The sequence below is a fragment of the Mustela erminea genome, chromosome 10 (genome assembly GCF_009829155.1).
Source record: "Mustela erminea isolate mMusErm1 chromosome 10, mMusErm1.Pri, whole genome shotgun sequence".
In the NCBI taxonomy this organism is placed as follows: domain Eukaryota; kingdom Metazoa; phylum Chordata; class Mammalia; order Carnivora; family Mustelidae; genus Mustela; species Mustela erminea.
In genome coordinates this window covers 54,810,788-55,065,360 of record NC_045623.1, presented here as the reverse complement: position 1 = coordinate 55,065,360, position 254,573 = coordinate 54,810,788, and the positions used below count along the sequence as shown (strand labels likewise).

The window sequence follows — 254,573 nt, the reverse complement described above, 5'->3', positions numbered from 1 at the left end:
TCATAAGGAGAGTAAGTAAATGAGCTGCATATTTTCATTACACATTTGTGAACATCTCCTGTCTTGGAGCAGTAGAAGGGGCAATCAATCCTACTGCAATTTCACATGAGTAAATCAAAATGAAGAAAATTCCTTAGCAGTTAGAATGTCCACTACAAAAACGGCTTTATTTTTTTAGAGTCCTAACATCTCATCCGTGAGATAATTTCTTACCATCTGTCCCAGGCTGTGTTAGAATCAAAACCTTAAAACATGAAAGTACTTAAAAAGCAAAAAAGAGTCAGTTAAACAGCCTATTGCCATGGACTGTAATTCAGTCAATGATGAAATCTAGAAATTATATAGCAGCATAAGAATATACAATAAAAACCCACTAATTGCGACTCACTTGGAAGAGTGCTGGTTATCACAAAAAGCCTGATGACAGGAAGCTTTGATGGATGCATTAGCTAACACCGTGGAGGTAATCATATTGTAAAATACAAATGTATCATGTCAACACGTTGTATACCTTAAACTTACACCATGTCAATTGTATCTCGGTTTTAAAAATAAAGCTTTTTTTTTTTTTTAAAGAAATGACACTAAATTTGAGGGAATTGTTTTACTTTGAGACACCCTGAACTTTCCTAGTATTTTGCCTTCCCAATTGGGGTTCATCCTAAAGTGACGTCCTCCTTCCCAGACCTGCCGTGCCCACCCTTACCGCAGAACCCTCACTCATGCTTTTTCCTACTCAGAACACCCCCTTTCACTTAGAGCAACTTTCTTCACTTTTCAGCATCAAACTCTAGTCTTGTCTTTTCTCTAAATCCTTCTCCATCCATTCTTTCCCTCCTCTTCTCTCTCTGCTTTCATCTCTCATAGTTGGGCTCCTGATTGTTCTCTAGGTAATCTGTGAATAATAGACTGTGAATTACTAGACTGAAAACATCTTGAGTTCATGGACCACATATCCTGACAGGACCAAACAATAAAACTGAACACATTTTAACTTTCAGGTAAGATCACAGGCACTGATTGCCCTCTGCTACCTAGTTACCAACAACAAAGATAATAGTAACACAGAGTTTAACTGTAGAGGAACTGGGATGCTATAGGGATAAGTACACAAATGACCACAGTACAGGCTAGAATATGTTTTCATAAGAAAAGTCCAGAATATCTTTATCTGTTCAAGGGAATGGGGCACAGCTTCTGAAGGAAGTAGCACTTCCTTGGACTATGAAGTTGCTAAGTGGAATTTCAACAGACAGAGGTGTTCAGAGTACAGGAAGATATCTAGACTGGATAAAACACAGTGTTCATGAAGATAAGTGGTTAGAACTCAGACTGGAAGGGTCCTTGGATGGTAACCTGAATGTCTGGGCAGGAAAGCTACACTTGAGTAGTCACTGAAGGCTTTTCATTCAGCTCCTCAGGTATGAGCAGTGACCCTTTAAGAAGACGAATCTGTCAGTAAAAAGCAGGAAGACCCAGAGTTAAAGTAATATGCTAACAAAGTCAGAATAATAAAGCAAAACTTCGTACATAATAGAAATACTATAACCATTATGTATTTTTTGATCAAAGGATTTGAGTGAGTAGAACAGCAAATAAAATAAAGCATTTGTTCTTCAAAAAAAAAAAAAAAAAAAAAAAGGCAGGAAGACCACCCAGGAGACGGGAGAGGTGATGAGAAGCTAAACTGAGTGAAATGGAAAGGAGAGGACAGTTGAATGGGACCGTTTAGGGACAGTTTTCATGACGCGGCAAATCGGAAGGAGGAGTCCCAGGTGACCAAGAGGCTCTGGATGTTTTCAGTCTCAGGTCTGAGTCCCGCTGTCCTAGTCACTAGTTAAGTAAGTGACCTTAAGTAAATGACATAACTCACTTAAGCCAAAGCTTCTTCATCTTAAAGCAAAACAGTAATAAAGCTGGTATCCACCTCACAGAGTTTTTTAGACTGAGGCAGAAGGTGGTGAAGAGGGCAGCTATCAGAGCCAGCCCCATGAAGCCCAACAGTGGCTCTAAGCAAGGGGCTTGGAGGGGTCGCCTTGCTTGCTAAAAACAAGCAATAGTACATGTTTACTAAGCGCTTATCAGATGGGAAGCCCTCAATCAATAGTAGCTCCCATGACTGTAGTTGAAAGTTTTGCGTCTGGGCAACTACATTAATGGTCCTGGTAGCAAAAATAAAGGAGCCAGCAAGGAAGAATTTGAGGACTAAAACACCAAACTTGATTTTTCACTTGTTGAATTTAAGTTAATAACGGGCCGTTCAGATGGAAATAGCCTGAGGCAGCTGAAAAAGTGGGACTAGAGCTGAGCTACATCAAGATGAGAGATTTGGACTTGGCAGTCATCCAAATTGAAACCTAACATCTTCCTCCTGCTTTATAAAATATTCATTAGCGGCGGCAGCAGCATCTATAGTGAGTACTAATAGCAAATTACTGAAAATATAGTTAACTCTGGGAATATCAGCACGAAAACCTCCCCCAGAATCAATACGAAAATTTCCCCCAAAACCAAAATTAAATGAAGCTTCTATTTCTTTATATCTTAGTTATAAAAAATCTCTATATGATCCATTTCTGTTGCCAGATATCATAAGAAATAAATACATCAGCATCTCAAAAACACTTTGGTATCTTGAATGGAAATATCAGTGCTGTTGTCTATTGTCATTGTAAACAGAATGACTTTAAAGAAAATGTAATAGGGGGGCCCTACAACAGAGATCAATAGATTATGTGCTGGGAAATTAAGTGCTATTTCAGCTCACTGATTTAAAAAAAAAAAAATGTTGGGAATTATCCAGTATAGAGGATGATTTAAAAAACAACAGTCAAGAAATTAGAGCTTTTAAATGTAGCATTTTAGAGAACGAGCCCTTACTTTGTTGAGACCATTACTCGACCTGTCTTTCTAGATATTATTCAACCATTGCATTAAGAAAAACTCAATATTAAATACTTATAGGTAATTTACTATGCTTTTTTATTCTCAAAATTCTTAAGGAAGTGACCACTCCCAACACCTCTGCTGCTTCCACTTTTCCCTGCTGCTATCTGTTCACAGACCATGATGCTCTTGCAAACAGTGGGAAGTAGTGCTCCAGGCCAAATCTGCCAAATCTGCCAAGGGTTTCTTTGGCCCCATTCTACCTCAGCTCTCTTTTGAATTCATTTCTTTTGAGCAGCAATGTGATATAGTTGTTTTTTGTTTGAAGTCATTTTTTTGTTGTCATTGTTTTGTTTTATTTTGTTTTGTTTTTTTAAGCACAGATTTGAAGACATATACTCATTTTAGCTTCCAACATTTCCTAGCCATGCAACTTTGGGCAAAGTGGCTAATGTCCTGAGCCTCAGTTTTCTGAAAGGTAAAAATGATTATAATAATGATCACTGCTTGTTATTAATCAGTGATCAATGACCACTGCTCATGTTCTTGCCCTGGAGACAGAGAAAGAGTATACATGCAAAATGTCTGACCCATCGTTGACCTTTACTCTGAACATCCAGTTTCTTCCTGCAGATCTTGTTTTCGTAAAGAATTTCTGCTCATGGGGTGCCTGGGTAGCTCAGGGGGTTAAAGCCTCTGCCTTCGGCTCGGGTCATGATCCCAGGGTCTGGGGATCGAGCCCTGCATCGGGCTCTCTGCTTGGCAGGGAGCCTGCTTCCTCCTCTTTCTCTGCCTGCCTCTCTGCCTACTTGTGATCTCTGTCTGTCAAATAAATAAATAAAATCTTTAAAAAAAAAAAAAAAGAATTTCTGCTCACCACCATAAAGTGATACCCTAGATTACTTGGTTCCTTTCAGTTCAAACTTTTAATTATCTGCTACTGCCATCTTTGAATGTCCAAATCTCTTCCTCAAGTCCACACTTATTATAAAATCTTATTCATCCCCAAATTTAGCTTCTTTTTGCTAATCTCTCCCTGTTTTCATACTTTCAATCAGATGTCTTGCCTTCACTTCAGTACTTTCCTAGTTTCCTAGTTTCTCTTAATGTTTTTACTTATTGCTACTTATTTTTTCCTGTCTTGTGTCCATTTGAACTTACAGGTTTTCTTCCCTCCTTCACTTGCATGAACATAGAACACTACCATAAGGTTTTGCTGAGGCTTAAATATGTTAAGTATCTGATTAAAGTTTCCTGTAATTTCTCCTCAGTTTCTTTCATCACGAGTTTAACTACAGTACACAAAACACCCCTCCGCCCTTGTGCAGGACAGAACTTGAAACTTGTGGTTCTCCACCCACCCACGAGGCTATTTCCCTACTTAGCAAGGCAGGAAACCAGTATAACCAGTATGGGAAGCATGAAGTTTCACTTTCCATTTGTAATCAAAAAAGGAAAACTGTTGCTTCTCACAGACAGCAATAAGGATGGATCATCTAACTGTCGAAAGGACAAAATACCCAGCCTCATTTGTGCAGGGGGTCCTGGGAAATCACTTTCAAAATTCATATGAGAAATACGAAAACTTTGAGAGCCACTATTTCATTTTGAAACTAAGGAAAAATAAACCATATGTTGTTAGTTAATCATAAAAATGCATTATCTTTATTTTTTTTCTTTAAGAAAATTTATTCTAGGGGCGCCTGGGTGGCTCAGTGGGTTAAGCCGCTGCCTTCAGCTCAGGTCATGATCTCAGGGTCCTGGGATCGAGTCCCGCATCTGGCTCTCTGCTCAGCAGGGAGCCTGCTTCCCTCTCTCTCTCTCTCTCTGCCTGCCTCTCTGCCTACTTGAGATCTCTGTCTGTCAAATACATAAATAAAATCTTTAAAAAAAAAAGAAAAAGAAAATTTATTCTATCAAGAACTTTACTTTGGTAGGAGAGCTAAAAAATTAACACCACAGCTAAGTTGCTTATTTGCATCCCACTTCATAAACACAAGTAAAAGCCTTCTAAGGACCCACTCTTAGAGAGCCGGGTCGACATGAAGAAAATTAGACAATTAGGAACTATCCTTAAGTATAGGCCAGCAATCAGTAAGGGGCAAGATAGTCAATATTTTCAGCTTTGAAGACCATATGGTCTCCAACATAACTATTTAACTCTGCCATTGAGATAAAAGCAGCTACGGACAGTAAGTTACCAAGTGTTACTGTGTTTCAGTAAAAGTTTCTTTATGTAACTGAAAGTTTAATTTTACATTTTCCTCAAGTATTATGAAGTTATTTTTCTTTTGACTTGTTTCCAACTATTTAAAAAGTAAAAACACTTCTTGCAGGTGAGCCATGCAAAATCAGACGGTTGGGCATATTTGGCCCATGGGCCATAGTTTGACCACCTGGCTTCTAAAGGGTTCACCTCAGTGGAGAAGAGAACTGGAATCATAATAAAGAAGTTGAGATTTTAATATATCTAGCAAAAAGTGGAAAATAAGCAGCAACAACATAGAAAATGACAATAGCATTTCTAAATTAGTAAGTGAGAAAGAAGGATTAGCCATGCAAACAAAAAAATCAAAATGAATACTAGATTATATAGAATATAATCAAGTATATCATGTCACTCATTAAACATGAATTTGTTTCATTTTCCTATCAAGTTGAATTAACAAAAGCCACAAATAAATAAAAAACACATTCAGTTCCTCTGATAAACAAAATACCAAATTAAAGAATAAATAGAAAATAGATTTATTCCGAGAACGCAGAAAAATTTCAACATAAGGAAAGCTATCAGTCATTCTTCATAACAAAAGAGAAAAATATCATATGATCAAGTTAAATAGGTATTTGATAAAATTGGGAAGCTATTTATAAGAAAATAAGTTCTTAAGCAATTTGTAATAGAATAACACTCTTGAGATGACTAATATTATATATACATATCTAATGTAAAGACTTCTTTATTATTTTATTATTTATTTTTTAAAATATTTTAACCAGCAAACACCATACTGAGCACTGAAATGTTAAAGTTGTTTCCATTAAAATTAGGAGCATGAAAGAAAGGCCTACATTATAACCATTATTAAGAATTCTTCATGTAGTTACTTTCCCAGTGAGGCCTTCTTTAGCTACCCTGTCTAAAATCCACTCCCCCACTAAGCTTTCCTCTCCCCTTTCCATACTTCCTTTTCTCCTCAGTCATTATTTAATATTTCTCACGTTTACGTTTGCCTTCCATTAGAATATACACTGGATTCATCTGCTTCATTCACATTGGTATCCTTAGCATCCACAACAATGTCTCATATTAATCTCAATACTGAATGTTGTATTATGAGTCGTGTAATAAGAATGTGAAGCAATCAGCTTAAATACTTGAAGAGATAAAATTACCTTTTAATTCATAGATAACAATATTGTATACCTAGAAAGCTCAAGAGAGACTAGTAAAGCAGACACTAAATTTAATTCAATAACTGAACAAGGTTGCTGGAGATAAGATGAGTATACAAAATACAAGATCTTTCTTTGTACCAAAACAACCTTTTAGAAATGAATATGGAAGAAATTTCTCATTCACAGTGGCAAATAAAAGTGGTAAATAGAAAGGTAACATAATAAGGTACAAGACCTCCTATCTAAATACCACCAGCATTTTCACAGAGCTAGAATAAACAATTCTAAAATTTGTATGGAAGCAGAAAAGACCCTGAATAACCAAAGTAATGTTGAAAAACAAAACCAAAGCTAGGAGGCATCACAATTCCAGACTTAAGCTGTATTACAAAGCTGTAATCATTAACACAGTATGGTACTGGCACCAAAACAGACACATAGATAGAGAGACACACACAGAATAAGAGCCCAGTAAAAGATTGTCTCTTCAACAAATGGTGTTGGGAAAACTAGACAACCACATGCTGTCCAGAAGAATGAAACTGGACCACTATCTTACACTATACACAAAAATAATTTCAAAATGGATGAAAGCTTAACTATGTCACAGGAATCTATCAAAATCCTAGAGAATAACACAGGCAGCAACCTTTTAGACCTCGGCCACAGCAACTTCTTGCTAGACACATCTCCAAAGGCAAAAGAAACAAAATAAAAAATGAACTACTAGGACTTCATCAAGATAAAACCTTTTGCATGGCAAAAGAAATAATCAACAAAATTAAAAGGCAAACTACGTATGGGAAACAATATTCACAAATGACATATCAGATAAAGGACTAGTATCCAAAATCTATAAAGAACTGTGATCAAACTTCACACCCAAAAAAACAAAAATCCAGTCAAAAAATGGGCAGAAGACATGAACAGACATTTCTCCAAACAAGATATACCAATGGGTTATAAACACATGAAAAAAATGTTCCACATCACTCGGTATCAGAGAAATACAAATCAAAACCACAATGAAACACCACCTCACACCTGTCAGAATGGCTGAAATTAACAACTCACGAAACAACAGATGTTGGCGAGGATGCGGAGAAAGGAGAACCCTCCTACACTGTTGGTGGGAATGCAAGCTGGGGCAGCCACTCTGGAAAACAGCATGGAGGTTCCTCAAAAAGTTCAAAATAGAACTACCCTATAACCCAGGAGCTGCACTACTAGGTATTTATCTAAATAATACAAAAATAGTAATTCAAAGGGGGCACATGCACACCAATGTTTATGCGGCAATGTTGAAATAGTCAAAATATGTAAAGAATCCATGTGTCCATTGATGGATGAATGGATAAAGAATATGTGGTATGTGTGTACACACACACACATACACACACACACACAATGGAATATTACTCAGCCATCAAAAAGAATAAAATCTTGCCATTCACAATAACATGGATGAAACTAGAGGGTATAATACATTCTAAGCAAAATAAATCAGTCAGAAAAAGACAAATAACCATATGATTTCCCTCATATGGGGAATTTAAGAAACAAAACAAGTGAACGTGGGGGAAGGGAAGGAAAAAGAAATTGAAAACAGAGAGGGAGACAAACTATGGGGGACAAACTGAGGGTTGCTGGAGGGAAGATGAGTGAGGGACCCTTGATTTTATGAGCCCTGGTTGTTATATGCAACTGACGAATCACTAATTTCTACTCCTAATACTAATAATACACTATATGTTAACTAAGTTGAGTTTAAATAAAAAAATATTTTAAGTACAAGACCTACATAATTAATATTACAAAAAGATATTAAAAGGAATAAAATTCCCAAGTTATTATAGTAATATATTTTGGATAGGAATTCTTAATATCTTAGAATATGTTTCCTGAATTAGTGCAAATATAATGCAATTCAAATTGTAATTCCAATGAAATTTAGGGGGGAAAATAACACAATTATAAAATCCACACAGGGGACACCTGGGTGGCTTCAGTGGGTTAAGCCTCTGCCTTCCGCTCGGGTTATGATCTCAGGGTCCTGGGATCGAGTCCCACACCAGGCTCTCTGCTCAGCAGAGATCCTGCTTCCCCCTCTTTCCCTGCCTGCCTCTCTGCCTACTTGTGATTTCTCTCTGTGTGTGTCAAATAAATAAACAAAATCTTTAAAAAAAAAAAATCCACATGGAAGAATCTGTCTCATGATAGCCACAAAAATTCCCCCCAAAACCTAATCTATAATGATGGACAATTTTTTAAAAAGATATTAAAACTGGGCACCTGGGTGGCTCGGTGGTTTGAGCCTCTGCCTTTGGCTCAGGTCATGATCCCAGGGTCCTAGGATCCAGCCCCGCATTGGGTTCCCTGCTCAGCAGGGAGCCTGCTTCCCACCACCCCTCTCTGCCTGCCTCTCTGCCTACTTGTGATCTCTGTCTTTCAAGTAAATGAATAAAATCTTTAAAAAAAAAGATATTAAAACTTACCATATGATTACTGCAATTGAAATAACATGTGGCTAATTTAGGATAAATAGAGCAGTGAACAGAATAAAGGCCCTATAATAGTTCCAAATATAATGAAAACAACATATGACTAAAGTGACATGAAATTTCCATGAGCAAAAGATGGTTCATTTAATAAATAATGCAGGAAAAAATTTTCTGTCAATTTGGAAGTAGATGAAAATCAAACACCTCACATTATACAAAAATAAATGTAATATGGATTAAATTTAAATGCAAAGGATAGAAAACAAAACTATCAGAATAAAACTTAGTAGATTTCTTGTACAATCTTTCACTAGGGGAGATCTTCCTAAGCACAGCAGAAAATACAGAAACTATAAAGGAAAAGACAGACACTGGCAAAAGACATCCTAATGGAAATCCAGACATACCAAAGACTAGGGAAAAATATTTTACTCAAATGACAGTCACATTATCCTTAATACAAAAAAAGCTTTGAAAATTGATAAGAAAGGTATTATAACTATGTAAAAAACTGGGCAAACTACATAAACAGAGTGATATACAGAAGAGAAAATACAAATGTCCAATAAATATGAAAGATGATCATAGCCATGATAAGTTCAATAAAACCAAAAATGATATTCAACATTTCACCTTTAAGAATTGTAAATTTTTGCAAACATAATAATAGTATGGACAGGAGAGGATATAGAGAAATGGGTACTTGCACAAATTTCTAGTGAGAATATGAATTAATACAAAGTTTTTAGATGGTAATCTCTCAATATGTATTTTTTTCAATTTAAAATACATATATCAGGATGTTACCAAAATATCTCCAAGCCATACTACGTACAACCATAACAAGATGTAAGGTAGTATGTGTAATTCCTCTTTATGTAAAACAGTATGATGCACAGTAGGTATTGTATTAGGTATTACATCAGTAGGTGTTGTATTCGGCCAACTACTACAAAAAATAAAAGCAAACATAAAACAACTCAAAGGTTATTGCTTGCTAAGTTGTGGGAGAGTATGAGCGATTTTAACAGCTAGGCTTGGAATTGGCACTATCACTACTACTCACATTTAATTGGCCAGAATTAGTCACATGACTCATGTACAGACAATGGAGACAGAAATGTCATCTAGCTGTGTGCCCAAGAGGAAGAAGAGAAATTTTGGTGGACAGATAAAAGTCTCTGCTATTGATAATAAATAGGAAAATAGGTAGGTAGGTAGACAGATACACAGATAGGAAGGAAGCTAGCTAACTCTATTTGTAACTATACTACACAAATTCAGTATAAACATGATTTGTATTTCTGGCAGAAATTATAAGAAATCTTCAATAGGGGTTATACTATAATTTAGAACCAGATGGAAAAGAATGAAACTTTTGTTTTATTTTATATTTCTCTAGACTGTTTGAATTTCCTAACTTGATACATATATTGCCTTCCCCCCCCCCAAAAAAAACTGTCCATACAATTTATTCAAGTGAAGAGAATAGGTCCCATTTTTCCTCTTTGTTTCTCTATGTACTTAAAACATATAGGTACATTTTAAATAAATAATAAGTATATATCAAATAAATAGTAACTAATACAAATACACTGAAAAAAATAAACATACTTTTCCCCCTAGAAGCTTGATAAGCTATCCCACTGATGTAAGGATACATAAACAAGGCTATTTAGTGCGTTTTTATTTGTAATGCCAAATACTGCAAACAACTTGAATGCCTATTGATGAAATCTCAAAGCACATGTTATAGAATAGTAACACTAAAGCTTTTTGATCTCAGTACTCTTTACACTCTTGAAAGTTATTAGGAACTTCCAATTTTTGTTTATATGAGTTGAATTTACCCATACTTATCATCATGGAATTTTTTTTTAAAGATTTTATTTATTTATTTGACAGACAGAGATCACAAGTAGGCAGAGAGGCAGGCAGAGAGAGGGGGGGAAGCAGGCTCCCCGCTGAGCAGAGAGCCCGATGTGGGGCTCGATCCCAGGACCCTGGGGATCATGACCTGAGCCAAAGGCAGAGGCTTTAACCCACTGAGCCAGCCAGGCACCCCATCATCATGGAATTTAAAACAGATATTTAAATGTATTTATTATCTCATTTAAAAAATAATAAACCTACCACCTATTAACACAATAACATATTTTATGAAAAATATCTATTTTCACAAAACACATAGTGAAAAGAATGGGATTGTTTTATATGTTTGCAAGTCTCTAAAGACTGGCTTTATAAAATACAGCTCAATTCTCATATCAGCATCTGCATTCAATCTGTTACTGTACGTCGTGTTAATTGATCTATATGAGGAAAGTCCAGCCTCACAGAAAATCCAGCCTCATAGAAAATCCAGATATTTGGTTCGAAAAGGGAAGATTCTTTTAGTAGATAACTTTAATTTCATTAATTTAAGATTATCTCAATTTTATTTAATGAAATTATCTTTTCATATAATTTTGATATTTTTAATAGTATACCACAACTCAACAAGTGGCTGTTTATTAAAGGTTAGTTGCAATGTAGAATTTGAAACTGCCATCAATGAATTGTTTACTGTTAGATTAAAATCTTTATTTTGTACTTTGAATGGATCTTTTACCTACTCGTGATTTTGTAATTTCATGCATTGATCATTTGGAAAATATTGGTTCACCAAGTTGTGCTGATCCCCCAAACGTTGAAACATTTCATTACACAATGAATATCAAAAAATAAAAGTCATTAATATCACCACTGATGCTCATGGTGATGGATAAGTTTTTCAAAATTGCTTGTAAGGTTGAATTTTATCATCAGCAACAAATACTGTCAATCGTTTTCCTTGAAGTGACAAGCTCACATCGTTCATTTTCATATCTTTTCTCATTTAATTTCAAATACCTGAGTCTGAATAACTACAGTTTTTCAGTCTGTCTTAAAAAAAAAAAAAAAGAGAGAGAGAGAGAGAGAGAAGAAAAGTGCTTCCTGGCAAAAGCAGCTAGTTTTAAGCTCACAACTCAGTCATGTAAGTGCTTTACTGTGAGACAACCATCACACTCCAGTATGTTCCAAAAGCACTTCCTACAGTCTTTCCATTTCACCACCCACCCTATTGAAAAGGCATGTATTCAAGGACTGAGACTTAATAATTAATTCTTATCGCCTCATCAGTGGACATTCTTTCAGTGACACCAAATAAAATAAACAACAACAACAAAAAAAAAACCAACAACAACAAACAAAAGAATCCAGGGTAGTTCCCATTGTTATCAGAGTGTTGCTCCTGGTGGTGAAGAAACATTGACTACCAGTGCAGCTTGAGGTGACCGGCCTTGATTCATGCTAAGCAGCCTAAATTTGAATCCAGTAATACCACCTCCTTAGCTGTGTGTGGCTTAGGACATGTTTACCTAATTCCACTGAGTCTTAGTTTCTTTATCTGCAAAACAGTGGTCAAGTACTATCTTTTCTCATAAGCTTCCCGCAACAAATACATGAAGTAAAATGTTTAAATGCCATGCACAATGCCTTGATACATTTTCAGTGCCCAATATGTAGCAGATGGATTGCAAATACAGATTGCAGTATTAACAGAAGACCTCAGATGGACAGACATTCTATTGTTACAACCCACTGGAGAGCTGACTGTCAGGGTTAGAAATGGAAACAGTTTTGTGATTTCCTTGTGTTGTCTTTCAATCTGTGAAGACATCCAGTTGTGTCACAAGATTCGGCTATCTGGGTCTCAGTTTAAATTCTAGAATAAGAATACAATGTCCTTTTATCTCTGGGAAAGCAAAACCCAAAGCAGCCCAGACTATAGGAAAGAGCTTATTATTCAAAAGTTTGATGGGTTTTGGCTCTTTGGGGACCTAACTGACACACATATGCCTCCAGCTATCCTCAAGTAGGACTGCATATTAGGAACCATTGGTCATGCCCTTCAAGATACTTTGAGAAGGGCGCCTGGGTGGCTCAGTGGGTTAAGCCGCTGCCTTTGGCTCAGGTCACGATCTCAGGGTCCTGGGATCGAGTCCCATATTGGGCTCTCTGCTCAGCCAGGGAGCCTGCTTCCTCCTCTCCTCTCTCTGCCTGCCTCTCTCTCCATCTACTTGTGATCTCTCTCTGTCAAATAAATAAATAAAATCTTTAAAAAAAAAAAAAAGATACTTTGAGAAAAGCACTTTGTTTAGATTCTTATACTTGACCATGAATCAGTGTTTAAGTTCTCAGTAATAACATACAGCAGCCCAATGGTTAAGAGTGGATAGTTATTTCTAGATGATGAGGTAACGTTGATTTTTGTTTTCTTTTTATGCTTTTTTTTTTTTTAACATTCTCTTACCAGCATAATCTGTTGACTGTTTTAAAGTTATTTTAACATTTTTTTTTAAAGGAGAAAAATCACAGTGAGCTTGGTTTATGGCATTTTTACTGCAACATTGCACAGCATTTAAAATTTCAAGGGCTTCGTTAAAATTTTAAAAAAACAGTGCACTCACCCTGGCAAAGGGAGAAAATAGACTTCATTGTGGTTTTCACCACTCACCCACAACCTTTAGGAAAGAAAGATTACCTCGCCAAAAGCCATTATTTTAATAACACAATATAAACGTTGTCCTGAGCCGTAAAAAACATGTTAACACACGCTTAAACCTCCACCATTGTTGGGTATCAGCGCTGGTCTTAACAAAGAGCCAGCAAATCGGGCATGGAACAGCAGGCCAGGCAGCCCACACTTCCCAAGTCTTGTCTCGACATCACCCAATGCTGCTTTGAGCCCTAAGGTCCTTCAGTGGGCAGCTGTCCATCCAGAAAATTTCCTCCCCTGAGGAATCCACCTTTGCTGGGGGTGTGTGGGGGGGGATTGTGCTGTGCTTCCCTCTGAAACAGGCTCATTAGGGGGCTGGAGGTTATTTCCTCACTCAGCTGTATGGGAGAGAAAAAAATCAGACTTCCTCAGAGGGCCCTGACAAAGAAGGAAGGTAGCCGCCAAGTTCTACGCCTGGGGAAACGCACTGGATTTTTTAAAGGAAATTGAATTCTACACATCCTTTTCTTGAGCTCTTGGTCTGTTTTCCGAAAGATTAGACATTCTGGGGAGAACTCGGTCTTCTCCACCCTCCTCATTTTGTGGAGGAGGAAACATGAGAGCAGAGAGGAGGGATGACACAACCAGTGGCTGGGGGCCAGGGAGTAACCGAGTCAGGGCTCGCCTTGCCCCGTACTGGCTTCCTCTGCTTGTTGACCAGCAGCCTCCAAGGTATTAGTTATGTGCTATAAATAAAAAACACACACACAAACAACAAATAGCCCTGGGTATGCCCTGCAAAGCTGAGCAGTAAGGAAGGAAGTGGAGTTTAAACCTCTGTGTCTGCAAGCAGAAGTAGTTCCCATTGTTATCGGAATGTTTTTCCCAAAGTCCTCCCTCAGTGTAGCCTGGTTCCAACTTACTTATCAGTACCTTGGCATACTGGCAAGCACCAAGAAAACCTACATGACAGAATGCTGATTAGTAAACCACTAACGGGTCGAAGAAATAATACGTGAGAAAATACTCTGAAAAATGCTCTGTGAAAGATTAACTACACAGTATTATGACATCAGTGGTGGTAAAAAGAAAGTCTTGCACAGACATCCATTCCACCTCCCCATGTGTTTCATAGATATTCCAAATGTATTCTTTCTAGTGCATTTTGGTTTGGTGATGCAGAGATGGATAAATAATGGTAAGCCTGGTAAATCTGCTTACTCTCTTGAGATTAAAAACCTTTATTGTATCTGTTAACATCTAGTAACTATGAACCTCTCATTATGGGAGTGTTAAGTTTGTAATTTTTCAAGAAATTAGACCACCAAAATATGAAAACTGTGGGTCATTTTCTAAAATATTTTTGTTTAACAAAGTCATCTGAAACTGCATTGAAACCTTTACAATTATATATGTCGTAGCAACATTTATTATGTAATCACATTTTCCTTTTTTAACTTTTTATTGTAAAACTACAACACTTATGATTAAAATAGTCTTAAATAAACTCTACCTCACACTTTAATATAGGATTAGCAGAAAATTCTAGTCAAACTTCTTGAATTGAAAATGAAGAAATAAGTAGTGAAGTCAGTCCCCTCAGTATTTTTGAAACATATTAGGCTCATTCCTACCTTCAACATCCTGATTAAATAATTGCTACTGAAATTCCCACCAGAATTCCGTGTCATCCCACTCCTCATAACTCCCCAAACCCTACCAGTCCTTTAGGGCCTCTATCAAACACCACTGCCTCTATGGTGCTATCATTTATGACAGTGGTTCACCATCTACTTTTTCCCCACTGAGGCACAGTAGAGAACAAAGACCTCAGCTGTGGAAGCCAGATGGACCTGGTTTGCTCCCTCGCCACACTACCTACTAACTGGGTAAAAAATTTCGTCCCCAGTAAAATGGCAAGTGGGGGTAATATTACTTACTTCACAGGATGCTTATCAGCAGACTGAACGAAATGTTGCACATGAAATTACTTGGCCCTTAATAAGTGCTTAATTACATTTTCTTCCATCCATCTTTATTTAATACTGGCCTGAATTCCAACTTCTTATAGTCTATGTTATCTGTGCGTGAAATCACATGCTTCTCTCTAGACCCCATCGCACCGGCCACAGCTGGTGAGCTCATCCCAAGTACTTACGCAATCAAATGACTTCAAGCTGGAGACTAAAGCAAACGAAGTCCTTCTTTTCTGAATGGTAGCGAGCTCACATTTTTCCCAGGCCAAATTCAATTTATTTTGATAACTAACCCCTTAAACTGATACAGAAGTGGCTTAGAAGTCTAGAGAAACAGGTGCTAAAAAGAGCCTGAAAAAAAAAATAAGTGAAAGAGTCACATGAGTTAATGTTACTTTGCTGACATCCCTTCCAGGTGCCTTCTCCACCTGGAACTAGCACAGATGTAGACATTGGCTTTTATGAACTCTAGCCCTCAGAGCTTCATAGATACCTCACTCTTCACTTCTGAGATGGCAAATAGGACAGGGAATATAATTAAAGTCAAAGGGAGCCCTTCATCCCTCAGCCCACAGACCTGAGGATTGAATAAGAATCTGATGTGGAGAATATTGCCAAACAAAGTTTTGAAGTTACTGTCATGCTCTTGTCAAATTTATACCAATTTTCCTGACGTTTTATTAGTCAGAACCTCATTTTAACAATATTTGCGAAGCACAAAGGTTACATCATGAAGTTTTGATGATGTGCTTTTATGATTATTGATAGTTATTCAGTGACTTTTGAACACTGTCACCATTAACTGCATCTGTGAGAAGACAATAAACAGAATGCTCTCTTGACAACTAGAAGAACACAAGCTTTGGAGGTAGCCAAGAGGGACTGTCAGTGTTAGCCTTGTCAATTACTGAGTAAGATGGGGCAAATTTTAAACCCTTTAAACTTTGATAACCCTATCTCTAGAATGGGAAAAGATATCTCATAAGAGTTTTCTCAAAGCCATGAGAAAACTAACTTAAGAACTCACATTTTCATGTTTGGGTTTCAATCTTCACTTAGAAAATCTCGAATCTTGGGGCACCTGGGTGGCTCGGTGGGTTAAGTCGCTGCTTTCGGCTCAGGTCATGATCTCAGGGTCCTCGGATCGAGTCCTGCATCGGGCTCTCTGCTCAGCGGGGAGCCTGCTTCCCTCTCTCTGCCTGCCTCTCTGTCTACTTGTGATCTCTCTCTGTCAAATAAATAAAATCTTTAAAAAAAAAAAAAAGAAAATCTAGAATCTTAGTCAAGATATTGAACCTCCCCAAGAATCCTTCTTTGTAAAATTGTGATAGTAACTGCTTCTTAAAGCTAATGAGATAAACATTTATCTTCTTCTCTCCCCATTGGGGTGGAATAGAAAAGATAACTTTCCTTTAGAACATAGGAGAATTCCTCTGACCAGAATCCTTCTTCTTATCCTTCACCCTATGACTTAGACATGCAGTTATCAATACATACTTTTGTAATAGAAAACTGAATACATCACCCTCAAGGAGCGAAATAGTGAAATTTCTCTTCTGGTAAACTTCCTAAAAGTACTCATTTTTACAAAGCTCTTACCTAAACTGGGTTGATGCATTTTGAGATCTTAAAGAGTTGTTGACCCACTTTGTAGCAAATTGAAAAATAATTTTTTAAAAAAATTGATTTCTCTTCTGTGATCTCTGGTTGAAAAAAAAATCCTTTCAGCCTGTTATGATCAAAATCACATCACCCATACTTCTTGTGACATTGCCATTTTTCTGTATGGAAGCCAGAAAATGGAACAAAACAACCTATGCTCTGAATGAAAGCATTTCTGACTCTGAAAAATAAATATTATTTCAAAGAATTGTTGCTTTCTCAATCTCTCCGGCTGTAGTATAGGGAACTGATTAAGAGGAAGATTTGAGGCAGGAGAAACAAAAAAGGCTTTTGCAATAATTTAGATGAGATATGATGTACTCTAAACTAAGGTTATGGCAGAAAGGATGAGGCAGGTCACAGTACTCAAAACATAGAAGACTTGGTATTGATTAGGTATCAGGAATAAGGAGACCCAAAAATGGTACTTAGGTCTCTGTCTTGCACAACTGGGAGGTTGGAGGAGAATCATTTGCTAAGCAAGGGGCCTAAGGGCCAGGAATGGTTTTGACTACAGACAGAGAGCCTCATCTTTCCCTAGATCAAAGTTGTGGGTGAATCTGTCGTGTATCAACTCCAGAGGGACCTTTGCATGACCAAGTCCTGCACACCCTCAACATCGGCAATTATTTACCCATTTATCACCAACTTCTTCCCTTCTTTGGAGACTCATACTGTGCATCTTGATAACGCCGGGATTAACATAGTACTCCAATCAAGCGCAGTGGCTTTGGGCTGGGCTTCTGCACAGGCCAGGAGAGAAGTATTCAGCCAAGGGATAATCCCTGCCCTGGATTTCAGATCCACTCTGATACCGCTGAATGCTGCTACCAACCTGACTTGATCCCCCTCGGCTCAAAATAGTCTTCTCTTCTGCCAGCTTTGCAGGTCTCATCAGGGCTTGCCTTAACTGGGGACATTAATGCAAGGCCAATGGGACCTGAGCTCAGCCGGTGTCCAAATGGAGGCAAGCTAATCAGCTAGGTCAGTTACCCAGTAAAAAGCTAATGCCAATAATGAATGCCCTAGCTGTGAAGCTTCAACTTCCAAAGCTTTATGATTTGCCATTTGTGAATTGAAAGGTTGAATTGAATTACCTAAGGGCTCCCTTTGAGCTTGAAATGCTAAGTCTTGTTATACTTGTCTGATTCCTTTATTCCTGATCCAAAACCTTTCCATGGCTCAGCACTACCTAGAGAGTAAAATCCAAACAGCCTGGCATTCAACGATCTTCACTCAGGCCCCCAAATATCACTGCTTCCAGATAAATCAAAGTCCAACTAGAGAAGATAATCAAAATGAAAATGAATCTTTCCATCTTCCGACCAACAAAAGTTTGTTGCTTGTATCTCTAATTAGAGCACTTAATCCTCTTTATTTGGAGGTTGATGTGACTTTTCCCATCTCATCTAAACTGCAACACAGTTTACTATCTGTGTGACTTTGAACAGGTAATTGTCTTCCCTGAGTTTAGTTTCCTCATCTGTGAGGAGACAAAAATCTGCTTTTTATGTTGTGAAGATGGAATGAGGTAACATGAGTGAAACACGCAGCATCTTATTAGATGTTGAATAAACAACATTAGGGAGGGTATGTGCTCTGGTGAGTGCTGTGGAATTGTGTAAGACTGATGATTCACAGACTTGTAGCCCTGAAACAAGTAATACATTATATGTTAATAAAACAGTTGATGCACATACCTCCAACACTTTCCTGTATTTAGAAATAGATTTAATCCACATTTAAAAAACAACTCAATAGGGGGAGGAGTCAAGATGGCGGAGAAGCAGCAGGCTGAGACTACTTCAGCTAGCCGGAGATCAGCTAGATAGCTTATCTAAAGATTGCAAACACCTGAAAATCCATCGGCAGATCGAAGAGAAGAAGAACAGCAATTCTGGAAACAGAAAAACAACCACTTTCTGAAAGGTGTTTTCCTTTTTTTTTTTTTAATTCTTTTCTGTTCTTTTTTCTTTTTTTTTTTCTTTTTTCTTTTTTTTTTGTTTTTCTTCCTTTTTGAACCTCTTTTTATCCCCTTTCTCCCCCCTCACGATTTTGGATCTCTTCTAATTTGGTTAAAGCATTTTTTCCTGGGGTTGTTGCCACCCTTTTAGTATTTTACTTGCCCTTCATATACTCTTATCTGGACAAAATGACAAGACGGAAAAATTCAACACAAAAAAAAGAACAAGAGGCAGTACCGAAGGCTAGGGACCTAATCAATACAGACATTGGTAATATGTCAGATCTAGAGTTCAGAATGACAATTCTCAAGGTTCTAGCCGGGCTCGAAAAAGGCATGGAAGATATTAGAGAAACCCTCTCAAGAGATGTAAAAGCCCTTTCTGGAGAAATAAAAGAACTAAAATCTAACCAAGTTGAAATAAAAAAAGCTATTAATGAAGTGCAATCAAAAATGGAGGCTCTCACTGCTAGGATAAATGAGGCAGAAGAAAGAATTAGTGATATAGAAGACCAAATGACAGAGAATAAAGAAGCTGAGCAAAAGAGGGACAAACAGCTACTGGACCACGAGGGGAGAATTCGAGAGATAAGTGACACCATAAGACGAAACAACATTAGAATAATTGGGATTCCAGAAGAAGAAGAAAGAGAGAGGGGAGCAGAAGGTATACTGGAGAGAATTATTGGGGAGAATTTCCCCAATATGGCAAAGGGAACGAGCATCAAAATTCAGGAGGTTCAGAGAACGCCCCTCAAAATCAATAGGAATAGGCCCACACCCCGTCACCTAATAGTAAAATTTACAAGTCTCAGTGACAAAGAGAAAATCCTGAAAGCAGCCCGGGAAAAGAAGTCTGTAACATACAATGGTAAAAATATTAGATTGGCAGCTGACTTATCCACAGAGACCTGGCAGGCCAGAAAGAGCTGGCATGATATTTTCAGAGCACTAAACGAGAAAAACATGCAGCCAAGAATACTATATCCAGCTAGGCTATCATTGAAAATAGAAGGAGAGATTAAAAGCTTCCAGGACAAACAAAAACTGAAAGAATTTGCAAATACCAAACCAGCTCTACAGGAAATATTGAAAGGGGTCCTCTAAGCAAAGAGAGAGCCTACAAGTGGTAGATCAGAAAGGAACAGAGACCATATACAGTAACAGTCAACTTACAGGCAATACAATGGCACTAAATTCATATCTCTCAATAGTTACCCTGAATGTTAATGGGCTAAATGCCCCTGTCAAAAGACACAGGGTATCAGAATGGATAAAAAAACAAAACCCATCTATATGTTGCCTCCAAGAAACTCATTTTAAGCCCGAAGACACCTCCAGATTTAAAGTGAGGGGGTGGAAAAGAATTTACCATGCTAATGGACATCAGAAGAAAGCAGGAGTGGCAATCCTTATATCAGATCAATTAGATTTTAAGCCAAAGACTATAATAAGAGATGAGGAAGGACACTATATCATACTCAAAGGGTCTGTCCAACAAGAAGATTTAACAATTTTAAATATCTATGCCCCCAACGTGGGAGCAGCCAACTATATAAACCAATTAATAACAAAATCAAAGAAACACATCAACAATAATACAATAATAGTAGGGGACTTTAACACTCCCCTCACTGAAATGGACAGATCATCCAAGCAAAAGATCAGCAAGGAAATAAAGGCCTTAAACGACACACTGGACCAGATGGACATCACAGATATATTCAGAATATTTCATCCCAAAGCAACAGAATACACATTCTTCTCTAGTGCACATGGAACATTCTCCAGAATAGATCACATCCTCGGTCCTAAATCAGGACTCAACCGGTATCAAAAGATTGGGATCATTCCCTGCATATTTTCAGACCACAATGCTCTAAAGCTAGAACTCAACCACAAAAGGAAGTTTGGAAAGAACCCAAATACATGGAGACTAAACAGCATCCTTCTAAAGAATGAATGGGTCAACCAGGAAATTAAAGAAGAATTGAAAAAAATCATGGAAACAAATGATAATGAAAATACAACGGTTCAAAATCTGTGGGACACAACAAAGGCAGTCCTGAGAGGAAAATATATAGCGGTACAAGCCTTTCTCAAGAAACAAGAAAGGTCTCAGGTACACAACCTAACCCTACACCTAAAGGAGCTGGAGAAAGAACAAGAAAGAAACCCTAAGCCCAGCAGGAGAAGAGAAATCATAAAGATCAGAGCAGAAATCAATGAAATAGAAACCAAAAAAACAATAGAACAAATCAACGAAACTAGGAGCTGGTTCTTTGAAAGAATTAATAAAATTGATAAACCCCTGGTCCGACTTATCAAAAAGAAAAGAGAAAGGACCCAAATAAATAAAATCATGAATGAAAGAGGAGAGATCACAACTAACACCAAAGAAATACAAACTATTATAAGAACATACTATGAGCAACTCTACGCCAATAAATTTGACAATCTGGAAGAAATGGATGCATTCCTAGAAACATATAAACTACCACAACTGAACCAGGAAGAAATAGAAAGCCTGAACAGACCCATAACCAGTAAGGAGATTGAAACAGTCATTAAAAATCTCCAAACAAACAAAAGCCCAGGGCCAGACGGCTTCCCGGGGGAATTCTACCAAACATTTAAAGAAGAACTAATTCCTATTCTCCTGAAACTGTTCCAAAAAATTGAAATGGAAGGAAAACTTCCAAACTCATTTTATGAGGCCAGCATCACCTTGATCCTAAAACCAGACAAGGATCCCACCAAAAAAGAGAGCTATAGACCGATATCCTTGATGAACACAGATGCGAAAATACTCAACAAAATACTAGCCAATAGGATTCAACAGTACATTAAAAAGATTATTCACCATGACCAAGTGGGATTTATTCCAGGGCTGCAAGGTTGGTTCAACATCCGCAAATCAGTCAATGTGATACAACACATCAATAAAAGAAAGAACAAGAACCATATGATACTCTCAATAGATGCTGAAAAAGCATTTGACAAAGTACAGCATCCCTTCCTGATCAAAACTCTTCAAAGTGTAGGGATAGAGGGCACATACCTCAATATCATCAAAGCCATCTATGAAAAACCCACCGCAAATATCATTCTCAATGGAGAAAAACTGAAAGCTTTTCCGCTAAGGTCAGGAACACGGCAGGGATGTCCATTATCACCACTGCTATTCAACATAGTACTAGAGGTCCTAGCCTCAGCAATCAGACAACAAAAGGAAATTAAAGGCATCCAAATCGGCAAAGAAGAAGTCAAATTATCACTCTTCGCAGATGATATGATACTATATGTGGAAAACCCAAAAGACTCCACTCCAAAACTGCTAGAACTTATACAGGAATTCAGTAAAGTGTCAGGATATAAAATCAATGCACAGAAATCAGTTGCATTTCTCTACACCAACAGCAAGACAGAAGAAAGAGAAATTAAGGAGTCAATCCCATTTACAATTGCACCCAAAACCATAAGATACCTAGGAATAAACCTAACCAAAGAGACACAGAATCTATACTCAGAAAACTATAAAGTACTCATGAAAGAAATTGAGGAAGACACAAAGAAATGGAAAAATGTTCCATGCTCCTGGATTGGAAGAATAAATATTGTGAAAATGTCTATGCTACCTAAAGCAATCTACACATTTAATGTAATTCCTATCAAAGTACCATCCATCTTTTTCAAAGAAATGGAACAAATAATGCTAAAATTTATATGGAACCAGAAAAGACCTCGAATAGCCAAAGGGATATTGAAAAAGAAAGCCAACGTTGGTGGCATCACAATTCCGGACTTCAAGCTCTATTACAAAGCTGTCGTCATCAAGACAGCATGGTACTGGCACAAAAACAGACACATAGATCAATGGAACAGAATAGAGAGCCCAGAAATAGACCCTCAACTCTATGGTCAACTAATCTTCGACAAAGCAGGAAAGAATGTCCAATGGCAAAAAGACAGCCTCTTCAATAAATGGTGCTGGGAAAATTGGACAGCCACATGCAGAAAAATGAAATTGGACCATTTCCTTACACCACACACAAAAATAGACTCAAAATGGATGAAGGACCTCAATGTGCGAAAGGAATCCATCAAAATCCTTGAGGAGAACACAGGCAGCAACCTCTTTGACCTCAACCGCAGCAACATCTTCCTAGGAACAACGCAAAAGGCAAGGGAAGCAAGGGCAAAAATGAACTATTGGGATTTCATCAAGATCAAAAGCTTTTGCACAGCAAAGGAAACAGTTAACAAAATCAAAAGACAACTGACAGAATGGGAGAAGATATTTGCAAATGACATATCAGATAAAGGACTAGTGTCCAGAATCTATAAAGAACTTAGCAAACTCAACATCCAAAGAACAAATAATCCAATCAAGAAATGGGCAGAGGACATGAACAGACATTTCTGCAAAGAAGACATCCAGATGGCCAACAGACACATGAAAAAGTGCTCCATATCACTCGGCATCAGGGAAATACAAATCAAAACCACAATGAGATATCACCTCACACCAGTCAGAATGGCTAAAATCAACAAGTCAGGAAATGACAGATGCTGGCGAGGATGCGGAGAAAGGGGAACCCTCCTACACTGTTGGTGGGAATGCAAGCTGGTGCAGCCACTCTGGAAAACAGCATGGAGGTTCCTCAAAATGTTGAAAATAGAACTGCCCTATGACCCAGCAATTGCACTATTGGGTATTTACCCTAAGGATACAAACGTAGTGATCCAAAGGGGCACATGCACCCGAATGTTTATAGCAGCAATGTCCACAATAGCCAAACTATGGAAAGAACCTAGATGTCCATCAACAGATGAATGGATCAAGAAGATGTGGTATATATACACAATGGAATACTATGCAGCCATCAAAAGAAATGAAATCTTGCCATTTGCGACAACATGGATGGAACTAGAGCGTATCATGCTTAGCGAAATAAGTCAAGCAGAGAAAGACAACTATCATATGATCTCCCTGATATGAGGAAGTGGTGATGCAACATGGGGGCTTAAGTGGGTAGGAGAAGAATAAATGAAACAAGATGGGATTGGGAGGGAGACAAACCATAAGTGACTTTTAATCTCACAAAACAAACTGAGGGTTGCTGGGGGGAGGGGGTTTGGGAGAAGGGGGTGGGATTATGGACATTGGGGAGGGTATGTGCTTTGGTGAGTGCTGTGAAGTGTGTAAACCTGGTGATTCACAGACCTGTACCCCTGGGGATAGAGTATTATGCCTCCATCAGAAAGGATGAATACCCAACTTTTGTAGCAACATGGACGGGACTGGAAGAGATTATGCTGAGTGAAATAAGTCAAGCAGAGAGAGTCAATTATCATATGGTTTCACTTATTTGTGGAGCATAACAAATAGCATGGAGGACATGGGGACTTAGAGTGGAGAAGGGAGTTGGGGGAAATTGGAAGGGGAGGTGAACCATGAGAGACTATGGACTCTGAAAAACAATCTGAGGGTTTTGAAGGGACGGGGGGTGGGAGGTTGGGGTACCAGGTGGTGGGTATTATAGAGGGCACGGATTGCATGGAGCACGGGGTGTGGTGCAAAAATAATGAATACTGTTATGCTGGAAATTAAAAAAAATAAATAAAAAAAAAAACAACTCAATAAATTAACTATGTGATACACAAGAAATTAGAAATGCAATTTTTGGTTACAACTGGCTGCTATGGAAGGCTGTGCATCTCAAAACTATCCATAAATTTGCACTGCCCTGGTCTTTTTCTTTCTTTATTCTTTCCTTTCTTTCTTTGTTCCTTTCCTCTTTCCACAAATAAGTTCTAAAAGGCAACACCTTAGAGTACTATTTCTGAAAGTGTTTTCTTTAGGACATGAGTCTTTGAAGATAGACTTTGGAAAAAAAAATATCTTATGGCTCCCTTTTTTGGAGATTAATAAGGCATATCATAAATAAGTCTTAGAGAAGACTTATAGTTAAGAAACTTCTTCAATATGTTTAATTTAAAGTTTTCCAAATTTATTGACCCTAGAAAATCTTTCACCATGAAATTGACTAGCATCTGAGTTAGTCGTGAATTACTAAAGATATATTTCTAGTTCTCTTCTTTTCAAGCACATGGTAGGATACTGTTTTCCTGTTCTTTATAGTTGGATGTGGCCATGGGATATATTTTGCCAAATAAAAGGTGAGTGAAAGTAACATGTGTCACTTGTGTCTGGCACTTCAGGATTGGTGCATGATCCCTAGTTCTCCTTCTCTCCCATCTTGATGACCAACAGCATTTTGAGAGAATCTGGTCTCTGAGTCAGAGCACTACAGGGCAGGGCCACCTACTCACCTGTAACGAACATATAATGTAAATGAGGAACAAATTCTTTTCATTTACAACCACTGAGATTTCGGATACCTGGATGGCTAATTTTGTTAGGAGTCTGCCTTCAGCCTGGGTCATGATGCCAGAGTCCCAGGATCAAGCCCAACATTGGGCTTCTTGCTCAGCAGAGAGCCTTCTCCCTCTTCCTCTGCTGCTCCCCCTACTTGTGCTTGTTCTCTCCCTCTCTCTCTCTTTGTCAAATATATTTTTAAAAATTTAAAAATAAAACCACTGAGGGGTGCCTGGGTGGCTCAGTGGGTTAAGCCTCTCTCTGCCTTCTGCTCAGGTCATGATCTCTGGGTCCTGAGATCAAGCCTCACATCGGGCTCTCTGCTCAGCATGGAGCCTGCTTTCCTCTCTCTCTTTGCCTGCCTATCTGCCTACTTGTGAACTCTCTCTCTCTGTCAAATAAATAAATAAAATCTTTAAAAACAAATAAATAAATAAAACCACTAAGATTTGGTGATTATTGGTTATGGTAACATACTCCAACTTAACCTGACTAGTATAATTAAAGTCATTTGTATCCTACAGATGTAGAGAATGTCCATATGATTCAAGTCTTTAGAACAATGCAAAGTAAGACCAGTTATTTGGCCTCAACTGGAATTAGTTGCCATGAGTTCAGTCTGTTTGATGATATGAAGATCCACAATTAGCAGCAACCAAAATTCTAAGTTAACAACCAAAAAAATGGATTGAGTAAACATGTATTTCATCTATAAATTGCTTAGGAAGGCACTGTAGCTACAAAAACACCTACTACATGGTGTTAGAACAGGTTGGCGTGAGTTGTAAGTACTGTCTGTGACATTCAGATATGGAAAATCAGATCTCCATTCTGCCATTTGACATCTAATGTCCTTAGGAAAGTGTCCTTAATGTCTCTGAATCTCAGATTTTTCAATTGTAAAATCAAGATAATAATACTCACTTCATTAGGATGGTTGTCAGGATTAAATTATGCAGAGTACTGTCAGAGTCTCTAGCACAAAGGGAGCTTTCAATAGATTGATCATTCATGGTAATAATAAGGATTATAGTTCTACTAAATGTTACACTGATCATAGTGGCCTTGGTGTTAGAATGCGAGAGTTTTAATACTGGTCTTGCGGTTTCCAGCTGAGAGAGTTTGAGAAAGCAGTTTAAACTGTAATTTGATTTTCTAATTTGTAACATAGAAAAGTATCACAGGATCAAATGAAGCAATGTTAGTTATAGCACAGATAAATTATAAAGTATACCACATATACTTATTTTATGATAATGATGATTATAAGATCACTTTAGAAATGTGTTACCAAACACTAATTTATTTTTATTCAGGCTTACTGCTTTTAGAGGGTGTTTTCCTCAGAGAGTACCACTCTTCATCCAACTATTTCTGGAGTCATTCACAACTCCTCATTCTCCCTCTCTCTTGCCCAGTTAAAAACTTCTTCCTGCACACACATCCATTAAATCACCAAGACTCATAGATTTCTACCTTTTTCTCTATGACCCACCTATTCCTCTCTATCCTCTCTGCCATGATCTCAGCTCTCACTCAGAGACTGCCACAGCCTTTCAACTGGTCTGTATCTTTCATTAAGCCATTGCCCTGCACTGCTGTCAGAATGATCTTTTTAAACATGTGCTTGTATTATTACCCACTTTGAAAACTCTTCAGTCGCTTTCCATTTTCCTCATGCAAAAGTCCACACTTCCTTACTATGGCCTACAAGACATTTGGGGATGGGCCTGTTTCTACTCATATAGGCTGTCAAGCTCTCAGTGGTCTAGCTGTACTGAAAACCATTTGTGGGAAGTCCATGCTTTCTTTCCCTCTCTCTCTCTAGGCCTTTGCACCTGCCGTTTTCTTCACCTGAAACCCCCTTTTGCCCCTCTTTAAAAACTCATTAACTTCTAATCCACAAATATCTGCAGAATAGGTATTGAAATATCACTTATTTAGAAAACTTGTTGCATAACTTTATGGCTAAAATTTTTTTACTACTCACCTTAGTAATAGAGCCCTTAAGTGCTCTATCAGTAAGAATTTAAATGAGCAGATAAAAATGTCCTTAATAATCGTTAGAAAACAGAAATTGATATTTAAAGCTTCATTCTGTATGGACAAAGAAGCTATTTTCTTTTTATGTTTTTGTTGTTATTTAGGGTTTCTAGAAACTTAAAAGCTTAATAAATAAATTGTAAATGCTCAGTAAGTAACTGAAATATATAATAATTCAAAAAATTCAGTAAAATTATATCAGTGAGTTGTGATGTAAGATCCCTAAAATATCCTGGGATTCTTTTTCCTTCCTGATGGGATAGCACCATATCTTTTTTATTATTATTATTTTTTTAAAGATTTCATTTATTTGACACAGAGATAGAGAATACAAGTAAGCAAAGCAGTAGGCAGAGGGAGGGGGGAAAGCAGGCTCTCCGCTGAGCAGGGAGCCCAATGTGGGGCTTGATCCCAGGACCCTGGGATCATGACCTGACCTGAAGGCAGAGGCTTAACTGACCGAGCCACCCAGACACCCTGAACCATATCTTTTAATAGCTGACTTGTTCAAAGAAATACAGACATGGTGATAGTACATTTTTCATGAGTTGTTCTGGATGCTACACAAATGTGTCATCAATTTAGAAAAAGCAGTGCTTATTTTGATAAGATTCATAACAATGTTTTATATGTTCCAACTTAATGGCTATGTTCTGCTTTCTATTTAACCCAGGAATTAGTTTCATATAAACTGTTAGCCTTTTAGTTTTATCACCCACTGAGTATGCCAACCCAAGCAAATGAAGGCTAATAGCCTAGTAAATGTTCTATGGATTTGAGGGTAGACTTGAACATTGCAGTAAATCCTGAACAAACCAGACACAAAGCCCAAACAGAACAAATGAGATCATTAGCACAATCTGTGTCTTCTGAAGGATGAGCGGGGCCTTGTAAGGACTTAGCCAGCTTCAAGGGCAAAGAGGTTCTCAGATGAAGTGGTTTGAATGTGGTCTGGGATAATCAGAATGAGTAACTAACTACATTGTGCCAGGAATTGTGTTAAGTGCTTTATAGTGGAAGTAATCTGCAACAGTCAGTGGGAGTGCAAACTCAAAAGTAGCAGCAATATTCACCTAAAGAAAGTCATCATAAATTTGTTTTCGGTTTTTGTCTTGAGGTGGAAAATTGATTTTATGTTGTTATAGAGCAAAGAAAATTATGACTTGTGTTTAGCTGATTTTCAAGGTTGATTTTATGTTCTGTTTGATTTTATGATCTGTGTTTTTCACAGTTAAAATGTTTTACCCTCTGTGATGTTAAGATATCTTGTTAGGATATTAAGGAAATCATACTTCAAATATTAGATCATATTTTAACATGGGGTATGCATGAAGCCAATATTTCTCCCATCAATTAATTCAATCATTCATTCATTCAACAAATATTTGTTGCAATAACCCCTCTGTGGAGGTAGTGTTTTAGGTGTTGGAGATACAGTGATGAACAAAACACGTAGTCCCTTCCCTTAAAAAGCTTATAGTCTAGGGGAGGAGGCAGACACTATGCAAATAATCAGACCAATATTTAGCATAGCAGGTACGAATCTCAATTCAGAAACTCAGGTGTTCAAGAAAGTATATTCTATAATTCAGTTTCTAGTCCTAAATCTTCATTCTACCTGGGTGGCAGAAACAAACTACATGGACACAAAGTTACTAACAGTCTCTCTCAGATTTGGCTTCCTTCCCTTTCCCAGGACATAAATCTAGCATCTTACTCTCTGCCAAGGCCCTTCTATCAACAAATTGTTGCTTCTTGGTAGGTCATTAATCATCCTCAGCTTCCTGGCTTTTTTGGTTCCAGTGGTCTTTGTTGCTTCTATGTAACACTCACTGGATTTCTCTAAGGCTCATTCCCTCCTAGGCCTTTCTGCTTCCTGAACAACGTTACTCAGAAACAGGACATACGTCCCCTCTGCTCTACGGATTCATTAAAACTCTCTTTTCTCCTCATTCCCCACCTCTTCCAGCCCCACAGAAACTTCACATTTCCCATCATGTTTAAGAAACTTGGAGTAAATTTAAACTAGCTGGGTGGCAGTAGAAGGTCCCTGTAGAAGGGAGCTCAGGAAAAGCTCTCTTGAGAAGATGAGAAATGAACTGAGATCTGAAGGGGGAGTGAAGAGTTAACACGTCGAAGGGGAGCGAGGGATGGGAGGAGGGGCTCCTAACCGAAGGGATACATGTGGCAAGGGGTGAGGCAGGAAAATACTGAAAAACTAAGTTATAAGCATCGTTATTTAGGGACAAAACCATAATTATAGAAGAATATGCACTCTTGTGCTTTGGTTACGAGAGCTCAATGAACTATATAGATTTTAAGCATTTACGGCACACTAGTGGAAAATGTTTAAGAACTGCCCAAAGCCTTGGGCTTGAGTTTAAGCCTGACCAGTTACCAGATGTATGGTCTTTGGTAAATTATATCACCTATTCAAGCCTTAATTATATTACCTGGAAAATTTTTTATAATAACATTACAACTACTTGCCCTGTCTGTCTCGTAGGATTGCTATAAGGGTATAATGAGATAATAGATGTGAACGTGTTCTACAAACTGTACAGAACTTTAACATGTACATTATTACTAGTGTGTTGTTGATAACTAAATCTGTTCACAGTACAATCCAAGATTTTCTTTTAAGGACACTTTTATTGAGACAAAATGGCAAATACACTTCTCATTTGTAATTTTATGTAACTACACAGAAGTGAACCAAGTGAACACATTTTGATACACAATTATATTATGAATATAATCTTCCTTCCCTACAACAGTTGCAAGAGCAGCTAACAGCTTACTCACAGGCAATAATGTAAGTTCAATATGAGAGATGCCTGGTAGAGAATGACCGCATAAAGTAATGAATACCCCACACAAAATAAGACTCTAAAGTGAGGCCAGGCACCACTCTCTCTGGAGACCCCTAATTAGTTCATTAGGGGTGTGTGTGTGTGTGTGTGTGTGTGTGTGCATGGGTGCATGTGTGTTTGAAGGATGAAATAAGATGGCTAACTGCTAAGCAGAACTCTCCTTCAATTCTTAAAATTCTTTCACTGAGGAAATGCATATTAAACATATTAAAACAATGAGATATGACTACACATCTATTAGAATAGCCAAAATTTGGAATATTGACAATACCAAAGCAGGGAAGGATATGGAAAAATAGAAGCTCTCACACATTGAGAGAGGGAATGAAAAATGGTATTCAGCCACTTTGGAAGATAATTTTGAGTGGGTTTTGTTTTGTTTCTTTTCTTTTCTTTTTTCTTTTTTTTTTTTTTTTTTTTTCAAAACAACATACTCTACAATCCAATAATCATGCTTCTCAGTATTAACCACAGGAGTTGGAAACTTATGTCCACAAAATATCCTGCACACAGATGTTTATGGCAACTTTATTCATAATTGCCAAAATTGGGAAGCAACCAAGATGTCCTTCAGTAGATGAATGACAAACTGTGATATATCCAGACAACGGAGTATCAATCAACAAATAAAAAGGAATGAGCTATAAAACTTTGAACAGACATGGAAGAACCTTAAATTCATATTACTAAGTGAAAGGAGTAATCTGAAAAGGCTATAGATACTATGATTCCAATTATATGACATTCTGGAAAAGGTAAGACCATTGAGACAGTAAAAGATCTGTGATTGCTGGATTGGGGAGTGAAGGAAAAATAGAGCACAGAGGACTTTTAGGGCAATGAAAATGCTCTATATAATACTATAATTTGGGTATATATTATTATACATTTGTCCAAACCCATAGAATATACAAAGTTAAGGGTGAACCATTATGTAAACTATGGACTTTGGGTGGAGGCAAGGAGTATAAGGGAAATCTCTTGTACCATCCTTTTGATTTTGTTATAAACCTACAACAGCCAAAAAATCCTAGATTTTTAGAAAACTTTTATGGGATAGAGTTTACTAGTGAGAATCCAAAGCCAGCAAAATAATTCCTTCTGTAACTCCAAGGTGAAAGATCTTAAAATAAAAATTAGTGCTAATCTAAAAGCATAGGAGAGTCTATAAGATCAGGGGTGAGAAGGGTAAAATGGAATAGGGTCAGTGCTCAGGGCCAGTTGCCCAGGGTCTAAGAATAATAAAATAGTTTTATTTTTCATTTAGGCTTGATGACCAGTGATGGTAGAATATGTGAAAATTTTTGGAAGGTCAAAAATAAATAACAAAAAGAAACATTTTTTCAAAGAAATAAAGTTTTTATTTTGTTACACAGAGTGTTATGGAAAGTCCAACCTTTCAGAAAGAGATGAACCGCAATGAATTCTATCAGCAGAAAATTTGTAATTTTTATTACCTGACCTAAGCTCTCAGTCCACTTGAGAATCACCTTGCTTTTGTTTAAAGGATGGCTCCAAAGAAATAGACTGTGAAGTAATAGACACTTACAAAAGGCAGTTTCTATTGTTGTACAGATTCCATTCTTACTTTTATACATGCTTTTTTTTTTCCTGAGAGTTTAGTGAGTTTCACGTGCCTTATCATTTCCTTTCCACTTGTAATGCTTTACAAAACAAGCCATACTGTCCTATGGCCTCAGCTAACAAAATGCAGGACTTGTTCTAACAAACAGCGTGGAATAGGCTGTTAGCAAACTGTCTGAGGGCGTTGCTGCCTCCCACTCCTCCTATATCCACAAGCTAGCCTAGAATCTTTCATAAGATAACAGTCTGATGCCAACTATAGATTGAGGACTTTCTATTTTCTCTCTGGGCCCACTTAAGTTTGGGTTTAAAACCCATAGCAGATTTGGAGCATGCAGAGGAGGGTGCCCTGATGTGTCCCAGATTAATTTTTCTCCCTGAATTGGGAGTGTGATGCCTGGTGGCTAAACAAAGCAAATTTGACATTTGCCATGTCAAATGTCTTTTGCTTGTCAAATGGTCTAACAAAGTTTCATAGCTTCATTTCTTTCAAATCTAGGATAAAATTCTGATTTAAAGTTTGGTGTGAGAATCCAATATTCTCATAACACTAATACATGTGTAATACATAAACTCCAGAAAATAGATCTTGGAAAGCAAAAGATTTAAAAGTCTATGGAATTTCATCTTGTAAAGATTTCTGCTATAAGTAATTCTAATAATTTCCGAGCTTTGTTTCTAATGGAATAATAATTTTCTGACTGATTTGGATATTTTATAAGTACACATATGTAGTTATATGTACTTTGAATATACCTAAAAAATTAAGAAAATCTCAGCAAAACTCATACAATTAGTCTAGATCTCAAACTAATTACATATCTCTGAAATAAAAGTTTATTAAATTTATGTTAAGTTGTAATAGAGGATATACATAAAATATCGTTTTCTAACATCAAAATCCCAGTTTTGCATACAAATTGGATAATTGGACATGAAACGCTGTTTCTTTTTCTTTAAATGGCAACAAGAGAAAATATTAGTAATGATGAATTATCCTTATCGGTTTGGCTTGGGTCCAAGCAAAGTATTTATTATATCTCCCTGAAAAGAAAAAAATCAAATAATTAGAATGCAATAAAATATAAATTAAGAGGTAAAGGAGTCTTTAAAATGCCATTTAAAATTTATAAATTAGTAATACATATGAAGGGCACCCAAAAAGATTGTAAAAAATAAACAAACCAAAGCAAAATTAAAGAGTAACAGTTACTTTCTAGTATAGACCTGCTTTTTCCTATGAAAGACTCTGTTAAGGGAGTTTGATAAACAACTTTATAAGGATTCAGTTGAGGGATCATTTTGATGGCTCCTGTTTAGCCTTCATATCTAAATCTTAGTTTTCTCATCTGTAAAATAGTTTGTGATATTAATGGTATCTTAAACTCTTTCCTGACCTAGAGTGCTTGATTTAGAAAGAGTTGAATATCTGAATTTCAATATGGATTTTATGTTTAATTTAATATTAATAATCTTTTTACCAAAGAAGTAAAATAATAATCTGCAAGAGGATGAAACCAAAGATGGTAGGTGAGTTTTTAAGAAAGATATCGCGAAAAGTTGGAAAATGGAAACAAAATGGGTTTCCACCAATGGATCTTGCTCTGCACACCTGGTTCATGTGTTACCCTGTACTTTGCCTTTGTAAAGCCAATATTCCTGTTGAAGTTCCCTTTGTACCCATCCCTAATCTTGTTCTTCCCTCATCCTCCTCTTCCCAGAGGCAGGCTTTATTATAAATTTGGTGTACATCTTTCCTATAGAATGAAAACATAAGTCTTCCAAAATTTTGATTTACCTTTGGTTAAAATGAATGGAGAAATTATAGGACATAATGTTACTTGATAAGATATCTTGATAGGAAATAATGATTTGACATTAATTACTTTGAGATTTTAAATTACTATTTGATTATAGTTCTCCTCTGAAAAGTTCAGGAAAATTTGTATCAGGTAAGCTTGTGTTTGGTGGTAAGTAATACAAAATCTGATTAGTAGGTTTTTGTTGAAGCTCCCAGAAAAATAACCCGAAACCTTTAAAATATAATGACCAAAAGCATGAAAAACATATTTGTATTAGAAAACTCTATTTATTATTAATGCATGGAATATATTTGTTACAAGGAAATTTTGCTCACTAGTTGAAATCATTAACACACACACACACACACACACACATTTGTCAAAAATGTTCAGACTCAGCTTAGCCTTCTACTTCTAGAGCATAGTGCTCAAAATAAAAGATATCTCAAACCATAAGAGACTCTTAATCTCAGGAAACAAACTGAGGGTTGCTGGGGGGGTGTGTAGGGGGAGGGATAGGGTGAGTGGCTTATGGACATTGGGGAGGGTATGTGCTATGGTGAGTGCTATGACTTGTGTAAGACTGATATTTCACAGACCTGCACCCCTGAAGCAAATCATACATTATATGTTAATTTTAAAAAATGAAAGATGGCTCTAATGTGTATATATATAACACATCTTCTTTATCCATTCATCTTGATTGACATTTGGGCCGTTTCCATAATTTTACTATTGTAGATAATGCTGCTATAAACATCAGGATTCATGTATTCCTTCGAATTAGTGTTTTTGTATTCTTTGGGTAAACATCTAGTAGTGCAATCGCTGTACCATAGAGTAGTTCTATTTTAACTTTTTGAGGAACCTCCATATTATTTTCCAGAGTTGCACCAGTTTGCATAAAAAAGAATGAAATCTTGCCGTTTGTAATGATACAGATGGAGCTAGAGAGTATTATGCGAAGTGAAATAAGTCAGAGAAAGACAAACACCATATGAGTTCACTCATATATGAATTTTTTTTAAAAGATTTTGTTTATTTATTTGAGAAAGAGAGAGAATGAGAGAGAGAGCATGAGAGGAGAGAGGTCAGCGGGAGAAGCAGACTCCCTGCCAAGCAGGGAACCTGATGTAAGACTCGATCCCAGAACTCCAGGATCATGACCTGAGCCGAAGGCTGTTGCTTAACCAACTGAGCCACCCAGGTGCCCTACTCATATATGAAATTTAAGGAAAAAAGCAAACAAGCATAGGGGGAAAAAAGAGAGAGAGAGGCAATCCAAGAAACAGACTCTTAACTAGAGAGAACAATGTTTACTAGAGGGGAGGCGGAGAGAGTGATGGGTTAAATAGGTGATAGGGATTAAAGCGTGTACTTGTGATGAGTACTGGGTGATATATGGAAGTGTTGAATTACTAAATTCTGTACCTGAAACTAATAATCAACTGCATGTTAACTAACTGGAATTTAAATTAAAACTTTAGTTAGGAAAATCTCCTTAAATGTCCACAGTAAGTATGCATGTCAGCCAGTAGAGAAAATAATCTCCAAAACTACTTGGAATGCTTCATTTGTTTCTTTATTGGGAAAACCTATTTTTACCCTGAGAAGAATAATAATTATATATAGAAATAATGCAGCAAATCAAACAGATAATTTTAATAATTTTTATTAAGGAACTTATATATATTTGGCATTTTAAATATTCATTATTTTTAAGAGAATTTGCCATTGTCAGATTGTCTCACAAATAAATTTGTCTGTTTTTTATGTTACGTTAGTCACCATACAGTGGTGTTCAATTAGAATTAATTTAAATGTGCAATTGGGTAATTGATTTAGACTTGCGATTATAGATTGAAATATTACTATTTTGTAAAAGGTATTGGAACATTTAAGAAAATTTAAGATTCATCATATTCAACATTTAAAATTCATTAAATTAATAAGAATTCCTTAAGTATCAGATTTGTTTGCCCATAAAGCAATTGAAGTACTTAAAAATCTATATTAAATTTATAAGTTAAACTTAAAGGATTTAATGGAACTTAATTATTGTAAAAGCTTATTAAAAATAGGTATTAAAATTTGCTGGACTTATAAACAGAATAATAAAATATATTATCTAAATGTAAGAGCTTAAGATGAACTAAGATTTTTAAAAATTTTATAAAATACTTGAATGTGAACATTTTAAGCAAAAGGAGACTGAGTAATCATCTCCATGTACCAAGGAAATATTAAAAGATGAAGGAAAAAAGAAAGAAAGGAAAAACACCTCACATTTCTACCTTATACATGTCCTAATAACACATGTACAAGACATTCTCTATGTTATCATTGACTTGTATGGTATTTGAATTTTCACTTTTACTGAATTGCTCTCCAAAGAGGCTATGCTAATCCATGACCCTTGCATAAAAGTTCCTAATTCCCTACAACTTTGTTAATATTTTATATTGGCTACTATTTTACTTTTTGTAAATCCAATCAGTTTGAACTGATATCTTACACAATTTCAATTGTATATTTCTTCATTACTAGTGAGAATGAATGTTGCTTAAGTTTAATTTTCCAGTATCTTTCCTATGAATTAGGATTTTATACATTTGTCCATTTGAAATATTGACTTCTTCTTATCCTTTAATAGGAGTTCTTTATACATACTGGACATTATGTCTTTTATAATCTCAGAAATTTCTACTTCTAATCTGTTTCTTTTAATGTGGCATAAACAGAATCCTAAACAGAAAGTGTAGAGGTACATTTTTAAATAAGGTAGCCAAGGAAGATATCACCAAGAAAATGACTGGTATTTGAGCAAAGACTTGAAATAAGTGGAACCGGATTGTAGGCAGGAGAAATGACAAGCAAGCAACTATCTATTTATCTATCATCTATCTGACATTTACAGTCCATGTGGTTGGGGTAAAACTCCACCTTCTACGTGTGACCCAAATCTAATTAATACACCTGACTTCCCTGGCCACGTTTCTCTCTGGTTGGATCTTTTTCTTTTCTGATCCAGTTATAAATTATGCTATAATTAATTTCTTTGATTACCATTATTGATATTTCTATAGAATAGAGCTCCAGGAATATGACAGCCTTGGTTTAGATTGCCAAATTGCTTCCAAAGAAGTAATACCACAATATTCCAACATTTCTCTGTGTAAGAGAAAACCTATCTTATCAAATGTTTGCCAATACTGAGAAGTCCCAATAAATTCAAAAAAAAAAAAAACTTGGAGTGCCTGGGTGGCTCAGTTGATTGAGCATCCAACTCTTGGTTTCTCCTCAGCCATGATCTCATGGGTCACTGGGATCAAGCCCCTCCTTGGGCTTCATGCTCAGCAGGTAGTCTGCTTGAAGATTCTCTCTCTGTGTCCTTCCCCCTTCATGCTCTCTCTCCAAAATAATTAAGTCTTCAAAAAAAATTTTTAAATAAAAAAAGAAGGAATCTTTTCCTTCTTTAAAAAATGCATTGTTAATTTCATATATGAGAAAGCTACTACATTTTAATTTAATGTAATAAATTTTTATTTCTTAAATTATCAATGAGGTTTAATTTTAAAAATATGTTTACTAATTATTTGGGGGGAATGAACTATTCCTGACCATTACCCACTCTTCTATTATAGTCTAGTGTATTTTTCTTATGGATTTTTGCATATTTAAAATATTTTAACATGTTTATCATACTCATGGTAATATTTTCCAGATTATTCCATAAAATAATAATTTAAACATTAAAAAAAAAATTGAAGGGCGACCTGGGTGATGCAGTTGGTTGAGTGATCAACTCCTGGTTTCAGCTCTTGTCCTTTTCTCAGGGTTGTGAGATTAAGCTCTGAGTCTGGCTCTAAGCTAAGCACAGAATCTGCTCGAGGTTCTCTCTCCTTCTCCCTCGCCCCTCCCCGACCTGCACAGCGTGAGTGCGCACCCTTCCACTCTCTCTCTCTCAAATAAATAAAAAAAATCTTTAAAAGACAAAAGACAAAATTTTAGAAAAACAAAAACTTGAAAAGCTACCTTAAAAATAATGGGCAGCTGGTAATACCGATTGCTTGTCAAACTTTTACAAGGAAGTTTTCATATTTGAAGATCAGAGTAAGGGAATAGGCTAACACGAAAGAAACAAAAAAAACCAAATACCTATTTTGGGAACATTGGATAATATCAAAAATATCATTTCTTGTAAGTCTTTGAATATCTGCAGTAATCTTCTTCAGCTATATTTAACAGCTATTACAACCCAACAGTATGTTAGGCACAACTTAAAGTTATTCCACACATTTATAATTATTATGCTACAGCAATATTGTTCTCATTTTACAGAAAAAAAAAATGAGGCTCCAAGAAAATAAGCCTAGTAGATACCATGCTGAGTAGGTAGCAACTCTCGAGACTTACATTCTTCCTACAGCATTACACTTAAGATAGTTAAGAAATGTAAATTCCTTGTATGATACAAAATTACACAAAATAACATAAACTTTTGACTTTTGGGTCTTACCCGGCCAGAATCCAAAGTAGTGGGCATATTTCTTAGTTCATACACAGCAACCTGTCCATCACTGTCGCCCACTAGAAGGCAATCTGTTTGTTTGGCAAAGAGAACAGTTGTGAACTTGATTCCAGGGTTAGCAACATTCACAATGAGAGGATCCAAGCTGTAATAAAATACTTTACTTGTAAATTCAGTTGTTGTTAATACATTCTTTTTGTATACAGATTAAGAAAAGTCAGATATTTTCTGGGATTTCATGTGACAAAAACAAAACAAAATAAGCATCTTAAGTAAGTTTCCAAAATCAGAATAACGACTTCTCAACTCCTTATTCGATCAAAACTTTCTTTTCTTCAGTGAACTAATTTCAAATAAGTAAATTCAGGAAGTTCATAATTAAGATGTACACTCATAGGTTTAATCTCCTGTGCTGGGTAACTATGTATTAACTTGGCTAGGCTACGATATTCAGTTGTTTGGTCAACATTCATCTACACTTTGCTGTGCAGGTGTTTTGTTTAGATGGGATTAATATTTAGTGATCAAGAGAATTTGGAACAAAGCAGCTTACCCTCCATAGTGCAGGCAGACCTTATTCAGTCTGATGAAGACCTTAAGAGAAAAGACTGAGTTCCCTGAAGGGGAATAAAATTCTGCCTCCAGGGGCACCTGGGTGGCTCAGTGGGTTAAGCCGCTGCCTTCGGCTCAGGTCATGATCTCAGGGTCCTGAGATCGAGTCCCACATCAGGCTCTCTGCTCGGCGGGGAGCCTGCTTCCTCCTCTCTCTTTCTCTGCCTGCCTCTCTGCCTACTTGTGATCTCTCTCTCTGTCAAATAAATAAATAAATAAAATCTTTAAAAAAAAAATTCTGCCACCAGTCTTCCTTCAGACTCCTGACTGCAATATGGATTTCTGATGGAAACTCTAGCCTGCCAACTGGGCACTTGCCAGGCCTCATAGCCATGAGAGCCAATTCCTTAAAATAATTCTCTTTCTCTCTTTTTATTGCATCTCTATCTCTGAAGAACCCTCACTAATATGACTTCTTAAGTAGTAAATGTCTTTTAATAGAAGGACATTTTGATCCAAATGAACCTCTGGAATGTAAGAGAATACTTTGAATAAGAACTTTTTCTGTTCTCTATCGTCTAAAGCAATCTAGTGACACCCTACAAACAACAGAAGCAGTAACTTGTATATGTCTGAAGAAATGTCCTGAGAACCACCGTTTTACCAAAAAAACCTAAAATCAGAGGTGGGATGAGTTAAGTAATCATTTTATACATTAGTCATCTCATACTCTAATATAAATTGCTTTGTGATATAATCTTTGGTTTGGGGTTCAAATCATTTCATAGTAGAAGCCATGACAACATTTTAGAGTTATTTAATTTTTAACTTCTAGGGGAAAAAAATTGCCATTAAGAATAAGCCCACTGAATTTTTTGTCACTTATTTTAAGAAAGAATGTATTTCCCTGATTCTTCTGCTAATAACTAGCTTAAAAATCTATAGTATTTTCCACTGAAGAAGTAAAAATCACAAACACTTTATTCCTATATGGTATAAATTTTCATTTTAAAATGAAAGATGGGTCTAGAGGACAATCTAAACTGTGTAACACCTTAAATTAAATTTTAATTAAATGCATTAAATTAAAATTTTTAATTAAATGCATGGCCCTGGGTGCCTGGGTGGCTGAATCAGTTAAGTGTCTGTCTGCCTTTGATTCAGGGCCTTCCATTCAGGTCATGATCCTGGAGTCCCAGGATCAATCAGGCCGCACTGGGCTCCCTGCTCAGTGGGGAGTCTGCTTGTCCCTCTCCTCTTCACACTGCTTGTGCTCTCTCATTCTCTCGCACTCAAATAAATAAATAAATAATCTTTTAAGAAAATTCTTAAAAAATATAAATAAATGCATAGCCCTTTGAGTATGTTTTAAAACAAGGTAAGAGAATACATAAATATTATAAAAAATAATTTTGTTCCCTTTCTCTTACTGCAGAAAATCTTCAGTTAAAAACAATTAGCTGCCTCTCTGCATTCTTCCATAGAGCAGGCAATGATAATTCAAGGTAGCTATGATATCTTACATCAGCTTGTAAAAGTTTGAGATGAATAAGGTAATGTATCTTCATTTAAATATGTTTAAAATCATATATGGGGGGCGCCTGTGTGGCTCAGTGGGTTAAGCCTCTGCCTTCCACTCAGTTCATGATCCCAGGATCTGGGATTGAGTTCCTCATCGGGCTTCCTGCTCAGTGGGAAGCCTGCTCCTCCCTCTCCAACTCTCCCTGGTTGTGTTACCTCTCTCACCGTGTGTGTCTCTCTCTGTCAAATAAATAAATAAAATCTTAAAAAAAATAAAACCACATATGGTCTAAGTAATTAAAATGAATATAGCATCCTTGCATATAGCTTTTATTTGTAAAGGACTCTCATAGTGTAGACCATTATTGTTTTAAAGTAACTACAATTCCCTCTAACCAATACCAAAACTGCTTCTGTGAGAACTATTACCAAGAAAAGCATTAACACTTACGTGCTGACGTGAAGGTCCCAAATCTCCACTCTACTCTCATTTGCAGCTGCAAATATATAGGAGGATTTTGGAGACCAGGCAACATCGTAAACAACATAAGTGGTTGGATAAAAGCTCAAAAAGGGTGTGGTGCTCTCCTGTTGCCATATAATAACACCCCAATCTGCAGAACAGCTTAAGAACACATCATGACAAAATGGGTTCCATGCTATTTTATACACTGGGCCCTAGAATTAGAAGAACAAATTAAAATACGAAAGTAAATAATATTGAACATCTTATACTTTAAACATCACCAGCAAATTAAAAATGCTAAGCTTTCTAGAAGATTTATGCACGATGCATTATCATGTATCATTTTAGCTGAGAGTAAAGTCATAGAATCTTCCCTAAATTATGCCATATGGAGACATAAAAATATACTTGTCACAATACTAACTAAATATTAATACATATTTTGCCTATTTGCTTTAAAAATATGGTTTTTTTTTTACTTTTTAATAAACATATAATGTATTTTTATCCCCAGGGGTACAGGTCTGTGAATCGCCAGGTTTGCACACTTCACAGCACTCACCATAGCACATACCCTCCCCAATGTCCATAACCCCACCACCCTCTCCCTAACCCCCTCCCCCCAGCAACCCTCAGTTTGTTTTGTGAGATTAAGAGTCACTTATGGTTTGTCTCCCTCCCAATCCCATCTTCTTTCATTCATTCTTCTCTTACCCTCTTAACCCCCTATGTTGCATCACCACTTCCTCATATCAGGGAGATCATATGATAGTTGTCTTTCTCCAATTTAAGATTTTTTTTTTAATGAGGGAGAAAATGCTGAAACCCATAGATGGAACAATCACAAAAGATACAGAAAATAAGTATATATGCCAGACACATTTTTACTTTGGGATCAGCATGTTATCATAAGCAAAGTTTTTCAGAAATCATTTTAAATTCCATAACTTGAAGAAGAAATCAAGAATATCTTGAAGCAACGGGTGCCTGGGTGGCTCAGTCAGTTAAGTGTTCAACTCTTGATTTCGGCTCAGGTCATGATCTCAGAGTCATGAGATCGAGGCCTGTATCGGGGTCCATGTCGAGCATGGAGCCTTCTTAATATTCTCTCACTTCCTCTCCGTCTGCCTCTCCCTGCACCATCCCTACTGGCTTGCATTTTCTCTCTCTCTCAAAGAGAAAAAAAATATATCTAGAAGCCAAATAAGATGCCCTACATGTAATCAATGGTTTGCATACAAGATAGCACTTAATTCAAGTTGGTAATGCTAACTCTGAAGATGTAAATTTACTGCATGTTAAAAGTACTGTATATAATGTTATTTTTTCAGAAGTAATAAAAGATAAAATTTCCATACCTACTCTAATTAAACTGACCTTATGTCCTCTGTAGGTATCTAGGTATTGCTCATTATATGAACAGGAACATTTGTGAATATGACCTTCTTCAGTGCCAGCCAAATAGATATTTGTATCCTAAAACACAAAAAATTAAAATGTATTGGCTTGTGATACATTAGTAAATGTGCTAAATAGAAAATCAGATCCCAGGTGCCTGGGTGGCTCAGTGGGTTAAAGCCTCTGCTTTTGGCTCAGGTCATGATCCCAGGGTCTTGGGATTGAGCCCCACATCCAGCTCTCTGTTCAGCAGGAAGCCTCCTTCCTCCTTTCTCTCTGCCTGCCTCTCTGCCTACTTGTGATCTCTGTCTGTCAAATAAATAAATAAAATCTTAAAAACAAAACCAGATACCTAAATATCTATTAAAATCAACTCTAGAACTAAAGTTAGAAATACTGTCTTGATCATGGTTTCTGTTGTCTTTTTCTTTCTACAATAATTTTATAATAATTAAACTACTTGAAGGACTACAGTGCAAAGAAAATATAGATTGGTTCTTTGCTGGAATAGAGGGAAGAATTTAGATCCTCTTTTAGAAATTAAATGGACAACCAATGGCTTAAAATAAGGGAGAAAATTTCTTCTTCTTCTTCTTTTTTTTTTTTAAGATTTTATTTGTTTAACAGACAGAGATCACAAGCAGGCAGAGAAGCAGGCAAAGAGGCAGGCAGAGAGAGGAGGAAGCAGGCTCCCCGCTGAGCAGAGGGCCCGACAAGGATCCTGGGATCATGACCTGAGCCAAAGGCAGAGGCTTTAAACCACTGAGCCACCCAAGCACCTCAGGAAGAAAATTTTCTAATTTATTGTTCCCTAACTATGGAACTAGCAATCTAGGAAAATAGTAAGTGTTCTTTCATTAGAACTAGTCAAAGAGAAGAACAGATGACTTAACAATAACTATGTACATAATGTTGAAGAAATGGTTCTTGCTTGGAATGAAAGATTGAACTGAATGGAATCTCAAGCATTTTTAACTTGTACTATGTATGTACTAAATAGAGATTTTTAAGTGTTATTTCCTACTGTGTAGTCATAGTTTAAAGGTCTGAAAGCCAGACTCTATGTCCAGGCTGTGTAGAATCAGTATCACCTGGGAGCATTTCAGAGATGCAAAATCTCGGGCCCTACCCCAGACCCACGGAATCAGAATCTGCATTTTAACAAGATTCCCAAGTAATTTGCATGCACATTAAAATTTGAGATACACTGCTCTAGCATGTACCAGTACTTAAGAATGCAACTACTAGATCATGGAATATAAGTAGTTTTAAATAACACAATAAAATACAATTTTTTCCCCAAACTGGTATTACCAATTTGTATTCAGCAGTATATAGAAATTCCCTTTGATGCACATTCTCATCAACAGTTGGGTTATGTTAGAAATCTTAAATTTTGCCATTATATGAGATAAAAAAAATTATACCTAATGTTTTCAGGCCCCATTTTTTTTTTAAAAGTAACAAGGTTGAGAACATTTTTATGTTACTGGCCATTTGTATTTCTTCTTCTGTTTATGTCTCTTAAATATGTTACTCATTATATTTTTTATATTTATTTACATAAAAGTTCTTTATATATTCCATTGCATATGCTTTATCTATTATATATGTTGCAAATATCTTCTCCAAGTGTATGGCTTACCTTTTTACTTTCTCTAGTGTCTTTCGATAAACAGAAGTCCTCCTTTTAATGTAACTGGGTTTAGAACTTTTTAAAATATTCGCATTTTTTGTGCTTTGTTTAAGAAATTTTTCCTATTTTGAGGTAATAGAAATGTTTTCCTACATCTTCTTCGAGAAGTTTTTTTGTATGATGAGGTAGGTATCTAATTCCATTTTTATATGGATAATGATTATCCCAACACCATTTATAAATGTTATCTTTCTCTATAGAACAAGGTCACTGTCTAGAGCTGTTTTAGTCAGTCTATAAAACCTGAGATTTCCATTCAAGAGATGTATTGGGGAACAATCTCTTTGAAAGGAACAGAAATGGGCAAAGATTCAAGTTGAACTATGATGCAGTTGCAAAAGAGGGTTCAGCCCAACCTCTAAGAAGTTCTGGAGTTGAGATAGCACTTAAGGGTCCTGCCTCCAGGACATGTTATACCACCATCTTCCACCACCACCAATAAACCAGTGAAGCAAAATGACAGACTCAAACCAAACCATATCAAAATCAAACAAAACTTAAATAGTCTAAACAACACAATTAAAAGGCAGGCCTTGTAAGTTTAGATTAAAAAAAAAAAAAGCAAGACCCAACTATATGCGACCAACAAGAAATGTACTTTTTTTTTTTTTTTTTAAGATTTATGTGTTTATTTGACAGAGAGCGATCACAAGTAGGCAGAGAGGCAGGCAGAGGAGAGGGGGAATCAGGCTCCCTGCTGAGCAGAGAACCCAATACAGTGCTCGTTCCCAGGACCCTGAGACCATGACCTGAGCCGAAGCCAGAGGCTTAAGACACTGAGCCCCTCAGGTACCCCAAGAAATGCACTTTAAATATAGAGATATATATAGGTTAAACGTAAAAGATCGAAAATGATTTAAGAAACAAAACAAACAAACATGGTGGGATGAGGGGGAGTTGGCAGGGAATAAGAGGAAAACCAAGAAACAGACTCTTCACTACAGAGAATAAACTGATGGTTACCAGAGAGGAGATGGGTAGGGGGAGGGATTAAATAGATGATGGGTACTAAGGAGGGCACTAGTTGTGAAGAGCACCAGGTGTTGTATGTAAGTGTTGATTCACTAAATTCTATACCTGAAACTAATATTACACTATACGTTAGCTGGAATTTAAATAAAAAATTTTTAAAAAGATATACTATGCTAACACTAGTTAAAAGAAAGCTGGGTGGCTACATTAACATCAGACTAAGCTGATTTCAGAGTAAATAATATTACCAGTTATAAACAAGCCACTTTATAATGACAAGAGATTTGATTAATCAAGAGAACATAAGAATCTTACACATATATCTAGAACAAAGCTTCAAGCTACACTAAGCAAAAACTGATAGACTTACAAGGAAAAACTAGATAAATCCACAATTATGGCCAGAGACTTCAATACCTTTCCCTTAATAATTGATGGAAGAAATGGGCAGAAAATGATAGTCAACTTGAACAATGCTTTCAACCAATTTAACCTGATTGTCATTCAGAGAACACTCCACCCAACAGCAGCAGAATATATATTTTTCTTAAGTGTACAGCGAAATTTACATGTAAGTTTCACATTCTGGGCTTTAAAACAAATCTCAGTAAGTTCAAAAGGATTCAGTATAAAGAGTTCACCTCCAATCATGATGGAATTGAATTAGAAATCAATAACAGAAAGATCCTTGGAAAAGCACTAAATATTTAAACACTAAATAGTATGCGTTTCAATAATCCACCCATCAAAAAAGAAATCAAAGGAGAAATTAGAAAGTATTCTGAATAGAATGAAAATGAACATACAATATATTAAAGTTTGTGGGATGCTGCCAAAGCAGTACTTAGAGAAAAATTATAACACAAATCCCTCTATTTATAAAAGAAGAAAAGTCACAAATCAATGATCCCAGCTTCTAGTTTAAAAAGCTAGGAAAAGAAGAGCAAATAAAACCAAAGCAGAAGAAAGAAAAGATCAAATTGGAAATCAATTATATAGAAAACAGAAAAACAGTAGTGAAATACAGAGAAATCAAAAGCTGGTTCTTTGAGATCAATAACATTGATAAATTTCTAGCCAGACTAAAGAAAAAAGAAGAGAGAAGATATAAATTACTAATAGAAGGAATTAAAGAGGTGATGTCACTACAGATTCTAAAACTATTAAGGGATACTAAGGAAATATTACTATGCCACTAAATTTAATAACTTAGATGAAATAAATTCCTTGACAGACACAAATTACCAAAGTTCACTCAAGAAGGAACTGATAATAATATAATGATAACCCAATATCTATTAAAAATTTGAATTTCTTTGTGGGGTTATGGACATTGGGGAGGGTATGTGCTTTGGTGAGTGCTGTGAAGTGTGTAAACCTGGCGATTCACAGACCTGTACCCCTGGGGATAAAAATATATGTTTATAAAAAATAAAAAATTAAAAAAAATTTTTGAATTTCTAGTTAAAAGTTAAAAATCTTCCCCCCCAAAAAAACTCCAGTCCTAGATGGTTTATTAATTTCATCAAACATGTAATGAAGAAATAATGCTAATTGTATGTAAACTCTTTCAAAAAAGTAAAAAGGGAATACTTTTCAATTCATTCTGTAGGATTATCCTAATACCAAAACCAAACAAAGAAAATAAAATTATGGATAGATATCCCTTACAAACAAAGAAGAAAAATCTTTTTTTTTTTTTTTTAAAGATTTTATTTATTTATTTGACAGAGAGAGATCACAAGTAGGCAGAGAGGCAGGCAGAGAGAGAGGAGGAAGCAGGCTCCCTGCTGAGCAGAGAGCCCGATGTGGGACTCGATCCCAGGACTCTGAGATCATGACCTGAGCCGAAGGCAGCGGCTTAACCCACTGAGCCACCCAGGCGCCCAAAGAAGAAAAATCTTAAACAAAATTTTAGTATACCAAATCCAACAGTAGATTAAAAGAATAAATCATGATCAAATGGGATTTAGTTCAGCAACAAAAATTTAAAAAGTAATGTAATTCATCATATTAACAAACTTAGAAAGAAAAACTATAGAATCATCTCCATAGATGTAGAAAAAGTGTTTGACAGAAACCTAACATCTATCCCTGATAAGTCTCAACAAATGGTAATGTAATGGGTTCTCCTCAATGTGACTGATTGCATCTACAGAATGCTTGCATCATACTACATCATACTTAATAGTAAAAGGACTGAATGCTTTCTCCCTAAGATCAGAAACAAGAGAGGGGTATTTGTTTTCACCACCTCTATTCATCATTGTGCTGGAAGTTCAAGCCCGCATCATCAGGAAAGAAAAAGAAATAAAAGGTAATCAGATGAGAAAGGAAGAAGCAAAGCTCTTTACTTACAAACTACATGATTATCTCAAGGTCTTTATGCCAAAGACACTTCAAGGACATTTCTCAATCCAGCACCATTGATATTTTGGGTCAGCTAATAATAATAATAATAAATATAGTAAAATTATTATCATTATCCTTCTCCTCTTTCTTCTTCCCCTCTCCTTCCTTTCTTCTTCCCCTTCCTCTTCACCTTCCTCTTCTCCTTCCCCTTCTCTTTCCTTTTTCTTTCTCCTTCTTCTGTGCAGAGGAAGACAGAGTTTCCTTGCACATTGTAGGATATTTAGCAGGATCCCTGGCCTCTGCCCACTAGATGCCAATAGCCTTCCTTCCCATGTCCTACCTCTTAGGGCTCAAACAACCAAAAATATCTCAAGACGTTGTGAAATGTACCCTGGTGGTGAAACATGCCCCTCCCTGCCAACATTGAGAACCACTGTTCCAGAGTCAAGGTGAAATGTGATTACAAGAATTTGAAAAGGAAAGCAGCTACAGTGGTAGAAGTGAAACATAATAAAGGCTTGAACTACATTAGCAATGAGTAGTCTTGGACTGAAAGGAGTAGGACAATAAGACAAATATCATTGGGATGATAGGGTAGAAAAGCGTAGGAGCTCAAGGTTTGGCTTGCATAATTAGGTGGATGATGGTGTCACTAAAAAAGATGATCATAATACATAGAACAGAAAGCATAAGGATATGTTTCCTTAGATGTCTGTCATAATTACTGAATTTTCTGATTCCAAAGAACTTCCAGATAAAAAGAATGAGAAAAAGTAGAACTTCATTAACTGTACTTTGATTTGATTCTGGGCTTGTAAGCATGAACTTAACTGGTCTTCCTGATCCTCAGAATCATGAGTTACCACTCGCATTGGAATAGAGGATTGTGCAGTAGTTTTGGTTTCTATCAATATCATAAAGTAGCAGAACACCCAAGAGGAGCAAGGAGGGGCATCCAAGTTAAACATGAACTTGTAAAGGGAATCCTTCCACAGTTCCTCAGAAATACAGACATTTCCTCTAGAAAGCAGATAAAGACATGGTACAGCCAACTGGAATGTGCCATTCTACCTTAGTTTGGCAGCTATGTCTACATTTGCTTTATTTTTACTTACAAGGTATAACATTAACATGTTGAAACTTTGTCTTGCTTTATATCTTAGTACATTTCAATCACTGGAAATTTTTATATGCAATAGTAAATAATGGACTGAAATAATTTACCTTAGGATGAAAAGCAAAACACATTCCAGGAGCCTGTCGAGATATCAGAGCTTCACCTTTTTTTTCCTTTTCCCCTCCCCTTTTGCTGTTGCTAGTAGTAGTTCGTCTCAAACGCATCAAATCTTTATTTAAAGAAAAAAAAATATGTCTTATTTCCCACATGAAAAAGTATTGTATATATAATGTGTGTCCCTTCTACAAAGAATAGTATGATTTCTGCCATCTTTTTGTGGTTAGGTTAAAATTAGCAAATACCAGAACAAGATGCTCAGAAAAAGCAATGACTAAGCCCAGGTTCTTTCTTATGTAGCCAAACTCAAACTGGGCACCTCTTACATGAGGCTCACTAGGAAATTTAAGGCAGCACATAACAAGAAAGATAATTTGATTGATAGATATATATGTATGTATACATTCTTTTTACCATGACAGTCTAGTCCTTTCCGTATCACCCATTTCGAGATTCTTCCATCTGCTGATATAGAAACGAGTATTTCTCTTTTGTCGTCACCTGTTGTGCCTCGATCTTGTTCTATCCACTGTAGTTGCCATACAGGTCCCAAATGTTTTTGAGGTGATTCACTAAAATGGGGGAAAGCACGAAATATAGAATCATTGTCATAATTTTTGAAAGGACATAAGTTTAAGTCATAAGGACAGCTCCCTGGAGCATTGTGACCTACTTATAGAATGATGACTTTATTGTTCAAAATTGGACTTTCACTCTAAGTATTTCAAAAAACAGGGGAAATAATCATTTTGTCACATAGTATTTTTTGTTTTTCACATTTCTTACAAAAGGAAAATTTTACTGCCTCTAATTATATTAACTGCCATAACAGAAATACAAAAGAAAATATTTTCTTTCTTTTCAGAATATATTTTTCTTACTCTCTTCATTTACTTTTTCCTGAATAAGTTATTTAAGTTTATTTTGGACACATTGAGTATAAGTATCTTCACCTTTGTAAGGATTTTTTTTTTAATAGCATAAATGAATAAATTATTTAAATCTTACTTAAATAAACAATTACCTCACCTTTCTTTCTATGTTTCAGGTTTGCCCACTGGCTTGATTCTCTCTATGGTAAGATTTAACATTTTTCTGAAGAATTGAAATCGCTTCTCAGATTACTGTTTTCCTATAGAATAATGGGCTGCTCTGTTCATAGTACTGACTCCTTGAAGTTTTTTATGCAAACCTTCCAAAGCAATAGTTATGAATCTCTTTAATATCATATAGTTTTGGGTGCCTGGGTGGCTCAGTTGCTTAAGTGACTGCCTTTGGCTCAGGTCATGATCCTGGAGGCATGGGATGGAGCCCCACATCAGGCTCTCTGCTCAGCAGGGAGTCTGCTTCTCCCTATAACCCTCCCTTTCTTGTGCTCTCTCTCTCTCTCAAATAAATAAATAACATCTTTTAAAAAATAAAATAAAATAAAGTCATATAGCTTTGATCATATGGTAAAAGTTATAGACCCTCTTCCCAGAAACTAGACAAAGGCTTGTGCTTACAAAGCTATGCAAGTATTTTCAACATTAAGCTTAAGGACCCTGCTTTATGCCTATTTTCAGTTCTAGCTAATTATTCAAACACTAATATAAATACACTACTTCATTTTTGCCCACTGGTATCTGATCTATTATAAAAACCTAATATATTCAATATCTTCCACTTTAAACTTTTTATTTTCTCAATGTCAGTCATTCATTCATTTATTCTTAATCGAACACTTACTATAATCCTATTACATGCCTGATATTATGTGACAGGCTGAGGATACAAAGGTAAGACTTAATCCTTCAAGTTACTTACAACTCTTCAGGAAGATGTATGTGATATATATACATATACATACATATACAGTGTAGTAAGTACTATGATAACTAATACAAATGCACAAAAGAATGGAATGGGAAGGTTACATGGAGGGGTGACACCAAAGCAATAAGGGGTACAAACTTTCAGTTACAAGATGAATACGTTTGAGAGATCTAATATGCAGTATGATGACCATAGTTAATATGTACTATATACTTGAAATCTGCTAAGAGAGTAGATCTTAAGTGTCCCCCCCAACACAAAAAAGGTAACTATGTGAGGTGATGGGTATATTAATCAATTTGATTGTAGTAAACATTCCACAATATATATATATATTAAATATTTACATTGATCTGCTTTTTAAAAAACTTAAATGTATATTATTTTTATTTGTCAATTGTACAATAAATAAATAAATAAATAAAGCTGGGGAAATTTTAAAAAATTTTTTTGAAAGAATAAGCATAAACTGTTGAGGAAGGTTGGCGAGGTGGGCAGAGAGCATTGCAGATTTTAGGATAGAGTAAATGAGGAATTATTAAATGTTTGAAAAATAGTGGTATCACTCTCAACAACAAAAACATTCACTCAAAACGAAAAAACATTAAATTTTTACTTCTCCTTTAAAAAAGCACATATTATATGTTACCTAATATTATATGTTTACCTAATTCTTGGATTCTCACCTACTATCCAGAACTGGAACATTACTGTTGCTCTGCACATTATAAATGGCAATGTTGCCATTGTGATAGCCAACTGCTAGGAGATTAGGTGCTCCAATTGAGAAATCCACAGCAGTAACTCCATATGGACTCTGATAAATGCGTTCTGGCCACTGGATAAAAAAATTATATTACATTTTAAAATTGGTTTTGCAGGCCATAAAAGATAGAACATAATGGTGACTAAATGGTAGACTGTGTGGTGGCAGGGGAGACATAAGAAGAGATAGTCTACATTCAGTTACTCCTCTCCTTCTGACTTCCAGTTAGATGAGAACAAAACATCAATTAGTTATTTCCTTTATGTTGGTGAATCCTCAGAACTCAATAATTTTTAAGAAATACAGCATGGCCTTCTCCAATAATTATCCTATTTTGGTAATCTTTCCACAGGATTTGTATGATCATCATAGATCACCTTCTTTAAGAGACAAGTATGGGCTCCAAACAAATTATCTAGCAATGTTCCTATCTTCCAGTATCTGTTTCAGATGCTTGGATTATCTAGACATTTCTAAACAGTGGATTTCTTTTCTACAACTCTGTGAAGAGTTTTATTGTTTTATTTAATGCCTAATCTAAATTCTTTCCTGCTTCTAACAATCTATGTGGAGAAGAAGACAACTTACTGATGATGGATCTTACATCAATTCTTCCATGTTTAAAATTGCTTCTTCCTTCCTTTCTTTTACTTTACATAAACCCAGCTTCCTAATAGAATGGGGATATTTGTAGCTCTAATTTTTTTTTTTTTTGCCCTCTGATCCTTTTCTAAGTTTTCTACTTTACATTTCAGTTATTAATTAAAATTAAAATAAACCTGCAAAGTAACATATTGGTTACAACTGTTTGACAAAAATATGATTGATTCTTATTATTCTTGAAAAATTCATGCTAATAACATGGTCATATTCATCTATCTCATGTATTCAGGATAGCAGAAATCTATCTTATAAGGTGATGATTTATTCATACATTAAGAAACAACCCAGTATTAAATGAAAATTAATTTTCAAAGGATTTTCACTTACAAATTTATTCTTCAATTTGATAAAAAATAATGGCTCAATTCTGGATCATCAGATCTAACAGCACACAGTAAATGTTCAATAAATATTAATTAAATGAATTTATCCTATATCAGCAAAAACAAATTTTAATTCTTACAGATTAAAACCAAAGAAAATAAAGTCTTTCTTGGTCACTTTTTTGGCTTTAATTATCACATACAACTATGTATTTTATGAGAATTATGTCAACATTTAACTAACTAAATATGAGTTTATTCCTATTTGGTTACCATAGGATTCTTTATTGACCAGCAGCAAGCCAATCCTCTTTTTTGCTCTTTAAATCCAAAGTGCCCATAGCCAACAGCCAAAAGGTCCTGAAAACCAGCAAAATACGTTTAAAATAAGAGAGGATGGCATAAAAATATTGGAAAATGTGTAAAGATGCATATTAATGAACTGCATTAAAATAGCATTAAGAAATTTCTATTGAAAAAACACATCTACTATTTTTATTTTACATCTCCATCTTCTAAAGCAAAATAATAATAATCATCATATTTTCAGACTAATGAATATCTAAAAAGAACCAATTGCTAAGAAGTTCTTTCACATATTGAGATACTCTTCCAAGATTGTATTACTACATTATGTTTTATGGGGTTTTGAGAATGACCTAATTATTTTAAATATAAAGACAGGGTGCTATGAACTGAATTGTGTTGCATTCTTAATCCCCACTCTCATTGTATTTGAGGATAGGACTTTTAGGAGGTAACCAGGGTTAAATGAGTTCATAAGGGTCATAATCTTAATCCAATAGGATTGAGGGCCTTATAAAAAGAGGGAGAGACACCGGAGCTTGCTCTCTCTACCATGTGAGAGCACAGCAAGAAGGTGGCCATCTACAAGCCAGGAAGAGAGCCTTCACCAGTAACCAAATCAGCCACCACCTTAATCCTAAACTTCCTGGCCTCCAGAACTACAAGAATATAAATTTCTGGGTTTGTTTTTTTTTTTAACCCAGCCAGTCTAAGGCATTTTGTTATGGCATCCCAAACTGATTAATAAAGCAGGTCATTTCAAGAAATACTTGTAGACAAAAATTTAATAACTGACCAAACCCAGCCTCATCTTCATAATCAGAATATCTTTATCAAAAATATATTATTATATTTTTGCCGCAACCCTATTTTCAAGCCAACATCATCTCTCTATAATTTCCTCTGTCTTAAACCACTCTTCATCACTATTCCTTTTACCCTGACACAGACAAGCTTTTATTAATCAAGCTTTTTCTAGACTCCGCATAGGCACCACTTCCTCTGAGAAACATTCATGAGCCTCTCTTATGTATTCCCACACCACTATTTAGTCCCTTTATTAAAGCACATAGAGACCATTATGCAGGCAGGGTCTCTGGGTGACTAAATTACTACTGCAACTCTAGTGCCTTATCAGAGGTCCTGGCACAGAGTGAATGTTCAGTAAGTATTTGTAGAATGAATTAATAAATATGATACATTATTACTGGTGAAGATAGATGTTTGTCATATTTGAAGCTTCATTAAAAATTATTTAACTTTAATCTCAATAGCACTACATTAACATTTAAAATGCTAGTATATTCAGTTTCTAAAAATGATTGATTTGTCTTTATTATACAGTTAGTATTGATTATTAAATCTCACTTATCTAACAAGATGTTTTAAAATGTAGTTTTATAAAGACCAATCCATACTTAAAGCATTTTATGTTATTAAAAAATAATGTGCATAATTTAAATAATGTTACATACATTTCTATAAAAATGATTATAAAACTTCTGTTTTTTAATAACCATAACAACTAGCATATTTGCACATAGCACCTTATAAGTTGTGGCAGTAAAATAATAAGGCTAATTCTTAAACATAGTACAATGCAGTTTAAACAAACAAATTTGTTTTGACCACTTACAAATACACTAAATATATATTCCAAAGATATTGTCACTACACAAAAGGTTTTTGGAATCTCTAATTGAGAATCATGTCTTCAAAAGCAGTTTATAAACCCCAGGAAAAAATAAGTCTCATTACTCTATAATATCTCTCTCTCTCTCTCTCTCTCTCTCTCTCTTAAACTAAAGAGAAGGAGGAGAGGGACAGAGAGAGACTCTTTAAGCAAGATCCATGCCCAGCGTGGAGCCTGACGTGGGGCTCAGTCTCACAACCCTGAGATCATGACTTGAGCCAAATTCGAGAGTCAGATTTAACCGACTGAGCCATCCAGTCACCCCTATAATCTTCTCTTTTTTAAAAGCAAACCTACTATTCCTAACTTGGTGGTTCCTATAATTTGCCTCAAGATGATTTCTGGCAGCAGTGCAATTAAGAGCAAGAACCCTGGAGCCAGGTGTTTGGATTTGGAGTCTAGCTGTTTTACTTACTAGTTGCATAACTCTGGGAATTTAATAGATGTGTAACTTCTTCAGCCAAGTTATTTATCCTTTTTGTACTTCAGTTTCCTCATCATCATATTGGGGATAATAGTACCTAACTCAGAGTTGTTGTGTTAATTTAAGTGCTGGCAATGGCACCTGGTACATAGTAAGTGCTGTTTAAATATTTGCTATTTTGGGTAGTAATAGTTAATTTTAGGAATCTCAAAATTATTTTGCACATTTTCAGAGTCACTAGAATAAGTATATACTTCTGAATATGATACTCTAAGAAAAATACAAATTTGGGTATACAAGTTTGATATATCTAAAAATTGATTATATATGATCTTCTGGTTTACTTTTCCGTGTCTGATATGGATTCAGAGAATATGGTGTCCCAAATACATCTCCTAAAATAAAAATATGATGTCTTCATTTTAAGGGGAAATTTTAGAACTATTTTCATTTTCCATTTTTGAAGCATGAACTTGTAAAGGAGTGTTAAAACTCTGGTTTATATCAATTAAAATCCCTTGCCTAAAATCTGAGAAAAAGAAAACTTCATTAGTACTTGACAGTTATCTTTAAATGCTAAAGATAGAATTGTTAAGATGTTCAATAACCTACAGGATTTGTTTTATTCCAGGCAAGGCTGCTCACATTAAGACCTTTGGTTAAGTCACAGGAAAAGGACCAAAGTCGTTCCAAATTGGCTGGTATTGTTGACTGTTCTGTACTTATTTCTATTTCTTCTTCCTCTTCCTTCTTAACCTCTTCCTCTGTCTCTTGTTCAAGTTTTTCACCTTCTAGAAAGTCTTCAGGTTCTTCAGGTTCTGGTTCTAAAATTAAATCACAAAAGGAGATTATTTTCCTCTATACCTACAGAAGCCTGGCAAAGTCTACAAACAGCATCTCTATCTTCGAGACACTTCAAGCATCAGTGAATCTGCTGGAACATATGGCCCAAATGGCAAGGCCTCCTGGACCTGTTGTAGAATCCTCTGTTGTTCTGGGTACCACTCAAAGGAGCACCTTTTCAGTTCACTCAGTTAATGAGCCAAGTAACACGTCCAGATGAGGAACGTGTTGCCTTCAAAGAATGAAGAAGTCTACTAGGCATTGTAACTTTTGTTTGCTTCTAAGAGGGGCAAGATGAAACAATTTATCCTTCACCTTGGTAGGTATATCTTGACATACCCCATACCACAGACCCTTGGAAATTTGACTGATGTGGAAAGCCCCTAAAAAATTCTGTCAGATTTATTTCTCACCTTCTGGCATGCAAATACCTTACCAATAAGTCTACTTCTTGTTCACTGGGTTCAGTTAGCATAATATCATCAATATTATGGATCGGTAATGGACTGGTGTGATATTTTGTTGAAGGGAAAAGTACCTGCAGACTCAATTATGACATCAAGCTAAAGAAGAGAGGCCTCAGAGGAAACCAACTCTGCTCACACCTTGATCATGGGCTTCCAGCCTCCAGAATTATGAGAAAGTAAATTTCTGTTGTTTAAGCCACACAGTTTGTGGTATTTTGTTGTGGCAGCCCTAGCAAACCAATACAGCCCCTACCTATTTCTCTTCTAGGGACGTGATGATCAACTAGTCAATGTCATGGGTTTCTGTGAGTCAGACTGTTCTGATTTCTGCTTTGTCTGCTATGGTAACCAAGCCCTCCTTTCCTTTGGTAATTAAGTGTTACCACTTATCTCCTGCCATTCAGGATCTAATTTTCAAGGATTTCAGTTTACTGGCAGCAGTTCCCACTGTAATGTCTGACCTATAGAGAAGAGTGACCACAGAGTTCTTCAAGGATGTTGGGATACCCCCTCACAAATGTATTTCTCACAATTGTGGTAAAAGGTGTATTATCCTTCTGCAGTGGGTGAGAAAGTTGTCATGATAAATCCACCCTAACATTCCAATGTCCCTAAGCCTTGGGATACCTTTCTCTATAGTGTCCCAAAGCAGTTCTGACTTCAACTTCATTTAGTGAAAACCGCATTTTGGTCCAATATTAGCTAACAAGAAAGAAGGAAAGGAAAGGAAAGGGAAGGGAAGGGAAGGGAAGGGAAAAAGGAAGAAGGGACGCCTGGGTGGCTCAGTTGGTTAAGCCACTGCCTTTGGCTTAGGTCATGATCCCAGGGTCCTGGGATCGAGTCCCGCATCAGGCTTCTTGCTCAGCAGGGAGCCTGCTTCTCTCTCTGCCTCTGCCCACCGCTCAGCCTGCTTGTGTTCTCTCTCTCTCTCTCTGACAAATAAATAAATAAATAAAATCTTAAAAAAAAAAAAAGAAAAGAAAAGAGAAAAGGAGAAATTAAGCCATTAGAACAATTTCTAATCCCCTGAACTCCAACACTGGGTCCAGAATCTCTGCGTAGTGGACCCATACCAGTAAACTTGATCTGATGTAACTTTATATTCCTTCCATCTTTACCCTACAACCTTAATATCCATTCCCACATATATTCCTCAGATTTCTGCCTGTATAAATTGGAAAAATCAGCAGTCAATTCTGCAAAAAGTCATAGCAACCCCCCAAATGTGTATAGACCTAACAAGTTACGTAACATGAAACAAAAAAAACAATAGATCTGAAATGAGAAATAAACAAATTCACAATTACAGTTCAGATTTCAACACTCCTCTCTTAATAACTGATAGAACAGGAAGACAGAAAATCAGTAAGGATGCAGATAAATTGAACATCACTATTAACCGTCTTGACCTATTGACAATTATAGAACAGTCCATCCAAAAACACCAGTATACATATTCTTCCCAAGTATCATAGAAATTCTTTAAGATAGACCATATCATGGATCACAAACAAACAAAAAGACCTTAACAAATCTAAGAGAATAGAAATCAAAGTATATTCTCAGACCATAATGGAATTAAATAAGAAATTAATAATAGAATACAGGTAGAAAATCCCAAAATATGTGGATATTAATCGATATTTATAAATAACACATGGGTCAATGAAGTGGTCTCAAAAGAAATTTTAAAAATTTTTAATGAAATGAAAATACAACATACAAATTTTATGAAATTCAGCTAAAGCAGTGTTTACAAGGCATATTTTAGGGAAGAAGAAAATTAAATATATATTTTACATATGTACCACCTATTCTATTCCTAGTTATTGACCCAAGAGGGATAAAAGCAAATTTCCAAGCAAAGACTTGTATACCAATATTTATGCCGACTTCATTTGTATGTTCCCAAACTGGAAATAAATATTGATCAACAGGAGAAAGAATAAACACAGTGCAGGATAGTCATACAATGTAATACTCATCAGTAATAAAAAGAAATGAACTATGATATATTACATTGGCAAATCTGAAAATAATTTTGCTGAGTGAAAAGCCACCAGATAAATAAGGGTACATAATGTATGATTACCTTTATATAAAATTCTAGGAAATGTAAACTAATCTATATAGGGATATAAAGCAAAACAGTGGTTACTTAAAGATGAGGTGGGGCAAGGAGAAACAGGAAGGAAGGATTCTAGAGGACATGAAGAGAAATTTGAGGGTGATGAATACATTCATTACCATTAAATATCATTGTATATATCATCGATTGTGATGCTGTATTAAAGCCTATTAAATTATATACTTTAAATATGTGCAGCTTATTGTATGTCAGTTATACCTCAATAGCTGTTAAGAAATAACAATGGCATATCACTCTTTAAATGAACCCAAGATAATATAAATATTGCAGCATTTTTTAATTGTGAGAAAATGCATTGATATGCATAGATTTTAGCTGTACAGTTTAATAGGTTTCGATAAATATACACACCAATATAACCCACACACCAGTCAAGATAGAGAATATATCGATAAACCAAAAAAGTTTCTTCATGCCCCTTTCCAGGTAAGCTCAACCCCCCACAGCCAAACACTGGTTTGATTTCTATCACCTCAGATTAGTTTTGTTTGATAGCATATCACATAAACGCGTTTGTTGGTATGTATTCTTTTGTGTCTGGTTTCCTTCACTTGACAATGCTTTTGAGATCCATCAAGGTTACTATGTATGTAAGTAGTTCATTCATTTTTATTCCTGAGTGGTGCTCCATCATTTGTTTATGCATTGACCTGTTGATGGACATCTGGGCTGTTTCCAGGTTGGAGTTATTATGAATAAAGTTGCTATGAGCATCCTTACATAAGTGTTTTTTGCAGACATATGTTTTCTTTTCTTGGGTGAATACCCAGGGACAGGGATCACTGGGTGATCTATGCTTAACATAGTCATAGCAATGTGGATTGGGTGGATCTATGCTTAACATTTTAAGAAACTTCCCAGCAGACTTCCAGCATGGTTGTACAATTTCAAACTCCTACAGCAATATATAAAAACCAGTTACTCCATATTCTTGTTTTGGTGTTGTCAGTCTTTTTTAATTTTAGCCATTCAACTAGTGTTCAGTGGCATTTTGTTATGGTTTCAACTTGCATTTCCTTGACAACAAATCATGTTTAGTACCTTTTAAGGTGTCTACTGATCATTCATGTATATTTTAGTGAAGCTTCTGTTCAAATCTTTTGCCTATTTTTTATTAGACTGTCTATATATATTTTTAAAGATTTTAAATTTATTTGACAGACAGAGATCACAAGTAGTCAGAGAGGCAGGCAGAGAGAGAGGAGGAAGCAGGCTCCCTGCTGAGCAGAGAGCCCGATGTGGGGCTCAATCCCAGGACCCCGCGACCATGACCTGAGCCAAAAGCAGAGGCTTTAACCCACTGAGCCACCCAGGTGCCCCAAGACTGTCTATATTTTTTATAGGCTGTATGTGTCCTTTACATTTTCCTAATTTATGTCTTTGGACAGAGGTATGTTGTAAAAATATTCTTCTAGACTGTTACTTGCATTTTCCCCCGTTAACAGTGTTACTCAAAGAGCAGACATTTTAACTACCTCAAAAGCCTTACCAATTTTTTTCTTTCATGTCTTGGGATTTTTGTGTATTAAATAATCTTTTCTGATTCTAAGATTACATTTTCTCTTTTGTCTTCTTCTAGAACTTATCATTTTAATTTTTATATTTAAATCTATAGCCCATCTGAATTAATTTATATGTATGATATGACATGGGAGTTGAGGTTCATTCCCCACCCAATGTGGATATCTTATTGTTTCAGCATCATTTATGAAAAGATCAGTCTTTTTAAATTAGTTCACCTTGGCATATTTGTCAAAAATCAAGTGACCATATAAGTCTGTGTTTATTTCTGGACCCATTCTTATTCTATCTCAGCCATCTATATGTCTACTGTTAGACAAATATCACACTTCCTACATTACTATAACTTTATAACAAATCATTTTGATCAGATAGGGTAAGTCCTTCAACGTTATTCTTCTATTTCAGAATTGGCTTGGTTATTCTAAGTTGTTTGCTTTGCCAAATAAAATGGGTGATCATTTTGACAATTTAATTATCTTTAAGGAAAAATGTTATTGATGTGTTCTATCACATTGATTGATTTGCGGATGTTGAACCAACCGTGCAGCCCTGGAATAAATCCCACTTGGTCGTGGTGAATAATCCTTTTAATGTACTGTTGAATCCTATTGGCTAGTATTTTGGTGAGAATTTTCGCATCTATGTTCATCAAGGATATTGGTCTATAGCTCTCTTTTTTGATGGGATCCTTGTCTGGTTTTGGGATCAAGGTGATGCTGGCCTCATAAAATGAGTTTGGAAGTTTTTAAGGAAAAATTTTAAACACTAAGAAATGTTTCTAACTTTCACTCACATTTTTCTAGCACTCCATAGTTTGTGTAGATCCTAATTTCTGTTATTATTTTTTATCAGTCTGAAGGACTTCCTTTGACATTCCTTGCAATGTTTGTCTGCTGGCAAAGAATTCTCTCAGCTTTCATTTGTCTGAACATGTTTTTATTTCACCTTGATTTCTGAAGGATATTTTCTCTAAGTGTAGAATTTTTTAGCACAGTAAAAATGTCATTGCATTGTCTTCTGGCTTCTGATGAGAAATAAGGTCATTATTAGCTTTATTCTCCAGATGTCATGTTTTTCTCTGGCAACATTTAAGATTTTCTGACATATTACTTATGATGTGCCTCAATGTGGTTTTCATTGTATTTATCTTGTTTAGGTTTCATTGAGCTTCTTATAATTGGTTTAAGATTTTTTTTAAGTACGGAAAATTTTCAGTTACCTTTCTTCAAATTATTTTTCTTCTTCTCCTCCTCTCTTTTCCACTACTACAACCCCAATTTCATGTATGTTAAGTCACATGACCTTGTAGCACAAGTCACTGAGGCTCCTTTTCTTTTTTTTTCTTTTTTTTTTTTCTTCTTAGCCTTATTTCTCTCTGTACTTCAGTTTGGAATGTTCCTACTGCTTTGTCTTTAACCTCACTGATACTGATCTCCTGGTCCGATAAGACCATCCACTGAACTTTTCACTCAAGTATTAGATTTTTCAATTCTAGAAGTTCAGTTTGGCTCTGTATGTAGCTTTCATTGCTTTCCTCATTATATTATTTCCCTTTAAATCCTTAAGTATATGTTAATAGCGTTTTCCTTAATAGACCCATTTTTTAGAGAAGTTTTACATTCACAGAAAAATTGAACTTAAAGTAGAGAGAATTCCTCTACACTCAAACTCATACATGCACAGAAAAAAATGGAACTTAGAGTTCCTCTACACTCAAACCCAGATACATGCATAACCTCCCTCAGAATCATCATTCTGCACCAGTGATATATTTGTTATAATCAATGAGCCCACAATGACAAATCATAATCACCCAAACTCCATAGTTTCAATTAGGGATCACTTCTGGTGTATAAATTCTATGGGTTTGGACAAATGCACAATGGCATGCACTCACAATTATAATAGTCATAGAGAATAGTTTCACTGCTCTACAAATCTTATGTTCTCTGCCTATTCATTCCTCCCAGCCCTCAAGTCCCTGGAAAACAATAATAATTTTACTGTCTCCATATTTTTGTCTTTTCCAGAATGTCACACATTTGGAACTATACCATATAATGTCTTTTTAGACTGGCTTCTTTCATTCAGTAACATGCATTTAAGTTTTCTCCACATCCATTCAAGGCTTGAAAATTTATTTCTTTTTTGTGCTGAATAATATTGCATTGTCTGGATATGCCACAATTTATTTATCCATTCACCTATTGAAGGAGATGTTGGTTACTTCCAAGTTTGGGCAATTATGAATAAAACTGCTGTAACCATTTGTGTGCAGGTTTTTGTGGGTATGTAAGTATTCAACCACACTGGGTAAATACTAAGGAGTGTGCTTATGGACCATATGGTAACAGTATGTTTAGTTTTGTAAGGAACTGCCAAACTGTCTTCCAAAGTGGCGGAACTATTCATCGTGCAATCCCACAAGCACTGAATGAGAATTCTTTTTCCATATCTTTGCCAGTATTGGTGGTGTCAGTGTTTTGGATTTTCATCATTCCAATAAGTATGTAGTGGTATCTCATTGTTGTTATAGTTTACAATTCCCTAGTGAGCTCTGATGTTGAGCATCTTTTTATATGCCTATTTGCCCTGTGTATATTTGGGGGCGGAAGTGTCTGTTAATGTCTTTTGTCCATTTTTTGATCATGTTGTTTTTCATTATAGAGTTTTAAGAAATATTTATATATTTTGGATGAGTCTTTTAACAGATATGTTTTTTGTAAATATTTTCTCCAGTCTGTGACATAACTTCTTATTCTCCTCATAATGTCTTTTACAGTGGAGAAGTTTATCATGCCTTTGGTGTTAAATCTCCAAAGTCATTGCTATACCTTAAGATTATTTAGATTTTCTTCTATGTTGACTTCTAGGAGTTCTGTAGTTTTGTATCTTATATTGAAGTCTATGACCGATTTTGGGTTAATTTTTGTGAATGATAAAAGGTTGGTGTCTGGATTCTTTATTTTGCACGTAAATGACCATTTGCTTCAGTACCATTGGTTGAAAAGACTACCTTTTCTTCATTGAATTGCTTTTTCTCTTTTGTGAAAGATCAGTTGACTACAATTATGTGGACCTATTTTGGGGCTCTCTATTCTGTTCTGCTGAAGTATGTGTCTATTCTTTTGTCTGTACCACACTGCCTTCACTACTAGAGCTTTACAAATCTTGAAGTCAGGTAGTGTGTGTCCTCCAGCTTTGCTCTTCTCCTTAAATATTGTGTTCACTATTGTGGGTATGCTGGACAAAATTCAACACCCATATATTTTTGAAAATGTTTAGAAAACTAGAAAGAGGAAGATTCCCTCAAACCAACAAAAAGTATCTACAAAAAGTTACACCTAACATCATATTTAATGACAAAATATTGAATACTTTTCTTTAAGCTTAGGAATAAGACAAAGACATTTCCAGTCTTGGGGCAGGCGAAGATATCTTGAAGAGGACATGGAAAACATTAACTACAAAAGAAAAAAAAGTTGATAGATAAGACTTCATTAAAATTAAAAACTTCTACTATCAAAAGAAAAACATATTGGTAAGTTACTGACGTAGACTAAAGAATTGTAATACATGTATCTTTCAAAGAGCTTATTCCAGAATATATAAAAATAAACTCCTACAACTTGATTTTTAAAAAGAAAAGATAATACAATTTAAAATGGCAAAGGACGGGGCGTCTGGGTGGCTCAGTGGGTTAAGCCTCTGTCTTAGGTTCAGGTCATGATCTCAGGGTCCTGGGATAGAGCCCCACGTCCGGCTGTCTGCTCAGCAGGGGGCTTGCTTCCCCCTTCCCCTCTGCCTGCCCCTCTGCCTGCCTCTCTGCCTGCTTGTGATCTCTCTTTCTCTCTGTCAAATAAATAAATAAAATCTTTTAAAAAATGGCAAAGGACTTGACCAAACATTACACAAAGGAAGATACACAAGTGACCAAAAAAAGCACATGAATAAGTATTCAACATGATTAGTCTTTAAGACAACATTCATCAGCCTTGATGAATCTCAAAAACATTATGTTGAGGGAAAGAAGCCAGACATGAAAGAATACAAGTGGCCCTGGAACAACACAGGTTTGAACTGTGTGAATCCATTTATATGTAAGATGTTTTAAAAAGCATTAACAGCAAGAGCCACAAGGCATTTATTTGCAACTACCCAACCCACTCTCCAAAGATGGAATGGAAGGCAACTGGCACAGAGGCAGCACTTGCTACATGAGTGCCAGGGGAGGCCTACTGAGGGAAGGTCTGCAGGTCAACACAAGTGAGGGTAGGGTGGTCAGGTAGTGCATCCAGGGCTAGCAGGCAGAAGGCTGAGCTAAAGCAGAAGAATACAACCAGATGGCAGTGATGGCGTTGTACACAGAGCCCCACAGAGTCCTCCACCCACTGGCTTCCAGAGCTGCTTCAGGGGAGCCGTGGGCCTTGGTCCTGTTGCAGGCCCTAGTACAGATTCTTCCCTGTGGTGGTTGTGTCCATAATCTGTAACCAGTGTAGGCTTCAGGTCAGAATTAAACAAAAGCCTTACCTGTATTACCAGAAACCCCAGCATTATGAAATCTATTTGGGAACTGTCTGTCCTATAATGGGAGGGATGTTGGATTTCTTTGAGTTCTTTTACCCTCTCTCTTCTTGTGAAATCAGAGTTGAAGAGCACCTATGGGGTACTCTTATCAAAAGTTTCATCACTTATGTGCTGGTCAATTTAAATACATATGACTGGTTACCTCCTGATACCCTGCTATATTCAAAGAAAGTCTGTATTCACCTTTTTGCAAAAGGAGAAAAAGAATAACAGTTAATAATAGTTAATGTGGGGCAATAGCCCAAGGGCCAGTGGAATAGGAAAAGTCAAAATCACCTCAAACGGAAAATGTGGGGACTCATCCCCAAGTGTCTTTGGGGGAAGGAATTAACCTATACATTCTGGATGGTGAGGCACCCAGCTGACCTTGGCATGGTGACTGTGCGAGGATGGCACTGCCTGGTAGAAGCTGGACTGGTGTCCGTGGATATCCTCTTTTACCAATCCATAAATGATATTTTTGTTCCAATATCTATATTAATGAAGTCTTTGGACAGGGGAAGAAGGAGCTTCCCTAGATTTTAATTTTATAATAAAGGCATTTTAAAAAGAAAAAAGAGAGAGAGCAGCGTACTCCTGTTTGGCTGCAGCTGAAATGGCCACCTCCAGGAAGTACACCTGGTATACAACTCTAGGCAGTGGTCCAGCTCTGCTGTGCCTCTATACTTCCTCTGCCACCCATGAGCCCACCCAGCAGCTGCTGCTGGGCAGCTGAGGCCACCAGACTGCAGAACTTTGTCATTCTGGGACCAGCCCCTCCCACTGCCCCAGGCCCAGGCTAGTGTATGTACAAAACTGTAAATGTATTTTCCTTTCCTTATGATTTTCTTAATACGATTTTCTTTTCTCAGGTTGTTTTACTATAAGAGCACAGTATATAATACATATAACCCACAAAATATGTGTTTACTGACTGTTTATGCTATTGGTAAGGCTTCCGGTCAACAGTAGGCTGTTTGGGGGAATCAAAAGCTGTACTGTGCCAAGGTCATCATCCCAAAGCCCTGCCTTGTTCAAGGATCAGCTGTACTTACTATATAAGTCCCTTATATGATATACCAAAACAATTAATCTATGATGAGAAATATCAGATTAAATGCCTATTTATGGGGGTTAAGGTTTAACCAGAAGATAGCACAAGGAAAATCTTAGGGTTTATAATTTATTCTAGGCAATGGGAAATTACTGCAGTTTTTTTAACAGTTAAGTTACCATGTTCAAACCCAAGTATAGGATACATCAGCACAACAGGATAGTAGAGTCGAAAGAGAATTAGAATGAGATCAAAAGAACTTGTGTGAATGCCTAGCTTTGTCATAGGCTCTAAACTTGGAAAGTTTCTATACATATCATCTTCATTCAAAAAGTGAAAGGTTGAGTTAATCTCTAAAATCTTTCAAAATATTCTGTGAACATGAGTTGGGATTTAGCAATGAGAACAGGAAGAATGCCCTTGCAATACAATTAAGGAAAGGTAATAAAAACCAGAACTTGGAAGGTGTCAGTGGTAATGGATTGGGGCTTTACATATGAGAAAATAATTCAATGCAGGGGCAAGAGAGAGAAAAATGTCACAGAAGCTTATAAAGATTTTAATCTAAGGGATTACCTCTTTTTGTGGACTCTATAGTCTGAACTCTAATGTTACTTGGATATTCAATGCTAAAAGCTATATAGTATGTATCTTTGAATAAGTGATAACCCAGTCTAGAGGTTACATTTAGAAATAATTCCACTTAATTCTTTTAATTATTTGAGCTTGTCTAAACGTGATTTTTAAAAAGATTTTATTTATTTGAGAGAGAGAGAGAAAGAGAGAGAGAAAGAGAGAACTCGTGTACAAGCAGGGGGAGAGGCAGGCAGAGGGAGAAGCAAGCAGAGAGAGAAGCAGGTTTCCCGCTGAACAAGGAACCTGATGTAGCGCTCGATCCCAGAACCCAGGGATCATGACCTGAGCCAAATACAGACACTTAACTACCTGAGCCACCCAGGCATCCCCAAATGTGATTTTTAAAAATACCTTTTAAAACAGGAAGCTGACGATAAGCTGCAAGTTTGGGCTGAAATAAATTTTCCATTAGAACTCGTTCCATAAAAAATAAATCCTGACGAAACTTGTCAGATTTCATTATTGACTCTGAGCGATCCTCTTCATCATCATGGATTTTAGTCAGAATTACATTTTCTATATCCATTAAAGAACTAGCTTCACTGTCTGAAAAATACAAACATGACGCAATGATAAAATAATTTAAATAGTATTAGATGATTCATGTATTCTAAGTATTATAAAAGTCACATTTTGTCAGTACTTGTTTTCCTCCAATATTCAAAATTTCAATAGACACTTATTGAATATCTTTCATGTACCAAGCACATGGAATATATACATATATTATCTCATTCTGGAATTCTTAACCACTTAAAAATGTATTATCAGAAGATAAACAATAACTTCATAGGTAATTTATATCTGTATACATTGTTATTCAAATTTAAATAATAATATTAGTCTTCACATGGAAGTCTGATTTGATTGTAGTTTTTTAAAAATGCTACACCACTGTGTTAATTTTTTTTTTCTGATGCTAAAATAAACGACAAAAACTTAAGTGGATTAAAACCATGCAGATTTATTATTTTGGAGTTCAGTAGGTTAGAGGTCAGACCGGGTCTCATTGGCTAAAATCAAAAAGTTGATAGGATTATGTTCCTTTCTGGAGGCTCTAGATATTCATTTCCTTATCTTTTTCAACTTCTAGTGGCCACCGACACCTTTCTTGGAAGACAACATCATCACATCTCTTCCGTCTTCTTCAGTCATTACATCTCTCTACGGCCACAGCTCAGAAAGGTCTCTACTTTAAAGTATCCATATGTTTAGATTGGGATCTCCCATCTACAGAAACTTCAGCAAAGACCCTTGGTCACATTTTCCCCTCCTTTCTGCCTCCTGACTGATGCTGGTGCTTCTCTTATAGCTCACAGAATAGAACGTCCCCTCCTCTTGAGATCCGTGAGTAATACAAGCTATCTTTTCAATGGCAGTGGTGTCCTCATCTGTTGGCCTTACCATGCCTAAATAATAATAAAATCCACATTTAAAAAGTATCATCTACAAGAAACCCAATTTAAATGTAAAGACATGGATAGATTAAAGGTAAAGAGCAATATATACTATGTTAACACTAATCAAAAGAAGATGGAGTAGCTATATTTAATTTCAGACAAAGTTGACTTCTGAGCAAGGAAAATTATCAGAAATAGAGAGGAGCATTGCATAATAATAAAGAAGTCAGTTCTCCAAGAAGACACAGCAATCCTAATCATTTGTGCAGCAGAAAACAAGACTACAAAATATTTAAGGCAAAAACTGATAGAACTACAAGGAGAATCAGACACATCCACTGTTATAATTGGAGACTCTAACACTATTTGATAATAGAATATATGTTTTTTATCAAGCTTACTTGAAATGCTTGCCAAGCTAGATCACATTCTGGGTCAGCAAAGCAAACTTCAACGTATTTTTATTTTTTAAAGATTTTATTTATTTATTTGACACAGAGAGATCACAAGTAGATGGAGAGGCAGGCAGAGAGAGAGAGAGGAGGAAGCAGGCTCCCTGCTGAGCAGAGAGCCCGATGCGGGACTCGATCCCAGGACCCTGAGATCATGACCTGAGCCGAAAGCAGCAGCTTAACCCACTGAGCCACCCAGGCACCCAACTTCAATGTATTTAAAAGAATAGAAATAATACAAAGTATGCTTTCAGACCATAGTGGAATTAAACTAGAATTCAACAAAAAAGATACCTGGATAATCCTAAAATATTTGGGAATTTTTAAAAAAATAGATAAAAAATAAGTCAAAGAAGAAGTCTTAAATGAAATTTTAAAATATTTGAACCAACTCAAAGTAAAAATATAACATCAAAATGTGTGAGATTCAACAAAAAGAATGCTTAGAGGGAAATTTACAACACCACATGTATATATTAGAAAAGAAGAATGATCCAAAAATTAATAATCCAAGCTTCTATCTCAGGGCACTAGAATAAGACGAGTAACATAAGCCTAAAGCTAGCAGGAAACAAATATATATAAAAATTAAAGCATAAATCAGTGAAGTTGAAAACAGGAAATCATCAGAAAAAAAATCAATGAAATTAAAAGTCTTTGAAAAGATCAACAAAATTCATAATCATCAGTCACATTAACCAAGAAAAAAAAAAGAACATATAAATTGTTAGTATGAGCAATAATAGAGGTGTCATCACTACTGATCCCATAGACCAAAGGAATAATAAGAAAAACTGTGCATAACTCTAAGTTCACAGATTTGATCACTTAGATGAAAGGGAACGATTCCTCAAAAGACATGACCTACCAAAACTCACACAAAGTGAAATAGATCATCTGATTAGGCCTAACTCTGTTAAAGAAATTAAATCAATAATTAATAAAGTTTCAAAATAGAAAATAGGTCTAGATGGTTTTGCTGGTGAATTATATCAAACACTTAAGACTTGTTTATACAATCTATTTCAGAAAATAAGTAGAGTGAACACTTCCCAATTCATTTTGTTAGGCTGTCATTACTCTAACACCAAAACCAGGTGAAGACATTATAAAAAAGAAGAATTACAGAACAATACTGTTTATGAAAATAACACAAAAATCCTCAATAAAATATTAGCAAATCAAATCTAACAGTGTATAAGAAGAATTAGGAACTCCAACAAAGTAGAGTTAGTCCCACGTATGCAAAGTTGGTGCAACAACTGAAAATCAATTAATGTAACCCATCCCATCAACAGGCTAAAGAAGGAAAATCACATTAGATTCAGAAAACTCTTTTGACAAAATCTAACACCCACTATATCAAGAAGTCCCATGAGTACCTGGGTGACTCAGTTGATTAGGCACGGGACTCCATTTTGGCATTGGTTTTGATCTCAGGGTCATGATCTCAAGGTCCCCAGATTGAGTCTCAAGTCAGGCTCTGTGCTCAATAGGGGGGGCTGCCTCTCTCTCTCCCTCTGCCTCTGCCCCTACTCACACGCACACTCTCCCTTTCTCTCTCTCTCTCTGTCTCTTAAATAAATAAATAAATCTTAAAAAAAAAAAAAAAAAGAAAAAGAAAAACATTCCCAGGAAACTAAGAATAGAAGTGAATTTCCTCAACTTGATTTTAAAAAAATCTATGAAAAACCAAAAAATCTATGAAAAACTAACATATTTAATGGTGAACACCTGAAAATTTCCACATGAAGATAAGGAACAAGGTTAGGATGTTGCCTCTCACCACCTTTATTCAAATCATACTAGAAGTCCTAGCTAATACAATAATTCAAGGAAAAGAAATAAAAGTTATACAAATTGGAAGGAAAAAAGCTTTGTAGATGACATAGTTGTTTATGTAGAAAATCCAAAAAAATGTAATAAAAAATAAAATTCTCCAATTAATAAGCAATTAGAGCAAGGTTACAATATATAAGTTTAAAATACAAAATCAATGGCTTTCCTATAAATGAGTAATGAACAATTGAGAATTTTCTGAAAATGATCAATTCTCTTTAAACGATTTTTCAAAAACATTTTCTGATTTACTATTTTTAAATATTACATTTGTCTTTGGGTAAAATGGGTGAGAACAGAAATATTTCAATTTAGTTTATGAAAATTTGCCAAAACTTTACCAAAACTTGCCAGGGTTTAGTTACTCTGAAATAAAGACTACCTTTTATATGTAGTGATATCATTTCATAAGAAAAATTACTCCGAGTTTAGAATAGGGACATTATACTGTATAACTGCATAACCACAAAACAATCAGAAGTGGAATTTAACAAATTTCCTATAACTGGACTTTGTAAAAATTCTTCCATGTTACTAAGTATATTTGGAAAGTTAAAATTTTATATTGACTTTAATTAAAGCATTTAATCTCAAATCTTAGAATACTAAAAGCTAAAGTTTTTTTTAATTTTTAATTTTTTTATTTTTTATAAACGTATAATATATTTTTATCCCCAGGGGTACAGGTCTGTGAATCGCCAGGTTTACACACTTCACAGCACTCACCAAAGCACATCCCCTCCCCAGTGTCCATAACCCCACTAAAAGCTAAAGTTTTAATGTAGGTTTTCTCCATGTTGGTAATATTACATTTTGCCATGTAATTTCTTGTTGTGGGGGCTGTTCTGTATATCAAAAGGTTCTGCCCTGGCATTGACCCAAAAGATGTCCTCATAGTCAGGACAACCAAAAACGTCTCCAAATACTGCCAAAAGTCCCCTGGAGGAAGTAAAATTATCCCCAATTAAAAGCCATAGTTGTTAATTTATCTCCATTTTAATCTATCACAAAGTTAGTATACACTGTTTCTTAGAAATTATACAGTCTACGGAAAGAGAGAAAATTATGGAACCCACATGTTCCTATATATATGAGAGAGAACTTAAGAGCAAGTAAAGAAGCAACAGAGAAACATAAAATCTTTGAAACTCTTGACAGTTATCCAAGAAAAATTAAATTTGGGTTTCAGAGTCCAGGATGATGCAAAAGAGTAACAATGCTATTTCTCAGCAAAAGTTGTAGTTTCATGTTCCACCAGAAAGTAAGTATTGTAACTGGTAAGAAAGAATTTATTTACAAGGGCATGTGAAAACATCATTTAAATAAAAACTGAAAGAGTGTTCGCTTAGCAGCAATATAGTAATATTGGAAAGGTACAGAAAAGATTAGCATAGCTCCCATGCAGGGATGACATGCAAATTTGTGAAACACTCCATTTAAAAAAAAAAAAAAAACCTGAAATAAATGAAATCTTACTTTTTTCTATAGTACTCCCTGGTACTCTTGGCTCATGATCTTTAGAAACTATACTTGCTTTAGTATTTGATTCAAGCATAGATTGTTTTGTTGGTAAAGATGAAAGTTCCATAGCATTATAAGAATCATATAAATCCCAAGTACTGGACATTATACCTAAATAAAGAGAAAGGTAAAAATTATTTTAAATCAAATTCTAATAAATTAGCTTATACATAACTAGTTATAGTAAAATCTAAGAACATCTATTGCTTAAGAAATGAATACTATTTTTTTTTACAATAGGAGAAAGTAAAGATAAAAAAGAAAGAAATCATGAGAACAGGTTGAGATCCTTAGCTATCACACTTTTTGCATCCACATGTACATTAGTGTTTTAATGATAACTCCAAATTATCTTCACCATCCTTTCTGATCCCACACCTCTCACCCCTCTATCCCAAGCTGATGGTGCATAATCTCATCCGTCTGTCAGTATAGGTCTTACTTGATATGGACCTGGACAACCATGTCACAATAAGGATTTAATGTTCTTTTATATTCTATAGAGCTTTTAATTTATAATCATCTAATTCCATTTTTATCACAAAAAAACTCATATGCTTATGTGAAAAGATTATACTTGTTGGGAAATTGGTTGACTGTTCTCAAGAAACTTGTACAGTAATATGGTTATTACCTTCCCTTTTTAAAAATTTTTGTTTGCACTGGCTATAATTTTTTCAAATGAGGAAATATAACAATGGTCTCCAAAGACTGAAAATGTTATTTATCTGCAAATTTAAAAAAAAGTTCCAACCCTTTTCATTATTGATACAACAATGAAAATTTCATGTAGCAATTATTTTATCAGTGACCATGTAATAAAATATTTCTATGTGCTAAGCTTATGAAAGTTTAAAGTACAGTAATTTAATAATTCTTTTCCCTAAAAATCAAAACAAGACCTGGATATAATAAATGCAACTACTTCATTGTTATGACTTTTATTTTCATAAAATAAAATGAAGGAGATTTGGATTTCTCAGTGTTTTCAATTAGTGAGAATGTTAACTCACAGTTCATAATAACATTCCTATTTTATTGAACTTATTTTAATAATATCTAACAAAGTTATACACAGAATGCCTCATCTATTTTGCTGAATTGAAAAGGGTACAATTTCCATGTTCATAAAGTAAAAGACCATAAAAAGAAATTATGTCTTTGAATAATCAATTACCTAACCTTCTTTTTCTTACTTTAACTGAAAGTTTAGTAATTTGAGTATATAGGAATATACTGTTACATTGTCAGCAATAATTGCTACATAAATAAAGGTATGTGTTATAAATGAGCAACATAAAATGTTAGGGTGATTTAAAGTTGTTTCTTGTTTGAATATAAATAACATTGGTAATTTTAGTTTGGGTACCATCATGACATTTATACATTTGAATAAATTAACCTAAGAAATAAAAAAATCTCATACCACATGCCATAATATTATGTAAAAAATGAAACAATAAATAATAGTGATTGCTTTTTGTTCATTTTTGGGGGGATGGAGTTTTTTAAGTTTTTATTTAAATTCCAGTTAGTTAACATACAGTGTAATATTAGTTTCAAGTGTACAATTTAGTAATTAACACTTCCATACAACACCTGGTGCTCATCACAAAAGTGCATTCCTTAATCCCCATCACCTGTTTAACCCATTCTCCCACACACCTCCCCTCTGATAATCAGTTTCTTCTCCATAGTTGAGTCTGTTTCTTAGAAAAAAAAAAATTTGAATGACTGTGACTTTCCAATTTTATACTGGCATATTCTACTAAGGAAAGTTTTAACTAGTATCAGAATGACATATTCCCTACTATGCCTGTGTTTTGAACATTTTTGAGTCCAGGATATGTCAAAATCATTTTTACCCATTATAAAATATTATTTCTATTTACTGATTTAATTCAGGCTATAAAAAGAGGGCAATTAGCCATATAACATTTATAGAAAAATAATTTTACTTGTTAGCTGAGTAAAAATATATGCTAACTATTAAAAAAAGATAACTATGACTTGTATTTCCATCACCCAGAGATAATAACTGCTAACATTCCAGTGTGTGTCCTTCCAGATTCACATATTAACAAATACATAAGTGTATTTTCTTAATAAAAATGAGCTTATATCGCTTGGTTTTATAAAAAATACACTTTATTGTAGTATAATATACATACAAAACAAGATGACTTTATGAAATCTATAGTTGTAGGATTTAACTATATTTTTAAAATTTAACCAGGAATACTAATACATTTATTGAATTACCCATTGATTTGAAATGCCATTTTAGCATAAATTACTATATGTATACTGTTGGATGGAAAATTTTTTCCTCACTTTCTATGCATCGTCACAGTGAACTTCAACTAAATTAACACCTTGGTCTCTCGATGTCCCTCATTCACTCATTACCAGAGAAAAAGTGACTGACTAATCCTACAGGAGAGTTTAGGAGAAGGAATTGTGCTCAGACAATTCTGAATTCTTTTGTTAGATCTGTTCAGTGGCAGAAAGCATGCTTTCTGGTCCATTCTCACTCCTAAAAAAGGAGATCTCTGCTTGTCTAGCTGTGCCATTTATGGCTGGTAAGATCTATTTTGGAAGGAAGAAATGGCAAATCCACTGAGCTGCAGATTTAAAGCTACATTTTTTTTCAATTATCTTTATAAGTAATAAAGCTAATATTTGATTTCCAGCTGACTCCTGAATCTCTTTCAGTTTCATTCCAAATCAGGCAAAGAAGACATGTGTTTTTTTTACTGATCCACAAGACTTTATTCTTATAATAAATGGTTTATTGATATTACACTACAAAGAATGACAAAATTATATTATCTATATTTCTAGACTTACTGGCCACCCTATAGAAAGCTTCTTTGGAATAGAAAAGAAGTTTTAAGAATTTGTTTTTCCCATAATCATAAAGCTGCCATACTCAGTCTAAGCACAGCTAGTGCAACATTTTCCTCAACCCACAGGCTTCAGTCCCTTTACCAACTGTAATAGGCTTAGTCACTCACAGGAGAAAAACACTGTCAGCATCAATATTTAGCAGCATTTTTTTTTGTCTTGAATAAAATACTATACTTTTAAATTTTAAATGGTCTTACTACTTCTTTACACAAAATATGACCTAATATTTAATTGGTTAGTATTGATATTTTTAACATAAACTTTATTTTGTAAAAATAGGTTTGTTTATTTATTTATTAGAGAGAGAGTGAGAGAAATCACAGAGGGAGAGGGAGAAGCAGACTCCTCACTAAGCAGGGAGCCTGATGTGGGGCTTGATCCCAGGACCATGACCTGAGCCAAAGGCAGATGCTTAATTGACTGAGCCACCCAGGCACCCCTAAACTTTCATTATTTTAAATAAAAATTTTCTGTGAAATACATATCATTCACAGAAGAGTGTATAACACATATACACGTAGTATAAAGAATTACTACCATGTACTCACCAGTCAGGTAAGAAATAGAACATCTCCAGGTGCTTAGAAGTCCTAGACACCCTTTGCTCTAACCTTCTTCCTTCTAGCTCCCTCCAACAGAAGCACATCCACTTTCCCTAAGTTTTGGATAGGTCATTCTCTTGCTTTGTTCTAAGGTTTTTCTCCTGTGGTAGATGCTGTTGGTGCCCTGCCCATATCTGCTATGCATCACCTGTGACTAGCCAACCTCCAACTCCAGCATCTATATTGCTTTGTCTGGAGCCATTTTTTACTGCAAGGACCACTTTGATGTCCACAAATTTGGCTAGAAGTGCCAACAAACTAACAGGCCCATTACCTTCAAACAATAATTTAGAAAGTTAGAACATGATAAAATAACTCCGACTCCCAAAATTCTCTGGCAGTATTGAATTCCAGTTACCCAAAGAGTTAATTTGTTAGATGGCATATACTTTGCTGACTGCATACCCTTTCTTGTTCCACTTACTAACTCCCCTACTAATGTTTCCTAGGATTACCTCCAAAATAAACAATGGGCACTCAGAACCTTTTTTAAGAGGTTTCTTCTTGGAAAGCTTGTGAAGTTCAGAATCCACAGGCACGGAAGGCTCTCTGACATATGCATACCTACACAATATATTGTCTAGTTTTAAAAATTGGATAGCAAACATTATCACAGATGCATTAAAAAAGAACAAAATAATCATTGAGGACTACTAAAGGAGGACTTTCAGGAGAAGGTCATCAGAACAGTCTGTGTCATACTCTGACTTCGGCTTCCCCGAGAGTTTACAAGAGCCACTAAAGAAGAAATCACATGGTGAGACCATAAACACCTCCCTGGAAACACAGAACGTAATCCACTGAGGGCATCTGACCAAGCTAGGCATTGAATGTCCAATGAAAGCATGGTCAGTTAAGTGATGCTCTGTATTTTCTGTTTACTGTGGCTTCTCTGCTGCTCTCAGGGTAAAACAATATATTTGTGCAATGAAGTGAGTTTCCTCAACGTATCTAAGAGGGCCACTGGAAGGAAGAGCAGAACTATATTAACAATGGCAAAAGCTAGATATGAAAAAGAATTGGCAGATTGAGCTGAGCATTCTGTATGTTAAGAAGATGGGACTTGGTTTTCAGTTCCACAGAATGGAGTTTGGAGGTTACTACTCTGTCCTAAGAATAAGTGAAAAATTAAACAGTATGAAAAATCAACAACTTTCTTTGGATCTGAAAGAAAGGTAAGAACATAGGGCAAACCACTGCCCGCAAGACTGGGGAGATGGACAAATGAATACAGGGAGTCAGGGCTTATTGGAGAAGACCCAGGAGTAGAAACCACTGTGGGAACCAGTGCCAAGATAGGAAACCTGAACTATAATTGATGAATTGCTGGAGGCTCACTTTTTGTCTCACAAGTCTGAGAGTTAAAAAACTGCACAGGGTCTCAGTAACAGGGAAGTCCCCAATTTTGTGAGCTTTATCTCCAGGAGCTTGAACAAATTCCCAGAATATTTTTAAAAATCCCCTTGTGGTTCTGGCAGGGGGGAGGGAAAAAGGAACCATTGTGGAATATGCTAGAATACTCTGTTTTTTGTTTTTGTTTTTGTTTTTGTTTTTAGATTTTATTTATTTACTTGGCAGAGAAGATAGAGCACAAGTAGGCAGAGCAGCAGGCAGAAGGAGAGGGAGAAGCATGCTCTCTGCTGAGCAGAGCACCCAAAGTGAGGCTCAATCCCAGGACCCTGGAATCATGATCCAAGCCAAAGCAGCCACTTAACCAACTGAGCCACCCAGGCACCCCTGGAATACTCTGTTTTTAACAAGGACTGCCTTCAAGAGAAACTAACCAGGGGACAACCTGCTAGGGTATTATCAGACTATAACTGACCTGGGGAAAGGGCAATACCAAATACCAGTACCTTTGAGCCATTTTGTCCCACCTAAGGGGAGGGGGTGGAGAAGAAAACAAACACTTGTGAAGTTCAGAATCCAGAGACCCAGGCACACTGAAAGACTGAGACCAAATCAAAGAACTATTGAATGCTTGCCTCCTCCACACATTACCACCACATTACTATAAATGGCTATTATTAAAAACACAATAAATAACAAGTGTTGGGGAGGATGTGGAATAAAGGAAAATTTTGTGCACTGTTGATGGAAATGTAAATTGTTGCAGCCACTATATAAAAGAGCATGGAATTTCCTCAAAAAATTAAAATATAAATATCGTATGATCCAACAATCTTGCCTCTGGGTATTTATCTGAAGAAAACAAAAACACTAACTCAGAAAGATACCTGTACCCCCATGTTCATTGCAGTATTAATTATATAGCCAATATAGGAAAGCAACTTAAATGACCCTTGATAGAGAAACAGATAAATAAAATGTCACACGCACACACACACACACACACACACACACACATGCACACACACACTGAAATATTATTCAGTCATAAAAAGAAGGAAATCTTGCCACTTGCAACAACAGGGCCTTGAAGGCATTATGCTAACTGAAACTGAAGTCAAACCAAAAAAAAAAACCAAATATAGTATGATCTCACTTATATGTGGAATCTAAAAAAACAAGCAAAAAAAAAAAAAAAGCAAGAAAAATCCCAAGTTTATGAATACAGAGAAAAGACTGATGACTGCCAGAGGACAGGGAATGGAGAGTGGGTGAAATGGGTTAAAAATTACAAACTTCCAGTACTAAAATAAATACTCTGTGTTATAAGCCTGAAACTAATATAATGTTACATATCAATTATATCTCAATAAAAAATTAAATTTAACTTAAAAGAATTAGAGCAAGAAATCAGTGAAACAAAACAAGAAGCCAATAGGGAAAATCAATGAAACCCAAAACTGGTTATTTGAAAAGAACAATAAAATCAATAAACCTCTATGCTGGAATTTAGCTGGAATTTATGCTACTTAGACTTTTTTTTTTTTTAAAGATTTTATTTATTTATTTGACAGAGAGAAATCACAAGTAGATGGAGAGGCAGGCAGAGAGAGAGAGAGGGAAGCAGGCTCCCTGCCGAGCAGAGAGCCCGATGCGGGACTCGATCCCAGGACCCTGAGATCATGACCTGAGCCGAAGGCAGCGGCTTAATCCACTGAGCCACTCAGGCGCCCCTAGAATTTCTTTTAATAAAAAATCTATTTTTAAATTAAAAAATAGCATAAATGAAAGAGGGGACATTACTACAGATCCCATGGACGTTAGAAGGATAACAAAGGAATACTGTGAAAATTATTCGCTCACAAATTTAATATCCTTGATGAAATTCAGGATTATTTCCTTGAAAGGCACAATCTGCCAAAACTTACACAAGAAGAAATAGACAATCTGAATAAACCTATATCAATTAAAGAAATGAATTTAAAAAAAGAAATGGAATCAATAATAAATTCCCAAAACAGAAAACACCAGGCTCAGATGGATTCACTGCTAAATTCTATCAGTAATTTAAGGAAAACCTTATACCAAATTCCTATAGTCTCTGTCAGAGGACAGAAACAGAGGGAATACTTTCTAGCCCACTCTTTGAGGCCAACATTGAATACCCAAAAGCAGATAAAAACATTACCAAAGGAAAAAAAAGGCAGACAGATAACTCTTAAAGAACATATATGCAAAATCTTTAATAAAATATTAGAAATCAAATCCAACAATGTGTAAAAAGAATCAAACGCCAAGTGAAATTTATCCCAGGTATGCACAACTAGTTCAACACTCAAAAATTAAGTAATGCAATCTATCACAGCAATAGTCTAGAGAAGAAATATATATGACCATATCAATAAATTCAGAAAAATGCATTTGACAAAATCTAATACCCATTCATGATAAAAACAGTCAGTAAACTAGGAATAGAAGGGAACTTCTATTTGATCAAAACATCTACAAAAAAGCTACAGCTAACATACTTAATGGTGAGAAACTAGAAGCCTTCTCACTAAGATCAGGAATCAGGCAAGGATATCCCCTCTCATCATGCCTTCTCAACATCATATTGGAAGTCCAAGTTAATGCAATAAGACAAGAAAAGGACATAACATACAGATTGAGAAGGGAGAAATAAAACTGTCTTTGTTTACAAATGACATGTTAATGTATATAGAAAATCTGAAAGAATTGACAAAAACTCCTAGAACTAACAAGTGATTAAAGAAAGGCTGCAGGACACCAGAGAAATACATAAAAGCCAATAAAAATTCCTTTCCTAAATGCTGGCAATGAACAAATGGAATTTGAAATTCAAAACAATACAATTTACATTTGTGCCCCAGAAATGAAATAGTTAGCTATAAACCTAATAAAATATGTATAAAATCTATACAAGAAAAATCACAAAAACTTTAATGTACAAAATCATTCATGTAATGGAGAGACATTCTATGTTCATGTTTAGAAAGACTCAATATTGTCAAAATATTAGGTATTCCCAAATTGATCTACAGATCAATGCAAGCTCAATTAAAATCCCAGCAAGTTATATGGGGAATATAAACACGCTGATTCTAAGTTAATATGGAGAGACAAAAGACTCAGAAGAGCCAATAAATATTGAAGAGGAACAAAGTCGGAGGACTAACACTACTGAACTCGAAGACTTACTATAAAGCTACAACAATCAAGATAATGTGATATTGGTGAACAAATAGACAAATAGTTCAATGGAATATAATAAAGGCCAGAAATAGACCCACATAGATATAGTCAATTGATATTTGACAAAGCAGCAAATACAATGGTGCTGGAACCAACCATCAAGTGGTGCTGGAACAACAGGACATCAACATGCAAAAAATGAATCTAGACACAGATCTTATATCCCTCACAAAAATTAACTCAAAGTTGAATATAGATCTAAAGGTAAAATGGGAAACTGTGAAACTATGAAAATCCTAGGGGATAACATAGAAGAATATCTAGATGATCCTGGGTATAAGGATGACTTTTTTTTTTCCATTTATCCAGAAATTTTATTCATTATGCCAATTAAGCAAACTAAACCTGAGAATTATTTTATAATGAAAATGAAAAAAAAAGCAAAACTAACATTATGTCCAAGTTAAAAAGTCTTCGGAAATCACAGATAAAATATTTAGAATAGGTTTCAACATTTTCACACAAATTCTTTTCATGAAAATATAATTGAAATGGAGCATTGTAAACACTGAAAATTCTATCATCTATTTCTTCATTTGCAGTGTTGCTCTTCTTTGAAATCATGAACATTTGAAACACCACCACAGATTTCATTCCCCTAGGACTCATTAACCACACAGGAGCCCACCTATTTCTTTTTTAGATACAAGATGAAAGGTATGATTGCTAAGCAAAAACTGATAAGCTAAACTTCATAAAAATTAAAAATGTTTGTTCTGTGAAAGGCAATGTCAAGAGAATAACAAGACCAACCACATACTAGAAGAAAACATTTGCTAACACTACATCTGATAAAGTACTGTTGTCCAAAATATACATGTATTTCTTAAAACTTAACAACAGGGGCACCTGGGTGGTTCAATCATTAAGTGGCTGCCTTGGGCTCAGATCATGATCCCAGGGTCCTGGGATTGAGCCCCACCTCAGGCTCCCTGCTCAGTGGGAAGCCTACTTCTCCCTCTCCCATTCCCCCTGCTTGTGTTCCCTCTCTCACTGTGTCTCTCTCTGTCAAATAAATAAAATCTTAAAAAAAAAAACAAAACTCAACAAAAATAAAAAATAACCTAATTTAAAATGGGCCAGAGAGCTTAACAGATACTTCACCAAAGATATACAGATGGCAAATACTATATGAAAATATACTCCACATCGTATGTCATCAAGGAAATACAAATTAGAACAACAATGGGATGCCACCACACACTTATTAGAACGGCCAAAATCTGGGACACTGACAACACAAAATGTTGGTGAGAACATGGAACACCAGGAACCCTCCATTATTCCTGACAGAAATGCCAAATGGTACAACCACTTTGGAAGAAACTGGCTGTTCCTTACAAAACTAAAAATACATTACCATACGATTCAGCAATATGTTCCTTGGTATTTACCCAAAGAAACTGAAAGCTTATTATGTCTACACAAAAACCTGCCATAGATGTTTATATCACCATTATTGATAAGGGCAAAAACTTAGAAGCAATCAAGATACATTTCAGTGTGTGAATAGATTCAATTTTGTCCTCTCCAGAGAGAAACTTCTGACATCTTTTAGAGTATAAGAGAGGACTTTTGCTCAAAGCATGTATCTGTATTTGATTCCTTTTTGTAACTGAATAACATTTCATTGAATGTATTTTACACATTAGGTTTATCCATTCATCCACTGATGGACATCTTGGTTGTTTCTACTTTTCGATTATGATAAATACTGCTGTCATGAATATGTGTGTACCTGTATTTGATTACCTGTTTTCAATTCTCTGGCGGGGACATATATATCTCTCTTGGGGGGGATATATTTCAGTTCTCTGGAGACATACGTATATTTATATACTTTTATATATTTATATAAATATATAGAAATACATTTTTATATATTTATTTCAATTATCTGGAGATATATATATATAAATATATATAAAATAGGTGTGCAATGACATCATATGTATATATTTTGGGGGGGGCATATAATAATTCTATTTAATTCCATGAGGAACCACCAAACTGGTTTTCTTGGAGCCTGCACCATTTTGCATTCCCACTGGCTATGTATGATGGTTCCAATATCTCAACATCCTTGTTAACACCTTATTTTCCATTTTTAATCATAGTCATCTTAATGGGTAAGAAAAGGTAACTTGTGGTTTTGACTTGAATTTCTGTAATGATTAATTGAACATTTTCATGTGTTTAATGATTAATTGAACATTTTCATGTGTTTGTTGGTAATATGTATATCTTATTTAAAGAAATGTATATTTAAGTCCAATGCCCTTTTTTAATTAAATTTACTTAATTTTTAATTGGGTTGCTTATCTCTTTGTTCTTAGATTATAAGTATTCCTTATATAGTCTGGATACTGGAACTTTATGAGAGATAGGATTTGCAAATATTTCCTCCCATTATGTAGGTTGTACTTTCACTTTTTGAATAATGTTTTTTATGTACAAAGGTTTTCTGATGAAGGCCAATTTATCCATTTTTCCTTTGTTCTTTCGGCTGTTAGTGTGATATCTTATCAATGGACAAGAACAAACCCATCCTAAAAGCAAAGGGCAAAAATATTTACCTCAGTGTTTTCTTTTAAGAGTTTTTTCATTTTAGCTCTTATATTTAAATCATTGTTCCATTTTGAGTTAAGTTTTGTAGATGGTATGAAGTGCAACTTTATTATTTTCATGTGGCTATCCAGTTGTCCCAATGCCTTTGTTGAAAAGATTATTTTTCTTCCATTTAATGGTCTTGGCACCAAAAAAATCAGCTGACCATATATGTGCGAGTTTATTTCTGGGCTCTCTATTCTATTCTTCTGGTCTATGTACTTGTTTTTATGCTAGTACAACCCTATTTTGATCACTGTAACTTTATAGCAAGTTTTCAAAACAGGAAGTGTGGAAAGAACTTTGTTCTTTTTCAAGATTGTTTTGGCTATTTGGAGGATCTTTTGATATCCATAGAATGATTTATTTTTCTATTTCTGTAAAACATCTTTGGGGGTTTTGATATGTATTATGTTGCATCTGCAGATTGGTTTGAGGATTCACATCGTAACATTATATTGTTCAAACCATAAACACAGGATATCTTCACTTATTTAGGACTACTTTAATTTCTTCAACAATGTTTTGTAGTTAACAGTACACAAGTCTTTCTCCTTTTTGGTTAGAATTATTCCTAGGTATTTTATTATTCTAGATGCTATTGTAAGTGCAATTATTTTTGCTTTTTTGAATTGTTCATTGATAGTGTATAGAAATACAACTGAATTTTGTGTGTTGATTTTGTATTCTGAAACTTACTGAACTTATTATTATATATATATTTATTTTAATTAATTTATTATATATTTATTATATATATATATATACTAAAATTATTTATTAGCTCTAATAGTTTTTGCATGAATTCTTTAGGATTTTGTATACTTAAGATCGTGTCATCTGTGAGTAAAGGTATTTTTATTTGTTCCTTTCCGACTTAATTTAGTCTTTTACTTCTTTTTTTTGCCTGATTGTTTACACTAGAACTTCCAGTACAATGTTCAATGGAAGTTGAAAAAGCAGTCTGGATAGAATACATTTTATCTATTTTATCCTTGTCTTGTTCTTGATCTTATGGGGAAAGCTTCCAGTTCTTTAGCATTGAGTATAACACTAGCTGTGGGGTTTTCATAAATGCTATTTATCAGATTGGGAAAATTCTCTTATATTCCTAATTTGTTGAGTATTTTTATCATAAGACTATGTGTATTACATTTGTTGATTTACATATATTGAATTACCTTTGCATTATTGGGATAAATGCTCTTAATCATAGCATATAATCCATTTAATGTGGAGCTAATTTAGTGTACTAGTACTATTGAGGATTTTTGCATCCATATTCATAAGGAATAATGGTATTAGTTTTCTTTTCTTATGATGTCTTTGTCTGGCTTTGGTATCAGAGTAATGCTGGCCCTATGATTTGTAAGTGTGCTCTTCCATTTTTTGGAAACTTATTTTTTGAAGGATTGGTGTTGCTTCTCCTTTAAATGACTGGTAGAATTCACTAGAGACACCATTTGGTCCTGGAATTTTCTTTTCTTTTATTTTTTAAGATTTTATTTATTTATTTGAGAGAGTGAAAGAGACACAAAGAGAGAGCACAAGTGGGGGTAAGGGCAAAGAGAGAGGGACAGCAGACACCCATTCGTGCAAGGAGCCTGATGCAGGGCTCAGTCCCAGGACTCTGAGATCATGATATGAGCCAGAGTCAGTCAGCTGCTTAACTGACTGAGCCACCCAGGCGGTCCTGGGATTTCCTTTGTTAGGAAGTTTTGATTATTAATCCAGTACCTTTACTTATTATACCTCTGTCCAGATATTGTATTTCTTTTTGAGTCAGTTTTCACAAGTTGTGAGTTTCTAGGAATGTGTTCATTTCATTTAGTTATCTAATTTATTGACACATGAATGTTCATTTTTTAATAAATGATTGTATTTCTGTAATGTCAGTAGTTTTGTCTCCACTTCCATTTCCCATTTAGTAATTTGAATCTTCTATTCTTTCTTAGTCAGTCTAACAAAAATTTTGGCAGTTGTGTTGATCGTTTCAAAGTACCAACTTTTAGTTTCACTGATTTTTTTCCTCATTTTGCTTATCTCCACTCTAATTTTTATTATTTCCTTCCTTATGCTGGCTTTTGTAGTTTTATCTTCTTTATTTCATTGCTTAAGGGGTAAAGTTACTAATTGTTTAATTACTTTTTTATTGAAGTAGAATCGATACATAATGCTACATTAGTTTCAAGTGGAGATCTTTTAAAATATATCTACAGTTATAAATTTCTCTGTAAATACTACTTCCACTACATCTTAGAAGTATGCTGTGTTGTATTTTCATTCTCATTTGTCTCAAAATATTTTCTAGTTTCCCTTGTGCTTTCATCTTTGATCCCCTGGTTGTTTAAGAGTGTGTTGTTTAATATCCAAATATTTTTAAATTTTCCAGTTTTCCTTTTGTTACACATTATGAGTATCATTACATTGTGGCAGAAAAGATTTCAATTTTTAAAATTTTATTACCTGTTGTTTTGTGGCCTAACATAATGGTGTATTTTGGAGAGTTTTCCATGTGAACTTGAGAAAAAAATGTGTATTCTGTCATTTGGGGATGGTGTGTTCTGTGCATGTATGTTACGTCTAGGTTATGTTATTATTCAGGTCCTCTTCTTTTAAATTGATAATCTCTCTGGTTTTTCAACCCATTATTGACAGTGGGGTACTGAAGTCTCAACTCTTATTGTAGAACTGTCTATTTCTTCCTTCAATCCTGTCAATTTTTGCTTCATATATTTGGAGGCTCTTTTGTTAAATACATATATTTATAATTGTTATATCTTCTTTATGGATTGAATCTTTTATCAATATGTAATGTTCTTGGGGCACCTGGGTGGCTCAGTGGGTTAAACCTCTACCTGTGGCTCAGGTCATGACCTCAGGGTGCTGAGATCGAGCCCCACATCAGGCTCTCTGCTCAGCAGGTAAACTACTTCCCCTACCCCCGTCGCCTACCTCTCTGCCTAGGTGTGATCTTTGTCTGTCAAATAAATAAATAAAATCTTAAATATATGTATTTAAGTATATATATTTAAGATTTTATTTATTCTATTTATTTATTATATTTTATTTAAATTATATTTGTATTACAATTATTAATTATATTATATTTATAATTATTATATAATTGCAATATAAATATAATATATAAATATATTTTATGTAAATATATAAATCATGTATAAATCTGCTTTTTCATTGGAGAGTTTATCTATTTATTCAAAGTAATTATTGTTCAGGAAGGACTTCTGTCATTTTTATCTTCTTCATGTCTTATGTCTTTGGTCCTCAATTCTTCCATTACTGTCTTTTGTGTTTACTTGATTTTTTTAATAGTGTTCTGCTTTGATTCCTAATTTTCTTTTTTGAAATTTTTAACTTTTTTTCTTGGTGATTACTTTAGAGATTACAATCAATTTCTTAAAAATTTAACAATCTATTGTGAATTACTACTACCTTACTTCAGTAGTATACAGGAACTCCTATACAGCTCTATCACACTCACTTTATGTTGATGGCACAAATTATATCTTTATACACTGTGTGCCTATTACTATAGATTTATAATTATTGCTTTATATATTTATTTTAAATTATATTGCAAAAAATAGAGGAGAGACAAACCAAAATTATAATACTGCTTTTGTATTTATCTATGTAGCTACATTTACCAGTTTCCTTTGTTTCTTCATGTCTTCAAGTTACTATCTGGTGTCCTTTCATTTCTGCCTTAAGGACTCCCTTTAGTATTTCTCATAAAGCTACTCTATTTATGCTGAATTGCCTTAGCTTTTGTTATCTGGGGAAATCTCAATTTCTCCTTCATGGGAATATATTTAATCTTAATTATTTTATGTAATTTCTCCATCATTAGAATTATTTGAAGGATATAGAATTCTTGGTTGACACTTTTCTCTTTCATCTCTTTAAGAGATCATCCCAATGATCTCTGGACTCCATGGTTTCTGCTGAGAAATTGGGTGTAATCCTACTGAGGATTCCTTATATGTAATAAGTCCCTTTTTTTTTTTTTTTTGCTGCTTTCAAATTCCCTTTTAACACTTAATTATAAGATCTCTTTGTTTATCATTTTTGGAGTTTGTTGAGAATCTCAGACATGCAGATTCATGACTTTTATCGAATTTTGGAAGTTTTTTGTCCATTATTTCCTCAAATGTTTTTTGTTTCCCTTTATCTTTTTTTTCTTCTACCATTCTGAAATTCCCTTTATGTTTATGTTGGTATGGTTGGAGGGCTCCATAGGTCCTTTGAGCTGTGTTCATTTTTCTTATTCTTCTCTCTTTTTTCTTCTCAGACTATTATTTTTATTGACCTGTCTTTTAAGAATTGCTGATTTTTTTCTTCTGCCTGCTCAAATCTGCTCTTCATAACTCTAGTGAGTTTTTCCATTTCAGTTATTATACTTTTAATCTCTAGAATTTGCTGGTTTCTTTTTATTCCTATTCTTTATTTGTTTGTACATCATTCTGGTTTGCTTTAGCTTTTTGTCCACAGTTTCCTTTAGCCTTATCAGAATATATAATACAATTAATAAAAAGGTTTTTTTTTTTAATAAATGCAATGTCTGTATTTCCACAGGGAGTTTCTGTTGATTTCTTATTTAAACAGGCTATGCTTTCTTATTTCTTTCTATCCTTTGTAATTTTTTTTTTTTTTTTGAGAACTGAACAGTTTGAATATAATAATGTGGCAACTCTGGAAATCAGATTCTTCTTGGTCTTTGGGTTTTGTTTTTGTAGTTTTCTGTGAGTCCTAGTTGTTTGTTTGCTTAGTGGTGTTTCTAAGCTATTTTTATAAAGACTGTATTCTTTGTTATGTATCATCTTAGAAGTGTTTGCTTTTTGGCTTTTGGTCAGCAGGTGTCCTGACAGAGATTTCCTTGAACATCTGAATTTCTATCCCCATCAGAAAAAAAAGGAGAGCAAAGAGAAAAGAAAAAGAGAAACAAAACAAAACAAAACAACAAAGGGGAAAAAAACTCCCAGTCTTTGTAGATTGAGTCTGTGTTAAGGTGTTCCTTTAATGCTTAGCCAGATTGTTTACAACTATGCCTTAGCCTTCATTTCCTGTTTGTACTGAGCCTAGAGATCAGCCAGAGGTGAAAGATTAGGATCTTTTTTCAAGTCTTTTCTGAGCATGCATCCTGCCCTAGGCATGCACAGGACTCTAAATTTCCCTGTATATGCAAGCCTTTTTCAGTATCTTAATTTCCTAAAGAAACTCCCTCCCTAGCTTTTTCTCTCAGGGTTTTAGTGTGTTTCTTGTTTGACTCCATTGTATTCTCTTGCCTCTAAGAGAGCCGAGCTGTTCATTTGCCTTTCAGTATTTGTGAAGATGAAGAATGCAGTATGCACAGCTGCTTTACCATCTGAGAGAGTACTGAATTTAAAAATATAATAATAATAATAAGACAAGTGCTCTGTGTCAGTCCTTCAGGTAGCTCCCAGACAGGTTGAAACAGAGGAATCAACTCCGTTAAGAATAAAGTTTACTCTGCTCCTTCTGGAACCAGAGTCCAGGGTCTCAAACTGAGACAGCAGACTGCTGTCTTTTAAGACCACTACCACATTTGTAAGGGGAATATGGCAAGAGTGAGTACAGATTCCAAAAGCTTTCCTACTAATTATAAGTTGCTTTTTTTAAAATTCAGTACTTGCTTAGAAGTTTGTCTATTTTAATCTTTCAGAAGAACTAGCTTATACTTTTGCTGAACAACAAAGACCATTAAAAATTAAAAACTTTCTTTTAATTACTTTTGGCCCTGCTTCACAGGTTGTTGGCTATGCAAGGTTGTTAATTTATAAACATTGAAAGACAGTAAGTGTAATAAAGGACACAGGCTCTAGAACCAGACTGTCAAGGGTATTACTGTGTACTGTGATAGCTGAGTGACTTCAGCAAGTTAGCTAACTTCTCTTTGCTTCTTTCCTCCTCCAAAATGGAAAGTAACAATAGTACCTATCTCATAGGGTTGTGGTGAGAATTAAATCAGTTAATATAAGTGAAAGGCCTAGAATAGCACCTGACATTTTAAATGTTATTAGTTATGGTTGATACTCTGTAATGGTAAGCAGGCAGTTTCTCCAAACATTTCATAAACACTTGAAGAATGTAAAATTCTATAACAGAGTTTCTCTAAAAATCAAAATTGATAATTATGTCATCTAAATCTTTTATATTTGTATTTATTACTCATTATTTGTCAAATTCTAAAAGCTGTAGATTACAGTACCCAGCTATTTTTGTGATTTGGCCAAAGTATTTCTATTTTTGCTTTGTATGTTTCAACATTAATTTCTTAATTGACAGACTCAAAGAAAGTTCATTAAAATACGGTCATTTATCAAGCAAAATAAAATATAAGTTACCTTTGTCTTCCTTTACGATTTTGTCACATTGAACCTCTTTATTCTTTGGAGCTCCATTAATAGTCTGCATCATCCTTTCAACATATAAGTCATTGCCTAATCTATTTCTACAAAGGGTCTCATATGTCCTGTTTCTCCGACTATAAAAAACAAAGTATATTTAACTCATTAATAAAAGTTATTACCACAGATCTTTCTTCTTTATGTTATGCTTTCTCTTTAAAATTACCTTCTTTAATGTGGATTGCACCAAACATTAAGTGAGAGTTTAAAAAACCCTTTAAGGAAAGACTGCACTAAATCACCTCCAAAGGATCCCATTTACTGTACCTCCCAGCATCCCTACTACTGTCAGTGCCCACCAACAATATGCTAGCACTATCTCCAGATAGGTTTTAAGAACTTTGTTGTGAACACTGAAAGCTACACATTTCCCTTAAGCTACCACTTTTGTGTCATCCTGTAGGTTTTCTTTTCATAATTACTTAATTCTGAGTATTTCTTAAATTTCTATTATGATTTCTTCTTTGATTCATGAGGAATTTAGAAAATGTGCTTTGTAACTTCCAAATGTGTATGTGAATATGTATCTGTGTTTTTATTGAGGTTTATGTTATTAATTTTCAACTTAATTCCATTTGTGGCCAGAGAATTTAGTTTGTATGGTACTATTTCTTTGAAATTTTTGAAACCTTGATTCATGGCCTTCTGCATGGATGATTTTTATAAATATTCCATGGGTGCTTGAAAAGAGTGTATGGTCTCTAATTGTTGAATGAAGAGTTATGATCATTAAATTATGTTTCTGGACCAAATTTTCAATATCTATGTGAATTTTTTATCTGGTTGACATAAAGTAATTAAGAGAGGCATGTTTAAATCTCCTACTTTAGTAGGATACTTACCAAGTTTTTAATTTGTGCTTTTCATATATGTTGAGGTTATTTTATTAGGCATATTTAAGATTGAAATTATTTTTACCTTCCTGTCATTATGAAGTGAACTTCTTTGCCCCAATAATGCTGTTGGTTTAATTGTTTCTCTGTGGATGATATGCTTTTTCTTTCTTTTTTTCTTCTGTTTTAAAAATCTTTTAATATTTGATATCTTAGACTATCAGTACAATGCGTTGAATCCACTTCATTTTTGTGGATTTTTTTTTTTTAATTTATTCCTGTTTCTGTGACATGGTGTCTTTTAAGAGCTTGGGAAAGTCCTTACCCACTCTTTTGAATAGTTCCTCTCCTCCATTCTTCCTATTTTGACTTTTTGAAACTAACCAGATGCATGTTAGACCTTTATTCTATTGTTGATGTCTTTATCTTCTCTTTCATACTTTATATCACATTTTTCTCTCCAAGGTTTATTTTGTATAATTTATCCAGATCTATATTTCAATTTATTAAATATCTGTTCAATTATGCCTTGTTTAAATTTAACATTTACTTTTTAATCTCAACAATTATATAAGTATACCTTATTTTACAGTTATTTTTAGATGTTTTTACAAATATGAGTCATCATTTTGATAGTTTCTTAATGTTAGTATGGTGTAACTTTATCTTTTATTTAAATATTTCACACATATTCTATATTCTGTATCTCATAATATAGCCCTATTAAAATCTCATTATCCACAGATCTCATGATGTAAATCTAGGGTTTGTTATTGCTTTAATTCTCATTCATAATGGCTTCTTTATTGGTTTAGTGTATTTTTACCAAACTCAAGATGAGGGAATCTTAAAAGTCTAAATGGGATATGATTTCCTCCAGAGAAAATTCATGTTTGCTTAAGATAGTAGCTATGAGACCTAGGATTGCTTGAGATAACTGAAATCCTTTTAAGGGTCGTTCATTAATACAAAAATATCTCTTTCACTTATCTCAATTTTCCAGGAACCAAAGATTTTAATAGAGTCTAGATCCATGTGCTAATTTTAACATTTGCTTCTAGTATCTCTCCCTCTCTGATTTCAGATAACTTATTTATCCATTTGCTATTCTTTATTTTCCTTTTTTTGGTGTTAAGAGCTTACCCTTATGTCTTAGGAGTTTCAAAGAATATTATTCAGGATCTACTTGTACTATATTTTGAAGTCCAAAAAAATTCTAGGTCATTTTATATTTGGATAAGAATAATGCCCCAAAAATATTTTAATGATGGATTTTTAGTACTATTAATCATATTCAAAGTATATTTGAATCTAAATAATCTGAATAACAATAATCTATTTTTAGTAGCTAAATTAATTTCAGACAGAGCAGACGTCAGAGCAAGGCAAATCACCAGAGAAAAGAGGGGCATTACATAATGATAAAAAAGTCAATTTTCCAAAAAATGCATAACAATCCTTCATGTGTATGTATTTAACAACAAAATTTCAAAATACACAAGGCAAAAACTAAAGACCTATTTAAATTAATTAATAAGGAGAAATGGAAAATCTGCTCTAATACAGTAAATTCAGTTATTTTCCCATTACAAAAAAAAAAAAAATGTCAGTCCTTTCTTTTTAAACTGGACATAATTTATACAAGCATAAAAGAAAAAATCATTAAAATATATATTGAGACTTGGAAGCTTCTTTTATTTCTTTTATTATTTGATTTAGTAGTTTACCTACTTTTTGAAGAATAAGGTAAAGCTATGGGTTCTTCCTCCAGAAAAGAAGTACATACAACATAAATACTTTACATATCACTTCATAGGGCAAATAAATAACTTTATATATAATTTCACCAAGCACATATGCCACCACTATTTATCCAGGAATCCCCCAAAACAGAAACAAGGATAAGAACCTCTGACTTAGCATTTAAATTACAGAAACAAATAGACAATTGAGCCATACGTACGTGACCTTCGCAGCTTCTTCAGATTCCACAGAAACCATGACTGTTGGTAGGTTAAAAAACCTCAGTGTTTCTGTCTCTGTGAGTATTATCTCTATAGTCTTCTGTAGGTCTTCTTTTGTTACAATTTTTTCAGGTGTTGCCCTCACAACTCGTAAATCTAAAATACATGACTTAATAAAAAATCATTTACTAATTGCTATTTTTAATTTTCATTTTACCAAAGTATCATGATGGATCATGCATTGGAGGTGGCTTTATGTGGTCAAAGAACAGACCATGTTGTGGGATGTATTCAATCCCTCTGACGCTGGGAGAGATTGTGATAATAATCATATCCTCCCGTCTCCCTCTGAGAGGATGATCTTCCCTGCTGCTGCAGACACTGCGGATTGCCCAAGTTTTCATTGCTAAGGCTTTCTTCCTCCCCTTGCTCTTTCCATGAAGAAAATCAAGTGTTTAGCTTTCTTAGCCTCTCTTGAAGCTAGAGGTGACCATGTGACAGAGCTCTGACCAATGAGAGAACACTGGAAATATATAGGAAAGAAGGCGGCTCCTGGGGAAACTTTTACTTTCCTGATAAATAAGGGTGACATGACTGAAGCTACTGCCTTTCTCCCTCTTTCTGCCTCTAATGTGGATATAATACCCACAGCTGGGGCAGATATTTTGAGACCACGGAGCAAAAAGCAAGAAGCAAGAAGTGAAAAGAAAAGTTTTAAGGAAAGAGAATTAGCAGAGCGGCCAATCAAGAGTCTGACAGTCAAGACACAAAATCAAAATTCAAAAGTATTGACCTTTCAAGTTCTTTTAATGTGAGAAAAATAGGTGATAGTTTAAGCTAACGTAGTTGGGTATTCTCTTACTTGTTGTCAGAGCATTGTTATTACATATCTTAACACCAAAGACTCTTTCAAGCACTTTCCCAACCTTATGAATACTTTCATCAACCCTTCATTATCATCTCAGAGGAAGAGACACCCTTACTGCACTCCGAGGCAAATGTTCCTTAGGTAGGTACCTATTTCTTCCAGCACTTTGGATCAGCCATCATTTTGTCATTCTTATATCTTTGTTTTCATAACCGTTTATCTCATGTTTTATGCTCTGCCTGAAAGGAGCCACTCCGATTTGTTCTCCTGACAAATTACCAATCACCTTTAAAAACCCAATTCAAAAGTCTATAATGTTCTCTATGAATTCTTTTTCTTTCCCCACCTTCAAGATGTTAATCTTCACGTTCAAAGCGCTCCCATTACATTGGCATATGTCCTATTAGGACACTGATCACAATGTATCAGAACGACTTGCCTCCTGAGTTAAAAGCACTCCTAAGGCTGGGTGGTGCCAGAGAGTCACCCTGGGAACTTGAATGCTACCTTGGTAATTCTCATGTAGCTACTCCTCAGTCCAGCCTTTGGGAATCATTATCATAGTTCTTTTATCTCAAGTACCTGACAAATCATAAGCATATTTGCTAAGGAAATAATGGGCTGTTACTGAAATAAATGACATTATTTTCATTACCTGTAAAACTAGTCAGTTTTTCCCGTCTGTAGGATGGTTCTTCAAGGTCTTCTGCTATTGAGTCAGTAGTAGATACACTTGATTTAGAAACTGTGCTACTTCCTAAAACTGACCTTTAATAATGAAAAACATTACTCATTTATTTAGGTGTTCTTATGGGTAATTAAATATATAAATAAAAACATTATCATAGTGAGAAATCAAATATAATATAATCATATAAGAAACACTGATAAAAAGAGACTACTTATTGAAACAGAGTTGGTTTGTAGTGCTCCTTAAGTAAAAGGTCATTATAAATATATTTTAGAGAGAAAACATGTCAAACCTATGTCTAAAGTCCTTCGATGGATTCCCAATATATTTAGAATAAAAAGCTAAAATATAGTCTACCTATCCAGTCTCTCCATCTTCATTATCACTCTTCCCCTGCCCCACTTTTTCTCAATCTTGTGGTGCTCTCCTATTTTAGAGTCTCAGCCTGGAACCTCCTTCCATTTTTCACCAATTTTCTGCTCATCATTCAAATCCCATATTAAATGTGATTTTTTTCAATTTTATAAAGGTCCTCTCAAGATTTAATTAAAAGAAAATCTATATACTGGTTGGGAAATCAACAAACTAAAGAATACAAAGATAATTTCCTTGAACAATGAACTTAATATTACTTCATGATCCTTTTCTATTTATAAGTCCAACTGTCCTCCAAAAGGATAGGTTCAGTTTACAGAAATATTATTTGTTTTGTGGAGCACTCCTATGACTACTTTGTGCAAATATGGAGGCAGACTCTCAAACAGCATATTTTCTCTTAAATTTTGTGCTTAGTTAACATCTGGAACTTTTAACTTGTCAGATTGAAAATTACACATTCAAATATTTCCCCATAATCTTTAGATTATTTTAGGACATCATGTTTTATTATTGCAAAGACTCTGAACTTCTTCACTGTAAGCATTCAAAAAATTTCAGTAATGTGTCTACACAATACATGCATAACATTTCATTAAAAAAAAATTATGAAACAGAAGAGAAATCAAACCCTAGGAGAAGAGGGATTTGCAGGGAAGAATGGAGTTGGGGGCCACAGAAAAGGAAAGCTACTTCTTCCCATCAATTGCAACAGAGAAGAAATTGAAGAAGTATGTCTGTGGGTATGTGATGCTAGCCCCACCTTTTGGTTCCTCAGGAAATCTTGAGTAAAATCTACATATATTGCTCACAAAGGTTTTGGTGTATCAGGGAACTCTTAAGTCATGCAAAGCTCTACATCTAAGTAAAACATGAGGGGAACACCAAGATGGCACACTAATGTAGAGTGGAGTTGGGAGTCTGAAGACAACTAACTTCTAAGTTACATATATGCAACTGAAATAAAAAGACAGTAGATATGATATAAAAAAGAACAATAAAATAGTATACTCTACCTTGTAAACTGCCCTAACATACTAGGATTTATTGTATTCTGATACAGGCTATAGGAGGATATATATTCTGATCCATATGATCCTTCTTGTGATGTAAATAGTTTATTTGGCTTTGCTGTTCCCATATGTGGGTCTTGTTGGTAAAGAGGTCGGGGAGTAACATCAACTCCAAGTGCATTAATTACCTATGGAAAGTGGTTATTTAAAATGAAATAAGTTAAAAAAAAGGGGGGGGGAATGTTTCTGAATAATGAGCCCTAGAAAATTATATTAGTTGTAACATTTCTTTTGTTTCTGATTTTATTTATTTTAACCTAATTTTATTTGAATCCCTCTTCTTTTTTTCTGGTGAATATAGTTAAAGATTTGTCAATTTTGTTTATCTTTTCCAAGAACCAGCTTTTAGTTTTACTGGTCTTCCCTATTATCTTTTCTGTCCCTATTTCATTTGTTTCCGTTCTATTCTGTTATTTCTTTCCTTCCACTAACTTTGGGCTTCATTTATTCTTTTTCTAGTCCTTTGAGGTACAAAATTAAGTTGTCTGAGACTCTTTGTTTCTTGAGGTAGGTATTTATCTCTAAGAACTTCCCCTTTAGAATTGTTTTTGCTGCATCCCACAAATTTTGATATATTTCTTTTCTTTTTTTAAAATTTATTTTTTAAATTTCTTTTCAGTGTTTCAGAATTCATTGTTTATGCACCACACCCTGTGCTCCATGAAATACATTCCTTCCATAATACCCACCGCCAGGCTCTCCCAACCCCCACCCCCTCCCCTCCAAAACCCTCAGATTGTTTTTCAGAGTCCACAGTCTCTCATGATTCATCTCCCCCTCCAATTTCCTCCAACTCCCTTCTCCTCTCCATCTCCCCATATCCTCTGTGTTATTCCTTATGCTCCACAAATAAGAGAAACCATATAATTCTGTCTCAAGGTATTTTTTTCTCTTTTGATTTCTTCTTTGACCAATTAGTTACTCAGAAGCATATTGTTTAATCGCCACATTATTTTTGAGCTTTCCAGTTTTCTTTGTGTTATTAATGTCTAGTTCCCTAACCTTGTGGCTGGAAAAGATGCTTGATATGGTTTCAATTCTCTTCAATTAATTAAGACACATTTTGTGGCCTAACATACGCGCTATCCTGGAAAATGTTCTATGTGTATTTGAGAAGAATCTGTATTCTGTTGCTTTTGGTTGGTATCACCCTTTCTGAGCCTCTATTCATTTTCTTCATTCTTTTTTTCCAATGTTTTTGGCGTGTGTAATCTCTATAGATCTATTCTCAAATTGGCTAATTCTTCCTTCTGTCAATTAAAATCTATTATTTAGCTTCTCCAGTGAATGTTTAAAGTTTTGATTACTGTGCTTTTCAATTCCAGAATTTCCATTTGGTTCTTTTTTATAATTTTTTTTGGAGCAACCCAGAAACTGCATTTTAATTTTAATTGAGATATAACTGACACATAAGATTGTATCCATTTTAGGTGTACAACATAATGATTTGACATATGTATATATTACAAAATGATTACAATAGTAAGTTTATATAAAATCCATCACCTCAGGGGCACCTGGGTGGCTCAGTCAGTTAAACATCCAACTCTTGGTTTTGGCTCATGTCATGATCTCATGGGTTATGAGACTGAGCCCCATATGGGGCTCCATGCCCAGCTGGGAGTCTACTTGGGGAGTTTCTCTCTTTGCCCCTCTCCCACTCACTTGCTCTCTCTCTAAAATAAATAACAAATCTTTAACCAAAATAAATTAAAATCCATCACCTCACATAGTTAAACAAAATTATTTTTTGTTACAATGAGAATTTTTTTTTTTTTAAGATTTTATTCATTTGTTTTAGAGACAGAGAGCATTCGGGCAGGGGCAAAGGGAGAAAAGAATCCTAAGCAGACTCTCTACTGAGTGGGGAGCCTGATGTGCGCCTGATCCCAGGACCTTGAGACCAAGATCTGAGCCAAAACCAAGAGTCGGAAGCCCAAGCAACTGTGCTACCCAGGCGACCCATGATGAGAACTTTTAAAATCAATTTTCTCAGGAACTTTCAAATATACAATGTAGTATTTTTTTTCAAGTTTTTATTTAAATTCTAGTTAGTTAACATACATTGTAACATTAGCTTCAGGTGTACAGTATAGTGATTCAGCACTTCGAAGTAATACCTGGTGCTCATTTACCAGTACACTACTTAATCCCCGTTACCTATTTAACCTATCACCCCACTGATCTCTCCCTGGTAACCATCAGTTTGTTCTCTATAGTTCAGAGTCTGTTTCTTGGGTGGTCTCTCTCTTTTCTTCCCCCTCATTTATTCATTTATTTTGTTTCTTAAATTCCACATATGAGTGTAATCATATGGTATTTGTCTTTCACTGACTGACTTATTTCACTTAGCATAATACTCTGTAGCTCTATCCATGCTGTTGCAAATGGCTAGATCTCACTATTCTTATGGCTGAGTAATACTCCATTGTATACATATATACACCACATCTTCTTTATCCATTCTTCAGTCAATGGACACTTGGGCTGTCTCCATAATTTAGCTATTGTAGGTAATGCTGCTATAAACGCTGGGATGCATGTATCTCTTCTAATTGGTATTTTTCTATTCTTTGGGTAAATACCTAGTAGTGCAATTACTGGATTATAGAGTAGGTCTATTTTTAACCTTTTGAGGAAGGTCCATATTGTTTTCCAGAGTTGTTGCACCAGTTTGCATTTCTAACAGCACAAGAGGGTTCCCCTTTCTCCACATACTTGCCAACAATAGTTGTTCCTTATATTGTTGATTTTAGCCATTCTGACAGGGTGAGGTAGTATCTCATTGTAGCTTGATTTGCATTTCCCTGATGATCAGTGATGTTGAGCCTCTTTATTGATGTTTTCTGAATTGGGTGTGACAGTTATCATACATCTTTTTACTTCTTTAATTATGGTCTCTTTAGTTCTATGCTGGGAAATAAACTGAGGGATTTAGAAGGGAGGAGGGTGGGGGGATGGGTGAGCCTGGTGATGGGTATTAAGGAGGGCAGGGATTGTATGGAGCACTGGATGTTATATGCAAACAATAAATCATGGAACACTACATCAAAAACTAATGATGTACTGTAACGGTGACTAACATAACACAATTAAAAAGGGGGGGGCAGAGGGGAGGGAGAGGGATAAATAGTCTGAGCTAAGCATGGAGCCAGACTTGGTGCTCTACCTCTGGACCCTGAGATCGTGACTTGAGCCAAAACCAACTGAGCCAATCAGGCACCCCTTTTCCAAGAGTTTTATAGTTCTAGCTGTAAGAACGTGATACATTTGGAGTTATTTTTTTATATAAGCATCCTACAAAATTCTTTTGCATGTAGATATCCAGTTTTTCCAACACCTTTGTTGAAAAGGCTGTCCTTTCCCCATTGCATAGAATTAACATCTTTGTTAAAAATCATTTGAACTTGTGTGTAAGGGGTTATTTCTGGGCCCTCTATCCTATTCGATTGATCCATATATCTGTCTTTATGCTAGTAGTGCACTGTATCAATTAGTACAGCTTCATAGTAAGTTTTGAAATCAGGATGTGTGAGACCTTCCACTTTGTGATTCTTTTCCAAGACTGTTTCGACTATTTGGGGTCTCTTAATATTCCATATGAATTTTAGGACAGATTTTATTTCCACAAAAAATGTTATTGGGGGGCGCCTGGGTGGCTCAGTGGGTTAAGCTGCTGCCTTCGGCTCAGGTCATGATCTCAGGGTCCTGGGATCGAGTCCCGCATCGGGCTCTCTGCTCAGCAGGGAGCCTGCTTCCCTTCCTCTCTCTCTGCCTGCCTCTCTCTCTGCCTGCCTCTCCATCTGCTGGTGATTTCTCTCTGTCAAATAAATAAATAAAATCTTTAAAAAAAAATGTTATTGGGATTTTGATATGGATTGCATTGAATCTGTATCTTGTTTTGTGTACTATTAGTATCTGAAGAAATATTCTAATGTAGGGATGCCTGGGTGGCTCAGTGCATTAAGCTGCTACCTTCAGCTCAGGTCATGATCTCAGGATCCTGGGATCAAGCCCCGCATTGGGCTCTCTGCTCAGCTTCCCCCTCTCTCTCTGCCTGCCTCTCTGCCTACTTGTGATCTCTCTCTCTGTCAAATAAATAACTGAAATCTTTTAAAAGAAATATTCTAATGTATAAACAAGGGATGTTTTCCCATTTATTATTGTTTTCTTTCATTTCTCTCGGCAATATTTGTAGTTATCAGTGTATAAGTCTTTCACTTCCTTAGTTAAGTTTATTCTTAAGTATTTTATTCTTTTTGATACTATTGTAAATGGAAATCTTTTTTCTTAATTTTCTTTTTGGATTGTTTATTGCTAGGTATAGAACCACAACTGATTTTTGTGTGTTAACTTTCTATATTACAACTTTGCTGAACTTACTAGTTATCAGTTTTTGTTTTTGTTTTTAAATGTGGCATCTTTGGGAGTTTTCTACATATAAGATCATGTCGTCTGTAAACTGAGATTTATGTTTTCCTTCCTATTTTGGACAATTTTTATTTCTTCTTCTTCACTAATTGCTCTGGCTAGGACACCCACTACTATGCTGAGAAGTAGCAAAAGTGGGCATCCTTGTGTTGTTTCTGATCTGAGGGGAAAGGCTTTTGGTCTTTCATCACTGAGTTTGACGTTAGTTTTAGTTTTTTCAGAATGCCAGAGAAAATCCTTTCTCAGATTAGCTAAATGGTTAAAATTTTTTTTTTTTAATAATGAATGGATATTAAATTTTTTCAAATGCTTTTTCTTTATCTGTTCTTATGATCCCATAGATTCTTCCCTCCCAGTTTATTAATATGGCAAATACTATTGATGTTTAAATATTGGAGCAAACTTGCATGCATTATCTGCAATTGGTCATGATGCTCTCACTATCCCTTCTACATATTGTAATACCATATATTTGTGTTGTATGTACGCATAACATACACATAATACATAAAATGCATACACTGTATGATTGTTATGGACTGGATGTTTTGTACACCCCAAATTCATGTTGGCTCCCTAATTCCAATGTGATGGTACTGGACGGTAGAACTTTTGAAAAGTAATTAGGTTGTGAAGGTGGAGATCTCATGAATGGGATTAGTGAGAACCCTTCTGAGAAGAGGCCAGAGAGTTAGCTAAATGTCTTTCCACCATGTGATACATTGGGAATACATTCAGGATACATTGAGAATTTAGCAGTCTGCAACCTGGAAAAGGGTCCTCACCAGAACCCAACCATGTTGGCATTCTAATCCTGGGCTTCTAGTCCTAGAACTCTGAGAAGTAAATTTGTTTATAAACCATCCAGTCAAAAGTACTTTGTTATAGCTGCCTAAGATAATGGTATATGTAATATGTTTGCAAATACATAACATTCATTTATTAAAATTATATTAGCTTGTTTTCATTTTTTGGCTATTATAAATAAAGATGCTATCAACATGGGCGCCTGGGTGGCTCAGTGGGTTAAGCCGCTGCCTTCGGCTCAGGTCATGATCCCAGCGTCCTGGGATCGAGTCCCACATCAGGCTCTCTGCTCAGCGGGGAGCCTGCTTCCTCCTCTCTCTCTGCCTGCCTCTCCATCTACTTGTGATTTCTGTCTGTCAAATAAATAAATAAATAAATCTTTAAAAAAAAAAAGATGCTATCAACATTTGTTTACTAGTTTTTATATAAACATATACTTTCTTTTCTCTTTTATTATTTTTTTAAAAGATTTTATTTATTTCCCAGAGATGGAGAGAGGAAGTACAAGAAGGGGGAGCAGGAGGCAGGGGGAAAAGCACCCTCCCCACTGAGCAGGGAGCCTGACACGGGACTCAATCCCAGGACCCTAGGATTATGAACTGAGCCAAAGGCAGACGCTTAATTGACTGAACCACCTAGGAGCCCCAATTTATTTTCTCTTCAGTAGATACCTAGAAGTGGAATGGCTGGATGGTATAGTAGATATATATTTAACACTGAATAAAATGCCAAATGGTTTTTCATTTTCCATTCCTACCAGCAGTGTATGAAAATTCTGATTCCTCCACATACTTGTCCACATTTGGTATGATCAGTCTTACTAATTTTAGTCATTCTAATAGGTGTTCAGCAGTATCTCGGTTTCAATTTGCATTTCCCTAATAACTAATGCTGATCATGTGCTCATTTGCTATCTATATATGTACTTTGTTGAAGTATTTGTTCAAATGTTTTGCTCATGGGGTGTCTGGGTGGCTCAGTTGTTAAGTGTCTGCCTTCAGCTCAGGCCATGATCTCAGGGTCCTGGGATTGAGACTAGAGTTGGGGCGGGGGGCAGGGGGTGACTCTCCTCAGCAGGGAGTGTGCTTCTCCCTTTGTGCTCATTCTCTCCCTCACTCTTTCTCTAGTAAATAAAAACAAATCTTTAAAAAATGTTCTGCTTGTTTTAAAAATTAGGTTGTTTTAGTATTGTTTTGAGAATTATTTATATATTTTGGATACAAGTACTTTATCAGATATATGCTTTATAAATAATTTTTCCCACTGTATGGCTTCTTTTTTCATTCTTTTAGCAATGTCTTTCAAAGACCAGAAGCAGCTTTCATTTTGATGGAGTCTGATTTACCAATTTTATCTTTAATGGACTGTGTTTTTTTGTGTCATATCTAGAAGTATCATTGCCTAGCCCATTCAGATTTATATATTACATACTTGTCTGTATATATATTATGAGTAAAGGTTTTAAAAATTCAATTCTTAGTTTTCTAATGAGATAACTAATTTTGTGACAATTTATTTTCTAGAGTATATTGCAAAGGAGAATGGACATTAGCCTTACTATCTATATTATAGCTAGGTTAGCTATTATTACTACCAGTTCTTAAGGTCATGAGCAGACTTTCCTCACTCCACTCCAATGTTCTCATTATTAGTAATGAATTATAGGAGCCAACAGCAAATATTATGCTGTAAGATATGTTAGATGGTGAAGACTAACAAAATCAATATATCAATATTAGAAGTGAGTTAGTTATTTCAAAGCAGTATATTTTCCACCTTTAACATTTCAGTTAAGTTCTCTATGGTGCCATTTTCAAATAAACTCAGAATTCTAAAGAATATTACCTGGGGCACCTGGGTGGCTCAGTGGGTTAAAGCCTCCGCCTTCGGTTCAGGTCATGGTCCCAGGGCCATGGGATCGAGTCCCACATCGGGCTCTCTGCTCTGCAGGGAGCCTGCTTCCCTTCCTCTCTCTCTGCCTGTCTCTCTGCCTACTTGTGATCTCTGCCTGTCAAATAAATAAATAAAATCTTAAAAAAAAAAAAAGAATATTACCTGTATGGGTGTCTTTACAGTAGGTATATTCATTTTTTCTGTTTTTATCTCAGGTAGAACCATCAAGGTTTTTGACATTGCCATTCTGCTTTGGTTTGCACCAAGATATCCTTTTGTTTGCCCTCCTTTTACTGTGTTAGTAAAGCTAATAGATTTCTTTGGCTGTGGGCCAACGCTCCTTTATCAGGAAAAGAAAACATAATACAAAGGATCCATGACTGAAGGAAAACTTACCAACAAGAAAAAAACAGACTTTCATTTAGAAACATGGAAACAATCTGAACATATAAACAAGAAATAATAATAGCTACTTGAGAGTTCATCATGTATAAGCAGAGTTCTAGAATGTTTACCTGCATTATGTCACTTTTTTCTCACAACCCTTAAGAAGCTGCTATAAATATCATTTTATATAAAATCACAGAGGCATAAGAGGGAAATATTCCTCCTAGAGTTGAAATTTGAAGTCAGGCAGTCTAATCCAAAGTCTAAACGGATTTCTCTGGGTCTTAGTTTCCTTATTTGTAAGATGGGGATATTAAATAATGCCTTATTCATGGATTATTATGAGGATTAAATGGAATAATTTGTACATTATGGTTAGGAAGTCCCTGGCACATAGTAAGCATAAGTCAGTGTATAGTATAGCTACATAGGCAGAATGAAGCATTAGTAATAAAACCTGGAAAGAATATTGTGCTCCTGTCTAAACAATTGCATAATAATTTTTAAAAAGAAGAGAAGATAAAATAAAAATGTTTGCATACTGGAGGAAAAAATGATTTTACTTTTGTATACTCTACAAATTCCTTAACACAAAAACCTACCTTATCATTCCTTATCAGAGTTCTAGTACTCTGATTGTATTATGAATTTCTATTTAAAAAAGGATGATCTTCCCTCAGATTATAAAAAGTAAATCTGTTTCCAAAGCAAATATTCTATTTTTTTAATTAATTTTTGATTTTTATTTTAAGTAGGCTCTACACCTAACTTGGGGCTTAACCATGACTCTGAGATTAAGAATCATGTGCTCTACTGACTGAGCCAGCTAGGCACCCCAGACCCCCAAAGAAAACATTTTAAATGATACTTTTACTTTTCAAATCATAAAAGATCAGACAAGAATGAAATATTTTTAAATGACAACCATCTATCCACTTTTCATATTTTATTTTTCTTCATAGCATTTATTACAACTGGATGCTTTTTCCTGTTGATCACTCCTTTACTAGAATATAAACATCTTCAGGACAAGAAATTTGTCTTGTTGGGTGCCTGGGTGGCTCAGTGGGTTAAGCCTCTGCCTTCAGCTCAGGTCATGATCCCAGGGTCCTGGGATTGAGCCCCGCATCGGTCTCTGCTCAGCAGGGAGTCTGCTTCCTCCTCTCTCTCTCTCTCTCTCTCTCTCTCTGTCTTCCTCTCTGCCTACTTGTGATCTCTATCTGTCAAATAAATAAATAAAATCTAAAAAAAAAGAAATTTGTCTTGTTAATTGCTATATTCCTAGAACCCACAACAGTACCCAGTATAGTGTGGTCACTAAAAAAGCATTTTTTAAATAAATGAATTCCATTCATGTGGCATTCCAAATTTATATTCCTTGAAAGTATTTTACCCTCTCCTCCTTCCTACAATGTCTAAATGACTTTATCTTCAACATCTCTAAGAAAATAAGATCAATCAGGTAAAAACTCCTTAAATTACTTCTCTGTTGTCATTACATTTTTCTATAAACTCATCTAAAATCTACATCAAAATCCTACAAACTCATATAAATTTATCTTTCTTTCTTCTTTCAGTAAAAGAGTTGCCATTGCTAACTAAGGCTAATCTTTCTACTTCTGCTCTGAAACTTGTCCAGTACTACTTTCTTAGGGACTTTTGTCCATCAGTAATTTTCTATCTGCTATATATTATTTCCTCGAGCATATAATTATGCTCCAGTCATCCCCTCAACTTAGAAATCCTTCCTTTAGTTATGTCTTCCTCTGTGTGTTACTTTATCTACCCTTCCTTTCATAGTCTAACTCTTTAGTCAATACTACTACTTCCTTATCCCTCTTATTTGCTCCGTAATTCACAACAGTCTAGTACTCCCTCTCCTCTGCTGCACAGAGACTACTTTCCTTAAAATCACCTGGTCCTTCAACTTGTCAAATCTGAGGGACTCTTTTCAGTATTTATCTTTGGAGCATCTGACAGTTGACCCTTCCCTCTTCTGTGACACCACTATCTCTTATTCTTCAACCTCTTTGGGACCTCTATTAATCTAGAATCCACAATTCATCAATTGAATCACTCTCTTACCATTACCTTAAATTTGTATTTTCTGTCTCCTTGACCTTTTGCCCTCCTATCCTTAGAAAAGCTAGTCTTCCCATTCTATTTTTCCTTTATTAGTTTCCTCTTTTGAAGATTACACTTAGGCTCAAACCTCAGTTACTGGTTTGTTCTCTCTCTCTCTCTCTCCACACACACAGCACACACTATCCCTGAGTAAATGTAACAGAACTCATGGTTTCAAAGACCACTTATATTCCACTTTTTTACGGCAGTCTACCATAATCACCACCACCTCCTTTCTCCCATTCCCTATTAGATTTTATATCCTTAATTACCGATATCCTCTCTCTGTCTTGAATACTACTGGCATAATTCCTGAGTATTTCAATATCCATGAATGTAATCTTTCTAATACTATGGCTTCTTGGCAACTTGAACCTTTCTCACAGACATAAGAGAGAGAGAGAGAGAGAGAGAGAACGCATGCAAGCTCCTGTGGAGAGGGAGAATTTTTTATATATATATATTTTTATTTATTTATTTGACAGAGAGAGAGATCACAAGCAGGCAGAGAGGCAGGCAGAGAGAGAGAGGGGGAAGCAGGCTCCCTGCTGAGCAGAGAGCCCGATGCGGGACTCGATCCCAGGACCCTGGGATCATGAACTGAACCGAAGGCAGCGGCTTAACCCACTGAGCCACTCAGGCGCCTGGAGAGGGAGAATCTTAAGCAGGCTCCATGATCAGCACAGAGCTGAGGCAGGGCTCAAACTTAAAACCCTGAGATCATAACCCCAGCCAAAATCAAGAGTTGGATGCTTAACTGATTGAGCCACCCAGGTGCCCCTATACCCTCTCAATACCCAATTTCAGACAACTATATTCAATTCCCTTCAACTCCATTATCACCTTCAAACCCTTGATTCTATAATGTTTACTGCTTCACCCACCCCTCTCATGCAATTTCTTTTCTCCTGCACATAAGGTTAATAAATGTAATAGTTAATTAGGCATACCTTGGAGATATTCCAAGTTCAGTTCTCGGCTACCACAATAAAGCAAATATCACAATAAGGTGAGTTAAATAAATGTTTTGGTTTCCCGGTGCATATAAAATTGTGTTTACACTATACTGTATTCTATTAAATGTGTAATAGCATTATATCTAAAACCACAATGTACATACCTTAATTAAAAAATAATTTATTGCTAAAAAATGCTAATCATCATCTGAGCTTTCAGTGAGCCACAATCATTGAGCACAGTTCACTATAACAAATATAGTAATAAAAACGTTTGAAATATTGCAAGAAATACCAAAATGTAACATAGCCATGAAGTGAGCAAATGCTGCTTGAAAAATGGTGCCAATAGGCTAACTGGACACAGGGTTGCCACAAACCTTCAATTTGTATAAAACACAGTATAAATAAAGTGCCACTATGAAAAGTGCAATAAAATGAGGTATGCCTGTATTATAATCCTTACTTACACTCTCAGCCTCCTCTTCCTTTTTTAAATTCACTGTACTTGCTGGCAAAACCAAAACTTTGATCAATTCCAGTTATCTTCTTACTTTGAGCCTACACCTGTATATTAACCACATTTCTATCTTCTGTAATCTTGGTGCTTTACCATTTGCCACACAAGTTTAGGCCCAATAGGTCTTGTTCTGGACAAATTGATATGCTCAAGTCATTGTGCCTTGGTTTCCTGCCTCCCTTGTTACCCCTTCCCCTCCCAGGGGCACAATTTCCCAATGCAAACCAGTCTATCTCCACTGCCTCCCTTGTCAGGCCCTCACACTCTGGCCCACTATATACCTTCCCTCATCACCCTATAATCAGGTACCAGACAATTAAGGATGGCTCCTAAGTTCCAGCACCCACTGAAATTACTCAAACTAGTCAATCTTAAGCCTGCTTGCCATGCCTGACCTGTACTTTCCCACCAAAACCACAAAAAAGGCCCACAGTTCCTCCCTTTCCTTCTGCCTGATGGTTGACCCCAGTGCTTCCCCATGAAGCCTGCTGTGGCATTGCCTGCCCTCTCCTCTTGGAAACTATGAGTAATAGATGATTTTTTTCAATGGCAGTCATCTCCTGTTCTGTTGACCCTACCATTCTTCAAATTTTCTATGAATATGCTATATTTTTTTTAAAAAGATTTTATTTATTTGACAGACAGAGATCACAAGTAGGCAGAGAGGCAGGCAGAGAGGGGGGCGGGAAGCGGGCTCCCTGCTGAGCAGAAATCCCAATGCGGGGCTCGATCCCAGGACCCTGGGATCATGACCTGAGCCGAAGGCAGAAGCTTTAACCCACTGAGCCACCCAGGCGCCCCAAGAATATGCTATATTTTAATTCAACCTGTACAGATGAATGAAGCTGGAGAAAAAATATCCAACCATGATGCTCATTTTAAATTATGGATCACTAACTTAAAGTCTTTAATGTGCCAGCAATCATAGTGTATTTTCTTGGCTCACTTTTTACTATACCTTCTAAGGTCACTATTTCATACTTCTTTCTTCTTGAATATCAACATCTACTCCCATCTTTACTTTCAGCTGATTAAGTGATTGAACTGAGCTAATCAAGTGACTTTTAAATATTTCAAATTATTTCAAATATTTCAAATATTTCTACTGTCACAACTATACACCTGATATATCTATACCTACATCCTCTATTTCTCTTTCATTATTCTGGATAAATTACTTATGATTCCAGCTTAGGTCAATTCTTCTATTCATGTACTAGATTCAATTCCTTTTTTACCTATTCAAGGACATTGCTCTAGTAATTCTTTCATGCTTTTCTTGCTCTACTGCATTATTCCTTTTAGCAGGTAAACATGTTATTGTTTTTTCTATCATAAAGAATTTCTCTTGATTTAGTCTACCTCTCCAGCTACCATCCATTCATCTTTCCTTTAACTATAGCAACTCCTTTGAAAGAACTGTAATTATCATTTTTAATTTCCCTTTGCATATACTCCCTTGAATCTGATCCAGTCAAGTTTTAGCCCTTATCATTCCACCAAAAGAATTCTTACCAAGGACCAGTCATTGCTGCAATATTAATCACCAATGTTCTCATCTTATTTATCAGCAGAATTCACCCAGGTGCTCCTTTTTTCTTTGACTTGTTTTTTAAACTTTGATTGTAGGACACTTTCCTTACCTGGTTTTCCTCTTACTTTTTCTGCAGTGTTCATCCTTGGGACTTCTTCCTGTATCTGTCTACACTCAGAGCCTAGGTGAATTCATCCAATGAGTCCATGATTTAAATACCATCTATATGATTTAAATACCATCTATATGACTCTAACTACATCCTTCCTCTGAACCCTAGACCCACATACCCACCTACTTGACATTTCTGACTCAAATTAGCATGTCCAAAACTGAGCTCCTGATAATTTCCCCCTTACCTCGTTCAGCAAACTTACAAGACCTCTTGCAGTCTTCCCCCATTGTTGTTAAAGGTAATGCAATTCTTTCAGTTGCTTGGGTGAGAATACTTCAAAATATATCCTGAATGCAACCATTTTGTTATCAACCTTGTTGCTACCATGCTGGTCCAAATAACTATTCTATCTCTCTTGGATTGTTGCAGCAGGCTTCTATCTCTTCTTGCTTAACCCCAACCCCTTAAAATCTGCCCCACATGGCAGCCAAGAGTGATCCTGTAAAACGTAAGTTAGATCATATCACTCTACTCTGCTTAAAATCCTCCATTTGTTTATGATCTCATTCATAGGAAAAGCCTAAGTCTTTACTACAACCTAAAAAGTTCTACACACATTGTTAGATCTTTGACTTCATGTTCAGTACTCTTTCCCTTGTATATTTTGCTCTCGTCACACTGGCAATCCTTGATATTGCCAGGTGTATTTCTCTATCATAGTTTGCCTTTGCTCTTCCCTTTGCCTGAAATGCTCTTCTTCCCAATAAATGTACATGTTTGGCATCCTTTCTTCAGGTCTTTACATAAAACCACCTTCTTAGTGTGGCCTTCTCTGGCTCCCTTATCTAAAATGTCAAATACTCCTCTCAATATTTCATAAGCCCTCGCTTTATTTTTCTCATTAGGACTTACAAATAACCAAATGCATCTTTTACTTAAATATCTTATGAATTAGTTGCCTCTCCCTAACTAGAACTTAAGTTCCATGAGGATAAGGATTTGGGGCTGTTCTGGGCTGTATCCCCAATGCCTACAGTAGTACTAAACACACAGTAGCTGCTTAATGATATTTGTTGAATAAATAATCCCTAAATCATTATCTCTAACTCAAAACATGCAATCTTCATACTCAGATTTTTACCAGCCTACTGGGTGGCTCCAGCTAAATATCTATAGGACATCCCAAATTGAATAGATGCATAATGAATACCACATTTACTCATAAACCAGTTCTTCCTTTTTTACTCTCTATAGGACCCAAATAGAAATGAATTAGTGAATGATGTTACATTTATCAATTAGGTAGTTACTGGGATCTCATAAGACAGCATTATCAGTGAACTCCCCCACATCTTCGTACTGTTAAGTTTTATGGGAAGGAACTGTTTATCATGTCCACAGTTACAGCTCCAGCTTTTAGCACTCTGTCTGTCAGTGCAGAAAATCAGAAAATATAGACCACTTTTTGAAAGAAATCGAAAGAAGTGCCTGTAGTCAATTATATGAGAAATTTATGGTACATCTCTAACTATAGTAGAAAACATGTTTTCAAAAGAGGTAAATTAGAGAAGGTAACCACTTTGAGGTTTCAGGAGGTAACCACTTTGAAAATCACTACACCTGAAAACAGTCATCATACAAGTGGTCATGCAGAGCTGTCTGTACAGTCTTGAGGTTCCCAAAGCAGGGACCTAATTTGTTTTGACTCCTGTCTCTTCATTTCTAGGGCAGTAACTCAAAAATACTAGGCATACCTATAGAAAGAACTCCTGATAATCACTTCCATGAAAACAGGGGCAAAAGACATTAAAAACATGCTGTACATACAGAAATCGCACCATGAAATAAATAATCACCAAATGAAAATTAGGTGTGGTTTGTAAAAGTTTCTGCCTTAGTCCCTTCTTATTTTAGTGGGATGACAGTAATTCCAATGTAAACCAAATAAATTTCTTCCATTCATTCGAGTTATTTATAAAACACTGTACATAAGGCCCTGTGCTACACACTGGCAGGGATACAATATGAATCAGATATGAGCCCTAAGGAGCTCATAGTGTCATAAGAGATTAAACATGTACATGATTATAATGGAAGCACAAAATTTTATTTGCCTCAAAAGAAGCAAAAGAGTAAAGTGATCTGAACTATGCTTCAGAAAAATTTAGCTGTATGCAGAAACATACTAGAAGTAAGACCATAGGTTAGATGCTATCAGAATAGTTCAGATGAGAAGTAATCAAGGCTTAACATGGGTGGCAGATGTAGAAATAAAACAAATACAAGAACACCTTTGTTCAGATGTTTGTTTATTTTTTGCATTTTGATGCTTTGACATCAAAGAACTTGCTGACCCTGGAAGGCCTGCCCTCCAAAGGCTAATCAATTCCAATACATAGTAAGGGACTCATGGGCCAGCACCCTTTCGTTTGCAAACCAACCCATCCAGAGCCTAAACCCTTAACGAACTCCTTTTATCCGGCTCTCTCAGAGATCTCACTTTCTGAGCCACTATCCCCCTGCCCTAATCACCCTTGCACAGGAACCAGACAGCTAGAGATAGTTCCTAGACCAGAGCCTTTTGAAATTATACAAATGAGTCAATTCTACTGCTTATTCGGCTTTGTCTGTTCCTCCCACGGAAACCACAATAAAGGTTCTTGCCCATGTCTCTCTACTTATTCCACCTCCTGACTGACCCTTGTGCTTTCCCAGATGACCTAGTGCAGCTTGCCATGCCTCCTGTTTCTATGGATCCGAGTGTTTAAAAAAGCTTCTTCCCTCAAAAGAGTTATTTCCATGTCTATAAAACAAATCTCAAATACCCTTAAAACACAGCAGATATAGAACTAATAGGACTTGGTAACAGATAATAACAATGCCACTTAAATCTTATATTTCAAAGAACTTCCACCTATATTTTCTAATTCAATTCTTATAATAACTTGTAAGATACTTAATAGTCATATTTAACAAGTAGGAAAGCTTAAACTCAAAGGTCAATTTAAATGCTCAAACTCATCCAATAACTCTCAGGCTATTAATCTATTTGTACATTAATGTTGATAATAATATGTAACTCATAGAGTTAAGGTGATGATTAAATTAGTCTTTACTTTTAACTAACGTTAGAAGTAAGATGTTAAATTGTAGATATGTTCATATATCAGCGATATCTTGGTGGAGCTGTCTGGTGGCAGTTGACAATGCAAGAGTAAAGTGAATTTCAAGGAAGAGAAGTGAGAGCTGGAGATTCAGATTTGAGAATTTTTGCACAGAGATGAAAATAAATGAACATAGTCCCAAAATAAAAACCTAAAGTCACAAAAAGAAGGTAATAGAGCTAAAGGAAGAAACGAGATAGTAAAAGAAATCAGAAAAGAGGCATTTAAACCAGTAATAAGTGAACCAGTAAAGTTCGGGTTAAGGAGGGGAAGATCAATATTGTCAAATGCTGCAGAGGTAGAAAAGTTAAGAAAGCCCATTGAATGTGGTGACTTTTGAAATCTTTCGGTCACTCGTTACTGACCTTTGAATTTCTATACAGAAATAGAGGCAACAGACTGCAAGGGTTAAAGAGTGAACATGGACGTTTCTGCGCCAACATGTACAGACCACAAAAGTCACTAATCTTATTTTTATCACAAGAAAAAGGCTTAGCAAACTGAAAAGCAACAGGTCTTTTTAGATCCATCAGATCAATTTATAGACAAACTACTGGCCAGAAATTTGGACAAGCAGGAGAAAACAGAGGATCACAACTTACTGGGACCAGGGAATGGTAGGAAAACGTAAAGGTAATTGACTCATTGCTGGAGACTAAGTGTAAACTAATTTGAAAGATAAAAACTCTCAAGGGTCCAGCCTCACAGAGGCCTACCATGACACCCATCAGGCTCTCAGGAAGAAGATCAGAGAAAAAACACCCTTATAATTCAGGGAGATAGGACATGACCATTGTAAAATATACCCAGAATGTTCAGTTTTTCTTTTTTTTTTTTTTTAAAGATTTTATTTATTTATTTGACAGAGAGAGATCACAGTACACAGAGAAGCAAGCAGAGAGAGAGAGGAGGAAGCAGGCTCCCTGCTAAGCAGAGAGCCCGATGCAAGACTCGATCCCAGGACCCTGAGATCATGACCTGAGCCGAAGGCAGCGGCTTAAACCACTGAGCCATCCAGGCGCCCCATGTTCAGTTTTTCTTAACAAAGGTCTACCCTCAAGGAAAACTATTTTGGCAGAGCCTAACCAACATGTGGGTAGAAAAATACACAATTCTAAGTCCCTCCAGACTCCTTGTTTCACCTGAGGAAAAAAATCTGAGAAACACTTATGAAGGTCACAGCCCAGGGTCAGAGGCCCATTGAAAGGCTAATTACAGGATTACAGAACATTTCTTCTTCTCTCAACATATTACCACCACACCAACAGGTCTCCTGTACAATAGGGGATTGAAATGGGAAGAACTACAAGGTTCAGACTCCATGAAGAAGTCTCTAGGGGCACCTAAAAAGAGAGACAAAAACAAGGACACTAAAGGAAATTGAAGCCTCATAAGCCTACTGCTACAGCAAACACAGACTAATTCCTCACCAGATAAGCATAAAACCTCACACTAAAGGTTTACTTAACCAGTTCATATTACCTGATGCAACATGTTCAGCTTTCAACAAAAAATTACAAAGCATATCAAATGGCAAAAATAGTCTGAGGAAACAAAGCAAGCATTAGTGCAGACTAAGACGGCAGAAATTTTGAAATTGTCAAGATTAGGAATTAAAATAATTATGATTAATACAGTAAGGACTCTAATGGGAAAAAGTGGATAGATAACATGAAAACTCTAAGAAAGAATCAAAAGGAAATGAATGAACATGTAAGTAAGTATAATAGATGAACTGGACAAAGAAGTGGGATAAAAGCATTGAAGAAAGAGTGTTTGTTTTTACCACAATGGAAGAGTATTAAGCTAATGGGAAAGACCTAATACAGGTAAAATTGGAAAAAGTGGAAAATTGATAAATACATGTTTTATGAGATCCTTTCTGAAAACAGCATTAAGTCTTAAAAGGAGGAAGATGAGAAATAACATATTAGGTTAAATCAATGGTTGTAAACGTTGAAGTCTGTGAGGTTTTGCTTTAACTGGATAACATGGCTATCTCAAAACATGAAGGTTATACCACTTCTTATCTCCCACCTGATTCTTTCCTTAATGGGTAACCTCTTATGAATTTGTCATTATTTAAGAAACTCCCAAGAGAATTCATGAATTCAACTTAATTTTACTTTGAGATTTCTATACCTGCAAATAAGAACAAAAACCCACAGGATGCCCAGTAACCAAGAATACTGAACTACATTATTCATTCACAGGTCAGCAAATATTGAGTGCCTTCTTCATTCAAGACAATAGCACTGAACAAAACAAAAATGTCTGCCCCATGGAGTATCATAGTTTGGGTGAAGACACAGTGATGAACAAGTACATTATATACCAGGTAGGGATAAGTTTTATGGGTAAGTTTAAACAAAGGTTGGGCAACTGGGAATGCTAGGAATTAAAAGTATTATTATTATTTTATGGGGGGTGGTTAGAGGACTTTTTGATAAGATGACATCTGAAGGAAATAAATGAGTCATGACACTATCTGGGGGTGCAGTGTTCCAAAGAACAGCAAGTGCATAGGCCTTAAAATGGGAATAATGTGCCTGATATTGTTGTAGAACAATCAGCCAAAGGGGAAAGGTCCAAGGTGAGACCCTGTGAGACTCTGTAGTGATGTGAAATTTTACTCAGAGAAATGGTTAAAAAACTGAAGGGTTTTTAGAAAAGCACAGTGACTACCACGTGTAGGCTGTAAGACCATTTTTTTCCAGAAAGAAATGATAGAATCTGCTGACGGAGTGGGGCATTAGAGAAGTCAGGGGAAACAGCAAGGTTTTTTTTACTCAGTAACTGGAAGAGCAGAAATTGTCATTTACTGAAATGGCAAAGACTGCAGAGCAGATAAGAGGGGGAAATTTAGTTTTGCATATGAATTTTGAGATGCCTATTAACTTCTAAGTGCAGATGTTGATTTCTTTTTTAAGTGAAGATGTTGATTTTCTTAATGTCTGGTTTTTGGAAGAGGAGCTGGCTAGAGATATAAACTTCTGAATCATCAGTGTATAGGTGATTTTTAAAGGCATAAGACAATAGTGAAGGAAAGGGGTTTAAAGACTGACCTCAGCAACACTCCAATATTTAGATACGGGAAAGAAAAGATACCAGCAAAGTACTGTGAAAAGAAGGAGCCATAGAACAAGGAGAGAACTAGGGAGGAGGTGTCCCGAAAACCAAATGAAGTGATTCAAAACTCGAGAGGTTGAAGGGTTAAGAAGAACAGCCACTGCATTTCGATGGATGCCTTTTGCTGACCTTCACAAAAACTATTTTGGTGGAGTGGTAGGATGGAAAAAAGACACTGAAAACCATATTCAAGAAAGAATGTAAGTTTCTCTCCCAAGAATTTTCAACAATTTCTGTTAAAGAAAGATTAGCTCGGAGGGAGACTGGAGGAGAGACGTTGAAGCTCTGTCTGATAAGAGAACAAAAGTTCTCTGGAACTGTGGGAGAGTGGATGAATGAGAAAACTTTAGTGCAACTGCTGGGCAGCACTAAGGGACCATGTGAAGTTATAAGCAAACAAGTACACAGAGCTGTGCGCTCTTCTCCAGCCTCTTGTTCAAGTGTTGCAGAAACGGCAGAATGTCGCAAGCAGAAATGGGTTTTAAGGCACGATGGCATGAGGAGGCAGAAAAAACTTCGACTACAGAGCATAGTCAAGTTCAATCTTGTGGTTCACTGAACCTGAAAATTCAAAGGGGCAACCAGCATTTCGCGGCTAACAACTCCAGGAGTGTAAAGGAGGAAGAGCGGCTCTAAACAAAGCAGTCTGTTCCCGGAGAGCAAACACAGCAGTTGAGGGTTCAAACAGTCTGTACTAGGTCAAGTTAGGGGACACTGCCGCATGAGTGCTTCGAAGGCTGGCTGAACCCAGACGCAGAAAGAGACAGGATCTAAAAGGGCTCCCTCCGGGACCCAGGAGGATGGACTAAGGTTTTAGCGCCGAACTTACACCCAGAGGTTCTGCTGCTTGCGGCTGTTTACTGGAGAGACGGGCATGGTGGCGACAGGCTGTGGAGTGGTCGGCCACCCCCTTCCCTAGCTGCTTCTGGAGTACCGGTACCCCAGCCCCCGGCGTTAGCGGTTCCGGCTGAGGCTCGGGAATGTTTGCCGGGCGTCATGGAGACAGAGGAGCCCCGGCTCAACAAGCGGCCGCGCGGTTGGCTGGCGGCTGGAGACCGAGGAGGAGGGCGGAGGCGGAGGGGAGGGCAGAGGGTTGGTGGAGCAAGAGGAAGCTCCGGACGACGACTAGAAAAAGGAGGCGGGCGGCCCGGGCCCCAGGCCCCTCCCAGGTTCTGAGTCTCCCCGGCTGCAGGCGGATGGATGGGGCTTCTTCAGGCGGTGGCGGCAGCAGTGAAGGTGGCGGCGGCAGCAGCGGCAGCGGCTGTAAGTGCAGCCTCCATAAGCCATCCCTCCTCTCCTGGTCCTGATTGGGATGAGGGGCTCCTAAAGTGTCCCGGGTCCCCTTTCTCTCCTTCCCCTCCCCCATGGCAGAGTACCGCCCGGAAGACCCTTAACTTCCGGGGAGGGGCTGCAAGAGAACGCGCCCGGCTGGCTTCCCCTCCCGGAGAGCGCCGGCTCCCCAAGGCGCATGCGCAGCCGCCCTGCACGGCGTTCCCCCAGTCCCAGCTCGGTCTTTTGCTTTGGCGGTGGCGGCGGCGCGGATCTTCCCCGGCTTACGCGGCGCGCCGGGAATCCGCTGCGGTGTGAGTTCGTCTCGCCCAGTTCGCTCCCGCCCCTTTCTCCTGTCGGTCCCCGAATCCGGGCGGGGTGGGGCTAAACTGACCATCCCCCTGTGGCTCCGCCTCTTTTCCACTTTAGCTCAGGGTTCGGTCCTAGCCTTTGGGGAGGTTCCTGCTCGCACCGCAGTCCAGGTGGTGAGCGAGGTCCTGGGCGAGCCGACCCCATTCGGAGAGACTGAGGGAGGGAAGAGAGACTGGAAGAGGGCATTAATATGAAGGAACGAGGTCCTTCCTGTCCGTGGGAAGATCCCTGGGGGCACATGCATCCGCACCCCCCCCCCCCCCGAAATGGCCTTGTTTTTGCAGCTTTTCGTGGAAAGATCTCTGGCTTGGATCCCATCTCTGGTCCCCGTTTGCTGTGTGACCTTGGGCGAGTCACTGCCTTTCTCCGCGCCCCTGTTATCCCCAAAGCTTCCTCCAACGCTAAAACTCTTAATTTTGCAGAAAAGCTTATGCAGTTAGAAGACTGGCCGTCTACTGAGGCCGTTTAGCCCAGATGACGTGGAGTTGACTGAACCTTCTTCAATCTTGGACGGAAGGAGGCGACCTATTTATTGGGTCGTTTTTATTCCTTTACCATCGGTTACAAATTGCATGTCTCAAGACTCATTAATGTTTTTCTAAAATTGTCATGGGATCCTTGTCCTAATTCCTGGCCATCTTTTTTAAAAACTAGAGACAGGCTGAGAATTAGAGACATGGTGAGCTTGTGGTGGTATCATCATCTTTGGTCTCGTTACTACTGAGGCTCTCTTTCCTTTGATCCAGATGGTGTGGTGGCTCGATTCTCCCAGTGCCTGGCTGAGTTTCGGACGTGGTTAAGAACCAACTGGTTGAGGTTCAGTGCAGACAAGACGGATGTGATGCTGGTAGGCAGGGGCACACTTGGAGATTAAGGGAGGGAAAATCCAAACTCCCTCAAGTAATACAAATATTACATTACTCTTGCTGTATATTCCAGTGTTTGAGAACTGATGATGGGCCAATAATGTCCAGAGTTTGGGTGAGATAAAAATAACATGTCAACAGTCTTAGGACTTTAAAAATAACAGTTTGTTATAATCCGATAAAATGGGGCCACTGGATAAAACTCTTTATGTAAAAATTATGAAAAAAATCCAAACTGTTTTTTGAAGTACCAAAAGGCTATGTAAGTGTTTTGGGGTGGCATTAATAATAAAAACCAACTAACAAAAAGATGATGCTGATTCTTGCATAGATGTGGGGCTTCTGAATGTAATGCATTACTGCTTTGTAACCTGCATTCTGCCTACTAAAGTAAAGGTAAACTCAATTTATCAGAAACGTCCTTTTTAGGTATTTTGGTATTTAGGTATTTTCAACCAAATTAGATATTTGTCAGTTTTTACTTGCATATCATGTTTAGGTTGACACTTTCAAATAAAAATTTTAGTAAATAGTTTACCAAATAGTCAAAAGGGACTCATGATCTCTGAAAATGGTTAGATAGAGAATTTGATTTTAGGGTTTTAAATGCATTAATCTGTTTCCTTCAAACAGGTCTAGAGTCTCAATTGTTAGAAATATTTTCTTGGAGCATTCTGAGAGGTTCCTGAGTTGCATAACATTTTGTTTATGTAGTATAGGTATATAGTACTTATATTTGAGTCAGGTATTGGTACTGAATAAAAGGTTCTATTTCTTAGGTATATGTAAATTATGAGACTTTTTAATTTATTGGTTAGTTTAAGTACTGGTTGAAGTAAAATTGTGACCTTAAAATGCTTTTGTTAAAAGCAAAATAGTAACTGAAGGGTGTGTGTGTGTGTGTGTGTGTGTGTGTGTGTGTGTGTATTATACCCTCTGTAAAAATGTTTAATAACTTTAATGATTTAGTAAATTGCTTAAAAATAACTTCCCAATACAACAGCAGTTTTGAGAAGCTTAAATGTGGTGAAAGTTAATGTTAGTTTGCCTGAAAATAAGGAAGCATTTAGGTGGGGAATGGGAGCTCAAGAGGCATTTATTCAGGCTTTGTATACTGATTTTTTTTGTTGTTTGTTTTGTTTTGGGACCTTAGCCACAAACCTCACATAGGATTGGAATTAACCACACTTTTAAGTTTAACTTTAAATACAGTTCTAACAGAATACCATTTGGGAGATCACATAATAATCTAATTATTTTAAACAGCTGGTAGGTATTGGTGAATTTTCTCATACCTTTAACTCTGTCATGTCTTGTTTTTAAGTCTTCTAGTATCAGTAGGCATTAAAGATTTATATTTTGTTAACCCAAGTATAAATAATGATTGTTTGCACATAAATACAAAGAAGAAATTTGTTGAATTAATCCAAAATGCTGAAAAACTCAGGGAAATGGATGGAGGTAACAAGGAGATAGATTCTGGTTTAATAAAAAGGAGAATGTTCCAAACATAACAGTTTTTTTCTGAAAGAGCAGCCTCTTCATCAGACAGTAAGTCATTGGAGTGTTTTAGCAATGGCAGAAAACCCTGGTAGTGGGGACATGTGAGGGATTCCTACCTAGACCAGGTAGAAATTGACTAAAAGACCTCTAAGGTCCCATCTAACACTAAGATTCCATGGCTAATGAATAGTTAATTTTTACATATTTGATACTGAGGAGATAAGCAAGAGATTTTGAGAAAGGCTGCTTTCCTTAAGGTGGCTTCTAAAATTTTGAAAGTATATCATGAGAATAAAATGGGAATAAAACCATACTGAATTCATTAGTAATGTGTTACTAATGACTTAAAATATTGGAGCTGTTTCTCTTTATTTTTAGAATATCTGAACTTAACACTGAACTCACATTTATTAACAAAGGGAAGAAAAAAATGTAGAGGGAATATTTCCCCCAAATGATAATTCCACTTAAAATTAGTAAAATGATACATAATTCTAATAAACTTAAAAGCCATTTGTCAGCAAGAGGGATACACAGTCAAATAGGTGCCAGATTTGATTTTCCTGACAATTTCAGAATTCATTCAGTAGCATAAGGACCATGGTCCTCGGCTTTTTAATCAGAATCAAAGAGTAAATGGGTTTAAGCAAGTGAGTTAGTCCTGTACCTTGTGCTTTGGCAACACTTTCCGATTTTCTTTTTGTGAACTAGCTAAATTTCATATATTAGCTTTGGTAGTTAAATGGGCAATCCTCCTTTATCCCCATGGTATTATAAAGCCTGAGTTTCTACCTCCAGGCCCCTTATTCTGTCTTTACCCACCCCAGATCTATACACATTAATTGTTCTTTGCCTTCAGCTGTTTTCCATCAAGCACCTCAAAGGCAGAACTATATAAACACAAACTGACTTTTCAGAAAATGATTTTTATTTTGAGTCTGAAGGACTAAGGTAATTCAGTAGGGCAACTCTGTGCCCCTATGCCAAAGTATTTAATCCCCCAAGGAATCCTGAAAAACACTTTTATAGTATAAGTATTCTAAAAAAATAAAATGAAAATACTGTACAGTACAGTTAATGGTAAAAAATTGTTTGTAGATTTGGGAACCTTAAAGTTTTCCTTTCTCTTCTTTCCCTTGCTTTTCTTTCAGTAGAAAATGTGCATCAGATGTTTATGTTTAATTGGTTTACAGACTGTCTGTGGACTCTTTTCCTGTCAAATTACCAGGTAATGTCCTTTCACTTAGCAGCTACTTCATATGCCTGTAAATGCACAAGTTATTCATGCACAAATTATTGGACATAAGAATTTCAAGTTAATTTTGAATCTTTGGAAAAAGAAACTGTTTAATAGAGTCTTTAATTTTAAGGGAATACAAATAATTTAAGAAAACAGCCCATACTGCATTATAAGTTAAGTATTAAAGAAAAATTGTATATGTGCACATTTATGCAGTATATTGTAGTGCTGGCATCGCATTATTTGGAAGGAATGACTTTTTATATTTGGTTGATTTGTTGATCATTTTTTAAATTGCATTAAGAACCCTTGAACATTTGGGGTAAAACGGTCTTTTTGAAATTAAGATTTTTAAACTCCTGGTTTAGTAGAATATGTTAGTGCATGTTTTAATACCACCTTTGCATTAGCCAGTTTCTGCCTTAGTAATGGAAAGGAAACATGTTTGTTATTTGTAGCCATTGGCCGTGCATTCATTAGAATTGGCATCAAGGCCAATTGGCAGTTCTAGGCCAATATTTTAAAATCTTCAAGTTACTGCCATTTCAGGCATTGCACATAAGCAGCTTTTCCCTCTATGCAGTCAATTCAGAGATCCATTAAAGAGCAGCCTTTTCGTACTCACATTTTGAAATTTTCTCTAGTTGTGCAAAATTCAAACGTTGCACAATTATGTTGCTCCTGGCATCTCAGGAAGTATGTGTGGGGAAAAGCAAATGAGATGTGAGGATGGCAGAGTACCTATCCACAGTCCCTTTTCTTAATCTCTGCTCTGACCTGTAAAATTTGGGGATGTGGGATTTTACATTTCCTGTCGGGAATCAACCAAGAGAGATACTTGTCAAGAGACAGCCGCTTTTAAAGCGCGCTACTTTGCGTTGTTGCATCACAGCAACATCCGTTTTCCAGCAAATGCACTTCGAAAAGGCCTACATGTAAAATAATAACGTATCTTTTCCCCTGCAATGTGAGCGCTGGACGCAGCTTTTTTGGCACTTTTCCTTGACCTCTCTGGTCCCCTTAGGGCCCTCTCCCGCTTGGAGTCCTGGATCCGCTAGCGCAGGGGAGGCGCTGCGTCCTGAGATGCCCACCCCCCCCCCACGACACCCACCTTGACTCCGCCCCCTCCGCGCTCCTCCCGGGGAAGGCTGCCGCGGGACCGCGCGCGCGCGCCCCTCCTTCCGCGCGCGCTTGCGCGCTCTCCGGCCTTTTCCCTCCAGTCCAGCTCTGCCGGGGCGCCGCGAGGGGGCGGAGTGGGGTGTGGTGGGCGCGTTCGGGCGGCTCCTGCGCGTTCCCGCCGAGACAGCGGCGGCGGGAGCAGCAGAGGCGGCGGCGGCGGCGGCGGCTGGAGTCCCGTTGCCGAGTCTCACATCCGGGTTCTGGCCGTGACCCAGCTGCGGCCGCCGCGGAGATGTGACCCGTCAGTACGGCAAATATGGCGGAGGTAAGGGAGGGAGCTCCCCCTCCCCGTCCCGGAGCCGGGCGCCCCTGGGCCCTGGCCGGGGAGGAGTGGAGTGGGCCTGGCTAGGAGAGGCCCAGCCCTGCTGGCGCCACTGCCCACCTGTTGTCCGGAACAGGCCGCGCTCTGGGCGGGAGCTTTCCCTGGAACTTAGTTGGGATGGGTCCGGGGGTAAGAGGAAGCGGAGGCGTAGTTGGACTTCGGGAGCAGTTTGAAGGGTCGAGTGCTGCGTAGTAGTGCGTGCGGAGAGAGGTGAAGGGGAGTGGGCGCCCGCGGGGCAGGGGCGTCGGTGGCGCAACTTCGCCGGCCGGTGTTAGGGGCCAAGAGAGGAGCTGCTGCTTCCTCTTCTTGCGAAGTTTCTTCCCTCCCTCGCCGAGATGCTGTTGCGCCCTTCCGCGTAACCCCCACCCGTTTGCTCCTGACATCCAGTCTGTTAAATGGGGAAAACGTAAGGCAGAACGGCCTTTAACTCTCGTTTTCCCGATGGTGCTAAGATTTGCGTGGAGAAATAAACCTGGCCTTTCGCAGGCCGGTCTTTAGGTTGGGGGAGTCTCTCTATATCTCCGAACAGCTCATTCCTCCTCAGGGTAGAACATTCTTTCTTCACATTTCAGAAGAGTTACTTTCTACCTTTCTCTTTCTTCACTTTCCAGGCATTTCTCCCCACCCCCCTTCATATTAAGACTATCTGTTATTGTTTTTCTCTTCTAATTTTTTTCCCCTTGTAGAAGATTTCTTTTTCTCTTTTTCCAGTAAACGGGTCACCAAAGCCCCCTTTTCTCGGTGGTAATTGTTTTACGTCTTTGGTCTTCAAATCGTGGCGAACAACCACTCTTAATGATTGTTTCGAACTTAGTGTTGTGCCACTGGAGATTTAAATTTTTTTTCTGATTTAAACCACATATTTGATTTTTTTCTAATACTTTCCCCCCGCTTACCGTCAGAAGAATTCCGTTATTCTTCACCCCCTGGAGTTCAAGAAGTGATAGTATTTGGGGTTTTAAGTCTTCTTTGAGTCAGAGCCTCACTAAATGTTACGGCATTTCCTTGTATGAATTACCATTTTCATGGTCTCGGAGACACCCCAAAACAGATTCAGGAATAGGTTTTTGTTTTTGTTTTTGTTTTTTAACCATCCGGCCCTCAATTTTTGTGTTCCTTATTTGCTAAATGAAGTCAGTGGTGAGTTAGTTGGTAATACCATATTATCTCCTTCTTAAGCCTTGGGATAGGAAACCGTGTAGATTATGGGAAAATATTAATTTTTGACGCTTCTTATGTACCTGTTGAGTAGAAGGTCCTTAAAGTTAGCTGTTTTGTGCAGATGCTTTTAGGGGTGCTCCTGCTTTCCCTATGGAAACTGACTTTATATTAATGTAGTGGAGTATTTGCTATTAAAGGAGCAAATTTCACTATAGCAGGACTCTTTGCTGCCAGTAATTTTTTTAAAACATTTTAATACTTTTGATTTAAAACTAAATTTAGATCTTAGGTTTATTTCCATTTCTTTTGTTCTTTGTGGTTAAAGAATTGTATTTCAAGGCATATAGATTGGAGAAAACATAGTACTTTGTATTTCACTTAAATGTGAATGGATTCATTCAACTGGGCTGAAACAATTTTAGTCCTGGTAAGATTTTAAGTGTTTCTTTTTTTCACATGTAAGAGAGGGAAGGGGGTCATATGTGGCTGAATTTATCTACATTTTGTCAAATAGTTTTCAGTGGATTTCCTTTTCAGTGAATGCCTATTAAATAAGCAACAGTGTGATAGGTAATAAGGTTTCTTCCCTGGTGGCTGCTCACAATGGTTTGAGCTTTAAGTTCTGTAGTCATATTTTAAGACAACCTATTAGAGAAGGAAAATAACTTAGTTTGCAAATACAGTAAGATTAGGTTTTTTAAGAAACTTCACCCATAAATTTAACTGTTCGCACACTGAATACTTAATATGTAAGTAGTAGTATATTAATATTTTTCTTGTTTTAGAAGTTAAAGATGATTGCATTAATATGAGAGGAAAAACAATATTTTTAGCCAGTAATTATTTACTAATATTTTCAAGGATATGTTTTAGTTCTCTAAACTAAACTTGGAGAATGGAACGCTCATGTTCAGTCGGAACGCATGGATAGTTCAATTTCGAGAAGAGAAGACCTTTAAAAGAAAAAAAAAAAAAAAGAAGAAGAAGAGAAAACCTGAGCTTTGTTTTCAGTGCATTTATTTAGTAACCTAAAATCTTAAAGAAAAAAAAAATTGTCCTTTATAACTCCAGTGGTTTTATTTTTAGTGAATTTGGAGGAAGAACGGGGGATCCTTCTTCATCTATGTCCCACAAAAAAATCTAAAGCAAGTGAAAAGTAAAATTAATTTGTATTTTTCTGATCTCAATATTTTAGTAATTAGGATGATTTTAGAGACTAGTCATTTTAAAAAATTAGGTGGGGAAATGCTTGGTGTATAGAGTTCTATTGTGTGAGCTCTCAGGAGATTTGTTCTTTATGATGCCAGTATAAGGTATGTGGTAAAATAAATCAAATGTCTCTTGTACTTTTGGTTAAGTAGACTTGAACATTGAAGCTAACTGGTGAAATGACAGAAAATGCAAAGCAACAATATACATTTATTTGTTAAATCTTAGGGGAAAACAGGTTATTGAGGAAATATGTCTCTGGAGAAAAATGTAGATATTATGTTTCTGGGTTTTTTTTTATTGTTGTTATTTTTTCCATAGGAGAATGACCCTGACCTTGTTTTTCCCAAGAAATGTTTAATTCCTGAATACAAATTGATTTAGATGTAAATAAAATATACTACTTTTTCATATTTGATCTGATCATCTTAGGCAGTAGGAAGTATATATTTAATGGTTCCTCAAATTGTGATAACATTTAAAACATATTTAATGTGCCTAAAAGAAATGGTACATACTCCCTTTCTTAATAGTTTTTGGTACTATTTCTCATTACTTATCCCTTAGAATTATTTATTAACCTTCTAAAAGGAGGTTCTCCTAGTCACACTTAAATTACAGGGTAGTTGCAGTTTTACAGCGGCAATAAGAAAGAAAGCGTAAGAGGAAGAAATCGTTGATCCTTTGGGTTTTGTAAGGAATGTGGTGTAGGGACCTTTGGGAATGAACAATTTGTCTGTTATTTCAGAGTTTGTAAACACAGAAGGGACTTTTCTTTTCCGGGGGGGGGGGGGGGCAGCCACAGCATAGTGCAAGACCTATCTTTTCATCTCTGCTGTATTGTTACATAAAGAGAAAAAAATTTAATGAACTTCTTTTCTGTATTTTAAGTATTTAAAATTTTTCAGAAATGATGTACATAATCTGTTTATTCACTATTACATCCATTTGTTTATTTCTCTTGAAAACAGATTGCTTAGTGGTTTTTAGTGTATTTGAATTTAATTTTTTAAGGAAATAGGATCATCTTGACCGCTCTTCTTGATAGTGTTAATTTCAGTTGTAAGCAAAACTTGTTTCTCTGCAATGAATTTAGGCCTTAAATAATTCTCTGTAGTGGTAGTGAATTTTTTTAATATTTATACTTCAGTGTATTAGGATTTATCCAGAGTAATTAAGAACACCAATGTATGAGAATCTAATAAAGTTAATTCAGAAGGAGTGATAAAGTGCTTGGTAAGGTAGGAAAGGTTAGCTGGAGGAGATACAGAAGTGGATTACTTTTAGAGACTTTTTGTACAGAAGACTAATCAGTTTCTCAAATCAGAAATAAAACACTGCCCCCCCAAAAAAAAACAAAAAAAAAGAAAGAAAACACTGCCATTGAAGCAAGAAGCTTAATAGTAAAAGCAGAAAAGTAATCACATATATAGAAATTTCTTGCTTGAGTCCCTGTATATTCCAAAAGATTCACAAATCTTTTCAAAATTCATTGCAGTGATTAAACTGTTAAAGTACTGGTCATCACTGGGGACCCATTCTCTTTGACTTATTCTATGGCTTTTAAGAATGACTTAAAATTATGTTTGTGTAGATAGGAAATTCATAAAATAGCACCCTTCAGAAAGCTTTTTGCAAGTAGAGATCATTTTTTCCCAAAAGTCCTAGATAAAAAAAAAAAAAAATGAGAAGAGGCTATTAAACATATCCCATCCCTTTAGCTAAGTATTCCTTAGTAGTAATATGTCTTTTGAGGAAATCATATTAAAAGTAAAGAACTTAGATCTCAGAGGAAATTGAACTAGAAGAAGTCTAATTCTTTCTATCTTAGGGAAAATGAAACTGAGCAGAGTTAATGCAGTTTGTCCTAGGTTGTACATTTAGGCTGTGGTACAATTAAGAGTGGGGCCTAGACTTTAGAATTCCTAGTGTTTAATAATAGCAATTCATCCTATGAATTATTATTACTGTAGTTAGTTTGCTAGTTTTACCACCAAGATTTTCTTAATCTTTTTTATGGCCCAGAATTCCTCAGGGTTTGAAATAAGCGACTTAGTTTTATATGGAGGAAGAGAAATGGTGAGCACGGTTCCCCAGTCTTCTCCACCTGGAGAAGGGCCTCTAACTCCTTTCTGGTTTCTATCCCCGTAACTGTGAGAATCTCTGATTTAGTGTCTAAATTACTAAGTAAATGATGATAACAAAGAAATGGTGATGGAATTGGTTTGAGGGGAGAAATTAGTTCAGACAGTTATTTTCATTGAAAATAGCTTTTGATTACCTGGACTATAGGAATCTAATGATTACTTCATGCTTTTACTACTTTATTTTTTTTAATGATGGTAATATTCTAGATTACCGTGTTCTAGAAAAATACAGAAGAGAAACATTTGAACAAATCTGAGGCATTGAATTTGTTACAGCTATTAGCAACTTGAACAGCTAAGTCATATATATGGGTGAAGGTACAGAAGTTAACAATTTCATTTTTTAATTTGATTTAGCCTACTCATACTTTGTGTGACTGTCTAGTGTTATGTTTTCCATCTCAGATATTTATGTATGCACCTAAAAGAAAACTAGGTTATTTTTCTAAATTACATACTTGTTTAAAAAAAAAAAGTGGCAAGTATTAAGTTTTCTTAAAAATCGCAAGTAGAGGAAGAAAATAAAAATAGCTAATAATAGCCAATAATTCCACAGGACAATCTCCACTGACTTTCTTTAAAAAACAAAATGGTAATGCTAACAAGTGGCTAGAAAATTCCAACAGTGTAGAAAGGTATACAATGAAAAAACAACAACAACAACAAAAAAAACAAAACCAAACCCTTCTCTCCCCTACCTGTTTCCTAGAGGTAATTACTATTAATAGATTCTTGTATATACTTTTGGAGAAAAAAGTTTTCATGTGTATTCCAGTCCAGTTTACCCCTCTTCTATACTTTTTTTTTCATTTCTAATATATGCATAAGTAAATATGTATATATGGTTTTTATATCTTTTTCTCATTCACCACAGATTTTTGTCTCATTCTTTTTAGTGGATTAATGTGTTTAACTATTTGGAAGACTTGTATTTCATTTCTAACTAATTAAATGATAGACATTAAAATTTTTTTCCAGCCTTTTGCTATAAACCACTTTATGGTAATGACTTATAGATAGATCTTCGTATGCTTTTTTAGGCATATCAGTAAGGTAATTTTATATTAGCAAAATAATCACTAGAATGGGTAAACAAACTCATTTTTCTACTGATAATGTGTAAGTGCATTTTATTTTTATCATATTTATTTATTTATTTATTTATTTATTTATTTATTTATTTTTAAAGAGCCGAAGGCAGAGGCCCAACCTACTGAGCCACCCTGGCGCCCCGTTTTTATTTTTTTAAAGATTTTATTCATTTATTTGAGAAAGAGTGGGGGAGAGTTTGAGAGGGGAGTGGGTCAGAGGGAAAAGCAGATTCCCCACTGAGCTGGGAGCCCAATGTGGAACTTAATCCTGGGACTCCAGGACCATGACCTGAGCCAAAGGCAGTTGCTTAACATACTGAGCCACCCAGGCACCAAGTATGAGTGCATTTTAAATACATTTTAATCTCCAATGAAAAAATCTTTACTACTTGAATTTTATAGTTTGTGCTTTTTCTAAAATAGTTACTGTTATAAGTGAATACCTGCTTAACAGCTTTAGTTTTATTTTTCCCCTCCTTCCCCCTTTCAGTTTACTGTGTCATTAATGGTAGATGTTTCAGGTTTTTCTGGAGAATATTGTTAGAGATACCAGTTTCTTACAAGACATAAATAATAGTTTGACATGACAGATGACAACTTGCAGTCACATTTTAAATATGCTTTGAACAGATGAAAACCATTTTAAAAAGAAAGAGAAATTAACAGGGAGGAAGGAGAGAGGTAAAGAGAAAACATTTTTAATATATTTGTTTCCTTGGAAGATATGGAAGCAATCAGGTCCTAGATTTCAGTTCCACCTTCAACACCTACCATGGAAGCTTGATAAGTCACTATCTCTCCTTGGGTTTGCTAATCTATAAAATAAGTAGGCAGAGCAGATGTTATTGCCAGGTATATAGTTATGATCAAGTAACTTATTCATTTGAAAAAATGTAGTACTGTATCATTGTAAGCTGGTTCTGCTCTTCTCTTAAATACCTAAATAAAAAGTGTTCTCATTTTATACTGAAATTTCCTGTATTATGATACTAAATTCTTATTTTGAAAAATAATTGTTTTGTCTGTTAGCTGGGCAAAGGTAATGTTTATAGTATAAACTGTTTTCAAATGCCAGGTTTCTAGAAGTTTTATTTTTAATTTAATTGAATAGAATTAACTTTCAAGAAACTAATCACTCTCATGCTCCCCAGACTGAAATAATGGAATTTTATTTTGCACATAGAACACTAAAATACATGTCTAGAGGCAAACAATCCCACTTCCCCTCCCCCATCCTAATCTAGGTATACATCAGTCAAACACAGTTCTTGAAACTTTCCAGTATTTCTGACGTAAAATGACTAATGCTGTCTTTGAATAATGGGTGTTCCACTTTATGTCAGCTAAGCTTACAAATGCCACTGGTCCTGTAAACATTGGTATCTTAATTACTGGAGAATATTCGGGATCTTTTTCAGAATTTATTAAAGTGATAGATAACTTTACCCATAGAACAACAGTCATTATGGTACTGGCATTTAGTGCTGTTTGAGGCCTTTTACAAACTATAAACACCATTCATCATCCAGTATCTTCATTATTGCCAATATCTAACATCTGTGAAAATGTGCCTTTTATTCTTCTATAGGATAATGTTTCTAATCAGGAACTCCTTTTTTATAAGACTGTTAAGTGGAATAATTATTAGAGTGCTTTTTAAAAAAAAAAAAAACATAAATGTTCAAAGAGCCATTTCTTTTAAACTCCTAATTTGAAAGAAATGCTGGTTTTTCTTGTGTCTGCCCTGTAAATCATTTTGAAAGTTTACTAAAAAGGAAAAACAGCCCTCTGAGGCTACTTGGGGATGGCAAACCTGGGACCAGATGAAGATAATCATTATTGCTGTAGCCTTGGGCAGAGATTGTTCTTAAACTTGGGAAATAAAGTAAAATTGCATGACATAAAAGTGGATTAACACTTGAAAATATTGATTTGCTCTGTAATAATTTGTGTGGTGGTTAAATCCATTTTGAGCTGGAAATACGTAGCTCTGCCCAAAAGATATTAAGCAACCTAGAAACCCTTTTTATAGTTACATTACTCTATCATCCTGCTCTCCAGCTTTCTATTGGAGGAATAGAATTAAAAAGTAGCACTGTTTGGACTCTATTGTGGCAAAGTAACTTTTAAGTAAAAGTAGTGGTATGACACTTGAAAATATATAATACTGAATACTGTTAGTCTTCTATTAAAATTAGTTGATGTTATAGTCCAGAATCATTTTAAGCATTAGAAGGAAAAAGAAATAGGACCCTTGGAAAAGTGTGCTTCAAAAGAATCTAAGTTATCACGTACAATCTAGAATGTCATACTTAGTACAATAGCATAATAAAGACACTTTTCAAAATGGAGTTTTAATACCTCATAAGAAATTTGTCTAAGATGCCTACTTTTGAAAAATTAGGCACTTTCCTCATTTTATTTTGTTTTTCTTGGCTCTCTGCCCTCTAGCAGAAAGAGGGAAAATACTGATCTTCCTCGACTCGTGATGGGGTTATGTCCTGATAAGCCTGTCATAAGTTCAAAGTATCATTAAGGGGGTACCTGGGTGACTCGGTTAAGTCTCTGCCTTCAGCTCAGGTCATGATCCCATGGTTCTGGGATTGAGCCCCACATTGGGTTCTCTGCTCAGCGGGGAGGCTGCTTCCCCTTCTCTCTCTGCCTGCCTCTCTGCCTGCTTGCTTGTGATCGATCTCTCTGTCAAATAAATAAAATCTTAAAAAAGTATTAAGTCAAAATTCATTTAATGTACCTAACATACTGAATGAACGTCTTAGCTTAGGCTAGCGTATCTCAAACATGCTCAGAATACTTATATTAGCCTACAGTTGGGTAGAATCCTCTAACACAAAGCCTATTTTATAATAAAATGTTAAATATCTCATGTAATTTATTGAATACTAGACTGAAAGCAAACAACAGAAAGGTGTGTGGGTACACAATGGTTATAAATGTATTGGTTGTTGTTTACCCTCGTAATCGCATGCCTGACTGGGAGCTGCAGCTTGCTGCCAGTGTCCAGCATCACAAGATAGTATCATACCACATATTGCTAGCCCAGCAAAAGATCAAAATTTGAAGTTGTTTCTACTGAACACGTATTGCTTTTGCACTGTGGTAAAGTCGAAAAACCGTTAAGTTGAGCCATCAATGTTGGAAACTGTATTAGAATAACCCTACCTTTTTGCCAGTGCTTTTGGCCTTCTAGCATCTCTGACTTTTAATGGGCATGAAGTAGCTCTGAATGAATAGGAAAGGTTTTAATTATGAAGGTTTTAAGGTTTTTTAAAGGTTTTAATTTAATTATGTCACTTGAAGCATATTTAGTTTTTTGTTATTTATGGAAGTGTGTTTGTAGATGATTTGTTTGTAGTTGTGAATTAGCTAAATTTAGATAAAATAGAGCCATGAATTGTCAAGTGGTGATACTACTAAAATAAATTGCTAGTTACCTATTTTATCTTTAAATTTTCTGAATGCTTACAGTTAAATATATGAGGAGTAGAATGCTACGGTAGAAGCAGCGTTGTAACTGGAAATGTTGGTAATTTTTCCGTCAGATAACCTCTCTAGACTTCAGCTTGAAGCTTACTAATTCTGTAATGACTTAAAAATATGTTGTCTGTGAGTAAAGTTAACCTAGTGTACTGTTAGTGCTCAGTAACATTTTACTTTTCCCTTTGCTTTCTAAAAATATAACTTAAAATAATGTCTTAAAAGTGTTTTGGCCTCCCTTCTCCCACACTTTAAGCCAGAGACCAGTTTCATAGCAAACCTTGTGTATAATTTCCTCTGTCTTCATTGGAGAAAATATTTTAGAAAGTTCCAAGATCTCAAATCAGATCTCTTAAACTATGAGATGTTATGAGACCCATATTTGCCTTCAAAATCTGAATCAATTCCTTATCGTCTTTGTTTCTAGATTCAGGAGTATTTGAAATTTTTCTCTATGTTTAAATAAACATAATGTCAGAAAAAGGATTATGTGGAAGGTTTTAATTTTTCTTGGACAATTCAGACATTAGAACTTACTGTGGTTTTTGGTATCATGCTTGTCATTGAATAATTCTGTAAATTTTGTAAAAATCTACTACATAAAGATGATCATTTTTCTTCTTTTCTTCCCCTCCCCCAGCCATCTGTTGAGTCTTCAAGTCCAGGTAAGTATTTTCTATATTTTCTGTAATCTCTATTTGACTAACATTTGTCCTATGAGTTATAAAAAGGCTTAGAAGAGTTAGACTATCATCTGACTTGCTTTTCTTCTGAATGCTTCTTTTCTCTGGGGAAAAAGAAATGGATGAAATATTTGACTGCCCATGAAAGTACAGGTGAGGCTGCTGTGAGTTCAACCTCGTGACTATTTGTGGGTTCATTTTTTTATGAATTACTATGTGTGTTTCTTACAGGTTTTAATTGCTATTTGATTTCAAGTATATATGAAGTGTATTTTTTCAAAAGGAGTCACTACTTAGAAATACTTACTTGTGGAGGAAAGTCAAAAGTATTTGAGAAAAAAATTAATGCGTTTAATGAGGGAGAAAGTAAAACAAGAACATTTAAAAATGAATATTTAAAGTTGAATTAAGGTTATGTTTAGATTCAAACCGTATAGTGTTGGAGTTTCGTGTTCTCTTACAAATACGGTACAGATTCACTTTTTCTTAACTTAGAGGTTGCAAACATGTGATACTTGAACCATATCTGGGCCACAAATGTTTTTTGTGTGGCCAGTTGCAGTGATCTTAAAAATTAGGATGTTTTGAGGTACCTGGGTGGCTCAGTGGGTTTAGCCTCTGCCTTCAGCTCAGATCACGGTTTCAGGGTCCTGGGATTGAGCTCCGCATCGGGCTCTCTGTTCAGCGGGGAGCCTGCTTCCCCGCCCTCTTTCTGCCTACCTCTCTGCCTACTTGTGGTGTCTGTCTGCCAAATAAATAAAATCTTAAAAAAAAAAATTAGGATGTTTTATATAAAATCAGTATTTAGGCTTCTCACAGTTAGAGGTTCTGGCACTACTGAGTATAACATACCTGTGTATCAACAATTGGTTGGAGCTAAAGAGCACTCAGGAAAGAGTCCAGTCTTTGCCTCAGTGTGCAGGGACTTCAAGAGAAAGGACTGCCTTCTGTAATGTAGTACGTGAATTAAGGAACAGCTCAATATAGCATAAGAGTCAGAAAGGGAGTTCTCTGAGACATGGTAATGTTTTATTTGAAAACATAGATATTAAATATTTAGATACGATATATTACTGAATTTTCCAGATTATTGAAGCAATCTTCCTATGTTTTAAGTTTTGGAAAGAATGTTTGTAAAAATGGTTAATATATGCCATTTTTAATGGTTTGGGGTCCTTTTCATGAACACAACTCACTGTACTCTGTGTAGTACAATGAATTAAGTAGGAGCTAGAGTAGAATATCTCTAGATCCCTTCTGAATGACTAGTGTGCTCAATTGACTGTGAGTTTTGTCATATTTATTTCAACTGCAGATGTCTTCTTTTTCTAATGTGCTTGGAAATAAAGTATATTATTTCTGAAACTCAAGGATTTTTTTTTTTTAACTTCCTAGTTTATAAATATGTTCAGGATGGTTGAGGTTGGAAGTAATCTGACCTCAGATAAATAGTAGATTATTGTATCTTCTTTAGGACATGGAATTGTTCCCAATATTTTTTTTTTCTTTCAACACAGATATCTTTTCATTGAAAAAATAGATTCTAGTTGTTTTTGTTAATGTTGTCATACTGCAAGTAGACTGAGTTTTAGATATATATATTTTTGAAGATTTTATTTATTTGACAGAGAAAGAAAGAGGGATCATAAGTAGGCAGAGTGGCAGGGAGAGGGAGAAGAAGGCCCTCTGCTAAGCAGAGTCCAATGTTGGGGCTCAGTCCCAGGACCCTGTGATCGTGACCTGAGCTGAAGGCAGATAACTTAACTGACTGAGCCACCCAGTCCCCCCTAGATATTTTTCTATGGATTTTTGAGACATTCATCAGGTAATATTTAGGCACAAAAAAAGTAATTACTTCAAAAGTGATATTAATAAATAGTTTTCTCATTTTCCCCTTGCATTTGAATCAGCTTAGGCTGAACTGGAATAGTGGAACTTGAAGAATACAACTATCATTGATGGCCTTTACTACCTGCTGAATGCTAGTTTTTTTTTTTTTTATTTTCCAGAGTAAGGATTTTGAAGTATTGTTTATAATATCAGGCTTCTGCCCAGAGGGAATATATATTGCTCTTATAAGTAATACTGATTGTAGGCAATTAACAAAAGTTGGTGGGAAAAGAGTAGGAATAGAGGCTTCTGTGTAAAAAAATTTTTGGTCCACTGATAAAAGGCAGTGGCCTTTGTAACATCTGTACTTTGGAGTTGATGGTACTAATAATAGTCACATGACCCAGGCTCAATGGTTTGTCTGTAGACTTTACCAGTGTAAACCTGTGGAGGCACAATACAAGGTTTTACCTGTAAGACTAGTAACCATTAGAGGGGGTAAAGATTTAGGGAAGGGAAGGAAATAATATTATTTAATAAGTGCACATGATATAAACAATTTATTTTTTGAATCTTTGAAAAGATATAAGGTAACTTTTAGTAATTTCATAGTAAGATGTAATTTTATGACCAAACTGATCTTTGCCTTAACTCTAAAGAAAAATATTTATTTACACAAAGCACCAGATTCCCTCCCTCTAATGATTTATTTAGGGATTTTTACCTCTAGGAGACAGCCTAACAATAGGTCTAATAACAGAAAGGAATAGAATGGTTAATTGGTTTCAACAAGGTAAAAAAAGTCGGATAAAACCAAGAAGTCAGGTTAAGGCAAGAAAAGAAGTGAAATTGAAAGTAGGAAACAGTGTGGTGTATATGCAGAGAAAGAATTGGAGTGAGAAGGGGAAAAGGTTTACTACCCTTTGTTATTTCATGTAGTGAGAGGGTGAGATGGTAAAGCTTTAAATATAATAGGCTTTGCAAATGACAACAAAATGGGAGACTTTAGTCAGTAATAGAATACTAATAACTTGATGCTGTGTATTCATGTGAGTTTTGTTTTGTTTTTTAGTTAGTGAAAATGCATAAGTAGTTAGGAATTAAGCATAATTAGATTTTTGCAGTATTTGCGTTCATAGGGAATTGTATTATGATTAGGATATTAGTACATTCAGGGTGGTGGTGTGAGGTGGTCTTAGGATCTTTCTCCATATAAAGGAGAAGAAAAATACAACATCACTTGTAGGAATACATGATTATTGACTAAGCGTCCTGGAAGATTGCTGGGTGAACTAAAAAGTTCTGGGAGTATTTTTCATTAAAAGCTCAAGAAGAGGGGATAATGTTTGGGACAAAACTGCAACTAAATTAGGGGTTCTCAAACTGCTCTCTTACAAAACTCTTGTTTCAGTGAGTACCAGTCCCTCAGCTGGTACTAAGATGCCCTAATAAAATTATGCCTGGCTTTTCTTAATCCAAAGAAACTGATAGTATATGTGATGTGAAATAGATTTTTATTTTTTAATAGATTTTTATTTATTTATTTGACAGAGGGAGACACAGTGAGAAAGGGAACACAAGCGAGCAGGGAGCCTGATGCGGGACTCGATCCCAGGATCCTGGGATCATGACCTGGGCCAAAGGCAGATGCTTAATGACCGAGCCACCTAATTGCCCCTGTATTTTTATTTTTAAGTCATTCTAAAACTTGGATAGTTTTTTTTAACTCATTTGTGTTATAAGGTGGTACCTGATTTAGAAATTATGTATTTAGTTATTTTATATTTAATACCAGTATTGTGTTCTTCAAAGAATAGAAAGACTTCTGAGTGTTTCACCACCTGACCTGGCTTAGTAAAAATAGGTTCTCTTCAAGGCCCCTGGGTGGCTCAGTTAGTTAAGCATCTGGGCCTTGATCTCAGCTCAAATCTTGATCTCCAGGTTGTGAGTTCAAGCTCCATGTTGGGCTCCATGCTGGGTGTAAAGCCTACTTAAATTAATTTTTTTCTTTTTCTTTTTCTTTTCTTCTTCTTCTTCTTAAGAAAAATCAGTTCTCTTCAAGTATTCTTTGAGGCAAGATACCTACTGTCTCTGAGGCTGGGGCTTTGTAGGAAGCTTGAAGTATAATAAAAGCAGAGACAGTGGAATTAGCAGAACCAGGATTTAAATTCCATCCTTGCCACCCCATTGGCTCTATGGGTTTGAACATGCTGCTTAAACTGTCTGAGCCTCAAGTTTTTGTTTTTGCTCATAGGATTGTTTGAAGATTAAATAAGATATAATGTATGTATGTTTAATGTATATAATGTATGTAGCAAAGATTAAATAAGATATAATGAGTATGGCGTGCTTGAGCCATAATATTAGGCACACAATAAGCTCTCAAAAAATGGTTTTTACACTGAAAATTGAGGAAGATGACAAGACCCCTGAGCCTTGGGCACCCCTTTATCCCTAATAGTCTGTTTTTCAAAAAATCAACCTTTGACTCTGTTTTACTTACTGGTTCTCTTAATGGACTGAAGGAAGAGTATATTGGTATTATATATTCTAATTAATGATATAACCTTTATTAACTTTATTTTAAAAATTGCTAATTGATTTTTTAAATGTTAAATAACTTATTTATTAGTAAAAAAAAAAAAATGCTTTTGCAAACTTAAGTCCAGGTTTGGCAATAGCCAAATGTGGGAATAGTTTATAGAATGATTGTGCCGAACACTTGCAGTCTAAAATTACAGGCTTGACCCTACTGAGTACAACAGTATTCCCCAGCCACATGCTAAAAATAGATGAGCTTACACATCAGTGCCTATTGGAGTATTTTTAATGACTTTTATAAGAGTTCTGTATGCAGTTTTTAATAAATTTTGCTTTTATATTCTGTATCAGAATTATTTTCTGAAGTAAAATAAGTTTAAAACAGCTACCTATATGTTAAAATACATTTTCATGGAAGAACTAATAAAATAATATTTGAGTGCAGCTGTATTTTCATCAGACTATTTATTCATATGACTTTGTATTTCACATGACTTTGTATTCTCATGGGCCATAAGGGTTCATGCTCACTGGGTTTATTAAATATCAAATGATTAAGAATTGTGATTTTTCCCGCAAGAATGATCTTTCTATTTTTGATATGACCCTTTATTCTTTGCAACTGAAATTTCATGGTTAGATGACAGTACTCTTTTTAAAAGCTGTGTATACTTTTTTAAAAGCTATACTCTCCTCCCATCCTTCATCCTAGTTGTAAGTTTAACTGTGAATATATAGAGGTGAAACGGATAAAAAGTAATCCCTTAGAGACGAGAATTTTTTGGGGTGTTGGTGATGTGTGTAAGGGCAAGAATTTTAGAAAACAAATAATACTCAATGGGCATAGCTTTTCCCTGATACTTTTATTTGACTTGTATCCAGCTTCATATAGCGTACACATTAAGTTAATATTAATAACATTTAATTTGGTTTACCACACTTTTTAAAATATTCTTTACCAGGAGGTTCAGCAACATCAGATGACCATGAATTTGATCCATCAGCTGACATGCTGGTTCATGATTTTGATGATGAACGAACATTAGAAGAGGAAGAAATGATGGAAGGAGAAACAAACTTCAGTTCTGAAATAGAGGATCTTGCAAGGGTAAATAACACTAAGAGCTAGAGAATGTAGTAGTCATGGGTTTTTTGGGGGGAGAGAGGAAATACTTGAAATTTTGGTTCTCTGTGTTTGTTTTAGGTGAAAAGTGGTATTGTATATAATTGATACTGAAAATTTTTGTGGTCATAGGTGTGATATTTAAAGTTTGAAATGTAAGGCATTTTTTAAAAAGAAATAACTATTTGGAATAGAATTCAAATAGTTACTTTAATAAAACATCACAGGTGTCCAGTAAAAAATGGGCTATATAGGGGGTGCTTGGGTGGCACCCAATATGGAGGCTGGTTTAACTGTTTTTCAAATGTACTCTCAAAATTCACAGTTTTTGAATGGCACAATTGTAGTGGTGTGTTTAGGAGAAGAGGGATCAGGATCAGTGATCTCTTTATGTATTTATCCTTATTTTTTAAAATTACATTATAATAATGTTATACTTAATATTTACTTTGAAGTGCTAGACACATACCCGAACTAGGAAATAAAGATTAAAATGTGAGAGATGGAGTATTTTTTGAAGTATACAAACAAGAATGGTATTGAATGAAAAGAAATGCCAGTGTGGGGATTATAAAGTTCCGTGCCGCATCCCTTTATAGTTTATCTTATAGTGAAACCCCAACCCCAGGAGGTTGGTTACCTCAGAACTGTTTCTGTGGTCTAAACTGGATGTAGTCCCCTGGACCATCCTGGCTGAAAATTAGTCTCTTTCCTTCTTCCTCTCTTCCTTCATAAGCATTTATTGATAAATCATTTGTGGTACAAAATATGAGAAGAGTACTGTGTCCATCAACGAAATGGCCCTTCAGTAGCTATTATCTGCTGTCACCTGCAGTCATTTCTAAATGACTAATCAGATATGAGGGAGAGGGACCCATTTCTCTCCCAGCAGATGGACACCTCTCCAACCATAAAATAATACTGAGTTATTTGGTAACATTACTGTATTGTTTTGAAGTTAAAGGACAGATTTAACTTCATATAAAATGTCTTTTAAAAAGTCCATTTTTTTAACCTCCAGCTAGCCTCCCTTTAGGTTATGCAGACAGGATTGCTCCTGTTTTTGTTATAGTGCTTAGTGAACTTACTTCTTAAAGAAAGCATCGTATGCAAGTATAGTCACATTCTTGTGTTTTTATTCATTTTGTACTATGTCCATATCTTCCTTTATATTTCTTACAGTCTGTCAACGCAGTACATTTTATTTCATATTCTGTCAGGTTGAGGTACACTTAACCTAAGGTCAGGTTTCAAGGAAGACGGTATATAGCATATAGATGTAAAGATATTGTAAAGCATTTAGTCACACTGCCTGGTCAAAAGTCAGCTGCAAGTTTGTGACTTTGGACAAATTATTTAACATCTTAAAGCTTCAGTTTTATTATATAAAAATTTAGTACAGTGTCCTACATGGTAATCACTCAATAAATCCTAGTAGTTATATCATTTATAAAATTCTCAAAGAAATTTATAACACCCAAACTGTGAACATCTATTCTACTTGACCCATAATTTTCTCTTTCACTTTGTTACCCTCATTTCTATACTCTTAACCATTGGTAATAAGACACTGCTACTTTAGGGCACTGGGTGGCTCAGTTGGTTGAGTCTGCCTTCGGCTCTGGTCATAATCCCCACATCCTGGGATTGATCCTACATCAGGTTCTCTATTCAATGGGGTATCTGCTTCTCCCTCTGCCTCTGCCTCTCCCCCTGCTTAACCTCTCTCTCTCAAATAAATAAATAAAATAAAATAAAATTGCTACTTTATTGTGATGTTTTAGTTTAACTTGAGGAAAGCCCCCTTACTTAATACCATGTAGAACAGACTTTAACGATACAAGTTAATGAGAGATTACCCAGAACAGGTGTACTGACAGTCCCTAATATACCAGTATATTGTCAGCCATGTTTTATTTAGCTTTTAGTCTTTTCTCAGAGGGAAATGACAAGGAACATTTGTTTTATAGGGTATCATTACCCGTTACATCAGAATATTTGGGGACAAATAGAAATCCATCTTGAACTAACTTAGGCAAAATGAGGAATTTAAGGCTCATGTAATTTTATTAAGGGCAGGAGGATATCTAGGCCTTAAGGACTCAAGTGCCATCAGAAGATATTTTCTGTTTCTGCCGATCTACATGGTGGCATCCTTTTTCAGACCAACTGTCTTTATATGCTTTCAGTTTCCAGGTCTCCCAAGATGTACTGCTTTAGATAGTCTTATGTTTCTTTAGCTGCCACTGGTACAGATTTGGAAACAAACTATGACCAGGCTTGGGTCATGTGCCCATTCCAAACCTGTGGCCAGGGAATGCAGTGATTCCAATTGGATCAGATGTTATATAGTTTAGAAGGTGAGCTTTCAATCAAAATACGTGTTTGGAAAGAAGGAAGCATTTCCTGGAAGAAGATGAATATAGAAGTTGAAAGAAAAAGGACGGGAGGGACGGGGGTGGGGCAGACAACAATGAATTACCCTTACAAAATACTTGTTAAATCTTACGTACTTCGTTAGTGCATAGTAGGGATATAATAAATGCTACTTGAATTTGAAACTGAGGATTCCTTGGCAAAATTGAGTTTGGTTTTTACTGTAGTTGTTACTGCAAGATCTTTGCTTTATACTTTACATCAAGTAAGATATTTTTCATAGTAATGTAAAACTCTGTTGTATTCCTCAGTGGGTCTTGATTGTTGCTTACAAACTTGTTGCATTCTTACTTGATATTAGGTGACAGAGGTTAAGTTAAAAGTTAATAACCTAAGCAAAAGCATAAAAGTTCTATATATTCTTTGTTTTTAAAATTAAGCAGGTATTTTCTTGATGGAGTGGGCAAGAAGGTATTTTCTTGATGGAGTGGGCAAGGAGATTTTGTTTACATGTGATAGAGTGCACCTAAAATTAACTTTGAAGTTTATTAGAACTTTATTAGAGCTTTATTGTTTTTAACTTTGGGTTTTTTTTGTTGTTTTGTTTTTTGTGTGTTTTTTTTCAGTGTTGTTGTTTTTATATTTTTTTAGAACTTTTTTTAGAAGTCCTATGAATGTGCATCTGTATTTAGTTTAAGTTCTAATTATACTACACATGAATGATAGCAGGGGATTCCATCCTACCTCTGTCTCTAAATCTTTCCTTGCCAAAGTCCATCTTGAACATTTTGTAATGTGTATAATTTTCCTTAAGCCCTTCCAGTGCTAGTAACTGCTCAGCAGTTACTCTCAAATGGAATCAAAAGTAGAGTATAACACTTCCTACTAGAAAATACTTACCTACTAGAGAAAGTAGGTAAAAATACCAAGTCCAGCCTTTTTTAGTTTCTACAGATACCTTCTGCTCTAATCACAGTAACCCAGCTATTCATTTTTGTTTCTATACTTGTGCAGTAGTCATTTGCTCTGACTTAAGTGACTTTTCTGTATCTGCCAGTTCTGTTACTATTTCTTGCTGTTCAGTCAGATCTCCTCCATATGTACTGTGATCAGCCACTTTGACTCTCCTCTGTTCTCTGCTTAGCCAACATTAGAAGTGTTGTTAAATTTTCTTTGAGAAATGAATTGTTTTAAGTGAGTAACGTTTCTTTCTTTTTCTTTTCTTTTTTTTTTTTTTTGAAAGAGAACTTTTTATTGCTTTCATGTACAGAAATCTCAAAATTTAGTTGGTTTGATGTCCAGTTCTTTAGCCTTTGTCTTCTCCAGCTTGGTGGTATAAACCACCAACTTTGCACCCAGGATGTTGCCTCCCCAGTGAGGGCGGATATCATCATATTTATCACTGTAATTGGTCCTGATAACTTTCAGTGGCTTAGCCAGAGCTCATTTGTCTTCTGAGTTAATCTGTGCGAAGGCGATAGTGGTGCAGGTCTTCTTGTGGACCCGATGGCTCAGCCTGGCCTTCACCTTGATAATACAGTAGGGAACCCCCATTTTACAACACAGGGCAGGGAGGAAGATAGCCAGCCCAGTGGGATCCACAGCATGTGCAGTTACTACCAGCTGAGCCTTCCTGTTTTACACTAAGGTGGTGAGAATATTAACTCCTGCTGGGGGCACAGGTGACCTCTTAATAGGGACATCCCCTTTGCCAGCAGCTTTCTTCTCAGCCAGGGCCAACAATCTCTGCTTTTGTGTGTTTGGTGAGTATTTGTGAGCCAGCTTAAACAGTTGAATAGCTGTTTGGTGGTCCAGAGCCTGGGTCCACTGGTTAATCCCAGGAGGCAGTTTCAGATGCTTATGGAGAATAGCTCTATCCTGCTGCAGTTAGATGTCACTGTGGGCCATTTCACAAAGCAGGTGGGGTCCCTTTTGGGCTGGATATCCTGTCTAATACCAGAAGTCTTGTGCCTTTTCTCAAATGGGATTGACTACCTTCTTGGCTTCCTGCTTCCTCATGACAGCAGGAGCTGGGGCCACCTTCTTCCCCTTAGTCATCTTTCTTTAGCCATCTTGCATGGCTAGAGGAGATCTAAAGTAAGTCATTCTTCTTAAATACTTACCTAGGAGGGAAAAATATTGACCTAACCATGAATATGAGGCCTTCCATATTCCCAAAAGTGATATAAAAAAAAAAAATTCTTTCCATGCAGTTAGTATGTCACCTATCCTTTGGACACATAACTGAGCTAGGTGTCAGGTGTTAGCGATAAACTTTATTAAAGATAATGATCAAGCTTTATTACCTCCCAATGGAAAGGAAATTTGCAGGTCACTTATACTGTGAGATACGTGGTTCTCAAGGTAGTCCCATACCAAGAGCATCAGTATGGCCCGGCTCGTAGAAAATATGTAGATACTCAGCCCCCACCTCTGCCCTACTATAGTAGAAACTTTGGGGTGGGGGCCAGGACTCTGTTTTGCTAAGCCCTCAAGGTGATTCTATTGCCCTTGAATATGACAGACCAAAGGTAGAGAGCCTGAGAACATTTGATTAATAATATACCTATTCCCCATGATCTTTTGAAATATCATCATTTAACTCACTTGTAAAAATTAGAGGTAATAGCAACCTATATTAAGGAGGGTTTTTTTTTTTTTTTAAGATTTTATTTATTTGAGAGAGAGTGAGGGAGAACATGAGAGGAGAATAAGGGGAAGAGGGAGGAGCCCCAGGACTCTAGGATCATGACCTGAGCTGAAGGCAAATGCCCAAGCAACTGAGCCATCCAGGCACCCCATTAAGGAAGTTTTAAAGATGAGATAAATATGAAGTTCTTGTGAATTTTTCAAGTCCATGTAAGTGTTAGTTGCAGACTTATGCTGAAGGTTTTCTTTGGTTTGGTCCTTATTCATATCAGTGACTTCCATGGCTCTTGTTCATAGTAGTAACCGCCATTGTTAAACCTTCTAATCTGTGTGCAGAGTGGATTCATGGGAAATACGAGCTGGCATTAGGTCTAGGTATCATAAAAAAGTCTATGTCAGGGCAAGAAGTTTCCTTCTGCTTAGTTTTCTTATTTATAAAGAAAGGTAGTAAATACTCCCACTGGTACTTTTAAAGATTTGTTGAGATTGCATAATATTCTTACTCTACTTTTGTTGAAAAAAGAGAGAGATTAAGATAGTGGGATCAAAGTACTTGCCACAAATGCCTGGCACATAGAAGACACTTTATGGCGGCTCTTTGTTATCATTGTATATGCAGCCAGCCTTTTCTTTTTCTTTCTCTTATCCCACTTTTGTGATCTTAAAGTTCTGTTTTAGTTTTTTAAATCCTGATTTTCTAATTCCAGATTTCTGTCTCCTGTACCAGCTCCTTGGTACATGGACCGGATATCTGCATGGACTAGATTCTTGAACACCTCAAGCACTGTTTGTGTTATTGCACTTTGAGAAACACAATAGGAGATAGCAGTTAAATATGTCAGCTAGTCATTGATCTGGAATGGTAGTACCTTACCTGATACAGTTACCACCTTTCAGGTTGTGGCTGCTGTAAGTCATCAGTCAGGGCTCTCAGAATTGACTTCTCTTTTGGAAACAGATTCACAAACTGATTTATAACTAGAATATCCATTTACAATGTGAAATACAAGTGTTAAACAGCATTTTCTTCCTGCCTCTTTCTATAAGAAATTGCAAATTGTAAGTATCATTTGCTTCTTATACTTGAATTTTGAGTGATAGGAGTTAACTCTGTGGTCTAAGTGTTTAGTGTCGTCAGGTTATATCATCCAGTCTCATGTATCCGTCTGTACTAGAACAATGTTTTTAACACATGGGCGACTTACTTCTGTCTCTGAATAATGCTACAAGACTGCTGGAGAAATACAAAACATGTCTTGTCTCGTGATTGCCCTTTTTGTATGTTCTAAACTGCATGTTAAATTTTTCTCAGAGAGAGGTGGCGTAGAGGGTTGTGGAAAGAGGGCATACATGAATATATGTAGCACATTCAGATGATTTGGACTAAATTTTCTTTTTAGAGTCAGAATGCTCCCCCGATTTCTCTGATACTTTATCATCACTTGACTACTAATTAGAGTGAATACCTTCTATAGAAAACTTGACTCATTTCATTACATATGGATATTTCTTCATTTCATCCTCGGAGGGTATATTTTTTATGGAGTTAGGGTGATCCCTGGCTGAAGCAGTAGGATGTACTGATGAGTATGGGCTTTTGGAATAAGACTTGAAATCTGGCTCTGCTACTTGTAACTTGTATGATCTGGGGAGAGATTGCTTAATCTCAGAGCCTCAGTTTCCTCATCTGTGAGATGGAGGTCATATAATAGTTTTGTAAAATACATAGCAAAGATTGCATTACAGGATTTTATATGTAATTTTAGGTAACCCTAGAAAAGAACGTATGGCTAATAGACTCCAGTGTTAATCGTATGTACCATTACTGTTTTCTTTTAATGTGTTTGGATTGGGTTGTGAATTTTACCTCCTTTTCTGAGTTTGTTAACTTAGTTTCCAGTCTCTTTTCTAATTGTTTTTTCCCACTCCCGAATTATGTATGGTGCTCTTAAAGTGTGAGCATCTATACGTAGTGTTAACTGCCAGTGTACATTCACTGAATTGATTCCACAGAACAGTTCTAAAACAATGTCACTTCCTTATTATGCTTAAAGGTTTTGTTGTTAGCAGTGAGAATTGGTTTAGTCTCTTCTAGAAATTCTTGGAAGATTAGGATTTTCCTGGGTTTCAGAATTGTTTCATTCACCTTTTATGATTTGAAAATTCTTGATACAGTTCTAAGAGTATTCTCTATGGAATGAAGTTGTGAATTACAGGAATATGAAATATTCACTTATTCAGTAATTAACTTTTTATTTGGTCTTTTTAGGAAGGAGACATGCCAATTCATGAACTTCTCAGTCTTTATGGTTATGATAGTACTATTCGACTACCTGAAGAAGATGAGGAGGAAGAAGAAGAGGAAGAAGAAGGTGAAGATGATGAAGATGCTGATAATGATGATAATAGTGGCTGTAGTGGGGAAAATAAGGTAAGGTTATATGCATTTATTAAGATCGTAGTCTTTATTCTTATTTAAAAAGTAGTAATTTATTAATGTTGGAAGTCCCCTATAATCTACCCTGAAAAGCAATAGTTTCATCTGTGTCATTCCAGATTTCTTTTCAGTGCTTCTTCTAAACAAATTTGTACCAACGCAAAAAAAAAACAAAAAACCACTGTTGTTTTAAAAGGCTAATTGGTAGTTCTATATTCAATTTTCTTACTTTGTTTTGAAATAATTTAGATTTCTTGAGAGGTTCAAAAATAACGTAGAGTTCCTATGTACTCTTCAGCCAACTTTCCCAGTTTACATCTCATGTAATCATGGTGTATTTATCAAAAATACAAATTGATACTGGTGCTATACTATTAATTAAACTATAGACAATTCAGATTTCGCCAGTTTTTCTACTCATGTCCTTTTTTCTGTTCCAGGTTCCAATCCAGAATACTATCCTACATTTAGTGTTTTTACTTTAGTCTTCTAGTTGTATTTGGAATACTCTAATCTTTCATCTGCAGTAATTTTCCTTACATCTTAAATTTAATTTATTATTCACAGGAAGAGAATATAAAGGACTCATCAGGTCAAGAGGATGAAACTCAGTCTTCCAATGATGATCCATCACAATCTGTTGCTTCTCAAGATGCCCAAGAAATAATCCGCCCACGTCGATGTAAATATTTCGATACAAGTAAGAATCATTGGTTTCAGTTGTTTGGATAATTTTTACTATTTAATGTATGATGTAAAATGCCAGTTGTTTTTCACTCACCTGTTTGAATTCATTTACTCTGAAATCTGGCTAAACAGTAAATGGGTTTTGTTCTAGGTTATTCACTTAGCAGTGCTAGAGCCCCATTGTCCCTGAGTAGATTGCAGAGATTGTTGTGTCACTTTACTACTTGATTTTGAATGTGTTCTTTTTTTCTTAGTCTTTTCTGTTTCTTTCTTTCTTTTTTTCTTAACCATATATTCCCATATTTACTTTGGGGTGGAGACTTGACATCAGAATGAGGCAAAATTGAGTCCCCAATGTCAGGAGGTTATTTTAAGACAAGGAGAAGAGGCTATAGGTATGCTTTGAGAGCTGGTATAACCTGGATAGGGTCTTAGGCTCATTCTCTCAGGTAAGGAATCCAGGGCCTTGCTTGTACATAGGCTGCAACCATATCAGTTGTCCTTGAGTCCAGACTTCTGCAGATACAGCTAGTGTTTGTTAGCAGGGTCTGGTAAGGCTGTGGGGAGCTCTGTAAGCAAGGTGTCAGACCAGCATTTCCAAAGGGTTTTATTGGCTCCATAAAATTGACCTGAGTTTTTTAAAGCTGTCTGATGATATCTAAGCCTATGCGTATGTCTCTTAAGGATGACATTCCAGGGCCACCTGGTTGGCTGTCGGTAAAGAGCATGACTCTTGAACTCAGGGTTGTGAGTTCAAGCCCCATGTTGGGTGGAGATTACTTAAATAAAATCCATGTCCAGTAAACCGTCCATCAATTTGTTCCCCACTGGCAGGCTCCTGTGGGAAAAAATGTGTTTTTTGTTGTTGTTTTTTTTTTTTAACCCCCAACACTTCCTTAGATTTAATTTGTCTCATAATTATCATTATTTTTCCTAGTCATTTCCTTAGTTTTCATTTTCTACTTTCTTTGCCTCTTAGCCTTTTTTAGCTATTTCATAAGCATTGCTTTCTCTAATCAGTGGCCCCCAGTTCTCAAGAACTGCTTTCCTCTTGAGGTGAGAGTATGTCATACACAGAAAGAATGCTGCTAAATTTACTACAGTTGTGATCTAGTCAGAGATGTGCAGTAGTTGAAACAACATTTAATGTATGTATCTTGAATATTTGCATGCTTTATCTGCTCCATGGTATTTCATTCTAAGCAGGAATCATTATTCTGGATGACTGCTCTTTGATAAGAAAAAGGCAACCATTAGTGTTACTGGTTTAAACTTGAGGTCTGAATTTCTGTGGTTTAAAAGAAAAAAACACTTGAAGAGCAATAACCTCTCATGAAGTGGAGCAGTGTTGTAACTGATGAACATGGCTATTGCTTCATGTGAATGATTTCTGATACATATTTACTTTAAAAGTGAATGTAGTACTGCTAATGGTACTTCATTGTGAGTTTTGGTCAAAGATATGGTCCAGTTGAAAAATCTGTCAGTGTAAGGAGAGATTGGTTACTGAAATTACTATGTTAATACTAAGTTTAGAGAAAGTCTGGTATTTTTCCTTTTTCTTCTTAGGTAAATTACCAAAGTTTGTTTAAAAGTGGGATGCTAAGTGACTGCATCTTTTTTTTTTTTTTTTTAAAGATTTTATTATTAGAGAAAGCATGAGTAGGGTGGGGCAGGAAAGGGAGAAGCAGACACCCTGGTGAGCGGGGAAGCCTGATACAGTGCTCTATCCCAGGACCCTGAGATCATGACCTGAGCCAAAGGTCTTAGGTTTTAACCGACTGAGCCACCCAGGCGCCTCTTTAAGTGACTGAATCTTAAAATGGTATTTATTTCATACTTCTGATCTGGTATTTTAGTTGGGATGTATGCACGGAAGCTGTCTTAGCTTTTCCATAGAAAGATTTAATTTTTATATGTAGTGTTACCCTTTTGAACTTTGTATACCATTTTATACTTGAGAAGATGCTGACAGTTTAATTGTTTTCAGATTTCCTACCCCTTTACGTAAAAACATTTTTACTCCAGAGTATAAACAAGTGGCTCTTTGCCTGCTCTGAATAAATCAGAGGTTGGATTGAGGAGGATGGAAGTTTTCATACGTAGCCTTCCCTTCACATTCTCTCCAAAGTGTTGCTACAAAGTTCTCAGTGTCTCAAGGAGCACTGATTGGAAACCAATTTTTGTTTTGTCCAAATCCTCCTTTTATTAGGGAAGAAAGAATTAGGTTTGGGAACAGATTATTTTGATCTGCTAATTCAATTTTTTTCTTAAATTTTTGGAAGTAATCATTTACTGAGAATATAGTTTTCTAAGATTAGAATTGTCCCAGAAAGTTTATGGGTTTTTTGTTTTGCGTTGTTTTAAACTGAGAGAGTATTTTTTGATCAGAAATATCTTGGTCCTATTGTGCAAATACTTTTAGGGCTTCTTAAATGTTTAATGGTAGATGTAAAAATAATATACAGATATACAGATGTGGACAGGATAAACATTTTGTATATTGTCTTATTTATTGTTGTAGATAGCGAAATAGAAGAAGAATCTGAAGAAGATGAAGATTATATTCCATCAGAAGACTGGAAAAAGGTAGTTAGAGCCATAGTTTCCCAAAGTTTAGGTAAATTAATATTAAAAAGCAAGTATGATTAATATTTTCCTAGCGATATATTGATAAAGTTGAGGTAAGCCCTTTTGTGACATTTAAATGTTTGGTAGATACTCAGATTTTCCCCTTAATACATTGAGGTAAGAAAAGTACTTATTTTTTAATAAAATAATATAATGGTTTAGAAAGAATTTGACTTTTTTGAGCAAGTCAGTCTCAAACCACCAACAGAAAGTGAAATTTTGAACTAGTGCTGATTTAGATTTTCATTGCACTCTAAAAAGTATCACAAGTAAATTTTTTTAATATATTTGGGAAAGCAGTTGAGGCTTTGATTCTGTTAAGTAGATTTTGTTTAATAATTTAGATTGTAAGTTTTTCCATCCCATATTAATATCAGTATTTACAACTCAAAACATATTGGGTGAAGAGACAGATTTGAGCTTCTCGATAACTATGCATAATGTAATTTCTAAAATGAATCTGAAGATTACATATTGACACGTTTTTAATTATAAAATTGTATAACTGTACAAATTATACAGGTAAGTAAAAATTAATTTTAAGCTGTTGCAAAACAGTTGAACTTACTAGGAAAATGTGTCAAGTGTCAGGTAGAATTTATTAGACCAGATCATTTTTATAGAAAAAATGATGTCATTCTTATTGAGATAGCTCGCTCAATTTTGCTCTTAAAAACTCCATTGAGTGTTTTGTTTTGTTTTGTTTTTGCTGTTTAGTGCGTAAACAGTCTTTTTTTTGGAAGCAGAATAGCTCTAATCATCAAATCAAGTGGCCTTTCTGCACTTTTTATGTCATGATTGTTTAATTAGTTAATTCATTAATAGTTTTGAGCCTTTGCTGTGGCTTTTTGGTGGTGGTGGTGGTGGTTTAAAGTTTTTTGGTTTTGGGGGACGCCTGGGTGGCTCAGTCAATTGTCTGTCTTCCGCTCTGCTCACGATCCCAGGGTCCTGGGATCAAGTTCCAAATTGGGCTTCTTGCTCAGCAGGGAGCCAGCTTCTCCCTCTACCTGCCGCTCCCCCTGCTTGTGCTCTCCACCTCTCTCGCGCTAACAAATAAATAAAATCTTAAAAAAAAAGGAGCTGACATCCTTGCTAATTAAAATAAAAGAATATATCATAGAGTTTCTATTAGGTATAATGAAGTATTCAAATGAACTCAGACTGGGCTACCCAAGGATTTTGGGCTTCTGCCAGAATTGATCCATTTCTGGATTTCCAAAGAGATGTTTAGAAGACAGAGACATCTTACCATATTATGTGAAATAAGTCAGTCAGAGAATGACAATTACCATATGGTCACACTCATATGTGGAATTTAAAAAACAAAACGGAGGTGCATAGGGGAAGAGAGGAAACAATAAAACAAGACAAAATCAGAGAGGGAGATAAATCAAAAGATTTTTAAACATAGGAAACAAACTGAGGGTTGCTGGAGGGTTGGGGTGGGGGGATGGGATAACTGGTGATGGACATTAAGGAGGGCACGTGTTATAATGAACATGTTATATGCAACTGATGAATCACTGACCTCTAGCTCTGAAACCAATAATACATTTGTTAATTAATTGAATTTAAATTTAAAAAAATATGTGTAGACAAAAAAGATAACTCTCAGTGTGTTAGAATGATAAAGGAAGGTGTGGGTTAGAATGGTAAGGGAAGGTTAGCCCAGTGCATTATGTGTTAATTAATTTGAATGAATGATGAATGAATGATGGGGTTGAAGACTAAAAACAAGAACCACAGAGTTACCCACTATTTTTGCCCATTTGGGCAAGCATTCTTTACTCCACAGTTTTTTTCTGATTCCTATACCATGCAGAAATTATGAAGAGCTATAAACCTTAGAAGTCATCTTAAACTGTTACTTTCTACCATATATTCAAGTTTATATATCTTTTCTCTTAAGCTGTGTTCTCTTAAACTTTCTCTTCAACTTAAATTGTATACAAGTATGCCATAATATACAATTATACAAATAAATTGTATAAAATTGTATAAAAGTATACCATAGAATATTTGAGTAAGTACTGATTGTAGTATTGAGTATTACTATTTTTAATGAAAATTTTAATTTAATTTTTTTAAATTTTATTTTTAATGAAAGAAAAAAAAAAAAAAGCTCAGAGTAGGAAGAACATGGAGGAATATTCCCTTCCTCAGGAAAATTATGTAATAAAACAGGCCACAGTAAATCCAGACTATTTGTTTTAGTATGATTTTGTTGTAGTAAAATTTGTCAAGATTCAGATTCATCTTCTGTGTCTTCTAAGATACTGAATTTTTTTAGAAACTAGGGTAGAGGAAACAGCCTTGAAATCAAATTTGAGTCCAGTTTATAGCCTCAGAACTTATTAATAGTGCATTCCTGAAGAACAATTTCTTTGAATGTCATCTCAGGTATAATACAAGAATAAAAATTTTAGCCTTGTTGAAGTTGGTGAGGATTTAATGAAAATTATACATATGACACTTGATAGATAATGCTCCTAAGTCCTATTTCCCTTCCCTTCAGAACAAATCTGCAGATAAAAAGAAGTGTCCTAAACTCAGTAGGAAAAAGGAAGTGTTTTTTTTTTATACTAGTCCAAAAGTTCTCAAACCTGCCTCCGTGTTAGAATCAGTTAGAGAACTTTTAAATACTGATTACCAGGGCTTTCAACCAGAGATTTCTAATTTTAACTGGTCTGGAATGGATCCAGGCATCGATATTTTTACAGGTGCCTCAGACAGAGAGGATTGCTAACATAATTGTCTATTCTCTGGTAGGAATTGGTGAATAAAGTTAAAATAGGCACAAGAAATGGTAATAGGGTGCTCTTTTTTTTATACTGGAAAGGTTAAAGTTCTCCTTTAAGAGCAGAGAAAATTTGTATGTGATACTTTTTTTAGAAAATGGACTGGTTTTCCTATATAGTTGTAGCAATAAATTAATTACACAGAGCATGTCTTTGGAGTTATACCAGATAAAATGAGATCTTAGTATCAGTAGGTTGGCAAAAATAGGAGAAAGGACCTTTTCAAATGGTAAGAATTACTTAAACTGTTACTTATTTTTTTAATTAATTATTTAATTAATTTTAGAGAGAGCACATGGGTGGGAGGAGACTCTGGGCAGAGCCCAACACAGGGCTCCATCTCACAACCGCAAGATCACAACCCGAGCTGAAACCAAGAGTTGGATGCTTAACTGACTGCACCACCCAGGCACCCCTCAGCTGTTATTTAAACTGTTAAACTGTTACCTTAAACTTCTACCTTTCCTGCCTACATCTTTATTTTGAAAATGTAATAAATTTTTTCCTAACATTTAGCCACCAGATAAGGGAGGGTCTGTGTAATCTTGGTCCCTCTGTTTTGTAGTATCTCATCAGTGGTGATCTCATAACAGCTAGTTTCCTCTGATTTGTGATTCAGATTCTGAACAGCAAGTTTCCTCTGATTTGTGATTTGACTATATGGATTTGATGACCACATTTCCTAAAATAACATTTAATTATGTTTTGGGGACGTTACTTTTTTCATTTTGTATTGTTTTGTGAAAGTCAGGCACTAACCTGCTTATCCATTTGGTTTGGAGTTTCATCCATTTCCCCTCTACTGAGCTTTATACAAACCCTTTTTGTTACTTTCTTTACCTTAAATCCGTGGTTCTCAGACTGAAGTGTGTGTTGGAATCACCCGACAGCTTGTTGAAACACTATTTGCTGAGTCCCATCCCTGGAGTTTCTGGTTCAGTAGGTCTCAGGTAGAACCTGAGCATTTATATTTCTAACCGTTTCCCAGGTGACCTGATGATGCTGACTCATGCATGGTCCATAGTTGAGATTGTAAGTATCTTAAAGGACCTGAATTGGATTTTCTATTTTTCAGGGTGTTTGCAGTTATCTTAATTGAATTATAAGAATTCATTTTTACTTCTTTTTCTCCGTATTTTGAAGTAAAGTTTGTATTCATTGTGTATATTGCATTATACCCCATTATTACTAATGTTTTCATCCAATCATATCCAAGCTCTTACCTATTATTAACTCATTCATCCTCATAATACTCCTCTGAGGTAGTTAACTGGTTGTGTCTTTTATGACAGAGAAACCATGAACAAACCCAGGAAGATGGTAAAGCTAGAAAATGGATATAAAATCTGTGTTACTAGATCTTAACTAATGTGTCATGTTATTTTTAAATAGGAGATTATGGTGGGCTCCATGTTTCAAGCAGAGATTCCAGTTGGCATTTGTAGATACAAAGAAAATGAAAAAGGTGGGTTATTAATAAAGTTATACAGCTTATATTCATGCTTTTGAAGTGATGAACTGTTACTTTATAATGGAATAAGATCATGACAATTTGTTACTCTGTTGATATATGAAAGAGGACTCTTCATTATTTCTATAAGAAGAAATGTTTACTGTTTTTTCCAGTTTGTCCATAGAAATCTAACAAGAAAAAATGAATGCCTTTTTAATACTGAGTGACTTAAAACATCCCAGCTTTTTATTTCTTTTTTTTTTCATATTTTAAATAATAGCCTTTTATAACCTGTATAATTTAAATTTAAGTTATTTTATGTCAAGGGAAGTTGTTAGGTTTTAAAAAAAACTCAAGTAAACAATGATATAAAAAGCTCACTTTATTGAAACTTTTACTAAAATTGAGTACTTTGTTATTTGTTTATTTGTAAAATAATTTGGGAAACAAGTTCTATACTTAACTTGTACATAATTTTTCCATCATTTTATCTAAAAATTGTAAGGTAAGTCATAAATACTTCAACTTCCAGCAGCATAAAATATTTAAGGTCCGTTTCAATTATTTGCTTAGGGTGAGTTCCAGAAAGAATGTTGCGTGTGCGTGTTTAAGAAGTTCAGTGTAGTATGAGATCATTCAGTGCTAGAAGTCTTTTCTTCATTTCTTTTATTTCAGTTGTTTTCTTCACATTTCAGTTTACATAGGCAGAGCCTTTCGAAGTTGTAGAATTCTTTTGTTTCCTTTTTAATATTCTCTCCCAAAACTTCCTTTATGTATTAAGTACTTCTTAAGTACTTAAGTACTTCTGAAGTACTACTTCAGGGAAGTAGTAAATAGAGGCAGTAAAGGAACAGCACAGGCCAGTAAATTCTAGTGATACAAAAATGTTTTAACACACCAGTAATAACTTGTGCTTTCAAGTTAATTCCTGCAACATACAGGAACATTAAAGGTACCGATATGGAGTGATTTTGTTACATAGTGAAATTTTCTGCATATGTTTTATCAGTATATTGTAATTGTGTGCAAAAGTAAGTGAACCATTGGCATTTGTATTTATTTTTGTCATTGAATTTTTAAATACTATGCTTTCCTTATATGCTATATAATGATAAGTACATGTTCACCATGGAATTCTTTCTCCAACTAAAGAACTGAAAGTTAGCCATTAGTTCTAATTTATGAAATTTTTTTAAAGTTTTGACTATGAAAAATAACAGTGTCTATCTTAGAAAATTTTGTATTTTGTAGGTGGGTAGGAAAGTATCTTGGTTTTATATGTGGCAGGTTAGTGTTAGAGCTAAAGGTAGTTTTACTTATCTCAATATGTTTTGTTTTATTTTAACATGTTTGTATTGTCAGATGTCACAGTAAATGATCAAGATCTCTAATTTTCAGTGTTTTAAATTTTGGTTTAATGCTTTCAGTTTTATTATAATTTTAGAAAGCAGTTGTATACATTTTTTTTTTTTCAGGAAAGGTATGATTTGCGAAGCTTCTTACCATATGAACTTAAACATTTTAGATTGTGTGAGGATCAGACTAGATTTAGCAGGTGATACTACGTGGGAGGGGTCACTGTGGTAGAGGGACTTTCCTCAGTTTTGTATTTCTAGGAGTTCAAACTTTTGTCATGATACCCAGAGTTTGTCACCACTTAGGATACCCTGTGCAAACAAACCAAACGCATGTGAAACTTAGGTAAACTACACGATTGGAAAACAACTGTTAAAGGGATATTAATGATTAGTGCATTCTTTCCCTTAGAGGATAGAATTTGTTTCATTGGTTTGGTGAACATACATTCAAAAAGGAGAGTATTTGATTTGAGTGATTTTGATAAAAATGCCATAAAACTAATATACTTTATACCTTCACTGTATAAACGGACTGGAATTTTTTCACTGATACAAGGAAGCCCTATTACTGAGTATCCTGGAAAGACATTGATAGATTTTTTTTTCCCTCTGATTCCTGATTTCTTTTTTTTACTAGACTCCATGCAGCTTATATATTCCTCATCAGTTATCACTTCTGTTTCAAACAATGCTATAAATAAGATTTGTTACAATTGTGTTTGAGTCCTTTTCCTTTGAACCTTTATTACACGGTCTCAACTACACAATTTCCTAAATTTATGTAAGTTAGTGCTTAAACTCAGCACAGTGTATTATAACCATTTCTTTATTCATTTTTATATCCTTAATACCTAGTATGATTCTGTTACATAGATAGTAAACATTTGGTGGCTGGGTTACTAGGTAGGTGCAGAATAATGTTAACAGAACTGATATGGAGGCATTAAACTTTGATAAGTACATAGGCATTGGGCCTTGAACATGTTTACTTAGCTTCTTTTTCTCCTCATTTATAAAGCAGCTATAAAAGCATTTATTTACAGAGCCTGTTATGAGGATTTACATGTGATGTTTTTATGTGTCACTTTAACAGCATCATGTCTGGCACATAGTAAGTGCTCAGTGAGTGACCTTAATGTTCAGTGGATAATTAATCTTACCCATTATTTAGGTATAATTATTATTATTCAGATTTTCAGAAAGCACTGGTTTATGCTGTTTTACTTAAAAGTGGCAAAAGTGCAATTCAGTTTTCAGCAAAAAAAGAATCTTCAGCAAAAAAAGAATACCTATTGCTTAACTGGGTGGCTTCAAATATAACTGGATTTCGGGGTTATTATTATATCAGCTGTCCCTCCCCTTTTTCTCTTTCATTTATTGCCAGACAAGCTAAGATGGCTCCTGGGAGCTCCTGGCTTACACTTTACACTGTCCTTGTAGCTAGAGAACCCACAAAAATGAGAACTTCCGCATCCACCTTTGTTCCCGCAAAAGTCCTAGAGAGAACCTCTGTTGACTTAGTTTGAGTCATACTGAGCCAAGTAATTACTGTGACCAGAGAGAAGCGTGAATATTCTGGCTTGCCTTGGCTCATTTATCTGTTCTTGGGGATCCAGGGTGTGATGTCTGCCCCACTCAGACCAGATGGAAAGGATTTAATTCCCAAAGAAGTGTTGAGTAGATGAAAAGCACGATTTTTCAGTTCTGTGTGTGTTTTGTTTCATGTACTGAACTGAACACTGCAGCTTTTGTGATGAGACTGAATTGAATGCTGATAAACATCTTAGAACCCAGAGAGGGCTGCTACGCCCACTCCCCAACTAAGAACTATCTGCCCAAAGTGTCAGTACTGCTGTGGTTGAGAACTCTGGACTAGATTGATTGAGAATTAATTGGACTACCTAGAGGGATAAAGGTCAAGAGGATAAAGGAGCTAAGGTATTTTCTGGCTGAATTCTCATGCTTTCTTGATGGAGTTTTAGAGTAAGGAAATGATGGCTGGGAATTAGGAAGCAGTGAATAGCAAAGGACCATGTAAATCGTCATTTCTAATGAACATTTGACAAATTCTTAAGTTACTGAAACACGTGTTTTTCTTAGTTGATGCTGATAATGTTAAAAAGGCAGTTCATTTAGCTTATACATAGGAAAACCTCAGCTGGACAACTTAAAATATAGGTCAATAATCATAATGTGACCTTTTAAGATCATTTTTATTGTAAACCTCATTATTATACCATAGCTGATTATAGATTGGCATTTGCATCCTCATAATATATTGATTAGGTTGAGTTTTTACTTAGGTATTAAAAATAAAATAACACTTTTTTTTTTTTTTAACTAAAACTGGAAGTTAATATAAACTTATTCATTGGGAATTAATTTCCCAGATTACAGAAGTTTGTGGTTTTTTTGTGGTAGTTTCTCAGCTTTCTACATTAGTTCCCCCCCACCACCACCACCACCACACGCACCCAGTGAACTTCGTTGAATTATTTTGACAACCCATTTTGTTTGTTTGTCAAGCTTCTTACTTAAAAGTGCCATAATAAGCACTTCCCTAAATAAACTTGTGTGCTCTTGTCTCCTAAACTCCCACTTACTTGCAATCACATATGAATTATATCTGCCATCATATATTTGTTTTTCCTTTTTAAAGATTCAGTGTTTAGGCTTTGTAATTCATTCAGAAAGCAATAGTTTCAGAGGATGCTATTATATTTCAGTGATTGTGATCTTTTGAAATCCAGCATGTTCATATCATTTTATGTAATTATGATAAAGGGTATTTGTATCTTTTTGTTGCTTTTATGGAGTTTTTCTCTTCATATATTTATAGATGTTATTTCTCCTTTGTATTTTAGTGTGTTTTACCATAGTGGTATTTTTCTGATATTCTGATTTCTTGGCATTTAGTTCTACAATAGACACTTAATAAAATATCAGTTGTGTTGCCTGTTTTATTTAGAGCACAGTCAAAAGTCCTATTTTGTTAGCGTGAAACTTAAGTGGAAAATAATTTGGTCTCTTTCTGAAAGCAGTAAAGGCAGTGGTTTATTCTCTATGGAAATGCTAATTGTTCTCATCCGTGATTACCTTTCAGTGTGTTGTAATTGTATAAAATTAGGTGTATTCTCAGTGTCAGGGTCTGGCTTGTCATTTGGTGCCATCTGCCGATGTTTGTGTATTCAGCTTAACTAGGGTATCTGTATCCTGTGGCAGTCTGAAACTTAGAGAATGATTCCAGAAATATCTTCCAGGTCATTTAGGCTTGTTTTATAAGCCCAATATAGGGATATTTACGTGGGAGAACACTGAGGACTTAGGGACCCACCTTCCGTGTTTCTTAGGTTTTCCTTGTAAGACTTTCACCCATCAGTCTCAAGAACACAAAAGGTATAGTCTACCTGCTTCAGTGAACAGAGGCTAAGCAGAGAACAAAAATCAATAGTATTAATTAATTTAAAATAATTGTATTTTTACAATTTAGAGTTTGACTAGGATTGTACCAGCAGGTTAGAAAAGGAATGAGGTTTATACTAAGGAAAATTTTCTTGAGATTGTCCTTGTGTTTTAAGGAAGAGTATCTGTTTCAGGGAACAGAAAGGTAGAAGGATATTTTAAAGTGTGGGTATATAGTTGGGGTGGAGTCTGAAACAAGGTAATTTTATATGAAAACACCTAACATAGTGCCTGGTATATAGAACATGCTTAATGGCTGTTAATTCCTTTTTTATAACACAAGGAACTTTGACACTTTCAGTTATCCTCTGTCTCTTAAATTCAGTTTTTCTTTAGCTGGCTCCTTCTTGTTGGCATTCAAATTATTGTCTCCTATGTTTAAAACCAACAAAACCAGAAAGTTTCTTCAACTCTATACTTCCTCTCTGGCTGCTACCCCATCTCTTCCCTTACAACTGAACTTTTGAAGAGTTCTCTGCTTGCTTTCCTTCTTCCCCTTCCATTTACTGTTCCGTCATCTCCAGTGTGGCCTGGGCTTCCATCTTTTTACAAAAACAGCTCTTGAAACATTTACCTCCTTTGTTAGTAAATCCAGCATACCTGTTTCAGTTTTCATACTGGCCATTTAACAGCATTTAACTCCTGGAAACCTTTTCTTCCCCTAGCTGTGATGGTGCCACTTTTCTGGCATTTCTTTGTATCGTGTGACTATTCCTTAACTCTGTATTTCCATCTTCCTGTCTTTTTGAATTGCTCTCATCTTAGGTCTTCCTTCTTTCCTTTCACTTTTAAAATTGTGATAGCATTTAGGCTTTAATCTTATTCTAATGGAAATTCTGATAAAAGCTAAATGCTTTTTTTTTTTTAAAGGAAAGACTCGTTTTATGAAAATGAATTATGTTCATTATAATACATTTTAAGCTTCATAGAAAAAATATATAAAAGTAAGAAAAATGATCCCAAATCTTACCATCAAGAGATAAACCATGTTGACTTTTGGTGCACATTCCTTTAGACCTCCTATTTCAAAAAATAGTAATCATAGTTAACACCCATTGAACCTTAATATGTGCCAGAATTGTTTTAAAGTGCTTTAAATCTTTACAACCCTGTGTGATAGTGTTGTTTTTGCAGATGAGGCAGAGAGCAGCAAGTAACTTGCCCAAGGTCATACAGATAGTAAGTGGTGGTGGTGCTTTTCAAACTGAGAGACCTAGACTTGGTAAACTCAAGCTGTCCTCTTAGCTTTCCGGTGAAGAGCTATCAAATGGCATCTCTCTGTTTAGATTGTTTAAATCATTTAGGCTATAAATATGGCCCAAGAACAAAGTTAGGCAAATACTAGGACCATGTATTACCTCTCAGTAATCAATATTTTGGCTCTTAAGTGTTAGTTATTTGGTCAGTGATAGTGTTTTAACACAAACTTGAACAATTTTTGGCATTTTTTTAACATTATGTTTTACTAATTTAGTATATGAAAATGATGATCAGCTCCTGTGGGACCCTGAGTACTTACCAGAAGATAAAGTGATTGTATTTCTTAAGGATGCATCTAGAAGAACAGGTGATGAGAAAGGTGTAGAAGCAATTCCTGAAGGATCTCACATAAAAGACAATGAACAGGTACATGAGTAAGAAGTAACTGTTTGATTATGGAATGAATAAGTCATGGGGAGGAAAGGTATAGCATAGGGAATATATTCAGTGGTATTGTGATAAGGTCACCTTGTATGGTGACCCCTCTGGTGAGCATAGCATACTGTGTACAGTTGTCCAGTCACCATATGGTAATACCTGGAGCTAATATAATTCAGCCTCTTTTTTTTTTTTTTTTTAAACGTTCAATTTAAAAAAATACCAAAAGGTTTTCCCAAAATAAATTAACCACATATATTTTAATATGTTTTATATATTTACATTTATAAGATGTAAGTGCTGTCACATTCACTGTTACTGTTCTGGACACCAAAATTCCTATACTGTCATCTACAGGGAATCTGAAATAGCTAGTGTACATACTCGCTTCATGAGTATGATTTCAGCTAAAATAAACAAAAATCTGGTATCTCATTTTGCCTGCATATACGTTTTATTAGGATTTTTGAAGTTCCTTTGGATATCCCTAAGAATGTATAAATACCATCAGTGTTGGGAGTACATATTTGGAATGAAGTTATCAGGGATATAGTAGACCAGTGCCTACCATGAACCTAATAACAGCATTATCTTTTTTTTTAGAATTAGAATAGGAACTGCAAAAAAGCCAAAAAGACAGGTTTTGTGATTTTTATAGAACAGTTTTCATTTTTAAATTTCTGAGGTACTGTAGTTGCCAAGTTAGAGTATTTGCTTATCCTGCTTTCTAAATAATTAGAAGCGTCAATTATCAAGATTGAATTTGTTTTTCTTTAGTGCTCTGTTGCATACCTAGAATTATTTTTCTTCCAGAAATGATGAAAAGAAATACTGGATTCAGGAAGAGCTTTTACTTTTTTAAGAAATTGTAGCCTTGCACTTTTCATAGTCTGGGTCACATAGTGAAGGCTTTTATTTTTCTAGGCATTATATGAATTGGTTAAGTGCAATTTTGACACAGAAGAAGCATTGAGAAGATTAAGATTTAATGTAAAAGCAGCTAGAGGTAAGTAAGTGTAGATACATTTTTGTTTTCATGATTTAGCAGAAATTTAATAAACTTAAAATCTTTAGTCTGTGTAGGTATATGCTAAGTTTAATAATACTGATCTTTCTGAAATCAGTAAATATTTGCTGAATAATAAATAACTTGTAACTTGTTAAATAACTTGTATATAACAAGCATTATGGGAAATGGGATTAAGACTGTTTGTTCTTTTTGGGAAAATATGGCAATTAAAATAAAAATACATGATGCTTTTCAATTTCAGGGGATTTTTATTAAATATTTTCTTTTTTGATTTTGTTAATAATAGCCCTATGAACTCTGGAATGTGACAGTTGTAACTTTGCTTTCAAAATGATGAGACTGAGGTCTCTGAACTGAAGTAACTTTGCTAAGGCAAACATAATTTATAAACAACAAAGCCATAACTAAAATCCAACTTTTTGTTTTTGTACTCTAAATTGACTCCCACCCTGCTTCACTAAGAACACTATATGACATTACATAGCAAACAAGATACTTAGTCATTCAGCAAAAATTGGAGGACCTGCTAAGTTCTGAGGACATAATTGTGAACAAAGCCCTGCCCTCATGATGCTTAGACTAAGCCTAGGTAGGGGGAGCTGAAAAATAGTTATGAGTTCTTCCAAGGAAAATTAGAGGGTATAATTAAAATTTATTGCAGTAGGACTTAACCTGATTTGGGGAAAGAGGCCATTAGAGAAAGTTTCTAGAACAAAGTGATATTTTTGCTCGGATATAAACAAATTAGCTAGGTGAAAAAGGGGGTGGTGAGGCAGAAAATGATTCTAGACTAAAGGAACAACATCACAAAAATCGAAAGTGAGAAAGAACATAGCGAATTTAAGGAATTGAAAGGTGGTTTATATAGTTAGATCATAAAGGAGAAAGGTGGTCCAAGTTTAGGATGAAGAATTAGGGACCAAATCATCCAAAATTTTATTAAACACAGGATTTTTGTTACTTCATCTTTTGTAGCCATCAGTAATAGAGCTCAGGAGTGAAATACTTACCTTATTGTTATTAGAAACTTATATTTTTATTTATAACTGTGTATATGCACTATTTAGGGGAAAATTGCTTATAACAGTTTTCTCCCTCATTTTGTCAGAGGAATTATCTGTTTGGACAGAAGAAGAGTGTAGAAATTTTGAACAAGGGCTAAAGGCCTACGGAAAGGATTTTCATTTGATTCAGGCCAATAAAGTAAGTAATGATAATGTTCTCTCTTTTATAAAAAGTTATTTAGTTAATGCAGATCATCTTATATTTTTATTACCTTCAAATGTTTTAACATATTTTTAGGGAATTATAAACGTGCTTATATTTTCTGGGATCTGTTTAGCAAGTGACTTTTCAGTGCATGATATTAGCCTTTAAGAATTGCACTGATAAATGGGCGCCTGAGTGGCTCAGTCATTAAGTGTCTGCCTTCAGTTCAGGTTATGATCCCAGGGTCCCAGGATTGAGCCTCGCATTGGGCTCCTGCTCAGCAGGGAGTCTCCTTCCTCTCCCACTCCCTCTGCTTGTGTTCCCTCTCGCTGTCTCTCTCTCTGTCAAATAAATAAAAATTTTTAAAAATCTTAAAAAGAAGGAAAAGAATTGCCCTGTTATGTTATCAACTTCTGGGTGGAATCTGTGTATACAGTGTAATTACTTCAATTTTTTTTTTCCACAAACTTGTGACAGATTTTTTAAAGAACTGGTGTTTAATCTTGAAACTTCAAAATGTTTTTAATGTGACATTATTTACAATTAAAATATCTTTTACGTTTATTTAAGTGCTGAGTGTCTAAAATCAGATACTTAAATTTAATTTGGCTTTAAAATTTAATTTTCCAGAAGACTATCTCAATAAATCAGCTTTATTATACATTATAATTTTATAATTTGATAGTTTTACTTAACATGATTCATTTATCATTCCATATTAATAATACCAATTATACAGTGTTGGTGTATACCCAAAAGCACTTCATAATTACTTGCAGATTTATTTTTAGGTTTAATTCTCTTAAAACTAAAATCAGGTGAGATTTTTAGTAGGAACTGTACAGTTATGTAGAATAGAAAGATGTGTTGTTTCTGTGGGAAAGTAGAATGTGCAAAATTAAAATCTCAGCTTAAATGGAGGAATTAAGTAATTTCTTGGTTTATATAAATGCCACATTTTTAGCAAAAAGAAATGACAAGGAGTGTGGCTTTACATGTTTCATTAAAGAGAGCATCTAAGTTTTGAGTGATGGCTTGTCTAGGATGGTGTTGACTGAGTTCTCAGTAGTCTGTCACCACATTCTTCTTTTTATACATCTTGATGTGATTGGTGTCCACTTAATTTGTTTCCGCACATTTAAGAGTATTTTATGTTCTATAAATAGTTGGTTATAAATCCTGTGAGTTAATTTTTCTTACTTATATTGTTCATTAACTAGTTTGTTTATTTTATTTGAGAGAGAGAGAGAGTGCAGGCATGGGGGAGCAGAGAGAGAGAGAGAGAATCTTAAGTAGGCTCCACACCCAGTGTAGAGCTTGGCAAGGGGCTCAGTCGCATGACCCTGAGATCATCTGAGCTTAAATCAAGAGTCGGGTGGTCAACCGACTGAACCACCCAAGTGCCCCTAGCTAATTTATTCTTGATTATCTTGTTGCATTTTGGTATTTGACATCAGACATAATGACTAATAAGAAATTTTGAGTCTTAGTATTGGTATCAAAGTATATCCTACCTCTTAGTGTTGTGTCCAGATCATCTGATTACTTCAAGCATAGGGCATATTCTGTGAAAGGGGTGCATTATACTGATGACTAGACACGTAGGTTTCTGATTGTAAAAAAACAAAAAAAAGTATTGTTTCATAGTTGAATGGAGCAACATTTTGGGATAAGAGTTTTCTAGCATTCCTAGATTTCCTAGATTCCTAGATTAATATAGTGTTTGGATTCAAACACTATATTAACCAAACCATGATGGATTATCTATGGAGGGGACTCTGGGAGCGATTAGCTGGTATGATAGCTAGCAGCAGCAAGAACCTCCCCCAGGCCCCCAGAAATCCCTTTTTTTTAGGGAGTAAAAACTTAATAGGTAACTTGAAACAACTAGCCAAAACAGTCTTTTTACATAATATTGAAACTAAGACCATTTCTTTATAAATATTTGGGATGGTGCTATTTCAGTCGTGTAGAAGTCAACTGACCTATCTATTACCAATGTACTAGTTATACTGAACAGAAAGAGGACAGTTACTCTTTAGGGAGAATGGTCCAGTGAAAACATTAAGACTTTGTTTTTATACCTGGAATTGAAGTTTGAATCTTTTTTTTTTTTTTTAAGATTTTTATTTATTTGACAGAGAGATCACAAGTAGGCAGAGAGGCAGGCAGAGAGAGAGAGGAGGAGGAGGCGGGCTCCCTGCTGAGCAGAGAGCTCGATGTGAGGCTCGATCCCAGCACCCTGGGATCATGACCCGAGTTGGAGTCAGAGGCTTTAACCCACTGAGCCAACCAGGTGCCCTGAAGTTTGAATCTTAATCATGAGTTCTAGGCTTACTTTATTGAAGATTTTTCATAATATTGTCAACATTGCATGCCCCCAAAATATCTTTCCAATTTTTGCTTTCAGTAAAGTACAGTTGACTTTGCTTATGTCTATATAGAAAGATGATTCTAAAGGAGGGGGGAAAAAGAGCTTGAGAAGCTTATTTAAAAAAGAAAAAAAGCCTTGATAGCTTTCAGTCTTAAAGCAACATGAGCCAAATTTGTAAAGTGCAAGCATAAGGAAAGAAAGAAAAATGTATGTCAAGTAGTGAAATGAGGATGTCATCAAACTGACTTGAGGTGCAGTCAGTCTCACAGGACACCCATATCGGGATTAGAAATTTATGGCTTAGAGCAATATGGTCTTGCATCCCAACACTCACAGAGATGGCTTTTTTTTCCTTTTAAATTCCCAGTATTTTATACACACACACACACACACACACACACACACACACACACCACACCACACACACCACCACCACCACCACCACAGCTGTCCACGCTAAGTAGGAAAAAGAGGCAAGTTGTCCACATCATTTCCCAATCCCATTGGTGCTGAACATTTATGGAAGGGGAATCATTCATTCACACAAATATAGCACAGTTACTGGAGTAACTTAGTAAACAATGAATTAGAATTGGCATTATTACAGTACTTTCCAACTCATTATGGAATATTCTCAGCCTTTCTAGAAAATAAAATAACTGAGTCTGGATCTCCGGTGGGACTACTAAGAGAATCTTTTAAATGGAATTTTAAATGTAGGCTCCCTAGGTACTCTGTGAGTAAAAGTATCTGCACACTGTTTATAATATTAATTTTAACTTAAATGCCACTTCCAGATATTTTCAATAAAGGAGTGTTTATGATAAATTAATATGATAGTTTTTTAAAAAGCATAATACTAAATATCTGAAGATTTGTTGCCAGTGTATTATTTCTCTCAGTGGGAGTTTGGAAAGTGTGGTTTTTAAGAAAGTTGCTGCAGTGTTAATATTTTATATAATGTATTATGTATTACTTAAGGTACATACAGATTCATTTTCAGACCCAGATGTTTTTCATGAAATAACTCCTTTAAGGAGGAGATGATTCTTAAAAACAACTGTTTCTTACAGGTTCGAACAAGGTCAGTTGGTGAATGTGTAGCGTTCTATTATATGTGGAAAAAATCTGAACGTTACGATTTCTTTGCTCAGCAAACACGATTTGGAAAAAAGAAATATAATCTTCATCCTGGTGTAACGTGAGTGTATTTTTTCTGTTGAGTCCTATATTTTTTGCTCTTGAATTTTTTCTTGAGAAAATTGTAATTTTTAGAATCTTTTTCAGTATGATAAAAGTTTACATTTGTTTAAATGTATCCATTTATAGACATATTTTCATAGAAATTTGGACTTTTCAGTATCTTATGAAAGATTATGAACTACAATTAATATTGCTTGAGACAATAAATGCATCAAAGCAAATGTAAGAGTATGTTTTCAGGAAATAAAATGGATCATAACAGCTGATAAAGCATGTTTTTGTTAATTTCTGTTCCATTCAGTAGAAGCACATAGTTTTAATTTAATAATACTGTGAGCACAGTGAGAATAGGAAAGAGACTCTTTTCCTAAGCTGTATGGCTATCTGCCTAATAAAGGCCCTTTAAAAAGGAATGGAAATTAGTGTCGTTCCTTGTCCAGTCTACTTTTGATCCCAGGAACCAAACTAAGATTTGGATATAGCTGGTATAAAAGGGAAAATATAGAGAGAGAATTCATCAGGTCAAATTTCATTTTCTTTTTTGTTATAAAGTTTTTTGTTTTTTGTTACAAAGTTCTTTAAAGAGGAAAGAACATGTCCATGGTGACTTCCCTTTTCCCTGATTTCTTGAAAACTTCCTTTAACAGAAGTATTTAATAATTAGTCCTGCAACTTCAGTTTACTCCCAGTGAAATAGGGAGTGTGGGTTATTATATGTAGGCTTCATACAAAATGCTTTGTATGCCTGTACCAGTTGTCATGCACCAAAATCGTTTAGCCTCATTCAGTCTAGCTTTGGAAAAATAAACTGTCCCTGCTGCCACTAATAATTTGTTACTCACGTACATCAAGTATTAAATGAACCCTTTGTCTCTCATTGAGGTGCTCTAAAATGCTGATGAATGGCTAAGGTGTAATTAAACTTTACCATTCTATCCTTGATTATTTCCTGCTGTTTACAGAATAAAAATAATGCTGAGTTGTGACTTCATTTGGTCAGTGTGTACCAGTAAAATTCTTAGGATTGGCCAAATAACTGCCTTTGAAAGATGTGCTTATATGCATATTTGATTGTGCTTTGCAAACTCCTAGGCTAGACTGTTTCCTGGTCATGTTCATTTACAGGTGTCTCTTCTGGTCACTTCACTGAAGAATCAAACACTCTAAAATAAAATCCAAAGCAAATTTATTTAAGAGAATAAATGGGTATGATTGCCCCAGAAATCATTGAATACTGGGCTCTGTGCCTCATCTCCCATTATTCAAAGCTCAAGATGGCTAGAGTTGAATTTCATACATAGCATTCCAAATTTGATCTAATTGCTTAATGTTATAAATTTAGAGTTAATTTTTCTCATGATGATTTATTGGTTACATTGAGGTATAATGATGTGGAACTAGATGCAGCTATCTGGTCTTCAGAGTTTATCTTAAAATAGTCAGTTTTCAGGCTATTCTATAGGGAAAAGCAATAGTAACATCTTTCATTTTTTTCACCCATTTCAGAAATAATGTTCACACACGAACTACAGGCAATCTGACGTCACCAGCAATAAGAACATAAGAATTGCCATGCTGGGTCAGACCCATGGTTCATCCAGTTTTCTCTTTCAGAAAGCATCACCAAGGGAAGTGTTGTGGGCTGGCTTAGTTGGTCCTCTGTGCTGTCAAGCTCAACAGGTTAGGTAGGGATGTGCTGCCAAACATTTGAGTTTCTCTAATAATCTCTCCATAGCTTCCGGAAACTTTTTGAAGATCCTTGTATCTGTAACCTTGATTCCTCTTAAGGTTAAGTATTCAGTAGGTGGAGTAGCTGCAGTTAAAAGTAATCCCATATCATCTCTTTTCTCATGCTTTAAGATTTTACAGTGATCCCCTGGTATAATGGTATGAAGTGAACAAATACGGCTTCTTTCCCCCAGGCGAGAATACTGTGGTTTTGTAGGCTTAAGTGTTTTGTTTTGTTTTGTTTTTTAATTGATGGAACTGTAATATTTTACTCCAATTTATCCCTTTTAGCTGTGCTACATCTTCCATAAGAAGCTGTGACTGGACTATACGTTACTGCCCAAATAGGGAGAAATTATGGTTTTCTAGAAACATGAAGATTCTTTTCAGTTTGCTTCCAGGAGGAGTTCTGTTAAGAGTTGCACTTCTAGTGCACAAAACATTAAGTTATTATAAGACAGAAATAGGAGATTTTTATCTTTTTTTAGTCAAAATCCATAGTTTAGAGCACATTATACTGAAAGTTATTTGTTCATTTTTCTGTTACATTTTTACCTTCCATTTGTTCACCAGAATGAAGCACATTAGCCATTTTTATGCCTTACAAAGATCTTCCTACAGATTTTCTGTTAGCCACCACCAGGAAGAACTGGTAGCCATATGCAAATTAGACTTTACTGTAGAAACCTTGCAAATAATTTTTTTTTTTTTAACTAAAAGTTAACCCATCATAATTCTGGTTATCTGAATGCTACTCCAACCTCCTGGATGGCCCATCTGCCTCTTCTCCTTCCTTAAGCATTGTGGATGCCATTAATCTTTGAGAAATAATAATACTTGCACAATATCATTGCCATATCTAGTCAATTTTAGCTTCTTTGCTTGGCTTTTCACATCCTCCATTATCCATCCCAACCATACCAGATTTATTTCCAACACTTCCTCATCATGTATCATCTGTTCTTACTATAGTGTCTTAGCTTCTGAAATCTCTTTGTGTTCATACTCATTTGTGTTTCTGTGTGGTTCAAATTTTTTACATAATTGTTCTAGAATTATGATGCATGGCATAAAGCTGAAGGGGGGGACTAAAATACCATCAAATTTAATTCCATCTATTTATAGGCGTGAAAATAAGGCCTAGAATGGTAAATTGATTAGCTCATGGTTATATACGTTTCTTTGATAGGACTCAGATTGTTGAAAGCTTCAGGTCCTATACTATATTCGTTATATCCCTGTATCCCAGGGGACGGTGTGATCATGTAGTTTGATATTACAGCTACAGTTAATAGTCTGTTGTAGACTATTGCCACAGACTTTCAGTAAAATCCTAAACCTTTCCATTGTTTACTTCTTACAAGCATTTTTTACTCACCTGCTCAGAAATTCTAAGGATTTGTCTTAATATTTCTATTAAAATTTTTGAGGCAGTTTTAAAATAATGGCTTTACGGGTTGTTGTGGGTTTTTTGTTTGTTTTTTGTTTTGTTTTGTTTTGTTTTGTGTTTTTTTAATTTCTACTCTGTGCCATGCACAACTTAGGCACAGGTGGTATAGTGGTGAACAAAAAGACTAAAATTCCTGCCTTTGGGGGATGAGTCCAGCACTGGTATCAGCAGATTTTCTCTGTAAAGAGCTAGAGTAAATATTTTAGGCTTTGCAAGCCTTCGGCCTCTCTTGCAGCCACCCAGCTTTGCTGTTGTGCAAAAGCAGTCATAGATATTATGTAAATGAGTGGATTTGGCTCTGTCCCATCAAAATACTATTCACAAAACCAGTGGCCAGCCCATAAGCCACAGTTCGCTGACCTTGATTCTAATGACTTAGTAGCACTTCATAGTTTACAAAAACACTTCCCTGCACACATCTTGTGCAACAACTCTGTGCACAGATACATACATAATGTTCCAGGTAAAGATACTAGGAAACCTCAGAGATAAGTATTTTAGCCCAGATCTTCTAAACCCAACCCAAAGTCACTTAATACAGCTGTCCTCCCATACCATATAGTTCAGGAGTAACTTAAGGAAGTGAATTCCCCTCTAATGGTAGGCTGGCAGACTAAGCCAGCAGATAAGCTGAGGAACTAAGAGCCTCTTAGCCTCTTATAGCTCAGATCTAGCAGAAAGGTAATACAGAAGTTACCCAAGAAAGTTCAGGGAAGTGATTCATTTGTAGGCCCTAATTTGTCTTTCAGGTATTGCTATAGCCATCACATAATCTTTAGGAGCTTTAAAATTTCAGTCTGTGTTTGTGTAGAAATTCTTCTCTACTCCTGATTGGCACCATCCTGCTCGTCACTTACAGATCCTCTGATTTTAATTGGGCCACTCTGAGCACTTACCTATAGTTTTAAAAGTTTTAAACCTTCATATAGGTGTCTAAAATTTGCTAGTTTAAAGTTCTTATGCATCTTTTCATTTAAATGTTCAGATGCTGGTGAGGTAGATGAGGCACTGGAATAAGTGTAAGTGAAAATTAGGACATATTTGTTAATAAAGCCTTCTAAATTTAACCTCAATTTTAATTTTCAGCTTTTTTAAATATAAGAAAGTAATTATTTTATTATTTCACTTAATTTTAAGGGATTACATGGATCGTCTTCTAGATGAAAGTGAAAGTGCTGCATCTAGTCGAGCACCGTCCCCTCCCCCAACTGCCTCAAATAGTAGTAACAGCCAGTCTGAGAAAGAAGATGGCACTCTCAGCAATAGTAATCAGAATGGTAAGCAACCAGAAAAGTACTTTTGTTTGTTCATGATGAAGGGCACTTTTAGTAGCCCAGGTAATTTAGTTTTGGTTTGTATTAAACTTCCAGTGCAGGTGTTATAAAAATAGTAATTATAAATAACCACAGAACTAGCATACAAATACCAACGTACATATATACTAACACAGAATATAAATTGTAAAGAACTCCTGTTGATGTCACTAAAAAGTAAGTTTAATAAAAATTATAAGTTATAATAAAAATAAAATAAATATAATAAAAATTAAAAACTAAGTTAATAAAAATAAACAGTCAATAGTGACCATTTCTTTTATTCTTTTTGTGTAGCATCAATTTTCTTAATAAGTTGGAATGCTTTGATAGGATATTCTTGTTAACTCTTAGACCAAAACACCAGCCATTTAGCCGTTTCACATCAGGAGTACACAGGTATTTATGAAATACTTTGAAAGCTGTAACACTTTATCTGGAAAACACTTTAAGCATTTGGTGCAAAAAAGCTAACAAGGGCACAGTTTTGAATAGTTATCTCTCTGATAGCATAATAACCTTGAAGGATGAGAAGAGATAAAGCAGGTGTCGGGTTCTGCATTAATACTGCACAGAAACATTTCTACTTTTATCTCAGTGAGAAAAAAGCATATGAATTCTGTTATGTTTGAGGTTCAGTTAATGTCGCTTAAAATATACAGTGGACCAAAGATCATTGTGGTGATAAGGAAGACCTGTTGGAGAATTATTTTGATTTCTGCTTTAATTAAAATGGTCTTCCTAAGTAAGACCGTTGCCAAGCCGAGACTAATAAAGGAGAAAACCAGTGAATTAGAGATAAGCTCTGCATCTGCATTCAGATATAACCGTCTTATGGGAGGGCCAGTGGAGAGCTAAGCTCCCTGACAGAAACTAGAACAACACTGAATGATTATCCCTTATTCTGACCTTTGGTTTCACACTGGCACTGCTGGAGTGAATATACTTTGTTCATTTGATGACCCCGCTCTTATTTCCTCACTACCTTCCCCCTAAGAACAAGCCAAACAAACAAAAAAGAGGGCTCAGCAGCCCTTTTTTTGGTTCTAAACAGGTTTGAGGGCATGTGGTCTAATGCTGTCCTGAGGCAGAATAAGAAGCTAAGGGTCTGCCCTTAAGACTAGGGCAAGAAGCTCAGGGAGACATATAATTGATACTATTTTATCAAATATTCTTTTTTTTTTTTTAAGGTTTTTATTTATTTGACAGAGATCACACATAGGCAGAGAGGGCAGGCAGAGAGAGAGGAAGGGAAGCAGGCTCCCAGCTGAGCAGAGAGCCCGATGCAGGGCTCGACCCTGGGATCAGGACCTGAGCCAAAGGCAGAGGCCTTAACCCACTGAGCCAACCAGGTGTCCCTTTGTTTTCTTTTTTAACCATTTGATGAGAATATGCAGTTAACCTAAGGAGGTATTTATAAGTTAGTTATATTCAGTAGCCCAGAAGCTGTTCACCTAGGTACCCATAATCAAGATTCCCACGTTTTTAAAGGAAAGGAAGGAATTCTCCAGTGTAATTTTATTTGTTTCGTAAGGGGCTTAGTGTCTTGAGATCTTATTTTTTTTTTTACCTGCTCACAGTTGTCACATAGCTCTTTATACTATAGCAGTATAATTTCTTCAGCATCCTGGTGCATAATCCCCGTTATGCATTTATGATTTGAGTGCACTTTTGAGTTGGGGCCATAGAATATTTTCTTTCACCAAAATGTAACATTTGAGGCTCATCTTTTATACTGAATATATTTTTCAGATAATTAAAATTTAACTATCTCAGTAGCACATTTTATATTTACATTAAGTATCCAAAATGGCTAGTTCATTTTGCAGTCAACTCTAAGTGCCTTTTTTACTGTAACTTCTAGCAAATAATTACTCTTTTCTCAACCTGTTACTGAGGAATTTGTTTGCTTTTATGACTTTCAAATGTATGTTTGGACAAAGCAAGTGTTAGTTTTTGAACATTATGACAGATTACTTAAATCCATTTAGGTAGATGTGTGATCCTTACCCTTAAAGCACAATACCTTTATTCTTACATTAAGAATAAAAGTCATGGGGGCGCCTAGGTGGCTCAGTGGGTTAAAGCCTCTGCCTTCGGCTCAGGTCATGGTCTCAGGGTCCTGGAATCAAGCCCCGCATCAGGCTCTCTGCTCAGTGGGGAGCCTGCTTCCTCCTTTCTCCCTGCCTGCCTCTCTGATTACCTGTAATCTCTATCGAATAAATAAATAAAATCTTTAAAAAAAAAGAATAAAAGTCATGTTATTTTATATGGCAGTAGAAAACTCAAGAATATAAAGAACGTCGATTTTTTTTTTTTTTTTACATAGTTTTAGAAAGGTATTACCATTTTGCTAATTTGTGCATATTTTTGCTTTAATTTAGCTTATTTAGACTACTGGACCCAGTGCTTATTTGTTGTTACATAACACCAGGATGCTCCTAATATATGGCAGAATCTGTTCTTACTTCTTTACATTTATTAACTTTTCATAACAAACCTGTAAAGTAAGTCTTTTATTACCCTCACTGTATATGTGGTGAGACTGAGATACAAAGAATATAAGTAACTTTTGCCCAAGGTGACACACTCAGTAAATAGAGCCAGAATTCAGACCATATGTACATAGATTTGACACCTCTCATCCTTGATGTAAAGCTGTTTTACAATAGCTGTTTTAGAATAGTGTAAAAGTTAGCTTTTTAATACTAGCAGTTTCACTTACGTTTCTTCCAATGTAGGGGTGTCATCTAATGGACCAGGTGAAATGTTGAACAAAGAAGAAATCAAAGTTGAAGGGTTACATGTTAATGGACCAACAGGTGGAAATAAGAGACCACTTCATGCAGATATGGATACTAATGGTTATGAAACAGATAACCGTACCACTGACCCAAAACTTGCCCATATGACTGCAAGAAATGAAAATGATTTTGATGAAAAAAGTGAGAGACCTGCCAAAAGGCGAAGGGTAAACAGCAATGGAAAAGAAAGTCCAGGTTCTTCTGAATTTTTCCAGGAAGCAATGTCACATGGAAAATTTGAAGAACTTGAAAACACAGATGACTAAATTTTAGACTTGTTTTACCTTCTTTGAAGTAAAATCTGGTGTGACTAAAATTTTCAGGGTTGATGGGTTACCTTAAAAAGTTGATTTCCTTGAAGCAGTTGGTTAAAGTTTTAAAAATTTGAATTGAGTCCTAACTTTAGTAAATAAGATTTCGTAATTCTGCCCTTTGTAGACTTTTTACTTTAAAAATGTAAAGACCCTCTTAAGGATATAACAAATAGTATAGTCAATTTGAATGAACTACGGAAATATCTGTACCTTCTCATTTGATGTATTAATCTTAAAAGCTCACTACAGGTATTTTTTGCTTAGTTTGTTGGCAGAGAAGAAAAAGACCACATTCAAATTTGTTTAACACCAATTTTTCTGTGTTTCTTGAAATGTCTTTATCTTTTATAAGAGAAATTTTTCTCTCCATACAAATTGAGTGTCATTATTAAGGAAACCCTTATGAATCCTGAAAGTTATGCTAGCATGATTTTTTTATATATAGAAGTTTAAAAATAAACCAAGTCAGGTTTGTATATGTAAAATTGTTGACATCAATGATGTCTTTCCATATTCTTATCTGGGCTTAAGAAATACATTCTGTATTTTTCCAGATTCTTTGTAGCCTTTGAAAGATTTTTACAGTACATATGTCTTGACTGAGCTGTCCTTTCTTAATACAAAAGCTTGTATAATTTTCTTAACTTGTACAGTTGGTAAACTTTTATGAGAGGAATTGATATTCTGAGTCTGTCAGCTTTCATTTTATTTTGCTAAGGTTTTTCTAATGAATTTTTAAGTGTTTGTGTAGTAACTAAGTCATGTTTCTTATACAGGTGGTAAAATCGCATTCATAAAGGATTGTGAAAATTTGTTTTTTCAAATTTCTACTTAGGGACAAATAGTTTAAGAATTTTGAAGTTAAGCATGATACCTAGATTACATAGTTTGTTTTGCGTTTGCTTTAATTTTCAGAATTATTTTTGAAGCAAGACAAAAGTTTAATGTTGGCTTAAGTGCTTCAATATATCATGCTGACCAGAATCCTGTTCGGTTATTTTTATATGCATTATAAAATTTCCCATTTTTGCATTAACTAAACGGGAAAAGGTCAAGCAATATTTAGATGTTGGCACATACAAGGAGTTGGCAGATAATATTGATTTTATGAGGAAAAAGTGATAAAGTGAGTGTATTTCCAAAATGAAAATAAGATGTACCATTGCTATGTATGATTACAAATAGGATCATCCATTTGCATAGCCTTGCAAGAGTGCCATTTTATTTTTAGTGCAAAATTCTTGTTAAAAATGTAGTTTTATACAGCTGATAGACCAACCTATATCCAGACTTTTATAAAAGATTATTAACTATTCTTGTTTTTTCACACAGGCATACCCCCAAATGCTTCTTCTGACTCATTTTCAGCCATCAGTTCAAGAGCCAATGCCTTTTTAAAATAAATCTTCTGTGGTCTTATTTTTAATGGCTCAGCTGTTTCATGCAATTAAGTAAAGGTTTGCACTGAGAAGTTATGGTTTAGGCCTTACCCCATGAAGTATTACTATTAACATATGTTCAGACTGCTTACTTCCACCAATGTGAACAACTCTTTTCCCCAAACAGTGTTAAAATGCAACTTTACAACACTTGACTTCATTTAATGCACATTCACTGTTACATACATATCTAGATAAATCAAAGTTCTGGGTGGAAGTGTTGAGAAGCGTGAATGTTTTGTTTTACCTACAAAATTAATTTATCCAGAATGGCAGCTTTAGCAGATGGTCACAGTCCATTTTCTAAATCAGTTTTTATTACACAAATTAAAAGTATCCTGGCTCCTAGCTCTTTGTCAAAGATGGTCTATAGACGTGTTTCAAATGAAGAGTGATGTTGTATTTTTAAGTTGCAATACTAAAGACGCTATCTTCACCTTTTTTTAAGATGCATTTTGTTTGCAGGTTTGTGAAGTTCTTGGAAACTAATACCACAGGAACATTTTTAGTACATTCTCAGGCATGTTTGCAAAATAGGGCACATGTATACATCTTAGGAAGTTTTACTTTTCTTAATCTTATCTTTTTAAAGTATGCCTAATGAAAGACATTCCACTATTATAATACATAATGCTTAGCTTTTTGTGAAGAAATATTTAATTGTATTTTGTGTTTATACAGATATTTCACACAGTACTTTGTTCTTCATAATGCAGCCACTATAACTTGATAAGTCATTGCACTACTTTAAAATTTTTAGTAATATCATGAATTTAATTTGCTTGAAGATTTAGTACATTTCATAACTCTTGAACTCTTAACAAACTGCATTGGGAAAAAAAAGCCTTTGTTAATAGTTTCCCCCACCCCATGCCCATCCTCAGCAAAGCACTATCATTTTCATCTGAAATGGTATTCTGTTTCATAATGTGTTTTCAAATAGAGTTCAGAATCTGCAACTCAGTTCAACACAAGTCTGTTGAGCTTTAAGATGTATTTGAATATTTAAATAGGCATTTAAAATTATGAATTAGATGTTTTTAAGTTTATCATAGTAATTTTGCACTGTAAAATAATTCCCTTTTCCCATTCCCTGTCTGCCATTCTGAATATGCTTATTAAAATATTTTTTTAAACATACTTGTCTACATAATACCGTGTGAATGATTTTCATTAGATCGATTCAGTAGGTTTTAGTTACAGATTTTAAGTTTGTGTTCAATACATACTGTTTACAATGCAAATATGCATAATTTCTGTTCCTTTTCCTAGATATATCCCATGAACTAGTGTTTGAGTGGCTTCTGGTCCCTTTCACTTCATCTTGGCTGATATATTTTTGTTTCCTCCAGAGAGATCCTTTGGTCTGTGGACCTCTATTCACCCAATTTTCTTTCTCTAAACTATGTAATTACAAATTTTCCCTATCTTTTGTAGTGTAGTTCATATATAATATTTTGTAAAACACTATTGTCACAATACTTTTCTCTAAATGGAAAATTAAGAGTGGGCATTTTCTAAGTGAGGGTTGGTGAATTTCCATAGGGGAGGTCTATGCTCATGATCCTGGAGCTGTGTGACTGACTGACTGGCTCTGTATCACTGCCAAGTGCCAAAACACAAATAAGCTTCCCATACCTAATTCATAGTCATGAAAATTGACATGGTGGAAAATCATATGTGGGGAAGAACAAGAATTTCTAAATTTTAAGACTTTTATTCTAAAAATGATCTTTTTCTTTCTGTATTAAATAATTCCACTGATTAAGTTTTTAAATCATAAAATCACGCCTTTAAGAATCAACTTTATCCTTTGCAAAATCTTATAGGGTCATCCCCCCAAGTCAAGGGCTGATGGAGTAGCTTCATTATCTATTATCAGTTTTCCATAACCTCACTTATTAAGTGCCCTTAGTATACCGCTGACATCCTTTGACATCTGTAAGTACATTAGTTTTTCCTTTTCTGACCATGGTTTTTTTTTATCTTCACTTGTTTTCACACTAGTTCCTATGACTTATTTAGGATGTATGATATGCTTGAAATGTCATTTTGCTTGCTGTTAAGAAATGTGAACACCATCTTAATGGCTACCTATTCTGTGAAGGACACTGAAGAACTGCCACATAAACTGGAGGCTGAACTCCATTCTCTGTGCAAATCGATGGTAAAGGCTTCTTCACACTGACACGTCAGCAGGAACAAGTCTGCATATATCCTCTTACCAGCCAATATTTGGGCCTGCGCTTGTACAGCCTCTGTGCTTGGCCTGTCGCTTCAGGACATGCAGCACATTCTCTTCATCAAAGAGAAGGCGTTAGCAGGTAAGAGCTGTGGGTAGAAGTGTATGCTTAGCACGGAGGGTGAAACAGTAGGTACGGTACGAAGGAAACCATTTACTAGGCTCTGTGCCGTAGAATTTAGCCAAATAAGATCTTCCTTGAGCTTAATATTTTGGTTAGAAATTAAGCAAGATGAAATATATGTACAATTTCCCCAAGACCGTTTATTTTTAACATTTACTGTAGGACTAATTATAACGGCTGTGGATCATTTAGGACTCATCCTGTTTCTCACTCCCGTCCAGGGAGTGCTACTGTAAGAGTAGGGAGTCTCCTGGTTTCCTAAAGTTTGGGAAAAGGGACGGAGAACTAATGCAAATTTGGCCTGGTTCTAAAACATTCACTTTCTGCTGTTACCATTAGCATGAATGCTTGACTGTAGCATGGGCTAATTATGTCTTTCTATACACCAGCTAGAACTTAAGAGAGTTCAGGGGGTTCTAAAATACATAGTTTTGCCCTTTTCTCTCTGAAAGAAGATGAACTCTGGATTAATTTAAGGTCTATACACTTAAACTTTTTTTTTTTGAGGGGAGGTGGGGAAGGCCAGAGGAAAGGAGGAGAGAGAATCTACACCTAATGCGGGGCTTGATCTCAGGATCCTGAGGTCATGACCTGATCCGAAATCCACTTAACTGATCCACCTAGGTGCCCCTACACTTAAATTTTCTAAAGAGAACAGAAGCAATCTGGATCCTGAAGTGGTTTCTCCTAGAACTGTAAGCGATCCAGAGAGTGGCATCAGGCTAACTTGAGCCACCATAAATTCCTGACCAAAAAGAAAATCAAGATCTAGTGAAAGAGCTTGCTTCCAAAAGGGACTTTTTAGTACTTGACTCCTCCTCTGTCAGTAGTTGTGCTTTAGCTGAGTGAACATAAGGACGTGTTCTGGCTAGGAGCTCGTGCCAGGCATTCTGAGCATGGCTCTTCCATTAGTCCCTTCTGCACACACAGTTGTGGTTGGTGGAAATTCATTTGGATGACAGGTTATTCCAAATAGCCTGCATTATGAGCTTCATGAACTGCTTTGCCGTGTGGCCTCTCTACTGTGTCTGTCACGGTTTACATTTGTCTGCCGGTGTTTGGTAGACAGGAACGTGCACTTAAAAACACAGTACAAACACCTGAACTCTGCCCATCTAAAGGAAGGATGAAACTTACTTGGCCAGTATCACAGGGCTGTGTTGGGATTTGAGAATCTCATGTAAGAAAGAAAAAAAAAATTACACAAATCTCGCTAGAGAGCCCTAGGTAAAGATCCAGTAGTAGTAGTAGTACAAGTCTACAGTCCCTTATCTAAAATTCTTGTGGCCAGAATTTTTTAGATTTTATAGAGGTACTATGTTTTAAAGAACATCCATAGTCAGGTCTAGAACCTATGGTAAAAAAAAACACTTTTGTCCACCATAAAATGTATTCATATTCACACACATTCCAGGTCAGATATTGCTACTAAATGAGTTTGACAAAAAACTCAAGAAAAAACCTTAGATTTCAGAATCACACACTTACAGTAGCCTTCAAATTTTGCTAGTGCTCACTTGGCAGCTGAGTCCAATTTCCTCTACTTTGCTAGGGAACTGGCAAGGAGACCTGTAAATAGAAAGCCAGACATAAACCAGCAGGTGTGTTTTGATATATACGCAGCTCCAGCAGAACCCTGCAGACCCTGGGACTTCTAAAGCACCAACAAGTACCCTGTAAATGAAGCAACTGGTGAGAAGAGCCTGCCAAAGTCCAGATGGGACCTGGAGCCTCCCACACAGTCCCCTCATTTCACAGAAGGGGAAAACCTAAGACCCAAAATGGAAAAGGGATTTGTCTGACAACCTCAAACTCGGCTACTTAGGCGAAGTCCAAATTCCTCTGTCCTTTTCCTCCACGGTACTTACTAGTTTATAATTCTGTATTCATGGCTAGAGCTGGGGTTTGACCCTTGAGCTCAACCCTTGAGCTTGAGCACTGGCCCATCAGTCCCTGTGACCATGAAAGTGAATTACTACCCACCCTTTAGCCAACCCATCATCGTGGCTAGGGAAGTGGCTGTCAAAAGGCAGCAGCTCTTTTGGGATTCATTTGGCTTCAGCAGTTGGGGAAGAGGCATTTCTTCAAAAGGAGCATGTGCTGATCACAGAGAAAGATTCGTTTAGGAGCGAAAACAAGTCTACTGCGAGTACTATCATATGCCATTAATTAATAATTCTTGTTACATGCACTGTGCTAAACACTCATTATAAACCAATCTTCACAACATTACAGATTTTTATGAATGGGGAAACTCAGCTGTCTTGGGAAGTTGAAAGACACGCTTTCCAAAGGTCTGCATTTGTTCACCTAGTTTCCTAAGTTTGATCTTTGTGTTCAGGGAAGGTGTGTGTGGTGGGGCAGAAAGCAGATGCTATTTGCAGACAACCTGTTCTGCCCTTTTTTCCAGTCAAGTCTGAAATCTGGAAAGGAGAAAGTCCCCCAAATTGGGAAAAACCTGGTCAGTAGGTTCTGAAGAACAGTTAGAATGTGAGTTCTTTCTCTAGCAAGACCTCAGAGGAATGGTTGCAGGGGGTGTAGGACATGCTGGACTCCAGGCATTGAGACCTTCCGGTAGTAGCAAGCATCACTGTGCCAAAGTTTGGAATCTGCAATGCTACTTGCCTTCAAAGGATACCATGGAGATAGTCAATTAAGTTAGTACTTAAAGCATTGACCATCAAGGACTAAAGAAGATCCCTCTTCTATTTTCCAGGCACTGTGCAATTCCCTTGAATCTAGTTTAACCTTAGGGAAGGATCAGGATTGAATTACCTTCCAGGTGGTAAGATGGGGACTTAATCTAATTTAATTTAAAAGAATTGAGTAATTTGATGTTTCCTCCATACTCAAATATTACACTGCACTGCTTGTTCTAGAAGGTCCTACGGACTCGGAGCAAAAGGTAGGCCAGACAGGAAGGCAAACTTACATTCTGTTAAGAAAATACTTTTTCACAATGACCACTTGTTCAATAATGGAAATTTTCTGTGCCTGTTCCCTTACCTCTAAAATAAGGATAATAAAACTTAACTTTAAAGGAAGCTTTAAGGGATTAAAATGTATCCACATATGTAAGGTACTAAGAAAAAATTGCCTAGCTAGCAGGTAGCAAATGCTTAGTAAATTATTTTTACTGTGGCATAGCAAGTATTGTTTGCTATACTTCAAATAATACCTTTTTGGAAAACACTGGAAACCCAAGTTAAATACCTTTAAAATGTTCATCTTTGGTCTCCTGGAGTTCAGATAGTCAGTCTCCCTGAGTATCACAGACTTAGGCAAAAGGCAAATTCACCACAGCCTTAATTATAAACAAAAATTAGAAACTGATTTCATTATCACCGGTTAATTCTACCTCCCAAAATAACTCGATGTTTATTCTCTCTGCTTTCACAACTACACTTTAGGATCCATCATTTCTCACTAGAACCGTACAGCAATTTTCTGTAGCTGATGTATTGATCTAACAGTCCTCTGCCTTTCTTTTCCCGCTCCCCAACCTGACAGTCATCTGCACAGCATCTTCAGTGATCCTGTTAGTGTGCACATCTGACGTACAGCAGTTCCTTCGTTTAGGCACACCAACAGCCAGTAGGCCAAAGCTGCCTGGCAACTTTTTTCTTTTGTTCTAATTTGAATGCCTTTAAGCGGTGGGTACCACAGGTCCCACCACTAACTACTGTAAGTGTTGACTGCATTCATTCAGATTCACACTTTTTACCTGCCTTTAAGATACGAATTTGTCAACTCCTGATCTGCAATCCCAGCACTGCAGCTGGCATGATCTTTCTAAAATGAAGACGAGGCCATATTTCTGCTGTGCTATGTTTACAAAATATAGCCATCAATCGGATACTTTGTCTAGATGTGTTCATTCAGTAAATATTTATGGTGTACCCGCAGTGTGCCTAGCGCTGTTGTGCCAGGGATACTGCAGTGAACAGAACAGACCAACATCTGTGCCTCCACAAAGCTTAAATTTCATCAAAAGGGACATGTGCCACAGAGATAAAACACAAGAGAGGAATAGGGACAGTGGTGGGGTGCAATTTCAGATAGGCTGGTCGGGGAAGGCCCGCAGACGTGAGGGCATCTGCTATAAAGACAAAGGGGGTTGCATCCCAGACAGAAGCGGATACAGTGGCTAGAATGCTAGAGGGCTGCCCCTTCCAGTATCTCCTCAGTTGAATACTAGCTGTCCTTCAGGAATCAGCTCAAATGTCATTTCTCCAAGGAACTTCTTTCTACCATTCTCGGGATAATAGTCTTCGTATACATTTTTATATCTCAGATAGTTTCATCATTCTGTCGTCATTCATAGAAATTGTTCTCAAAAGAATACACTGGAAAAAATTACCTGAAGGATAAGCACACATAATGAGGCATTCCTGATGACAAATTCTCCTTTGGAATTCTAATATAGGGATGTTATCTGGGATTCTTTGGGAAGAAAAGATTGTAGAATTTAAGTCCATATTTAAACTTATCAGCTGAAGGAGGCTGCACAAATTCCTTAGCTCTGCCTAAACCACTATTTGTGCAATAGTAAAGTGTTGTAATTTGAAAAGACACTGTGAAGGTCTAACTCCATGAAAGAACACAGCAGACCCTCAGTAAATTGCTTTTCATGCAAACTGCTTTCCATCATCTGTTCCCCCAATGGCCACTGCTGCCACAAGAGGGCCCCATCAGTAAGGCTGGAAAGGCCTGTCTGCTTTACCTTTGCAGTTAACAAGCTACCCCAGCTCATGTCCAAAGCTAAATCCATGGCATATGAACTGTGAAGGAAGAATGGCATTCAAAAGGCATACAGGGATGATGAGTTTGGTACCACCAAGGCTATTACAGACAGACTTGGAAAGACAAGAATCTAGTGTGCTGGTGAAGACCAAAGGTGTTTCGAGCCCAGCTGACGGATTTGAATGTGGGTTTCACAACCACACTGGACAATTTACCTTACTCAGCTCCATCTGTTAAATACGGTTTTGCTGGGTCTCTGCTAGGGGCTGGCTGCCAGCCCCAGGAACTCAGTCTAGCTTGATGAATGGGTGAACAATTGCTGTGATGAGAGCTGTAGGGAAGTCCTGGGTATACCCAATAACTGCTCACCTGCCATGGACACATGAAGGTACCAGCTCTGTGCTCTGCTCCTCTCAGCAGTGCCTCTTGTCTGGTGCTCCCCAGTAATGTCAGGTTTGTGCGTGGAAGGCAAGGTGAGACGAGAATCCAGCCAGAGGGCTGAGTGAAAGAGCATTTATCTCACACATTATAGAGTCAAATTCTACAAGGATTTTTAGAACTTGATTAAAACGTGCCTTAAAGGAAGTCTCTTCAGCAAACGATGTCAGTAAAGCTACACACAAAAGAATGGAGTTGGACCCTTACACCATATACAAAAACTAAAAATGGATATAGGACTTCTATATAAGACATAAAATTACAAAACTCTTAGAAGAAAATATAGGGGGAAAACTTCGTGACAATGGATTAGACCATTACCTCTTGCATATAACACCAAAAGCACAGTCAACAAACACAAAAAACAAAACTGCACTACATCAAAATTTAAACCTGCATCAAAGGACACAAGAATGAAAATGCAACCTACAGAGTAGAAAAAAAAAACTCGCAGACAACGTATTTTATAAGGAGTTGAAACTCAGAACATATAAAGAATGACACATCAACAAAAAAATCCAAGAATAAAATGGACTTGAATAGACATTTCTCCAGAGAAAGCATATAAATGGCCAACATGCATATGAAAAGATGCTCAGCGCCACTAATCATTAGGAAAATACAAGTGAAAACCACCATATGATCACCTCACACACACTAGGCTGGCTACTTTCAGTAAAACAAAGTCTTAACAAGGATGTGACGAAATTGGGACTGTTGTACACACTGGTAAAAATGTAAAATGCTGGGGGCACCTGGGTGGCTCTGTGGGTTAAGCCTCTGCCTTCGGCTCAGATCATGATCCTAGCTAGGGTCCTGGGATCGAGTCCTGAATCGGGCTCTCTGCTCGGCAGGGAGCCTGCTTCCTCCTCTCTCTCTCTCTGCCTGCCTCTCTGCCTACTTGTGACCTCTGTCAAATAAATAAAATCTTAAAAAAAATTTTTTTTAAATGTAACATGCTGCAACCACAATATAAAACAGTATGGCAGTTCCTCAAAAAAATAAAAACAGAATGACCAAATGACCCAGCAATTTCAAAAGAATTGAGAGTACCTCTGCACATACCACTACAGATTTTGTGTTCTCCCCACCTAAAATTTGTGTTTTAAAACCCTGTTCCCCAATGTGATGGTATTTGGAGGTGGGCCTTTGGGAGGTAATTAGGTCATTAGGGTAGAGCCATCATAAGATTAGTGTCCTTATAGGAACAGGCAAGACAAAACTTCCTCTCTGCTCTCCCATCAGGTGAGGATAAAAGAAGACGGATATCCCACAAACCCAGAAGCAGGCTCTTACCAGACGCCAGATCTGCCAGCACCTTGATTTTGAACTTGCCAGCCTCTAGAACTGTGAGAATAAATGTTGTCTAAGCCACCCATTCTATAGTAATTTGTTACAGCAAACTGATTAAGACACCCAGTGTTTGCAGTATTATTTACAATGCCAAGGGTGGAAGCAGTCCAGTGTGTCCATCGAGAGATGGAATGGATAAATGTGCTATATACATACAATGGAATATTATTCAGCCTTAAAAGGAAAAAATTGTAACAGCATGCTACAACATGGCTGGACCTCAAGGACAATACGTTATGGGAAAGAAGCCAGGAGCAAAAAGACAACTACTGTATGATTTCACTTATATGAGGCTATCTAGAGTAGTCAAATCCATACACCGTAGAATCGTGGTTGCCAGGGCCTGGAAAGAAGGGGGACATGGGGAGCTGTTTAATGGGTATGAATTTCAGTTTTCCAAAATGAAAAAGTTCTAGAAACTGGTTGTACAACAATGTGAATATACTTAATACTACTGAATTGTACACTTAAAAATGATTAACATGGTAAATTTTATGCTTATAGATATTTTGCCAGTTTGTTTTTAAGCCTTAACATACTCCTAATTCTGTTGAGTTTGCCTGTACCAAAATGCCTCTCTTGAGTGTTGTTTTATTTTAGGGTTATTTCCTGGTCAAGCTACTTAGAGGCTTCGACACCTGATTAAGCAGATGAAATATTTTAGAAGTAGAAAGACTAGCATTTCTTTAATTTTAGCACAAGTATGCCAGAGACACTGGGTACTTAATCCTATGTGCTATTCATACAAAATACTTTTACGGTTATAAAGGAAAAATTCCTCCTGTGTCTTCTCTCAGTACTATACTATGTACCAAGCAAATCCGTAACACCGGCTGCGTCAGCTACAACCCAGTCCTGACACTGTGTGGCGTTAGCATCAGGTCCTGTAGTTCCCACAAGACCCACAGGCTCAGTCTCATGACTATTACCGCGCGCCCCCCACTCCTTCCAAGTAAATCCCAAGTCCAGGTGGTTAACCTGAGCATCTGGTCAACCAGCTATTAACCAGAGGTTCCCAGGACCTGCTTAGGTTTGAATACTGTGTTCGAGTAGCTCACAGGACTCAGGAGAACAGTTTATGTATTAAATTACCACTTTCTTACAAAAGGATGTATCTCAGGAAGAGCCAGATGGAAGAGATGCACTGGGCAAGATGGGAAGGGGCGCGGAGCCTTCCTGCCCTGTCTGGGAGCACCACCCTCCCAACATCTCCACATGTTCAGCAGCCTGGAATCTGTCCAAATCTTGTAGTTCGGGGATTTTTATGGAACCTTCCTTATGTTGACATGATTGATTAAATCACTGGCCATCAGTGACTGATTTAACCTCCAGTTCCTCTCCCCTTCACCTAGGAGGGTGGGGGAGCAGCCTGGAAGTTGCCAACACAAATCACTGTGGTTGGTTCCCCCCACAACCAGCTCCTGCCCATCTTTTCAGGTTCTCCAAAGGTCACCTCATTAAAAATTCAGGTGCAGTTGGTTGAAAGAGGCTCATTATGAATAACAAAAAACTCCCATTTCATCTTTATGGCTAGGGAACTGTTTCAACTTTCAACAACTCAGAACAAAAATTTTAGCGCTATAGGAACATCTTTTGTTATAAAGCACAAGAGTTTTAGGAACTGTGTGCCAGGAACAGGGACGAAGGCCAGATACAAATTTCTCTCATAAATCACAGTTTCACGATGACAAACAGTATAACAAGGTTTCAGTCACCTGGATGCCATCCTTTTAAATGTGGGCAGACTTCTAGCTCCTTGCATGCTCTTAGAAAGGAATGTTAATACATGTGTTCAGGAAAAAGTATTTATTTGACACCTTTACAAAAATATTTAGGCACATAATTTTCATGTTTATGTCACCTGATTTACATATCTCAATCCTTAGTACCTTTTAAAACACTAAAATGGTCATTTTGTAAATAGGATCTGTAGTGAAAAATACTGTGATAAGCCAACATTTGTAGACAAAAATCAGTTGATCGGCATGAGAAAGAAATATTTATGAACAAAATAATCTCTAAAAACATTTTTGTGAGTTAATAAATCTAACCAGTAGATTTCTTTTTAAAAAGTAATTCAAAAAGAAAGTTTAAAAAAACCCACCAGTGAGTGTCTCTTCTTACCGTCACGAAGTGGCGCCCTCACGCAAGACCTAGCAGACCAGTTCAGAACACAGTCCTGGCGCCAGAAGCTCCCAAACCCCAACCACGGAGAGCTGCGCCGACTCAGACGGAGCGCAGAGCCACTGTGTTTCACTCGGAAAAGGGAAGAAGAAATGTCTGGCCTGTAGAGGAGCTACACCTTAAGGAGACAAACTGGGAAAGCGTAACCAGCATCACCATTCTGAGGTGAAGACAGAAAATCATTTTTTCTTTTGAAATTTACCACCAAAAGAAAAGCAACTTTGTTCTTTTTTTAAAAAATAGGTGGAATGACCTGCATCACATAATGGCCACAATTAGATCCAGTAGGTACTTTAAAAAAAAGAAAAAAAAAAGAACCTGTTATTTAAACACTCCAGAAGCAACAAAGTGCAGGATCAAGTTTTTCAAGACATATACCCACTGCCCAGGCCTCCAACGTTTAAGGAGCGGAGATGAAGGACCTAGTTTGCCACGGTCTCCCCGTGATGTCCTGACATAATGACACTTGCTGGGCACCTCATATGTATGAAGCATCGTGCTGAATAGTTTCACATCCGTTATCATTTATTGTGACTATTACTGTTTTCCCATCAATTACAGCCTTATTCAGAGGAGGAGCCGATACATAAGTGTCCCCCGCTTTATTCACAGGGGATATGTTCCAAGATCCCTAGTGGATGCCTGAAGCCACAGAGAGTACTGAACCCTATACATGCTTTTTCCTAGATGTACATGATAAAGTTTAATTTATAAATTAGGCACAGTAAGGGATTAACAATAATAAAATAGAAAAATTATGCTGTCATAAAAGTTACATGAGCGTGGAGTCTCTCAAAGTGTCTTATTGAACTGTATTCCCCTCACCCCGTGATGACGTGAGATGATAAAATGTCCACGTGATGAGATGGAGCGGGGTGAATGACGCAGACACTGTGACGTAGCATTAAGCTACTACTGACCTTCTGACCTTATGTCAGGAGGATCATCTGCTTCCAGACCTCGACTGACCACAGATAACTGAAACCCAGGGAAGGGAAACGGAGAAGGGGGGACTCCTGGACTACATAGTTATGGGGAAGAAAGAATATGTGACATAGAGGGAGAGGAAGCCAGACTAGTCACAGATTCTAACCGCCGGACACTTCTCTCAGAACTAGAAGAGTAGCAGGTGTTGAAAAAGTCTTTTTAGATGAAGAAAACGCTTTGGCTCTATGGGTGGGTGGGACACCCGTAATCTGTGGTAACTGCCAACTGCTCTTCGTTACAAACAGCTGACTCCTTTCACCCTCTTCCTCTTAATATGCACCTGGCTAAAGAATTATACATTCCTTGAGAACAAGAACTGTCCTATTTACGGTGGTTTCCCCAGAGCTTGCCATAAGGCTCTGGCATAAAAAAGATGCTCAATAAATCTCTGTTCACCGATAAGACCACAATAACAAAAATAGGTCCAAAATACTAAAGCACTATTCCAAACCAGTCAAATATGAAACTCTGCTAGTCTTTCCATGAAAAACACATTTCAGTGTTACTGACCCGAACTTTCCATGGATTCTTGATACAATAGGACTACAGAAAACTTGCAGATACGTGTTTTTTTAAACCAACTTGCAAGTTGGAGCCTAGCAATGACTGATTTATAAAATCAACACCCATATGAAGCAATTACAAATCACCTGACACACTGACAATGCACAGTCTGGTCAGCCAGGGTTCTCTGAATCAATCTGGCACAGACTAAAAAGCAGGATGGCCAAAGAGGACTTTGGTTTTCGTTAACTCAAGAAGAGGAGCCACTAGTCAGAATTTCGTTTTCAAAATTCTCACCACAGCTTATCTGTCTCAAAGGGCAAATGAAGGGTTTAACTATAAAGCTGCCTCTCTTTCCCCCAGGAGGTAGTTAGTAATTCACAGAATCTTTGCCTTGTAAAATATCAACCTTGGGGCAAAATCCAGACATTCTGGGCGATGTCAGAGCACCAGGTAAACCTCTAGGTTCATTAAAACCAAGCCTGCATATAATTGAAAAACTCCAAAAACAGTTGGCCAGTCTCTTCAGTCCTAACTTCCCCAGGCTGCTTTCCCTTATCTTGACATGTTGGTGGAAGTCGAAGGGGGGCATCTAGGAAGCAGAACCTGGACAAGGCAGAAGATGAAACTCTCTCTGCTGTTTCTGGGCAGTCAGCAAGTTCAGCACGGGCTGGGGGCGGTGGGAGGGGACGCCAAGGTCACGTGCATTCAGTGAGGCTGTAATGACACACTATTTTCTCAAACCTAGAGAGATGACAGATCTTCAAGAACCTGACCCCCAAGAAGCAGTTCGACCCCTCCTGGGGTACTAACCTAACAGCTCTAGACACATCCAAAGGCCTTCCATGACAAGAAATTCTACAACACAAATTATCTCTAAAGTCAAAGTTCCCTCCATGTGCCTCAATAGAAGGAACAGAATCACTCAAATTAACTCTCACAATGCCTTTCCACCTTATCCAGGCAAAACCAGGCAGGGGCAGGCAACATTCACAGCCAGAGTTTATAGCAACTGAGGCCAGCCTGGAAATGAGACAGAAGCTCTGGCATCACGTCCTCTCTCTGCAAAGCCTATCCTCTCTGAGTCCAAATTCAACCAAGCACTTGCCTCCTTTGAAGATCTCAAGCTAACCCAGCATCTTCATTTCCTCACTCTCAGAGGAAAAGGAAAGTTTATCAATGGCAGCATGGTATAACAGAAGAAGCATGAATTTTTACTTCTTAACAAGTCACCTACTTCCTGGGAGTCGAGTCTTGTTTTGGTAAAACAGAGACCAGAAAAACCATCTTACAATAAGAAAATATCCTATGTACCCCTCCACCCCCCCGCAAATTTTCTCAGATCAGATAATCCTGAAAAAAGGGAGCCTTGGGAGCTTTTAGCTTGGAAGTTGGCCATGGGGCTAATTCTAGGGACCCAATACCACTGGTCTGGCTTTACTAAAGACAAATCCAAATACAGGAAACACATGGATATGAAAATGACCTCCATTTTTTAAAAATAAAAAGAAATCAAAACCTTCCAGGCCTCCTGTTAAGTAAGCCACCAAAATACTAATTGTTTGGATCAGTAGAGCCCTGTGGATTCCAAACCCAGTGAAAGAGAAGTTAGTGCGGACCAGTGCAAAAGTACCCAGCCTCTTCTGCACTGACTGCACAACCGGCCTGTGCAAACACTCAGACCCAAAGTCAGTGGATGTCTCTGAGCCAGCTCACAGAGCTGTGTGTGAGGGAAGCCCCTTCCCATCCAGAGAGACAGCGCAGGCACCGCCTATTAACAGCTGCTCTCCCAAGATGCAGCAGAAGTCTTGTGAGAAGCTGCCACGCCCAAGGGGTAGGGGCTGTAGGTGACAGTACCTGAGGAGACCGATATGCTCCTGCCGTGTAAACTCTAAGTGGAGACTGCCACACAGAGACTATGCCTGGACAACACGGAGACATCTCAGCAGGCTTGCCCTCAAACCAGCACACTCAGGAATGGAAGACCTAGCTGCAGCAATTCAAAGAGGAGTGAAAAGAATAGCAACCAAACCCAGAAGAGGAAAGCACAGCAAAGAGATGGGGGCCACCTTGCGGGCCGGCCATTCTCCCTCAGAGAAGAAGGGCTGGGCTGCATGGTTTCCAAAATGCAGCTCTTCATATGACTCTTGATCTTGGGGTCAGGAGTTCAAGCTCCACATCGGGCACAGAGTTTACTTTAAAAAAAAAAAATTAGAATGAAACAACTGTTTAAATAAATAAAATGCAGCTCTTCACATGCATGTCATCTCCTGTCGTAGCTTCTGGTTTCACCATTGTGGGGCAGACAGGGGCGGGGGCTTCTAAGCGCATTCACAGACTCGCAGTAGCTAAGAGCTGAAAAAGTTCCTGTGGCTTGTTCAGGGTCACAGCATCTCCTGAATGGATCGTAAAGTTAAGTCTCCTCTCTTAACCCTCAGTCACAATAACAGGAGTAAGATCATTCAGCTACCTCCAAAAACATCCCTGTACCCCCAGCACTTAGCATAATGCCAGGTACATATTATATACCCGGTACCTTTGAGTTGAATCAATGAATCCTACAGAAGAATAAATGAGAAAAGGGCCTACTTTCTCCATCCCTTCATTATCGCCATCCTACACAACAAAGAGGGAATATAGCATAACTTCAAGGAATGCACTGTGCCTGTCCCAGGAGTCCTCAGGGAAGCCAACGTGGAAACCCATACAACTTCAAAGCCCACATGGTTTTTTAGTGCCAAAGCTGTCATCCTAAGCAAATGCAGTGATACTACCCTTACGAAGGAAATGCAATTGTTAAGAAACAAAAGTCAAGAAGGAGAAATTGCAGATACTTGGCTGCATTTCCAGCAGAAGGCAGGCTAACCTGCCTCTCTGTGCCGCAGCCATCCAACTGAGGCTCCAGCTGGGGCACTATGTAAATGCAGCTCTAAGGGACACCTGGATTTCAAACTACGGAACAATATTTTCAAAACACCGATGTTTCACTGTCGACATAAAAGAAATAAATTAAAAAGTCCGGTACATTTTCCAGTTTGATATAAATTATTTCCAACGGCATATTTAAAATAGAGTCAATTATAAGTTTCTCTCATAAAATTTTAAAAGGCAGCAATCAATCCTCAGATTGTACAAGTGCAAAGGAATGGTTATTTTCTCCATAATCAAGACACCTCAGTGTCTGTGTACGAATTGCCAGTGTTTTCAGTTGATCAAAAACTTGGGCCTACGTCATCGAAGCAATCCTCTGGTCATACTGCTCCTTTCCCCTTAATGTCCAGCTTGTTACTGGCCTCTGACTGTTTGCTCAGCTGCTCTTCAGAGAAAGTGATGTAGGAATACACCAGGCTCCCTGCAATGCTGCAAAACAGAAAACCACCATCAGGGAGGAAAGAAGGAAGGAATGGTGAAGGTATGGGGGACTAGTGTTGAGGGCTGGAGTTACCTTCATAAACCAACAGCATGTAAAATTAAAACATACGGTGTTTTCAGCTACTGAACAAGAGATGCTCCCTCACCATCGTATCACGCCCTGCTGCCGATGCTTTGAGGAAATAAGTGTTTCCACATACCTGCTGGCAGGAGTGCCAATTTTATATCACCCTTCTGGAATACCATTTGTTGAAGTAAAAAAAAAAAAACAAAAAAAAAAACCTTAGGATTCTGCTTCTCCTTTGACTGAGCAATCTACTTCATGGAAGAATTGTATACCTCTTCATAGACTTACCAAGAAAGTGTCTGCCACAAAATTTATAATAGCAGAAAATTAGGTAAAGGATAAATGTCCCAAGAGAGAATTACATAAATGCATACAATAGAATATGATGTATTTCATAAAATAATATAAAACAAAAATAGGAATGACATCTTAAATGGAAAAATAATCTCACAAAACATGAAGTACTGTCTAATCCCATTATTTAAGTACACACATACACTAATAGGCATCAGAATGAAGTCTAGAGACAACACAAGAACATTTATGGTTTTTACATCTAGATGGTGAGATCATAGGTGATTTTTTAATTTCTATTTTCTGTATTTTCAAAAATAATCATTCAAGACAAAGAAATGTAATTTTTAAGGATAAAAAACATCCCAATTAGTAAGTAAACATGCAGACCCTGGGAAATTCATAGAGCTAGTTTCTCTCTGACTAGAATCAAGTTCACAGTGCAGAACCTCTCATCTGAGCCCTCTGCCTCTGAGCTGCTTTCTGGTACCCCTCACTTATCCACCCCACTGACCACCCAGAGGGAAGGCATGTGTGAGGGACAGCGATTACACTTGCCAATTCTCTGTAGTGACCTCAAATCCACTTGGGATACACAGCCCCCTGCCCCAGTCACCAACGGAAAGTAAACTGGGGGAGCTCATAGAGACACTAGAGACTCCTCTGCTAAGCCTGACACCTTTGACTCTCTTGGATCTCCAGTTGGCATCTTGGCCCCACTTCTGCTTTCAGATGTTCCTGTCTAGGATTTGGCTCCCCACCTTTTGCATGACCACTTGACTCATGAACTTCTTTGAAATTGGGTTCTATTCTCGGGGCACCTGCGTGGCTCAGTCAGCTGAGTGTCTGCCGGGTCGTGATCCCAGGTTCTGGAGATGGGACGTCCCACCTGGGGCTCCCTACTCAGTGGGAAATGACAGAAGCTCAACATTCTTTGAGATTCACATGTACATCTACAGGACAAAGTCCCCTTTGCCTCCAACCCTGCCCTCCCCTCCCCACAAAGTAGGACTGCTCCTTTCTTCCTTTCATTCTTTCCTCTAGGCTCCTCCTTCTACAACAACCTCAAACATAACAATGGTTTCTTTATTTTTCCTGTCAAGACATTCTCTGATCTTTATATTAAGCTGATTTCACTTGGAGAGAAATAATAGAGCCGTGGAGGACTGAAGAAGACAAAGAATACCCTGGAAGTTCTTCTAGGCCTCATCCTTAAGATGACCCTGTACCCTACATCCCTAGCATACTTGGTGTAATGAAAAAACATGGACTTTGTGGAGTGAGGTCTTGAATATACTACTAGCTCTGTGTCCCTTGTTAATTTCTCTGAGATTCTATTTCTGTATTAATAAGAATAATACTCTCTATAAATAAGATCATATACATAAAGAGCCCAGGCCTTGATCCTGGCACATGGTAAAACAATCAGGAAATATATATTCCTTCCCCGCCCTTCCCTGTCAGCCCCGCTATTCAGACTAGAGGGGATACACCATTAACAAAGGTAGGGTGGTATCATAGGGAGACTCGACCTGATTCAAGAGGAGGGTACACTGTTGCTACAAAGCTGTTTGAACAACCAGAGCAAAACCAAAACACAGAGACTCCTATTCTAAACTCTGGAGAAAGGGCACAAAATTTTCAAATCCTTACACATTCCAACATGAGGCAATAATAAAAGATTTTTCACCTCATCTTTATTCCTGACTTTATCATTATCAAATATGCACATTTTCAGAAATGGTCATTTCCAAATGGTCTGAAGAGAACTAGTATCCATCCACAAGGATCCTGTGAGCCGAGCAGTGGGGAATGAATGCTTTGGAAAGGAATCTAAATTGCTTCATAGCAGCTTTGGGCATGTGAGCAAACTTCAAGGAGGGGGAAGAGGAGGGTGGAGAAAAAAAAGGGAAAAGCCCGAATTGGGGGTGGGGGGTCTATATGAATCTTTTTTTTTTTTTAAGATTTTATTTATTTATTTGACAGAGATCACAAGTAGGCAGAGAGGGAGGCAGAGAGAAAGGAGGAAGCAGGCTCCCTGCCGAGCAAAGAGCCCGATGCGGGGCTCGATCCCAGGACTCTGGGACCATGACTGGAGCTGAAGGCAGAGTCTTTAACCCACTGAGCCACCAAGGTGCCCCTATATGAATCTTTATGCATCAATACCACATGGCTAGGAATTTGGATCTTCTACAGATTCAAACAAAAAACTTCTCCATCTATTGGTTCTGTAAATGTTCACATTAAAGATAATGACTTCTGATCCTCTGGACTTGTTATTTATATATTTGACCATCCTATATACTCATTTTTTTTTTTTAAATCTCAAGCAATTTTCCCCCTGCCTAATACTCAGATCACGGTACTACCATCTCTGAATTCACTGAACCTGTGAGAGACACAGCCGGGAGCTGAACAGAAGAGAGAGACCAGGCTTCAGTTAGAATACTGCAAGACTGGGCCACTCCACCCGCTCTGACCACATCTCATCTTCCCAGGCCAGGCAGACACAACCTACCTCTCCCAGATCCATAGCCACGGACCTATTTACCAGCCTCACTTAGATATCCATTCTACAAACAGATGCTGAAATGCCTTCGATATGGCAACTCCATGGTCAGGGAGCAAAAGTCTGATGCCGGCTGTCTCCATCTCCTCTCATAGCTGACATGTCTGCTCATGTCTAGCCAGGCAGCTCTGCCTCTCAGACTGGACTCTGCCTTCTGTATTTCATATGTAAAACATGTCAATATATACCAAAACCTGTGACCCAGGGCAGTGTGACTTTTACTGCTATTTCCTAACATACAGTAATTCTGCCGTGTAACATCAACTGTACCTCTGGCTACATCCTTCCTATACCCCATCTTGACACCCCACACAGCAGCTGCTGGGGAGCCTTCTTTCCTCTTTCTCACCAGCCAAAGAAAGCAGAGCTGTGTTACCTTTGTATATATAACCTTCCAAAGCTTTCCAATCTGAACAGAGAGAGGCACAGAGGTGAACAGGATTGACTGCTGACCTGGACATTCACAAAGCTCTATGATGGGGGACAAGTTACTTACCCTCTCAGAGCCTCAGCTCTGTGAAATGAACCCATTTGGGAAATGGTGATTAGAATACCACTCTTAGAGGACTGATTAAGGGCAAAGTAAATTATATAATTTATTTACATAACAAGAGGCTAAATAAAATTATGTGTTAATTTTATAATTCAAATTCTATACTAAATTATATAATGGACAATAGATCATTTCGAAAAGCTAATTAGCACACAGTAAACATCAGTCAAAGTCAAAGTTGAAATGCCAAGGCACACCAGGAGCTAATACTGCCAAAAAGCAAACAGAAGTAACAGGTTTTGCCAACTGTGGCTTTTCTTTATCTTCATCTTCATTTTCTGTTCACCCAGAAAATCCAGGAGTCCTAGGTGTAATAAGGCCTCTTGTCTTTGGTCATCCAAAGAGGCCTTACTTGTACTGAGTGAACAAGCTTTGACCTCACCTCTGTGACCTGAAGTTGAGCAGTAACTCGCACAGTGTCTAGCCGAGTATTCCTCATTCCCGGGTTAGGAGACACTCGAGGCACCTCACACTTGGGGGCAGGTCTACACCACCCTTGTGAGGTCCCTTACTCCAGCCATCCCTGAGTACCTGCTGCCCATCCCCAGTCTCTCATCCAACATCTGCACGGCTGGCTCCATGCTTTTGCTCATGCAGTACTCAATGACTGGAATAAGCCCCTTCTGTTTTCTGCCTCCTCAAATCCTACCTACTGCTCAAGGCTGCCCCGAAGGAGCCTTTCCTCTATGCAGCTTCCCAAGCACACTACCACAGCCTGATGACAGGTACCAGTCTGGACAGCTACTTTGTGACACTTGTGTGATGACAGCTATGGAAAGCTCTCAAGAGAATGTAGGGAAGTACCTCATCATTGCTGTTATTAAGGCCACACACATTCCTAATGTTATAATAAGTGCTTTATGATTCCTACATGCATCAAAGCCATTACTGTTAACAATCTTCACTCTTTCCCTCCTCCTGCACCTTATCTCAACTGTGGGCAAAGGAGTCCTGTTAAAACTAAATCAGATCATGTCACTCCTTTATACAAAACCTCCCATCTTCCTCTCTCTTAAAAGCAGCCCCCAATCTGTCACCCCACCCCATGACATGTATGGCCCCATCTCATCTCATCTGTGCTACTCCCACCAGACTGGCCTCACTTATGCCCGGAACTCACCAGGCTACACTCCCACTTCAGGCTCTTTTCACTTGCTCTTCCCTCCAGATATCCATGTGGTTCATTCCCTCCATTTTATAGGTATTTACAAGTATCCCCGCCCCCTGCAATACTCTCTAATCCCCTTCCTTGCTTTATTTTTCTGCATTTATCATCACAGCTAACACCGATTACCAGCAAATATTTCACTCATTTATCTCCATTCATGTTTTGGTCTCCTCTACTAGAAGGAAAACTCCATGAACGGCAAGGGTTTTGATAGCAGCTCTATCCCCAGGGCCTAAAACAAAGTTGAGAAGGTATCAACCACATATTTGTTTATGAATAAATGAATCTTCCCAGCTAAATTACAAATTCCCTGAACAGAATTAGTCTACGGCTTTGTATACACTAAGTCATCACTTTAACATTGGCACAGACTGGGTTCAATAATTCTGATTCTTACTCTGCCTACCAAAGGAGACAGGAGAATAGAGACCAATCAGTGGTAAGCAGGAGGTAAGCAAAGAGGCTCTGGGAACTGTTGAAAACAAAGGGCAGGCCATTTGATCCCTTACCCACGTGGCCTCAAATGGCTAAATCACTGGGCATATTTTTCTAGTCACTCAGGGTTAGAATCTCAGTTCTGCTTCTCACTGGGGAAGCTGTGTGCCCTTGGACAACTGACTTTACTGGAGTCTCCATTTCACTGTGCTGAGAACCAGAGAACAACTAGATGAGACGGCGTGGAAAGACAGCATCACCAACTAGGTACACGGCAAACACTGACTCCCTATCCGCTGCCTTCCCACAAAGGTATTTGTGGGAATAAATAAATAAAATAATAATAAATAATAATAATAAATAATAAATAAATAAAACACTTACCCTTCCACGCCAGGGTAAGTGCTGGTCCATGCACATACTTTATAAATAGAATTACCTTAGTCACAGATGTCTGGCCAGGACGTGAACCATTCCATCTGCCTAAGAGTTTTAGGAATTTGCCCAGGAATAAATTTAGAAACAAATAAAATAGGCTCCCAAATCCTGTTGTGATGTTGTTTGGAACTCACGGACTGTGAAAAGGGTATCATTTGCCTTATTAACTGATATGAATGAATCAGGCAAACGCTCTAAGATCAGAATTCTGGGGAGGCCCCAGACAGTTAGATAGGTTTGTTGTTGTTGTTTTAAAAACAGCACTAGAGAAAAGTTACAGGAAAACAAAAAAGAATATAAGCCTAGAACTTGTTGTCTACCTAGTCTTATTGTTTAGTGTTGGTTTTTTGGAAAGGGAGATTCTCTTCCATATTCACAAAGAGCTTTTTGTTTTGTTTTGTTTTGTTTTCTCGACATCTCTGATACTGTTCCTCAACTTGGGGCTGAATCCAAACTACTTCAGCCCATCTACCATTTCTGACCCTACATCTGTACTTCTTTTGCTTTTCTGCCTCTTTAAAAAATTTAGGATGTGGGTGGAGGACTCCCATCAAAACTAAAAGGACAGCATATTTTATGTATCTTCCATACCAGGAGGACGTTCCTTCCAATGTCATAAGTCTCCTGCAAAATAACTCCAGACCCCCTGAGCATGGGGCACAGTTTCTACAGGACTCCCACAAGGTGAAACAGAGAAGTTTAGTGGCAGAATTAGGATAGACAACTCGAGCTCAAAAACTGAGAGCAAAAAAAGCTGAGGTTGCAAAAGGTGAATTATAAATAGCTCGTGGCAGTCCTGCAACAGAACACAGATTTTTTGCCATTTCCATTTTGGTGATCTTCTGTCAGGAATTATGATATAACCAACAGCTAGCCAACCTCCCTAGATCCTATTCGAAGTTACTCAAGTGAGATAGCTGCCAGTTACATAATTCTATAAATAGCCTAGTAGAGATTACATCAGCAGCAACTAACTGGTAGCACAAAACATGTCCTTCTCTTTCTCCAAATGAGAGAACCACTAAGCAAAGGAAAAGCTTATGACCTTCAGGAGAAGTCTGGAACCAGAACAAAATCTACTAGGATGGAATTAGGCAGGAGGAGAAACAGTCTGAAAACCAGAAGCAACTCATCTAAGAGGCTAAGGAGTCCCAAATGAGGGAATGGTGCTGAGCAGAGTTAGCTAGACCAAAGGCCTCAGGAATCAGCTCTGAAACTACTCTAAGCTGCACCATGTCCCATTCCAGAGACTGTGTAGACTGTCGTGAGGCCTCAGAAGCTATAGTAAAATGAGTTTTGTGGCCCTAAAGGAGGCTGCCTTAAAGGTATGTAACCAGTATGATGCTGTATCATGAAGGGATTATGAAAATAAAATTAATCCATTCATCTATGCACTATTTACTAGACTGTGGTTAAGAATGAAAACCTGGAAGGCAAATCATGGATGGAATACTTTCCAGCTGGGTACTATGGTACAAGCTTTTCAGCCTGTGAAATGGAATAGTCACAGGATCTATCTCACAGGGCTGCTACAGAGATTAAGTATGGAGTACTCAGCACAATGCCCAGTACAAGTTCACATAAAAACTATTGGTTAAGGGACATCTGGGAGGCTCAATCGGTTAAGCGTCTCCCTTCAGCTCAGATCATAATCCCAGGGTCCTGGGATCGAGTCCTGCATTGGGCTCTGAGCAGGGAGCCTGCTTCTATCTCTGCCTGCAGCTCCCCTTGCTTGTGCTCGCTCTCTGACAAATAGAATTTAAAAAAAAAAAGAAACTGGTTAGTATTTTGTTACTATTACCAATTGAATGCTTAGTATGGGTCAGGGGCTGATAAATACTGGCACAACTATAAATTAGACAAGTGATTTCTGCCTTCACTAGCCAAGAATCTAAAATGGTGATGGATACATAAACAGTTTACTAGGCTACAATGTAATTATTCAGTCATTTGCTGAATGAGGGTACATTAAGGAATGAGAACTTAGATTCTGGAGTCCAACCCATTTGGGTTAAAATCCTTGTGACATGACTTACTAATTGTGTGACATCAGCAGATCTAGGAGGGAATGAATGCACCATGTCCCCCTAGAACATAATGCCTGGCATACAAACACACACTCAATGCATAACTTCACAATGCACTCAACTTACTTAGCCTTTCTCTAGGCTCAACCTCCTCATAAACCTCCAGTATAAAATAGTGATAATAAAAAAAAACTTCCAAAGAGTGTTACAAAGAATTAGGCAATTCAACAGAGAAAGAAGAGCATTCTCATTAAAAGGTTCTAGAACAACTGGATATCTATATTAAATACACACAATATAAAAAGAACTTTTTATCCCAATTTTAGACTATATAAAAATTAATCTAAAAATGGGCTATATACCTAATTGTAAAATAAAACTATAAAATGTCTAAAGGAACACATGAGAGACAATCTTTATAATCTGGTTTACACTGAAGCACAACTCAAAGAGGAAAAACTGATAAAGTAGTCTTAAACGTTGTGCTCTTCAAAAGAGAGTATTAAGAAAATGACAAGACAAGCTACAGACTGGGAAATAATACTTGTAAATAATATAGCTAAAAAAGGACTTGCATCCACAATAAATAAGGAACTCTCAAAACTTAAGCAAAACAAAATTAAAAAAAACAACGGGTGCTTGGCTAGCTCGGTAGAGCATGTGATTCTTGATCTCAGAGTAAAAAATTCAAGCCTCAGGCTGGGTGTAGAGATTACTTAAAAATAAAATCTTCCAGGGGTGCCTGGGTGGCTCAGTCATTAAGCATCTGCCTTCAGCTCAAGTCATGATCCCAGGGTCCTGGGATCAAGCCCTGCAGCGGGCTCCCTTTTAGGCAGGAAACCTGCTTTTCCCTCTCTCACTCCCCATCCTGTGCTCCCTCTCTGGTTGTGTGTCTCTCTAATAAATAAAATCTTAAAAAATAAAATAAAATTTTCCAAAAAAAAAAAAAAAACCAAAACCCACATAATCCAATTTTTTAAAAATTGGGCAACATACTTGAACAGACTTTCTACCAAAGAATATATACAGATGGCAAATAAGCATGTGTAAAGATGTTCAACATCATGAATCATTAGGAAATTAAAACCACAGTAAGGGGTGCCTGGGTGGCGCAGTCAGTTAAGTGTCCCATGACTCAGGAAGTGATCTCACGGTCATGAGTTCAAGCCCTGTGTAGAGCTCCACATTCAGCACAGAATCTGCCTAAGTCTTTCTGTCCCTCTCCCTCCGTCCCCCCACCCACTCTTTCTCTCAAATAAGTCTTAAAAAAAAAAACTATAATGAGATACCACTATATATCTATTAGAATGTCTAGAATTTAAAAAACAAAAACTGACAATACCAATTGCTAGGATGTAGAGCAACCACTCATAGAATCATATGAGGCTGAGGGATATGCAAAATGGTTCAGACATTTCTTGAAAATAGTTTGGCAATTTCTTATAAATTTAAACATACATTTACCAGACAACCCAGGAGTTCCACTTCTAGGTATTTACCCAAGTGAAACGAAAACTTATGTTCGGAGTCAAGATGGCGGAGAAGTAGCAGGCTGAGACTACTTCAGCTAGCAGGAGATCACCTAGATAGATCTAAAGATTGCAAACACCTGCAAATCCATCGGCAGATCGAAGAGAAGAAGAACAGCAATTCCGGAAACAGAAAAACAACCACTTTCTGAAAGGTAGGACCGGCGGAGAAGTGAATCCAAAGCGACGGGAAGATAGACCCCGGAGGGGAGGGGCCGGCAGCAAGCGGCGGAGCAATGGCGCACAAAATCAGGACATTTAAAAGTCTGTTCCGCTGAGGGACATCGCTCCAGAGGCTAAACCGGGGCGAAGCCCACACGGGGTCAGCGTGGCCTCAGGTACCGCAGGGTGACAGAAGGATGAGGGGTGTCTGAGTGTTGCAGAGCTTGCGGGTATTGGAACGGGAAAGCCGGCTACAGAGACAGAGCCGACAGTAAGCTCACAGCTCAGTGTTACCTTGAACCAGTCGCAGGCTCGGTGAGCTCGGAGCGCGGCCGGAGGTCAGCCAGATGGGAGTAACTGGGCGCTGTTCTCTGAGGGCGCACTGAGGAGTGGGGCCCTGGGCTCTCGGCTCCTCTGGGCCAGAGACCAGGAGGCCGCCATTTGTATTCCCGTCCTCCAGAACTCTATGGAAAGCGCTCAGGAGCTCAAAGCCGAGCGGATAACTCAGCCCCTGGTAAGGGCGGTACAATTCCGCCTGGGGCAAAGACACTTGAGAATCACTACACCAGGCCCCTCCCCCAGAAGATCAACAAGAAATCCAGCCAAGACCAAGTTCACCTACCAAGGAGTGCGGTTTCAACACCAAGGAGAGCAGCAGAATTCCAGAGGAGGAGAAAGCAAAGCACGAAACTCACGGCTTTCTTCCTGTGATTTTTTTAGTCTTGCAGTTAATTTAATTTTTTTCTTTTTCATTTTTTTCTCTTCTTCTGCTAAATTTTTTTTAACTTTTACCCTTTTTTTAGTGTTTTTTAACTAGTTTATTAAATATATTTTTCTTTTTTATACTTTTCTTTATTCGTTTTCTTTAATTCTTTTCTTTCTTTCTTTCTTTCTGAACCTCTTTTTATCCCCTTTCTCCCCCCTCATGATTTGGGATCTCTTCTGATTTGGTTAAAGCATATTTTCCTGGGGTTGTTGCCACCCTTTTAGTATTTTACTTGCTCATTCATATACTCTTATCTGGACAAAATGACAAGGCAGAAAAATTCACCACAAAAAAAAAGAACAAGAGGCAGTACCGAAGGCTAGGGACCTAATCAATACAGACATTGGTAATATGTCAGATCTAGAGTTCAGAATGACAATTCTCAAGGATCTAGCCGGGCTCGAAAAAGGCATGGAAGATATTAGAGAAACTCTCTCGGGAGATATAAAAGCCCTTTCTGGAGAAATAAAAGAACTAAAATCTAACCAAGTTGAAATCAAAAAAGCTATTAATGAGGTGCAATCAAAAGAGGCTCTCACTGCTCGGATAAATGAGGCAGAAGAAAGAATTAGCGACATAGAAGACCAAATGACAGCGAATAAAGAAGCTGAGCAAAAGAGGGACAAACAGCTACTGGACCACGAGGGGAGAATTCGAGAGAAAAGTGACACCATAAGATGAAACAACAATAGAATAATTGGGATTCCAGAAGAAGAAGAAAGAGAGAGGGGAGCAGAAGGTATACTGGAGAGAATTATTGGGGAGAATTTTCCCAATATGGCAAAGGGAACGAGCATCAAAATACAGGAGGTTCAGAGAATGCCCCTCAAAATCAATAAGAAAGGGCCACACCCTGTCACCTAATAGTAAAATTTACAAGTCTTAGTGACAACGAGAAAATCCTGAAAGCAGCCCGGGGAAAGAAGTCTGTAACATACAATGGTAAAAATATTAGATTGGCAGCTAACTTATCCACAGAGACCTTGCAGGCCAGAAAGAACTGGCATGATATTTTCAGAACACTAAACGAGAAAACATGCAGCCAAGAATACTATATCCAGCTAGGCTATCATTGAAAATAGAAGGAGAGATTAAAAGCTTCCAGGACAAACAAAAACTGAAAGAATTTGCAAACACCAAACCAGGTCTACAGGAAATATTGAAAGGGGTCCTCTAAGCAAAGAAAGAGCCTACAAGTGGTAGATCAGAAAGGAACAGAGACCATATACAGTAACAGTCACCTTACAGGCAATACAATGGCACTAAATTCATATCTTTCAGTAGTTACCCTGAATGTTAATGGGCTAAATGCCCCAATCAAAAGACACAGGGTATCAGAATGGATAAAAAAACAAAACCCATCTATATGTTGCCTCCAAGAAACTCATTTTAAGCCTGAAGACACCTCCAGATTTAAAGTGAGGGGGTGGAAAAGAATTTACCATGCTAATGGACATCAGGAGAAAGCAGGAGTGGCAATCCTTATATCAGATCAATTAGATTTTAAGCCAAAGACTATAATAAGAGATGAGGAAGGACACTATATCATACTCAAAGGGTCTGTCCAACAAGAAGATCTAACAATTTTAAATATCTATGCCTCCAATGTGGGAGCAGCCAGCTATATAAACCAATTAATAACAAAATCAAAGAAACACATCAACAATAATACAATAATAGTAAGGGACTTTAACATTCCCCTCACTGAAATGGACAGAACATCCAAGCAAAAGATCAACAAGGAAATAAAGGCCTTAAATGACACACTGGACCAGATGGACATCACAGATATATTCAGAACATTTCATCCCAAAGCAACAGAATACACATTCTTCTCTAGTGCACATGGAACATTCTCCAGAATAGATCACATCCTTGGTCCTAAATCAGGACTCAACCGGTATCAAAAGATTGGGATCATTCCCTGCATATTTTCAGACCACAATGCTCTGAAGCTAGAACTCAACCACAAGAGGAAGTTTGGAAAGAACCCAAATACATGGAGACTAAACAGCATCCTTCTAAAGAATGAATGAGTCAACCAGGAAATTAAAGAAGAATTGAAAAAAATCATGGAAACAAATGATAATGAAAATACAACGGTTCAAAATCTGTGGGACACAACAAAGGCAGTCCTGAGAGGAAAATATATAGTGGTACAAGCCTTTCTCAAGAAACAAGAAAGGTCTCAGGTACACAACCTAACCCTACACCTAAAGGAGCTGGAGAAAGAACAAGAAAGAAACCCTAAGCCCAGCAGGAGAAGAGAAATCATAAAGATCAGAGAAGAAATCAATGAAATAGAAACCAAAAAAACAATAGAACAAATCAACGAAATTAGGAGTTGGTTCTTTGAAAGAATTAATAAAATTGATAAACCCCTGGCCAGACTTATCAAAAAGAAAAGAGAAAGGACCCAAATAAATAAAATCATGAATGAAAGAGGAGAGATCACAACTAACACCAAAGAAATACAAACTATTATAAGAACATACTATGAGCAACTCTACGCCAACAAATTGGACAATCTGGAAGAAATGGATGCATTCCTAGAAACATATAAACTACCACAACTGAACCAGGAAGAAATAGAAAGCCTGAACAGACCCATAACCAGTAAGGAGACTGAAACAGTCATGAAAAATCTCCAAACAAACAAAAGCCCAGGGCCAGACGGCTTCCCGGGGGAAATCTACCAAACATTTAAAGAAGAACTAATTCCTATTCTCCTGAAACTGTTCCAAAAAATAGAAATGGAAGGAAAACTTCCGAACTCATTTTATGAGGCCAGCATCACCTTGATCCCAAAACAAGACAAGGATCCCATCAAAAAAGAGAGCTATAGACCAATATCCTTGATGAACACAGATGCGAAAATTCTCACCAAAATACTAGCCAATAGGATCCAACAGTACATTAAAAGGATTATTCACCATGACCAAGTGGGATTTATTCCAGGGCTGCAAGGTTGGTTCAACATCCGCAAATCAGTCAATGTGATACAACACATCAATAAAAGAAAGAACAAGAACCATATGATACTCTCAATAGATGCTGAAAAAGCATTTAACAAAGTACAGCATCCCTTCCTGATCAAAACTCTTCAAAGTGTAGGGATAGAGGGCACATACCTCAATATCATCAAAGCCATCTATGAAAAACCCACTGCAAATATCATTCTCAATGGAAAAAACTGAAAGCTTTTCCCCTAAGGTCAGGAACACAGCAGGGATGTCCATTATCACCACTGCTATTCAACATAGTACCAGAAGTCCTAGCCTCAGCAATCAGACAACAAAAAGAAATTAAAGGCATCCAAATCGGCAAAGAAGAAGTCAAATTATCACTCTTCGCAGATGATATGATACTATATGTGGAAAACCCAAAAGACTCCACTCCAAAACTGCTAGGACTTGTACAGGAATCCAGTAAAGTGTCAGGATATAAAATCAATGCACAGAAATCAGTTGCATTTCTCTACACTAACAAGAGAGAAGAAAGAGAAATTAAGGAGTCAATCCCATTTACAATTGCACCCCAAACCATAAGATACCTAGGAATAAACCTAACCAAAGAGGCTAAGAATCTATACTCAGAAAACTATAAAGTACTCATGAAAGAAATTGAGGAAGACACAAAGAAATGGAAAAATGTTCCATGCTCCTGGATTGGAAGAATAAATATTGTGAAAATGTCTATGCTACCTAAAGCAATCTACATATTTAATGCAATTCCTATCAAAGTACCATCCATCTTTTTCAAAGAAATGGAACAAATAATTCTAAAATTTATATGGAACCAGAAAAGACCTCGAATAGCCAAAGGGATATTGAAAAAGAAAGCTAAAGTTGGTGGCATCACAATTCCGGACTTCAAGCTCTTTCTAATAGAGCTTGAAGTCTTGATGATGACAGCATGACAGTACTGGCACAAAAACAGACACATAGATCAATGGAACAGAATAGAGAGCCCAGAAATAGACCCTCAACTCTATGGTCTACTAATCTTCGACAAAGCAGGAAAGAATATCCAATAGAAAAAAGACAACCTCTTTAATAAATGGTGTTGGGAAAATTGGATAGCCACATGCAGAAAAATGAAATTGGATCATTTCCTTACACCACACACAAAAATAGACTCAAAATGGATGAAGGACCTCAATGTGAGAAAGGAATTCATCAAAATCCTTGAGGAGAACACAGGCAGCAACCTCTTCGACCTCAGCCGCAGCAACATCTTCCTAGGAACATCGCCAAAGACAAGGGAAGCAATGGCAAAAATGAACTATTGGGATTTCATCAAGATCAAAAGCTTTTGCACAGCAAAGGAAACAGTTAACAAAATCAAAAGACAACTGACAGAATGGGAGAAGATATTTGCAAACGACCTATCAGATAAAGGACTAGTGTCCAAAATCTATAAAGAACTTAGCAAACTCAACACCCAAAGAACAAATAATCCAATCAAGAAATGGGCAGAGGACATGAACAGACATTTCTGAAAAGAAGACATCCAGATGGCCAACAGACACATGAAAAAGTGCTCCATATCACTCGGCATCAGGGAAATACAAATCAAAACCACAATGAGATATCACCTCATACCAGTCAGAATGGCTAAAATCAACAAGTCAGGAAATGACAGATGCTAGCGAGGATGCGGAGAAAGGGGAACCCTCCTACACTGTTGGTGGGAATGCAAGCTGGTGCAACCACTCTGGAAAACAGCATGGAGGTTCCTCAAAATGTTGAAAATAGAACTGCCCTATGACCCAGCAATTGCACTACTGGGTATTTACCCTAAAGATACAAACGTAGTGATCCGAAGGGGCACGTGTACCCGAATGTTTATAGCAGCAATGTCCACAATAGCCAAACTATGGAAAGAACCTAGATGTCCATCAACAGATGAATGGATCAAGAAGATGTGGTATATATACACAATGGAATACTATGCAGCCATCAAAAGAAATGAAATCTTGCCATTTGCGACAACATGGATGGAACTAGAGCATATCATGCTTAGCGAAATAAGTCAAGGAGAGAAAGACAACTATCATATGATCTCCCTGATATGAGGAAGTGGTGATGCAACATGGGGGCTTAAGTGGGTAGGAGAAGAATCAATGAAACAAGATGGGATTGGGAGGGAGACAAACCATAAGTGACTCTTAATCTCACAAAACAAACTGAGGGTTGCTGGGGGGAAGGGAGTTGGGAGAAGGGGGGTGGGGTTATGGACATTGGGGAGGGTATGTGCTTTGGTGAGTGCTGTGAAGTGTGTAAACCTGGCGAATCACAGACCTGTACCCCTGGGGATAAAAATATATGTTTATAAAAAATAAAAAATTAAAAAAAATACTTAAAAAAAAAGAAAAAAAAGAAAAATAGCTTTTAGAAATATCAATAGTCAAGCATATATTGAGAACAACCAAGCAAGGATCCATTGTCTTTCATTTATTACCTTGAATTTCTAAGTAGTTTGTGTATCAACCCTGCGAGGTTAAGTTAGAGCACTGATGGCTTAGTTACTACACAACTTGAATAAGCTCTTGGGAGCAAAGCCACCCAAGCCCAGGGAAAGGCTGGGAAAAGGCTAAATTACCCAGGCGCCCTGAGAGAGGGCTACTTAAACTTTTCTTAAAACAACAAAGAGGGCACCTGGGTGGCTCAGTTGGTTGGGCGGCTGCCTTCGGCTCAGGTCATGGTCCTGGAGTCCTGGGGTCAAGTCCCCTGGCGTGCTCCCTGCTTGGTGGGGAGTCTGCTTCTCCTGCTCACGTCTCTCCTCTCATGCGTACTCTCTCTCTCATTCTTTCTCTCTCTCAAATAAATAAATAAAATCCTTAAAAAACAAAACAAAACAAAGAATCTAGGCAGGGTGGAGAGAAGCTAGATGTATCTGGGTCTAATCACAGAATCTTTTTTTTTTTTTTTTTTTTTTTTTTAAGTAGGCTCCACATCCAAGGTGGAGCCCAGCATGGGGCCCACACTCACGACCCTGAGATCAAGACCTGAGCTGAGATCAAAAGTCAGATGCTTGGGGCGCCTGGGTGTCTCAGGGGGTTAAAGCCTCTGCCTTCGGCTCAGGTCATGATCTTCGGGTCCTGGGATCGAGCCCCGCATCGGGCTCTCTGCTCCTCAGGGAGCCTGCTTGCCCCTCTCTCCGTGCCTGCCTCTCTGACCACTTGTGATCTCTGTCCAATAAATAGATAAAATCTTTACCAAAAAAAAAAAAAAAAAGCCAGATGCTTAACTAAGCAACGTAGGCGCCCCTCATCATAGATTCTTTTAAGAATACGGTTTAATTACTGATCTCCTTCAACGTGCAGTCAGCCAAAAATGCATTGACACCATTTCCAAAGTGAAATATGACAGCCACTTTACATTTGGTTTTTACATTAAAAAAAAAAAAGGAACGTCCACAACCTGTGAGTCTGCTTACTAATGAGTAAAAGAAGTAAAAAAATATAAATAATAAAACCATAATTTTCATTTTAAAGAAAGTAAAAAAAAAAATTAGTTAATATATACTTTCCTCTACAAACGTTGAAAAGCATGCTGTAATGGAAATAGTATTCAAAAAGAAATTCACCTGGATTTTAATCCCAACTCTGCAACTAATTTGGCTGATTAAGTACATCAATTATTCTCCTCAGCCTTGTAATAAGAGAGATTAAAATGACAAGATATGTAAAATTTATTACAATAAAATGTGAAAGCAATTAGAAATTGTTAAAAATACTACCTAGGGACAGAGCACCAATGACAGTCATAATCATAATTACCACTATCAAGTAACACTGCTAGCAAAATGAGACTGTTCAACCAGAACTAAAATGCACTACCTGATGCAAAAAGAAATTCTACTGGAAGAATTTTCAAGATGTTGGATTTAATTATGTTAGCCTGACATACTTCATAACATTGCAATATATCATACACTTTAAAAGTTTTTTAAATAGCCTGCAATGTGAAAAAAGATACCTAAGGCTTCTGTAAGAACTTTGTTACCTTATGAGAGATTTGAATTGCAGAGATCTGAAAATGCAAACAGAAAATTATACTTCATTTTGGCTTTACAAGCCAAATAACCTTACAGGTTATTTATTTGAAGGGAACAAAGAGAAAACCAAAGCACCTCTGAGTCAGGTCTATATGATGCCATAGTGATTCTTTAATCCAAATTTTTAGAAGTGAATGAAATGGAGTCAAAGTCAATGAATCCAAAGTCAAAACTGTTCCACCAGGTTGTTCCTTATATCCTGGCCCTTTCTCACAAATATTAATGAAAGAAACTGATATTTACTCAGCACAGATGTCAAACAGTGAATTGGGTACTTTATATTAGATTATTTCATGCTAACAACTCTAAAGAGATATGGATATCTTCATTCCCAACACGTAAGAAAATTGAAGCTCAGGAAAGATAAACAACTGGAGTTCAAGACAGGGTTCTGGCCCAAAAACAAATCTGAGAATTTGTAAGCATACATACAGCATTTAAAGCCATTAAATTAATTCTGGAACTAATAAGGATCTTTCATGCAAGTTACCCTCATCACTGATGAAGTCTGGACTAAAGCAATCCAGTGATATGTCCAAGGTCAGGCACATATACAGCAATTCTAACAGAGCTGCTCTTCTTTAGCCCTGAATTTACCCGAGAACAGTGTACTGCCATCTAGCATAATAAGTAAAAGACTGTCTTTGAAGGCGAGTAAGTAGAAAGGGTTTAACTTCCAGAAAAGATTCTCTAAATACTGTGCATAAATACGAACCATCTTATCCCCATTTCTTAAAAAGCATTATGTGAAGACATTAAAAATACAGTATACTGTAGGTGTTCAATAATTGTTTAATAAATGAACAAATTTTCAATTAAATAGCCCCCTACTATGACACTATTTATGTATCCAAATCCCACTTGTCAAAGTGGTTACATTTAAATATTTTTACTTACCTGATATTTAAGCCAATGAAGTTTGTCCATGTGAAAATATAATCTCCACCAAAGACCATTCCAATATAAGTTATTAATATATTCTACAAAGAAAAATGGCAATATGCTGTAACACAGGTTTAACTGAGATTTTTCAATGTTCATATTAACTCATCCACAGAATGGCCCAAATACCTATCCTTAAAACACAAAATCAAATAAACAGACAATAACAAAAACCCACCAATCCTATAATGAGTGTAGTAGGAAATAAGAAATTAGAAAGGACATTAACCTCTTCTCAATCTAGCCCTCCAAAAGCTAAATGCTTTCATCGAGAATTATCACCAGATTATCAACTTCCTGTGTCCCGCGGTATGGGCTGACATTGTAAATCTAAACAGAGAAACACTGCTGTCTGTAGGGGTGGAAAGCACTAAGGCATGTTTAGCAGTCTTAGACAAGAAGGCGTCTTCCTCCCACCGAAGTAACCATTGACTTTTGAGGCGAAAGTGAAGAAGAAAAACCTCACATATCAACATCTTTACCTCTTTTTTAGAAAGGAAAAAAGGGATGGCAGGGAGTTTACCAACATAAACACTGTTTTTAGAGACATTCTTCTTTGTATTCTTAAAAAAAAAAAAAAAATGAAAAGTCATCTCAAATTCCCATACTTAAAATTATTTCTCCTCACTCCCTTAAACTCCTAGGTGTAAACATCTGCTTATCTAACTCCCTTTTATTTATCTTCAGGTCACAGAGGTGAAATAAACTTTCCCAAAGTTCAAGTTACTAGTCAATTCTTCCCTAACCTCCTCGCTTTTCACATTCAAAGACACCACCTCCCTCTCCGCTATGACAGCTGACAGAAATGGTAAATGTCACAAACATTTTTAGAACCTGGGCTCGCCTAGATCAGGTCTACGAAGCAGAAGTAAAGTGCCACAGTGTTGCTGAAAAGCCAAAAAGAAACTTCAGAATTATTTTTATAATGGGCGTGCCCTCTGAGAGAGCATTCGGAATTATGTCAGCCTCTTCTAGGTCTAAGGATGGAGACAGCAAGTTACCACGGAACAGACTTTCTTATTATTTTGAGGGGAAAAGGCAAAATTAAATACCATGCGACAGTAAACAAGATTAGTAGGTAACTTGGGAAAACGTGTGGATCAGTTCAGAGCACAGAGATGCAGAGATGGCAGGTTCATTTCCATGAAGTGCCCAGGAACTACAGAAAGGGAGAAGACGAGAGCCCAAATCCTGCCGTTCAAATCAGTCAGGAAAAGACAGTGATGCCCTGAGCAGAACCTACCAGCAAGCACAGAAGAGACCATACTAGTACCTCAAAATTCAGACTGTGATTCTCAAACGTTAATATACCTTGTTAGAAATGATGATTTCCAGGCTCTACTTGAGATTCTGATTTAGTGTATAAGAGGTGAGCCTAGGAATTGCCATTTGTAATTAAGTATCCTCAGTAATTTTCCCACCATGCTTCAGAGAAACGAGAACCAGTGACAGCCCCTTGGGGAACAATGACTGAGCTAAAAGGGTTGTATCTGGGAGGCTAATGAAAGAAGCTGCACTGTGGACCACGAGACTCTGAACCGGCAAGGGTATCAGCATACTCCCATCTGTCTGAAGACGTCAGACAGCCTTCAACAGCACTGCCACGAGACAGTGAGAAGCAAGAGCAGCTGTAAACTAATCAGACAAACCAATTTTTTCCCCTCTCTCTAGGGTTTGGAAGTAACACTGATCCCTTTGGACAGAGTAAATCCAGAGGACTGCATGGGGTGGAGGATATATCAAAAGAAAAGTACTGAACTTTCTGTTAATCTGACCATGATTATATTTGTACCCCATGCTCCTAAATATAAAGAAAGTACCCTATGAAATCCTAAGCAAATAGGTTATTAAAATTAAATACTGGCCTTTGGGCAGTATCCTTTTTGCAAAAAACATGGTAACAACTGGCCCATCTTTCATGTTCTCGCTCTTCTTATTCTGAAGAGGCAAGCCATTCATTCACTTTGCTCTTGAAGCCTTTACTTCACAAAACCAAAACAGAGTGGAGAGCTAATTTGAGGGGCTAAACCTGTCTGAGCAAGCCCAGGCCTGAATGTAGATTAACCGCCTCTAGCTTTCATGGGAATTCACACAGCTAATTCTATTTACACCAAACACTCCAATTCCATGATTTGAAGTCACAGACCTGAAATTTTAACCCAAATCTAGTTTTTAAAGTGAGGGCAGGTGGACACCACTCCATGGGGGTGCAAAGGGAAACATAGCAAGGCAGTAAAAACTTTTCAATCCCTTCCCTCACTATTGACAAATGGGGAAATCAGAAAGGAAGTCCCAAAGGCAGGCATTCTATTTCCCAAAGGATCACAGACCTATCTCCCTCTGTCTTACCTTTTTTTAGAAGGCAAGCCTACCCTGCTAATTCATTTGGAAATCAGGCATGCCGGGGCCTCTTGGATCTTAAAGCACTAGAAGCACAAAGTCAGATAAAGAGGCCTCAAGCATCAAGCCACTAACTTCAGCTCTATATTCAAGTCAACTTGGCTCCCCTGGCTGAAGACAAATGAGCCTCCCTCAAATAAAATGGATCAGGAGGAAATGATATCACTGGAAATGTCAGACACAGCTTTTAAAAGTGGGCCATTTAAGGTTTGGCTCATGCACTGGAAAACTCCCTTGATTAACTTCTGGCAGGCATCCTTTCCCTACAATAGCCAGAACTCAGTAAAGCAGCGAACAGAACAGTTTTCTTTGGGGGTTAAAGGGACAGGCCTATCACTCCCAAGCTAGCCACCTATCCTGTCTGAAACAAAACTAATTCCTCTTCCTCTACTCTAAGGTAACCCATTCTCCTTTTCCTATATTCCCCAGAGCCAAGTTGCCTGGAAGTAGAGATTATGCCCTCCCTGAGTTCTTGAAGATAGTTTTAGAAACCAGCACCACAATCTGTCAAACCAAGACAATCTGTGAGGAAAGAAGGATGAGGGATTTAGACCACAGCAAGATTTAGAGTCACAATTTTTAAATAAAGCAGGTACCCAAAAGATAACAGTATTTTTTCAACTCACTTTAATACAGCCAACTATTGTAGTTGTAAGGGCAGAATTATACTGCGTGCAGAGTACTGTGGCGTACATCAAGATAAACCTGGAACAGAGAAGGAAGAAGTTTAAGAACTGGTTGCTTACTTTAGAGCAATCTTCAGCCAAGAGAAACAGCGTTGCCCATGCTAGCACATTGCAATCACTGACTCTGAGCTTTCCCCACCTCACCCCTGCTTGTACTGCAGCTTTAGATTTTTTTTAAATTTCATTAAAGAAAATCATGTGTCCATTTACTGACCAGGTGTTTTCCCCCAACTACCCTCACCAAAACCTTGCAACCATTCCTTTTTAGATCATATTCCCACTAGTTCACCTAACCCTGAGAGAAAGCTGAGTTCACAGACCATGGCTCAGCAGTGCACCTCCCATGAGGTCAATGCAACCTCTGGACAGGAGGCAAGGGAGATTCTGAAAGATGGAAGAAACCCAAATTAGCACAACTTTGAGAGGGAACATAGGTTCACTTAACAACTAACCGGCAGCAGTTGGAACAGAGAGATTTACAACGAGGGCTCGGAGCTTGATTCAGTACCAAGGCACCGTGTTAATTTTACTTTGAAGCACTCCCTCACTGGGCACCTAGCCTGTGCCTGATCTAGTCATAAATACTAACCAAACTAACTGGCTGAGGAAAACAATTCCTCATGGAAATATGAAGGTGAAGAGAAGTGGCACGTTAGCAGATACCCTTTTCTTACCTTCCACATATACTCTCCTAGGAGGAAGACAACCTTGTAGAGTCAGACAGCCTCAAAGTCAAAAGCTGCCAGTGCTAACTGTGCAAACTTAGACAATTTACTTGAGTTCTGGGACTGCTTCCACACAGGTAAGAGGACAAAAATATGTATCAAATAATCAATGTAGAAATAAATAATGCACTTTGAAATATAACAGTGCTTATCACATACTAGGTTCCTATGTTAATAGTTTCTTGTCCCCATCCTTGGAAACATGACTTTGGAATTAGTTTAGTAGCCCTAAGGGTACATTCCCAAGGGCTGTGAAACCACCTGAATCTGGAAGTTTAATCATCCTATGCAGACACACTCAAGAGACAGAACAGGATACTAAGAAGCAAAAGGACCCAAGAACAAACGTCTCTAGGAAAGCAATCTGCTAACAAGGCAACAAAGGCTTACCCCATCACACAAGAGAGGGTGAACTGCAGAAGAAAGAGGGTGTCGGCCCAGCCTTCAAAATCCATTGCCTGTAAGACACAAGAAAGTATCTGATTTTAGAGCAGGCCCTCAAAATCAGCTGTTCTGTTCTTTCATCAAAATCCTGGGTACTCACTCCCACCACACATACACGTGTATACATTCCCCTGCATCACTCCCAGGATAGACAGTGATGTTTAAGAATCTCATATATATGGAGCTGAACCCAAAAAACAGTCCCAGAAGGATTTCTCTTTCTAAAATGTAATGTGAGGAAGATTTTGTACCTCTCTCCTTGGGTTAGAAGAAACGGATATTTGCTTGAAGGCAGAAGCCATGTCTGGCTAATCTCAGCAGTTCACCCAGATGGCTAGATTAAAAGCTTTCTCAAACATTAAAACCTACTTCTTCCCCGTAACATGTGAAAGCTCAAGTGCACCCTTAGTTACACAAATTCAGCTGAGGTCTACCCAGGGAGAATTACTCTTTAAAACAGTTGATGGTGAAAGCAAGGTTTTTGGGTTTTTTTAAGATTTTATTTATTTATTTAACACAGAGAGAGATCACAAGTAGGCAGAGAGACAGGCAGAGAGAGAGGAGGAAGCAGGCTTCCCGCCGAACAGAAAGCCCGATGCGGGGCTCGATCCCAAGACCCCGAGATCATGACTTAAGCCGAAGGCAGAGGCTTAACCCACTGAGCCACCCAGGTGCCCCGGAAGCAAGGTTTTGTTGCCATTTTGTTCTTAAGCCAAACGCAAAGGAAGGAAGAGAAATGAAAGGGTGCATTGATCACCTCATTTCCCATCCAGGATGGAGGATTTTTCTCTCAAGAACATAATTTCTGTTGCAATATCAGTTTGTTAAGTAAATATGAGAAACAGTCCACCTTTTGATCTTTCTGCCAACCTATCCAGCTTCAAGGGCAGGGGGTGGAAAATTTTTGACATGGTTCTTCTATTTCTTATTAATTTCTTATTAATTCTTACTAATATGGGGAATTACACTGATTTTCAAATGTTAAACTAACCTAATCCCTGAGATAAACACAGCTTGGTCACATAGTGCCCTTTTTATATATTGCAGGATTTTTTTTTTTTTTTTTTTACTATAATTTCCACCCCCTGCCCTTGAAATTTTTTTCAACTATCAGTACAGGGTATGCTGGCCTCATAAGGAAGTATTCTCTTCTATATTCTGAAAGAATTTATGTAGAATTGGCATTATTTCTTCCTTAAACATTTTGTAGAATCATCCACTAAAGTGATCAAGGCCTGGAGTTTTCCTTTTGAGAAGATTTTTAACTAAAATTCAGTTTCTTTAACAGAGCTAAATAGCCCCATTAATTAGGGTTAATTCTTTAATTAAGTAGTGTTATTTAATATTTAGTAGAATGCGGCTATTCATGCTATTTCTTCTTGAATGAGTTTTTAGGTTTTTTTCAAGAATTTGTCCATTTCACAGTCAGTTTTCCAGTTTATGGCATAATGTTCATAATATGCCATTATCCTTTTAGTATATGCAAGCTCTGTAATACCACTTTCATTCCTTCTATGATAATTTGTGCATTCTCACTTTTTGTCCCTATCAATTGGCAATGGTTGAGCAATTTTATTGATCTTTTATTGACCTCCAAGTTTTAGGTTCATTGATTTTTCTCTATTGCTTTTCTGTTTTCTATTTCATTGAATTCTGCTCTTAACTTCCTCATTTTTCGTTTGGGCTTAGCCTGCTCTTTTTTTTTTTTTCTACTTTCTTAAGGGAAAGGCTTATTAGGTCAATGATTTTTTATCTCTCTTTTTTTCTAATGTATGCATTTAATTAAGCTATAGAATTCCCTCTAAGCATTCCTTTAGCAGCAACCCATAAATTTTGCTATGTGGTGTTCTGACTCTCATTCATTCTAAATGATTTCGAATCTTCTGCATGATTTTTTCTTGGAAGCAGGTGCTATTGAGAGGTGTGTTTATTTCCAAGTATTTGAAGATTTTTCCATAGATCTCTATGTTATTAATTTCTAGTTTAATTCTGTTCTGGCCAGGGAATATACTTTCTATTATTTCAATTATTTTAAACTATTAACACTTGTTTTATGACCCAGAATATAGTTTATCTTGGTAAATGTCCCATTTGCACTTGAAAAGAGATTTATTTACTGTTGTTGAGTGCTCCATAAATGTCAATTAGGTCATACTAGTTGATGATGGTGTTCAAGTGTTTTACATTCGGCTTCATGAGTTTTTGCTTCATATATTTTGAGGCTTTCTCATTAAGTACACATACATTCAGGATTGTTATGCTACTTGATATAACTCTTTCAGCATTAAAATTGTCCCTCTTTATGGTACTTTAACTTACCATTTTACTATAACTTACCATTTGTTGAGCCTTGTATGTGTGGATTTAGTTTTCATCAAATTTGGAAAGAAAATCTTCCATTAACTGCTCAAACCCTATTCCCACCCCTTGCTCAGGACAATAGTTACTCATATTACACCTCATAGTTATACCTCAGGACAATAGATCTAACACATATGTTAGATCTATTGATACTACCCCATGTTACTAGTAATCTGTTCATTTGTTTTCAAGGCTTTTTTCTCCATGTGCTTCATCTTGGAAGCACTAGTTTCTATAGTATCTATTGCTATTTCTATTAGTTTCTATTGCTATTTCTTTAATTCACTGATCTTTTTTCTGCAGTGTCTAATCTGCTTGCTATTTAATACCTTCTGCTTTATTTTCAATTCAGATCATATTTTTCATCCCTAGAAGTTTAATTTGGTCTTTTTTTATATCCTTCTTTTCTCCTCTCATCCTTTCTCTTTCCACAATCCTTTACTACCTGTTGTCCAATGTCTGAAACCATTTTTCACATATATTCAGTATTCTAGTAGGTTAAGGCAAGAAGATAAAGCCTATCCCTATTATTCCATCATGGCTAGAAGCAAAAGTTCAAATTCAATCACTGACATGAATTATAAACCTATCTCTAACGATGCTTCCACTGGAAAGCTCTGCACAAAAACCCACATTCACATCAGGCGTTCTCCTGCCAAACTGTCCAAAACACTAAGTGCTACTTTTATCACGGACACTGCATATATGTGACTAAGTACCTGCATGTACGTGACTCTCCGTACGTAGATCACCTAACCAGGCACTGTGAATGCCTTCAGGGTTTATCTCTGTAACCATCATGCTTAACAAAGTGACAGCAAATAGAAAGTGTTCCACAACTCGTTGTTAGAGAACAAAGAATAAAGGAAAGAAGTCATACAGAGCATTGTGCTATGCTCTTCCATACCTGTAAATACGGTATGATGAGAAACCATTAAAGCACAATAAAGCACAGGCCTAGAACTCAGGAGACTGCCTCTATCAGCAAGACTATCAATTCCTTGAGAGCAGGAACAATGTCAAATGTCACATCTGCCTTGCTCCCAAGTGTTTGTATGTTGTTAGGCACAAATATCTAAAGTGAATTAAATATCCATGCTCCCTGGCTTAGCATCATTTTCTATAGGCTGAGAAGGTGAATTTACTTTTTAATACACCCACAAACCTACCTGTAATGCTACTAAATAGATTTCAAGTTTCCTACTAAATCTATGTCATTTTCAATTTCCTTAAAATGGTAAAAGTCATTTTACTGGCATTAGACTCATTAGTTTTTGCACTGAATTTATTTTTTTTTTCTTGGAGGAGAAAAGGCACAACCCAGCAAACCAGCAGGTGGGCACTGGAAGAAGTCTCTCTGAGAGGCTTACCAGTACCCAGCAGGAAAAGCCATGGGCCCTGTGAAAGCAGCATACCAGGCATTAGAAGCCCAGGACATGGCACGAGCCCACCCCTGCTTCATTACACAGCCTTAGCTTCTGTGAGCGAGGTTAAAGGGGGTGCCTGTTAAAGTTTCTTCCAATTCTAACATGAGTGTTAGATCAGCTTTAAAAGGAGAGACTTTATTTCACTGAAGCTGAAACACATAAAAGAAATCTCAGCCCTAAGAACCTTCCTCAACTCTAAATTACCCTCCTTTCCTAGATAAGTTACTCTTTTACCCCAAAGTCACTAAGAGAATAAAGCCAGTGTGATGGACCATAAGGATTTGCTGAACCTTAGTTTCTGCATAAATAATAAGAGGAATATTAAGGCCTATCTTATAGAGTTGTTATCAGAATTAAAGACAACATGGATATAATGCCTGATGTGAAGGAGGTCCATCCAGTTCAATAAGTGATGTTAATTATGTGTAAATATTATTTCTAATTCTTTTTGCTATCAGTGACCGAGGAGTGGAAAGAAATCAGTTATTTGGTAAAGGCCTCAAATAAACCTCTCTTTACACCTGAGCTCCTTTCTGCCTTAGCTCTAAATATCTCCTCCTAAATGTACATTTTGACATCTAAGTCCCCAGTCATGTGCCAGGCCCCACAGCTGGCCCAGGGGCACTATGCTGAAGAGAGTTTAGTCAGGTAACCGCTAATAAACGAAGGAACAAACTATAACTACCTTTATATTTATGGAATGCTTTACAGTTTGCAAAATGCTTCTACATACATCAATGTCATGTGATCCCCATGACACCCCTGTGAGGTAGACAGGACCAAGCCTTATCCCCAGAAGACAGTGAGTGACTTACTTTAGATAACACAGTTAATACATGGAGGCCCTGAGTCTATATACACCAAGTCTAAGGCTCTCTACTCTGAGCATTAAATTTTATATACAAAAACACCCAAATACATACTGCACAATCCCCTCTGGGAACATATTAACTGTATCTGTGGAATATTAAAATAAATCCCATGAACATGATTCCATTTACATAAAATTCAAAAACAGGAAAACAATTCTCATGGGATTATTTCCTTCCCTAAATACTAGGCCTGTTTCTGGAGAAAGCCCGTCTGGCACCAGCAGCCTGTTGCATTCCTCTGCTTTGCCACAGGAACGGGCCCTCTGGCTGCAACAGAACAAGCAGCAGCCATTTGAAAGTATAGCTGAAGGAGAAATCTGACCCACCAGTACCACCGGCCAGGGGAGTCTACTCTCCCGGTCATAAAGATGGCATGAAAAAACAACCAAAGCTACTGCCTATTAAGAGCCTATTATGTCCTACACACAGACATGTTAAGTAACTCTCCCAAAATTATCCAGCTACTAGGTGTCTGCTCAGCTCCATAACCCATCATCGTTCCATTAGTTAAGTACTGGGGAAAACCAAAGACAAGGTAATATATTCTGAATTTTTTCTCCTAGATAGCTTCACATGGCTGCTGTTGGACCCCTGAGTCAAAAAGTGGGTGTTTGAATTCTAAATCTGCTATTAACTTTCTGTGAGTCCATCATAAAGTCACTTAGCCTCTCTAAGCCTCTATCCACATTATAAATATTGAAAACAGTCTGCTCCAGCCGCCTCTTGTGAGAAACCAACGGAGGGAGCGAAATGCAAGCACTTTATACAAAATTCACATACAGAAGAGATTATTATTCACTTAAACTTCCAACATTGTTATCTCTCAGTGACAGATTTGCATGCAAATTTTTCTTTTCCCTAAGACAGGGAACATAGAAAGCACAGGGAGCATATATTTTGTTAATCAGGAGAGGAAAAAAAAACAACATTTAAAGCAAAACTTCTGCCTCTAGAGAAAGCTAACAGAAGAGCCACTGTGAAGAGAAGGCCTTGCTGGGTCATTCTGTGTGACACAGGACGAGATGGGCTCCCTGCCACAAGGCCTGAAATCCTCCATCTGGGCTGAGCAGTAGCTGTGACTACAGACAGCACATACAAAGATGTTCAGGCTTTCCTCCTGTTTTGAACAAAGTCTCCGTTTCTATAGGTGCTGGTGGTGTAATTTAATACCATCGACCAATACACAACATAGGCATGAAAAGATGGCATAATCAACGGGCAAATAGGTTACATGGACCTACCACTTCCTAAAAATAGGCATTTGGTTTGAATGAGACTTTTCAGTTAACAAAAATATTTGAAAAAGAAAGCTAAATTAAAAAAAAAAAATGTGTTCTCTAGTTGCTTAGGTTAAGGAAATTAAGAAAGCGAGTATCTGTGTAAGATTAGGCACTAACAGCACATAATCAACAACATAATCAATAAAATCTAGTCTAGGGATAGGGATTTTATCTTCTATCAGCTCTACTCAACCAACTCTGGCCATCTGAACTACTATGTTGGTGGACAGTCTGAGGCTCTGTCTAGGTTTAGCAAGGAAGCATGGGGACTACACGGCAATGTCTACACTGAGCGCAGGAGATCATAAGCACGAATTCATCACCCCTGATTTAGTAAGGATGGAATAATTTCAGGGTACACTTGAGTCTTAGATGTAACATTCTCACTCCCAGGAAAATTTGCTAAGTAAAGGGTCACCAGCTTAATTGAGATTTGAAATAAAATCCAAATGATTATTTTTTATACGTTTTGATACCTTAGAAGTTTTGAAACCTGCTTACTATAAAGTCTAAAAATAAATCACTTAGTCTTTAAACTTTATGGTAAAGAAAAAAATGTGGATGAATGACAGCATTCTATTTGGAAAATTCTTTTCCCAAAAAACTACTGAGAAAAAACCTGAAACCTTATCCTGGAAAGTAAACTGCTAGGAAAGTTACTAAGGCAGAAGATAAGGTCAGTGGTGGAGCAAATGGCCTCCATGGTTCCCTGCCTACCTTGCAACAGTCAGACAAGTTCACGGAGCCAGTGGTCCTGGGTTACCCACCCTATCCTCTGTGCTATTGTAACTACTGGCCATCGCTTCTGCTCTGCCCTCTCCTGCTCCTAGCTCTGACAAGGAACTAGAACCCAGATACCTTCACTCTCTCTTCTCACTAGACTCTGCCACCTACCTAAAATCTATGTAGCATGGCAAAAACCCCACACTCCAGCTTATTAATAGGGTCATTTACTTTTCTTTGTGAAGAAGGCCTACCCTCGAAGGTAAGGGTGGGTAACCACATTACTGTGTCCATCAAACAACATACAGGGCAAAGAGAAAGTCATTCCTCACTGAAGAATAACTGATGCAACCCACTTGTTTTACGTATGAGGACACCAATGCCCAGAAAGCAGAAGGAACCTGTCTGTGTGGAAAGAATAACTCAGGGTTTGAGAATCGGTCTGTACCGTCTCCAGAATAACCCAGAAAAGATTAATAATGCTGGACAGGCTGAACCAACAGCCTAAAATTCTTCATTATCTAGACAGCAATGCTTAGTAAGAGACATCTCCACGTAACCCATCCACGCAGCAACTTTTCCTGTAAAACTCATCTGAGCCATGTAATTTAGCCAGTGATATAATGAAGACATTATACAATGTACCCATGACTACAGTACTGGCCTTGTGAGAGCTACAGAAAGGGGTCTGTTCCTCCATCTCTACGTGAGAACACCTAGCAGGGTATGCTGTCAAGAAGCCAGGTTCCAATTCCTGTGACTGTGAATCACTGGCTTTGTGCTGTACACATTCCCTTTTGAAGGCAACAACTAACAAGTTTAAACACAGTCTGTCTTAACTGACACTCTGGAAAGCCATTATTCAAATGATGCTTGATCTACCTTTATCCGTGTTAACCAGATGTCTTTTATTAACACTGAGCTGGCTTTTAAATACACTGTTTTTGTTTTTTTAATTTTTTAATTTTTTATTTATTTAATTTATTTGATAGACAGAGATTACAAGCAGGCAGAGAGGCAGGCAGAGAGAAGGGGAAGCAGGCTCACTGCTGAGCAGAGAGCCCAATGCGGGGACTTGATCCCAGGATGCTAGGATCATGACCTGGGCTGAAGGCAGAGGCTTTAACCCAAATACACTGTATTTTTAAGAAAGAGAATGTTTTAAAATTAGAAGACATGTTTTAAAAGAACTAAATGTTGTCTATATTGGTTCATTGGCTTCTGGTAAAGCCAGGACTTTGAGAATCTTGAATAAACTTCTTAAAAAACTACACACACAAACCTGGTGATTCACAGACCTGTACCCCTGGGGTTAAAAATATATGTTTATAAAAAATAAAAAATTAAAATAAATAAATAAATAATTTAAAAAAAAAAAAAAACTACACACACACACACACCCCACCCCCCACCCCCCCAATATAGACATTTGGCTTCTCAGAAAGCTTTGCCAAGGATATGCATTATGTGCTCACTGGGGTAAGCTGTTCGATTGGCTCCTGTCTTTCAATATTTATGATAATTTAGGTTTCCTTCTTCCTTGGCCTTCAATTCTTGCTTAAAGACTGTGTAAGCCCCATCCACTACTCTGTAGAACTCCTGCCTTCCTGGGGAGCTGAACTTTCGGAGCCCTCTTACTGGATTCCTGCCCTAACACAGGAGACTTTTCTCTCCTCTGCTTTCTAAGGTTAACAGTGATATTTTGAGAAAAACATTTTGGATTTTGCTTTAATCTGCATCTTGGATCAAGAGTCTCCAACTCTGAATAATGAGAATTAATTAATTTGTCCCACCACCCCCAGTAATTTTAAACTGGGATTCATCATAGGATAGTCATTATTTATAGAAAAACTTAATCTTTTTCTTACTGTTCCTTTTATAAAAGGTAATTTAAAATACATTTACATGGCTCCACAATCAAAAAAATATAAAAAGATAAACAGTGAAAAGTTTCCCTCCCATTCCTGTTCTATACTTATCCTGTTCTTACACATAGGCTCAGACACAAATTGGTGGTTACTTTGTTTCTTGCATATTCTTCCAGAGTTTCTTTACTAAATCAGCAAATAAAATGTATGCATATATATATAGTCTTATTTCTCCCTTTCCATTTTATTCAAAACATAGCATAACATACGCAATTTTACACCACGCTTTAAAAATCTATCTTGTTGATCTTTTCATATAATACATACAGAGCTTCCATGGAAAATGGCTCTGGGTCAAGAAAGCCAGGAGTCCAAAAGAGAAGAGCAAGTTCAGAAGCACTGGTATTCGGGACTCAGGGAGGAGCTGGGCTCATGCCAACCATCAGAACTGCAGCAGTTAGTCTCCACATGGGCATGCCTTCTGCTCCTCAGAAATTCTGTCTCAGCCCAGGAAAGGGCCCTTCCTAGAAAACTAACCAACTCAACTGATACAACCTACTCAGTTTACACATGACACAGCAGGGTGGAGGAGCAGAAGGGATTCATCCAAAATCAGACAGCGGTCAAGGCCAGAACTGGATGTTACTAATTGCTTCATCCAACTGGATGTTTCTTCTGCATTCTGCCCCCAATTTTCCACGCTACCTCCTATGTCAGTAACTTTTAGGGATTCATCATCTCTGCAGAGTAAATTTCAAATTCCTGTATCTAGCAATTGTCCCAACTCAGAAGGAAGGCGGGTATGATATGTGGGGTGGGGGTGGGGGGAACAAGAGTACTAGTTATAGTCAGGAAATCAGGATTCTAGTCCTGAGCCCAATCTGGGTCCTGACTTCCCCAATGGTGAAAAGAGTCTTAAACCAGATGCTCTCTAAGGTCTCTTTGAAGGTCTTCAACGTCTTTAACTGCCACCCTCTAAGAATACTGATGAGGCTGAACCCACGACTACGTCTGTGCTCATGATATCCATTCCCCCTGGAATGTTCCTTTGGTTTCTCTTCCTCCACATCCTTCAAGGCCCACCTTGATCCTCCTGGTATTCACCTCCTCAAAAAATGCCCCCTGTGAAGAAGGTAAGGCACTCCCACTTCAGCACTCAGAACCCACTCCTCCCTCCATCTAGAGGACCCTTCCAAAGAGCCACACAAACTGGTCTCAGTCCACTCAGTCCAATGCCTGCTCAAGTGAAACTAATGAAGATGCTTTCTCTAGCCACCTTAACCCCAGCAGTTCTTCCCCAATCACTCTCCTCCTTGTTCTGTTTTTCCTCCTGGTTCTTATGATACAAATCTAGGTTTAGTTGATCTCACCCACTGGGTTGCAAACTCCTTTAAGCGGGACATGTCTTTTTTCTTTCTTAAATTTAGAACAGCACCTGAGTAAAGCACTCAGTACACTCAGTAAATATTTATTGAACAAAAGAAATACGATTATTTGTAAAAGATTAAGTAATAACCAGGCCAAGCTGCAGAAACTGCATTTCTGCTACTACTCTGATGACGTTCCTCACATTCAGTAGCTTGTTCTTAAGAGAGCCCTGCATGGAATTCCCAAACGGGGGTAAAAATGTAAGTCAGAGAGGCAGTGCATGGCTCTGAGAGTACTAGTCAGGCCAACAGTAAGAGCTCGATCTGAAGTCAGACAGACTGATTCTAGCTCTGCTCTGCCACTGTGGAGGTTTAATCATGTCCTTAACTTCTATAAGTCAAATAACATACCGATCTCTCAGGTATGTAACGAGGATCAGGGAAAATGATTTATGCAGAAGCATCCTGTTGGGTACATATCTCATAAGTAAAGTCATCCTAAATGCCAGAAGTAGCCTCAAATTGCTAATATGGGAACAGCTTTAATGATAAACTGCCCCATTAAAAAGTGCCCACTCTTTAAAAAAAAATACACACACATGCACGTCTACTTACACACATATGCATCTTAAAGGAAAAGCACAAGTTTAAAAGATACCTCCTGAAAATGAATCAAAATACTAGAAAACTCTCATGCAAAATCCTGCCATATATCCCCTCTGTCCTAAGAAACCCTTTCTGCCAGGACTTCAGACAGACAGACTACTGACTACTACGAAAATGAATCTTCCAGCACCGGGAGAACAACCGCAGCCTATCACAGACCACCGTGAGCTTCCTGGATGCATCAGGTCGCCTGTGGCTTCCACAGACTGTTTCTGTGCTGGATAATAAGAGCAAGCTAGCTACCTGAGTTATATCTCTAACAACTCCCGGCACAGGTTAGCATTTCTTGTTGTACTTGGTGGACAAGAAAACCAAGCCCCATCTCTTCTAAAAAGCGAATCTTGATATTCAACCCACACCCATTTCTTCCTAAATATTTATTGTACTGACTGATGGGCATGCACTTTGGTGCCAGATCTTACAACATCCCTGTAACATGCCAGCATCTCCCTCGTGTGGCAAGGACTACGTCATATTTCTCATATATGCCACAGAGAACTTAACATATAGCTTTCTTAGCGCAATGAAGATGCTGAGAAATACTCATCTCAATTGAACTTAAAATGAAATTGCAGTATATTGTCTCCTAAGGAATTTAGGAACAGAGTCAAACAGAATTCTCACTTCCTAAGTTTCAAATGTAATTTATAACCTACCAAGACAACACTGATTATTCATATCACTTATATTTCAATTCTGTTTGGAGGCAAAATTCAATGAGGCATCTCATCCCCAACCAGAAGACAGAAATGATTCCTTTTTACATCCCACAATGCCCCCAAAACACTACAACAGTTTTGCTCTGATGTTGATAGGTCTACTCCCCAAGAAAACTGTATGGTCCTCAAAGGCAAGAAAGCCATCTAATTCATCTTTTTTTCTTATCACCTGAGCCTAACATAGTGAGACATACAGTAACACTTAACTATTTGAGAAGGTCAGAAGGAGAGCATGTGAAGGACAGAATGTTAAGAAAAAAAGTATGATATTATGAGACTGCCAGCCAGTGTGCCCATCTACCCCCCAGAAAATGTTTTATAAGAACAATATTAACTAATAATAAGAGTGAGGATAAACAACATTTATGTGAAACAAAAATGCTGACAGTATTTGATTACAGAGAAATAAATTCATCTTCTACTAGTTTATCATCCTAGCTTGAAAGTATTTAGGTGAATTCTGTCATTTTTTTAAAAAACATTTCTTCCAAAATAAACCTTTCTCAACCTTTGTCTGGCACTTTTGTTGGAAACAACAAAAAGATTACTCAAATTCTACTCCTCCACATAAAAAAGAAAAAAATAAGAGGAAAAATCTAAACCTCAACCTATATGTAGATGACATGGCAACTTTTTTCACTCTGATGAAACACTCTCAATCAGCATTTCAAGCTGAATGTTACTGAACTTTCAAATATGCATGAATAATGCTATAACCTGGCAGATAACTTCTAGTTAAATGATCATCCCTTTGGAATGAAGAATTATCTCCTTTGGTCCATTTTTTCAAGTATCTACAAGCTACTCGTCAAAGTTTCCAATTAATGAGAATTGCATCTTTGCCAAGTCTGTAAAATACCTAACTACATTAATTCTTCCAACTTGTCATGTACAGATTGGCCTCAAGATTTGGAACCACCCATGCTGCCATGAGGGGCCCGGCTACTTTACGTTACATCCTTGGCCCAAAGCTAAAGAGTAAGAGGTGCTTCTGCCAGAGTCTCCTAGAGGGAGGATGAACACTGGGAGACCATGGCTTCTGGAGTTAGGCCTGAGTTTAAATCCTGACTCTACCCACCGACAGTATGGCATTGGGCAAGGGACTAAGTCTCCCTTAGTTCCACATTGGTAAAAGAGAGATAGTTCAAACTTTCTAGAACTGTTCTGGAGACTACATTATATTACAACATGAAGTAACTAGCACATAATAGGGACTCAATAAATAAATTAGTTTATCTTCCCACTTTTTTCACAATCATAAAATATTTATTCAACACTCTTTATTAGTCAGAGCAACAGCTCTATTTCCTACTTTGGAGTCACTTTTAGGTCTGCTGGCAGCCAGGTCATAGTTCATTAAAACATTTATACCTGTTCAAGATGATCTATGCCAGTTTTTTATTTTTTTATTTTTTATTTTTTTTAAAGATTTTATATATTTGTCAGAGAGAGACCACAACAAGGGGAGAGGCAGAAGGAGAGGGAGAAGCAGAGGGAAAAGGAGAAGCAGACTTCCTGCTCAGCAGAGAGCCTGATGCGGGACTTGATCTGGATGTCCTGGATGTGGGATCACGACCTGAGCTAAAGGCAGACATATAACAGACAGAGCCACTCAGGAGTCCCTCTGTGCCAGTTTTTAAAAAGAAAGCATTCTTGATGAATAAAACAAAGCACCTTTATAAGCTTTATAAGGTCTTCTATCTTTGAAGAACAATTTTTTCATAATCTAACTATTTTCAGAACTTTTATTTTTGCTCCCATTGGTATGTAGAAATTGTCTCTGTCATTAGAGTAAATAATCAACACATTTGTTCTGAAGAGACTACTAGCCAGAGGACTCATTAGAAGAAATCTTGTTACAGAAACTTGGTAAATTCTAGATTTTTATCTAGTTTGCCAAATTTTGTGAATCCTAACAAAATGGATTATTTATCAATTTTTCTCCTATGAATATGGGTTTCCTTTAAAGAAAAAATGTTGTATTGATTTATTTGCTACTCTATTCTGGGTTTATTTAGCTAATCATTTCAGAAAATGAGTAAAGTATTATATTAGTTCCTATTTACACAGTTAAGTTACCACATGGTGCTAAATACCTCCTGAGGAAAAAACCCAGCTTGGGATTTAAGCCAGCATAATAACTGTACGATAAAACAGAACTTCTAGAAAGCCAAGCATTTTGTTTAGGTTTGAAGAAACCTTACTAATTCAAGATTTTTTGTTTCTTGAGGATAGCCTGCCACTATTCTTATTTTGTAGTTCAGTAGAAATGTAAAAATTTCCTTCCTCTAGCTTTCTGACACATAAGAGAAGGACACTAGTTGGCACGCACTATTTTTACGGTAAGAGCCAAAGCTATTTTGAGCCATTTTAGTACTATCCAATACTTATGCCAAGAAAAAAAGGTTAGCATGACATTAACAAGCTAAAAAAATAAGCTCTCAGTTTTTGGTCACTCAGTGAGCACATTACTTTTTACCAACCCCACAGTCTATCTGTGGACACAAGCAATAATACAGCTCAAAAAAATAAGACATTAAATCATAATTAAGAAGTCTTACCTTTTGCGCATCTCCTGTAAAATATGCAATGGCCAAGGTGGGCAGAATCATGAACAGTGCATTGTAATAGAGCAGGCCATATTTCCCCAGCTCCTAGAATAGTAAATAATTAGGTGTTTCATTTGGTTCTAGCAGACAGACATACACAACTCTATACAGGATACACACATACCCCTACACACACACATACACACACACACACACTCAGCTCCCCAACCATACAGACAGCAAATCAGCTGTTTTGCAAACATTAAGAAATAATGTAAGCTTTCAAAAGGGGGAAAAAAAGAGCAAACATACAAGATTTTAAATTTGTCCGAGATTCACTGAGTGCTAAAAATCTGAGAAATAAAAATAGTATCAATTGGCTACCTCCAAGCAGCAAGCAGGGAAGCTGTTACTTTGAATATACACAAACCCTTCTATACAAACACTACCCTGAGGCCTTGAACTTTTCAGAACCACAACGAAGCGCCATTTGAGAGAGAGAGATGGATAGATACCAACACACATGCTCCTACCTAGACCAACAAAGACAGCTGTAACTTGCCAGTGAAGTATTTCTGAAAATGTTTAAGTGAGTTTCAATGAAGATTACCTACAGTTCGCAAAAGTGTGATTCATTGTGCCCTCAGCTACTGGGGAACAACAAAAGAACCACGTATGTCTTTAAATACAGGGAGCGTATGAGAAATCTGGGTTCACTTCTGATTTGCACACTTCTAAAACATTCAGCCAGAAGCAGTCACCTGAAAAAGTAGGCTAGAGTTTGACGGGGGCAGGGTGGGGATGAAGGACTAGTTATATATCTACTATCTACCTAACTTCTCTGATGTAAGGAGACTGAATGATGTGAAAAGTCAATCTACCTTCTCAAAAGCAGCTTTGAAATACTGGGAACAAATACTCAACAACAGAAAACTAGGTGGTTAGATGAGGATACAATCATAGAAAGAAATATTATGCAACCACTAAAAAGGTTAAATAATACTGACAAGGAAAGAGGTTCATGAAACTGCATTACATGAAAAATATAGGTTAGAAAACATTATATGTTGCTTTTTCATTTAAAATTGTATACAGTTAAGTGTGTACACATAAATGTGAGTGCACACACTTACCCTCCAAAACTGTGCTGCTCACTTGATGGTAGAATTGAGGGAGATTTAGATTTTCTTTTTCTTGCTTGTCTACATCTTCTACTACTTCCATCATAAATATGTATTATCTGTATGATTCTTTTTAAGTTAAAAATGTTTTAAACTCAATAGCTGCATTCAGGTCAGAAATGCAGCACAAAGTCTTTATACCACGTGACTTAAGCTCAAAGGACCATGATTTTAGCAGTCCTGAAACTATCGGTGATACTAAAACTTCTGACTTATTAACAGCACCTAAGTGTGGCCATACTGCCTCTCAGATAAAACAAATAACTGACTGCTCGTGGTGGCCTTGGCATCAATGAAAAGATGTGCCTTATTTCTAAAGCAGCAAGAAAAAGGCCATAGAAGAAGAAAACAACCTTTAACAACAGATACTCTGTCAGCCAGAGATACGAGTGTGATCTAGGAAGTAGAGGATGCCTACACACAGACACACGCCATCCAGACAACTGACAAATACCAAAAACTTAAATGTCAAACTGTTCTTATTTTCTCATCTTAACTATTTTGAAATCTTTTCCCCTGCCTCCTAAACAGAGTAGTACATCAACTAGTACTGAATTTAAGGTATCATCATAAATATGCATTATTGTATTGTGTTCTTATAGGATATCGCCCTTACTGTCATTTAACTGCCCCATTTTTGAGTACTTCCATCTGACTTTTAGTTTTCCTGTTTGTATCTTCTGTTGTTAGCCGACCTTTTATACCACCTCTCTGCCTCTAAATTGAATTCCATCTCCTAGTATGTTGCTCCTAATCCATGAAGTATGAAAAGCAGATCAATATGATTAAAAGTTCTAATGCAAGTGAGTCATAAGTCATTTTTAAGTGAGGAACTGAAGGACTCTCCTGGGAATAAAATACTCAGAAGCACGCATTGCTTTTTGTAGGTTCTGGGATGTACTCTAGACTGTACTGTCCTATATAGTAGCACTTATTTCAATTTAATTATGATTAAACTACTAATTTAGTTCCTCGGTTGTGCCAGTCACTTATCGAGTGCTCAACAGCAGCCACATGTGACTAGTGGCTCCCGTTAATGGACAGCAGAAATATATAAGACTTCTATCAACACAGAAAATTCTATTGGACAGTACTGTTTCAGACAGTGGAGGGTGCTGGACAAATGGAATGTTATCACTGGTACTTATTTTCCAAAGCAGCAAATGGGCCGAGGAAAAAAAAAAAACAGAAACATATTAAAGCTAAACCTCTAACTGCTCCCTTTTCTCTAGCTGTTTCAAAAAGATAAGAATTTTTAACAGTAGTAGCTTCCATTAAAATACAATCATACAGTCACCACAGCAAATAAATGGAGAACAAGACATAAAGGTATATTTAAAGAAAATTTGTTGGAAACAATCTACACTGACCCTATTCCCATTTCTTCAAAAATCTTCAAAACAAACCTCTGAGAATAATGAAGGCTACTGGGATGGCCACTCGTTCTATGTGGAGAAGGCAAAGACCCCTACCTAGACAATACAAACTTGAAATTAATACTACCACTGAGTAGTTGGGCATTTGTATTTCTGATCTCAACTCAAAAAAATGACCTGAAGTAGTTTCAGAAATATTTTACATATAATAGAGCAGACTAAAAACTTACTCGATAAGATCATATGGTTTAGAAAACATGGGTAGGGAAATAAGATAACGTCACAGTCAGTTATAAAATTTAATTATGAAATAAAAAATATACCACTGTTCAGAAAAAACTATAGTGGCATCTGTGAAATCTCATGTGGGTCCTCACGCAAGACACATCATGATAGAAAGGACAGCTCCTTCAACAACAACCCTATGATATATACAGCTGAGTCCTACACAGCTGCTCATTTTTTTTAAGATTTATTTATTTAAGAGAGATTGAATTTCTGCATCTGTGGGGGGGTCGAGGGGAGATGGAGGGAGAGAACACCAAACAGATTCTCTAGTGAGTATGGAGCCTACATGGGGCTCAATCTGATCACCCCAAGATCAAGACCCAAACTGAAGCCAAGAGTCAGATGCTCAACTGACTGAGCCACCCAGGTACCCCTACACAGCTGCTTACAATAATGTGAACTTATGCCATAATGTAGTGAAAGCAATGTGGCTCAAATACTCCGCTTTCTGATGGTCTGGCTTGATCTAAAAATAAAACTTAGTGGGTATATATTTAAAGTATATAGTAGACTGACAAACAAAAAATACCTGTAAAGACTTTGTATGCATGCTGCAAGTTAAGAAAAAAAGGATACGTGTGGCTAGTTCGTGTGTATGAGATCTAGGCCAAGGAACTCAGTGTTGCTCCTAAGAGGGAGAGCAATTCTAATGCTCCGTAAAGTTTCCCACTATTTGGTGGGACAAATAGACAAAATGCATTCTTGATCTGCAGCCCCTTTCAACTCTCCCTTCTCAAATCTGCTCAAGAGTTTCCAGATATTTCTTTCTTGCCCAGGTTCCTCACCAACCCTTCTAGAATATGGCCATGAACACTTTCCTGTAATGAACAACCCTAATTACATCCCTCTCCCAAAGTCAATAATCACCCAATCCCTTCCAGAAAAGCTAACTATAAAATCTAATTTGCTAATTAAGAACTGAAAGAATTTCTTAAGTGAGGAGCAAAGCATGGGCATTTTACCCTCAGAGATCCCTAGGTCTTCCCCAGCTCTCCAAAGTAGTTTTCTTTATTCCCAGCTTTTTTTCCTGACAAATAAGCATTACCACTCCCATAACCAATAAACATCTCTTAAGGATTTAGATTGCTACTTACTTTTGAATCTAATTTCTGTTTTACATAGGCGCCATTTGCTGCTGTCAGGACATCATTTATCAGAATGAAAACATATCCTTCCAGATCAAATGCCAAGTCAGAGCTGTAAAACACAAGCAACACTTTAATAACTTAAAGAACATGCAAGTACTTTTAAAAAGATCTGAATGTACAATAAATAGAAGAACATAGAAGAACATATTCTTATCTAGTTAAGTGAACATTAGGCATTTTATCAGTGATTAGTACTTCTTGATTCCTGGTTATAATGAGCAATTTCATCCTCAATAGGGAAGTCTTCAGAAATGAGAAGTACTAACTCTTAAACACAGTCATTAGCAATAATTAGTCATGTCAGTTAATAGCACACCGCTCTGAATTCAAAGTCAGACAACAAGAACAAGTAAACAAATTTGCCATTATAATACGTCTGAAACAGGAAGAAGGCATCAGAGCTCAATTTCCAAGAGAAGGAAACCAAAAGGATGAAGTTGTTAACATGTCATTTTCCAAGGACCCATTCACACAAAAGGCAGGTTGTACAGGTGGTTGGGTCAGTCACTGAGTGGAATTTCTGAAGTATAGATTATAGTTAGTTCTGAGATCAAGCTACAGCACTGTTTAAGCACACACTAGGAACTCAAATACTTAAACAATTACTTAAAAAGCCTATAACTAGCAGGATTAGGGAAACTGGTGTGTTCTAGTATTTAGCTGAACACCAGGCACAAGAACAGAACTTAGTAAACTGAACAGAATAACAAAAAACCTAAGAAAATATGCCTTCAGTGTACTTCAGCACTCTAGCTAAAAATAGGGGCCCAACATCCTGTGATTGTGCGAAGATACTATGTATTCATAGCTAAACCAGTGCATGGAATGGGACTTCTGAGAAACATGACGCCCCTGCAATTCCAGGCAGAACTAGCCTTATGTATAACCCCTCTTCCAAGCAGCCTGACAACCTTCTAACTTCAGACTCCCTTCCTCCCAATCTTTTTCCATAGTAAAGTGTTCTGATTAGATTAAGTCTCATCCCAAGAAAATCCTCCTTAGAAACTTTTTGTAGGTCAGGGTTGGTTGGCCCTGAGCACTCCTGTTTGGTTCAATTCTGAATCCCACCAGCTTTACAGAACTGCTTCAAAAAGGTCAGAGGCTCACATAGAATTTTTCTTCAAGAAGGCTATATTACCTAAAGGAAAGCCATATAATCAAATTCTAGTAACCAAGTTTTCTATCCTTTTTCGTCTTTTTTATTATTTTTTTTTAAAGAATGCAATTTCACTTGGGAGATTTGGGGTGGAATGTGACTTACAGTATTTTACAGTATTTCCCCCCTGCCTATACTACAGGAATGATGAAGGTAAATGAGCCAGTCCAAGAAGCACACTGAACCCCAGACAGAAAATAAATGTCAGGCAGAATTTGCGACATTAGCAAACCCATACATGCATGCCCTGGTCAAAGTAAAATGTAGAAGGCTTCTAGCCATCACTTTAATTTTCTTAGTCTTTGGGCATCTATTTTCTCCCTGCATTTTAAAACTGAAACTTAAAAACAATGGGGAAATTTTCATTAATTTAATAGAATATATAAGTCATGGTCCTTGTGTTGTACCTTAAGTGAAGCCAAATAAAGATATTCTATTATTTATTATTCCACCACAAGGAAAGAATTCATTATCATTTGCCTTTTCTGAGCACTATTTTCTTTAGCACTATATAAATAAAGTAAAAGAATACCACATGATTTATAGAAGCACATAGGCTCTGGAGTTAGGCACAAATTCAAATTCCAGTGCTGCCATCTACTAGCTGTGTAACCTCGACCAAATTTCTGAACTTAGGTTTCCGTTTCCTCAACTGAAAATAGGAAAATTATACCCACATCTTTCAGAGGTGTTGTAAAGAATGCATAAATATGTGTAAAATTCCAAACATACTGTGTTGCATATAGAATGTGATCAATAAGTAGAAGAATCAGATTTTGCCAGCCTTGACCTAGAAAAATCTAACTTCCCAAAGAGTCTTTTGGATGCCTCCCAAAGACAGATTCTTACTCAGCCTATACAAAATTCTTTTTATTAGTAATTGATTATCAATAACTATAGATAATTTCCTAATGTGGAAATACATTCTTACCTGGCAGCTACAAAGGCCCCAATAATCATTGCAAATACAGTCATCTTAATACCCCAGGAAAAAGTCTTCCTACAAAATAAAATAAAGTGCATACATGTACCTGTAGTTATTCACAAAGATTCATTCTGCAATATAGACCAAAAAAAAAAAAGTTTTCCTGAAAAAAGCTATAAGCAATTGTAATTTTAAATGTTTTCAAGGAATTGGATATTTCAAAGAATCCTTTTGAGAAAGCAAAAACTTATACAAAACAGGAATTTTTTTCTTATTCTTTTTTTTTTCTTATTCTTATATTTGCTATTATTATTGAGTTTGAATTTTTGCAAATCAGAATTTCTTTCAGTAGAAAAAGGTCACACACATTTGTAGTAAAGTAGCCAAGACAGGAACATTATGTAAAACCTATTCTGATGTTTCAGACCCAGCATCACTTGTGGCAACAGTAGGTACAGGAATTCTGGAAAGTGTATCTCATGTTCAGACAGATTCCAATTCCAATTCATAATCTTCCCAACTACTGATCCCATAAACTATCAACTACTATAGCAAAAAAAGTCCTTAAACTTCTTGAAAGATAAAGCAGAAATAAGAGAAGTAATTTTACTATTTCACATATGCTGGCCCCTTTTCAAGATGACTAAAGTGTGTTAAAGACTAGATATATACATATATATTAGAAATTTAGCTCACTTGAGTAAAACTCCTTCAGCAAACATTGTAAACAGGATGGAGAACCTTCTCAGAACTGTAAACATGGGCAAGCTGCAGAAAATTTTAAAACAAGAAAAAATATAATTAGGTAAAATAAAGTTCAGTGATTGACTTTTTGAACTAAGATTCTCCAAATAAGTACCTTAGAATAATGCTAGTCTCTTCCTTCCATTACGCTGATTAATTTCATTCCATGTTGGTTAATCTGTGATTAAATTAAACCTTTATTCCTCTCTAGAAGTAATTCTTATTTGAAAGCCTGAAAGAGCTGCTTTTATAAAACTACAAGAAGTGAAAAACTTCAGGCTACCTATAAAAAATGGTAGCAATCACATATCTATTATCAAAGACTAGTAACAGCCATTTTTAATTTTACACTCCTTATTATACAAACACCCCGAACAGTGACCATGTTAGTTTTAAAAGAAAAAGACCTCTTTCGTCCTTCTTTACTAGACTGATTTTATTTCCCACCCACCCCCCACAAAACGACATCTCCAACCCTCCAAACAGCATCTATGATAATCTCACCCCATGAAATACTCCTTTTTGTGGAAGTACTTTTGTCTTCCTCTAAATTATCAGAGCACTCTGCTTGCACTAGTCAAACACAGTCTCTTGCAATATTGTTATTTCTGAATACATCCCATCTCACTCCAAACTGCCTTATACTTAGCTGGCAACCAGAGATAGGGTGTGAACGAATGGATGGATAGATGGATGACAATGGATGAAAAAGAGCAAATTCTATACAAGCAGCACTTTGTGGCAGGTCTACATTTCTTCCTGAGCGGGTAATGAGATGGAAAAGGATGCCCCACCCATGCATGATAAATTCGACTTCCACGAACCCTGCCCGAGAGATATCATCATAGTCACTCTGTCACATTTCTTGGGTCTGAAGAAAGAGGAAATGAAAAACGCTTTGTCTCTGATCCTCAGAGATCTCCCCATTCTGTTTTACAATCATCTAATATTCCGGGGGTTAGCTTAAGTGGAAGTAGAGAAACCACGGATTTCTATTAAATGGCTTCTCCATATGTATAACTTTAATATCACATACACCTAATACATACTACACTCCTCAAGTGGAGAAGTCAAGAATTAGGAGGTTAGAGGATAATAAAACAGTATTGTCGCAGAGCAGAAAACTATTGCTTCTTTCTAAAAGTGAACATGCTGCCTCTACAGTGGTATGCTCATGGGTATAATATTAATCGTATTTGTATTGGAGTTCCATCTGATGTTACTTTAACTATCTCATGTTAAAAGAAAAACTACAAAAGTTCTCCTACCCACCCTCTGATTTTGCTTATAGAATTTGCCTAAAATATAGTATTTATAAATTGTGTTAAAGAATTGAAATCCCAGGAACCTAGCATATATTCTTCACTACAGTAGCTCTGGAAAAATAATAAAAATCTCCTATAACAGCATTTTATAACATTTTAAGACTCGTAGTATCAAAGTTGGGGGGGGTACCCAAAAGAAACAAAAACTCCTTGTTTTCAAACTCAAAGAATTTAAACTAAAACCTCTGGTGTAATCTTATTTAGTAACACTGGTTCGTTCATTTTTTTCCAATAACAATGTGTTAAATATTTGACATTCAAGTACAGTTTTAAGAATACATCATATTAACCTCACTAGTAAAATAAAGTTATCCATACTTCAGTTTCTTTGTGCTGAACAGTCCCGTGATTTGGTTCCCAAAATATAGTAGAGGTAGTGGAAACGTCTAGAAAATTTAAAAAGGGATAACAAAGCTCAATAATAAAGATAGCTAAAACAAGGTCCTTTCAAACAGAAACAGTTGTTTATATGATCAAATTCTTTCCACTTAAAACATAAGATTAGAACTCATATACAATTTTTGGCCCCCATGAAGCACCCATAAAACATTATTCCTGGATAACAGCAGTACTATGGCAAAGAGAGGGAAGAATGGAGAAGAAAAAAAAGAAACAGAAATATGAGTATGATCAAACCATATAAGACAGAAACATCACTTGCTTTAAAATATGATAATGTAATAGCCCATGGCTCTAATGTCAGCAGAAAAGGGAAAGGCGTTTCATCTGCACGTGGAGTCAAGCAGAGCCAGGCAGAAGAAGAAAATAAACCCAAGGAATAATGAATGTAGGATACGTCGGCTAGATTAGATGGATGTAGAAAATGCAGAACAGCTCTCCCAACAAGTCTTCATTAATTAAAACAACACAAGATATCTGGGGGCCTTTTTCCCCTTAATTTTAAGGAGTTGGTAGGACTTTTCAAAACATGTAATACCACATTTATTCTTTACCTTCATTATACCCATTCTGGGCAACTTCAAAACTGCAATTTTTTACATATGCAGAGGACTGATAAAAATATAGAGCGACTTGTTTTCAGAAAATAAAGATTTTATTATTTCTATTTTATTTTACCTTTCGAGGTACATTTCTGTCAAGGTCAGGAAACTTGACTACTCTGAGTGCCTTTCCCACCCAGAGAACTGCCACTGTGGCCACCATCTGCAAACAGAGAACACAGATTCACTGTTCTACATATAAAGACACACACAGAAGTTCCAGCGACATAAACCACGTAATGCTGAAGATTCCAACTAACCTGGCCAAGTCCAACACATAGTGAGGAGGGAAATCTACAAAAAAGGTAGAGAGAAATAGTGGGTCAGAAAAACTCAAAAGCAGTTCTGTGAATTCAATTTGCACATCTGCAACCTTAAAACGTATTTTGAAACAAACACCAACGTCTCCCCAAATGAAAACGTGAGAAAAATCCCTGCTGGTTGTCAGGCAACGCCGCTGATTGCCGCTGATTTTGTAGCCTCCGGCGGCCACTTGTCTCATCTTGTCCGCGTCCAGTTTCAGCCAGCAGCCTGCAACGGATTTTTCAACGAGTAGAAGACATAGGTCTCCTCAACGGTTTCACATCTTTACAACAAACATGCTTCTGCTTCTGCTTCTGCCTCTGCCTCTGCCTCAGGGTCCCAGTGACAGCGGCAGAACGGTCTTAAATGAGCTTGATGCGCACTTCCCCAGAGGCTGTCAGCGACCTCAGGGACCCTGAAGCCCGGGACCCCGGGCCAGGCTGCGGGGAAGGGAGGGCATCCCTCGCTCTGCTCCCAGCCTGGCATGCTCAAGAGCCAAAAGTCACGAAGAAACTCCGCTCCATCGCTCTGAAGGGCAAAGGTTTCCAGAGCGCGGCTCGATGGGCGCTTTCCCACCGGGGTCGAAACGTGCACGGGGCGGTCCGGAGCTCCGCGCCCGGAGCTGGAACCCGCACCCCGGCCCGCGCGCCGAGCCAACCCCGCAGCCCCGGCCGCTCATTCACCGCCCGCCCTCCCCAGCTCCCGCCCAACTTTGTTCAGCTTTAACTTTAGCGGCGCAAGTCCAGGGAGCCGGCGCCCTGCCGCCGCCGCCGCCGCGCGCTCCTCCCCCGGCCTCGGCCGCCGCCGCCGCCGCCGCCTCGGCCCTACCTGTAGTTGGTGAGCACGCTCTTGTTGACCACCACGATCAGGAAGGAGCTCACGCCGTAAAAGCCGGCGGCCAGCAGCTTCAGGAACACCGTCAGCGTTTCGGCCGACGCCATCCCCAGCTCCTCCTCATGTCTGTGTGTGGAGGATTTCGCGGGGGCTTCTCCTTTAACCCGGGCATGCTGACGTCTATGAACTTCCGCCATGGCTGCGGCGGCGGCGGCGGCCTGCGAAGGGAGCGGCGGGAGGGCCTGGCGGTGGGGCCGAGCGGCGCGGGGGGCCTACTCCCGGGAGACTCGCCGGGCCCTGGCCGGTGGACGGTGCCGGCTGCGCCCTCGCCGCCTCGCCTCCCCGCACGGTCGCCGCCCGTCCCCGCCCAGGGGCAGGAACGCTGGGTTTCACACCCTTGGGGACTTCGCTCCGGCATTATGCAACGCAGGGTCAGAGGGTAGGGGGCGCGCCGGGATTGGCCTGGGCATGGGTTGGAGAGGGCCTGGAGAAGGGGCAGGGGCGACCCTGAGCTTGGGCGCGAAGGGAGAACAGGCCAAGGCGGGGAAACCACTCGGGGACACCGGGGCGCCAGGCTGCAAAGCCCAGACTCTGAACGCCGCTGCCTCCTCGCGCCTGCGCGCGAGTCTGCTCTGGGTCTCTCTGCGGCCGCGTATCTAAGCCGGGGGAGCGGGCGGCGGGGGGCCCAGAAGCCGTATTCTCCAGATAACAGCCGCAAGTAAAGTACGGACCATCCTCCCCTCGGTAACAGGTGGCTGGCGAAGTAGTTCTCTGTGGTGCGAGCGTCTAGACTCACTTTGCATGCTCTTTTGGTCTCTCTTTCAGAAGGTCAAAGCCCTTCAAAAGTATCATACGTGGATAAAAGGAAACACTCAACAAACATTTTATTCTGCATTGCCTTGGGCTTCTTACATTTTCTGAACCCAGAAAACAAACAGTACATTTTTGCAGATCAAGGGAAAACTTGCTTAAACAAAATGAAGGCGTATCTAAAAAAGTAGTAAGATAATCAAGCACCTTGGGGATTGGTGACACAGCAAGTGTTTTGAAGCCGAGTTCGGATTCTAAGATTCCTAGACATGTCCCCTCACCAACCACGTACTCTTGGGTTAATTAGTTGACCTCTCTGGGCCAGCATCTACTTATCTCTATGGATGTAAAACTAGCGCAGAGCTAGTTTTCAGTAAGTGGCAGCCATTATTATATAACAGAAACAAATCATCATTATCAACTTGAGCAAAGAAATGACATACCTAGTTTTAATGCCAAAAAGAAAAAAGAATTGAATTTGAATTATGTATCTATTTTGTCTATTTTTTTATTTCTCTTATCCCATATTCTGTAATTGTGGTAAAATACACATAACATAGAATTTACCATTTCAACCTTTTTTTATTATGGTAAAATATGCTTAGTATAACATTTATCATTTTACCACTGAGTGTACAATTCAGTGGCATTAAATACATTCACATTGTTGTGCAACTTACCACTACCCATCTCCAGAACTGTTGCATCATCTCTAACTGAAATTATTAACCACTAAACAGTCATTCCCATTCCTCCTCACCCCAACATCTAGTAACCCTATTCTTTCTGTCTCAATGAATTTGACTATTCTGGGTACCTCATGTAAGTGGTATATCATACGGTATTTGTCCTTCTGTGTCTGACATTTTCGAATAATGCTTTCAAGGTTCATCTGCTTTTAGGATATGTCAGAATTTCCTTCCTTCTTAAGGCCAGATAATATTCCATTCTGTGTATATCTTTTGATCCATATCCTTTGATCCATATCTTTTGAGTTTTTCCATGAACACCTTTGTTCTTTGCATATTCCTTAGGAAACATTGGTACATGGATGAAGTTCTTACCATGACCCACAAGCACTTACAGGATGTTCCTTCTGCCCGCATTTCCAGAGGCATTCCTCACATTTCCCTCCCTAAGCTGTAACCAAATTAAACTCTGCCCAGTCCTGTGAAGAACAATGTGGTTTCCTGCCTTTGTGACATTACTCCCATTTTCCTGAAGGCAAAAAGGATGCTTTTTCTCTTCCTCCTCTCCCCTGTTTCCTCAAGAACTCCTGCTTTTCCTTTAGTATTTAGGCAAAGCATTACCTCCTCTTTGCCAGCCTTCTTTCACACTGTCCCTCCATGACTCCACAGAATTGTTATCTCTCCTTTGTGCCCCTTCCACCCCGTGCTTGTACATCCCCATTATAGAAGCTCTGGAATTACATGTTTATATGTCAGGCTGTTCCAGTAGGCAGTGAGCTCCCTAAGGACAAGGACAGGCAGGGACACCTAGCACAGTTTAAATGTTTTTGCTGAATGAATAACTTTTCAACAATGAGGGAACATGGGCAGATGTCTTCCTTAATTGCTAGCAGCAGAAGAAAAATAACGAGGTAGTTATATTTTGGGAACCACCTGTGAAAAAACTACTATAAAAATAATATCTCTCATAACAAAAGCAAACAAGCAAAATAAACTTGTGTCACATTAAAAGTATCTTTTCCTCTTCCTCTTCTACCAACTCTTTAAAGAAAGCAACTGCTAACAGTTCAGAGATTGTATTTAGTGCCATGTTCCATGCAGATATGAATGCATACATGCATACATATGTATGTACATATCCATATCCATATATGTGTATATTTACACACATAGATTTTTTTTTAAGATTTTATTTATTTATTTGACAGAAAAAGAGATCACAAGTAGGCAGAGAGGCAGGCAGAGAGAGACGAGGAAGCAGGCTCTCCACGGAGCAGAGAGCCCAATGCAGGGCCCGATCCCAGGACCCTGAGATCATGACCTGAGCTGAAGGCAGAGGCTTAACCCACTGAGCCACCCAAGCACCCCTAGACACATGGATTTTTATACATTTTTTAACACACATAGAATAGAACCAGGTAAGAACACTGAGCCTCAAGCCAGACACTGCCTCTGACACTAATTTTGTGACTGGTCAAGTTACTTGACAATACTGTGCTTCAGTTTCCTTATCCATAAAATGCTACTGAGGTAGCACCCACTTCATAGGGCTGTGGTGAGAATTGAATGAATTAATAAAGGTAAAATACTTAGAATATAGTCCATACTTCACAATATTTATAATAGTAATAATTACTACTATTATCATTATTATGCAAACTTTCTGTTTTTCACTTAATATTCTTTAAAGATCTTTCTGTTGGAGTAAAGAAATTCTACCTCATTATTTTTAACAGCTGCTGAAAATTCCATTAGCTAGATGCATCATAATTCATGTAACCTTTCCCATGGACATTTAGGTTGTTGCCAGTTTTTTTGGTTTATAAGCAATGAAGCTTTGATTATACTTGTCCATTCAACTTTGTAGAGGTATAAGTTTCTGGAAGTGGAATTGTTTAACTAAAGGTTATTTTTTTTTAATTAATAGCATTAACAAATTTATCTCCAAAAAGATTGTACCAATTTTGTATTCCCACTAACACTGTATAAAAATGAAATTACTGTTGTTTTTCTCAGCATGATTATGTTATTTATTTAAAAATATTTGTTAAGCACTGCTGTAGACAGGCCAAGAACTATATTGGATTTTTCTCAACACAGGAATACTTTTCTCACACAGGAATACTTTATGGACCCTTAGGAAAGTGCTGTGGATTCTAATGAAGTCAAGCATTTGTATCAGGTGCTTGTAGAGATAGGTGCTCACCCTCTAGTTGGGTTTTTTTATGACAGGTATTTAGACTTTTTGGTACTTTTAGGTATTTCAGGTGCTCAGACCTGTTTTCTAACCTCATGAATATTAATCACAGAATTATATCCATGAGACTTAGATATTATGTATTAAACTGAATAAAGTGGAAACATCTGAAATTGTGCAAGATTGGAAAAATGATTAAAATGTTCTCATTGGTATACAAGTCTACTCTATTTGGGAATGTCAACATTGCAGCTTAACATATTTTATATTTTGCTCAGTGGAATTACCAGCAGAAAAATCTTCTTTGTAATTAAATCATGTCTTTTTATCAAAACCTTGTTTTAGCCATCGTGTTTCTCCACAAGGAAAATTAATTCTGTATAATATTTATTAAAGTAATTCCTGTTATTTCTTTTCCCTGCACTTCTCCCTTTCCCTTAGCTCACTTGCTCTTCTCATAGTGGAATTTATGTAGGGTTTTTTTGGTGTCTACCTCCATTTACTAATTTCTTATTTCACTGCCTGCCTAGATCATCCCAGTGACCTGCCCTGTTGCACCACTGATTATTTTATAGCCAGGGAGCAAAGATCATGTGTGTTTACTATTTGAATAATGCCCTTAAAATTCTGAGACCTAAAAAGCATGGAAGGGGCATGGAACTTCTCAGCAATGTCTCATACTTCTCTATGCTGGGCTGGAAAAAATGAACTTCTTGATCACTGATGGTAAGCCTGGCCATGTGCTATTGTAATTTATTGTTTTCTTTTATCATTATCACTCTAGGAAGTAGGTATGGTAAAACAACTTATAAACAGGAAAACAAAGGCCAAGAAGGAGTCTTAGGCATGCCCTGCGTTCTACAGCTCTAAGTGACTGTACACAGATTTGGCCCTAATATACTGAGAATTTCGTCCTGCTCATTCGGGGTAGGTGAACAAACTTGCTTTTATAAGAAGTCTGGCAATACCGTTTCCTCCTTCAATTACCAAGTTCGGTGTTTATCAACTGTATAAAGAAGAATAACTAGGATAAAGAAATGACAAGTTATTGAAGTCATAGTCAATCATGACCCATTCACAAATACCACACCAGTCATCAAATTAGTCATTGAAAATACAAAGACATTTCAAACTCAATGTGTTTACAACTGAACTCCCTACAAACCCATCATAAATGGGCTTTTTTGATCCTCTGATCTCAGTAAATTTGGCCTTACTATCCACTGATTGACCATGGCTCTACCCTCTCTATAATCACCCCCCCATCACTCTTCAACCCACTCCAAACTAGTTTTACTATCTCCACCACGTAAGTGTTAATCAGCTTCTGTAACAATACAACATGTAGAACATTAACTACAACTGAAGTTACCTCCTGATTAAGCTTATGATCATCTTCAGATATCTGTCAAGATCTGCCTTCTGCACTGGACAAACAAGCCACTTAAGTGGGCATGTGATAGGTATCACCACTCGTGAATTATTCCAAGTCTTGGTGATGGACACTAATCTTTGCAATTTCCCTGAAGATGTGCCATTCATTTTGGTTACTCTTCTGGTAAGATAGGAAGGTTCCAGATAATTCCTTCTTTCTACTGTTAATGGTTTTTATTCCATAAGTCTAAGCCAATGTAAGGATTTTGCCAGTTGCCACATATATCTTTTATGTCTAAACATGTATCTTTTCTAATTATGCATTCAAAAACTGGATAAATAACCACACAGTGGGTCTGTAGACCTACTAGGTCCACTGTGTTTCAAATTAGGGCTAAGACTTTGATTAATGTCTGACTTACATAAGCCCCCAGTTTCACTGGTAATTACAGTGATATAGATACCCAGGAATTAATATCAATTAGCCAATGTTTGATAATCCTCAAAAGGTCTAGGTATTTCCTTTTCCCCAGCACACAGTCACTCTAGTAAATGACTACAGGTCCCTTTGAGGAAGACTTAGAAGAAAATGTACAGTATTTCAATAGTGACATTTCCACAATTATACTTAGCTTACAGCCATGAAAGAACTTCTCAAGGATGTACATGCCTTACAAACAATGTGATTTTCAATGTGTTGGGGATGAGAGTGTCCTCTGGATTCTCTTATGATGTAGTTGACAGATGAACGTGTAGATTAAGCATGATACAGGCACTCTAATATCCCTATCTCCCTACACTTTCCTTCATCTATATTATGATATCTCAGTCTCATTAAGAAGTCACTATAGAACCCGAGCCTCTGACAATTGATAAATTGTTAGAATATTTCCACCTGCATGAGCTAACACCTCATGGTTACCAGAACCTCTGGTAAGAGCACTCTTATCAATACATTTGGCTTAATCCAGTGTTATATCCCATCTTCCTTAAAATCTTTTCCTATAAATGTTCCCCAGTTTATACTGGTGTAAACTGGGAAAATCTTGCAATTTGGGGGGGGGGGCGTTTATAAGCTGCTTCCTCCTGGACTTTGTACATGTTCCCCTGGAGCATGCTGACATCTGATCCTAGTTATGGGGATAGTGGATAGTTTTCAAACAAGGAAAGGCTAATATCCTCAGACATGGAAGGACAAACTGCTTTCACTGACAGAAGTTCAAAATGACTGGAGATTTCAAAATTCTCAACTTGGTCTAACCAGATGTATCCCCAACCCAAGTTTTGGGTCCCCTCTCCTTCCCTATCATTTTCCTAACTTCTACACTTGCCTAGACCTGGCAAGGCTATAGAGTCAACTGATGTAAAAATTGTGAACTGGACAATTAAATGTTTGTTCATTTTTTGCAATGGCAGCCCTATAGCTATAAGAAATGAGAGATTCTTCTAGGGCTGCCATGGAATATCTCTGCCTCTCTGATGAGACCCGAGCAGAGAGTGTAAGGACCCGAAGTTGGTACTTTATTTCTGTAAGTGCTTTGGTGTACTCGGAAGAATCCATTTCCCACCAGTCGTCATAGTCATTGCTACTGTTGTAACAGTCAAATGCAGCAGGTACATGCTCCAAGGCACTTGTTTCAGTAGGAACTTTATCACAATCATCTACAAGTGATGATTTAATTAATCATGATTCTTCTGCATACATGGGCTACCTGCATTCATTTCCTATTAGCAAGGAGCTCAGCACTACAGCCAAGCCCAAGCGCAAAACCAAGCTAATGCCCAGATCCCATCTTTCAGGGTCTGTTTCCTGTGACAATTCCTAGCAACAATTTCTGTACCAGTCCAGGTAGGAGACAGAAATCACACAGGTTATTTCCATAGAATTTAATATAAAGAAATACTAACTTGGTAAATTAAAGGTTTAAAAAAAATCCTCTAAGGAATCATGGATATAGCAATTGCGGGAAAGGCAGAAGATATAATAAAGGGGAGAGACTGGAGTTATTAAACCTGGAAACTTAGAGGGCCCCCCAATAACTAAAACTAAGACATCTGAGGAAGAGATACTACTCAACTGATACTGAAATCTTTGAGTTCAAAAGAGGTTCCCCTAAATCTGAGATCCAGGCTTTGAAGAGGGAGCACCATCTGGTGGGTGCTATCGGCTCCAAGAAGCATGATTAGACTGACTTTGCAAATGCAGGGAAAACTGAAAACTGCATTCAGCTACTTCTGTGGGAAGGTATTGCTGCTTCTGGGGTAAAGAATCATTCCTGGAGAGATGCTAAACGGAAGCGGACAGTAAGGGGCATTTCTTTCTTTCTCCTACAGCTTTGCGGTCTTCCTAGCATCACCAATGGTAGAGCCTCACATAGAGTCAGCTGGCAAAGCAGGAATGTGGTTTGCAAAATACAAACATCAGCTTCACAAAGCAGAATAGAGACAGATAGTCCAAATTAGTCCAAGGTTTGGAGCTGAGAGACAATAACTTAATAATTGACCTCCTAATGTTCGTAAAAGGAACAACCATCCACCGAGTTGCTCACCTTAGAAACCTAGTAACTAGTCATTCTTGGGGCTTCTCTCTTCTCATTGGTCGTCTATAAGCCTCTAAATATCTCTGACGTTTGAACCCACTGCCACCATCATCAATCTCTCACCAAGACTGGATAACTAGCATCCATGCTCCTCCAGTTCATTCTCTACCAACGCACAGTGGTTTCGCAAAACTGCAGATCTAATTGTTAGGATTAAACCTACCTCCTGCCTTATTTCACAACATTCTCCTTTTGGTTCTCCCTGCTCTACATTCATACTTGACTTTCTTTAATGTGTTCCTCAAACACATCTTCTCGTTTCTGGATCTTTGCACCTGCTCATCACTTGGCTTATTATAGATTAATCTTCCATCTGCACAAATCATACCTCCCTCTGCTGGCTAAGTTCTTCAAGTTTCAAATAAAATAGATAATCTTCAATGAGGTCTTCCCTACCCATAGACTCATTAACACCATTCCTGCATGCTTCTAAAGTAGCATAATAACTTTCAGCCTATTGCCTTTCCCTTACCACTCATGCTCAGACCGTAATGCACAGGTGGTTGCTATTGAAATATACTCAGAGCATAGACTGCAAATTCTTAAATTCTGTGCTTAAAATTCAATGGTGCATAAAAATTTTAGAGAAAAAATCCTTTTCCCCTTCTTATTCTTTTTAATCCAGATAAACACCTTCCAAAACATCTACCCTCAGAGACTTCCCCAATTGAATTGATTAAAAACTCTATTCTTCAAATTGTTTAGACCCAAAACCTTGCAACCATCTTCATCTCCTCCCTTTTTTCACAGCCCACATCCAACTTTCAGCAAATTCCATCGACTCTATCTTTAAAATATATCTATATTCTGACACTTGTTACTTCTACTGGCATCCTAGTCCAAATTGCCATATGGTCTTGCTAAAATATTGTAAATCTTTCTGCAATGGTTTTTCTGCTTCTATCTTGAATTTACCTTTCTCTCTTAATCCTTTCTCACTGAAACACCCAAAGTAACCTAAAAAAAAAAAAAAAATCAAATGTCACACCTCTGCCCAAAATTGTTCAATCACTTCTTATCTTACTCTAAATAAAATTCAAAACCTTAAAATGGCCTACAAAGTCTTACATGACTTGGCCTCTTGTTATTTTCATGATTTCATCCTCTCCCTTCTCTGTTCCACTTCCCTTCTCTGTTCCATTCAGCCACGGTGGCCTCCCTGCTGTTCTTAGAACACTCAAAGTATACTATACCTCAAGACCTTTGCTCTTATTATACTCTGCCTGGAATACTGTTTCTATAAATAGCCTCATGGTCCATGTTACAGCTTAATTCATTTCTTAACTCAAATGTCATCTTAATAAAGTAGTTTTCTCAACTGGAGAAAGAAATGAAAGGAGAGCTAAATAAATGAAGAGCTATACTGGGTTCATATTGGAAAATCCAATATTTTTAATATGTTAATTCTCTCCAAATTTATCTACAGGCTTAATGCAATTCCTGTAATTAATGTATAATATTCCATTATATATATATATATTAGCCCATTCATCCACTGAAGAACATTTATATTGATTCCATATAATAGCTATTGTGAAATAGTGCTACAATGAACATGGAAGTGCATATATCTATTTGAAATTCCGTTTTAAATTCTTTGATAATAAATGCTCGCCTCATTGCAACTAGAGAGCATTATATTAAGCGAAATAAGTCAGGCAGAGAAAAACCAGCACCATATGATTTCACTTGCATTTGGAATTTAAGAAATGGTCGTAGGAAAATCAGAGACACACAAACTGAAAACAGACTCTTAACTATAAAGAGCAAACTGATGGTTACCAGAAACAGTGAAATAGGTGATGGGGATTAAGGAGAGCACTCGTGATGAGCACTGGGTGTTGTATGGAAGTGTCAAATCACCATACTGTACACCTGAAACTAATTTAATACGGTATGTTAACAACTGGAATTTAAATTGAAACTTTAAAAAAATCAAATCAATAATCTGAACTTATATGTAAGAAAGTAGATTTTTAAAAAAAAAATTTTGAAGTGTTTAATAAATATCCAGAAGTAGAATTGCTGGATCATATGGTAGTTCTATTTTTAATTTTTTGAGGAAACTCCACACTCTTTTCTACAGTGGTGGAACCATTTTGCATTTGCTTCAACAGTAGATTCCAGTTTCTCCTCATCCTCATCAATACTTGTTGTTTTCTCTTTGTTTTGTTTTATATAGTGACTATCCCAACAGGTGAGGTGACTCCTTGTTGTAACTTACATTTCCCTGATGTTGAGCATCTTTCCTATGCTTGCCAGCCATTTGTATGTCTTCTTTGGAGAAATGTCTATGCAAGTTCTTTACCCATCTTTAAATCAGATTATTTGTTTTGTTCTGTTCTGCTATTATTGAGTAGTAGGAGTTCCTTATATATTTTGGATATTAAGTTAATCTTACCAGATACATGCTTTGCAAATATTTTCTCCCATGCCATAGCCTTTTCACTCTGTTTCCTTTGCTGTGCAGAAGTTTTTAAATTTAATATAATCCCATTTGTCTATTTTTGTTTTTGTTGCCTGTGCTTTTGGTGTCATGTGCAAGAAATCATTGCCAAGACCAATGTTATGAAGCTTTATTCTTATGTTTTCTTCTGAGAATCTGGACTTCTAGACTTCAATCCATTTTGAGCTGATTTTTTCATATGGTGAAATATCAAAGTCTAATTTTACTCTTTCACATATGGATATTCATTTCTTTCCTACCACCATTTGTTGAAGAGACTCTTTTCCCCATTGTGTAGTCTTGGCACCCCTGTTGAAGATCATTTGACCATATACATGGTTTTATTTTGTTCCAGTGATCTATATTTGTTTTTATGCCAGTGTCATACTATTTTGGTTACTGTAGCTTTGAAATATGTTTTGAAGTCAGGAAGTGTAAAACCTCCAGTTTTGTCCTTTCTCAAGATTACTTTGGCTATTCAGGGTTCTTTGTGGTTCCATATGAATTTTTGGACTGTTTTTCCAATTTCTTAAAAAAAGTCATGGAATTTTGATGAAGATTGCATTGAATCTATAGATTGCTTTGGGTGTTATGGACATTTTAACTATATGAACTCTTTCAATCCATGCACATGGGGTGTCTTCCCATTAAATTGTGTCTTCTTTAATTCCTTTCAGTGATATTTTGTATTTTCAGTGTACATGTCTTTCATCTCCATTTCAAAAACCTTATCTTCCTTCATAGTTTTACCATTTCTTGACTATGTTGTATGAGTTTTTGTCCTTCTCTTCCCAATAAAATATTAGTCCCATGAGCATGCATGGATCCATGTTTTATAAAACCTGAAGCTTTTGTGGCCCATTTTTAAGAAAAAAATTGCAAAATTAATAATGTAAATGGTCGCACAAAAATGAATTTATACTTAATAAAAAAATCTTTTTAAAGCTGACAAATAGAAAATTCATGTTTTTATTAATTAAGTGCCTGTCACATTTCTATACTTTTTTCCTATATTTTTGGCTGCATACTTATTTGACTGCTTCTGTAGGTAACAATAATTTTGTAATTATTGAGATATTAGAAAAACAGTTCAGTCTTTCTTCTAGCATGGTTTGACAATAATTTTATTTGTCTGATGATTGGAGAAAGGTTTTATAGATAGTTTCTGACCTTATATGTTTCAGATATTGTTTTTCCTCATCTAGTCACAAACTGTTTGGTACTGGCCATTGTAGGATACATTTTATTTCATGGTATGTCCCCTGGACCTGTAACTTTGTGTTACATGGTAGATAAAATACCACAGTAGGTAACAGAAGTATTCTAGGAAGCCATTCCTATGTTAGAACAGCTAAGTACCTCTATACAGAAGTGACTGCATACTGTCTATATACATCCTACTAAAACCCAGGACATATATTCCTAACTCAACTTCTCTGTACAAGGATTTTCAAATACTTTCTGCCATGCTAATGTCATCTGAAATGAAGGGAAATATGATGATGGGAAAATTGAAATGGAAAGAGACAACATTCTTAGCCAGTTATAACTTAAATATCTTCTGCAAATTTTATAAAATTTATAAAATATATAAAGCAGAATAATGTATTTCTAGGGCCCTTGAGGCCTTAGAAAAAGTTCATACAAGTGAGAGGCGTGAAGCTTAAGTTTCATTAACTTCATAATACCTGTCTATAAGGTTTTTTTTTAATTTGTTTTTGTTTTTCTTCACAGCTGTATTCTTGATACCTAGAATAGTGCCTTACAAAAAGGCATATTGCAAGCATTCAGTAAGTATATGCTAAGAGAGGAAGGAAGGAAGGAAGGAAGGAAGGAAAAGAAAGGGAAAGAAGAGTAATTCTTTGCATAATTTCATTACAGAAGCACAATGTGGTTTCCCCATACTTTGCAGAAAATAACTCATTAAAGTTATTTCCAAGGAAGCAAAATGCAATTGGACCAAATGAGGTAGTCTAGGATTGTAAACTTCACATATTAAGATGACATGCCAATACAAAGAGGTAATCTGAAATCAGAAGTATCTGGACTCAAAAGTAGGCAGAACTATGAGGTGGCCCAGAAGAGAAAGGTTCTTGATAGAAACTTGGGTAGGAGTTAAAAGAGAAAACTGAAGTTATCATGGACATACGTGCATCCAAGTAGACATCTTTAAAAAACGTTGGGGGTACTGCACGCTTCTTCTAATGATTCTGGAAAGACCAATATTGTTGATAAGTCACATAGGTGTATGTCCATCTTGCCTCCTCAGTTCTTAGGGTTAATATTCAGTAGCCACTGACCAGTCTGACCACTCTATACTTAGAATATAGGTATATTTCTATAAATGCTGGTAAACAGTAACTTCCCTGATTTCTCTGAGACTTGACCATGGTCACCCTAGTCCCTCCTCTGGGAACCCCCAGGCCTCCCCACAAACCAGCAACCAAAGGAATAAGTCTAGGAGTGACATCCTGCTTCAGCCATAAGTTTCATTGATCATTGCCTATACTGTACTCATTATTAAATCTTTTTCATATAATCCCTGGTTCTATTAAGCAATCAACATAGCTGCATGGGAGAAATCATGATCAGGAAGGGGGCACAATCTCACCCTCTGGATATCCTGTGGGCTAGTCTAAGAATAGAATACTACACTCTTATTACTTACATTGATTGTTTTCCCTGGAGTTGAGATTTCCCAGGGTAGAGCATTGGACAGGTAGTCAGCTTCCCCATCAAACCACATAAATGGCTTAAGTTAAGTCTGCTCTGGTCACTGTAAGATTTCCAGCAATTAGTACAGTGGTGGCACATAGTAAGTACTCAATAAACATTTTTTTATTAGAAGATGAACAGTAAAAAAGAAAGTAGAATCTGAAAGGTCTAGATCTGGAAAGATGGTCTAAAATCTTGGCAGGGGTGGGGCGAAAATCATTTAAAGTTTTCCCTCATATTCAGTGGGGGAATCTGAGGCTTGACAGTTTGAAGTTCTTACCCAAATAACCGTGAGTTATTAACAGAACTGGTGTAGAAGCTTTGCCTCTTGTATCTCCATCCAATGCTCTGAGCACTGAGCTCTCCCTCTTAAATCCAAGGAATCAGGTAATCCTACTTTGAATTTCTTGTACCACAGAAAAATTCAGAGATAATCAGTACTGTTGCCCACATGGGAATTGGAAGATTTAAGTAAATTCCAGGATTACATGAGGAAGAAATCTCATATTACAGCTGCAGCTGGTTTTGCTTTGCTCCTATTCTTGGAACTGGTAGGCAGGGTGAAGTCATGAGTTTGAGCAGAGTGGGAGAGTTTGGAACAGCCACCATGAATGTGTGAAAGGAAGTCAACAGGAGTTAAAAAGATTGCTGAGAGCTGAGAGAATGAGGTTGACATTAAATAGGATGACTGTGTGTGGACCTACTCAGCGCGGTAGATGAACTTTCTCAGCAATGTTGCCAGCAATAAAGAATTATCCATCCCCAAATGTCAATAGCACTGAGTTTAAGAAACCCTGCCCCAGAAACATTTTAAGTGTATAATGGCCACATGTGGCTAACAGTTACTATATTGAACGGCACAAATACAGAACATCTCCATAATTGCCGAATATTGCACTGGGCAGCTCTGGTCCAGAAGATTTTCAAGGTCCTTTTTATCTCTAAGGTCCTAAGCAAATCAGTGAAAGAAGAGAGGAAAAGAGCAAGATAGTAAGAATGCCGGGAGGGGGGTAAAAAAAGCAAAAGAATGAATAAAACTCTGTTTAGAGGCATCAGTTACCAGTTATGGTCACTAAACATGTATAATTCACATCTGAAACAGAGAGCCCCTATTTTGATTCTGGTTCACCAAAAAAAAAAAAAAAAAAAAAAAAGCAGCATACTGTTTAGATCAAATTAACTGTCAACTAAAATTAGCTAAGTATGTTGACAAACTAAATGCCACTTGGGAATCTACACTGTGGCTACTTGTCTGACTAGTTCTTTGTCTCTTTCTTGTTGTCCTCACACTGCTATAGCTATAAATGCAGTGCCCTACCTCTTTTCTGGGCAGAGAACATATAAAATGAAAGTTTTCTTTAGAGTGAAAGAGGCGGTAAATAGGATTTACATTTAATAATATCCCCTCAGTTTTAATAATGGTTGGTTTTGATTCTCTCTTTGGGGACTGAAAAAAAATACCTCCTGCTCATACTACACCTGTGTCTAATCCTGGGCACCTGACTCCTGGAGGAAAATGAGATGCCTCTGATGTCTTTTTTCTTTTTTTAAGATTTTATTTATTTATTTGACAGACAGAGAGATCACAAGTAGGCAGAGAGACAGGCAGGGGGCGGGGGGGAAGCAGGCTCCCTGCTGAGCAGAGCGCCTGATGCGGGGCTCAATCCCAGGACTCTGAAATCATGACCTGAGCTGAAGGCAGAGGCTTTAACCCACTTAGCCACCCAGGTGCCCCTTTGATGTCTTTAAATATGTCAATGGCTTCCAGGCTGAAAGAGAAATTTTTTTTTTGAAGTATCCAATATTAGAAAAAAGAAAGGTGATTATTAAATATTCTTTAGTCGGGTGCTGGGAATTGTCAGATGGATTCTTGAAGTATTAATTCTTATAATGGTATGCACCTTTGACTGGCTTTCTTTCTTTCTTTCTTTCTTTTTTTGAAGATTTTATTTATTTATTTGAGAGAGAGAGAAAGTGAGAGAGAACATGAGAGGGGAGAAGGTCAGAGGGAGAAACAGACTCCCTGTGGAGCTGGGAGCCCGATGTGGGACTTGATCCCGGGACTCCAGGATCATGACCTGAGCTGTAGGCAGTCGCCCAACCAACTGAGCCACCAGGTGCCCCTGATTGGCTTTCTAATAGAAAAGTTATCTTGTAGAAAACCACTTGTGATGGAAATAACTCTTGTCTATAGCACAGATAATTTTTATCTATTGAGGTGTAATTGATTTCCCTCTGGTAGAAAAGATAACCATAAAGCTTTAAATTTATTGCTCTGTAAGATATTAACCAGTTTTGCATTTATTATTATATTCACTTTAACATTCATTTGGCTAACTCAACTACATAAATCTGTCTTCATATTTTCTTTTGTATTGGTTTTAACATCTCACTCTTTACTCGTTAATGGGTGGTTGAATAAAATCCTTGACATCTGTTCATTTTATGTTTCTGTGAAAGCCATGCATACTTAAAAGAAATCTTAAGTAATGCTCCTGGATCAAATGGGTTCAGTGGAAGCCATAGATTTTTATCTTACCATAATGAAGAACTTACCAAGAGTGTGTGCGCAGTATCTTCCAGCTGATTCTCATGTTTACTCACAACCCAGCTCTGTGCCCTGGGAGGTTGGTTTCTATGGATTATGTCAATGGGCTCTCCTCACCCAGGGCTGGGACGAGATGATGCGAGAGGGGCACCTAAGGCAGGGCATTTAAGGAGGCACTCTCTCCCAGGGCTGATGCTGCAGCTGCATGGCTCTGACAGGAAGTGTCTCCTTATATGCTATGCACTAACTAGGCACCCCACTTGCCCATTTTTCATCTGGTCCCAGCCTTAACTCCAGACTTTTGATTTTAGAAAGTGGGTGGTGCTATAGGCACCAGAGGGCAAAAGGAAAATGAGGTCCCCGGGTACTCATTTTTACCCTGGGTTCTTCTCTGAAATGTTACCATGGGCTTGCATCAGGGGCTCCTCTCCCTGTCTGCATTCCTCTAATCCCTCCTTCCCTTCAGCCTGTAGACCCAGGGTGGTTACTAGCTCTGAGGCCCTAATTTATTCCTTGTAGTTTCCTTACAGGAAGCTGATGCCTTGGTAAACAGCCCCTTAGTAAGTTCTCAAGTTATTCACTTTGGCTGTGGATAATTTTGACCATCTGATTTCTGTTAGGTCCCTGGATGATACACAATTAGCAAGACCTGAAAATGGCATGGGTTGTTTAGAGAAGAATGGCTTTTCTGCCTGCTGGAGCTGTTCAAGCCAAAGTTGGAGGTTCAGTGGACACCAAAGCCACGAAGGTGTTTTCTCTGGAGGAAGGCATAATTATGCGACTATGATTTTCTCAATATGAAGGTTGCACAACACAACTGTAGTGTGTGTGGGTGTGTGTGTGGTGTTCGTAGGAGTGATGAAAATATGGAAAGAAAAGAGGAAGTAAAACAGGACACTTTATCCCCTTGCTAACAAATATGTCGTCAAGGGAGATTTGTTGGTGGTACTTGGAAGGAACATCTTGGTTAGCAACAGAGAGTAGTGGAGTTAAGAAATTTTGCTGTATCATATATGTCAAAATTAGCAGAATTTTAGGTCTCCTCTTGTGAAATGTGAGGACCTGGATATGGACTCCTGCTAAGAGTATGCATGTCTTATAGCACTCAGGTATAGATTTAATTTGGGTATGCTAAGTCTCTTACTCCATGTTGCAGGAAGAAAAGTTTCCCGATGTACAGCTTACAGTATGGCCAAAATGGTGAAAAATCATCTCAGATTTAAAGCACGGTCCATATTCTCCAAAAAAGCATTCTTTGTGGGCAGCTAACCCATGTTAAATTTCCAGTCACCATGCTGGAACAAACAGGAGCCTCAGCTCAGCGCAGACTAATGTCTGGGGAGCTAGGGGGGAGATGCAAATAGAGGCGGCCCAGGGTTAAGGATCTGCCTTCAGCTTAGGTCAGGGTCCTGGGATCAAGCACCATATTGGGCTCCCTGCTTAGCAGGGAGTCTGTTTCTCCCTCTCCCTCTGCCTGTCCAGCCCCCTGCCCTGTGCACTCTCTCTCTCTCTCTCAAATGAATAAATTTTCAAAAATATTAAAATAAAATAAAATAAAGTGGTACCATCTGTGCACCAGAGGGGAGAACAAGATGGAGGGCCAAAGATGGAGTCAGCATCCCTATATTGCATTAGTTTGTTCTTGTAATGGAAATAACTTCATTATTTTAGTGATTGACATCATCAAAATATTATTTCTTAATCATGTTACTTGAAGGCCATGGGTTGGCTGAGGCTCTTCTGGGCCTTGCTTAGCTGATCTGGGCTCCAAATGTCTTCTCATACTAGCATCCATGCTCGAAGTATGACTACTACCTGAGACATGTCATTCTGATGGAGGAGGATGGGAGCAAAGCTAAATTATGTGAGTCATGTGTGCTCATATTTTATTGGTTAAAGTAAGTATCATGACCAAGCCCAAGTCAATGAAGGAGGTAAATACACCCCCAACCATGCAGAAGCATGGTAAATGCAGGAAGAGAGTGAGTGATCAAATTTAAAATACTGTAAAAAAGTATTTGAGATTTTACCCTTATGATTTGAAGTCTCCAGCCTCCACTTTTTTTTTTTTTTAGTGTTTATTAGAGAGAGAGAGAGAGAGGGAGGAGGTGGGGGAAGGGACAGAGGGAGACAATCTTCAAGCAAACTTGTGGAGCCCAAGACAGGATTTAATTTCACAACCCATGAGATCATGACATGAGCAGAAACTAAGAGTCAGATCCTCAACTGACTGAGCCAACTTACCTCTCCAACCTCCACATCTAACCCATCTTTCTTACCCTCCGTTCTGCCCTGTGTCTCTGACTTCTGCATTCTTCTGGTTTTAAGGGGTCATGTGATTACATTGTGTCCACAAGTAATTCAGAATGTTCTCCATATTTTAAGGTCAGGTAACCTTAAATCCTTAAGGTCAGGTAACCTTAAATCCTTCGATAAAGTTCTTAAACAGCAGTATCTAAAGTAGCATTTGATTGGGCAGCTGGCTGGCTCAGTGGGTTAAGCCTCTGCCTTCAGCTCAGATCATGATCTCAGGGTCCTGGGATCAAGGCCTGCATCAGGCTCTCTGCTCAGCAGGGAGCCTGCTTCCCCCTCTCTCTGCCTGCCTCTCTGTCTACTTGTGATCTCTCTCTGTCATATAAATAAACAAAATCTTTAAAAAAAAAATAAAGTAGTGTTTGACTGAAAAAAAAGGGATGTGAATCTTGAAGAGACATTTTTGGAATTTGGCCTACCACACTGGCTTCAATCATAAAGTAAGAAAAATGACTTTTAAATTCATCTAGTCTTGGTTCCTATCTTCTAGGAAATTGACCTATTCCAAACATCCATTCCTAGAGGTCAATTTTGATCATGTCCTTTTTGATAGGAGATCACCCACTTTTTTCTAAATTTTTCAAATTTGTTGACATAAGTATATATGTAATATTTCTTCTGATTCTTTTCCTTTTTTCTATATCTATGATTGTTTCTTTTCTCATTCATTATCTTATATTCCCTTTTTACTCCTTTCCCTTAAATCAGGCTTGAGGAGGGCTTGTGCATTTTAGTGTATTTTAAAAACAAACACACAAAATAACTATTGCTTTTATTTACCCTTTCATACTATATTTTTATTTCTACCTAAGTATTTTTAGTGTTAGTGGTTTTTGGTATTAGTTTCCTATTCATAGTTTCTTGTAGTTTATTTTATGCTTTTTCTAATTTCCTGAGATCAGAACCTTGGGATCGTTTTCACTAAATCCTTTTCAGGAAGAAGGAGAAAGAGGAAGAGGAGGGGGGGAGGAGAGAAGAATGAAAACTTGACAGGTTCTTTTGAAGTAGCTTCTGCTTTTGTGCCACAAGGTTTTGGAATGAAATTGTTTCCTTTTCATTTTCTACCTTATAATTTGAGTTTTGATTTCTTCTTCATCCCTTCTTTATCTTCAAATAGGAAAAAAAATTGGATTTCGCTTTATGTTTATTCTTAACGTTACTAGATTATTCTTAAAAGTCTCTGCATTTATTTAAAAAAAAGAATATTGTGTGTTTGTGTAACCCACAATATAACCAATTTTCTATAAATAAACTTCAAAATTTATTTTCTCTGTTTCAAAAAAACAGAGATCTATATCCATTATATCAACTTTATTAATTGCATTATGTAATTAGTATGCCTCCATACTTTTTTGTCTCTTGTTTTACCTGTTTAACTCTGAAAGAGATGAACTGAAGTCTCCCAATATAGTTTAATTTTTATTAAATTTTTATTATATTCTCCTGAGATTTCCAGTAGTTTTTACTTTATAAATTAGTCACTTTCTTCTTTGGCACATATATAGTGCACCAAAGATGCTGTTTTCATATATTGTGCTTTTATTATTACATGAGCTTATTGTTTCTAATCCTCAGCTTATTGTTTCTAATCCTAAATTTCAGTTTCTCTGATATTAATAATGCCACTCCCTCTTCTTTTTGTTTCATTGGTCTGGTAGCTCTTCCCACTCTTTAATTTTCAAGATTTCTTTATTGCTTTAATTATATTTCTTATCAACAGTATATAGTTAAGTGCTATTTTTTAATTCAGTCTAACAATCTCTGTATTTTAATGGAAAATTCAACCTATATAAATTTAGTACAATGATACTTGATTTCAATATTTTTATGATTTTATATTTGTTCTTTTTCATTTTCCTTATTTTTTCATATTAATCCATTTCCCCTTTTATTTGGAAGTCTTATGATATATTGTAGTCAGTTAATCATTAACTTTTCTATCATGATTATGCTTGAAGGTAATAACAATCACACCAATATCCTAAAGAAAATAGTGTAGTGAGTGTGCAACTGTGTGTGTCTGTACTATGCTACACTTGAATGTCCACAAGTGTTTGTATTATTTTTCTTAGCAAATCACTCCTTGTCTCCTCTAGCAGCTCTGTGCATTCTGTTTATTTTACAGCTGGTTACTAAAAGAGTTGGATTTAGCAGGGTTCGCAAACAGGAAACACCTTTATGTTTTCTAATAATTTTTCTCAGTGCTAATCCTACAGAATGACTCAATTTACTTCTTCCTCCCCAACCCTGAATGAGATCTCTGGCAATTTTCTTTCATTCTTTTTTTTTTTTTTTTTTTAAGATTTTATTCATCCATTTGACAGACAGAGATTACAAGTAGGCAAAGAGGCAGGCAGAGAAAGGGGGAAGCAGGCTCCCCACTGAGCACAGAGCCAGATGCGGGGCTCAATCCCAGAACCCTGAGACCGCTCTGGCAATTTTCATAATTTTGCCTTTTTCTCTGTTACAGTCCTGCCTTCCTGGCACTGTATGCTGCAGGGCCCCCTTATTTATTTATTTTTAAAATTATGTTCAGTGGGGCGCCTGGGTGGCTCAGTGGGTTAAAGCCTCTGCCTTCCGCTCAGGTCATGATCCCAGGGTCCTGCAATCGAACCCCGCATCGGGCTCTTGGCAGGGAGCCTGCTTTCCCCCTCTCTCTCTGCCTGCGTCTCTGCTTACCTGTGATCTCTGTCTGTCAAAAAAAATAAAATTAAATAAAAAATTTAAAAAATAAAATAAAATTATGTTCAGTAACCACTGTATAGTACACTATTATTTTTTGACATAGTTCAATGATTTATTAGTTGAGTATAACACCCAGTGCTTGCAGGACCCCTTCACATGGGTTGCTATTTTCTTAATTGTCTCAGAGAAGCACAAGAGTGTTTACGGCAGTATCTAGTGAACACAGTACCATGAAAATAAAGTCTTACCCACTATGGAGCGGTGCTATAGAAACAAGCAGACCACAGTCCCCTGGTGAGGCTTCTGAGGGAAAATTCACGGATCTCTGACTTCCCAGTTTTCTCACAGGCTTAGTATTTCCTTCCTGGCCTCTTGGGACTAATGGGACCAGAAACACTTACATAGGACCAAAGACAATCTTCCCCTCGCGTAATGCAGAGCTCCCAAGAGCCAGCTGGTCTCGGGACCCGGCACACCCTCCATCACTGCCTTGTGACACAGAGTCCGGTCTCCAGGGCCATACTGGGATCTCAGCATCAGAAGGGAAACCACGTCTATCCTTGTACTCCACTGCCTGACCATCTCAGCAGCTGTTTGGCTTAAAAGATGACAGATGGAAGCTTAGAGTAGAGGAGAAAGGTGCTGAGCGTAGGTCACTACCTTCCCAGAAC

The 254,573-nt window shown here is 37.0% G+C and overlaps 4 protein-coding genes, 1 non-coding gene and 1 pseudogene across 19 annotated transcripts; 2 read left to right on the top strand and 4 right to left on the bottom strand.

The window, feature by feature from the left end:
* Positions 1–13,463: 13,463 nt before the first annotated feature.
* Positions 13,464–18,014, bottom strand: INSL5 (insulin like 5). Its single transcript, XM_032303727.1, is given in 5 exon segments — positions 13,464–13,588; positions 13,591–13,661; positions 13,826–13,849; positions 15,689–15,861; positions 17,940–18,014. Coding segments are annotated over 5 exon segments (468 nt in total).
* Positions 18,015–31,645: 13,631 nt separating this feature from the next.
* Positions 31,646–113,881, bottom strand: WDR78 (WD repeat domain 78). Of its 2 annotated transcripts, XM_032302468.1 has the most exons (17): positions 113,644–113,881; positions 101,048–101,225; positions 93,698–93,882; positions 92,271–92,383; positions 90,747–90,903; positions 87,888–88,027; positions 70,712–70,867; positions 65,896–66,090; positions 54,918–55,129; positions 52,156–52,242; positions 50,817–50,968; positions 48,730–48,887; positions 48,306–48,427; positions 42,041–42,139; positions 40,649–40,875; positions 38,113–38,269; positions 31,646–32,835 (listed from the first exon to the last, which is right to left on the bottom strand). In XM_032302468.1, exons 1-17 carry the CDS (start codon positions 113,688–113,690, stop codon positions 32,791–32,793), a joined length of 2,430 nt encoding a protein of 809 aa, XP_032158359.1. In that variant the 5' UTR covers positions 113,691–113,881; the 3' UTR covers positions 31,646–32,790. The 2 variants fall into 2 exon arrangements, with proteins under 2 accessions (XP_032158359.1, XP_032158360.1); XM_032302469.1 differs by lacking the exon at positions 101,048–101,225 and having other exon boundaries at positions 113,644–113,880.
* On the top strand, positions 70,574–70,677 carry LOC116568362. The gene has a single exon (XR_004276577.1). It is a non-coding gene; the product is annotated as a U6 spliceosomal RNA (small nuclear RNA).
* Positions 113,882–113,930: 49 nt separating the features above from the next.
* MIER1 (MIER1 transcriptional regulator) lies at positions 113,931–172,351 on the top strand. Of its 14 annotated transcripts, none has more exons than XR_004276217.1 (16): positions 113,931–114,077; positions 115,202–115,302; positions 117,979–118,052; positions 129,309–129,333; positions 129,468–129,504; positions 134,685–134,830; positions 142,140–142,301; positions 142,875–143,007; positions 145,519–145,583; positions 149,816–149,888; positions 156,171–156,322; positions 157,259–157,340; positions 158,473–158,567; positions 162,021–162,148; positions 163,657–163,835; positions 166,466–166,553. XR_004276217.1 is itself a non-coding variant. In XM_032302473.1 (16 exons), the coding sequence occupies exons 1-16, from the start codon at positions 114,011–114,013 to the stop codon at positions 169,709–169,711; spliced, it is 1,692 nt and encodes a 563-aa protein (XP_032158364.1). In that variant the 5' UTR covers positions 113,934–114,010; the 3' UTR covers positions 169,712–172,351. The 14 variants fall into 14 exon arrangements, 12 of the variants coding, with proteins under 12 accessions (XP_032158367.1, XP_032158364.1, XP_032158361.1 ...); XR_004276218.1 differs by having other exon boundaries at positions 163,657–163,778; positions 166,466–166,550; XM_032302473.1 differs by lacking the exon at positions 163,657–163,835 and adding an exon at positions 169,383–172,351 and having other exon boundaries at positions 113,934–114,077; positions 162,021–162,031; positions 166,466–166,605.
* LOC116567431 lies at positions 138,105–139,788 on the bottom strand (annotated as a pseudogene).
* Positions 172,352–182,516: 10,165 nt separating the features above from the next.
* Positions 182,517–233,904, bottom strand: SLC35D1 (solute carrier family 35 member D1). Its single transcript, XM_032302483.1, has 12 exons — positions 233,520–233,904; positions 232,649–232,682; positions 232,465–232,551; positions 231,706–231,773; positions 230,015–230,086; positions 229,325–229,393; positions 227,184–227,286; positions 223,257–223,349; positions 209,359–209,426; positions 208,184–208,262; positions 205,113–205,195; positions 182,517–187,133 (listed from the first exon to the last, which is right to left on the bottom strand). Exons 1-12 carry the CDS (start codon positions 233,720–233,722, stop codon positions 187,025–187,027), a joined length of 1,068 nt encoding a protein of 355 aa, XP_032158374.1. The 5' UTR covers positions 233,723–233,904; the 3' UTR covers positions 182,517–187,024.
* Between the last annotated feature and the right edge of the window lie 20,669 nt (positions 233,905–254,573).

What these genes read in the sequence shown, in the direction of transcription:
- WDR78 (XM_032302468.1), bottom strand. Translation starts at nt 113,690, where the DNA reads ATGCCCGTCTCTCCAGTAAACAGCCGCAAGCAGCAGAACCTCTGGGT. An exon ending in TCAGCTTCCTGTTTTAAAAG is followed by an intron (nt 55,130 to 65,895) that starts GTATTTTTAAAA and finishes ATTTAATTTTAG; the next exon opens with AACCAGAACCTGAAGAACCT. An exon ending in GGTCAATAAAGAATCCTATG is followed by an intron (nt 50,969 to 52,155) that starts GTAACCAAATAG and finishes TTTTTTATCCAG; the next exon opens with TGGCCAGAACGCATTTATCA.
- SLC35D1 (XM_032302483.1), bottom strand. Translation starts at nt 233,722, where the DNA reads ATGGCGGAAGTTCATAGACGTCAGCATGCCCGGGTTAAAGGAGAAGCC. An exon ending in ACAGAAATGTACCTCGAAAG is followed by an intron (nt 231,774 to 232,464) that starts GTAAAATAAAAT and finishes TAAATTTTCTAG; the next exon opens with ACGTTTCCACTACCTCTACT. An exon ending in CAATAGTTGGCTGTATTAAA is followed by an intron (nt 205,196 to 208,183) that starts GTGAGTTGAAAA and finishes TTTTCTTTGTAG; the next exon opens with AATATATTAATAACTTATAT.
- MIER1 (XM_032302474.1), top strand. Translation starts at nt 114,283, where the DNA reads ATGCGCAGCCGCCCTGCACGGCGTTCCCCCAGTCCCAGCTCGGTCTTT. An exon ending in CATCAGAAGACTGGAAAAAG is followed by an intron (nt 145,584 to 149,815) that starts GTAGTTAGAGCC and finishes ATTTTTAAATAG; the next exon opens with GAGATTATGGTGGGCTCCAT. An exon ending in ATTTGATTCAGGCCAATAAA is followed by an intron (nt 158,568 to 162,020) that starts GTAAGTAATGAT and finishes TGTTTCTTACAG; the next exon opens with GTTCGAACAAGGTCAGTTGG.